This window comes from Triturus cristatus, chromosome 1_2, assembly GCF_964204655.1.
Source record: "Triturus cristatus chromosome 1_2, aTriCri1.1, whole genome shotgun sequence".
NCBI classification, from domain to species: Eukaryota; Metazoa; Chordata; class Amphibia; order Caudata; family Salamandridae; genus Triturus; species Triturus cristatus.
Window position 1 is genome coordinate 73866965 of NC_140580.1, and position 288358 is coordinate 74155322.

General features: G+C 45.1%; 1 protein-coding gene across 2 annotated transcripts; it reads right to left on the minus strand.

Annotated features, from left to right (window-relative positions):
* Positions 1–6429: 6429 nt before the first annotated feature.
* Positions 6430–130693, minus strand: HMX2 (H6 family homeobox 2). Of its 2 annotated transcripts, XM_085601713.1 has the most exons (3): positions 129808–130693; positions 13595–13851; positions 6430–8732 (listed from the first exon to the last, which is right to left on the minus strand). In XM_085601713.1, exons 2-3 carry the CDS (start codon positions 13848–13850, stop codon positions 8215–8217), a joined length of 774 nt encoding a protein of 257 aa, XP_085457839.1. In that variant the 5' UTR covers position 13851; positions 129808–130693; the 3' UTR covers positions 6430–8214. The 2 variants fall into 2 exon arrangements, with proteins under 2 accessions (XP_085457839.1, XP_085457848.1); XM_085601722.1 differs by lacking the exon at positions 129808–130693 and having other exon boundaries at positions 13595–14404.
* Positions 130694–288358: the final 157665 nt, after the last annotated feature.

Sequence of the window (288358 nt, forward strand, 5' to 3'; positions counted from 1 at the left end):
AGGTTTCTCGAATCACAAAATGGGGGTAAGTACACCCGTAAAAGTGATGTAGAGGTTTCACACCCTGCTATCCTGGGTTTGTAACCGCGAAATCACTTGCTCATCTTCTCACATTCCCATGGGACTGCACATATCAACTGGCGCACCAATACTTTGGTGAATCCGGCTCCAGTGAAATAGTGTCTCACTCCCCCACTGTCTCACTCAGAGGGAGCTTCTGCAGCAGGGTTCTGGCTACGCCCGCTATCCCTTCTCTCTGAATACATTAAATGCTCAGATTTACTTAGAGATATGACCCTTCTCTGGGCTACCTGACCTAGGCCCAAAGAAGGATCGGGAAGCCAGGCAGTAGGTATTTATATACAAATAAAAAGCCAATGTGAAAGGATCAAGAAGGGAAAAAGTATGTTACTGCACAATGTTGCATCTGCATTCTCAAGACACATGCGAAAGCAGTGCATAAGTTGCTCACTTCTAGAGTAATTTGCATTCTATTTAATTACAAACAGAGGAGCATGGAAAGGATTGCCTTTAAAACAAGCATTGAAAATGCAATAGGTCTCGCCTCTAATTAAGTTAAAGCCATTTGCTTTGCTAATGGTATTGTATAGCAAATCAAATGGCTTTAACTTAATGAAAGGCGAGACCTATTGCATTTTTAATGCTTGTTATCTCTGGGGGCTACGCATGGTGAATGCTGCTATTTCATCGAGGTTACAGATGATAACGTTCTCTGCTTGCCCAAAGCCCATAATTAACGCTATAAGACCATACCCGCGTCCATGAAAGAAACCATGGACAAAGGACGCAGATGCAAAAATGGTAAAGTAAGCGAAAGGGAGGAAGAATTACAGGTAGATAGGGAAGTGGAAGGAGGGCGGGGCAAAAGAAAGGCAGGAATGCTGATAATAAAGGATGAAAAGATGGAAGCATGGTTAACGCGTGAGGGAATAAGGGACAAGCTGATCGATAAAGTAGCTGGCCAGAATGGCGGCAGATGAGGGTGGATGTGACGGTTCAGATGAGGCGTGGGGGATCCGCACGGCCTCTGATTAAATTATTGTGCACTAAAGAGTGCGTGTCTTCTTATGTCTGTCGCGCCAGGGGAATAAAGGACAAGCCGATCGCTAAAGTAGCTGCCCCATAATGGCGCCGGGTGAGTGTGGATGTGACGGTTCAGATGAGGCGGCCAGATTGTTGTTTGGGGGGGGGGATCCGCACGGCCTCTGATTAAACTATATTGCACTTAAGAGTGCGTGTCTTCTTATCTCTGGGGGCTCCGCACGGTGAATACTGCTATTTCATCGAGGTTACAGATGATAACGTACTCTGCTTGCCCAAAGCCCATAATTAACGCTATAAGGCAATACCCGCGTCCATGAAAGAGAACGGGGACAAAGAATGGAGATGCAAAAATGGAAAAGTAAGTGAAAGCGAGGAAGAATTACGGTTAGATAGGGAAATGGAAGAAGGAGGGCGGGGCGACGCAAGGGCGAAAGAAAGGCAGGAATGCTGCTAATAAAGGATGAAAAGATGTAAGCACGGCAGCGTGTGAAAGCGAAAGGGAGATGCAAAGATGGGAAAGTAAGTGAAAGCAAGGAAGAATTACGGGTAGATAGGGAAGTGGAAGAAGGAGGGCGGGCGACGCAAGGACGAAAGAAAGGCAGGAATGCTGCTAATAAAGGATGAAAAGATGTAAGCACGGCAGCGTGTGAAAGCGAAAGGGAGATGCAAAAATGGGAAAGTAAGTGAAAGCAAGGAAGAATTACGGGTAGATAGGGAAGTGGAAGAAGGAGGGCGGGTGACGCAAGGATGAAAGAAAGGCAGGAATGCTGCTAATAAAGGATGAAAAGATGGAAGCGCCGCAGCGTGTGAAAGCGAAAGAACACCGCCATGCAAGCGTTGGGACAAAAAAAATGCGCGCGCGTGTGCACAAAGATGGCGTCGGGCTGTCCACATGCGCGTGCATTCATTTGTCCCTACGCATGCATGTTTAGGTTTGCGGGCGGCAGACCAGCCATGTTTGTCCATCTGGACGCGCGTTCATTCAGCTTTGGCTGAATCGATTACAAAAGGTCCTCTTCATGGTGGAGAGCAGCGCATGCACTGCTTTCGCCAGGCGAGACCTAAAAAGGGCACATCTTGCATAAGGATTCCAACATTAATTCTACACGTTTTTTTTTATTTGTCATTTATCTCGATTGCACTTCATAGAGAACGTCTTAAAATGCAAAGATTATTCTCCATTCAAAATAGTTGCTAGTAACAGTCAATATACGGTTACGTCATTCTTGATCTGCGTCGTCCCTCCTCTTGCAGTGTTGCACAGATCTCAGCAGCAGATGTGTACCCGCTGTGCTATCTTACCTGCTTGAGGTCACTTCAAATACCAAAAAACATGTGGGTTGAGAGCAGGAACACAAACAGTCCCTGAGATATCTTCTGGAACCACATGGTTTGCACTTATTTCTATTTTTTTAATAGCAGGAATTTCTATTTTTTTAATAGCAGGAAATAGGAATTTCTATTTTTTTAATAGCAGGAAATATGGCATTTCCGCCCTTTCCTGGCACTTTAAGTGACACATTGTTATTGTTATTACTCAAATTATGGTGCTCAATGTATCCACCACTGAATGATGAAAGGCTGAGTCTGCCTTATCGGAATGCAAACTCGCCATCTCCAAGACACTCCATTTTGTCAGTACCAAGTGTTCGGCTAACTGAGTCATTCTCCTGAAATATTTTATATTATTATTAATAGACTATTTTATTTGACTTTTGTGTGAAACCAAAAAACAGAGCACCAGATTCACTTCCGGGTTCATGTGATGTGACAGTTCACCAGGAAGTGCGTGGCTCGTGGTATACAACTAGATTCGACGAGATCACACCTCTGTAACATAATAGTCACTGTATGATCATTTTCTGTCTCTGCTGCAACCATTAGGCTCTATTGCTGCATACATCCTTTTCTGTTCCATCTTCTGCAAACCTCCATGATATCTGGTCACAGGTGGTGTTCCTATTGTCAGTCTCGAATGAGTGCAAAGAATGAAGTCTTAACGGCCTTCTCATCCCCATACCATATCTGCCCTTCACGTTTCCCCTGGTGACCACGTGTGATTCTGTTCAAATTGTGGTTACCAGCACAGACACAATATGGATCCCTGGACTAGTTGCCCACACTGCTGGCACAAGTAGCCCCAATTGCCTATTTGACCAGCACTCCGGAGAATCATATTTGAGTGGATTTGATGTTACCATGGAATCTTAAAGACTATTAAAAATGGTTACTCGAGTCACCATGCCTTTCAAAAGGGGGCACCGTACCTGCTGCATGCTTCACACTGCTCTTGCACATTGTTCTCTCCATCCTTCCTTGACTCAGTGTACTTTCCACCTGGTGTCACATATGATATTTTATTTCTCTTTTTTCTCTTTTACTCATCGATATGCTCTGTGCTGTACACTCTGTATTTTCCTTAATATAAATGTTGGTGACTACTTCGCATATTCATTAACCCTGTATTTGATTTTTTCTGTTTTTTCCTACTCTTGTCTTTTTGTTTTTGGGATGTTGTAAACTTCTATAAATAACGTTTTTTTTTTTAAATTATTAAAAATGATTTTTCATAAAAATTTCCGTTTGAAAAATAAATGATTTTTTAGGGTAAAGGGTCTCTTGTCTGGTGCCTGCAACTGTTAAAGAAAAGGCTTGCTTAATATTCAATAATTATTTTAAACATCTCATGATCATCTATCTCCTCAGAAATAACTCTGAGGACTATGACTGTCATCTTTTTCAAGATGTACTAAAAAATGAAATTCCCTATGGAGTGAGCATGGGTCGGCCACTCCTGCTACACACAGTGGTGTGCTGTGATTTACACCCCATAGTTTTCGTAGCTCACCAGCGCTGGTTTTCAACAACACCGCCAACAGATACTCCTATACTGGGTCTCCCTGGCCCTTTACGTCCCTACTTCAGTGGTTGAAGTGGGCAGGATCTGAGAGGCACATGGTGCCAATACTTTTTTAATTCAATAAAAACAGTCCGCCTACTTTTTGGGAAAAGACAACCTTCCCCGGACAATTAATTCAGGCTGCCGAAATGCTTCAGCTGAAGTGTAAGGCGGGGAGTCTCCTATGCTGTGAAACCGAAGAAGGTGTAAACAACTAAATAAACCTTGCTTGCCTGAAAGAAATGTAAATATGTGCAACAGACCAATCTGCAAATGTAAAGGGTGCTTGGAAGCTGGTATGGGCTATAATTGATGGACTCACTGTAAGCATCCTGGTGACACAGTTATTCTTTTTGAGTGGTATTGCAATGGAGGTACCAGCTGAGCTGTGAACTCTGTGCTTTTAAAAGACAGTTATAAAAATAATTGCACTATGTATAGTCTATGTATTTCGAACAGCTATATTTTGGAAGCACTTTTTTTTATTTTGAACCTGTTTGAGCACTTTGTAGCAACCTATCTTGTACTGTATGTAGAGCAAGTTTAGAAGAATGACTTACACATTCACAGTCCTTTCTGTCACAGGCTGGGGCCTCGTAGCACCAATCATGAACAAGTCACTATTCTCCACTGCATTAACCAGGTTTAAATTTTGTGGCTCTCTGGTTACAGACACAGACCTCGGCTGCGCATTAACTAGTAGGGGTTTCATGAAGAATGATAGTGCATTTCCCACTGATTAACTTAACTTGCATGTATTCTTCATTTAAGCCGTGCGTTATTTTATATGTAGTTACCTGAAGGTGAAAAACCAAAAAGGTCACCGAATATTGTGTTTTTTAGCCACTCCTTTGGCCCCACCCCCAGTCACCCCACCCCAATGGTACGCAGCGTCACAGTTCTCATACGTTTTTAATGCACATCGACCAGAGGCGCAACTAGAGCCAAATTTCGGGGGGGGGGGGGGGGGGGCTGAGCAAAAATTTCGGGGGGGGGGGGCTGAACTTTAAGCAATTGGAGCTTACAGGGGCTCTTAGAAGGGGTGAAACAACAGCAAGGCCTCATTAACATGCAAATAGTCGTTTAAAGACCTGTGAAGTGCTCGGGTGCGGCTGCTTTTTTGCCCAGAAAGGTGTCTCATCCCGGGCTGCCGCACACGACGGGGGGGGCTGAAGCCCTTTGAGTCCAATGGGTGTTGCGCGCCTGACATCGACCTCTGCCCTACTTCCTTTACCTCAGCCCCCTTACTTCCTAGCCAATGCTCTCCTTCGCCCACCTACCACCCCCCCTTCCCTCTGTCCACTCTGCATTTACACAGGCTCCGGCCAAGTCTCGCTTCAAATAGGCCTGCAGTTCCACCAGTCCGCTATAGAGGGCGCAGCAGCCTTCTTAAACAACGAGCTTTTGGGAGAGCGAAAGCTGTGATTGTGTGCTGCGACTTATTTATTTTACACTATGCCCTCCATCTCCACCCAGGGCGCCCCAACCTACCTGTCTCCCCCACCTAAAGCACCCCCTGAAAAATCTAAAAATGGCAGGATTCAAGAAGGCGCCGTGGCTTACGGGAGCCCTGTGGCAATTTGACCGTGAATAGAAGTCTGGCCGGTGTGCGTCCGGCGCTGACTGACGGCTCCGCGCTGCCCCAGCGGGGTCGAGCGCATCCCCAACCCCCCTGTCCGCCGCTGTGCTCGGCCTTGGTGGGCACGGGCCTCCAGCCGCCGTCCTCGTCTTTCAGACTCACCCGAAAGCCGACCGTTTCGTTTGGTAGCAAAGAAAGACTAATAAAAACACGAACCGGCGCGGAATGGCAGCCTCCTGCGAGTTTAGTGCGGCTGTGTGTAGACTGAAATTAACGCATGGATGTTCAATAAAATGTTAACGCGGAATATCAAATCAAGTCAGTTTCCCTTTTCTTTTGTTTTTAAATAAGTCATAAAATCCAGAAAATAAAGTGTAAACACTTGTCAGATACGTTAATTTCAGGACAAGTATGTGACTATCAATTCATTATATTTACCGTGTTTAATATTTAAAATAAAAGGTGATAAACGTGATATGAGTTAAGCTTTTTGTTTAACTCTTTGGTCGAGTCCACATTAATCCTTTCAAAATAAGAGTTCATTATGCGTACACGTTGATATGTTTTACTGTCGGTTTACATACCATGCCACTTCGGTTATTTTTTAATAAAACTGTTGTTGTTTGAAATTTTCTCATGTAAAACTGAGGACACCAGCCACATATTTATAAGAAATAAACCCTTAAAATGTTCAGCTTTCCAAGAGTTCACGCCCCCCACTCTCCCGCTCAGAGTTCGTCGGGATTCATATAAATCCGAATTAAAATAAATAACATACATTTCACAATTTTTATCTCCTAAATCACACTCGTTTTCGTTATATTTTGTTTAATTTCGTAAGCCCCTCATTTTCTGTCGTGTGAAGAAATGGGTGGTGAGATAAGCGTTGCATAAACCATAACTTTATTTGAAAAAAATATTTACATTATTACACTCGGAAATAGTCCGATCCATTTGGTTCCCTCTGTAATGAAATACTTAAATATACAACTGTAAGGTCCGTTTAAATCGGGCGGCCTCGTGACCCCCGCATATACATCTACATATCGTATCCAGTGCCTTGGAGAACACTTAAAAAAGAGTTCCTGTGGGTAGGAGGCGTGGGTACGGTTTGCACGTTGTGCTGCAGCACTTTCCCGGTCAGCGGCACAGAAGGGGGGGGGGGGGTTATAAATAAGGACGGGAGATACACACGGTGTAGAGCGGTTTCAGAAGCACACTGTCTTCATAATATGCGTGCTCGCAGGAGGTGGGACGGCGTTGCTTTGCTTCCCACGAGCTCTTGCTGCGGGGGGGGGGGGGGGGGGGAACAGAAGCCAGCCTCGAAGTGGGGGTCCAGGAGGCACACCGGAAGTGTCAGGGACCTGCTGTGTTGTGTGGTGTTCGTATAGGGTTCAGGGGTGTCCCAGGGACTTCTGGATGTTTTGGAAGATGGTAGCGGCTAGAAAGTGAGATAAAACCCCAGCATTTGGAGGTGGGGGTGGGCGGTAGTGGGTTGGCACTTGTTGTGGCCTTTGGAAAATAATCGTGGGTGGTATAGCTAATGAGTGAAGGGGCTTATGGGAGGTAGAGCTTGTGGGTGCTGCCACCTGTGAAGGAAACATAGATTGCAAGAATTGTGGCTGATGTGGTGTGATTTGGTGGTGAAGCTTGTTGACTTGCGGTGGAACTGTATGTGGGTGCTGGAGCTTGTGAGTGATACAGCTTAGGTATGATGTAACTAGTGTGATATGCAGTTTATTTGGGTGATGGAGTTTGTTGCAAGTAGATGGGGCCTGTGTATGATGTAAAGCATGGTGATTTCATTGTGGTTGGTGAAGCATGCTGTGGATGATGGGTCTGTTGCCAGTGGTGGAGCCCGTGAGGTGAAGCTTGTTGTGCAAAGTGTTACGGCTGATGAAGCTTGTTTGTGTGCCTTTAACTTGTAAAGTATAGTTTATTGTTGGGGTGGAATCTGTGGTGGAACTTGTAGGTTGTGGAACATGTTGTAGGGGGTTGAACTTCTGTACTTTCTTGTGGGTGGTGGAATGTGATGGGGTGGAGAAGTTTGTTGTGAGTGGTGGAGCACATTGTGAAAGAGAAGGAGGTTGTTAGTGGTGATCTTTGAGTCTAAGGTGAGGGATGGAGACATAGGAGATGATGCATTGGTGGGGCCTGTTGCGAGTGGATGATGGTTGTGAAGTGTTTAGGGGTGTAGTAGTGTAGTAGTGTGGTGAAGCTGGTGGAGCAGCAGATGCATAGGTGAATAGTGCCTTTGGATGTGGAGGCTGGAGAAGATCCCTCGAGCGTCCTGCTGATGTAGGAGTAGTTGGTCAGTTAAGGCTCCATTTGAGGGGAGGCTGCAAATTGTTTGTATAGACTCTGGTTGGCTTTTGGAGTTGTTGTGGTCAGGCTAGGCTGCAGTTGGTGCTGGAGGTTGCAGATGGTGTGGCTTGGCCCGAGCTGTTTGTGGGAGAAGCTGACACCTCAACAGTCTTTGGCCGCGATCCAACCCTACTGTAGAGGGGCCTGGTGATGTCTGGTACCATCTGTCTTGGTCAGGCATGTCCCTGCTTTTGCCCAGCAAGTCCCCTAGAAGTCCAGCTTTTTGTAGATGTTATAGAGGGACCCGCAGCTACATAGCTTCATAAATAATGAAATCTCCGGCCCTGTTTTTGACAGACATGCTACCTCAGTAGTCCAGCTTGTTGTAGAGATTGTACAGGGGTAAGGGCATGCTGCTACCCGGGTAGTACAGGGGCGTTGGGAAGGCGATGGACCGGGGCACTGGCACCCTCAGAAGAGAACTGTCCCTGAACACCAGTGGCATGCCCACCAAAGTCTGTGCCGATGCATGGGCCATGTTGGCCGCCTCGAGCTCTGCGGACAGCTGCCGCTTCCACTTGTTCCTGCGGTTCTGGAACCAGGTCTTGACCTGGGTCTCAGTGAGCTGCAGGCTGGAGGCCAGGCAGGCCCGCTCGGAGCTGCTCAGGTAGCGCTTCATGTCAAACGTGGACTCCAGCTGGTACACCTGGCTGCGGGAGAAGACGGTCCTGGTCTTCTTCTTGGAGCCGCCTTGCCTGTCCCCTCCATCCCTTTGCCGGTCCCCAGGGGAACCTGGGCTGGAGTGCCTCTCGCTCTCTTCCTTAAAGTGCTGGCGGCTTCTCTCAGAACCAGAAGACAGGACAGCGAGGCCTACTTTCACATTACCTTCAAGGGAAAAGAAAGAAGATCACGTTATCACCAACAAGGGCATCTTTTATCACCATCAAACCACCTCAGTGAGAGAGTGGTGCAAAAAAAACTCAGGCAAACACAACCAAATTAATATTAACCCGAAAAGATTCGACGTTATTTAATATGTACTCAGCGCAAGGCCCTTACGACAAGGCAAGGCGTGTACGCATAAGTGAGGTCGAAGTGGGAGGTGTAGTATACAGATTTTATGTGTTACCCTCTTAAGGCAGGGCCCAAAGAGAGACATTTCTAAAAGATGTTTAACAGTCTCCTACATGAAGCTTGTCAGTGTCACTGAGCAGTCCGGTTTTGAAAATAAGGAATATATAAGGGTAAAAAAGAAAATAATAAATGATATGAAATTAAATAATATAGGGATGCAAAAGTGCCAAATTGTCATTTGTAATTTGTGGCAAAATGAGATACTGCTACAATGCAGAATATCACGAGGGAAGTATTTGTATTAGTTAAAACAAGTAATTAAGGCAATTGTAAACAAATGGCAAATTATTTGCTAAATTGAAAGCAGAATTAAGTTTATGGCGAGCTCCCAAAAAATCCATGCCTACCAGTTTGTGTCACTAGTTGTATTTCTGTTTTTACGAATGATTCTTAAGCATCTTTTTTCATCACATACCATGTGAGACTATTTTTGGGATTCGTTTTATTTTAATGAATTAAAGTAATATATTGGGCTGGTGACAGCTGACAATGAGGTAAACACTGAAGACATGTTTAAATTCTGTCTCCTACAAACTGGAGAATCTTGGGGAGTTAACGCTCGTGGATGAATGATTTGTAAGCATGTGTCGTGTTAACTCAGTCCTATCACATGCTATTGTTATGGGTGAAGCAGTGTTTGTCCGACTAACCGCGCGCACGGACCTCGTGTGCACACGGAGGGCAGCGCCTAGAAACGGACGAGGAGCTCTTGCGAATCTGGACCTCGGTTGCGCGTACAAGACACACTATGAGCACGGCACGCACGTACAGGTGTCGGAGATCACGACGTGGGCCGGAAGCACTGCGAGTGCACGGTGCATAAGGAGCTCAGTGTAAACGGGAAGTTCAGTGTATTCCCTCAGCGCTACAAGGTTCACAGCGCGCTCAGTGTGAACGTGGCGTTCAGCGAGCGGCGCTTATCAGCTGCATAGAGAGCTCAGTGGGCACGGTGAGTCCAGCTCGCAGTGCACGGTGGGCATGGGGGTCAGTGCACAGGATCTTAGTGTGAACGGAGATGCCCATTTTGCGTAGAAGGGCGGGTGCCCAGTGCCCTCTTTTACGCAGGCGGGCGGCCCAGGATGGCCAGAGATGGACCCGGGCGGAAGGAGGGCTAATGGGGGTTAATGAGTATCAGGGGCGAGCTTAAGGGTAGGGGGCAGAGAAAGAGCCCGGGGTGCAGAAACATGGCTCAGCTCAAAGGCCCTCAGAAGGAAAGCAGAGGACCCAGGGACAAGGACTCGAGAACACGGTACAGGGGCCAGGCTCGGGGCTAGGCTGCGCTCAGGAACAGGCCTCGGGGAAAGGGCACGTGTGCTCTGGTGCAGGCCTCCAGGACAAGCTCAGGCGCAGGTTTCAGGAGCAGTAATCAGAGGTAGGACTCATGGGCTTGGCCCCAGAGCAGAGCTCACGAGTAGGGGCAGGAATCACCGGATGGTGTTTGTTTGCAAGGCTCATTACAGGGCTCACGAGCTGACATTCTGAGCGGAGCCGAGAAACAGAGATTAGGGCCTAACGGGCAGGGTTCGGTGGCAGCCTTCCGGAGCAGGCCTCTCGGGGTAGGGCGGGACTCGGCGAAAGGGCTCATGGGCTTGGCTTAGGTGGAGGGCCCATGAACAGGCCTCAGGGACACAGGACAGGAACAGGCCTTAGAGGCATTGCTCAGTGAGAGGACTCCTGGGCTTGCCTCAGGGACACAGCCTAGGAGCAGACCTCAGGGGCCGAACTCAGGCAGGGGTCTCAGGGAGAGGCCCCGTCCCTTCTGACACACCCACAAGCATTACAAGGGCTGCTCCTCACGCTCCCTGACCAGGCTGCCCTCACTGGTAGAGGCGTGCACCTCTCACCCACAATATGCATGCTGTCAGTGTGCTGAAGGTTGGCCTAGCACTAATGTCCTGACCTAGATTCATATACTAGATTTGCAAATTCCAGTGGGAATTCATGTGGACCAATAACACATATTATTATCTGGCCCAAGTGTACTGAATAACACTGATTCAGTCTTTATTGTCACAGCTCAAATCTCACATTCATTGTGTTACCATAGCCCAGCATAACTGAGCAGTAAAAACAATGCTAAATGCCTCAAAGGCTCCATTCTAGATTCAGCTTACAGGGCCTGCTTATTGTGGCCTATGGCACAGCAGGGATTGTACTTCCGGTGCTCTGGTTGTGGTTAAATTACTTTGCTTATAAGTACTGTGCATAAAAACAGAGCGCTCAGCGTGAAACGTGCAAGCAGGCGCACAGAGTGCACTGTGCTGTGTGTCACCAATGACGCGCAACCCCTCCTTCACAATTTTCTCGGTGGATCTGTTTGTTTTATGCCATTTCTTCATGCGCAGGAAATATAATCAATGCTCTTTAATCAGAAGCAGAGCGCAATTGGTTAAATCTATACAGTGAGAAATCTCATTAAACAGGCCTCGTAAACTTGGGGTCGCTAAGTTGAGATATATATATATTAAAAAAAAATAATTGGGCGGGGGGAGGGGGGTAGCAACCGTGTGTTGACATATTAATAAACCACCATGGCCAAAGGCGGGTAGTTTCTAAAAGTGACCAGGTGTGACAAGTATATTAACATGCTTTTACTTAGCGCTTACCAATACCGTTGGTCATTTCTTACCGCTGTAAACAGCAGGCCTCGCTATTACTCTTTTAATGGCACACACTTTGCCAACCCTGAGGGGCTGAAACTTGTGGCATGCAGATCACACAGATGCCAGGCGAGGCCACTTAGCTCCTACCAGCTCTAAAGGGCATTCTTCAATATAATACACATACTGTACACTTGTCTCTTTTAATTTCATGGTTTGGTTGGTATTAAGAGGTTCCTTTATAAACAATAAAATGTGCACTGAAAGTAGCAAGTAGAATGATAATCGCTGGAAGTCTGTTCTCTGCTGTCATTTACAATAAGAATTGATCATTTTTCTGAGCTGTTTTGAAGCTGTTTTTGCAGTATTCAGGTAGTAACTGAACTGAACGCGAAAACACTTATTCCGGTTTGTTTCGCTTCCATTTCCAATTAATAGTGCGCGTGTGTGCAAGTGTGTGTCACATATTTAATTTCACATATTTAATTACCGTTTTAACTCACATGTCTGTGATTTTAAAACCCTTGACACGGTAAATCGTTATACTTTTAAAATATGTTCCATATTCGCACGAATCGAAAATATGAGTGGACTACAGATGACTCCGATTGCTGCCAACGAGCACTGTAGGTGATGGCGTTAGTAGTCGTTTGTACGTTACATGCGTGTGTTGTGTGTACACAAATACAAATAAATATAGAAAACGAAAAATCTGTGTGCGCCTGTTTAAAATAGTGAAAACGAGCATTAAATGCACTGGGTTAAAATGTGGCTTTGCAATGGGAGATTTACTTCCGGCTTGTCAGGGTGATTTTCGCACAAGAAATAATCGTAGTGAATTCATTCTGCTGCGGCGGTGCAGATTCTCCGCGGAGCGCGCGCGCCTGCCGCTCCCGGGGTCCCTGGCAGTGGTCTAGGTGGAGCTGCACACAGAGGGGTCATGGGGCGCAACCATTGGTGCAAGCAGAGGGCAATGGCAAACAGAGGGGCACAGACAGTGAGGGGCATATGGGCATTTCAGAGCGTGTGCACAATGAGGGGTACAAGCCGTGAGAACAGTGGGCATGCGGCCGTTGGGGCAGGAGAGGGCACACACACGGCAGCAAAGCAAGAGAGCGGGTGTTATAGGCAGTTACAGAAGAGGCACAGGCGACCACGTAGAGGGGGCAGGGAGAGGCACAGGCGGGCATGGACGAGGGGCAAAGAGAGGCTTCCAAACACTATGAGGCGAGGCAATGAGAGTTGAGGCGCACACATTTTCGGGCACAGCGGAGACAGGAAGAAGTTCAGGCCGAAAGGAGGGAGTGAGAGGTTCGGGCAGAACGGGGGCAATGAGAGGTTCGGGCAGAAATAGGACAGTGAGAGATTCGGGCAGAAATAGGACAGTGAGAGATTCGGGCAGAACGGGGACAGTGGGAGGTTCAGGCAGAAAAGGGACGATCAGAGGTTCCGGTAGAACGGGGTCAATGAGAGGTTCGGGTAGTAATAGGACAGTGACAGGTTAGAGGACAATAAGAGGTTCAATCAGAAAGGGAAAAGTGACAGGTTCAGGCAGGCAAGTGACCGTGTGTGATTCGGGCACAGCGGAGGGTAATGAGAGGTTCCGGCAGAAATGGGACAGTGAGAAAGAAGTACGGGCAGACTGGAAACTGTGCGAGGGTCAGGCAGAAAGGGGACAGTGAGAGGTTCGACAGAACGGTGGCATTGGGAGGTTCCGGCAGAAACGGACTGTGAAAGGTTCAGGCAGAAAGAAAAGACATAAGAAAAAAGAGGGCGCAGAAAGGCTTAGAGGAAGTAAAGCAGCGCCTCCCCGAGCGAGACGCGCACAGAGACGGGTGCACAGTGAGGTGTGAGGGGGAGCAGCAGGGAAGCAGAGGTCCCGCGAAGGGGACACAGACAGAAAAGTTCGCAGGCAGGGGTGCGGGCAGAAAACAGGCCCAGTGAAGTACACATGCCGTGAGCAGACTCGGAGGCACACAGAAGTACGCACAAGCACCAGACAGAGACACTTACCTGGGCAGGTGAGCGGGTTACAAGGCGAGGAGCTCCGTCCCCTGCTGCCCGCCTCGGGACAGAGACAGCCTGCCCCCCTCCAGCCCTCGTCCGGGTCCTCGTCGTCCGAGGACAGCGATGGGCTGCTGCAGCGGGCGGTGGTCCGGGCGGGGCCCTCCGCGGGGGGGCCGTTGGTCGTGCCCTGCAGGATGCTCTGGATGCTGAAGCTGGACAGTGGTCCGGAGGGGCACTTGATGACCTCTTCCTTGGTGCTCATCCTGGGGGCATAAGAGAGAAGCGGAGGTGTCACTCCTGGGGGGTCAGCTCAGCCCCCCTCGGCTGCCCTGCGTCCGCAGGTGGTCCCAGCGCGCCCTCCCTGGCTCTGCTCTGCCCTGCCTTGACCGGAGAGAGCGGCTTCCCTGCCCTGGGTGCTCTGCGCTGTGCTTCGTAGACTCCCTTGTGCTGGTAGCTGGTTGCCTGGCCTGGGGGGTTTGTGGGTCCCACCCTAGTCGTGCCTCCACAGCAGGTTTTCCCGGAGACGCCTGCTCTTTTTCTTTGCGAGAGGCTTCTGTCCTGAGCGTGCAGGGCCAGCAGGTCGCCCCCTGAGCTGCAGGGCTCCTGCCCGGGCCGGCTGCGGGCTGTCCGGTGGCGCCTGGGCGGCCGGCTCTGGCTGTGACCCGGGCTGGCGGCTCTGCTCTGGGGCTGGCTGGTCCTGCCGGGGAGTGGACGCTCTTGCCTGCTCGGGCAGGTGTTGCCTAGTTCGGGAGGTCGGTGCCTGGGCTGGCAGGCTACGCACACTGCATGTTTCCCCTTCACATCCCTCCTGATCTCAGGGCTGCTGCCTCGTCTCCTCATTTGCATGAGGTTTCGGCAGCGGAGGGCCAATCACAGGCCGCCGACAGCCCGGAAACTTTAAAACTGCACAAAAATCCCTGGCCTGGGGCAGCGCTGCGTGCGCAAGGAGGGTAACTTGATCTCAATATCACTGCCGGATTACCGACTCCGACGAGAGAAGCTGAGCTGGGACCCACGCACCACCCCCGCCCCCCCAGGGCAAACAGCACCCCCTATGGGGGCGCGAGGTGACAGTGGCGCACGATGCAGCGAGCCCTTAGGTTAGCTAGAGAAATGCCCCCATCCCCTGGCTTGGCGCTTAAAATCAGCCATTATTAGGGGCAGTGGGCCCCTCATAACCCGGGAACCTGCCACTGCACCTGCTGCACTACTGATAACTACGCCCCTGGGTGGCGCATGGCCAGAGCCCTGGTGACAGCTTGTCTACATGGTGGAATGGCGGGGTCTTTACACAGACCTCCTGCATCTCTTTAGTAGCTACATTCAGCTATCCCTTACTGGGGGTAGAAAGGGGCTTAGCTCACCCACAGACCAATGGTAGCCCCGCCCACCGCAGGCCGTTTATTCCCCAAACAACTCTCCTCTTTCATCGCTGTGTATTCCGCATTGACAACTCCCCCCTCCCTGCTGTGTATTTATTCTTCAGCAGAGCTCCTCTGAGCTGTGAGTACCCCTCTACAGCCCACCACACCCAGCTGCGCACTCCCCAGAGCCCCCACCCCCCCCCTGTTGTTCCCCCACCTCTGTTTATTCCACCCCACAGCCACTCCCAGGGCAGCGCCTCCCACTGGCTGGGCTTTGTCCATGGCAGCTCCTTATACGAGTCGTGTACCCTCCTGTTGAGTTCCTCCTCCTGGCCGCCTGGACCACTTTGCCCCCCAGCCCCCTCCTGTAGTTTCCTCCAGGGTAGCTCCCCTCCAGGCAGACCTGCCCCCTGGCTGCGCGCGCCTAGTTCCGCTCCCGCGCCAGGCTGCGTCACTGCGTGTCCCTCGGCTCGCCCTTCCCTTCGGTGTATTCCCAAAGGACAGCTCCTGCTCCCACTGTGTATTCCCACGGCGGCTTCCCCAATGCCCGCCACCCCCAATATAAAGCGCTGTGTGTTCCCCTGTGTAGCTCTGCATCCCAGCCGTGAATTTGTAGGGCAGTTCCTCCTTCTCGCGCTCTGCATTCCCGGGCAGCTACAGGCCTCGGGCCCTCTATGTTACTGGATTTGCTCTTTTCATGTACATTTCCTAACGCGTTTTAAAATGAGGTAGTACCAGAAGTTGCACACAAACCGTTGTTAACGTATTGTACAGCGCCTTGACGCTCACGGAACACACAAACCGACTTATAAGCGCCCGCTTGCTGCTGCCCCAGTGAGCGCAGTGTGCTCTCGACCGGCTGCCTTCGTTGCAGGGTGCCTGCTTGCTCCCTCTCCGTCCCGGCTGCTCGGATAGAGGAAGTCTTTGCGTCATGGGACTGGCCGGGGACATGAGAAGCCCACATGCTGCTGGCGCCAGAAATCCTGGGCCGAGGCATTAGCGAAGGTATCGGTGACCTCTGAGTCCCCAACGTCCCCTCTCCTCCGCACACAGGGGTGTTGGAACCCAGCTCCTGCAGTCTCCCCCATACAGAGGGGTGTAGAGGGCCCGGTTCCTGCAGTCTCCCCCATACAGAGGGGTGTAGAGGGCCCGGTTCCTGCAGTCCCCCCACAGAGGGGGTATGAGAACCCAGCTCGTGCAGTTTTCCTTACAGAGGGGTGTAGAGGGCCTGGCTCCTGCAGTCTCCCCCACAGAGGGGTGTAGAGGGCCCGGCTCCTGCAGTCTCCCTCATACAGAGGGGTGTAAAGGGCCTGGCTCCTGCAGTCTCCCCCATACAGAGGGGTGTAGAGGGCCCGGCTCCTGCAGTCTCCCTCATACAGAGGGGTGTAAAGGGCCTGGCTCCTGCAGTCTCCCCCACAGAGGGGTGTAGAGGGCCCGGCTCCTGCAGTCTCCCTCATACAGAGGGGTGTAAAGGGCCTGGCTCCTGCAGTCTCCCCCATACAGAGGGGTGTAGAGGGCGCAGCTCCTGCAGTCTCCCCCACAAAGGGGTGTATAGGACCCGGCTCATGTAGTCTCCCCCACAGAGGGGGTATGAGAACCCAGCTCCTGCAGTCTCCCCCATACAGAGGGGTGCAGTGGGCCCGGCTCGTGCAGTTTTCCTTACAGAGGGGTGTAGAGGGCCTGGCTCCTGCAGTCTCCCCCACAGAGGGGTGTAGAGGGCTCTTGCAGTCTCCCCCACAGAGGGGGTATGAGAACCCAGCTCGTGCAGTTTTCCTTACAGAGGGGTGTAGAGGGCCTGGCTCCTGCAGTCTCCCCCACAGAGGGGTGTAGAGGGCCCGGCTCCTGCAGTCTCCCCCACAGAGGGGGTGTGAGAACCCAGCTCGTGCAGTTTTCCTTACAGAGGGGTGTAGAGGGCCTGGCTCCTGCAGTCTCCTCCACAGAGGGGTGTAGAGGGCCCGGCTCTTGCAGTCTTCCCCCACAGAGGGGTGTAGAGGGCCTGGCTCCTGCAGTCTCCCCCACAGAGGGGTGTAGAGGGCCCGGCTCCTACAGTCTCCCCCACAGAGGGGTATGAGAACCCAGCTCCTGCAGTTTTCCTTACAGAGGCGTGTAGAGGGCCTGGCTCCTGCAGTCTCCCCCACAGAGGGGTGTAGAGGGCCCGGCTCTTGCAGTCTCCCCCACAGAGGGGTGTAGAGGACCCTGCTCCTACAGTCTCCCCCACAGAGGGGGTATGAGAACCCAGCTCGTGCAGTTTTCCTTACAGAGGGGTGTAGAGGGCCTGGCTCCTGCAGTCTCCCCCACAGAGGGGTGTAGAGGGCCTGGCTCCTGCAGTCTCCCCCATACAGAGGGCTGTAAAGGGCCTGGCTCCTGCAGTCTCCCAAATACAGAGGGGTGTAGAGGGCCCGGCTCCTGCAGTCTCCCCACAGAGGGGTGTAGAGGGCCCGGCTCGTGCAGTCTCCCCCATGCAGAGGGGTGTAGAGGGCCCGGCTCATGCAGTCTCCCCCACAGATGGGTGTAGAGCCCCCAGCTCCTGTGTCGCCCCCACCCCACACAGAAGGGGTATGAGAACCCAGCTCCTGTGGTCTCCCCCCACAGGGGTCTAGAGGACGAAGCCCATCACTTCTCCACCAAGGGGGCGTGGAAAGACCAGTTGCAAAGTCTTCTCCTTCCCACACTTGGGTTTTAGAACCGAGATCCTCTCCTCACTCAGAGGTGCAGAGACCCCATCTTGTGCAGTCTCCTACATAGAGTTGTAGAGACCCTTATGTCACAACTCTCACTTCCCCGAGGGAATCTAGAGGTCACAGGTCCTGCAGTTCCCCCCACACCCTCCGAGAGGTATAGAGACTCCAACCCAATCCCTCCTTACCAGGGGTGCTACTCCAGGCCCTCCCATCCAGGGAAGCACTGATCCCCAGCCATGATGATCCCATTGGCTTCTTTTTTCTGTAATTGTGCAGGAACTCCCAAACCTCAAGATTTCCAAGGCGCACCCAAATCAGGAGCGCCGCGCCTATGGCAAATGCACTGGGGCCAGCCCATCGTGTGTGTGTGGTGGGGGGGTGTATGATTCTGCCGCCACCAAACAATATCGGCCCTAGCAATTGGGCCGCGGGCGGTGACCCAGGTGTACTTTAACACTTTCGGGTCTACGCCGATCTAGTTTGCGCCGCTTCCCGCTCAAAAAAGGCGCAATGGAGCTGTCTCTCTTTCCACTCACAACTCCACCAACTCAATGCTGCTGGTCACCCCCCTGCCGGGGAACCAGACAAGTTCAAGTTTTTGTCCCACCCACCATCCCCTTTGACAGCAGATTGTTGTATGGTTTCTGTTTTTCCTGTGTCCTTTGTGCATTATTTTCTATTTCAGCCTCATATTATGTAAATTGGTATTTTTGGTTATCTATTTGCTGTTCATTTGCATTAACTTTCTTTTGTAGCTGTTTTGGTGTTTTTGTCGTATTTATTGTAGTGTCCTAGGGTCGGCGGATGAGGTCATGATGGGCGGGGCACTTTGAGTCCATAGAAGACACCCTTCTACCTGGGATAGGTCGGGCAGCCGTCTCACGGGGCCATCCGGGGGTGCCTGCGGCAAGTTGGCTAGCGGCCCAGCTCCTGCAGTCTCCTCCACAGAGGTGGTATGAGAACCCAGCTCCTGCGGTCTCCCCACAGAGGGGTGTAGAGGACCCAGCTCTTGCAGTCTCCCCCACAGAGGGGTGTAGAGGGCCCAGCTCCTGCAGTCTCCCCCACAGAGGGGTGTAGAGGGCCCAGCTCCTGCAGTCCCCCCCACAGAGGGGTGTAGAGGGCCCGGCTCCTGCAGTCCCCCCCACAGAGGGGTGTAGAGGGCCCAGCTCTTGCAGTCCCCCCCACAGAGGGGTGTAGAGGGCCCAGCTCTTGCAGTCCCCCCCACAGAGGGGTGTAGAGAGGACCCAGCTCTTGCAGTCTCCCCCACAGAGGGGTGTAGAGAGCCCAGCTCCTGCACTCCCCCCCCACAGAGGGGTGTAGAGAGGACCCAGCTCTTGCAGTCTCCCCCACAGAAGGGTGTAGAGGGCCCAGCTCCTGCAGTCCCCCCTCAGAGGGGTGTAGAGGGCCCAGCTCCTGCAGTCTCCCACACAGAGGGGTGTAGAGAGCCCAGCTCCTGCAGTCTCCCCCACAGAAGGGTGTAGAGGGCCCAGCTCCTGCAGTCCCCCCCTCAGAGTGGTGTAGAGGGCCCAGCTCTTGCAGTGTCCCCCACATAGGGGTCAGCTCCTGCAGTCTCCCCACAGAGGGGTGTAGAGGGCCCAGCTCCTGCAGTCTTCCCCACAGAGGGGTGTAGATGGCCCGGCTCCTGCAGTCTCCCCCATACAGAGGGGTGTAGTGGGCCCGGCTCCTGCACTCTCCCCCACAGAGGGGTGTATAGGGCCCGGCTCCTGCAGTCTGCCCCATACAGAGGGGTGTAGAGGGCCCAGCTCCTGCAGTCTCCCCCATAGAGGGGTGTAGAGTACCCGGCTCATGCAGTCTCCTCCACAGAGGTGGTATGAGAACCCAGCTCCTGCAGTCTCCCCCACAGAGGGGTGTAGAGGGCCCAGCTCCTGCACTCGCCCACTGAGGGGTGTAGAGGGCCCGGCTCCTGCAGTCTCCCCCACAGAGGGGTGTAGAGCCCCAGCTCCTGCAGTCTCCCCCACAGTGGCGTGTAGAGGGCTCAGCTCATGAAGTCTCCCCCACAGAGGGGGGTATGAGAACCCAGCTCCTGTAGTCTCCCCCATACAGAGGGGTGTAGAGGGCCCAGCTCCTGCAGCCTCCCCCATACAGAGGGGTGTAGAGGGCCTGACTCCTACAGTCTCCCCCATACTGAGGGGTGTAGAGGGCCCGGCTCCTGCAGTCTCCCCCATACAGAGGGGTGTAGAGGGCCCGGCTCTTGCAGTCTCCCCCACAGAGGGGTGTAGAGGGCCCAGCTCCTGCAGTCTCCCCCACAGAGGGGTGTAGAGCCCCCAGCTCCTGTGTCGCCCCCCAACACAGAGGGGGTATGAGAACCCAGCTCTTGTGGTCTCCCCCCACAGGGGTCTAGAGGACGAAGCCCATCACTTCTCCACCAAGGGGGCGTGGAAAGCCCAGTTGCAAAGTCTTCTCCTTCCCACACATGGGTGTAAGAACCGAGCCCCTCTCCTCACTCAGAGGTGTAGAGACCCCATCTTGTGCAGTCTCCTACACAGAGTTGTAGAGACCCTTATCTAGAGGTCACAGGCCCTGCAGTCCCCCCCACCCTCCCAGAGGTATAGAGACTCCAGCCCATTCCCTCCTTACCAGGGGTGCTACTCCAGGCCCTCCCATCCAGGGAAGCACTGATCCCCAGCCGGGATGACCCCATTGGCTTCTTTTCTCTGTAATTGTGCAGGAACTCCCAAACCTCGAGATTGCCAAGGCGCACCCAAATCGGGAGCGCCCCGCAAATGACAAATGCACTGGGGCCAGCCCATCGTGTTGGGGGTGGGGTGGCGTGTGATTCTGCCGCCACCAAACAATATCGGTCCCAGCAATTGGGCTGCGGGCGGTGACCCAGGTGTGCTTTAACACTTCCGGGTCCACGCCGATCTAGTTTGCGCCGCTACCCGCTCATAAAAGGCGCAATGGAGCGGTCTCTCTTTCCACTCACAACCACCAACAGAACGCTGCTGGTCACCCCCTGCCGGGGAACCAGACAAGTTCAAGTTTTTGTCCCACCCACCATCCCCTTTGACAGCAGATTGTTGTATGGTTTCATTTTTGCCTGTGTCTTGTGTGCATTATTTTCTATTTCAGCCTCATATTATGTAAATTGGTGTTTTTGGTTATCTATTTGCTGTTCATTTGCATTAACTTTCTTTTGTAGCTCTTTTGGTGTTTTTGTTGTATTTATTGTAGTATCCTAGGGTCGGCGGGTGAGGTCATGATGGGCGGGGCACTTTGAGTCCATAGAAGACACCCTTCTACTTGAGATAGGTCAGACAGCCGTCTCACGGGGCCATCCGGGGGTGCCTGCAGCAAGTTGGCTAGAGGCTGAGGGATGCGGGAGTACTCGCTGACAATCGGCATTTATGGCCAATCCCCGCATGGGCGCATGGATGCCAAGCTAGCACATGCCCTTGGAGGGATTATGAGGGTAGGTAACCTGGCGGGCAGACGGGCGTCCTGCACAATTCACTCTGGGGAGGTATTCCCAGGGCGTAATGAGGATGTATGAGGGTGTCTGAGGTAGGAAACCTGGCTGGTAGACATGCCTCCCGCACAAGTTACTCTGGGGAGGTATTCCCAGCGGGTGGGCCTCTCCTCTTAGGGAGGGGCTCTCACAGTTTAACCAGTCATGATCTCACTCGTAGTCTCAACACTGGATACGCAGGGACAAATTTAGATATGGTTAGGAATGGCTATGTATTAGAGCCTATGTTAAGGTTGGCCATCAATCAGAATTGGAAATAATCCTGTCTCTGCTTTATGGTGTTTCTGTGTATAATTTTGTGAATTAATTTGAGTGCATTTTTTTATGTTTTATGGTTTGTTATAATAAATACGGCTGGGGGTTTACGACCCCTAACCCAAAAAATTCAAAGTGATGTTTTGTGCTGTCTTATGCTGGAGGGTAGATGGGGGGATATAGGTCACTCCATGGGAAGGGCGGGCACTCGGCAATGCCTGGCCATAGTGCAGTGATCCAGGTTCCTGCACCAGCCCCTACCACCCAAGGATGTGCCTCCATCCCACTGTAACACAACCTGACCAGGATCTGCTGATGTTTATGTGCATTAGAATAATCTAATATCAAAGGTGTTTTAAGGCATGGGCAAAGTTACTTCCTTGAGTTACCAGTTTGTTCCCTGAAGAAGGTGGGTGGTCGACTGATCACCTTTCACCGAAACGCTCGTCGACACCAGCGCTATAGCCATCTTGAAACCGAAAAAGATTGAAATGTATATATATTATGTTCACCCTGAATGTATAAAAAGTGCACAATATATTCAATAATATGAAGTGTTGTTTTAAGTGAATTTTGAATGTATTTATGTGGCACATTGACATTAATAAATTATACCATGATAGTTATTTCTTGTCGCCACATTTAGTATTGATGAGAAGGTTGTCTTGCTATGGCTTAATATATGAGATGTCTTAATAGTCTGTGTTTGAGTATATTGTTATGGTACGAGTGGTATATGTTGCGCCTGAATGGTTGTTTTGGGATTTATTCTGCACTGTGGGGTCAGTAGGAGTTTTTCTTACATTTGGCTGGTTAAAATGTTTTTTACTTATTGACTATGCACGCAAATAAAAACATTAAATAAAAAATATTGAGATATTTACAATTATTAGCTGTCCCTTGTGGTCAAATTAAATTGTGGACTCTATTTGTAAAACTCTATTGTGGAGGTGTTTTTTTTTTTGCTCTGGTTGTGCAAACAGGGAGAGTGAGCTTTCTCTCGCTTTCACTTATCCCTAGTTCTCTGTCTATCTTTCTGCCTAACTCTAACTCTCACTCTTTCTCGCTCTTCCCACTGCCATCCTAAGGACATGGGCATAGCTTGGTCAGTGAGACTGGGGGGGGGGTGAGCTTCAGATTTTCTGACAATCACACCGGCGTATCATTATTTGAGAAGCAGCGCATGAGGGGGGCTTAAGTGCCAGAGAAAAGAAGTGTGGATTGCGAGGGATACTTACAACACAGTATTTTGTGAAATAACCATGTTTTAAGTCCTTCAAAACAGAGACAAGATGTATGTGTATTTTTGTCTGAGTGAGTATTTAAAAATCCCAGGTGAAATCCAACAGAGACGTTATACCTGACTGAAAGCTCCTGTCCCCATCTATTTATTAAATAATACATTCACTAGGGGGGGGGGGTAACACCCCTCCCCTGAAGCTACGCCCCTGCCTAAGGATTGTGGGACACTGGGCAAGACTTATTTCAATTGTGGGACCCCATTTCTAAAGGTTTAAATATAATTCAACATTGTTTGGTATCATGCAGGTCTGAATTAACAGAAAATGAGTAATTTTGAATTTTTGAATTTGAGGCCTCAAAAAATGTGTTGCCGGAGCACCAAAAATCCATAATATGCCACCAACATAGATACATGTCCATTTCACAGGCCCCGAAGATGTACAATAGGGGATGGCGGTATTTCTGATTTAAGGGATTGGGTATTCTAGCTAGTTGCTTGCATGCCCCTCCCGACAGTGGCACCGGGAGACCTGCCTGTGATTTTGACAGGACAGGGCTGACAAGAGGACAGAGCCCGAGAGGAAGGTCGTTTGCGCGGTAGAGACCTGGCCTGACTGAGGGAGCTGTGACAGCAAGAACCTCTATCCCTGGGAGATCCAGATCTGCCAACTCACACGGTGCCACCATGTGACACACTTTATTGGCTTCCTTCACACGTTCGCCCAATGAGGAGCCGATATCACATATTGGCAGTGAAATTGAGCTGAAGACCCCAGAAAACTGTGGATTTCCAGCTTGTTTTCACAGGTTTGAACTGCCATCGTCCATCAAGGAGTGTGAAAACGCCCCAGCACATCAGCACCAGCCTCAGCAAATTATTTTCCTACTTTTTAGAGGAGGGGGCAGGGCAGTGTCTCTTAGGTACTGTTTGGCTTGTGGCCCCACCCCCTTCGAGACCCCTTCTCATACGGCCACATTTTTGTTTTAGTTGTCAGGTATGGAGATCACTTACTAGGGAGCTCTGGTGCTCACTCCAGCACTGCGAACCTTTGGTGTTCACTCCCTCAGTGAGAGCCTCTGCAGCCCAGTTTCTCAGCTAGCGCTTCCAGTTCTCATTTTCTCACTGAGCCTCTCCTGTGCTCACTCCCTCAGTAAGAGCATCTGCAAGCACTTCCAGTTCTCACTCCCTCACTGAGCCTTTCTGGTGCTCACTCCCTCAGTAAGAGCCCCAGTGAGCACTTCTGCTTCTCACTCCCTCACTGCACCTCCCCTGAGTTCGCTCCCTCAGTAAGAGCCTCTATGAGCACTACTGGTTCTCGCTCCCTCACTGCGCTTCTCCTGTGCTCACTCCCTCAGCAAGAGCCTCTGCAGCCCAGTGTCTCCAAGTCTCGCATCCGATTCTCCCTCACTTACTGGCAGCCCCATCAGCTCACGCCCTCACTGGCAGTCTCTTGAAATTACGCCTTACTCACCAAGAGACCTTCGCCCTCACTCTGTCATCAGGACTAAAGTTTTGCAGAATTGTCATCAGGACTATAGTTTTGCAGAATTCCTATTGGACTCTGTTCAGACTGCACGAAACCAACCTTTTGTCTATTTGCACCCTGCTAAAAATGCAGACACATTGACGGTCACTTGTTAAATGTACTGTGATCACATCCCGGCCTTGACTCCTACTGGTCTGGGGTATGGCACATCATGAGCCCCACTGGTGGCTTTCCATTTTAACCCTGAATGGACCACCTCTCATTGACTTAGATTGATTTCTACTTGGGTTTCCGCTGGAAGACGACACAGAGGAAGGCACTAGAGGTTTCCATCTTCTCGCCATGCGGGAGTGGCTCGGAAATCGTCCACAGGACAACTGATGAGAAGCTCCTCTGTAGAATAGGGTCCTAATGCATGCTTTTGAACAAGCTTGGGCTCCTTGTTGATTCGTGTGGCATGGACTAAAAGCTTCATGTAGGCTACGTGTAGCCCAATTTGAAGCCCTAACATCATAGCCGGCGTGGGAACCCAAAGCAATCCTGTCCATTTTGATAGGACCAACCCTGGGGGATGGGATGGTGCGCAAGTGTGAAGCACTGCTGCTTTTGGTATTGGGGGCCGATATTGCAGCACTGCTTCAAAACCATCCCCCAGAAACAAAAAAGCACCCCTCACTGTTGCAAAACTGGCCCCCACTCTTCCAGCCTCCTGGGAAAAACCCGATGCCCGCTACAGCCAGTCCGGCTCTGCCTAACATAATCATCCTTCTGATAATCTACGTCAGGATAATCGTCTCCCATGTCAACAGACAGAAAGCCTGTTTTCTTAATTTCTGCATCTTTATCATGATTAAGAATCCCCGTTTTCCATTTTTGCAGATTTTAAAGATAAATACAGACAGAAAAACATCAATTTTCCTGTCCTTATTTTATTTTTAAATATGGATAAATGCAGGAAATAGTTTTTCTTCTAGACGATTCTCACTACTGTCAACCATGAGTGCTAGGTCAATAACAGCTCAGATTGACGGGCAGGAGAGCTATACAATCTAAAAAGAGTTTCTAATTAGGCTTAAATAACTGCTGGAGAAGAGCTGTAATTTTTTAAATGACTGTATTGTACTTTAAATTACTAAAACCCATTAGACATTCAATATGACAACAATTGTTGGTTAAATAAATGTGGGAATATACCCATTGCAGTTTCATGTTTTTGCACTAAGCACAGAATAAATATAGGTCAATAATGATAAAATGACAAAAAATAAATATGGATAAATACAGACATAAATGTAAAACAAAAAAAGAAAAACCATAAACCGGGAGCCTTAATCATAATATATACCTGTTTGCTTTTTTTTTCTCTCTTGTTGTAAATTGAAACAACGATGTGATTAAGCATTTACTAAAGACATTAATTCCCCTCTTATAGATCATGTTTTCTCTGTTATGTTGACCGAAGTTCGGACTCCCTTTTGTATTGTTATGCTTCCACGTGTTCCCCACGAGAAGAGTCCAACCTCTGTGTTAGTTGCTCTTGTAATCTGCCTAGTAACAGTCTATAAATAGCTCCTTTGTCCATCTGGCACATGCCCAGACTTGACCACATCTGTTATCAGTTAGCCTTGCTTGACCATGTTTTCGCGGGCTTAAGGAGTGTGTTAGCTCCGCCCACATATTGATTCAGTATCGAAAATGACCATAAATGGTAATGTTCTTCAGCCTCATGTTGTATCCACCCACTTATGAGCCCCTCTGTTGTGTATAAAAGGGGACCATGTACGAAAGTTCTTTGTGCTACTCTATGCAATACTGAAGAGTGTTGTGTGGATTGTAGGACCACCCTTAAGGGTTAATAAATGCTGTCTTTGTACTTTGCAGTTTCCGTGCCAACTTCCTTATAGATTCCATTACAGGAGAGCGAACCCTTGTGTCCTGCGGGCCTAGCTGGGGCCTGTATTCATCAATTGGCGCCCGTCACGTGGGGCTCATCGGCGACTCGGATGCTCGAAGGACTGGTCGCGACGAAGGTGAGGAATTTGACCGGGGACGTGATCACTGCCCGCGGCGTCTTAGCCCTGGCATCCCGAGGTTTTTCTTCCTTCCCTTCCGAGCTGACCGTTTGGGTGGCGCCGGTCCCCGACTGAGACCTCTTCTGTCGGTCCTGCCGTGAAAGCCGTTTGGGCGATTGTGGAGCTTGGCAGTTGGAATCTGGACTCTTGATTGGTAAGAACCGGTGTACGGTACTTGCTCCGAGTTTTTGAAGCCTGGTCCGGCTATTTGAGTTTGATTTGTGATGACTAGTCATATTTTGTATTTGTCTTTGTGAAAATATATGCGTTGCAACACATATAGGCAGGTAATGTGGAGAGATTTCTCCGGAGCTGTGTAACTTTGAACGGCGCAACGATTAAGTGCCATTTTTCTATAATACTGCATATTTTGCATTATTTCTGAGCATGCCTGCTTTCAGCGCACTCCGTAAGTGGTGTTGCTGTTTTGGGAACCGGTTGAACCTCGAGGAATCTGCTCCAGCTCCCCCAGAGGGGACTCCTAATAGGGATATGTATGTGAAGCATGGTCTTTCTTCCATAATGTACAGCACAGTATGGAGGAAATATACAAAAAAAGATCCTGAGTTACGATGGCCTTTGTATGGATCGTTTGATATACGTAAGATTGAGTATGTGGAACAGTGTATGTGTAAGCGGCGTGCTCGTCAGGATATGTTTGAGTGTGTACGGTTGTGGGTGAAGGAGGTGCGTGAGCGAGAGAAGCGTGAGAAAGCGCTGTTTGATAAAGAACAACGGAAGAATGATCATGTGCGAGCACAGGAAGCGAAGCGTCGGGAGGACAGAGAGCAGACGGACAGGCAAGAGAAGGAGCGTAGGCTACAAGTTTCGGGTCAATATGCTGTTCGGCAGCCACTCTATCCTGTCCTTAATAATTTTGATGATGATTTTTATTTACTAGATCGCTCTCCGCCCCCTTATGTTGGCGCATCTGCTCCGAGGCCGCAAGATTCTGTCCCGGGTCCGGGTAAGGTAGATACGCGGTCCATGTTATCGGCTGAGCATATGGCTGAGCTTCGGCAAATTTCCTTCCGTGCACTTAAGGGTAAGGTGTCCGTGGACGAATTGTTCCATACTTGGGGGTCGTGGCAGGATAGAGAGAGATTGTATTTTTTGAGTCATTTCGCTGAGGAAGTGATTGCTGCTTTTCGGAAATATTCTAGTGTCTTTGAGCCTGAAGAAGTGACATCGGATGCTAAAGCATTGCATGATGGTGTTTTTTCTCCCTCTAAGGCTCCTGATACGGCTCGGCGGTTATTCGCCTTGCGGGACGCGGTGCTGGCCCATAGAGAAAAAGCGCGCCAACGAGCAGGGGAGGAGACGCAGTCGGATTCGTGTACCGCAGAAGGCCACTCATCCACCTCTCAATCAGATAAGAGCGATCTAGTGCATGCTAAGCCAATGCGCGAGGCGGCGCCTTTGTATGTTCCTCCTAAAGGAGCGGGGACTAGCTCGGACATTACCTCCGCCGATGCTAAGGGATATTTTGTGTATAATTGGGTTTATACTCCGTGGCATAGAGCTGATGTGATGGCATTAAAGAATGCGCTGCCTGACCCCCGCAAGAATCCAGCGGCCTTCTACGAAGAAGTCGAGGGGGCCTTGAATTCTTGCGTTATGACTTTAGCAGATATCGATTTGTTCTTTGGCCTTATTCTACCACCGGATATGTGGCGATCTGTCCGAAAGGTAGATGATGTAGTTGCCTTTAAGGCTCGGTGGTCTGACCTTGAGGATGAGGATAGGGAACGGAAGCCCGCGCAGAAACCGCCCCAGAGTATTTTAGATCTCCCCGCTGCTATTGTGGCTAAGCTGAAGACAATTATCCCCCCCAAAAAGATTGATTGGAATATGTTAGCTGCATGTAAACAGAAAGCTGACGAGTCAGTTGCGGACTTCTTTACGCGCTTTGAGGAGACGTTTCATGATTTTAGTGGCCAGTCGCTTACTGACGATACGGGCCGCCACCTTTTTGCGGATAAATATGTGGCTAATCTGCTGCCGGCAGTTGCGGCCCGTTTAAAAGCGAGCGAGAGTTCTTGGTCCTCCGCTACACCGACGGCCCTCCTGACTATCGCCCAGTATTATGAGCGTCAGGAGCAAGAAGCAAAGGGCCAGGAGGAAAAGAAATCGAAAGATCTGAAAACAAAGGTGATGTTGGCACAAGTCTATGGCCCGCCCCGGCGGGGTAGTAATAGAGGTAGGGGAGGATCTTATGGTCCTCCCTCGGGCCGATCTGATTTAAATAGGAACCAATGTGCGTATTGTAAGCAATCGGGTCATTGGGCTAGGGACTGCCCGGTGTTGCATGCATCGCGTCAGGGGCACACCTATGGTGGCCCGCGAGGTAGAGGGGGTTTCTCGAACTTTCGAGGGAATTCTAACGAACAGGCTCGTTTTGACTCTGCCGGACAGCACCGCGATAGATCAAACGTTTTTGATCGCCAGCATCAGTACCAAGCGTCGGGGATTGACCGGTCGGGGTACCATGACTCTCAGCATGCATAGGAATGCGTTGGATGGGGGTTAGAATCAGTTGAGGTGCCGGTCGATCAGAAGGGCCCTTATGTATCGGCTGAGGTTTTGGGCTCTACTGATCAGTTCCTAGTGGATACAGGAGCGACACGTAGTGCACTGTCTAAGCAATTGGTTCCGGGGGCTCCCCCATCCGGCTTAATGGTTACATCGGTAGGGTTTGACGGTACACTCTCCCGAAGCCCTCTTTCACAGCCCCTCATGTTTAAGGTCGATTCTTTTTCTGCACCCTGTCCGTTCCTGCTTGCCCCGTACACACCGGACAACATTATGGGCCTTGATATGTTAAAGCATTTTAGGGCTATGATCCGTTGCTCCCCTGCTGGTGTACGGGTAATATTGAATGACAATTACCCCCGATCAGAACGGATGTGTACGATGTCTGAGGATGCGCTGTTAGCTACCCTCCCTCGTGCTTTGTGGGCAACTTCGGATACTGATGTGGGACAAATGGTGATTCCACCGGTCCACATTAGCGTCAAGGAGGGGGCGGTGTTACCACGCCTCCCACAGTACCGTATTTCCCAGGAGGGCGAGGAGGCTCTCATACAGATAGTGCAGGATTTGATGGCGGTAGGGGTAGTGGAGGAAGTCCCCTACAACATTTGTAACAGTCCGATCCTTCCCATACTGAAAAAGGATACGGATGCCAGAGTTTATCGGTTTATAATTGATTTGAGAGAAGTGAACAAGATCGTGATACCTCAGTACCCAGTGGTTTCCGATATCACGACGTTGCTTACTTTGGTCCCGCCTACGGCGACCATGTTCTCAGTGATTGATTTGAAGAATGCCTTCTTTTCCATTCCCATTCACCCTGATAGCCGATATCTTTTTGGGTTTACATTGAATAATAGATCTTATCGTTTCTGTAGGATTCCCCAGGGCTATACAGAAAGCCCTAGCATTTACAGTCAGGCTCTGAAACGACAATTGGATTCCTTTGTACTGCTCGAGGGGGTCGCCCTTATTCAATATGTTGATGACATCTTGCTGGCGGCTGACACCCTGGAGTTGTGTGAAAAAAGTACGTTATCCTTACTTTCCTTTTTAGCATCCCACAATCATAAGGTATCTAGGAAGAAATTGCAATTCTGTAGACCAAAGGTAACTTATTTGGGTCACCTTTTGTCTAAGGAGGGACGTGCACTCACACCGGATCGTATCCAAGTAATTCTGGATACACCGAGACCGTCCACACAGAAGGATGTGCGTGCATTTCTGGGTCTTGTTTCTTTTTGTAGACAGTGGATATTGGGGTTTTCACACATAGCTAAGCCATTGTTAGCCCTTTTGACAAAGGACACGCCTACCCCAATCCCTTGGTCAGATGAGTGTGATACTGCTTTTCAGCAACTACGGCAGGCCCTTTGTTCAGCACCAGTGTTAGGGACCCCTGATTATGCAAAACCCTTTTCGTTGTATGTGCATGAGAAAGATGGATGTGCATTGTCAGTTTTAGTGCAGATGCACGGCGATAAGCAGCGCCCTTGTGCATATTTTTCGGCTGTACTTGATCCTGTCGCCCGAGCATTACCGGGGTGTTTTCGCTCGGTTGCGGCGACAGCTGTGTCAATACGCCAAAGTGAGGGAATTGTGTTATCCCATAAGCTGTTGGTATTAGTCCCCCATGCTGTCGATGCCCTGCTTAATCAAACAAAGACGCAGCATTTGACCAGTGCCCGTTTAACGGGATATGAGTTGACGCTTTTGGCTCCTCATATTACGTTAAAAAGGTGTGTAACGTTAAACCCGGCAACATTATTGCCATACCCCGAGACCCAGCCTGAGGCGCGGAAAGCGCATGATTGTATTCTCGTGACTGAGGAACAAACAAAGGGTCGTATTGATCTCCAGGATACGCCCTTTCCAGATGTAGATGGAGAACTGTGGGTGGATGGATCATGCCTGAAGCTACCAGATGGTACGACTTCAGCAGCGTATGCGATTACCACATTGCAAACGACAGTGGAGGCAGCACGCATACCACAGAAATCAGCTCAAGCAGCGGAACTGATAGCATTAACACGAGCATGTGAGCTCAGTACAGGACTATGTGTGAATGTTTATACAGATAGCCGCTATGCCTTCGGAGTAGTGCATGACTTCGGCCTACTCTGGAAGGAGAGAGGGTTTTTAACGTCACATGGAGTACAGATAATGCATGGAGAGTTAGTTCACAATCTTTTAACCGCATTGACATACCCAAAGAAAATTGCTATCGTTAAGTGTAGCGCCCATAGGAAAGTAGTTGACAAAGTTGGAGAAGGGAATGCGTTGGCAGATCGAGTAGCACGGGAAACTGCGATGCAGCCCGGTACTACTGCCGTGTATGTAGTAAAGTCACAGGTGGAAAGATGGCATGATGCGAAGGAGGAAGTGCGAGAAATGCAAAGGACCGCTTCTGACAAAGAGCGGGAACAATGGGCTAGTGAGGGAGAATTGGATGATGAGGGTTGCTGGAGAAATAAGCAGATGGATAAATGGAAAATTACCTACGGCTTTTGTACAGCCTATGGTTCAGATGGCACATGGGCTAGCACATGTTGGATCCTCCGCAATTGTGAAATTGCTTACCCAAGTCTGGGAGCATCCAGAGATTGCTAGCACAGCGAAGAGGGTGGTGCAGACCTGTATGATCTGCCTGAGGTATAACCCAGGAAAGGGTACTCGAACTCCAGCAGGAGGATTTGTGACACCTACTGCGCCCTTCGAGGTTTTGCAGATGGATTACATCCAGCTTGAGCGCTGTAATAATCTGAAGTATGTTCTAGTAGTGGTCTGCGCTTTCAGCAAATGGGTTGAAGCGTACCCTACGAAAGACAATACTGCAATGACTACTGCGAAGTTGCTGCTGAAAGAGTTCTTCCCTCGATATGGCGTCTGTAGACTTCTGTGGAGTGATAATGGCCCTCACTTTGTAGCGGATGTTATAAAGTATGTCTTGAAGGGCCTAGGCATCACTCAGAAGTTCCACGCCGTGTTTCACCCTCAGTCTGCAGGCCTAGTCGAGAAGTATAATGGTACACTGAAGCTTAAGATCGCTAAGATTCAAGCTTCGACGTCTTTGACTTGGCCAGACGCTCTGCCACTGGCGTTATTGTCAATTAGATCGATACCACACTCTCGAACTGGCCTTACACCTTATGAAATCGTTTTCGGACGCCCAATGAATATTTGGGGTCCACCAAGACCTAAGGCTGTGTATGATGTACCTTGTGTAATGATGAGCGATTATCTGGCACAGTTAACGGATAACTTGGTTTCTATTCATCAACAGGTCCGAGAGGCGCTCCCTGATCGGTCTACCGGTGAAGGACATGGTCTCCGGCCTGGTGACCATGTCATGGTGAAAGTTTTCGACAGGACGAACAGCTTGGAACCGAGATGGGTGGGCCCTGAGCAGGTCCTCCTCGCAACGAGGACGGCTGTGCGAGTCTCCAACCGAAAGAATTGGATCCACTCTCTGCACTGTAGGAAGGTGCCGCCCGGATTGGTGGAACCTGCCGTGCTGACCGATCAACGAGAAATCTTGGCTGCAGAGACAGGCCGTGCTGCGGAGCCAAACGCCACTGAGGAGCTCTTTCCGGACCACGCGACTCCTGGAGGAAGGCGATATCATCTTCGACCGAGGAAGTGAGTTTTCCAGTACCGGGACATACTGTCAGAACGGCCCTTGGGTTAGTGAAACGGAGAGCCGATGAGGCAAGGGGGGGGATCAGCCCTGCATTAGTGTAGCGACACCCGTCTTGGCCCGCTGGTGAAGAAATCAACCGCTGCCCAAGGGGAAGAGTTCTGACAGACTTTTAGTTTCAGGAAGATATTGGGTTTTATTTTTACCTTGACATGGAGAAAAAGAAAATCCTTTGTGCATTAGGGTTCATGTTGACAGTAGCCATTGTTGGGATAACCACATGGTTCTTGGAGGATGTAACTCCTGCTCGGAAGATTCTTGTGTTGACAACTCCGGTGCCTGAGGAGCACTACTTTTATACATTACCGTATCAAGAGTTGAAGCATCGACAGTCTTACTTGAATAACACTTTCATCCAGATGCTGCATCATACCCACGTTGCTACGAATGCTACGAACTGTTGGATATGTGGGATGATGCCAGCTCATCAGAAGAAAGGAGGAACGCCATTTATACCACTTCCTTTCTCTCATAATGGCTCTTGTAGAGCATGGTATACTTTGCTTTTTGCTACTCGGAAACCAACAGTGGGACGATTGCTCTTTAGACTCAATAAAGAATGCCATCAAGACAAAAATGGGTATCCACAAGCGAATGGGACAATTTGGGAGTGGGAAGAGTACCGACCAGACAATGAATCCATTCCCTACATCTTTACGAACACAAGAGACACTGTGGGAAAGGACAAGTTTGTAATTCAAGTAGCACAAGCTCAAGCGGACCTGTGTGTCCAGAGTGTGGGTTTTATTCCTGTTGGTGTTAGTGATTGCATTACTGTTTTGAATATTGATGGGTTGAACAATAGTACCTTCTTGGCCTCCCATAATACGTATTTTGTGTGTGGAAATAAAGGTTATTACCGTCTGCCAGCTGGGTGGTCTGGGGTATGCTATGTATCATTTCTATTACCTCCTGTATTCCTAGCACCCGCATCTTATCATAAGGATCTGAAATTATTGAATAATGTGACTGTAAATAGGTATAAACGTACTTTATCAATTGATGATGTAGATCAGACTGATACCAGTCTGCAACAGTATATTGATTTTAACTTAGGACTGTTTTTCTTTGTTGGAGCTGCCCTGAACAGTAGGAAGATCCGAAGGTTAACAAGAGTGGTAGAAGCTGTGACAAATCAGACTGCTGCTGCTCTTGGGAATCTTACGGAGGAATTGCAGATTACTAGAATTGTTGCATTGCAGAATCGTATGGTATTAGACGTTATGCTAGCTGATAGAGGAGGAGCATGTAAAATTATTGGAAGTAGCTGTTGTGTGTTTATCCCTGATCATACGCCATCAGTTTATAATGCCATCAATAAACTGCATAAAATTGCAGCTGAGATCCATACAGAAAACGGCACTTGGTCCTTTTCTGGATGGTTTTGGGCGTTAATTACTGCCTGGGGATGGAAGGTTCTAACTGGTCTCTGCATTATTGTAGCGGTTCTGTTTTCATGCTGTATCTGCATTCAGTGTGGTCCTTTACTCTGCTCATCATGTGTATCATTTTGTATCCCCGATAAGAAAGCTATTGCCAATGTCACTTATCAGAAACGTTTAGCTAAGGAAGTAGAAGAGATGATGATAATTGATATATATGATGATTATTCTAACAAGCCGGATGTCTTCAGTAAATGCTGAAAGGGTCGTCTGTTGTAAATTGAAACAACGATGTGATTAAGCATTTACTAAAGACATTAATTCCCCTCTTATAGATCATGTTTTCTCTGTTATGTTGACCGAAGTTCGGACTCCCTTTTGTATTGTTATGCTTCCACGTGTTCCCCACGAGAAGAGTCCAACCTCTGTGTTAGTTGCTCTTGTAATCTGCCTAGTAACAGTCTATAAATAGCTCCTTTGTCCATCTGGCACATGCCCAGACTTGACCACATCTGTTATCAGTTAGCCTTGCTTGACCATGTTTTCGCGGGCTTAAGGAGTGTGTTAGCTCCGCCCACATATTGATTCAGTATCGAAAATGACCATAAATGGTAATGTTCTTCAGCCTCATGTTGTATCCACCCACTTATGAGCCCCTCTGTTGTGTATAAAAGGGGACCATGTACGAAAGTTCTTTGTGCTACTCTATGCAATACTGAAGAGTGTTGTGTGGATTGTAGGACCACCCTTAAGGGTTAATAAATGCTGTCTTTGTACTTTGCAGTTTCCGTGCCAACTTCCTTATAGATTCCATTACAGGAGAGCGAACCCTTGTGTCCTGCGGGCCTAGCTGGGGCCTGTATTCATCAATCTCCAGTGAGTTCATTTAATGATTTTATTGGGGCTTAGCTGTGAAAGTATGCATATTGGTGAATTATTGTTCAGCACTCCTTGCTCGTTTGATATTTTAACAATATCCCCTCCACTGCCATGTTTTCCACCTCCCGTCTCCCCACGCCCCTCTTTCCAATCTGCATTAATGGGTTTCTGTCTTCTGGATTTGGAATTCTCTGGACAATAAAGATTGACCCTGAAAATGAGCGGATTTTGCAGTGTACGGCCACGTTTTAACAACACGAATTTATTTGAGTTCTATAGATTTAACGAAAGAGAAGCAACATTTATTTGAATTATTTTAAAAAGAGCCTTTGGGGTTCCCATTCCTACTGTGCACCTCTGGGGCCCACCCCCCATTCCCTCCCTGAGTGCCCCCAGATCTCGCTCCCTCACTATCATTCTCTTGAGCTCACTCACTCATGGGTAGCCCCTGGAGCCCACCCCTTCGCTTCCTCGTTGAGCCCCTCGGGAACTCACCTCTTCCTTGGTAGCATGAAATTGTAGCAAAATTGCCCTGAAAAGCCATTTGTGTTGTGTTCAGTGCCTTTTAGGTTTGGCTTAATCCCTTGAGTGCCCCGCCCTTTCCCCCTCCTGTGCCGGGCATTGTATTAGCGGGCGGGGTCCATGACGAGATAGTCTCGTCATGGACACAGCGCAACCGCGCTCCATGACAAGACTATCTCGTCATGGGCACAGAAGGGGTTAAAATGACAAGGAACGATCAGACCATAGAACCAAAGTGCACTTTCAAATACCCACGGTTACTGTAATCAGCGAGCTATCATGGAGAAACCACTCAGACAATGTCCTGGGGAAAGCACAGGCAGCATCCTGAGGCATTAGAACATTCACAAAATGCTACAGCGACAGCAAACCCAACAGCCTGGAAACTAACCCAAGTCAAACATGGAGGCATTGTGAGCTACAGCACCGAAATCTGGGGAGGAACATTGGACCGGGCTGCATTTGACAACTCAAGATCAGAGTGTGGAAAAAACAACCAGCCTACCAAAGTCATCAACATCGTTGCTCTAGAAACAGATTTAGTTTATGTTCCAATAGAAACACCCTCCCTTTTTTGCCATCAAGAGACAGTTAATCAAATCACCTGACAGAGCATGGAAAGAAGCCTTAAACTCAAAGGGCTAAATCACCCTCAGCATGCAGAAGGACCTATCCACATTAAACATGGAAAACTTACTGGACCCAAAACACACCAGCAACCTCAGCAGAAACCAAGTCAGAAGACTCTTGGAGCAGTACTGACATAAAAGAACATCTACAACTAACCTAAGGCAAATCAAAGAAAAGTCTAATATGTCTAGAACTGATCAGTTTCAAGACAGAGCAAGAGAAAGGACTCCTCTTTATGGCCCTGAACCACTCAATGAACTGGTCACGAGGCATCAGACCAACCCGCTGGCACGTCCCTGATGCGGATTCAGCTCAGAAACTCTAATGCACCTTCTTCTTTTATGCAGATGGTATCATCCTGTCCACAAAAGGACCATGCGGTCAGTACTGAAGGGATCAACAAAGACCTTCCTCTGAACTGAGAGCTCAGAAGCAGTAACTGTACGAAATGGCTGCCAGGAATCCTGGATGAAGCATGGTGGCTTGAGGACAGCAAAACTCTAAAAATACTGATACAGTGCACCTTTTTGGGCCGAAACAAATGCACTGATGCACATTTTGAAGTTAGGATTCCTTACAAAATGACAATTGTATTTTCATAAAAAAAGAAGGGTGGTGAAATGACTAGTGCTGTACATGATATGTCTATCTCGGGATTCTGTGCCAATATTAGTGCTTATACATTCACCGATATGTAGTGAAGGCAATGTATCCTATCTGCATATCTATGTGTTTATATATCTAGATAGATAAATAGATAGCCTATATCTTCCCTGTGGGCTTGAGCAGCAAATTAAGACCAGGTTTAGTGTGCTGAAAGAGTGGTTAGAGAGGCATACTTTGTGTATATATGTGTTTGCGCAAATATATATATAAAAAAAACCTAACTATACCTTCACTTTTACCTTTTTTTTTTCCAGTGACATACTGAGTTTTTTTAACTGTAATTTAGGATATTATTACTGTTACTGCAGCTTGTAGAGCACACGGCTCAGGATACTTATTAATAGGCTTGTTTAAAGAGCCAAGTCTTCAGCATCTGTCTGAACTTCTCATAATTTAAGGTGATCCTGAGTTCCAGAGACAGGGAGTACCAGACATGAGGAGAATGACTGAAAACCTGACTCTACCTATCCTATTCCTCTTAAATTGGGGGAACACTAACAAGTGCAAATGGGTGGATCTAAGATCTCTGGTGGGGGAGTACTTGTGAATCGGAGATTTAATAAATGCTGCACTTTTCATGTGCAACGCGTTTCGTCCTACATGGACTTCTTCAGGGCTCGAATATGTATACTGAAATGTTTTGTTGTGAATTAATAGATCATTTCTGGTGTTTTTTTGGTATTGAGTCCCTCTGTATAGTATCAAAATTTGAGTTTGTGGACCCAAATTGCTAGAAACGTCTCTCGCATATTCATGGATCAACATTCCTGTTGATAAAGGCATAAGCCGAAACGCGTCCATCGTACCTGTAACTCGTTTTATTAAATCAAGTTATTTTCCTCTCTTGTGAGTGCTGTCTCCTTCCATGCCTCTCACTCTGTGGGAGTTGGTTGTTTGTGCATATATATATATATATATATATATTCTCACTTAAAAAACCATAGGTTTCACACATGTTATAGTTAGGTGGATATTTCACTCGTAAAAAACCAATGAAATTCCCCCGTTATAGTTAGTTCAGATAACTATAACTCGCGCGCCCGCAATCCACTGCTCATGACGTCACATATTACATCACTCATGACATGGTCAGTGGCATCACTCATGACATCACTGATGACATCATCCTTGTGATAGAGTGGCGGTCGCACACCCGCGATTAAAAAAAAAAAAAAAAATTCTGCCTTCGGGGTCCCCCTGACAAAGGCTAGGGGGTCAGGAACTCTCTACCCTGCCCCCTTTTCACGTTCGCCACCTTCCTTTTTCACTCTCGCACTGAAAACAAACAAAATGGCGGCCGACACTTCCTGATTTCGACCGATTCGAACGTGGACTAACATGTAACCACCAATCAGAATTACGCTCGCGCACGTTAGGGTGCTCGCACGGTGGGCGCACGGTGCGCGCACCCTGCGCGCGTATAGATATTGATATGCTTTTAAATGCTATTTTCTCAGGAAATACGGAACAGATTTACACCAGACCTGCAAAAGGCACTTCCTTGACCTTATGGCTACCTCTCTGCCAAATTTCAAGTAATTCTGTTCAGCCGTTCGGGCTGTAGCTGCGTCTAAAGGACCTATGGAAAAATGCATGGGGAAAACGCGTTTTGGGACCCCCCTTTTTTCTCGGCCCCCGCTTGACGAATCACCCCGAGACTTTCAGGGTAGGAGCTGAACGGAGCGCCCCATTAGTTTTGAACATTTCGCGAGGATTCGTCAACCGGCGCCAAAGTTATTCAAAATAGAATTTTGAGATTTCCTATGGAAACACGGTCCTAACTATAACTATCTACTGGCGACCGCCAGTAGATAATATATATATATATATATATATATATATATATATATTATCTACTGGCGGACCGTGTTTCCATAGGAAATCCGCAACATTCTATTTGGAATAACTTTGGCGCCGGTTGACGAATCCTCGCAAAATTTTCAAAATAGGTGGGGCGCTCCGCTCCGCTCCTACCCTGAAAGTCTCGGGGGGATTCGTCAAGCGGGGGCTGAGAAAGAAGGGGGGTCCCAAAACACGTTTTCCCCATGCAATTTTCCATAGGGACCTTTAGTCCAAGGTACAGCCCGAACGGCTGAACAGAATTACTTGAAATGTGGCAGAGAGGCAGTCCTCAGGTCAGGGATGTGCCTTTTGCAGGTCTGGTGTCAATCTGTTCAGTAGTTCCTGAGAAAATCAAAAGTAAAATCATATATATATGTGGGCGGAGCCTAACCACACATCTCATCCTGAGATCTGGTTGGCTGTCAGCACTTCATCCAAGAAGTGTTGGCAGCCATCTTGGGACCAATATACATGATAGCACCTCATTAAAAAGCATTGCAGTTAATAGAAGGTTTTAAGACTTTAGTTACATTATAAATCATTTGTTGATGGTACCATACTCATTTTAGGAACTGTGGTATGTTCTAAGGTGATTTCACCATGTGAAAAAGCCTTCTGCTGGGATATCATGATTGAGAGAAAAATATTTTCTCATGCTTTTGCCACAGAGGTTTGGAAGGTGATCTATAAGCTAAACTGAGAGCTTATTTTCTGTAAATTCACATTATCTTTCTCAGTCATGTGAGAATGAAGTCTGACATTCTCAGTAAAACATGTACATCCAACAAGGGCAGAGACTGTCAGTTGATTCCTTTGTGTTCTACTGCAGCTTCCCAGAGTGTTCCAAAGAACAACTAGAGCGCTAACAGTCCTACTTATGATAAACGTATGGCACACCTGAAGCCATCTTGCTTGGATTAAAGTGGTAACTCTTAAAACATTTAATTTAAAAAGGAACAAAATGAGGGGGTTCCTTTTTCCATAAAAAGTATGATTAGTGCTGCAGAAAGAAAAATTAGGGCACATTTTGAGTGACTTCTCAAATCCTCTTCTATTTCATTAAAAAATTCTGACATGCAGACTGAAACATGCACTTTCAATACCAGCAGCAGTTTTCCCTGGTGAGCAGTAGCTTTACTACAGTGATCTAATGAGCAAAAAGAGTGCTAACATTCTGAATTTATGGCAAATGTGTGACACATCTGAATGCCTTCTTGATGGAATCAAAGTACAAAACTGAAAGTATTTCCTACTGAGGAGACTGCAGTAAATGAGGAAATTAGGAAACTTCATAACAAATAAGTCTGCCAAGATGGCCACCAGAGACAAAAGAGCCCAAATGTAGCCCAAATATCACCCAGATGTAGCCCAAGTATAGCCCAATGACAGAATGTCCCAGAGTGTTCTTAAAAACAACTAGAGCGCTTACTGTCTTCATTATGACAAAAGTATGGCACACCTGAAGCCATCTTGATTGGAATAAACTGGTAACACTTAAAACATTTAATTTAAAAAGGAACACAATGAGGGGGTTCATTTTGCCATAGAAATTATGATTAATGCTGAAGAAAAAAAATGAGGGCACATTTTGAGTGACTTCTCAAATCCTCTTCTATTACATTAAAAAATTCTGACATGCAGACTGAAACATGCACTTTTAATACCAGGAGCAGACTTCCATGGTGAACAGTAGTTTTACTACAGTGATCTAATGAGCAACTAGAGTGCTAACATTCAGAATTTATGGCAAATGTGTGACACATCTGAATACCTTCATGATGGAATCAAAGTAAAAAACTGAAAGCATTTCCTACTGAGGAGACTGCAGTACATGAGGAAATTAGGAAACTTCATAACAAATAAATCTCCCAAGATGGCCACCGGAGACAAAAGAGCCCAAATGTAGCCCAAAATCACCCAGATGTAGCCCAAATATAGCCCAATGATAGAAGTGTGCAAAACACTTATTATTTTGTGTTTTTGCAGTGTTATATAGTGCAGACTTGTCAGGTATCGGGGTGCTTTACATGAGCATTGGTTACATCACACAAGAACAAATTCATTTTGGTTGTAGACATGGGGAGACTAAGTGATTTGACCAGAATCACAGAATGTCGAGCTGAAGCAGAAACTCCAACCTGGTTCCCCAGTTGCAAAGTCTGCAGTTCTGGAAGTAACACCACATCCTCTCCCCTAAGTGCAACATTTAATCAAGTGGTCAACTGGATAAAAATACATAAAGGTAACAAATAATTTAAAAGTGCTTTCTCGCTATTTGAAAACTCAGAAAATATGTCCTTATTTTAGTCTTTTAGAGCACTAACCATAATTTTGATGCCAATAAAACCCTCTCATATATGTAATTTCTTTTTTGCAGTGTTATATAGTGCAGACTTGTCAGGTATCGGGATGCTTTACATGAGCATTGGTTACATCACACAAGAACAAATTCATTTTGGTTGTAGACATGGGGAGACTAAGTGATTTGACCAGAATCACAGAATGTCGAGCTGAAGCAGAAACTCCAACCTGGTTCCCCAGATGCAAAGTCTGCAGTTCTGGAAGTAACACCACATCCTCTCCCCTAAGTGCAACATTTAATCAAGTGGTCAACTGGATAAAAAAACATAAAGGTAACAAATAATTTAAAAGTGCTTTCTCGCTATTTGAAAACTCAGAAAATATGTCCTTATTTTAGTCTTTTAGAGCACTAACCATAATTTTGATGCCAATAAGACCCTCTCATATATGTAATTTCTTTTTTGCAGTGTTATATAGTGCAGACTTGTCAGGTATCGGGGTGCTTTACATGAGCATTGGTTACATCACACAAGAACAAATTCATTTTGGTTGTAGACATGGGGAGACTAAGTGATTTGACCAGAATCACAGAATGTCGAGCTGAAGCAGAAACTCCGACCTGGTTCCCCAGTTGCAAAGTCTGCAGTTCTGGAAGTAACACCACATCCTCTCCCCTAAGTGCAACATTTAATCAAGTGGTCAACTGGATAAAAAAACATAAAGGTAACAAATAATTTAAAAGTGCTTTCTCGCTATTTGAAAACTCAGAAATTATGTCCTTATTTTAGTCTTTCAGAGCACTAACCATAATTTTGATGCCAATAAGACCCTCTCATATATGTAATTTCTAAAGGAAATGCTCTAGGTATTACAGTTTTGATTACATCAAGATGACGTCAGGCGTTCCACACTTTTGTAATAAATATAGAATGTTAGCAATCTAGTTGTTCATTAGGATACTGTTGAGAGGCAGAGGCCAGGGGCACGGACTCTGAAAATTGAAGGCACGTAGGAGGGTGCAAAGGCAACAATTTAACCACACTGAGCAGGCAGGAAGGGCCGTGGCAGCACAACAGACTATGGAGGGCAGTGGAAAGGGGGGCAGGGGCAACAAACCAACAATACAGGACTTGCAAGAGAGGCTGTGCCAATACCATTGTGGGTAGAAGGAAGAGGCAATGGTAGTACAACCATACATGCCAACAGACCCGATTCAGCCAGGAAACGTCCAATGTTTTTAAGCTCAAATGGGCTTTATTTTATCTGTCTCCTGTCTACAATCTCCTCTTTTTCAATGTAACTCAAAGGGGAAAATCAATACCCCAGTTTTTTTTCAAAATCTCCCTCTTACCAAGTTCAAAATGTTCGCAAGTATGGTACATTGGATCATGGAAGGAAATGGGGTAGGGACATGGACTTGGATAACAGAGGACAGGAGGGACATGTAGAGGTGCACCAAACTGACCCTGCAGGGCAGGCATCAGGGTTTGCAGCAGCACAATACACCACACAGGGTATGCGGGACGGGAGTGCAGCACAACAATCCATAGAAAGCAAGAGGGAGGGGACAGGACCATGCACATGGACAACAGAGAACAGAGGGGCAAGAGGCAGGACCATAATGGACAGACAGGAGAGAAAGCTGCAGCATAACAGACCATAAAGGGCAGGAGGGATGGATCAGGGGCATTACAATGGAACAGACAAGCCAGGAGGGAGGGAGTAGGGGTCTGCACATGTAAACAGAGGGCTGGGGGCAAGGGGGCAGGGCAGGAGCAGCAAGATAGCCATGGAGGTCAGGCAGGATGGGCACTAGAAGCAAGACACACCATGAAGAGCAACAGTGAGACTGTGATGGCATACACACAGACCATGGAGGGAAGGTGGGAGGGGTTCAGGGGCAGCTAACTGACCATGCATGGCAAGTGGGAGGGTTAGTGGTAGCACAATGGCTATGATGGGCAAGAAGGAGGGTGCAGGGGCATGCACAAAGGATGATGGAGGATAGAAGGGAGGGTCAGGACCTGTGCACAGACAAGAAAGTTCAGGGGAAGGGGCCTCACAACAGACCGCACGGGGCAGGCAGGAGGAGCAGTTGCAGCACAACAGACCAGGGAGGGCAGAAGGGTGTGGCAGTACAATGGACCATGTAGGACAGGCGGAAGAGGATAGGGGCATGGCATGTGGACAGGCAGGGTGGAGGTGGCAGGGACAGGTTACAGTCATCTGACAATGCTAGGCAGGTGGGAGGGGAGTGGCAGGTCCATGGAACATGGTGGGCAAAAAGGATGGAGCAGGGGCATGCACAAAGACATCGGAGGGCAGGGGGAAGGAGAATAGGGGCAGCAAGCTAAGCACAGAGTTTAAGCGGGAGGTCAATGATGGGGCATGGAATTGGGCAATGGAGGGTAGGAGGAGTGGACTGGTACATCATACTAAATTGAGGGCAGTGGCAGCACATCAGACCATGCATGGCAGGAGGGAGGAGGCTAGTCCATGGATTCACACAACAGAGGATAGGGAGGAGGGGGATGGGGCAGCAAGCTAAATGTTCAGAGAAGGCGGGTATTAGGAACTTTATTGTTATTAAAACGTGTGTCTGTGCGAACTACTTAAAATATGAACAAGTATGCAGCATAATCTCACTTTTATTCAGGAAGAAGAGGGCGTTTGTGACTGTGACTCCGGGCTCACTTGGCAGAAACACCCCCTGACCCTCCACCACCTATCGCAAAATGTAATGCCCGTGAAAAGGGTAGGTGAACACAGTGTTATATAGAACATAGACCTGAGAGCACGATTGAAAATGAAAACTAGATATAGTGTATGGTATAAACTATGCACCAAAAAGTGTGATATAAGATGAACCGGGCGTGAAATATAATATGCAATACATTGTGCGCAATGGCAGATTCATTGGAGAGCGCGAGATAGCACAGGCACTAGCGCGTGCTATTCGATATGTGCCTTGGAGTGTAATATGCACAGGGCAGTGTTGTGTAACCTAACTAGTCTCTAAAGTTGTAATATAAAATATGTGCTGGGGAGTGTAACGTTGCATATACACTGTGACAAAGATATGGATCCCAGATTGTAATATGTATGGCATAGCACTGTGCGTTATAACATAGGCATCGAGGAAGGCACGTTAGATGGGGCAATATAACCCGTGCGAAGACAAGTGTGGCATGACATATTCAGGGGGTGGTGTTACAGTGCACATGGGCTAGAGAGTGTCATAGCATATGCACTAGCTAGTGGAATACAACACAGAGGTGTGTGGCACTCAGCAGGCAATGGTGGGTGTAACACAGCATTGGGCTCTGCCAGGAGCGCGCTGTGACTCTCAAGTGATGTTCGTCCCCTTTCCAGAGAGTAAAATAAAAAGTATTACACATCCGGCAGTGGATGTGTGTTTTATTAACCGTGAGGGGGGTTTCTTGCATAGTTTTGGTCGAATTTTTGTCGAATCCCCTTTGAATGGCTTGGTGTGCATGTGTATTAAATGTGCCCGTCAATAGCTACCCATGTTTGTATAAATAAACGACAAGGGTGTCTACCGGGATTAGCCACGGTAGGGCATCAGACATGTCAGAGCTTCACTAGTGGTGTAAATACATTCCACGTGGATTCATTGTATGCATAGTCGCCTTTTAATAAATATCACGCAAATCGTCATGGTGATAGGTACGTATGGTTTGTCCAGCATGTCCTAGGTGTGTCTATAAATATATATATTTTAAAAATAATAAAAAACAGTGGCCGGCCATGGGGATTGGGGTCAAAAAAATATAATTAGGAGACAGGCCCTGGGGGATGGGGTCATCAGGGCCAATAAATTAGAATAAGAAGGGGAACCACACAGCCCCCCTTCTTAAAAAATTAAAATAAATAAAAGACTGGCATCGTGCCGGAGGCCACGCCCCCTCCTTCCAGCACTCTGCAAATGCGCCCCCTGGCGAGTTGTAAGTTGGGGAATTAATTCCTCTTCAATACTGAGGGTCCCTGAGGGCCAACTAGCCCAACAGGCATCTCCAGTATCCACCAGGGAGCTGCGCTGCAGACAGGTGTTCTGAGGCCAAGCCCCTTTTTACACCTCTCTGCAACGCAGCTCTGTGGCGCTTACTGGAGGTACCTAGTGGTCTAGTTTGACCCTAGGGACCCTTAGGATTCAAGGGGACTTAATCTCTCAACTTAGAACAGCCACAGGGCGCGTTTACACAGTGGTGAAGGGAGGGGACGGGGCCTGAGGTGACGTGTGCAAACACGCACTATGGCACGTTTTAAATTGGGGATATAATTTTCCTTCAATACTGAGGGCCCCTGGGGGCTAACTAGCCCACCAAGTGCTTCCAGTAAGCGCCACTGAGCTGCATTGCAGAGAGGTGGTCCAGGCTGTGCCACTTTTTACACCTCTCTACAACGCAGCTCTGTGGCACTTACTGGAGGTACCTAGTGGGCTAGTTGGACCCTAGGGACCCTCAGGATTCAAATGAACTTAATCTCCCAACTAAAAATGGACACAGGGCGTGTTTACACAGTGGTGAAGGGAGGGGACGGGGCCTGAGTTAACGTGTGCAAAAACGCCCTGTGGCCTGTTTTAAGAGGTAGTTTTAATCCCCCTGCCCTATTATATACTAGGGGCTTACAGAGGAGGTCATGCTAATCACAGGGGGACCCCAACGCATAATGTTCCCTAGTGTATGTAGGTGTTTTCACTGTATTCTAAGTGTCTTTTAACATAGCACTGGCTCTAGGACTGGTTCGTCAGACTCAGTTACCACCAGTATCCGTCTGAAAAAGTTGAGGGTACAGGATGATTTTGCAACAAGGCTTCTTTCTGCTCTTCTTTTTGTTCTTTCTACACGTTATCCTTCTTCCTGCACTTTTCTTCGTCTTTGAGGACTTCTGTTGCTTCTTTCTGCACTTCTTTTTTTTCTTTCTGTGCATTTTTTCTTCTTTCTTCACATGTCCTATCTCTGTAGGCATAGTTAGAAATTAGCATTTAAAAAACCTTTGAAATTCACAGAAAAAAACCATAGGTTTCAGGCACGTTATAGTTAGGAATTAGCATTTAAAAAACCTCAGAAATTCACTGAAAAAACCATAGGTTTCAGGGGTGTTATAGTTAGCTGGACTTTTCACTTGTACAAAACCATTGAAATTCCTCCTTTATAGTTAGTTCAGCTATCTCATGACATGGTCAGTGACATCACTGATGACATCACTGATGACATCATCCTTGTGATAGAGTGGCAGACCTTATCTCACCCTAATATAACCTTTGATACACACATTCAAAAATAGAGACTAAACTTTTCAAAACAATGGACATACCAATACCAGTTACAACAACCTCTTCACTAATTCTAAGATCCACATACACATCCACTCATTCACCAACAGTCCTATACAGTCACTCATACATGTATTCACTCATCATATGTACTCATACACCTATACATCCTGTTACACAATGCCACTCATCCATAGAGTTACTCACACACATAGTCACTCATGCTAATAAAGAATCAAACATACATTTATTTGCATATACAGTTATACACACACCACCACACTTACTTCTACGGAAAGTTACACATACTTAGTCTTTTAAACAATCACTTATAGAAACACATACTTATTCATACAGGAACTCTTTCAATCTCTCACTCTCACATATACTCACTTATATACACCAATAGTCACATATACTAGTTTAAAACATATGTAGTTACTCATAAAGACACTATTGAGACAGTCATTCACTCACTAACACACCCATACACACACTCATCCACCCATACAGTCCTGCACACATGCTGTCTTCAACACATACAAAGAGTGAGTCACTCATTCATGCACCTATGCACTACGTAATGCCCCCCACCGAACCATGCAGACACTCAGACTGATACTCAAAAAACCTACTAATAACCTATATAGACACCCATGTAGCTACTCACCAACCCATGCAGCCACTTATACACAAAGTGAGAGACTTATACAGATATTTACATATTTAACCTCTTGCGTGCCCCGCCCTTTCCCCGCCCTGTGCCGGGCTTTCTATTAGCGGGCGGAGTTCATGACGAGATGGTCTCGTCATGGGCACAGCGCAAACGCGGCCCATGACGAGACCATCTCGTCATGGGCACTGAAGGGGTTAAACATTACTCACTAAGCCATGTATTCACTATGATACACTTAATCAGTCAGTTACACAATCAATTTTTCAAAAACAAATCAGCCATTTAGACACTTATATACCCATTTATTCTTCCATCGACCTTGAGATATACATATATAAAACATATTTAATTTTCAGAAAAACACACATTCACTGGATGATGTCATCAGTGATGTCATTTGAGATGTCATCAGTGATGTCATGAGTGATGTCACTGACCATGTCATGAGTGATGTAATATGTGACGTCATCAGCAGTGCATTGCGGGCGCGCGAGTTATAGTTAGCTGAACTAACTATAACGGGGGAATTTCAATGGTTTTGTACTAGTGAAAAGTCCAGCTAACTATAACACCCCTGAAACCTATGGTTTTTTCAGTGAATTTCTGAGGTTTTTTAAATGCTAATTCCTAACTATAACGTGCCTGAAACCTATGTTTTTTTCTGTGATATATATATATATATTTCTCCAAACATCCAAACCGTCCGGTCGGCGTAAAAAGGAGAGGACTGTATATCATACCATAAGTCCAAAGCCCAAAGCTCCTGTAAATAAGATAATCTGGCTGAGATGCACCATGTGGTGTCTTTCTTAGCTGAATAAACCAGGATTTGATTTATTGGATCACCGCCTTCCATTTTGAATTGCATTTGGTGGTTTTGTTGTGTGTGTGTATATATATATATATATATATATATATATATATATATATATAATCTACTGACGGTCGCCAGTAGATAGTTATAGTTAGGACCGAGTTCCCATAGGAAATCTGAAAATTCTATTTTGAATAACTTTGGGGCCGGTTGACGAATCCTCGCAAAACTTTCAAAACTAATGGGGCGCTCCGCTCAGATCCTACCCTGAAAGTCTCGGGGTGATTCATCAAGCGGGGGCTGAGAAAAAAGGGGGGTCCCAAAACGCGTTTTCCCCATGCATTTTCCCATAGGACCTTTAGTCGAAGGTACAGCCCGAACGGCTGAACTGAATTACTTGAAATTTGGCAAAGAGGTAGTCCTCAGGTCAGGCATGTGCCTTTTGCATATATGGTGTCAATCTGTTCAGTAGTTCCTGAGAAAATTGCAGTTAAATGTACATAAATATCTATATGCGCACACCGTGCGCGCACCAAATGTCCGCGAGCGTAATTCTGATTGGTGGTTAGATGTCAGTCAACATTCCAATCGGTCGAAATCAGGAAGTGTCGGACGCCATTTTGTGTGTGACAGTGAAAAAGAAAGGTGGAGAACGTGAAAAGGGGGCAGGGTAGAGAGTTCCTGACCCCCTAGCCTTTGTCAGGGGGTCCCTGAAGGACCCCGAAGGGTGAAATTGTTTTTTTTTTTTTTTTTTCAAAAAATCGCGGGGTGCACGCACAGTGCGCGCACCATGAAAAACCCTTAAAAAAACCCCATTTTAAACTGTTAATAAGTTTATAGAAGATATTAACTATGCTGTTCAACTTTATCCAAATTCAATAAAAAAGAGCTGAGCCATTCCATATTACAGGATACAGTCAATCTATAACTATATACATAGGTAGTTTATTGTAAAATAAATATATAAAAAATATAATAATACATACATAAATTAGCATTTAAAAAACCTTGTAAATTCACTTAAACAACATAGGTTTCACACACGTTATAGTTAGGAATTAGCATTTAAAAAACCTTGCAAATTCACTGAAAAAACCATAGGTTTCACACATGTTATAGTTAGGAATTAGCATTTAAAAAACCTTGCAAATTCACTGAAAAAACCATAGGTTTCACACACGTTATAGTTAGGAATTAGCATTTAAAAAACCTTGCAAATTCACTGAAAAAACCATAGGTTTCACACACGTTATAGTTAGGAATTAGCATTTAAAAAACCTTGCAAATTCACTGAAAAAACCATAGATTTCACACACGTTATAGTTAGGAATTAGCATTTAAAAAACCTTGCAAATTCACTGAAAAAACCATAGGTTTCACACATGTTATAGTTAGCTGGACAGTTCACTCGTTCAAAACCATTGAAATTCCCCCGTTATAGTTAGTTCAGCTAACTATAACTTGCGCGACCGCAATCCACTGCTGATGACGTCACATATTACATCACTGTATTCACAAAGGGGCACATGCATCAACAATGCCATTTGCGATTCCTTATTAGCGAAAAATAAGGAATCGCTAATAAGGAATAGCAAAAGGCTATGCATGTAGGAATCGCTATTCAAATAGCGATTCCTTAACTTTCCTTAATTGCTACTAGCAAATTGCGAGTAGCAATTAAGGAATGCCATCCCAATCATTCCTATGGGCCTCCAGGCCCATAGGAATGAATTGGAGATTGCATGAGCAAATAGCGAGTACCAGTAGGTTCTCGCAAATTGCTCATGCAATTTCAAGGGTGCAAGGGTGTCAAAATGACACCCTATTGCACCCCTGAAATTGATATGTGCACATATGTTGCACACACACATGCTCTAAGGGCATGTGTGTGCGCAACATGAAACTTTGAAAAATGCACAAAAGTGCATTTTTCAAACTTTTAGCAAATTACCATGCAGTTCATCTTCATGGTAATTTGCTCCCCCTATTAGCGAATTTGCTAATTTTTTTACTTTCATGCATTGCATTTAAGGAATCCCAAATTGAGATTCCTTAAATTAAGGAATCTCAATTTGGGATTCCCTAAATGCTATCGCTATTTAAGGAATCGCTAATTAAGGATTCCTTAAATAGCGATTTTTGCTTTTGGGTTGATGCATTGGGATTGGGTATTTTTAACTCAATACCGGGAGCTATTAGCGAATCGGTATTTTACCGACTGGATTTTGGCTTGATGCATGAGGCTGAAAGATACTGTTAATAAGTCAGTTATACAATTCATTTTACAAAAAAAACCATCCATTTAGACACTTATTTACCCATTTATTCTTCCATTAACCTTTAGATATACATATATAAAAAATATTTATTTTTCAGAAAGACACATATTCACTGGATGATGTCATCAGTGATGTCATTTGAGATGTCATCAGTGATGTCACTGACCATGTCATGAGTGATGTAATATGTGACGTCATCAGCAGTGGATTGCGGTTGCGCTTGTTATAGTTAGCTGAACTAACTATAACGGGGGAATTTCAATGGTTTTGTACGAGTGAAATGTCCAGCTAACTATAACATGTGTGAAACCTATGGTTTTTTCAGTGAATTTGCAAGGTTTTTTAAATGCTAATTCCTAACTATAACGTGTGTGAAACCTATGGTTTTTTCAGTGAATATATATATATATGTGTGTGTGTGTATATATATATATATTACCTACTGGCGGTCGCCAGTAGGTAGTTATAGTTAGGACCACGTTTCCATAGGAAATCCGCAACATTCTATTTTGAATAACTTTGGCGCCGGTCGACGAATCCTCGCGAATTTTTCAAAATAGGTGGGGCGCTACGCTCCGCTCCTACCCTGAAAGTCTCGGGGGGATTCGTCAAGCGGGGGCTGAGATAAAAGGGGGGTCCCAAAACACGTTTTTCCCATGCATTTTTCCATAGGACCTTTAGACACAGCTACAGCCCGAACGGCTGAACAGAATTACTTGAAATTTGGCAGAGAGGTAGTCCTCAGGTCAAGGAAGTGCCTTTTGTAGGTTTGGTGTAAATCTGTTCAGTAGATTCTGAGAAAATAGCCTTTAAATCAATATATATATCTGTGGCAGCTTACGGTGCGCTTACGGTGCGCTTACGGTGCGCTTACCGTACGCGTACGGTGGCGTGCGCGAGCACGATTTTGATTGGCTCTTAGATCTTAGTTAACATTCGAATCGGTCGAAACCAGGAAGCGGCGGCCGCCATTTTCTCTCTCGCTTTCTGAGTTGAGCTGCAAAAACGAAGCCAAAAAAATGTATAAAGAGGCACTTTCTTGAGATCCTAACCACCCAGCATTGATATAGGGGTCCCCAAACATCCTCCAAGCCCAAAAAAAAAAAAAAAATTTTTTTTTCGGAAAATCGCCGATCACGCTTACCGTACGCGTACGGTAAAAATTAAAAAAAAAAAAATTATCCACATTCTCCCCACCCCGTGTGCAAATGGTGCCCGACGGGCACCATTTGCGCATGGCATATGTGACGCTAATTTTTTACAAAGAATACATTTCACAAAGATGCGCATAATATGTCCCCCATGTGCGCACGGTGCGCGAAGCGCATCGTGCGTACATGGCCCATCCCGCATAACGTGGGCACGCGGTGCGCGCAGCGCACCGCGTGACCACCGTGCGTGCACGGCACTAACTGCGAAAAGTGGGCGCGCGGTGCGCAAAGCGCACCGCGTGCTCACTGTGCACGCACGGTGCGCGAAGCGCACCGTGCGCGCACGGAACGAACTGCGTTAACTGGGCGCGCACGCCACGAATGTCGTAAAGTAACTTAGCATTTAAAAAACCGTACAAATTCACTGAAAAAACCATAGGTTTCACACACGTTATAGTTAGGAATTAGCATTTAAAAAAAACCTTGCAAATTCACTGAAAAAACCATAGGTTTCACACATGTTATAGTTAGCTGTACATTTCACTCGTAAAAAACCAATGAAATTCCCCCGTTATAGTTAGTGCAGGCAACTATAACTCACGCGACCGCAATCTTCTGCTGATGACATATGTGTCTTTATGAAAAAAAAATATTTGTAATATATGTATAGCTAAAATTTAATGGAAGAAGACATGGGCAAATAAGTGTCTAAATGCAGTATTAGCATCAGCAGAGGATTGCGGTCGCGTGAGTTATAGTTGCCTGCACTAACTATAACGGGGGAATTTCATTGGTTTTTTACGAGTGAAATGTACAGCTAACTATAACATGTGTGAAACCTATGGTTTTTTCAGTGAATATATATATATATATATATATATATATATATATATATATATATTCACTTAAAAAACCATAGGTTTCACACATGTTATAGTTAGGTGGACATTTCACTCGTAAAAAAACAATGAAATTCCCCCGTTATAGTTAGGTCAGATAACTATAACTCGCGCGCCCGCAATCCAGTGCTCATGACGTCACATATTTCATCACTCATGACATGGTTAGTGGCATCACTCATGACATCACTGATGACATCATCCTTGTGATAGAGTGGCGGTTGCGCGAGTTATAGTTATCTGACCTAACTATAACGGGGGAATTTCATTGTTTTTTTACGAGTGAAATGTCCACCTAACTATAACATGTGTGAAACCTATGGTTTTTTAAGTGAATTTGCAAGGTTTTTTAAATGCTAATTCCTAACTATAACGTGCGTGAAACCTATGGTTTTTTAAGTGAATTTGTACTGTTTTTTAAATGCTAATTTTTTTAAAAAAAATTTAGGGTTTTTCACCATGCGCGCACCGTGCACGCACCCCGCGATTTTGTTAAAGAAAAAAAAAACGTTTTTTCACCCTTCGGGGTCCTTTAGGGACCCCCTGACAAAGGCTAGGGGGTCAGGAACTCTCTACCCTGCCCCCTTTTCACGTTCGCCACCTCTCTTTTTCACTCTCGCACCCACAACAAACAAAATGGCGGCCGACACTTCCTGATTTCGACCGATTCGAACGTTGACTGACATGTAACCACCAATCAGAATTAAGCTTGCGCACGTTAGGGTGCGCGCACGGTGCGCGCACGTTAGGGTGCGCGCACGGTGCGCGACTATAGATATGTATGTGCTTTTAAATGCAATTTTCTCAGGAACTACTGAACAGATTGACTCCATATATGCAAAAGGAACTTCCCTGACAAGGGCACACACCCTTTGCTCACCAAGGGATGAGGTCCTAGGGCTAAAATCGGTCCATAGAGGGGGGCTGCGTGCCCTTCTGCCCCTTTAGTATATGGCTTGGTCCCTGGGAGGGGGGGCTGTGTGCCCCCTACCCCATATATATAGTGGTGGGCCCAGGGCAGTAGGGTCTCCAGGCCCAAAAAGCCTGTGTAGAGGGGCCACGTACCCCTCCTCCCCCACAAAATGTGCAGGCCCCCGTGGGATGGAGCCCCCGGTGCTGAAATCGGCCCAGGGAGGGGCTGCAGGCACCCTCCCCATGAAATATAGTGAAGAGCCCCAGGTCCATGGGGCTGGAATCGGCCTGGGGAGGGGAGTTGCGTGCCCCCCCTTCCACTGAAGTATGTTGCCAGGCCTTGGAGGATGGGGTCCGTGGGGCTAAAAGTAGCCCGGGCAGAGGGCCCCACACCCTGTCCCCCTAAAAAATGCACCGGACCCCAGGGAGGATGTGGCCCACAGGAGAGGGCCAGTAGGTTGGCTGTCTTTCGGGGGTTGGCCACAGGCCGGGCCTTGTGGCCAATCCTCGTTGCACATGGCCAAAGTTGGTGCATGGCATGGGGTTGGCTATATGTGGGGGGGTTGGAAGCCATGCCCTGTGGCCAATCCCCAGCAGTGCATGGCCAAATACTGTGCACGGTGTGGGGTTGGCTGAAAGGTTACAGGGACGTTATAGATAGGTTCAGATTTTGCACACACAAAACCATAGAAATTCAGCAGTTATAGGAATAGGTAGCTTAATGAACTATAACTCATGCCCTAGGGTACCTATAACTCACTCCCTCGCCATGCACTGCTAATTATCCCACATATTACACAACTCATGACATCTTCTATGACATCATTGATTATATCACTGCAACATTTGCGGTAAAATTATTGATGACAAAACTGTGCATTGCTAGGCGCGAGTAATAGTTACCTTAGGGAACAAGTTATAATTACTAGTACTACCTATAATTATAACTGCTGAATTTCTATGGTTGTGAGTTTGCAAAATTTGAACCTAACTAAAACATCCCTGTAACCTTTGTTTTTTTTGTGAATTTCTAAGGTTTTTTTAAATTCTGTTTCTTAACTATACCGCCCCTGTAAACCTTGTGTTTTTTCAGGGAATTTCTAGGTTTTTTTTAATGCAATTTCCTATCTATAACATGCCTGTAACCTTTGTTATATATCAATATCAATATCATGCCAATGAAAATAAGTGTGGCCCCATTAAAACATGTTATATCTTATTTGGAGCAAACTTAGCACTAAGCACAAATTTATATATGCAGATGGACTGCTGTTGAGGTCCATCATTTTTGATGTTGTTGGACCTATGCATCTAAGGGATGTTACTATTTATATAGGCTGTAGGCTGACTGCTATAGGAGAAGTCTAAACTCCCAAACAGTCCATGGATGTAGACCATGAACCCAGAAACTGCAGTTGGGCTGACTTACATGTTTTAAAGGAATTTTGGATGTCCAATCTCCAATATAGAAGTTTGCTGCTGATATTTGGAATGGTGGTGGATCCCTTATGATTAGGATGTTGAAATGTTGTATGGAGATCCTCTCCAAAAGGATTCAGTCTACAAAGTGTTTTTGTTGATGGAACGATATATATTCGGATTGAAGGATATCTGTTGATAGGGGATACAAAGTTTTATACTGGATGCAATTGGGATTTATGTAAACATAGTGTCTATTTCAGATGGAATGTATATAGTGCCGCCTCTCAAATGAGTTTGTGGTGATTAAGGGATTGGGTTTATAGGCAACTAAACCCAGAAGAGGAAGAGACCACATTAATCACTATCTACTTACGGAGTACGTGTGATGTGACAAAGCCACATTTGCCTTTGTAGATAAATGTCCGTGTTTCAAAAATGAAACCGCACAATTTTTCCATGTCAGATTACTTACACTCTGGAGTATATGTCTAAAAGAAAATGCTCAATTCATGCACTCAATTGGCTGTGAAGGTGGACGAAAGGTGGATGAAAGTTGTTGTGTTGTGCTGTCGAATTGTTGTTTTATAGCTTTTGTGTGTTGTGAGGTATTGTTACACAATTTTGGTGTGGTGTGTTATGATCTTTGGTGGTGTTTGTGTGACTCTGTTGTGTTACTGTGTAGTAGTATTAAGTAAAGTTGATTGTACTTTGATTTTGTTTTCTTAAATATTGTTGTAGAGCTATATTATTGTGGTATAATGTTGTGCCTGTGCAGTTGCGATGTGATGTAATATGATGTCGTGCCGTGCTATTTATTGTGTTGTGTTTGCATTTTGTGTTCTTAGTATTTATGTGCTTTTCCTCCGTGTTCGGTGTGAGTCGTTGTCATCTTGTTATTGTGTATTATTATCATTTTATATTATTATACTGTTTTGTGTGTTTGTATTAATTTGTTGAGGTGTTTCTCAAACGTGTTGTGTGTTAGTATCTTGTGTGGTGGTAGTGTTGTGGAGTTTTGTGATGTTGCTTTGTTGTTTTGATTGGCTGTGAGTGAACTGGCGCTGTACTTCTAAAAAGGCTACGCGTGCGTAGGTACATACATCCATATATGTGTGCCCCAGACGACCGGCTCCCAGCGTGTGACGGAACCCCTGCGGGCTCGGATAGCGCCTGCGGGGCTGAGCTTCGCGGCGCATCTGTCTCGAACCCTATTTCCGTGCACACATGGCATCTGTATCAGCCCTGCTGAACATGCTGGCGTTGAAGCTTCAAACACTCGGAATATCGCTGATTTATTATCAGATTTCTGGGCCAGGCCTGTCCCACCCCCTGCATCACCCTGACCATCTGTCCCGGTGCCCCCCAGCCCACCCCGCTCCCCCCGCTGTTCACAGATTCGCGAGCCGCTCGGCACATTTCCATCGACGACTTTACCCAGAAAACTGTCATTTGATGAATTAAGCAGCGTTGCTGTTCCTTGAAGTCGCGCCCACGGCAGGTTATGAAAACACGGACTGAGCCGGTGATATCTCTGGGCCCTGGGGCGCTCCTTTACCACAGCCGTGCGCTGTCTATGTGTGTACAGCCCTCTACGAGAAGCTACGGGCGGCCTGGCGCCGCCAGTTCTTTTATTAAGATGACTCTCTTTCCTCATTTTGTTATTTCTTTCCTTCTTTTCCGCTTTCTTCCTTCGGTGTTTCGTTGTCACTGGTTTCCCTTCCTTCTTACTTTTGTTTCCTCCCTCCCTTTTCCTCGTCTTTTGGGTTGTCATCCCTTATATGATTATTCTTTCCATTTTAGGTGTTTAGATATATTTGTGTTTGTTTCGTATGGAATTTGTGTGCGCAAGTGTGTGTAAAAATAGGCTTTTATATATATCAATGTCTGTTTATATTTATTGCTCTGTGTATGCTTATGTGAATGTGTATCTGCGCTAGCGTGTATGTCTGGATGCGCTTCTTATATGTATGTTTTTTTGCAAGTTTGCATATAAATAGGGTTGTATGTGACAATATGTGAGTGCATACGTTTCTGGAGGTGTGTGTGTGGGTCTGTGTCTGGATTTGGAGGAGTCTCTAAATGTGATTAGGTTTTTGCACATGAATGTATGTGTGTGTGTGTGTGTGTGTGGACACTGCGTGTATGTATGTAGTAGGGTGCCCGGATGTGTGTGTATGAACAGATTTGTGTGTATGAATGTGCTTATGCATTTGTGCCTCTGTGTACATTTGCAGGTGTAGACGTGTGTCTAGATTCGCGTATTTCGTGGATTTCTGAATACGCTTCTGTATTTAGATGCGTGTTTATGTGTGCCTCAATATGTGCGTATGAATGAAAAGGGTTTTCTATATGAATTCGTGTGTCTGTGTGTCTCTAAGTGTGCTGTGTACGCGTGATCATTGAATATCTTCCTATACATGAATGTGTGTGTATTTATGTCGGTTTCTGCATATGAATGTGCATGTATGTATGATTAAATACGTTTCTTAATCAATATATGCATACATGCGTGTGTGACTGTGTGTGCATAAATACGTTTCCTTATATGAATGTGTATATTTGTGTGTGCTTGTGTGCATGGATGAATACCCTTCTTAATGAATGTTCGTGGATTTTTTGTCTATATGTGGGCTGAATATAGACCCGTTTCTCTGTATGAAAGTGTGCATATTCCTGCGTACGCGAATGAGTACGTTTCTGTGCGTGAACGTGTATGTGCGTGCGTGCGTCCAGCCGCCGGCGCAGAGAGGGAGGGGCCCTCTCTGGCTCTGCTGCGCCAGCGCGGGGCCCCTGTGAGCGAACAGCTGCCCCAGGGCCCTTGTAATCCACTGACAGAGCCGGCTGCCTTTGACTCCTTCTGTTTTTAATAGGGCTGCTTGTCCAAAAATGAAATTCAAATCAAATCAAATCATATGTAGAGAGCGGGGAAGAAAGAATTACAGTACATGGCACTATAGAAATCAATACAGAAAAATGTCAGGACGTTTTAAAATGACATTTTCATTAACTCGGAAGCAGCAGATTCTGTCTGCGATATTGAATAAAGTACTTATAATATAATTAGGTATTGGTCACGTGCCGGCTGTTCCCCTGGCCAGGGGGCTAATCTTTAACTACTTAACGGCTTGATAGACTCGGTAAATGGACTAATTGATTGGAAAGAAGGACCCAGCGCTCTCGCTCTCGCTCTCTCTCTCTTGCTCGCTCTCTCTCACACACACGCACTCTTTATTTCTCCTTCTTACCCTCCTCTGTTTCTTTATCCCTTTTTTGTCTCAATTTCTCTCAAACACACACTGTACTTTTCCTTTCTGTCTCCCCCTCCCCTCTCACTCTAGTTCTCCCCTCTCCCGTTCAACCTTCCTCCTCTCTCCCTCCCTGTCTCTTCCTCTTACCGCTCTCTTTCCGTGTAGATTTCTTTTTCCCCTACCTCTCTCACACTTTCCCTTGATCCAGTCTCTCTGCCTTTGCGCGCTCTCATTCGTCCCCCAGTCTCTGCTTCTCCCTTTAATCTACCTCTCACTTTTTGTATCTGCCTCTGTCTCGTTTTACCCCGCGCTCGCGTGTATTTCTGTTTTCTGTCTCCCTCTGCCCCCTCACACCGTCCATACGCACCCCTCCGTCTAACAGCCTCTCGCCCCCATTTTCTTTACCACTCTCTCTGTCATCCGGTCTCTTTACTCTTCCTGTGTGTACACCTTCTGCCTCTTACTCTCTCTGTCTCGATCTTACTCTCGGTTGTGGTCTCTGCCCCACCGGCGTCTCCCCTCCCATCCGCCTCTGTTTTCGTTTTGTCGTTTTCTTTCCTTCCCCGCTCCTCGGAGCTTTGCCCTCCTGCACTCTTCGCCGTCGCCGCTTCGCACCCTTTCTGTCGAACCTTTCCCCCCCCCCCCCCCCTTCCACCTGCTCGTCGCTTCTTCCCAGTCATTTCTCGCCCCTTCATTCTCCCCTCGCCCTCTCCCTCTCCACCCTCGGTCTCTCCCTCTCCACTCTCTTCCCTCGGTCTCTCCCTCTCCACTCTCTTCCCTCGGTCTCTCCCTCCTCTCTTCCCTCGGTCTCTCCCTCTCCACTCTCTTCCCTCGGTCTCTCCCTCTCCACCCTCTTCCCTCTCCACCCTCTTCCCTCGGTCTCTCCCTCTCCACCCTCTTCCCTCGGTCTCTCCCTCTCCACTCTCTTGCTCACTCTCCCGTGAGAGGGCAGGTGCAGGGGTGGGAGTCAGGGGCAGTCGTCTTTAGCACATTAACCTTTTCCGGGCTGTGCACAGGGGTCCAGACACATTACAAATGGTCAGCTTTAATCATGATGTCAGCTCATTAACCCGCAGAGACCCCTCACTGCAAAACCATTTCAGAGCCAGTCCTTCATCGCCGGGCTCGGCCGCGCCTACATCCCTGCCCGTCCAAACAGTCCCGCCTGTCTAAGTCGACCTGCTTGGCCCCAGCCCTGTCTGCCCCGCGTGCCTCGCCATCCTGCCTCTGCCTTCACCCAGTTCTGTGCCTTCATCTCTGCCTGTCCATATAGACCTGATAGTCCCCGGCCCTGCCTTCAGCTGTGCCTTCATCCCTGAATGCCCCAGCCCTGCCCGCCCCGTTCCTTCACCCTCCCTGTCCACCCAAACCCGCCTGCCCGTAACCCTCTAGCTCTCTGTCCTGCCTGTCTCCTCCCCTCCCCCTCCCGCCCGTCTCTAGTGCTGCCTTCTCCGCCTGTGTTTTCAAACCTGCTGTCCACCCAGACCTGCCTGTCTCCTGCTATGTCTTTTCACCAGTCCTGCCTGTCCACCAAGACCACCTTTTCTCGGTCTTGGCTGTTTAGCGCCCCTTACTGGTTTTCTAGTACTTATCGAACGTCAGACGTCAGTACAGCCCTTCATGCCCCAGGTCTGTGGTTTCCTACGCTCTGCCTGTCTCCGTGGTACTAGACGTTCCATGGGCCTGTCCCCCTCCATCACCTGCCCACCCGGGCCTTGCCTGAGTTCATGACCCCCAGCGCTGCCTGTTCCTCAGCACCGCTTCCGGTCCCCTCTTCCGCACAGTGGGTCTACCTGACCTCACCTGTCTCCTCGCCGGTGCGTGGGCATATTTAGCGCAGCCCAAACAGCAGCGTGTTCACGTGCCAACATATGCGCACCTGTTTTTACATTCACACTGTTGTTTGTGCACATAGTGTATGTCCACAAAAATACAAGCCGCATGCAATGTGAGCGACTGCCTAAACACACCGGGCAGTAAGTACCCCGTCATGGTTTTATGTGCACACCTCCAGGGGGTCTTAGTGCACACAACCGAATGGGTTGAGATGTACGAAAGTGAAACCCCAGAGCTGCTGTCTTCCTGAAACATTTCGGATAGTTGCATTAGGTGTAGGCTGCCTAACTCTATAGTCTGGCATTCTTATTTTAGTGATCTGCGAAATGCATAATTACTCCAAACATTGGAGAAATATGCCACATTACATGAAATTATGCCAATTTTACATTTTGCACGTTTTTAATGGACGCGACGATGCACTTCGCGCTACAAATTTGCGCAGAATGTCTGCCCCAGGGAAATGACCAGAGAGACTGGCATTGGGAACGTTGGGAACAGCCACAAGCCAAACGTGTGCGGAAATTTCTTTCTATTGCACTTTCCCAGTCCAACTGTTTGATGAAATGGCGATAATGGTGAGAAAGTGACCCCCAAAGCTCCTGATCATTTAGCGTATGTGGGAGGAGCAGGTTCTCCAGGTGGAATAGAAAACCACAGGGACAATAAAAGGATATTGAAAACACATTTCCTTTAATTCTATGGCATGTTGTCCGCTTGGAAAGAATCCGCAGAATGGAGGAGGCTGGTGCATTAGTGAGAGCGCACTTTTCGCAGATTCTCATGCAGACACCTTCTTTTGTGCACTGGCCACACAGACGGCATCAGCGAGCGTGAAAGAGCAGACGTTGCCTTAGGATCTCAGGGCCAGGAATTCCTTTAGTGATCCCAGTTAGCGGTGCTCAAGCGGTGCGTCCCTGGTAGTGGTGCTCAAGCGATGCGTCCCTGGTAGTGGTGCTCAAGCGGTGCGTCCCTGGTAGTGGTGCTCAAGCGGTGCGTCCCTGGTAGTGGTGCTCAAGCGATGCGTCCCTGGTAGTGGTGCTCAAGCGGTGCGTCCCTGGTAGTGGTGCTCAAGCGATGCGTCCCTGGTAGTGGTGCTCAAGTGGTGCATCCCTGGTAGTGGTGCTCAAGCGGTGCATCCCTGGTAGTGGTGCTCAAGCGATGCGTCCCTGGTAGTGGTGCTCAAGCGGTGCATCCCTGGTAGTGGTGCTCAAGCGGTGCATCCCTGGTAGTGGTGCTCAAGCGGTGCATCCCTGGTAGTGGTGCTCAAGCGGTGCGTCCCTGGTAGTGGTGCTCAAGCGGTGCATCCCTGGTAGTGGTGCTCAAGCGGTGCGTCCCTGGTAGTGGTGCTCAAGCGGTGCGTCCCTGGTAGTGGTGCTCAAGCGGTGCGTCCCTGGTAGTGGTGCTCAAGCGATGCGTCCCTGGTAGTGGTGCTCAAGCGGTGCGTCCCTGGTAGTGGTGCTCAAGCGATGCGTCCCTGGTAGTGGTGCTCAAGTGGTGCATCCCTGGTAGTGGTGCTCAAGCGGTGCGTCCCTGGTAGTGGTGCTCAAGCGATGCGTCCCTGGTAGTGGTGCTCAAGTGGTGCATCCCTGGTAGTGGTGCTCAAGCGGTGCATCCCTGGTAGTGGTGCTCAAGCGATGCGTCCCTGGTAGTGGTGCTCAAGCGGTGCGTCCCTGGTAGTGGTGCTCAAGCGATGCGTCCCTGGTAGTGGTGCTCAAGTGGTGCATCCCTGGTAGTGGTGCTCAAGCGGTGCATCCCTGGTAGTGGTGCTCAAGCGATGCGTCCCTGGTAGTGGTGCTCAAGCGGTGCATCCCTGGTAGTGGTGCTCAAGCGGTGCATCCCTGGTAGTGGTGCTCAAGCGGTGCATCCCTGGTAGTGGTGCTCAAGCAGTGCGTCCCTGGTAGTGGTGCTCAAGCGGTGCATCCCTGGTAGTGGTGCTCAAGCGGTGCGTCCCTGGTAGTGGTGCTCAAGCGGTGCGTCCCTGGTAGTGGTGCTCAAGCGGTGCGTCCCTGGTAGTGGTGCTCAAGTGGTGCATCCCTGGTAGTGGTGCTCAAGCGGTGCATCCCTGGTAGTGGTGCTCAAGCGATGCGTCCCTGGTAGTGGTGCTCAAGCGGTGCGTCCCTGGTAGTGGTGCTCAAGCGGTGCATCCCTGGTAGTGGTGCTCAAGCGGTGCATCCCTGGTAGTGGTGCTCAAGCAGTGCGTCCCTGGTAGTGGTGCTCAAGCGGTGCATCCCTGGTAGTGGTGCTCAAGCGGTGCGTCCCTGGTAGTGGTGCTCAAGCGGTGCGTCCCTGGTAGTGGTGCTCAAGTGGCGCATCAGTAGTAGTGGTGCTCGGTGGTGCGTCCCTGGTAGTGGTGCTCAAGCGGTGCATCCCTGGTAGTGGTGCTCAAGTGGCGCATCAGTAGTAGTGGTGCTCGGTGGTGCGTCCCTGGTAGTGGTGCTCAAGCGGTGCATCCCTGGTAGTGGTGCTCAAGCGGTGCATCCCTGGTAGTGGTGCTCAAGCAGTGCGTCCCTGGTAGTGGTGCTCAAGCGGTGCATCCCTGGTAGTGGTGCTCAAGCGGTGCATCCCTGGTAGTGGTGCTCAAGCGGTGCGTCCCTGGTAGTGGTGCTCAAGCGGTGCATCCCTGGTAATGGTGCTCAAGCGGTGCGTCCCTGGTAGTGGTGCTCAAGCGGTGCGTCCCTGGTAGTGGTGCTCAAGTGGCGCATCAGTAGTAGTGGTGCTCGGTGGTGCGTCCCTGGTAGTGGTGCTCACGCGGTGCATCCCTGGTAGTGGTGCTCAAGTGGCGCATCAGTAGTAGTGGTGCTCGGTGGTGCGTCCCTGGTAGTGGTGCTCAAGCGGTGCATCCCTGGTAGTGGTGCTCAAGCGGTGCATCCCTGGTAGTGGTGCTCAAGCAGTGCGTCCCTGGTAGTGGTGCTCAAGCGGTGCATCCCTGGTAGTGGTGCTCAAGCGGTGCGTCCCTGGTAGTGGTGCTCAAGTGGCGCATCAGTAGTAGTGGTGCTCGGTGGTGCGTCCCTGGTAGTGGTGCTCAAGCGGTGCGTCCCTGGTAGTGGTGCTCAAGTGGCGCATCAGTAGTAGTGGTGCTCAGTGGTGCGTCCCTGGTAGTGGTGCTCAAGCGGTGCGTCCCTGGTAGTGGTGCTCAAGTGGCGCATCAGTAGTAGTGGTGCATCCCTAGAAGTGGTGTTGTAGTAGTGTATTTCTGGCAGTGGTGCTCAAGCGGGGCATCCCTGCTAGTGGTACTCAAGTGGCGCATCAGTAGTAGTGGTGCTCAGTGGTGCATCCCTAGAAGTGGTGTTGTAGTAGTGTATTTCTGGCAGTGGTGCTCAAGCGGGGCATCCCTGCTAGTGGTACTGAAGTAGTGTATTCATGGTAGTAATGCTTAAGTGGTCTGTCCCTGGTAGTGATGCAGAAGCGGTGCACTCTGAGAGCGCACTTTTCACAGATTCTCATTCATACCCTTTCTTTTACAAACTGGCCACACAGACGGCATGGTACTCATGCTGAAGCAGTGCATCGCCCCACGTTGCTCCCACACCAGCACGACTCATCCTAGACCTCCCACATCGTTCCTACATCACGCCACGCCTCAGAGAGCTCCACTGGCTTCCCATATACAATTGCTGTCAATTCAAACTCCTCAAGCACACATACAAGGCACTGCACAAAATATGGCCAGCATATACCTCAACAGCTGCCTTCATCACTTCCACCAACCCACCAGACACCTGCGCTCAGCCAAACTCTCCTTACCCTCCCCCCCCCCCCCCCCCGATCTGTAAAAGTAGAACGGGAGGCATAGCTTTCTCCCACATCAAGCCCAAATCAAAGAACAACGTGTCTCTACACACGAGGGCCTCCCCATCCTCACTTCTTGAGTTCTGCAAGAGGCTGAAGACCTGGCTCTTCAACTAATTACCGTACACAGGCACCTGTACACTTCCTGCAGCACCTACATACCCTTTCGGGTGACAAGCAGCGCTTCACAAACCCAGCTAACATAGCATCCTTGGTAGAGGTCTACAATCTGAGCATCCCTGGTAGTGATGCTGAAGTAGTGCATTCCTGCGGTAATGCTCAAGCAAAGAATCCCTGGGTGTGGTGCTCAAGTGGCGAACCACTGATGGCGATCGTCAAGAGGTGGGCGCATCCCTGGCGGTGAAGCTAAACCTGTGAATACTGGTTAATGATGCTCAGGCAGTGGTGCATCTCTCTAGTGATGCGCAAGAGGTGGGCGCATCCCTGGCGGTGAAGCTCAACCTGTGAATACCGGTTAATGATACTCAGGCAGTGGTGCATTTCTCTAGTGATGCGCAAGAGGTGGGCGCATCCTTGGCGGTGAAGCTAAACCTGTGAATACCGGTTAATGATGCTCAGGCAGTGGTGCATCTATCTAGTGATGCGCAAGAGGTGGGCGCATCCCTGGCGGTGAAGCTAAACCTGTGAATACGGGTCAATGATGCTCAGGCAGTGGTGCATCTCTCTAGTGATGCGCAAGAGGTGGGCGCATCTCTGGTGGTGAAGCTAAGCCTGTGAATACTGGTTAATGATGCTCAGGCAGTGGTGCATCTCTCTAGTGATGCGCAAGAGGTGGGCGCATCCCTGGCGGTGTAGCTAAACCTGTGAATACAGGTTAATGATGCTCAGGCAGTGGTGCATCTCTCTAGTGATGCGCAAGAGGTGGGCGCATCCCTGGTGGTGAAGTTAAGCCTGTGAATACTGGTTAATGATGCTCAGGCAGTGGTGCATCTCTCTAGTGATGCACAAGAGGTGGGCGCATCCCTGGCGGTGTAGCTAAACCTGTGAATACGGGTTAATGATGCTCAGTCAGTGGTGCATCTCTCTAGTGATGCGCAAGAGGTGGGCGCATCCCTGGCGGTGAAGCTCAACCTGTGAATACGGGTTAATGATGCTCAGGCAGTGGTGCATCTATCTAGTCATGCGCAAGAGGGGGGCGCATCCTTGGCGGTGAAGCTAAACCTGTGAATACCGGTTAATGATGCTCAGGCAGTGGTGCATTTCTCTAGTGATGCGCAAGAGGTGGGCGCATCCCTGGCGGTGAAGCTAAACCCGTGAAAACCGGTTAATGGTGCTCAGGCAGTGGTGCATCTATCTAGTGATGCGCAAGAGGGGGGCGCATCCTTGGCGGCGAAGCTAAACCTGTGAATACTGGTTAATGATGCTCAGGCAGTGGTGCATCTCTCTAGTGATGCGCAAGAGGGGGGCGCATCCTTGGCGGCGAAGCTAAACCTGTGAATACCGGTGGGCGCATCTCTGGCGGTGAAGCTAAGCCTGTGAATACTGGTTAATGATGCACAGGCAGTGGTGCATCTCTCTAGTGATGCGCAAGAGGTGGGAGTATCCCTGGCGGTGAAGCTCAACCTGTGAATACGGGTTAATGATGCTCAGGCAGTGGTGCATCTCTTTAGTGATGCGCAAGAGGGGGGCGCATCCTTGGCGGCGAAGCTAAACCTGTGAATACCGGTGGGCGCATCTCTGGCGGTGAAGCTAAGCCTGTGAATACTGGTTAATGATGCTCAGGCAGTGGTGCATTTCTCTAGTGATGCGCAAGAGGTGGCCCATCCCTGGCGGTGAAGCTAAACCCGTGAAAACCGGTTAATGGTGCTCAGGCAGTGGTGCATCTATCTAGTGATGCGCAAGAGGGGGGCGCATCCTTGGCGGCGAAGCTAAACCTGTGAATACCGGTGGGCGCATCTCTGGTGGTGAAGCTAAGCCTGTGAATACTGGTTAATGATGCTCAGGCAGTGGTGCATCTCTCTAGTGATGCGCAAGAGGTGGGCGCATCCTTGGCGGCGAAGCTAAACCTGTGAATACCGGTGGGCGCATCTCTGGTGGTGAAGCTAAGCCTGTGAATACTGGTTAATGATGCTCAGGCAGTGGTGCATCTCTCTAGTGATGCGCAAGAGGTGGGAGTATCCCTGGCGGTGAAGCTCAACCTGTGAATACGGGTTAATGATGCTCAGGCAGTGGTGCATCTCTTTAGTGATGTGCAAGAGGTGGGCGCATCCTTGGCGGTGAAGCTCAACCTGTGAAAACGGGTTAATGATGCTTAGGCAGTGGTGCATCTCTTTAGTGATGTGCAAGAGGTGGGCGTATCCCCTCGCTACACCACTGCGTTTTTTCACTTTCTTTTTCTGCACATACTTCATTTCATCTCCACTTTTTGTCCATGCCCTGATACACACTACCCACCCACTCACATGCAAGCTCAGCATTATGACTTTGACACTGCCAGTTTTCACCAACTGTGGGCCTCCTTCCCACACTTTTTCTCGGAATCACCATTACAACTGGCACATATGTGACCATCACTCTTTGCGCCCTGCAGAGATGCCAAGGAGTGGATGTGCATATAGTCTAAACACATTTATGCCCAACTGACAAGCTTTGTGAGAAACTCGCTCTGCCTTCAGTCTGAGCCTTATAGCTCTCAATCATGCCTCATCACAACACCAACAGAGACATTAAACTCGCCAAGGCCTTAGAAGCAGTCAGTTCACAGTATGCAATGCACTAAAATCATATGTTGCATGCCATAGAACTACAGAAACACAGCATCTATAATATCATGTTTAACCCCTTTTGTTCTTTTTTCTTAGCAGTCAATGTATCGCATTCTCTTGAATTGTCATCTTTAAGCTGGGCGGGTGAGGTCAAGATAGGGGGGGGACACAGCGGGTCTCTTTAAGGCATCTTTTTTTTTATACAAAATTTAACATCTGTATCCCTGGACCCTCCAAGGGGTGCTGCCACCAAGTCGAAAAGATGTGTCAGGGGTGTGGGAGGTTGTGGGCGGTCGCTGACATGCGGTCCTTACCTATCAACCACCCGCGCAGGTGCGTTTGAGCACAACCTAGCACTGGCCCTTGGGGGATGAGGAGCCTTAGTATAGGGGGTGCCTTCGTTAGGTTTCTTAAGGGCAGCCGAGGCTGGAGAGCGCCCTGTATGGATTGGAGACGGAAGGTGGGATGGAGGAGGTGTAAAAAGAAGAGGCACCGAACCAGTCTTCATCTCACTCGGAACGATTATGGAATATTTTGTTAGTTGCACAAGAGCAGACAAGTTATGGTTAGGTGATTCCCATGTACTAGAGTCTTAGTTAAGGTTAGGTCTCACTTGTAAACAGGATGTAAATAATATGGTTACTGTGTAAAATGTTATGAAAAAATGTTTGTTGTGTGAAAAATAATAAATACGGCCAGGGATCTTACGACCCCCTAACCCGAAGAAATAAGAAATGTGCTCATTACATTGTTCTGACATTGATGTTGGTTAGGTAATGGTAAGTACTCATGGGACATCGCCGGCTCCCTGGCCATATTGCAAGATGAAGTCAAATCATTGAAATGTCAACATACACTGCTTCACTGAAATTAGCTACTACAAGGGTTTTACAGTCATTGTTGAGAAACTTAATTGTGTTTTTGCCTGCAAAGTTAAGGACATAAAATTTGCACCTGGTTGTGGCCCCTTTCAAAGTCTATTTTTAATTCATGCTAGGCCCAAGACGTGACAGGACCAGGCTCCTTAAAGCCCTGCCTAGACATTATTGTCCTTTTAACAGTGTTAAAGTCATGAAGGCTGGAGGGAACTGAATTTTTGTATTAATTGTGCATCAGGTAATAGTGCAACATTGCAGTCACACCCCAATCAGTCCTGGATGTGACTGAACTTTATGTTCCATAATTCTAGAGATATTTTGCCCCAGGACCCCAGTAAGGAAATGACTAGGAGCATGTTTTTCACTTTACTGACCTGTACTTTTATGTGCAGTGTGTTCAATGTGTGCATTAAAGTGCTTTTTATTTTTAAAAGTTAAAGCACAGAACTGTAGCGTTATTGGGTGATATTACAGTTTGTGCTAAGCTATGATATTTTATACCACATCACCTCCCTGAGTATGCATTGGATTATTACTTCAAAGTACTCCTGAGAGTGCAGCCTGCCTTGTGGCTACTTTTGCAAGAACAAGAATTGGTTCAAAGTGGCCTACTGAAATGCCCAATGCGATGATTGTCCTAAAATATTCAGCAGACAGGGCTCTGCAGAGGACCCCAAAGTGCTGCCTTATATAAGTAACTTTAGGCCAACTTTACCTTCTCCCAGATACCAGCACATGCTGTTCAAAACAGCCAAACGTGTGCACAAAGGTATATGATCACCTTCCAACTCGAATTTGAAAGATATCATTATGATATATACAGGCCAGGTAGAACAATAACGCCTACCTCAAAAGAAACACTTGTCCAGTCCAGATTCAATATTAAAACAATGGGCTGAAGGTCTTGGACAGTCCTGTGCACTTATGTGCTGAAAGATGTACTAATGAATTTGCATCTGGAGACAAACTTGTTTGCAGGAGGTGGGATCTGGAGTGGGTACAACCTTGGCCTATACAATGTTTTTCACTTGGACATCTGAACCTGAGACTACCCAGGTGCGAGCTCTGATGCACTGCTTGCAGAGTTATGCTGCATAGTCAAGGAGTGCCCCTCCTCAAGGAATAATGTCGATAGAGGACAGTGGATAAATGCAAAGTTGATGGCAGTGTGATTTGATAGCAATGGTACAGGTTTCTTCTTTAACCCTGGTGGTGAGATGTATCCACCCTCTGTTGTGTAAAATCCAAAGTGACCACTGCATGGTACAGCATCTCTCTGCTTACAGTGTTCGACGCACTCCTGAGGCCCTTGTTGGTAGAGATAGAAGCATGTGAACATTCAGACAGACTACCACTCATGCATGCCCAAACCACTACCAATGGGCTCCAATAGAGCAGGAGTGCTATGCGTACGTAAAGCACTTCAGCGCCTCGTCAGAAATAGTAAATGTCGTACCGTATCATACCATACCATACCATACCATACTTTTCGTTGCCTTTCCATTCTGTACCTTACCATACCTCACCGCACCATGCCAGTGCTAGAAACTAAAGTGATTTGGACTGAGGCTGTTTAAGAAATGCTATATTCCAACACGGAAGTAGTGAGATGTGATACCGGGTTTGCTCGTCTTCCAAAACATCTAACCATTCAAAAACAACAGGAGGGAACCCCTACTGGCCTATCTCTCTGTATGCTCCAAGGAGATCAACCAATGATTAAGAAATGCTCCTCTGTCTGAAAAATGCTCTTGATTGGCTCATGCTCTCAAATGCCCTCATAACTGTGGGCAGAGATTCCAGAGGCGTGGGATGTTCAAAGCTCCCTCTAATTTATGTTCACTTTATCCCTACCTTTGTGTGCCTAGTCTCCCTCTTTTATCATAGGGGTTCTGATCACTGATAAACGGAGGCAATGGCAGTTCTGGAGGTTTGAATTGGAAGGCGATACTGTTGCTGGCCAGTAAATAAATAAACGTGACAACTAGAAATGTAGGGTCTTTATTTAATCGCATCAGGATTATATCATTTTTAAGTCCTTTGATGAATGTAGGAAGTTTATCCCTGAAAAGTTACGAGCTACAAAGAAGTATTGTTATTTAACGTCCCTTTGTTTAAAAAAATGAATTAATAAGTGACGTTAGGGATTTATTTGACTTGTTTTGTAATGGGGATTTTGTAATGTGCAACTGTTACCAGTCGCGGCTTGCAATTCTCGCGGGTGGGGGGCGCACGGGGGTAAACGAGCGGGGGGAGTAAAATAAATATAAAAATTAAACGTACCTGACTGGTCCCGTGCCGCCTCTGCTCCTGGGCCGGGTCTGCGTTTTCCTGCTCCTGAACAGGACAGGCATGCTCCCTCCCCTCCTGTAAGCCAATCACAATGCTGCAGTGGCAGCGTTGTGATTAGTGCAGAGTCCCGGACTGCAACCAACCGGGCACCTGTAGGTAGGCCATTTTCTCTATGTAGGTTGCATGCAGCCTACATAGAGAAAATGTAGAGTGCGCATGAGTGCTTTGGTCGGCCCCATGGCCGACCAAACAGGGTACTCAGAGTGGTGCAAGCAACTCTTCCCCGACCCCCCCAACCAGGCATATACTCTTGCCCGCCCCAATCAGGCATACCCCTGCCTTCTGTTTTTGCAGAAAATTAAATAGTATTTTAAAATACCATTTTATTTTCTGCTTCTCGCACTGCGGGAAAGCAATGGGGCGGCGCTCCTCCGCCCTAATGGAGGAGCCGCCCCCAGCTGTTACCCTCCCAAAGGTTTCTCTGACAGTAGTCCAGGAGAGAAACAGAAAGCAACATCAGACATTGCAAATAAAAAACAAGCAATCAGAGCTAAGCCAGTTATGGATCCAACAGCCAGGATTCTACTTGATGACTAAAGATGCCTCGGTCCTTTAGTATTCAAAGGTAGAGATAGGAAGTGCTACATGTTTTAGGTTTAAGATAGGTGCTATACATTCTGTCTGTTTTCCAATTTCATTTTTTGGTACAAGTGATACCAAATTAGGGGAGGACAGTGATTGAGGTGAAAGATAACAAAGACATTTAGCCTTCAGAAAAGGGTGGTTTTGTGCCATGAATGTCTTTGTGTGTCATTCATGGTGCCTAAAATACAACTCACTTTGCAATTGCCAGTCAATGGAGAACTGTGAGATGGCTGGAGTTATGCTCATGATATCAGAGCCCCAGACGAGGTATTCCGTCTGGAGATGAGCTATGAAAAGAGATCCAAATTGAGTGTATTGCCCTAGTCTAGGTGAGAAGAGGCAACTTCATTAACAACACACCTTTGACTAGAATGGTGGAAACATAAATAACCTTCTCAAGAGTTAAAAAATAAGGAAATAAACTGATTTTCCTATTTGAAGAGCTACAGTGAATTTGGCCTGAAAGTTGAAGCCAAGATGACGCACACAGATCAAAGGAGAGGGACTAGGACCCATTTCAAATGACCACTTGGACAAAGCCCATGTGAAGAGTCCCTGTTTTGCCTGAGCTTGGTTTAAGTGGTTTCACCGACATCCATCCGGCTACATACATTCCTTGAACCGGACAGCAGTGGCCCTTGAGTCACCCACAAATCAGATGATAACCTAAGGCTCAGACTTAAAAAAACCGATGAGATTAGCAAGAAGAACTGGAAACGTAATAAATAGTCCATTGGGTGAGAGAAGTAACAGGAATGCCCCCTTCTGCTCTCCTGCATTGTTTGACCAATTGCTGATAACCAAACTCTACCCTGACTCTAGGGGGTGGACAGTTTCTGATTGGCGGGTTCTAATGAAACCAGCATGCCCAACCAAACTTCACGCCATGCCCTACTTAAGGTTAGACTTTGGAACTCGACCCTTATCTGAATCAGGCTGCTCTTACACTGTGTTCAGCAGAATTCTCCAGGGAGAGGCACACAAGAGGTGTTTCTGACTCCTTCTGACGGTCCAACACAATGGCTCAGTAGCCACTCAAGTGCTAAGGACGAGATGCTCTCGTCCTCAGTGCAGCCAGCCCCAGTGGTGCTGAGGATGAGGCCCTCACCTGATTAGTACCACAGGGGCATAACATAGGCCTCTTCATCCCCTGCAGGGGGACTTAACCCTTCAGGGAGACTTAGCCCAGCCCACACCCTTTGAAAATCTGTGAATTCTTGGGGGCCCTCGCTGTATTCTGCAGCGGGGTTTTATCGTTCTGTTTTGCAGCGCCGCATTAAGACTTTGGCAGCGCATTTTGTCCCAAAACGGCCCCCACCTCCACGGTGGGTGCTGCTTCATTGAGGGGGTGTCAGGGAGTGGCAACAAGCTCCGCATGCCGAGAGGACAGACCTGCTGTCACTTATTTGATTTCCAAACACAGACCCAAAACAGAGGCCCTTCTTCTGTGTAACTAATATCGCCCATTCGTTGAGAGTATTCTGTCAGAACACCAGGGACATTTCTGGACTTTGCCCTGCCCTAAATAGAGGGGCTGCTATCGGGGTGGGGTCACCACTAGGGTTTCCCAAGCCAGGCACTGGAGGCTGTTCTGCTGTTCTGCTCACTCTGGATGAGACATTGGGGCCTGGAAGGACGGCTGCCTCCCTTGGGACCCTGTCTGAGCCTCTGACTTGTTCATGCTTTCATAACGGTATAAACAGGACTGCAAACCCTAGAATGTAAAGAAAACATCTGGGCTGGATAGGGGTACCCACTCATGGACCTCACACATTTTAGAACTGTGTACTCAGTGAGTAATCTTTGTATTACAGAATGTGACGTGTCAGAGGGTAGCCGGAGGTAGAACACAGCACGTGTACAGGTTACTCGGGGGGAGTCTGCGGGTTATGGGAGGAGGAGGGGCGGTGCGCGTGCTACGGGGAGGGTGAGGCGTCCGTGTTTATTGGAAAGGGGTCTTGGGAGGGGGTGACCAGGCCCTGGAGGCAGGAGCCACTTGGGCAGAATTTACGACCTTTGCAGACAGGGCGTGAAATGCGCCGGTCACAGCTGAGGGGTCCGCTGCAGCCCCTCACTGTGGAGGTGTTAAATGAGCACATCTGTCAGCGCGGGTAATCCGGGGCCGCTCTGCTGCTAACAGGCCTGTCCGGCGGTATTTACAGCACACAGCCCATTACCATAGCATTAAATATTTAGCACCCGCAGCCCCGCAGGAGGACACAGGACAGAGAAACTCAACTCCAGCACTGAATCTTTTACATGTTCTGTGCGCAGGGCGCTGCTCCTCCTGAGGCCAGTGGGACAGACGATGCAGGCATAGCGGGGAGGCATGCGCACAGTGTGGTGCAGGCAGAGGGTGCACGCACAGAAGGGGATATGACTCTATGAGTACAAACATTGTGCAGACAGAAGATGCAGGCATAGGTGGGAGGCATACACACAGAGTGTGGTGCAGGCAGAGGGTGTAGGCACGAAAGGAGATATAAGCACATACATTGCGCAAACAGAAGATGCAGGCTTAGGTGGGAGACATAGGCACAGGGAGTGGTGCAGGCGTAAGAGAAAGCTAGAAGCAAAACAGTGGTGCAGGCACAAGACGGGACATATAAGCACATGCTCCTATGCAAGCAGGTACGAAGGCACAAGTAGTGGCTGCAGTCAGGACCTGAAAACATAGATGGGTGCAGGCAGGGGTGCAGTAATGGAAAAGGGGTGCAGGCAAGAAATGTGAACGCTGACACTGGTGCAGGCACGTGTAGCAGGCACAGCCCGTATTCTTCCTCTTCCAACATTTACCGAGAGCAAGATGAGGAGAAATACACAAGGAGGAAGTAGGAAAAGAAGAAGGAGGGAAAACACTTGACAAATGTAGCAGGGACCTGCAAGGGCGAGAAAGAGGGCCAGGGAGTGCCTGATAATGGACTGAAGAGGCATGAGGTGGATTCAAGAGTACTCCGCCTTGGGATGCTCTCACAATGAGTGCTTTGGCCCCAGCACTCATTCTTTTACAAACTTAGAACTGGTAAGCATAGACAGGCACTGCATGAGGTTGCTGAGAGAGGTAGGGCTACAGGCAAGGGGAGCAGGTAAAGCATACAAGCAGGGAGCAAGCGAAGGAGCTACCACGGGCAAGGACTGTTGTTACAGGCAGGCAGCACAGGCAGACCCAAAGTTCAAAAACAGTCAGCACTTGACTCAGGGTAGCGAGACAAAGCAGTCCAGAGCTTACTCATGGAGGTTATGAGGGCTAGAACCTCAGAAGGGCCCAATCACACGACTCAATACATCACTTAAAGGGGGGGGGGGGGTTAGGGGGGGAGTACTTTGATGTACATGCAGCTAAAAACTATACATGAGATACAGAGAGATGTAATCAACGCCAGATCTTCTAAGCTCTTTCCTAGGTAGGGATCTTCGTGAAAAGGTCTCACTCAATGTTGAACAGGACGAAGCCCCTTCCCTGTGCCCAAAATGCTCAATTATAAAAGCCCCTTTCTATAGTGTTCGTCCCAATGGTTAAAGGTGAATAAAAGGCTTTCTGCAACCACGCAAAGTAAACCACCCATTAAAATGGGGTTCCCCATCTAGAACAAACGAATAACCGGATTCATCCAAAATGCATTTTTATTAATTTATACGTCTTTATACAACATACAAAAACATAAAGATCGCTTAAGTCAGCTCTTCGTCAAATATACAAGACAGAGTGATTCTTTAGCTTGTATCAACTATCCATAACCACAACATTCTGTTGTATCACGCAAACATCAATGTCCTGCAGATATAGCCATGATCATAAACATGTTCCTGTTTGACAAAACTAATCACAGAATGACGAAGGGATCTTATCCAAAATCTCCTTCTTTTGGTTGTCTAAACAGGGAACATTTTATATTATAATTGAGGAACTGCTGACCTGTGTGATTCATGTATTTTTGCATTTTCTACCAAGACCCTAGTGTAGCTTACTACACATGGGTGTAACGAGCCTTGTATTCACTGTTAGACATAGAGGCGTCTCTGTTACCTTCTACAGTGGGCAAACCTTTATGGTATATTTTTGTTGGTTTGTTCCAATGCTAACAGGTAGGCCAGTGCACCCTTATGTTGGTTGTGGGGGATCCATTCTCTGTTCTCAGCTGCGGTCTCCACTGTAATGCGCATGCACACTCATGGTTTCTCTGAAGGATGGGCAGGACCGCCACAGAGAGACAGGGTTCGGTGTGGTCAGAGATGTACGGCGCTGGAGGATCATGCACACCACCGATGTCTACCCTCCACTGCTAGGGTCTGCACTGGCTCAGAGGGGATTCTTCCAATTCCTGTCTGGCCCGTGCAGGAGTTGCACTGTCCAATCACAAGCCCACCACAGAACAGGGGATGATCACCCCCCACAAGGATACACTGGGCATGAGAAACCTTTCAGCATATATCAGAGGGGTCACTAGACCAGGGTCACAGTCAAGGAGTCCATTGCAGAAGTAAAGTTGTTCCCTAGGGCCCTCCCTCTATGACCCCTGGGCCTGCAAACAGTGAAAGATGTAAAAAAAACACAGTAGGTCATTTACAGGTGCATAGCCACATGTAAGTGATGCAGAAGAAGAGTAGCACTAGAATGAAAGGGGGGCAGGCAGAGGTGCAAGCAGAGTGTGCAGTTCCATGGGCAGTCAAAGGTTAGGGACAATCTATGAGTCAAGACAACGGTCAGAAATACAATCAGCAAGTTCAGTAAGAGGTGCAAACATTGACAGTGGGAGATGATAGCTAGGGTAGGCACAAGAAGAAGTACATGGACAGTGAACAGAACTCCTTATGCTGATTTGTGTTTGCAGATCAGCATATTTATGCAGCTGTTTTGAGGAGAATCAACACTATGGCACAGTGGATAAATGCTCTCAACTTTTCTCTTAATCGGATATTCGCAAGAGGAAGGCCAACTGCAATGTGGTGGCATCTTACATGAATGATGTTAATAGTGCTTGGTGATATACAGTCAATATGAAGACGACTAGCTGGAATAGTCCTTTATCGCTAAACCTGTTTGAGAATCTAGGTCAGCGAGTGTGACATCAATGTGAGTGTCTTATAGACAATCGAGTGTGTGATTCTTAGACCATATATTGACTAGATTTTCCAAAAAGAGGAAGGAAAACCCGATGGCTTTTTTTCAACAGGCCCTCCAAAAACAAGCGTGCAAGATGCCCCTTTGCAATACTGGCACCCTTAGCCATACCCCGAAGCAGGCAAGCTCCAGTCTCCAGGGGAGTTGTAGGATACAAACACACCAGGCACACAGGCACAGTACCGCAGTGAGGGTTTTTGGAATAGACTAGAACTGCTCTTATCACAGAATGGACATTGTATGTGCCAATCCAGGAATGATTACAACAACATCAGCTTCTGCTGTAGGTCAAAGATGTACCTAGAGGGAGATATACAAGCACTGGTCCGCAAACGTAGCATAGCCAGTAGGTGAGAGGGCCTTGCCACACATCCAGGTGCACCAATTTGAAGACAACTTCGGCATTCAAATTTAGAACTGGCTCTAAATTTGAGGGGAGGCAGAGTGCCTGGACTGGAGTAAATTCAGGATTCTTTCTTAAGCACACCTCTATATGGATTGCATCCAGGCAGCAGTGCATGATGGGGTGAAATAAACTGCTGGGTAGCGGATGCTGGGGAGTTGTTAACGATGCCAGTCAGCCTGGCCTTCAAGCATCTCTTGAGACCTTCTTTCTGAAAGAGATTACAATCACCCACGACTACTGAAATAAAGGCAACCTCCACTCTAACTATTTGCAGCCAGCAAATGTCCACTCTTTCTCCGTGCAGCGACCAATGTGGTCTTTGAAGTTACACAAGGCTCCGGAAGTATGCAGGTACTTTTGTCACATTGCATCCATTCGTGATGTGAAACCAATTCATAATCATAATCAAACATGGCCAACACCAACCAGAGTTGTAAACCTTACTACACCAGATATTTACACATGAATATATCAGTCTGTGGGTTAAATGGTCCATCTTTAGCCATTGGCCAATCATAAAAAATCAAAATGTTTCTGATACAGGCACGCATTCCCAGAAACTCTCAGATGCAACAGTGAGGGCATTGCTGAGTCTGCTGGTAGAAGGAGTTCTGCTACAGAGACAGCAACCCGTCTTGCTTGTTGCTTTGCTTTTTGTGGCTGACAGAAACAGGCATTCAAGAAAGGCGGTCCAGCCTGGAATACAGTTATTTAAGTCTGGGAGAGCAGGCTGGAGGGTCAGACTGGCAGGCATGTAGGACGAAAAGGTAGAGCCGGGAGGTGTGGGGGGGCAAGTAGTGGAAGCAGGACAGGTGGGAGGGCAGGCAGGTTGTCTATGTAGGTGAGGGAAGCCAAGAAGCCATGGTCGGGTAGGGTGGGTAAGCAGGACAGAAGGCAATGGAAGGGTTGTTAGGGCAGGCAAGTGAAGCAAGGAGTCAAGGCCGTGCAGTCTGATTGGGGAAGAAATACAAGCAGATACGACCAAAAAGGTATAGGTAGCGACAGGAGGCAGCGCAGGTACGACAGGACATGGGTGGGCATAGCAGGGCAAGTTAGCAGGATGGGAAAGGGCAGGCAGACAGGGCAGAATGGAAAGGGGTGGGAAGTTAGGGCAGCCCAGCAAGGGTGAAAGAGCTTGCTGCGGAGATACCACAGTGAGCGATGAAGCTATAAAGAGATTTGATCTGGGGATCCAGCCTCAATAAATATTAAACTCAGCCTCTTTCTGCCTTTTCTGTGCTTTTCATGTTTTCCCTGTCCACTCGCCCCCTCCCCTACCCTTTTCGCCAAGCCTCAGATTATGATATATGACTTGTCCAAACTTTAAAATAAGGAAATTACCAGAGAAAATGATCTCGATAAATTTTCTAAGTATAAACGTTGATTATGTTTCGATTTCCATTCAAGAGCCTGTGCTCTCCTTTTCGTTTTTGTGTACAGATGACATCTGGGCCTGGCTGGGGGGAGCGGGGGTGCCCGGAGTGAGCAGGCTCGGCTGGCACCCATGAATGCGGTAATTTATCGGGCACACAGAGCTGCCGGACGGATCAGCACGGCCTGGCTCGGACCATCCATCAACTTCCAATTAAGGCCCCGCCGCCGAGGCCCCTAATGGGCTCCGGATAGACTCATCAATCCCCAGGGGGGAAATTAAGGGGATCGAGCGCCCTCCGGCGCGGACTGGCCATTCCTCCTGCTCCTATATGTCAAATTAAAAACACAATTAAAATTTAAACTGTTTCAATCATGATGTGCCCGGAACCTATGTTTCACTTAATAGAACTTTGATGAAAGCCGAGTCCGGCTCCCTCCGTCAATACTGGGCCCAGGGACCGGGGAGGGGGCTGGGGATCAGCGAGAGGGTTTTCTGGGCGCTGTGACTCTGCCCCCCTCAGCCAATCCCTGGCCCAGGAAGCAGGGAGTGAGCTAGTGTGGGGGCTAGGGACCAAAGAAAGGGTTTCTAGGCTCTCTGAACCCGACCATCTCTGTTAATATAGGGACCAGGGAGGATGCTACTGTAGGGGCTAGGGACCAGGTAGAGGGCGTCTTGGCTTGAGCCCATGGATCAGGGAGGGAGCTACCGAGTACAATTGTAGGGCACCCACCTTCAGTTCACCACCGTGACCCCAGGAGAGATACAAACCACAGCTTCTGCTGTCATTCCCTCCTCAAGCTCTACTCCGTCATCTATACCTCACCTTCCATTACCCAGCCAGAGTGCAGTTCACTTTAAATAAACAAGCACTGGTGATGCCAACAGGTGTGGCTTATAAATGAAAGCGCCTCTTCATTAATTTATGGGTGTAGGCGTTCAGTAAGTCATCATACATGCATTGTCAGATATCCTTGCACTCATGCTTTCATTCATCCACCTGCTGACTCATTCTTGCATTCATTCCTTATACACCCACAATAAAGCACACACACAAAACTGAACAACATATACAAGATAAATTAAAAGAATGAAAGTAGAAGAAAGGAAACATACTGCCACCTAAACCTGGTGAGCATAGGCTTGCAATAACAAATAAAGTCAGGCTTAGCAAAGGATGGTCTTCTTGCAAAGATATTGTACATAGTCCACCATTGTTGTAGAGTTTCAGCATGGCTGCCATATTTAGCACAATTGTGTTGGCTATTCTGAAATGGTAAAGCAATGACACACTGTGGGCAATGTCATTCCATGATGGCCACCTGATTTAGCATGGGACACCTGGAACGTGGTACTCCACAGATGAGATTAGCAGCAAACAAGCAGCTTGTTAGCACGGTCTTTGAGCTCTAATATTCTCTAAAAAATTAAAATAAAAAAGGAGAAAAAAAGAAGAAACGAATTGAAAGGGGGCCTGTGGAAAGTGAACATGGACAACTAAAGTACTAGCTCGATAGCCCTAGCACTGAAGCACACACATTTTCAAGGGTATGAAGAAGTGATCAGACAAGCACTGTCACTCAAAGGGCAATAGAGCTAATGGCTGAAGAGGACTGACCCCCTACTCCCATGCTGAACGCACTCATGGGTAGGACCGAAAGAGTTTGTCATTGACGTTACAGCTATGCTGGCAGAAGAGTCCCCACACACATATATATATATATCTGTGTGTGTGTGTGGGGGGGCTCTTCTGCCTGTATAACTGTAACGTTAATGACAAACTCTCTTGACATATATATAAATATATATATATATATATATATCTATAATGTGATCAGGGCCATTTTTGGGCCAAAACGCGTCATTGGCAGCACGAGCACAGATTAAAACTTTCAAATATCTTGGCACAGCATAACTCTGGAGTCCGCTGCATCTGTTTGCGCACTGATCGGCGTTGGATGCGTGTTTGTTATATATAACCATCTCGGAATTAAGAGAGGCTGGGGTGAGAAACGATTCCAACCCATTCAGCACAGCAAGCCAGTAAGAAGACGGTCTCTCACCAGCAGTTCTAGATCCTACTGAAGAAAAAGAAGTGACTTTTAATATATATAATGGCGCATGTGGCCCACTTAGGGTATTATATTTGTGCTCTGGACACTATATGTCCCACAATGCATCATGTGTGAAAAACGAAATCAGCCAATAAAAAGATGTTGCACTTAGCCAATCAAAAACATGCTGCATATTTAAAAGGAGAGAGAGCAATCACAGCGCCATATATGCAAATGAAGAGCCTTTGAGAAAGAGGTTTTATACCTTGAAACGCGTCCGGCATGGAAAATTCATTGGAATGCTGAGGAGAGCTGAATAGAAGCGAGCTGTTGAGTGCTTTCTCGAGATCTGGACGTTTGGTGAAGAAAAAAAAAACAATATATATATATATAGATATGTTCCCGGCCCCGCCAAAGATGGGCAGCACCCACACAAGAGGCCAACTGGCCACAGACACCTACATCACACTTTCTCTTTATTTAAAAAGATTTTTCTGAGTTCCTCTGGTCTCTCTGAGACCACCAAAAATGGAAAGAGGGTCAGGGTATTCCTACTGTGCCCCATTGTATGTTTTTTTTAAACATTTGTCAGGACTCAAGTCCTGTAATGGCAGCTTTTAATTTTTTTTTTCTTTTTCATAATGCTGCTGGCCAATCACATAACTCTGTCCAGCGGGACTACAAAGGGAGCAGCAGTGCTTTTTTGTTTTTTTTTCTGCTGGAGTAAACAGATATCACTATTTTCGAAACCTAATTTCTCTAAAACAGCTGAACAGATTTACAACAAATCACAAAAAAGTAAGCTTTCTAGATAAATATATAGCTTTCTGCCAAATATGGTGTAATTCTCAGAAATTGTTTCTATATTGGTGTCTAATTTTCCCTCTGGAAATACATGTGAAAAAAGTGTTTTGGGACCCCTGCTTTTTCTTGGCCCCTGCTTGATGGATCAGAAAAAACATTCCAGGAAGAAGCTGAGGTAGATGAACCTTTCTTTTTGAAAGTTTTGTGAAGATTTGTCAAATAGTGTCAAAGTTATTAACAAAATAAGAAACATGGAAGCTCTGACTCACATATAACTACACAGTGGCTACTGTGATATATATATATATATATATATATATATATATATATATATATATATATATATATATATATATATATATATATATATTATATTGTTCTGCCATTCACTGTGATTTACCAAAGCTGTTCTCTTGTCAATACATTTTCACTTGCTTCGAGAGGGCACTTTAAACATGGGCAGTTTTGGGATTTCCTTAATACGGTCGGTCCGACCAGGAGGTGCACCACCGCAAGGATTGTCAGTGGGTTTGCGGTATGCTAATTTGGCATCCGCATATGGAACCGCAAGTAGGCACCAACTCTTGAATGACTTTGGGAAAACAGAGACTGGCAGGAATATAAGAACTGTGCATATGTTGACTTTGGCAAACCCACAGAGGTAATATTGTGACTACAGATACCAGGATGCATGACATTCACTGAGAGGCCCACAGGAGGGCAGGATGCTGATTAGGAGATAAATTGGTGAGTCGTGTTGCCTTTCCACATGTGCACCCTATTAAGAAGGGCTTGAAGCTCGAAACGCGTCAGCATTGTTCTGCCGTTCACTGTGATGCACCGGAGCTGTTCCCTTGTCAATACATTTTTACTTGCTACAAGAGTACACTTCAAGCATAGGCAGTTTTGGAATTTCGTGTGTGTGTGTGTGTGTCCGTGTGTGTGTGTCCGTGTATCCGTGTCCGTGTATCCTTTTCAGCGTTCTCCTCCAGAACACAGATACAGCGGCACAGGCAACAAAGAGTTCATTTATTTTCTTCCTCTTTTCAAGATCGTAATATATATTCACTGGAAAAACACAGGTTTCAGGGATGTTATAGTTAGGAATTAGCATTTAAAAAACCTTAGAAATTCACAGAAAAAAACACAGGTTACAGGAATGTTAAAGTTAGGCTGAAATTTCACTTGTACAAAACCTGTGAAATTCAGCTGTCATAGTTAGCTGAGCTAACTATAACTCACGTCCCGCAAAGCACTGCTGATGACATCACGTATTACATCAGTCATGCCATGGTCAGTGACATCACTGATGACATCATCCAGTGAGTCTGAGTGTTTCTAAAAAAGTTTAAGAAATATATATATATATATATATATATATATATATATATTACCTACTGGCGGTCGCCAGTAGGTAGTTATAGTTAGGACCACGTTTCCATAGGAAAACCTCAACATTCTATTTTGAATAACTTTGGCGCCGGTCGACGAATCCTCGCGAATTTCTCAAAATAGGTGGGACGCTACGCTCCGCTCCTACCCTGAAAGTCTCGGGGGGATCCGTCAAGCGGGGGCTGAGATAAAAGGGGGGTCCCAAAACGCGTTTTTCCCATGCATTTTTCCATAGGACCTTTAGAACGAGCTACAGCCCGAACGGCTGAACAGAATTACTCAAAATTTGGCAGAGAGGTAGTCCCTAGGTCAAGGAAGTGCCTTTTGTAGGTTTGGTGTAAATCTGTTCAGTAGATTCTGAGAAAATAGCCTTTAAATCAATATATATATCTGAGCCCGCTTACGGTACGCTTACCGTACGCTTACGGTAAGCGTACGGTGGCGTGCGCGAGCGCGATTCTGATTGGCTCTTAGATCTTAGTAAACATTCGAATCGGTCGAAACCAGGAAGCGGCGGCCGCCATTTTGTGTATTTCACTCTGAAAAAAAAGAGTGAAAACAAGGAAAGGGGGCAATGAGGAGAGTTACAGACCCCCTAACATTTGTAAGGGGGTCAAAGAAGGACAGAAAAGTACAAAGAAAACATTTATTGATTTTAAAAAAAATCACGGGGTACGCGTACGGTAAGCTTACGGTAAGCGTACGGTAGAAAAAAAAAAAAAAAAAAATGAAAATCAGATTTAAGTGTTTAGATATTAGGGGGCTCTAAAAAGAGCCGTTGTGTTTATGAAATGATTTTTTAGTGGTACCTACAAGTAAGTACCGATGCAGAGTCTAAGGTTCAAGAGGAAGACTCTGTTCCCTTCATCATTGAAGTGCACACCATCTCCTCTATAAATGTCTTGCATGTCATAACGCAAGTTGTTGTGGTAAATGGCACCCATACCATAGTCACGGAGGAAAGCAGAAACAGATTTGTTGTCGTGCTTTCTTGCTTTGTCATCGCACCGCGTGCCCACCGTGCGTGCACGGCACTAACTGCGTAAAGTGGGCGCGCGGTGCGCGAAGCGCACCGCGTGCTCACTGTGCGCGCACGGTGCGCGAAGCGCACCGTGCGCGCACGGAATGAACTGCGTTAAGTGGGCGCGCACGCCACGAATGGCGTAAAGTAACTTAGCATTTAAAAAACCGTACAAATTCACTGAAAAAACCATAGGTTTCACACACGTTATAGTTAGGAATTAGCATTTAAAAAACCTTGCAAATTCACTGAAAAAACCATAGGTTTCACACATGTTATAGTTAGCGGAAATTTTACTGATAAAAAACCAATGAAATTCCCCCGTTATAGTTAGTGCAGGCAACTATAACTCACGCGACCGCAATCTTCTGCTGATGACATATGTGTCTTTATGAAAAAAAAATATTTGTAATATATGTATAGCTAAAAATGTATGGAAGAAGACATGGGCAAATAAGTGTCTAAATACAGTATTAGCATCAGCAGAGGATTGCGGTCGCGTGAGTTATAGTTGCCTGCACTAACTATAACGGGGGAATTTCATTGGTTTTTTATCAGTAAAATTTCCGCTAACTATAACATGTGTGAAACCTATGGTTTTTTCAGTGAATATATATATATATATATATATATATATATATATATATATATATATATATATATATATATCCAAAGAACCCTTCTGTGCAGAAATATATATATATATAGTACTCCATCTTCACCTCGCCAGATTCTTTGCAAGAACGGAGCACGGACCACAATTTGTTGCTCTTTGCATAGTCTTTGTTTCAGCTTCACAAGACCATGGCAGCCATGATGCGTTTCGATCCTGGGAGGGTCTTGATCACATATATATGCACACACCAATGTGTATTGAAGAATGAATGGGTGTATGAGTGTCTATATGGATGATTCAGTGGGTGCATGACTGACTGTGTAAGTGAGTAAATATACTTGTCTAAGTGAATGTATGGGTGAGTGACTAATCTGTATGAATGTCTGTATCAGTCTGTCAGTTGGTGTGTAAGTGGCTGCATGGGTTGGTGAGTAGCTACATGAGTGTCTCTATGAGTTATTGATTGGTTGTGTGTGTATTGTATGGGTGCCTGAGTGTCTGTGTGGGTGGGTAGGGGGTCTGACTCTCTTAATGGATGTGTGAGAGGGTGAATCACTGGGTGTATGGGTTCATGAGTGCATGTGTGAGGGACTGCATGGGTGAGTGAGTGTGCATATGACTGTATTGGTGAGTGAATAGATTTCTCAGTGGTATATGGGTGAGTAGCTACATATGTGAGAGGCACTATATGTTGGAGTATATAAGTGACTGTGCTTGTGTCAGTTATTGTATAGGAGAGTCAGTATTTGTTAGTATCTGTATGAATAAGTGAGGTGGTGTTTGTGTATAACTGTATAGGTGAGTAAGTGGTAGTGTGATTGACTCTTTTGGTGAGTGACTAGGTGTGTGGGTAGCTCTATGTGTGACTGACGGTGAGTGTCTGTATGGGTGTATGAGTGGATATAACAGTGGCTGTATTGGTGAGTGATTAGGTGTATGAGTGGTTGTATGGGTGAGTGAGTATATGTGTATGTAGACCTATGAATCAGTGAGTGGGTATGTACATAGTGGTATTGGTGTGTGAATTGTTTGAGAAATTTGGAGTGGGTGTATGAAAGGTTATATTGGGGTGTGAGTAGGTGCATCAGAGATCATGTGGATGATGTCATCAGTGATGTCATTTGAGATGTCATCAGTGATGTCACTGACCATGTCATGAGTTTATGTAATATATAACTTCATCAGTAGTGCATTGTGGGGGCACGAGTTATAGTTAGCTCAGCTAACTATAACAGCTGAATTTCACAGGTTTTGTTCAAGTGAAATATAGCCTAAGTATAACTTCCTGTAACCTGTGCTTTTCCTTGGGTTTCTAAGGTTTTTTAAATGCTAATTCCTAACTATAACATCCCCGAAACCTTTTTTTTTCAGTGAATTTCTAAGGTTTTTAAAATGCTAATTCCTAACTATAACGTTCCTGAAACCGATGGGTTTTTCAGTGAATTTCTAAGGTTTTTTAAATGCTAATTTCTAACTATAACGTCCTTGAAACCTTTGTATTTTTTAGTGAATTTCTAAGGATATTTAACCAGTAGTCGCATTTTCAGAGTGGTGGAGAAAGGGGGCATGGTCTCCGAAGACCTCTGAGCAATCCCACTGTGTGGGACTTACTGGAGAAAACAAGAGAAGTAGTTGACCCCAAGGACATCCTTGTTGTCCATCTACCCCTCCTGTTACCTCCAATAAGTCCCGCACAGCAGGATTGCTGAGTTCTGATACCAGGCCATGCCCCCTTTCTCTACCAGTCTGCAAATATGCCTCCTGGCACACTCTTGGTTGGGGGATGAAGTCCCCTTCATTACTGGGAGTGCTTAGGGGCCAACTAGCCTACCTGTTACCTCCAGTAAGCTCACAAATTGGGAATGCTGAGAGGTGGTTGCAGGCCACGCCCCCTTTATCCACCACTCTGCAAATATGCCTCCTGACGTGCTCTTGGTTGGGGGATGAAGTGCCCTTCACTGCTGAGGGTCCTTAGGGGCCAACTAGCCCACCTGTTACCTCCAGTGTGGGGCTTACTGGATCCAATAAGAATCCCACTGACAATTAAAAGGAAAATGTTTTTTTGGCCTAGGGGACCCCTTGAGCAGGCCTAAGTGTTTAGGGTGTTTCTCCCCTGACCCCTTTTCTTGTTTTTCATCTTTTTTTCCTGTGATATGGTTCAACCAAGTCACAAGATGGCTGCCAACAGTGTTGGCAGCCAATCAGATCTCAGGCTCGAGATCGGGAGGGTTTGCGGATCTTCCGTGGCCATATTTGCATATCTGAGAAATGTTAAAATTTCTCAGGAACTACTGAACATATTTACACCATTTAACAAAAAGAGTGCACTCTGGACCAAGAGCTACCTTTGTGCCAAATTTGGTGCAGTTACATTCAGCAGTTCGGGCCGTAGCTGCGTCAACAGTTTCCTAAAGAAATTAACATGGAGAAAAATCATTTTGGGCCCCCCTTTTTCTCTGCCCCCTCTTGATGAATCACCCCAAAACTTTCAACACAGCAGCTGATGTGAGTGGGCCATTAGTTTTTTAAATTTCGCGAAGATTCACCAAACGGCGACAAAGATATTGGCGAAAGAAAAAACTCTTTTTGTATTGAAACAAGGTCCTAACTATAACTACCTACTGGTGGCCACCAGTAGGTATGTATGTGTGTGTGTGTGTGTGTGTGTATATATATATATATCGAGAGAGAGAGATATATACTGAAAAAAACCAAAGGTTACAGGGACGTTCTAGTTAGGCTCAGGTTTCACTTGTACAAAGCCAGTCAAATTCAGCCATTATAGTAAGTGAGCTAACTATAACTCGCACCCTGCAATGCACTGCTTATGATCTCACATATTACATCACTCTTGACATGGTCATGATGGGACTTGGGAGGTGGATGCCCCTGGGGCTAGGGGGGTCCAAGAGCCCCCTATTTATTAAAGAAATAAGTCCCAGGATGGTGGTGGTCCCCGGGGCTGTGGGAGGGGGCGTGTGGCACCTTGCATTCAATGTATGTAAAGCCCTGAGGAGGTGGCGTCCCAGGGCTAGGAGGAGCACCCAAGGGCCCCTTTTTATTAAAGAAATAAATCCCAGGGTGCGAGGGGTGCCGTGCGGACACCCCTTTATAATAAAATTGAAAAATCCTGGAGAGGTGGTGGTCCCCGGGAGGGGGACCCCATGTGCCCCTCCTTTATTTTCATGTATATGACCGACTGTGTCTTTTTTAAAAAGACACGGGGAAGCCTGCACGTCATTTGTAAAAAAAAATTCACGCGTATTCCTGGATCCACCTGCCATCACGGCAAAATAAAGAATAAAATGATTTTATCCCCCGGCTGGGTCCCTGTGGGACCTCCCCATCATATCTGGGGGTTCATGGTATTCCTACCCTGCCCCATTTTCTTTTTCTTTTTTTGTGGGCCTCTGTGGCTGCAAACACTTCCTAAGGTGTTGGCAGCCACTCAAATTTCAGTAGTCTGTTGGGCTTCCAGATATCTATATTTGTTAAACTTCAATATCTGTGAAACTACTGAACAGATTTGCACAAAATTACAAAAAGCACGCTTTCTGGACCAACAGCTAGCTTTTTGCTAAATTTGGTGTAATTCCGGTCAGCGTTTCGGGCTGTAGTCATGTTCAAAAAATGAAAAATTCCCATAGACAGAACAAGGAGAAGTGTGTTTTATGGACCCCCCCTTGTTCTCGATTCCTGCTTGACGGATCACCCCAAAACTTTCAACACAGCAGCTGAACCCAAAAAGGGTACTTTTTTTGAAAATTTTGTTAAGATTCGTCAAGCGGCACCAAAGTTGTTTGCAAAAAACAAAAAAATATTTTCCTATAAATCTTTGGTCCCAACTATACCTACCTACTGCTGACCAGCAGTAGGATATATATATATATATATATATATATATATATATATATATATATATATATATATATATATATATATATATATATATATATATATATAGCAGTAGGATATATATATATATATTTATCTACTGGTGGTCGTCAGTAGATAGTTATAGTTAGGACCGAGTTTCCATAGGAAATCTGAAAATTCTATTTTGAATAACTTTGGCGCCGGTTGACGAATCCTCGCGAAATTTTCGAAACTAATGGGGCGCTCCGTTCAGGGTGATTCGTCAAGTGGGGGCCGAGAAAAAGGGGGGGTCCCAAAACGCGTTTTCCCCATGCATTTTTCCATAGGACCTTTAGTCGCAGCTACAGCCTGAACGGCTGAACAGAATTACTTGAAATTTGGCAGAGAGGTAGCCATAAGGTCATGGAAGTGCCTTTTGCAGGTCTGGTGTAAATCTGTTCAGTATTTCCTGAGAAAATAGCATTTAAAAGCACATCAATATCTATACGCGCGCAGCGTGCGCGCACTGTGCGCGCACCCTGCCGTGCGAGCGCAATTCTGATTGGTTGTTAGATGTCGGTAAACATTCGAATCGGTCGAAACCAGGAAGTGTCGGCCGCCATTTTGTCTCTCGCAGTCTGAGGGGGTGAAAAACAAAGGTGGAGAACGTGAAATGGGGGCAGGGTGGACAGTTCCTGACCCCCTAGCCTTTGTCAGGGGGTCCCAGAAGGACCCCCAAGGGCCAAAAAAAGATTTTATTTTTTTTTCGAAAAATCGCGGAGTGCGCGCACCCTGCACGCACGGTAGAAACGGAAAAAATTCCGCGAAGTTCGCGCACGTGCTAAAAATTCCATTAAAAAACAAAAACATACATAAATTAGCATTTAAAAAACCTTTGAAATTCACTGAAAAAACCATAGGTTTCAGGCACGTTATAGTTAGGAATTAGCATTTAAAAAACCTTGCAAATTCACTTAAAAAACCATAGGTTTCACACATGTTATAGTTAGCTGGACATTTCACTCGTAAAAAACCAATGAAATTACCCCGTTATAGTTAGTGCTGGCAACTATAACTCACGCGACCACAATCCTCTGCTGATGACGTCAGATATTACATCACTGATGACATATGTGTCTTTCTGAAAAATAAATAATAGGAATATATGTATAGCTAAAGATTAATGGAAGAAGACATGGGTAAATAAGTGTCTAAATACAGTGATGTAATATCTGACGTCATCAGCAGAGGATTGCGGTCGCGTGAGTTATAGTTGCCAGCACTAACTATAACGGGGTCATTTCATTGGTTTTTTTACGAGTGAAATGTCCAGCTAACTAGAACATGTGTGAAACCTATGGTTTTTTAAGTGAATTTGCAAGGTTTTTTAAATGCTAATTCCTAACTATAACGTGCCTGAAACCTATGGTTTTTTCAGTGAATATATAGATATATATATATATATATATATATATATATATATATTCACTGAAAAAAACAAAGGTTTCAGGGTCGTTATAGTTAGGCTCAGATTTAACTCGTACATTACCAGTGAAAATCAGCAGTTATAGTTACCTGAGCTAACTATAACTTATGCCCCCTCAATGTACTTCTTATGACCTAACATATCACTTCACTCATGACATGATCAGTGACATCCCTGATGACATCATAAGTGTTTTTGAGAACTAATGGGTGCTAAACATATATACTAACCAACTACAACAATTTGATTAGTATACTAGTTGTACTACTAATGAGTGATACTATCTCTAACACGTGTGATCTTAGTTGATGTATGACTGTCTGTATCAGTGTCTGAGTGGGTGTGTGAGTAGCTGCATGGATGTGTGCGTGCATGCATCAGGGACTGTATCGGTGAGTGAGTGGATTTCTGACTAGGTCTGTAGGTGTGTTAGTGGTTGTGTCAGTGGTTTTGTGGGAGTGCGAGTGGTTTTGTAGGTGTGTGAGTGGCTGTATGGATGTATAAAAGGTATGTGAGTAGCTGAATGGATGAGTGGGTGTGTGGGTGTGTGATTGACTTGCTGAGGGAGTGGGTGTGACAGCGGCTGTATGGGTGAGTGAGTGGCTGTGTGAATGACTGTATGGGCAAGGCTAGACTGGGAACAGCAACCAGCCTTGACAGATTGCTGCTCGACCGGCCTTGGGAGCGGGGGGAGTCCTAGTAAGAAACACCACTCCCTCTTTTGTTACAGGGGGCTGCTATTGCAGCACTGCTGCAAATCCAGCCTCCACAGCCACAGAACCAGCCTCCACTCCTTCGGCACACCGGGGAAACGCCTGGTGCCCGCTACAGCCAGACTGGCCTGTATATGGGTGAATCAGTGGGTGTCTGAATGACTGTATGAGTGATTGAATGGGTGTGCAAGTGGCTGTATGCGAGTGAGCTGATGTGTGAATGGTTATATTGGAGGGTGAGTGTTTGAATGATTGTATGGTTGAGTGAGCAGATATGAGAGTGCTTGTATGGGTGAGTGAGTGGCTGTGTTGAGAGGCAGTATGGATGTGTGAGTGGCTTTATAGGTGAATAAGTCTGTGTGTGAGTAGCTGTATGGGTGATTGGCTGTGTGAGTGGGTGTGTGAGTGGCTCTATGGAGGAGTGAGTGCGTGAGTACTGGTATGGGTATGTGAGTGGGTGTGTGACTGAGCATATTAGAGATTGTGTGGGGGTGTGAGTGGGTGTGTGGATGATGTCATCAGTGATGTCATTTGAGATGTCATCAGTGATGTCACTGACTGACACAAGTGATGTAATATGTGAGGTCATAAGTAGTGCAATGCAGGGGCTTAAGCTATAGTTAGCTCACATAAAGTTATTGGCAAATGAAAAAACACTTTTCATATGGAAACTAAGTCATAACTAGAACTACCTACTGGAGACCGCCAGTAGGTAATGTATATGTCCCAGCGCCTGGATACCCACCAGGGCGATGGGCCACACTATTTAAATACTGATTGAATGATTGTGTATGTGTGCATATATATATGTCTTTTTATATATATCTATATATCTATAGCTCTCTCTCTCTCTCTCTATGTTTGCTGCAGTATGCTGCTCATTGCCATTACACGTTCACATGGTTCCGGTGCCTGCGACGGCGGCAGCCACCATCTCAAATAATATCCTTCTGAGTACTTCTTGGGGCACAAAGAATCAACACTGTGGCACACCTTCAGACAGCATAAAAATGTTTATTTATGCACAAAGACGACGCGTTTCGGCAAGAGCTTTTTTCGAGTAACATATATGTGCCCATGTGCCTCTAGAAATACTTTTGGTAATTCATGGAAAGAGAAACAATACTTTCATATATTGAGATCCTATCCGACTTTGATAATACATCGTAATGAGTTTGTATTTGAATTTAGCGAGCAGTAATATACTTTGCAAATTATTGGTGGCAAGGAATAAGAAATTGACAATATTGTACTAATCGTAATACATGTTTGTTCGAGATTCGTACAAACCATCCGTGTTAGATGTATTGTCAGTTTTCAATAAAGTTACATAATTTAGAACAATTCATAATAGAATTAACTGCTATATGTGGATGTATCTGGTCAGATTAAAATGTACTCACATTGATAATTAGTGAGTCCTTCATAAGTTGATGCTATTTTATTCAATTACTGCTAGATCTTTATAAACAGAGAATAATAAAGTTACACAATTCAAAACGACTAATAAACATATATACTTCTCCGTGTTATCAATGTATCTGAATTGGCAAAGGTATCACCCCTTATGTGTGCAAAGTGTGACAAATAAATCCCAAATAATGAAATGATTAGAATGGTTCTGATTTCTCGCTCATTGACCCATCTGGAAACCCCATGGTGGATACTTTCTAATTGGTAACTTGAAATTCATGATTTCACGATTAGTACCAATCAGACAATTGTGACAGCAACAATCTGCGCATGGGATCCCTATGCTAGCAGAGGACATCTGCAGAAGTGGGCTATGACACTGTGTAGGGGACAGGAATCAATTTAATCAAATATCAGGTCTTGGGAGGAGTGCTGTGATAACAGCCACCGAACCATTATCTATTAAAATTGGTAAAGTGAAAAATGTGTGACCCAGCGCAGAATACAAACAAAACCCGAATCCCCTGTAAAGACCGTAGGTGACCACAGGGGAGAGACCCTCCTGTGATCTCAGTACATCCCTTTATTAGGTCCAGAAGTGTGAGTCTCCGTAGGTAGGTGATTATCCTATATGGGTGGCTAGCTCCTCCCCACTGTTTAGTCCATGCAGGATTTTAGTATTGAGATCAATTATATATCTTGATTCCAAAGTGCGCAAATGTTTTTCCCTGCCTCCACACCTAGGGTGGGGCATGACCCTGTCTATTCCAAAACATTGAATTGCAATAGACTGTTGTTACTGTCATGTTTATCATGGAAATGTCTGGCCACGGGATAGTTGAAATCACCGTTTTATATCGCGCGTAGATGTTGGAGAATTCTAAGTTTCAGTTACAGCTTGGTTCTACCAACATACTTAAAGCCGCGAGGACATTCTAGCACATATATGACAAAGTCACTAGTACATGTGATATGTTTGTTGCTCATCTTCAACCTGTCTTGCTCATCCTTATAGCTACTGCAATTTCTGCTGTTTTTACATGCTTTGCACTAATTGCATTTGGTAAAACCTTTTGGTGGATTCAACCAATTGCCTTTAGTGGTATCCTGTTGGTAACTATGGACCAGCTTTCCTATATGTGATCTGCAGTGTTTTGCCCACATGTTTGCCTAATACTGGATCTGTCTCCAGCAGACTCCAATGGCGTTTCATCAAATTTCTAATCTGAGATGATCTTTTATTGTAAGTCGTGATCATTCTGGGGGCATTTATCTCCTCTTTTTTGTCTTTATTCCTGAGTAGGAGCTCATCTTGTATACTGCTATTAAGCTTTTTTTTGGCTTGTGCCAATACCTTAGTGCTGTAACCCTGTTGTCTGAACCTGCTCTCCATGATGGTCTGCTCTTTGATGAACCCCTCATTAGTGTTACAGTTACGACGAGCTCTAATATACTCGCTGTATGGAATACTGTTAATCAGGGGTGCCGGGTGGTTACTATTGGCGTGGAAAAATGTGTTGCCAGATGTTTCCTTTCTAAATATGCTAGTGATTATTTGTTTGTTCTCAATGGAAATAGCCACATCCAGAAATTCAGTGGGTGGTACTTATGTGTGTGAAGCTCAATTTTAGGGAACTTCTTCCTAACTTGTTAATGAACTCCAAAGCTAGACTTTGTTGCCCATCCCAGATCAGGAAAAGGTCATATATGTACCTGATCCAGATAGGGATGTGATCCGTGTACAAGTCATTGTCTGCCACCCATACCACCTGTTACTCCCACCACCCAAGGAATAGATTGGCCAGGCTGTTGGCGAAACAGGTGCCCATGGCAGTCCCTGATGTTTGTCAGTATAGGGATTTTTCAAACAAAAAGATATTTTGTTCAAGGCAGTATAGCATCATTGTTTCCAACATTGCGGTATGTTCCCACAATGAGATATTATGGCTTTGCAAATAATACATGCATACTTCTACCCCTTCTTTGGTCAATGCACGTATACAATGAGCACACATCCAGCGCTATCATGGAGTAGGTATGCTCCCATTTTACATCATGCATGCATGCGTCGCAAAAAGTCAGTACTGTCTTTACAGTATGATCTTAGATCCACCGCAAAAGGAGATAAAAAGAGATCCAAAAGATGGAGATTTTTTCCAACAGTCCCCCATTAGAGGAAACAATTGGTCTCCCTGGTGGTCTAATGGGATCCTTATGAATTTTTGGAAGCAAATATAAGCATGGGACTCGTGGATTTTCAGTCTTTAGAAATTTAAATTCATCATCGTCCATAATAATAAAAATAATAATAATCGGGTTTATAAAGCGCCTGGTTACACTAGACAGTGTGTCCCCGCGCTGCGATGCACGTCACCTTGAGGATCACGGAGACCTATCCAGGCGGAAACAGGTGGGTTTTCAGTTTCTTCCTAAACATGCCCTCCGAGGGTTCAAGTCGCAGGTTCTCGGGAAGTTTGTTCCATAGTTGGGCTGCCAGAAAACTGAAGGAGCGCCCACCCATCCTAGCTCTCTTCACAGCCGGAACGCGTACCAGTCCCCTCCCCTCAGACCTCAGGTGGCGGGCAGGAGTGTAGGGGGTAAGGAGGTTCAACAAATACACAGGAGAGGTTCCCTGGATAATGCGATGACACATACACAACGTTTTAAACCATACTCGCTCTCGTATAGGCAGCCAGTGAAGGAAGGCAAGAGCCGGTTTAGAGGCGGTTCTCCTCGGGTGCATCAGGGTCAAATGGGCTGCAGCGTTCTGAACGCATTGAAGTCTCTTTATACACCTGCCAGTAGCACCCAGATAAAGGACATTCCCGTAATCAAGACGAGATGTCACGAGGGCGTGAACTAGGGTCTTCCTAGCAGCAATGGGTAGTATATCCATGGTTTTACGGAGACTTTTAAGGATTCCGAAACAGGCTCCTGCGACCCTCCTGGTGTGATAATCAAAAGATAGGTGAGGGTCCATCCAGACCCCCAGGTTTTTGGCCTGGGCGCATGGGACAGGGGTTGGGCCCAGATTCTGCGGCCACCAAGCAGAGGACCATACGAATGGAGCTCTTCCCACCACCAGTACTTCTGTCTTGTCACCGTTAAGTTTCAGACAGTTTTTTTCCATTCAGGAGGCTAATTCTTGCAGGCACATCACCAGATTGGGGGCTGCCGACTGTTGTTCCTGGGTCAAAGACACCACCAACTGGGTATCGTAGGCATAAGAGACGACTTTAATCCCGAAACCATCGGCGATCTCTGCTAGGGGAGCCACATAGAGATTAAACAGAGTAGGGCTCAGAATTGAGCCCTGAGGAACCCCCTGCTGCAATCCTATGACCCTAGAGTAGAACTCGCCCTGCCTCACCTGGAAGCTGCGATTAGCTAGAAATTATATAAGCCAATCTAAAGCCTTCCCAGACACGCCTCCTTTCTTTAGACGATGGATTAGAGTGTGGTGAGCTACCGTGTCAAAGGCCGCACTAAGATCCAACAGGATCAAGGTGGCCGTTTGACCAGCATCCACATACTCCCGAATGGTCTCAGTTGCCAGAAGAAGAGCAGACTCCGTTGAGTGGTGTTTACGGAAGCCCGATTGAGTGGGGTGAAGGAGGTGACATTTCCCAATATGAGCTGTAAGTTGTTCATTTACCACTTTCTCTGCGATCTTAGTAAAGTAGGGTAAAAGAGAGATAGGTCGCAGATTGTGTAAACGCTCTGGGCCCAACTGAGGTTTTTTTGGGAGGGGAAGTACTACTGTCTCCTTCCAGCAACCAGGGACTGTGTTAGTCCTGAATGAGACCTCCAAGAGATGTCTGATAAAGGGCTCCAAAGTTTCAAAGCACCCCTCAAGTCTACTCGGGGAGGTCGGGTCCTTAGGGGAACCAGACTTGATGCTCAGGCAAAAACCTTTTAGGATTTCAGGGGGAGGGATTACAAAACTATCTAGTCTCTCATCCTCCCCTAGAGGTCCTGACACATCCAGAAGGTCCTGGTGGACCCCGGCCGATTCAGGAAACGTGGAATAAATAGTCACCACTTTGTTAGAGAAAAAATTCGCTATGAGGTTACAGCGTTCAACTGACCCGGTGGCAGGAGCTGCCACTGTGTCCAGGGAAGAGATCTCCTTGTAAACCTTGAATAATTCCCTAGTGGAGTTCCCTGACGACTCGATTCTTCCTAGGTAATATTCCGCCTTAGTTTTCTTGATGAGACCTTCAGCATTGCTTTATACTTGCACCTGCCTGGGGTAGAGAAGTCCTTCCTCCACTGCCTTTCCGCTCGCTTACAGTCTGCCTTAGCATTTTTCAACACTGAGTTAAACCAAGGTGCAGACTTCTTAGATCTAGTAAGTGTTTTCCATGACCAAGGGGCTGTGCTATCGAGTGCTTCTCCTAGCCTCCTATCCAACTCCGAGCAAGCACTCTCAGCATCCTCCCCCCCAGGCGGTCCCCCCATCAGGAGGGCGTTCTTAAACTTGCATGGGGAAAATCCACCCCATTTCCGGTAGGTTATTCCCTCCTGCAAATTCTCTTGCACCTTAGGCTTAGGTAGTCGCATGACAAAAGGGACTAGGTAATGATCAGTCCAGATCAGAGGCTGTGGTGGACCAACCTCTACTGCCTCCCAGTTAGTGAAAATGGGATCAAGCAGATGACCCTTCTGGTGCGTGGGCCAGGCAGCACTAAGATTTAACTGTAGCGTGGCGAGTTCTTGGTTTAGCGTGGTAGCTAACGCGCATCCTGTATCTTCCAAGTGTAGGTTCAAGTCACCTAACACAAGAAACTTGCTATATCGTAGGGCTGGTTGAGTGAGATATTCAACTAAATTGGAAGTGAAACGGGAGGGGTAGCCCGGAGGGCGATAGACCAGGAGGCCCTTGATGATACAGGTACTATCAATCATGATGGTAAAAAGGCCTGCCTCACTATCGATAAGAGGGATGGGCTCAAGGTGGCATTTAATAGCAAGTTTATAAATCAGTGCCACCCCACCTCCTCTACCCGAATCCCTATCAATTCGCTTTACAGTATAGCCACATGGAATCGCCTCAAGGAGTTCAGGGACTGAGTCCTCATCCAACCAGGTTTCAGTGAGAAACATAACGTCCGTATTTTTTTCAGTTAGGAGATCATGAATCTCAAACCTGTGCTTCCTGAGAGAACGACAGTTCAGTAGGCAACAATTCACCACGTGCGAGCTCTCCTTATTCTCATGTCCATAATTGAACGTAAAAACACAGTGTCTGCATGTTCTCACTGGACCACTGGCCTGCATCTTATTGGCATAGATAGCTGCGGTTTGGGGGCGCAGGGCGCGAAGGTCCTGGCTAGAATAGTAAAGTTTTAAACTGGAACCACCATGGGGGTGGCCCCGTGCCCCGGACGGGCGCAGACGGGCTTGCCTTAGGCGCGCCTTCGGCGCGCCAACGGCGCGCCCGCCGCGTGCGTCCGCTGCGCGGCTGCCGGAGCATCCGTTTAAATGTGCCCTGCTTCCTGTCTGCCCCCGGAAGTGTTCCTGCTCTGACCTGCTCCGCCCTCCGTGCAACGGCACTGATTGCCGCGTCGGACCGGGGCGTGCAGGAGGAGAAAAGAGCCAAGAACTAGCCCCGCTAGCTGAGGTCTCACAGGTAAGCCTGTACTGCCCCCGAAGTAGTAGCAGACTATATAAATAAAAATACAGTCACCGCTATTTAAAAGAGTAAAATACAGTCACCGCAACTTTAAAACAGTGAAAAGACCACAGCTCATCTGCTCATACCTCGAGCTGTCTCCGTCACCCAAAGCGACTCAGGGCACTGCCACTGCCCTGTACACCGGTGCGCGGCCGCCGGAGCATCCGTTTAAATGTGCCCTGCTTCCTGTCTGCCCCCGGAAGTGTTCCTGCTCTGACCTGCTCCGCCCTCCGCGCACCGGCACGGTCCAGGAGTCCAGATGACCACCAACCTTGCAGGAACTCATGATATTTGGTGACTGATGATTTGTATACTTGCCATCCAATTTCCTCATAGCAAGTAGTATCAGCCAGTTGTCTTAAAGCCTCAGTTCTGTATAATTCCCTGTCAATCACTACGATGTTTCCGCCCTTGACTGAGAGCTTAATGACGATACTGGGATCGTTTTCCAGATTTTTGACCGCCTGTCGTTGTTTGATGGTTAGATTGTCCCCTTGTTGATAACTCTGTTGTTTCCTTATTTTCTTAAGTTCATGTGTCATAGCGGTGCTGAATGCTTCAATATTATCATGTGAGACGTTTGGGTTGAATCTTGACTCTGACTTGAGGCCGCTGAAGCTGGCGTGATTCGATACAAATCCTATTTCTGCCAGAATTGTCCCTATGTTCTGTGGTGTCCCTTCATCTCTATTCGCTTCCAGTTCATGCATATTCAAAATGAAATCAAATTCAAAGTCGGATACGGTCGCAATGTATTAAAGTATTTTTTTAAATTCCATGAACTACAAAAGTATTTCTAGAGGCACATGGGTCCATGTATGTTACTCAAGAAAGGCTCTTGCCGAAACGCATCGTCATTGTGCATAAATAAAAAATGTTATGCTGTCTGGAGGTGTGCCGCGGTGTTGATTCTTGGAGCCTCAAGGAGTACTCAGAAAGATATTATATATATATATATATATATATATATATATATATATAATATATATATATATATATATATATATATATATATATATATATATATATATATATATATATACATATATATACATATATATATATATGATTAAACAAACGCCTTCACGATTTGATAAGGTCACTCGACCGCACCCCTCCCATCCGGGCTGTATCCTCGTGTTGCTTGCATAGACAGTTCCCTAATATATGAAAAAAGCCGACGCGTTTCGAGGCTATGATTGATTGATTGATTGATAAGGGATTTGTATTGCGCTACTTTGCCCAAGGGCGTCAAGGCGCAGATGATGGAAACAATCAGCCAAGTAGCAGGAAAGAGACATTAGGGATAGGCCTCAGAGAAGAGCAGAGTTTTAAGTGCTCGACGAAACAAAATAAGGGATTCCTGATTTCTAAGGTCAGGGGGAAGCTCATTCCAAAGTCTGGGGGCAAGGGCGAAAAAGGCCCTGCCTCCCCACCTTGCTTTCGCAACGCGGGGGACGGTTAACAACTTCAGACTAGTGGATCGCAGGGCCCTGCCTGGGGTGTAGTAGGACAAGAGAGACCTAATGCCCTCGGCCCCTGCGTCATGAAGAGCCCGATGAGTAAGGATCAGAGTTTTGAATTTTATCCTGGCATACACCGGTAGCCAGTGAAGATGTTTCCTGATCGTGGTTCCAGAGGAGCGCCTAGGGGCATTAGCAACGAACCTTGCTGCCGCGTTCTGAACAACTTGCAACCGATGGACCAATTTGTTGTTCATCCCGAGGTAGAGGGCATTACAATAGTCCAGGCGCGAAGATAAAAGGGCAACCGAGACTAGTTTCCGGGCGTCGGGCGTGAGGTAATGGGTGAGCTTTCTCAACACCCTAAGAACCCCACAGCAGGTGGAAACAGTCCTATTCACCTGCTTGTCAAAGGTAAGAGAGGTGTCGAATAGGACTCCCAGATTACGGGCAACCGGGGATGGCTGGGGACAGACTCCCAGAGTCGATGGCCACCAGTCGGCTGACCACACCTCGTTGTTGCTCCCGAACACCAGAATCTCTGTCTTTTCCCCATTCAATTTTAGGAAGCTAGATGTCATCCAGCCTGCCACGGCCTCCATACAGTTCCTGAAATTTAGGGCTGTAGATCCAATAGATTGTGACAGGGAGACTAATTTGGGTGTCATCAGCGTATGAGAGTACTTCCAGACCAAAAGATCTAACAAGCCTAGCAAGTGGGGCCACATAAACGTTGAAAAGAGTCAGGCTCAGAGAAGAGCCCTGCGGGACCCCACAATGCAAGGGCTTGGCAGTGGAGAGGAAGTCACCCAATTTGACCCTTTGCTCCCTGTTATTGAGGAAGGAGGTAAGCAGACTGTGGGCCAACCCCTCCACCCCCATCTCACTGAGACGGGAGGCCAAGATGGTGGGGGACAGGGTGTCAAAAGCCGCGGTGAGGTCGAGCAGGATCAGCAGCGTAGTCTGACCCCTGTCGACCTTGGCGCGGATGTTGTTAACCACCACCGTAAGGGCTGACTCAGTGCTGTGCTCCTTTCTGAAACCATGCTGGGATGGATCAAGCAGGCGGGTTTTGTCAAGAAAGGAGCTGAGATGGGAATTCAGATGAGCCTCCAACATCTTGGCCGGGGCAGGAAGGAGAGAGATGGGGCGAAAGTTTTTTAAGGCCTCAGGGTCCAGGGTGGTCTTCTTCAGAAGGGGCTTCACAATGGCTGTTTTCCAGGAGGATTGGAAAATCCCACTGGATATGGCCCTATTCATAACTGCCAACATGGGGGGCATTAAGGTAGCCTTACAATTTTTTAAGATTTTAAGCGGGCAGGGGTCAAGAGGCGAACCTGATTTAAGGGAGTCCAAAAGTCTCTCTAAGTCCAAGGCCGTAAGGAGAGGAAAACTGGAATAGGTGTCCGCAGGGAGAACAGTATTCCCCAAGTCCGAGGAGAAAGGCCGTGTAAGATTATCTGCCTGGAGGGCTGTGTGAATATTTAGAATTTTAGTGTGAAAAAAGGAGGAGATCTGATCACAGAGTTCTTGTGAAGGAACTATAGGGTCTGGGTGATGAATAAGAGATAAGGTGTCCACAATCTTAAACAAGTCTCCAGGGGAGGTAAGAGAGGAGGTAAGGTTGGAGAAATAGGATTGCTTTTCATCCAGCACCGCCGCTTTATAGATCTTAAGAAGCTTTCTAAGTTTGGTCCGGCCTTCGGCATCGGGCTGGGATCTCCAAAGCCTTTCTTGCCTCCTGCATGCCTGCCTCTGAGTTCTAAGGGAGTCAGAATACCAAGGGGCCGTAGGGCGTTTCCTGGCGCAGTATACTGATTTAAGGGGGGCCAGGGAGTCCACTGCCTTTGCGATAGTGTTCGCAAGTTCCCGTGCTGATGAGTCGATATCCTGTAAGGGAAGAGACTCAAAAGTAGCAATGAGGGGGCCCAGGGATTGATCAGTCAGGCTCCGGAAATTTCTCTTCTGCACCCAGCAGTTTGTGTCTTTTCTGAGAGCGAGAGAGGTACAGTAAGAGAATTCCATCGAGACTGCATGGTGATCAGTCCAGGAGAGAGGAAGAAGTGGACCCACCTCCAACCTAGAGTAATTCGTAAACACCCCATCTAACGTGTGACCGGCAATGTGAGTGGGAAAAGATACCTTTTGAAGTAGATTAAATGAGGCCAGTGGATCCACAAGAGATAACGTATCACTGGAATTACTGTTTTCCAGATGGAAATTAAAATCCCCGAGAATAGTAAGGGAGGGCCTGTTAAGAAAAGTCTTCCAAAAGATCAGGACAAAACGAAGATCTGGGGCCTGGTGGTCTATAGATAAGAATCCCTGACAAATTTTCTAAGGGAGAGGAACTGAGGGAGAAAAACATAGCCTGAAAAGAATTATGGGGAGAGGGAAGAGACTCCATACGGCAGGTAAAAGGAGTCTTATATATAATGCCAATTCTGCCCCCTTTTCGGCCCTCTCTGTCCTGTCTTACCATGGTGTAGCCATCAGGGAGAGCATTTAGCAAATCAGGGCCTGCTGAGTCCGAGCCCCACGTTTCCGTTACAAAGACCCAGGAGGGTTTCCTTTGGGATACAAAGTTTCTAAAGGCTACATTGTTTTTGACCAGGGAACGGGCATTAATAAGAAAGCCTGACTCTTTCAGGGGAAGTGGGGGCTCTTGTATCCCTAATTTCAAGCGGGAATTAGTATCCGGAACCTGGATGGCTTGCCCCGACTCTTTCAGACATCTGCAGTGCACACCACGACACAGGTGCACGGGAGTGCACTTGTAATGACATTTTAACATAGGGGGCCTGAGAGAGTTGAAAATGTTTTTTGAGTACCTTCGGGTACAGGATGGGGAGCGAGAACGCCGAGCAGCATCCCTAGCCCCTAGCGCTTCCTTTGCGCTGACGAGCGCAGACGGGCAGGACTCTGGCATGACTCCGGCCTGAGTCCGGCCCGTCCGCAATGTGCGTCCGCTGCGCGGAGGGGACGTCATCCCCTTAAGTAAAAGACTAGAGCGCGTCCGCGCGCTCCAATACCCCCAAAATGGCCGCCAAGAACCAGTGTCGCCTCTCCGGGAGCGAGCTCTCAGCGTCGATACTCAGCTGAGAGCCGCCCGAGAGCGACTGGCTATGGCGCCTCTTCTTCCTGGGCTCCTACCGAACAGCACTGACGAATCACCTGGCTGTAATTACCACATCCTTTTATTAAGCAGTTGCCAATCATGGCGTACCAACATATCACGCTGCATTGTGGGACTTATAGTCTTAACAGGTGAGTCAACATATGACTTACAGTAAGCTCAGTGTCCATTCCACATTCATGGATTCGCTGTGTGTACACCTTGAGTAGGTGGGGAGCTGTTTATGTTTGCTTCAATTACCGCGGGGTGCCGTGCTGACAGATCTGAAGCAGTTCAAGTCCTCAACCTTCCCATATGTGCGCTTCCGCTGGGAATGGTGCTCCTTATCAGGACCAGACAGCCCTGCAATGATTTGATTAAACAAACGCCTTCACGATTTGATAAGGTCACTCGACCGCACCCCTCCCATCCCGGCTGGATCCTCGTGTTGCTTGCATAGACAGTTCCCTAATATATGAAAAAGCCGACGCGTTTCGAGGCTATGGTGCCTCTTCTTCCTGGGCTCCTACGGAACAGCACTGACGAATCACCTGACATATGCACTCAAACACTCATACATCCACTTACACACTGAGTCAGTCACCCATAGAGCTACTCACACACCTAGTCACTCACCCATACAGCCAATCACACACCTAGTCACTCACCCATACAGCCAATCACACAGCCACATACTCACCCAGACAGATGCACACCCACCCACTCAGTTACTCATACAGATACTAAGAGTATTCACTCACCTATACTGTCACTGCCACAAGCACACACTCACCCATACAGCCACTCTCGCATCCACTCACTGACTCATACAGTCACTCAACTCACCTATACTGCCTTTCAGCTACCCAGTTACTCACCCATATACCACTGACACATCCTCTTACCCATACAGCCATACACACACTCACCCATACAGCCCCTCATACATGCAGTCACTAACCCATACATACATGGATTCACCCACCCACTCACTCATCCATACAGGCAGTCACATACAATCCTCACCCACCCACACAGACACTCAGACAACCATATAGGTACTCAGACAACCAATCACTCACCAGTACAGCCACTCAAGTACCCACTGACACACCCAGACAGTCACGTAGACACAAACTAACAGACTGATAAAGACATTCACACAACCAGCCACTCAACCATATATTCACTGAGACACCTAATCACTCACTTATACAGTCAGTCATACACCCACTGAATCATCCAAACAGGCACTCATGCACCCACTGATTCACCAATCGACCTAAGTGTATGTATATTTAACACTCATAGACTGTTTTTAAAACACTGATGTCATCATTGATGTCACTGACCATGTAATGAGTGATATAATATGTGAAGTCATAAGCAATGCCTTGCGGGGGGTGCAAGTTATAGTTAGCTCAGCTAACTATAACTGCTGAATTTCACTGGTTTTGTACGAGTGAAATGTGAGCCTAACTATAGTGTTCCTGTAACCTTTCTTTTTTCAGTGAATGATATAAGAAATTTGATATATAAATTTAATACTCGCACACCAGGGTTCGTGTTTTGAAAGCATGTTATTGGCCAATGACACGCTTTCAAAACACGAACCCTGGTGTGCGAGTCTCCTTTCTGGCCGAGCCTAAACGCTTGCGGAATTTCTTTGATCTACAACCGGGATCTATAAACGTGTGTTACAGAGTGGGAGTTACCACTGTGTCATTATAGTTAGGTTAAAGTTTCAATAGGAAGAGCATTTTCTGTTTCTTTACTAACTTTGGTGCCATTTGACGTGTCTGCACAAAATTATACAAAATAGAAGTGTATCTATTTTGGCTCCTTCATGCAAAGTTTCACATTAATCCTTCACGCAAGAGCCAACAAAAAGGGAGGTCTCAAAACAGTAATTTCCTATGGTAATTCCAATAGGAAACTTTGCTCCCTGATATATTAAAAACAGCTGAACAGAATTACACCAAATTTTGCAAACATTTAGAGCTCAGAAAGCATGCTTTTTGTTTTCTGGTTTTGAGAAATTAGGGTTTTTTTTTTTTTTTTTAGAGGGGGCTCGGTTTGGGTCTGAAGGTGTTACTGTTCAGAAAAAGTTAGGTATATGGACAGTTGGTCCTGCGTGACTCCCGTGATACAAACATTTTTTTTTAATGAAGTCATTCTGATTGTTTGAGGGAGCTTCAATCATTTTAATACCACTGTAGCAGTGCTGGTACCACGGTACTGAATGATCTAAATGGGTTTCCGCAACACTGAAGAAAATATTGCAGCCACCATTATAGGACTTGGCTCTTTGACCCTGAATCTTGAAAAATAATTGAAAGACCACATAATGATTTAGGGTGGGCAGACCCTAACACTCGGGCCACATGGGGAAGGGTCCAAAAGGGGCAAAAAAATTATTTTAGGTCGCCAGCACCCAGTACGGCAGTACACAGCTGAGGACCTTCTGTAGTACCTCAGCATTGGTACAAGCACTGTGGTACCCCCAATTATTATTTTTTTATTACAAGTGACTGGTTATTGTGCAGACCATAGGCCTTGTGCAGTGGGGTTAGCCCAGTGAGTTTGGTGCAGGGCCAACCCACCGGTGCAGACCCAACCCACCAGTGCACACTGTTGTAGCTGCGTGAAACGGGTTATTTTGTGCCTGTGGAGGATTGTGTGTCTACAGTGAATAAGCTACAAGCCAGACCCTGCAGCCAACTCTTGCTGTACATGGCCAAAGGCCATGGGCAGTCAGAGGTTGGCTACTCATGACAGTTTGGGAGCAAGGCCTGGCTGCAGGCAAGGCCCTGCTGCCAACGTCTGCAGTTGGTGTTGGCCACGCTGCCGTGGGGTGGGTGCAGTCAACCACTTCTGCACATGGCCGAGGGCTATACGCAATGGGAATTGGCACTCCCTGGGGGTTGAGTACAGTGAATGCTCACAGGTCTGGTACTGTGGCCAATCCCCGCTGAGCAGGGCTAAAGGCCGTGCACAGCGGGACTGGTCATTCTCCAGGGTTGTTGGGAGCAGGTTGCCCAAGGGGGTTGGGAGTATGCTCAAATTTGAATATGATTTTTTTTGTTTAAATCAACTGAAAAAATAAAGGTTAAAGTGACATTATATTCAGGCGTTGAAATAAGATAAGAACTAATGTTTAAAAAACTTTAAAAAACATGAAACTTGTTAATTACAGTTTAGGGAACGAACTATAACTGTGCATATTTTTGAGAACATTGCTTTGTTTGAGGGGCTGGTTCACCTGATTCCCGCCACCCTCCCAGCTGGGGACTCAGAATGGGCCAAGATCCCTACTAAAGTGTTGGTAGGCTTCCTAGAAGGAAGGAGGGGGGTTTGTACTGTAGAGAGGGTTGCTAGGATGAGCCCTGCCGAAACAGGAGACCAATATCCCACCTGCATGCAAACACTATGAGGTCTCTGCATTCCAGAGCATGAGTTCACCTTCTGTTGAGCAAAGGGACATCTACACTGCACAAGGCCCAGGGGAAAGGTCAGCACCTACAGCGTCTTGTAGTGAGCTCAGTTTGTCCCTTGTCCCACTGGTGCTGCCTCCACAGGACCTTCAGGTGTGCCTCAGCTTCATCTCCTTGCCTGCAGACTATCAGAGAGGTAGGTAAGTGAGGCCTGACAGAGCTCAACACTACAAAGTCTATCAAAATCCTTGGGGTGGTTGCAGAGGTATCAACCTCTAAAGCTCCCACTGATAACTTTCTTTGACCCCCCCCCCTTCTCCCTACCCCCAACCTCAATACCTGCCCATACCCTTGGCATTGTGGGTGCCCGTCGGAGTAAGAAAAAGTAGTCTGTAATCAGCTGTTTTGAAGATGCATGCCTTGAAACTTTGTATCACCTCAGCTTAAAAATCCTAACTGCAAACAGCATTTACTGAGTTGTAGTTCTTTTCATCTGTAATCCCATAAAAGGTATTGGGATCGGAGTGTATGTACTTTGGGTTCATCTCTGCTTCCCCATTGTGTGCGGACTCCTATAACTGTGACTGAACATTGCCCTCTTCGCTCCCCTTTTTGCGTACTGATGAGTCCACAGTTGCACAGGTTCTTCTGGCCTTTTTGCGTGGCAGGGTGAATATTGGCCCAAGAAGAGCCCTGTGAGGTGGTGCAGGAGCCTGGTGTCAGTCAGAGTGTAGTGTGGCTTTTCATGACCCCACCACTCAGAGAAATACACTAATAAAATTGTCTATGAAAATTGTGCCGGCTCGCCTGCATTTGACAAAGAGCTTTGGGACAGATTTATCAACTCTTCGCACCATTTTAGTGTCACCAAAAGTGCTCAAAGTATTGAACTGGGTTGTACCTTCCAGCGCAAACATTTTTGCACTCTAAAGTAGCCCTAAAGGAAGGCAAAGGAGCACTTTGCTCTACTTTGCGCTAAAGGAGTGTCCCATGGATGGCACATGGACATTACCATGCAAAGATCCATGGTTTTTGATGCAGAGTTCCCTGTATTAACATTTGTAGACAGGGCTTTGTGCCAAAAATGTACACTTCCTTCATGCAGGCTTAAAGTTGGAGAAAAGTTTTTTTTTCTCCAAACTTTTCAGACCGTCAAAGTATGCTGTACTGTGCGGCGCACATACAAAGTTGGCGAAATTATACACTATGCCTGAATATAGTGTTTTGTACTAGAATGGTACCCAATGAATACAAAACCTGTGCTAGACATCAAGCACACACCCTTCTACTAAGGTACTAGTCTCTCCTTCCTTGACCTTCACTACTCAGTTCGTCATACAGAGGTCATTCGTCTCTCCCAGAGCCTGCAAGCCAGTGATGCTCTGAGGGTCAGCGCTGGACTCAGTCTCAAATGGCTTCCAGATAATTTTGGGGGCAAAAGAAATGCAGGATTTCTGAACGTTGTTGTGAAATGTTAGCTCTTTGGAGTATCCGTAAGGTGATGGGCAGTGCTTTATAAATCTACCACACAGACACCTATGCAGGATTCTAGAGGCGCTTTATTCGGTGCTGGGAGGGACCGAAGATTATGTCGCGCCTGAGAATCTCACAACTTTAACATTTTATTGCAAGGCCTTGAGCGCGGGGATACGAGACCTCCAAAAAAACAGATTTTTCTGTATTTTATGTAAGACAAAAATTATGGTTCTGTGGAATAAATAGAAATGATGACCGTAGATTTTTCTTTTTTTGATGCGCACAACATGAAACAAAAGTATTGAGCGATTGTAAGAATGGGTGCGCCGACGTGCAAAATGGCCATGATACTGGCAAAAAACAGAGTAAATGGAAAAAAACAAGTGCTTTGAATGCGGAAGGCGTTTTTTTCATCCAGGCTGGAATAGAAAGCGTTTTAGACAGGTTTTAACAGCAATAGCTTCCCAGCTTAGGTTTTTATCGATAATTGGTGCTAATGAGAGGCGCGTGGAGGCTTAATGTTCCTGTGTGAGCTTCACCAAGGTCAGAAGCAGTGTAGGGGAGGTCTCGGCCTCAGCCAGATCAATGGGAGCCTCTGGGCGGGGGGAGTGAGGGGGGGGGGGGCGCGCTCGGCTCTAATGGGCTGTGAGCTCGACGGCGTCACCGGCAGGCCCCTTCCAGTAGTTTCTTCCTAGGGAGGGCCGTAAAGAGGCATGGGTGGGCTTTGAATGTGAATAGCCAATAAACACTAAGCATTTATTTAATCGATCTGGATATTTCAGGTGTTGACAATTTTAACACAATAATCAGCACCCAAAGAGCTGCATAGTTGGCTTTCTCTGATGTGCTTCCGGCCTTGGGGAAGGGGAGGGACGCTGCTTGTCAGAACTTTAAGACTGCAGCCTGCTCCTTCCGGGTCACCTGCAGCCGCAGGAATGTTTCTGCTGCCATACAGGCTCACTTTACAGCTTTTCATGTTTTTAAAAAACTTTGGCAAAGCATTGAAGTTTAAAAATAGGATGCACTAAGCCAAGAATCACAATTTAGTTGTCAAGATATCTGTGCTGGTCATTTGTGCATCATAGAAGCTAATAAAGTCGGCTGACTTCACACCTCTCCCCAGGCCTGAAGGCCAATGGTATTAATTATTAAAATAAATGACAAGGGAGAGACCACAGGGCTGCACGACCCTATGAAACATTAAGGTGAAAAACACTTGTTTTTCAGTTCTGAATGGCCTTGGGTGGCCTGAGTATTCCTTGGGTGGGTCTGGCCTACCCTTTATAACAGGACCTGATCACAAGGCAAGCCCTGCCACAGCGTCTTCTGTCTCATGGTCACAGTATGTCCCTTGCTCAGGTCCTATAGCATTCCTAGCCATGGTGACATAAGCATCTCATGAATAAGGGTGGGCAAAGTTAGGGGAGTACCACACTCATGTGCTAATTCTAATTGATAAAACCGAATCCTTACATAGCTTTGGTAAAACATGTAACTCTATCTTTAGATGCTAAAATGCAAATAGTCATCTCACAAAAGTGAAAATGAAACTATAGCAAGCAGTGAGAGAGGTGATGATTATTGGGTCCTCCCTAACCTAGGGAGATAACCAAGCAGATGCCTTGAACACAAAAAGCACATCATGCTGAACGATTCGGTGGTGGTCCCATCCTCCTAGGACCACCCGAAGCACAGTTATGGGCAAAAATACAACCCCGACCAAAGGCCCTGCAAAGTCTTATGGGACGAGATTCTAGAGTGCAGTGAATATTATAGTATCCAATAACAAAACATTCCTCAAGCAGCAGCGCAGCTGCTCAGCTGAGAGCTAATACTATAATATTCACTGCACTCTAGAATCTCACCCCGTAATGCTTTGCTGGGCCTTTGGTTGGCATTGTATTTTTGCCCATAACTTTGCTTGGGGTGGTCCTAGGAGGATGGGACCACCGCCAAATCATTCAGACTGTGAAGATTTCCATGTCGTAGAGATTTCTTACTGGGCCATCAATAGTGCTAGATCTATAAACCCAGCCTCTAATTGACCCTTTTTCATTCTCTGTTGAAGCCCCAGGTGACAATTTTCAGGTTTTAATAATCCAGATTTCTCAGTGAGCTCTGTTATAAAGTCTGTGACTTCTGTTTAACAAGTGTCCAACTGGTCAGCTCCAAAACATGCGCATTAAGTCCACTGTTACCCCAAAGCATCTCAGACATTTATTTGCCATCCTTGGATATACATTATGTAGTGTATGTGGTTTTAGGAATCCTCTATGAAGTATGTTGTATTGGCTTCACTTAAATCTCACATTTCTGTAGTATTTTTAGGGACATTCCAGTATTGATGACCATTCCTTGGCAGTGAATTATCTATTCTACACCTTCCAGCTCCCGCCACTCCCATGCCATTTCTAGCAACAATGTGTTTACAATGTTAAATATTTGTTTAAGTATTTAAAATCAGTATTGTTTGTGAAAAAATATAGTATGTGGGGTAATAGGGGCATCTTTGAAAATGCTATGCTGACCATTGAGGATAGCAGCAACTTATTAACATTTTTGGTCTTATTAACATGCTCTTGTTGCGTTTGTTATCTTACCTACATTCCGCGTAATAGTGTCATTGTCATTGCAGAACACTGGAGTTCCTAAGAATGTAAAGGTTCTAGTGGTCCACTGTAGTGGTAGTATTGATAACGGATCCAACTGCGGCCTATTGGTAAGCGGAAGTAAGCAAGACTTACCCTGTTGACTTTAAGTGCAGACAGTGTACCAAAGAGTTTGAGCTGTATGAGAAATGGATTTAGTTCTTCTATCAGGTTCCTAAGACATACCTGCCAACTTACAAATAAATTTCACCATGTGAGGAGGGGACGGGGCAATGGAGGGGGCGGGCCTCATGTCAAGAGCTTTATAAGATTCACTCTGCCCTTCACTAAGCCCTCCCAAAATAACAAAACAAAAAACAAACGGTTGTTGAGCCTGTCACGGATGTCCAGGGGTGTTTTTACACCCCTTAGTGGGCATCAGCTGCTTACAGCTGCCAAAAACAAGCTGGAAAGCTACTTTGTGCAGTGGTCTTCAGCTTGTCTTCCCTGCACCCTGCCACTGTGTGATTTTGGCTTATCACCGGAGGACTTGTAAATGGAGCTGAAATCGTATGACACATGGTGGCACTGTGTGTATGGGCAGGTCTGATAAGGTATAGTACAACATCAACATCTTAAAGTGAAATGCTGTGTTTATGGTCTGTAAAGAAATTCCTCTTTCTAAGTCTTTTGTTCTAATTGTGTCCACTAACCCCCTCAACCAAATAACACTGCCGTTCCACCCCAGAGACCCTCACCATAGAGATACTGCACCCCTGCCATATGGTACCCTTCCGCTATGACGACAATCCCTCCCACCATGATGACAATGTCACTTCATTGCGGAGACTCCTCCACCAGAGGAGGCCACAGCCAGCCATGAAGCACCTTTTGCCATATTGACACACTGCCAGTGCCTACACTGTAGAGCCCTTCACAATGGTGACAATGTCCCTTGCACGCTAGGCTCTTCTAATATTGTCATGAGCGCTGATCTTGAGCACGCTAATACAATCAGACGGGGAGGCCAGTAGTCATCTCTGTCCGCGGCACTAGAATAGAGAAGCGCAGCCGCGAACTACACTTCCCAGGGAGCTTTGCGACCCGCCCATATAGGAAATGGTGGCACCCGCGAGAGCGTCGGAAATTCTTCGTTCTTGCTGTATTCGGCGCTTCCAGGATAGTAGCGGTAGGGTAAGGCTGCTGTGCACCATCAAGCTCTTCGTTCAGTACTGGTATCCGCATTCTGGATTTTGTGCCTTACTTTTTTGGAGAGCCTCTCCTGGCTCATGCAGAGTGTGGGCTTTCGGTGGTTTGACTGATTCAAACCGGATTTCTCCGCAGGCAGGTTACCTACATTCTGTTCCTTAGCGGTGGCTTCCTTACAGTCACGCAGGGATTCAAGGATTCTACACGCTTGGCTCATTGACTCTCTCCTTGGGGTTCCTTGTATCTTCTGTTTGCTCCAAGCGCTACCGACTAAGTATTTTTTGTATATGTATCTGAATCTGGGAATGTTGGTGACGTAACCTTCTATTGGCTGAATCTCAGAACTGTTTGATATCCTGATTCATGGAAATGAATATCAGTGCGTGTGCTGAAGTAAGCCTTCATATTCTACTTGTTTTTTCGGGCTCTTATTTAACAGGGGTACACTGAGTGGTATAGGACTACGCTCTATCCCTGTGAAGTATAGTGGAGTCTAAGAAAGGGTAGGTTCGGAATATATACTTCTTGTGCAGAGTAATAGGTGATTGCTTTTGTGTACTTGTGTCATGTGTACTATGATTGGTTTTCTCTATGTTTCCCTAACTATAGCCTTAATGGAGCAACTGGTACTCATACCGCTCAGCACGTACTAGATAGAAGGTTCTCAAATCAAACGTGTCCTTTTCATTTGTTACAGGTATATGGAATATGTATTGGTTACATTTGCTCTATACTGGTTATGTTAGCTAGAGAAAGCAATACGGTACTTATTATTCTTGTTGTCATTACAGATCTCCCTCCCTGCTGTTCCCTTCCTTTCCTTCCCTCACTTGATCCTCCCTTTGACCTTGGCCATTACGGCTATCGAGGCTAGGGTATATCAAGAGGTGGACCCTTCTGAGCATCAAACCGATCCTGAGGACAATCAGATCCGACAAATATATAGTGACTCTTCTACCCCCACAGCTACCTCACTGGCACACTTACACAGCCCCATACCCTTAATTAAGCTCTAATACTGTTGCAGGACAACATTTTGGAATAGTTTGTTGCAGCTGCCTCATCTTGCAATGTTTGACCTTTTCTCTGTCTCCTTTCAGCTGGGACTATATTGGAAAATGTTCTGCCTGGGTCCTGGTGTGCTTTTCCTGCTGTCCTGCCTAACAGAAGCTCCCCTCCTTGGGAGAGACGATGATCAGGCAGGGAGCCAGGCGCCATCCACAAGACTGGGACGTGGTCGCCCTGGTCTGCCCAGAAAGAGGTCAGCTGTGATTAGGTTCAGGGCGAGCACTGCACTGAAAGCATTAAAGTGCTTCCGGAGCAGCGCAGGTAGATCCCGCCCTTATTTAAACTGCAGCACGACGGTGAGCAGGTCTCTTGTTTCCTGCTCGCAGCCGGAGAGGACGCGGTCACTGTGCCCCAGGACACCCTACCACAACCACGTGCTGCCCGCTGCTAGTGGGCCCACTCCTCAAAGCATTGCCCTGCCGGGAGCCACACAGGCATCAGAGGATTCTTGCCTGACCCGAGAGTTCTTGATAAAGATTAGAACTGTCTGTGGCAGCTTTGATGGATGAGAAGGGGCCAGGCAAGGTAAAGGGGTGGGGCCGTGATCTCTTTGAGATTTTGTAGGCGTTTTTTGTGGGGTGTACCATTTGTTGAGTGAGCTTAACTCACAGGCAAGGGTTTCTGCCTTTAGGGGTCATAAGCCTTTCTGAGGCAAAAGTGCAAGCCCCAGCAGTAGGGGCAGGATTGTTTGATCTAGAAAGAGAAGGTTGGGGATGTAGTTAGCTCTGAGGAATTGCACTTGTTGATTTATTGCTTCTGGGCAAGCTGGTGACTAGTGGAGCATTTGGTTTTGGAATTGTTGAGTGCTGGGTGTGCTTTTGAAAAGTGTTGTTTGGGTAGGTGATAGAAGCGCTTGTTTTTATAGGTCCGATTTTTCATCTTTACTAATAGTTTTGCATAGCAAGCCGAATGTCTAGTGTTCTAGTGGGTGTAGTTTGGGTTCATCAGGGCAGTATTAGCATCATTTTTATACGCTTGCAAGCATGCCTTGGGAACCAAAAAAGGGTACCAAGCGGGCACTTCCTGTTAATTTGATAGAAGAAATGATGCTCAAGATGTAGGTGATGGACGAGAGGTTGGCTTTGTTGTAGTCACAGGCCCTCAGAGAGGGCAGCCACTGGAGCCAGCAGTGCCAGTGGATAGGCTTTAAAGGCTAGGGGTGGCACCTCAGGCAGCAATCCCCCCAGTAAGGAGGTGCATCGGGGGCAGGGGACGAATTGCGAAGGGAGTCGAGGACTGCGGGCCACCCCTGAGGTTGTGCCGCTAGGCAGTATAAGTGGGGGACTGGGCAGTGCTCTTGCAGAGGTGGTGCTGGGGGGCAGAGGGAATGGTACTGAAAGGCAGGGCAGGTCTCCGACAGTTGCAGTGTCACCAGCAAACAGCCATAGTATACAGCCTGGGAATAGCATTATTGCAAGTGCTGCAGCTCCAGTGGGCGCTGCAGGGCAGCCAAAATTGGAGGCAAGCCTAGCGAGTGTGTTGCCTTGGCTTTCAAAGGCGGGCACGTGGTCCTCACAATTATCGGAAAGTGCACTGGCAGGAGTAGCTGAGGGAAACCGTGTCGAAAAGGCCAAGAGGTTGGTGGCGCAAGTGGATGGCATGGGTATAAAAGGACAGGCAGAAGTAACGTGTGTCAGTAGTGCAGGGGTCAGTAGTGGCTGGCACTTCGCAAACCGGTAGTAGGCCGCAGACAGTACCGGCAGCAGCCGGGCTCCTACCTCCCCTCAAGGAAATTACGCCATCCGGTATGTTGCAGCCATTGCCAAGCGTGGATCTAGGGGACATGCGTTCAGAGCATGATCAGTTGGTCAGGCACGTGCATCCAGACGTTAAGGAGAAAACCTGGCAAGGCACTTATGTGGAAAATGTGAGTTAATTGTAGATACGCCTGACATGGAGGAGAGCAAAGGGTGCAAGGAGTGCTCACATTCCAGGGAGTGCGGGCATTGGGCGTACACAAAGATGTTCGAGGACACCATCATGAATTTGGTCAGAGGATTCTCGGTTTTCCAGGCAAATATGTCAGAGAGGTACCCAACTGAAGTGGGGGGGGGGGCAGATGGCCTGCTAACGAAATAGGATAGCTTGTGCTCATGACGAGTTTAGAGGCGTGGTTTGGAGGAAATATAACAAGGAATTTGGGCATATTTTAGGGTACTAGACCCACTTTCGGATGGGATCAGATAGATGTGAACGCATGGTTGAGCTGCGTGTATCCACAGAGGGCGGTGGGCAGCCCAAGCCAGCCCTTTTGGGCAGGTGCTGGGGCAAACAGTAATTCAGGGGTCGGGGCAGGCTGGGACTTCAACAGAAGAACTTGCTCCAGAGCCCCAGGTACGTGCAAGTTCAAGAACTGTTGTTCTTTCTATTGCCTGCCTTCACACTCTGAATCCAAGTGTTTCAAGAAGACAAAGGATAGGGGGCCCAAAAAGCATGAGTGAACACCTGTTATTGGCTAAAGACCCCTCCCCAGTTAACTGGCAAGCAATGGTGTCATGGTTGAACATCTTCAGCAGAAAAACGGAGGCACTGTCTTTATATGAGGGATTTAAGAATGGCTTTAGGATCACGACTGAGGGTTGTGTAGGTGTGGCCGATTGCAGAAACCAGCAGTCATTAAGGGCTAATCCTATGAAAGGGAAGAACTTGGGGAGGGTGGCAGGTCCTTTTTATTCCCCCCAACCTGTCTCAGAATTTTGTGTGTACGGCTTTGGGGATAGTTCCCAAAAAAGACCCTGGGGAGTATCGTTTGATACATAACCTTTCAGCACCTAGGACTTTTAATGGGACAGCGGTATGGCCAACCCCTTCCAAGACCAAAAAGGAGTTGAGTCTCTTTACAGATGCTGCAGACAGCACAGGCCTTGAGGACATTTTAGGGACAGCTTGGTGTGTGCAGCGATGGCTAAGAGACTGGGTAGAATCTGGGTGGTGGTGAATGTTGGTTACCTTGTGCTTTTTCCCATTTTGATGGCCCTCCCGATATGGCCAGAACAGTTCTGCAACCAATTAATGGTATTCTGGTCGGATAACATGACAGTTGTGGAGTGCATTAAACAACAAGCTGCCAAGTGTAAAATGATCTTGCGATTATTGAAAGAAATCATACTGCGATGCTTGAGACTAAATGTTGACTTTAGATCGAAACATGCCTGGTGTATTGAACAATGCAGCGGATGCTTTATCTCGTTTTAAGATGCAGGTTTTCAGGTATCACCACACAGAAGCAGCGGAGTTCGGACTGCCGAATTCGGACAATGAATTAATCTGTTAAGAATGATTACAATTCTACAGAAGAAATTCACTTAATAAATGAATTCGACCTTGGACAAACTTCGTCTTGTGTAAATAGTTTTACAGACAAAGAGACTCCACCTTTGCTCAACGAGTGCATCACGAGTGACACGTCCTTCACAGGAGCGTGCTTACTGAGCTTAAACTAGGAGAAGTCACATTAGACTTTTTTTTCCCTTAAAAAATCAACAGGCCAAACCGGAAGATCCCCCATCCATGGTATAATGAGCAGTGCCGCAAATCCAAAAAAAACCTTGGTACTGTCTATTAAGGCTAATGACCCTCCCTTAATTAAATCATCAAGAACGGCCTATAAGGCTGCAGTTACCGAGGCTAAAAAAGAGTGGGAATCTGATAAGTGGGACATTTTGAGAAGTTCCCTGGTTTCTAGGGACATGAGGACCTTCTGGAAAACTGTTAACATAGGTAGCTCTGGTGTCAAACCACCAATAGAGCCGAATCTGGATGCAGAGGTCTGGCGGGATCACTTTGAGGCCCTTTATTCAAGGGGAGAGACACTGGAAGAAGGGGCAACTAAGGGATGCTCTGTGGGGTTTGATTATCCGACCCGAACAGAGCTCTCCAATGATAACGATGGTGAAATCCCCAGTATAACTCTAAATGAGATCAGTGGTGCTCTTTCTAAAATAGCCCCAGGCAAAGCCCTTGGATTCGATAAGATCCCTGGGGATTTATTTTGTAGCGAACCGACTATATGGGCACCATACCTTTGGGTGTTATTCAACGCCATACTCCAAGGCATGAAGATCCCTGCCAGTTGGGCTGGGGCCGAAATAATTCCCATCCACAAGAAGGGCTCACCGTTGCTGCCAACCAATTATAGGCCAATTAGCCTTATTAACATTACGCAAAAAAAATTTCCGTGGGTGTTGCTGCTTAGGCTGCATAGCTGGATGGAGGAACAGAAAATACTTACCCCCCTACAGGCAGGGTTTCGAGAAAAAATGTCCACACTGGACCAAATCCTCAGGCTACAAATATTATACTGGAAGACCGTATGTTTGGAGGGTGGCAGCCTCTACTTAATATTTGTAGACCTGAGGTCAGCTTTTGATTTGGTCCCTAGAGAAAAACTGTGGGCAGTTCTTCAGGAGATGGGGGTTCCACCATATCTATCCCAAGTTATAAAACGGCTCCATGAGGACAATTATGCCCAAATCAGGTTTGGCAAGGAGGGAAAGCTAACAGCTCCCATCTTGATTAATCGTGGTGTTCGACAGGGTTGTGTGCTTGCCCCCACTCTTTTTAGCCTCTATATTAATGGTCTAGTAGACTTTCTGCTTGCAGAGAAAGAGCTTGATGCCCCTAAGTTGGCATCACGCAAAATCCCTGCAATGATGTTTGCCGACGATACCTTATTAGTCTCTAAATCACCTATGGGAATCCAGAGGGTAACACAAATCAATGTGGGGGGAGGTCCAAGGGAAAGTCACTTTTTATAGACCTGCAGGTTGTGTTTCCCCTAATACTCAATATAATAAACACTATAACAACCCGGGTCTCAAGCTGAGTCAAAAATAACTGTCAGGCGAAAGTATCCTATCTCTAATCCGACGTCTCTTTAGGAGAGTACCCTTCTAAGACAGGACCCATCAATCACTTAAGGTGGTGAGTTTTTCATCATTTGGGTCTTGTGCATCTCAATATGACGAACCAGACCTTGGAATAGCGATCTGGTAGCGTACAGAGAAAATGCAACCAAAGAGGGTTATTGTCAGATCTCAAAAAAATTTCATCAAAAGACGACGTTATACCCATAGATTAGTGAAGGGGATCCTAAGGTCAGCAGTACTAAATAATAAGAGTGTGAATAAAAATGGCTAGAAGCACTCAAATGTTCTTTATTCGGTAGAGTACCCCTGTCATATTTAAAAAGCAATATGGCAATCTAGCACAAATAAGTTGTCATTATGCTAATGTCCATAGCAATGTGGTCGACATGTTTCTGCCCATTTCTGATCAAAAAAGTATCGGGGCTTTCTTCAGGACCTTTGATACTGCTGTGGTTTAGTGACAAAATGTGACAAAGAAATTGAAAAAACTTTTTTGTGAATAAAATAATCCTACCGCACCGGTCAATTCAAGCGATATCAAAACCGGGTACCTAGGGACAAAAAAATTGGTTTGAGAGATACAAACAACCTGATGTACTGAAAAACTCAGCAATAGGTCATTACTCCTAAATGACACCAAAAAGCATATGGTGATGCTATTTAAGCATTTAATTAATAAATCAAAATGCACTTACCCATATAAATTGGGTGTTGCCCTCACCTCAACCTGGTCCTGACTCAGGGAAAGGGGCCCCGCTCTGGTTAAAAGATGAAAGAGAAAATACAGGTCGCTGGTTGTCATGCCTGAATACTGCCTCCTCATTAAGCATAGCTAGAAACAAAGGAGAACTCGCCAATGTACTGTGAACAAACGAACGGCAAAATGGTCATGGTCTGAGCATTAGCTTAGCTCAGTGATAGGTTGAAGATACGATTTTACTTAGTTTAAAAACCAATCGCTAGCTGTCAGTGAATGTAAGAAAAGAAGAAAAAGACAGCGTGTAAAGAGGTAGACTCCCTGTCAGAAGGGGAGTATCTCATTTATAGGTACCCATTGGTTAAAGTCAAAGTAAATTCCCAAACATTAGGAAAAATAAACGTAAAAGGGCTAATGATGGCAGAGAAAGAGACATCCCCTTCCTTGTTGTAAAGCCTGCCTGGAAAAAACTGGGAGAAACAAGGAAAAGCACGACAAGCACTGTGACACCTACCTCTCCGTCGGTACCCCGGGGCGGTCTTTGAGTAAAGACCGGAGGTGTCGACGGAGGGGTCTTCGCTCTTTTTATACTCAGCAAAAGTCAGAGTGGTTGCAGGTGTGGAGATAATTGGAGGGGGCTAGGTCAGTGCCTGTCCCGTTTTGGAGTTCAATGCGCATGTGTAGAGGGAACGACACACTTGCAGGAGCGCATCGTTCTAATGCGCATGTGTGGCAACCAGCCATTAACCAACATCCGTATACAACTCTAATTGCTTGCACAGAAAGTGACAACGCATCTCTCGAAGAGAGAGGAAAGACTAGAAAAAACAGATGTCCACTGTCACTATGCTAGCAATTATCTGAATAAAGCAGGCAGAGAATAGAATAGCTACGAGTGTTAAAATATTCACGGACAGTGCCTGTTCCATTGTAGAATGTAATATACACAAGAAGGCAGATAGATACTGATGTAAACACACCTGGTTACTGTGCACATGTTCGGTATATAGCCAGTAGCCAACTAATCAATGAGAGCCTTCATGTTTAGAGAAAGAGTACAATTAAACATATCTTTATTGGAACAAGATGCGCCCTTATATGCGCTATTCCTATGATAGAAATAATAAATGTAAAGTGCAATAAGGTCGGTGGTACAAAGTTCTTTCTGTTTGAGAAACAATCGAAACAAGGGTTGTAGCATCATTATCTTATAGCAACAGCCAAGGAATATCATCATTCAGCCCCACTGTGTCAGAATATAACCGGTGTACCCATCTTTGTTCTCTGCGTAGCAGAAACCGTTGGATATCTGTTATGTGTGGGGGAATGTAAGGTTGCTCTAGAATTACCCACTGTAAGTCATTTTCTTTGTGGCCTGCTGTTATGAAGTGATTAGTGAGTTTAGTCGCACTTTTCTTACACCGTATGGTGCTCTTGTGTTCTGAGATCCTCAACTTTATCTTACGAGATGTCATGCCCACATAGTTTTTGTCACAGGGGCATTTTATCAGATAGATCACCCTTTCGCTGTTACAATTGGTGTGTTTGCTCAAGACCCAAGGTTTAGATGTACCAATATCTATCTCTGTTGTATGTAAAGTTTGAGGGCATGCTGAGCATGTCCCGCAGGGAAAATGGCCAATGACCGGAGGTAAGCCCCATAATGTGGTTTTGGCAAGGTTTTTTATTACTCTGGGGCGTGTATGCACTATTTGATCTTTTATGTTAGAACTCCTCTTGAAAGCAAATAGAGGACGAGACAAAACACTCCCTTCGATTTTGAGCACTTTCCAATTCTTCAGAATACTCTTCTTTAGTGCATTGGAGTAGCTGCAGAAAGTATTGACACATGTGAGTCTCTTCTCTTCATCAGCAGGATTGTGAATCTTCTTCTCCAGGAGAGCTTCCCTATGATTATTCGCAGCCTTTTTCATAGATGTTTTAATGGTTCTCTTGGGATACTGTCTCTCCAGAAGTTGTGTACAGAGGTGGAAAGCATGTTCTCGGTATTTAGAAATATCGGAACAATTACGTCGTATACGAAGAAATTGTCCGAATGGCAGGTTCTCCCTAAGAGCTCTAGGATGAAAGCTCTGAAAATGTAAAAGGGAGTTACGTGCCATCGGTTTCTTGTACAGTTCTGTATTTAGTATTCCATCCTTGGAGCCAATCAGTAGATCCAAATCCTGCTGATGAAGAGAAGAGACTCACATGTGTCAATACTTTCTGCAGCTACTCCAATGCACTAAAGAAGAGTATTCTGAAGAATTGGAAAGTGCTCAAAATCGAAGGGAGTGTTTTGCCTCCTCCTCTATTGCTTTCAAGAGGAGTTCTAACATAAAAGATCAAATAGTGCATACAGAGATAGGTATTGGTACATCTAAACCTTGGGTCTTGAGCAAACACACCAATTGTAACAGCGAAAGGGTGATCTATCTGATAAAATGCCCCTGTGACAAAAACTATGTGGGCATGACATCTCGTAAGATAAAGTTGAGGATCTCAGAACACAAGAGCACCATACGGTGTAAGAAAAGTGCGACTAAACTCACTAATCACTTCATAACAGCAGGCCACAAAGAAAATGACTTACAGTGGGTAATTCTAGAGCAACCTTACATTCCCCCACACATAACAGATATCCAACGGTTTCTGCTACGCAGAGAACAAAGATGGGTACACCGGTTATATTCTGACACAGTGGGGCTGAATGATGATATTCCTTGGCTGTTGCTATAAGATAATGATGCTACAACCCTTGTTTCGATTGTTTCTCAAACAGAAAGAACTTTGTACCACCGACCTTATTGCACTTTACATTTATTATTTCTATCATAGGAATAGCGCATATAAGGGCGCATCTTGTTCCAATAAAGATATGTTTAATTGTACTCTTTCTCTAAACATGAAGGCTCTCATTGATTAGTTGGCTACTGGCTATATACCGAACATGTGCACAGTAACCAGGTGTGTTTACATCAGTATCTATCTGCCTTCTTGTGTATATTACATTCTACAACGGAACAGGCACTGTCCGTGAATATTTTAACACTCGTAGCTATTCTATTCTCTGCCTGCTTTATTCAGATAATTGCTAGCATAGTGACAGTGGACATCTGTTTTTTCTAGTCTTTCCTCTCTCTTCGAGAGATGCGTTGTCACTTTCTGTGCAAGCAATTAGAGTTGTATACGGATGTTGGTTAATGGCTGGTTGCCACACATGCGCATTAGAACGATGCACTCCTTCAAGTGTGTCGTTCCCTCTACACATGCGCATTGAACTCCAAAACGGGACAGGCACTGACCTAGCCCCCTCCAATTATCTCCACACCTGCAACCACTCTGACTTTTGCTGAGTATAAAAAGAGCGAAGACCCCTCCGTCGACACCTCCGGTCTTTACTCAAAGACCGCCCCGGGGTACCGACGGAGAGGTAGGTGTCACAGTGCTTGTCGTGCTTTTCCTTGTTTCTCCCAGTTTTTTCCAGGCAGGCTTTACAACAAGGAAGGGGATGTCTCTTTCTCTGCCATCATTAGCCCTTTTACGTTTATTTTTCCTAATGTTTGGGAATTTACTTTGACTTTAACCAATGGGTACCTATAAATGAGATACTCCCCTTCTGACAGGGAGTCTACCTCTTTACACGCTGTCTTTTTCTTCTTTTCTTACATTCACTGACAGCTAGCGATTGGTTTTTAAACTAAGTAAAATCGTATCTTCAGCCTATCACTGAGCTAAGCTAATGCTCAGACCATGACCATTTTGCCGTTCGTTTGTTCACAGTACATTGGCGAGTTCTCCTTTGTTTCTAGCTATGCTTAATGAGGAGGCAGTATTCAGGCATGACAACCAGCGACCTGTATTTTCTCTTTCATCTTTTAACCAGAGCGGGGCCCCTTTCCCTGAGTCAGGACCAGGTTGAGGTGAGGGCAACACCCAATTTATATGGGTAAGTGCATTTTGATTTATTAATTAAATGCTTAAATAGCATCACCATGTGCTTTTTGGTGTCATTTATGAGTAATGACCTATTGCTGAGTTTTTCTGTACATCAGGTTGTTTGTATCTCTCAAACCAATTTTTTTGTCCCTAGGTACCCGGTTTTGATATCGCTTGAATTGACCGGTGCGGTAGGATTATTTTATTCACAAAAAAGTTTTTTCAATTTCTTTGTCACATTTTGTCACTAAACCACAGCAGTATCAAAGGTCCTGAAGAAAGCCCCGATACTTTTTTGATCAGAAATGGGCAGAAACATGTCGACCACATTGCTATGGACATTAGCATAATGACAACTTATTTGTGCTAGATTGCCATATTGTTTTTTAAATATGACAGGGGTACTCTACCGAATAAAGAACATTTGAGTGCTTCTAGCCATTTTTATTCACACTCTTATTATTTAGTACTGCTGACCTTAGGATCCCCTTCACTAATCTATGGGTATAACGTCGTCTTTTGACGAAATCTCTTTGAGATCTGACAATAACCCTCTTTGGTTGCATTTTCTCTGTACGCTACCAGATCGCTATTCCAAGGTCTGGTTCGTCATATTGAGATGCACAAGACCCAAATGATGAAAAACTCACCACCTTAAGTGATTGATGGGTCCTGTCTTAGAAGGGTACTCTCCTAAAGAGACGTCGGATTAGAGATAGGGATACTTTCGCCTGACAGTTATTTTTGACTCAGCTTGAGACCCGGGTTGTTATAGTGTTTATTAATCCAGAGGGTACTCAATAAATTTGAAGCGTTCTGTAATGAGAGAGGATTAGAAATTAATCTACAGAAAACCAAATTTATGGCATTTAACATCACTAAAAGTACCCGAGCAAATCCTACTCTAAGCGGTATACCCCTCGAGAGAGTTTCCTCTTTCGATTATCTTGGCATTACCATCACAGAGACCATGGATTGGGGGGCGCAAATTAAAAAATCTACTCTGAAATTGGCACAATCGTCAGGCGGCCTAATGAAGGTTTTCGCAAGTCCAGCCACAAACCGGTGAGCCCTGCTATTGAAATATATAAGGTTCAAGCAAGGGGAGGGGCTTTATATGGTGCTGAATTATGGGGCCATTGTAGCTCTGAGAGCCTCACCCGGATAGAAAACAACTTTCTTAGACAGTTGTTTAACCTCCCACAGAGCACCCCTCTCACTCCGCTCTGATTAAATCTGGGTGTAAGGGCAATTGCCGAAGAATCTAATCTCAGACCTCTTTTATATTGGCGGCGTCTGTGGGTCACTCCAGAACTTGCAGTGTACAGGGAGGAACTAAAAGAGGTGATGAATCTACGGGGGCGGATAAGCTCCCGTGGCTTGCGGACATACAGCACATGACAGCTAGTTTGGGGCGGGATGATCTCTGGGGTGACCCGGAGCTCGCCTGCTCCTCACTTTCAAGGAAATCATTAAAGGTCCCCTATGGGGAGTTCAATCTAGCACAGCTCCACAGTAACCCCCTAATAAGCAAGTTGACCTCCGCTTTTGTAGAAATTAAAGATAGATATAACTTTGAGCCGGCCTTGGATGATATCAAGCTGGCAGCTGCAAGAAAGCTTTTTGTTCAATTCAGATATGGGTCCCTGCCTCTTCGCTCTTTTACACACAAATGGGGGGGTCTGCAAGCTTTGAAATGCCCGGCATGCGACTGCCCCACGGAGACAGTCCTTCACGTGTTTTTTAGTTGCCCCGTATATAATAAGGCAAGAAAGCGTTGGTTGGTACAGATTTGCAGAAACTTGGGAACCAGGAGTTGCTCTGAGGCCTTCAGGATTCTGAAACATGACTGTAGCACCCCGATAGTATACTCAGTAGCAGGATTCCTTTTTTCCATGTGGTGTACCCGCAGAGCACTTTTAAAATTATCTTAAATAGTACAGACCATGGCTCTGCACAAAGGAAATGGGGTTTCTTCTTAAGGACCCCCTTATATTATTGGCAGTCTGTAAAAAGTACGCATCCATGGACCCGTTCTGCACCTAGGCCCTATTGTCTAATGACTAGCTGTACCTGAGTTATGTATTCAGTGTTTGGCATCACGCCTCTGGAGAAACTGACTTTTTAATCAATATTTGTTTTAACTATTTATTTACTATGCATTATGCACTTTTAAATGCTAGTACTGTTTTTCGCCCTGATTAATTTATTGTCATACTAGATGTAATTATTTCTTGGTGAAATAACCCGAAATGAGGGCACCTTATAGTTATGGCAGGCAATACTTTTTTTACAAATATTTGCCACATATAATGTCCATATAATGTTTTAATTAAATCTTTTCTATGTAGTATCTGTGACTATGTTTTAGGATAAATTGATCTTTTAAATTATTTATTCATTTCACACTATGCACTTTCAAATGTGAGCACTGCCTCCTGTCCTGACCAATCCACTGCCATACCCGAAGTGATCAATTTATCTGGTGAAGTAAACTGATTAGAGGACATCATAAAACTGTTAGGCAATCTTTATCGACTAATATGTATTAAACCAAACAAGGCTTAGCACCAAGAGGATATACAATTTTTACTTAGGAACTACACAGCTCATGGGAATAATTATTTCCCCGCAGCTACTGGTATTGCATCCAAATTAATGTAGTCCTAGCCCTCTCTAATTTCAAAACAAACACAAAAGAGCAATTATTACGCACTCAAGAAGATCTGGCTGATTACAAACATTACATGGTAAACCAAAAAATTAAGGGTTTAAAGAGGAATCTCGAGAGATACACTCACGAGTGGGCCTTCCCCTATGTAGATGATAAGTACTACCAGCAGGGAAGTGAAGTAGCACCACAGGCTAGTCACCGTGGGAGGGGTGGTAAACAACAACAGAGAAGGACCCCTCAGAATTGGACTTTTGAGAACACCTCCAGTGAAGAGGAAGAGAGTGCACCATCATCTAATCAAGGGGGAGAAAGGTTTGATCCACAGTTTAAATCCAACGAGGATCTGGGGGCTTTGGTACGCTCTTTTTTAGGACATACAAACAGGGGCAACAGAGGGGGCGGACAGAGAGGCAGAGGCCGTGCAAGACAGGGTCACAATCTAGGACAGCAATGGCCCATATTCTCCCCACGGATAACCCGCAGTCGGGGCAGGACCCCATTGTGAATAACATAGTGATGAATCTATCTGACTGTGCATTAATACCTAATGAATTACGAGTCCTAAATAAAGGGCTTGGATATGTCCCCACCCCACGCCATGATGCTTTTAAATGCAGAACGGAGTTCTTTGAAACAATGAGAAAAATTAAACTGAAAAAGTTTTTTGCTAATAGAGAATCAGAACCTCAGTCTATTTTCTCAACAAATTTACGACGTCCATCTCATTTCTGCCCCCCAAGCTCGGTGGTTGGCCCAGAGGTTATAGTATTTGAACAGAAGGTATTGGAGGAGATCTCCAACTTGGAACAACTAGAACTGCAAGGACGGGCCTTTAGCAATATGAGCCAAGATGACTGGGAGGCATTGAGGACTCTTCAGAATAATGCAGCAATAACCATAAAGAGTGCCGATAAGGGTGGGGCCATTGTAGTTATGAACACTTCAGATTATGACCTTGAAGTACGGAGACTGCTGGGTGAGCGGAAGAACTACCATCCCCTCCCTAGAGATCCTACATATGAGCTACAGGATCTTATTACCAAAATGGTCGCGGAAGCTAGGAGTAGGAACTGGATAACGAGCAAAGAGGCAGAGTTCCTTGTGAACAATAAGCCTAGAATACCGGCTTTCTACATACTCCCGAAAGTGCATAAAACTCAACGGCCTCCCCCGGGACGCCTGATAGTCTCGGGTATCTCCTCCATCCTTGAGCCACTTTCTCAATTTGCGGACTTTTTCTTACGAGAGTCAGTCCTTAAACAACAATCATATGTGCAGGACACGACAGATATTCTGAATGTTTTGAATACTTTGGAATTCGACGCTTCGCAACAGTTTTTGCTCACTATTGACATCGAGTCTTTGTACACAAATATCCCCCAGGAAGCCACGCTGGTGGCAGCAGCAAGGGCCCTGGGGGAACAGGACTGGTTTTACGATACAACTCAGTCGTTTGTGCTCCAATGTATTGAGCTTGCTCTCACTCGCAACTATTTTTGCTACAAGGATGAGCTGTTTTTGTAGGTGTCTGGTACATCTATGGGCGCAACCTTTGCGCCGAGTCTGGCCTGCATTTATGTAGGCCAGTTTGAGGAACATTTCTTGTACCAGTCATCCAACCCCTTCCAGAGACATATTTGTCTCTGGAAGAGGTATATTGACGATGTGCTGTGCATCTGGGAGGGGACCGAGAACACCCTTCTACAATTTTTGAATTGGCTTAGCAATCTTGACCCCTGTCTTAAATTCACCTGGACATTGAGCAATGACCACGCGGTGTATCTAGATCTTGATATCAAGGTGCAAGGTAACAAACTGAATACGATGGTCCACCAAAAAGGGTCTGATAGAAATTCATTACTACACTATCAGTCATATCACCCTAGGGCTCTATGGGATAATTTACCGGTAGGCCAATTTTTTAGGTACCGCCGCAACTGCTCTACCTTAGAGACTTTCACCCGGCAGGCAGAGGAGCTCTCGGGTAAATTGATTCAAAGAGCTTATCCCAAGAAGATCATTAATAGAGCATGCAAAAGGGCCCGGAACACACCACGGGAGGCACTTTTAGAAAGGAACACAAGGGAAGTAGGTGATTGTCTGACTGTGGTTATGACATATGACCCCTTGGCATCCAACATAAGACAATTGATGAGGAGACATTGGCCACTGCTGTCCACTGCTGATTTTAAAATGCCCCAACCCAGATTTGCGTTCAAGCGTGCTACCAATTTAAAAGATAAATTGGTACATTCACGACCACAGGTGACACAAAGGATTTCATCGGTGCCGGCCGGACACTATCCTTGTGGCAGCTGTTCGGTCTGTAATCTGACGGAAAAGACCAAGTGTGTAAGCCTAAACAACGGCAAAATTTGGTATTTGAATACATTTTCAAATTGTAACACCACAAACGTCATCTACAGACTCACATGTCAGTGTGGGTTACAGTATGTGGGTCTGACAACAAGGAAAATAAAAATTCGGATCCAAGAACACTTAAGCACTATTAAAGCTGGTAAACTTACCACGCGCCTGGTACAACACTTTCACGAATCTAAACATGATTTACAGGCCTTAAAGTGGGTGGTCTTGGGGAAGGTAGTGGCCAGCAATGATTGTATTGAGCAAGTCCTAGCAACCAGAGAAGCTCGCTGGATTTTTTCTGAAAAAGTGGATCAAGTAGGTTTAAACGATCACATTGAGTGGAACAAAGTGAGTAGAGAGTAGAACCCTTGATAGTAGTGTTAAGAACCTATTGGGTTTTACTGCAGAAATGCCCAGGGGGCAGGTGTGAAACTAATTGAAATTCCGTCAGAATAGATGCAGTGGTGGTTGGAGTAATTCATAATATTCCCACCCTTGAGTTCCTTGATTGAAGTGGTCAGGGGGTACACCGTGGGTAGGTGAAAAGATAGCGTGCTACCCGTGTTAAGCTAAGATCCTGCAGCACCATCCAAAATACTTAAGATGATATGAGCAGTCCGAAATTGAGACACCGCGTCATGATCACATGATGAGAACCGGGGCGAAGTAATGTTTAGCGGATACACTGGGCAAGAGTGCTGGGGATTATCCTCTTTTCGTTCCCCTGGAGTGCTCTGAGACCCCGAATTAATAATGGCTCATATGGACGAGTATACACTTTAAGATGGCCGCCGTTGGCGGATAAGAGATTTAGAGTTTCTTGATTGAAGTGTTCAGGGGGTACACCGTGGGTATGTGAAAAGATAGCGTGCTACCCGTGTTAAGCTTAGACCCTGCAGCATCATACAAAATACTTAAGATGATATGAGCAGTTAGAAATTGAGATACCGCGTAATGAACATATGATGAGAATCTGGGCAAAGTAATGTTTAGCGGATACACTGGGCGAGAGTGCTGGGAATTATTCTCTTTTTGCTCCCCTGGAGTGCTCTGAGACCCCGAATTAATAATGGCGCATATGGACTAGTATACAGTTTAAGATGGCCGCCGTTGGCGGGTAAGAGATCTAAGTGGTGCGAGCTGTGACTCCAACACGTGAGGCGGAAGCAGAAGGGCGGAGCACAAGGAAGAGAATATCAGTAGCCGCGTTTCAACAGAAAAGTGAAGCAGGGATGAGAGACGGCCCTTCCAGATAGCGGTTGCGGTGAGAGAGTTGTATCAGTGGTTGAGTGCTTTTACAAACGCCCTGTGCGATGACGATCATTTACATGTGCTGGGGTGGTAATCGGATACGCCGAATGACTGTAGACATAGCCACATTGGGCACAGTATGGAAAGTAGAAACGCTTCCGGCATTTTTAAATGGATGCTGGATTCAATGAGAGTTTCAGCGTGGAATAAACTGGGGTATTCGTAAAATATTATATACACGATGAAACAATGTGTGATACGAAGTCTGACTGACGCCTTCTTTCCACAGGTGAATAACGAGTTAGCAATAGTGCAGCTCTAAAAATCGGGGAAAGAGTATTCAATACAACCCCGTGCGGTATAGTGGAGGCAGGTACGAATGCCCTCCGCCTCTACATGGTAAATACCCCCATTTGAAATAAGTAATTGGTGTGTAAATTATGTGACTATGAACACATGTGGTTGGTACATTTTTATTGATAATAGAACAGAAATTGGCTATTCTGTTTTATTTTCTTCTCTGTTTTTAACAGCCCTTCCGCAACATAAAAGCATATGTCCAGTGAGGTGCTTGATTGAAACCCTATGCCCTGATGAATTTACCAGAACAAAGATAAGTGGCAATGAAACATGTTGGCCTTCTTTACAAAGGTTAGCAACATTGAGTGCTTTTATTTTGAGTAGACTCACGAGTTTGAATAAAGAGGGTTACTTTAAGTGAGTGTCTAACTCAATTTTAAATATTGCTTGGGACATCTGGTTCTTCGCAATACACGGGCTTCTTTCTTTGATGGGGACAGTAACAAACTTTTCTTTCTTGATCTGTTTCCTTTCTTTTTTCACTGGACTCTAGTTTCCTGACTTTTGTGAGTGGGTAACCGATGATGATAAAACGTGGGCATACTGGCGAGAACCGGCTGGTAGCCTCCCTGGTGTTGCGTACGTGAGGTGCCCTCTCACTCTCACCTTCATTTTCTTGAGGTTTCTTCACCTTTTTCTGTGGAGGAGTCAGATAGCGGAGGGTTGCTCTTTTGTGTTTGTTTTGAAATTAGAGAGGGCTAGAACTACATTAATTTGGATGCAATACCAGTAGCTGAGGGGAAATAATTATTCCCATGAGCTGTGTAGTTCCTAAGTAAAAATTGTATATCCTCTTGATGCTAAGCCTTGTTTGGTTTAATGATTATTGAGAGGAGGGCGGCTTGGCACATACCCTCTGTAGCTCCATTTTGTGATGTGACTAATATGTATGCCAAGTTATGCCTACTCTTGTTTAAACAACTGTCTTTGAACAAATTTGTATGCATTGTTATTTGCACTTTTAAGGTCATACTGACCGAAATAAAGTTTTTATTGATTGATTGATTGAAATAAGGGGAGCGCACAGCTCCGCCCCAGCCACCAGGAGGATCCACTCCCCTCTACACCCAGGCCCTTTGTTTAATCTGGCTCCAGTACACATCTACCAGAGGGTGAGCCATCAACCAACCAAAGTCAGCTGGTCACTCACAGGACGCCTCAGATAACAGGCAAAGAAATGTCACCTTTCTAAAAGCAACAATAACAAGTTGATGGATGGAACGCTTGAATTAATCTCAGCCACTGGCATTCACATGGGGCACCATCCAAATCCATTTTCTTTTGCCCACCATGCTGCCGCAAATTGGACCCATCCATATGGAAATCAGTCTTGACCCTGCTCATATTGGGACAGTCAAACCTGAACTGCCAAGCCAGGTCCTGCATGAACCAGAATAAAAGCAGCCTAGGGCTGTTTTCGCCGTTATTATGGGCTCTTCAGCTGAGATTAATTCAAGCATTCCATCCATCATGAAATGCGACGGGTATGCCCAGGCATGGTTCCTGTGCACATTGTGTCTCTGGAACCAAGCTATAGCCGGGTGATGAGCCCATAACAAGGACAACACCTGTCCTGGGTTGCTTGTGTTTAGGTTCAGGGAGGACCTGGCTTGGCAGTCCATGCTTGACTGTTCCATTTAGAGCAGGGTCGAGACTGATTTGCATATAGCTGGGTCCAAACTGAGGTAGCATGGTTTGCAAAATAATTATAGACTGGGATGCTGCCCTGAGTGATTACCAGTGACTGTGATTAATTCAAGCATTCAATACGTCGCTTTTGTATGCTTGAACCTTTCTAAAAGTGGCATTTCCAAAATAATAACTTAAAATCTGACTTTACCAATAAAGGGGATTTTAAATTAAAATGTGTGGAAGAAATATTTTACTAGCTGTTTCCAAACTGAATTTAGCACTAAATAAATGTGATAAGGTAAACCAGGGTTAGTCTATGGGAGACCAGACTTGCCACAGTGAAAGATGACTGTGGAGGTGTTCCCCTCTAAGGACATGTAAAAGTTTAAACATACATATCTAACTTAAATTCCATGCTCCAGGCCCTATCGACCTTTAGTGCCTATCTTAGGGGTGACTAATAGGTAATAAAAAGGAAGGCTTCGACCTGGCAAAAGGTTTATTTTAGCAGGTTGTAAAGCCAGTTTTAAACTGCACTACAGGCTGCAATGGCAGGCCTGAGGCATGTTGTATAGTGGTACTTTAGTGGGTGGCACAATGAACGCTGCAGCCCACTAGTAGCATTTAAATTATAGGCCCTATGTACAGTAATACCATATCCTACGGACTTATAGGTAAGTTAAAGGTGACAATCGTGTATATGCCAATTGTATCGAGTTTATAGGGAAGAGTATGTGCATTTCACCACTGTTTAGCAGGAGTAAATTGCACAGTGCCCTATGGCCAACAAAACTGGTTCAGCAGCAGAAGGCAAACATCTTTGGTGACCCTGCAGAAACTGCAAATTTCCAACAGTATCCAGCCCCTGTAACCAAGGGCACAAATTAAACACTGCGCGCCAGAGCTGAAGAGTTGACCTTGCCTTGCTTGCCCGCGCTAAGGTCTGTGCATAGCGCCTAAATAGCCATAGCACCCAGACGGCACTTTGAGGCGGAGAAAGCGCCGAGCACCCCTCTGTGTTTTCTATTCTACGTGTGGTCTGACTACCCTAGTCTGTGCAGTTTTTCTACTCAGACTAGAGTCCCAAGACATTGCAACTTATAAAAGAAAGCCCTGTACCCCCTTTGTGACTTTGGGGGGCTACCTAGGCAGAGCGAAGTACATCAAGAGAGGGATTCTAAGCGGTTGTACTATAGACATCTTCCTGGGTGATATATTGTCTTTACTTCGGAGGCTGTTATCCTATTAGTCACATCCTCAGAATGAAACTGGTGAGAAGGATGTGGATATCGCGAATAAGGAGACCTTGGCGTAAAATACCTTTGTAAGCTCTGCGCCCCCATGACTCATGCTAGGCTGTCTCGGTTGGGCCTGCACTCCATGTTGAGCCCATGTGCCAGGCTCGGCTCTCATGGTTGGATTCTAGCTCCTTGTTGGGTGCTTAGGCCCCCACGTGCCAGGCTCGGCACCTCCGTTGGATCCGTAGTCTTGAAAGGCGCATGAGCAGGCCACCTTGCTTGGGTAGGTATCCCTTGTGACGCCTATAAGCCCACATGTGCCCTGCTGGACCCACTTAGCTGGCTGCTTAGCTCCCTCAAGTGGACGTGTGCCCCTTGTGTCATGCTCTTGTCATCATTTGGATGTGTACGTCTTGTTGAGCCCTTGTGCCCCATGCACTAAACTGCGCCAAATACGCTCCGAGTGCCTGTGATGTGCCCTATTCTTTTCTGGAACCCCACAGTTAGTTCAAGTGTACCTCTGGTGTGGCGTCTGTGGTTGTTGTGCCATCTACAGTGACCTCAATTCGAGGCGCCCCTCTCTGCACGGCCACTTGTACCGCTTCAAAGTCCGTGCCCCGCATGCGCTCTACTGGGAATAGGAAGCAGCGCTTTCGTCCATGACCTCTTCACGACCCTTGTGTCGGGCTAGCCCCCTTTTTATTTCGCAGCAGTGCCCCTCTGTTCACGGGCACGAGACCGTGGCCCTACTGGCAGGCGCATTCTCTGCTGCTGTCACAGGGGCAGATTTACAAGCCCCTGCGTCACTTTTGCGGCACTTTCCCCATGTTAAAAGTCACGCAAAAGTGGCGCAGGGGGCTTGTAAATCTGCCCCACAGAGTTTTGGGCGCCACACACGCTGGCCGTCCTATAACAGGATAGGGGTCAGCAGCCAACCTGCTTTCCTCATAAGTTGACCCCACCCACCTCCCCCGTGGGATAAGAGACAGTCGTGAACCTACCTCTCTGGTGAGCGGGGTTCTCCTGCACTGCTCGCTGCTGCCTGTTGCTGATACTGACGTCTCTCTCTGGCCGGTCTCTGCTGCTTCTCAGGGCTGGTTCATGCTCCAGTGTCTCTCTGTGCTTGTAGATGACCCAATATTTCAGAGCGGTTTCTTCCTGGTGTTCCGGTGCCCCAGGGCCGTCTACTGCGCGGGTGTCTCAATGCTGGGCGTTACTGGAGCCCTGGTGTCTCTGACTGCTGGCTCTCGCCCCGTGTCTTTTAGCGGTGACTGTTCTTGAACCCCCGTGTGCACCAATAGTTGCTGCCGGGCAACGCTAGCTCGCAGCTGAAGAACGCCCAGGTGTCTCTGCTGCGTAAAATCCCAAATGGCGTTCGTTGCAGGTGGGTCCCGGTGTCTCTTAGTTCGGCTCTTTAACGAGGTGCCCCCATCCCTTCTTTCTATGACCCAGGAGACCCTCAGCTGCCCCCTCTTGCTGCTGTCTAGGTGGCCCTCAGCCCACTCTTCTGGCCTTTTGCTTTTACGCAGGTATTCTTCCTAAGCTAGCCTTTCTTGTTTCCGAGGTAAGTCTCAGCCCCACTCCTGCCGTTACCCTGGTAACCCCCACCCCACTCTTGCTGTCACCCTGCTGACCCCCAACCCCTCTTGCTCTTATCCAGGTGATCCTGAGTCGCCCCGTTGCTGTTCCTCGGCCAGTTGTTGCTGTCCCTGAGGAGGCCTGGACCCCCTTGGCTGCGTCCTTCCGCTGTCCTCGTGCAGTGAGGCAGGCGTTCTTCAGGCTGCCAGTCCCTTGCAGTGCCCGCTAGCCCTCAGCACTCCCCCCCTGCTAGTATTACCCAGGTGCCTCTCCTCCCTTCCTCTTGGCATTACCCAGGAGTCTGTTCACTCCGGCCACAGCTCTCAGTATCTTTGTGCATTTGGCCTCTCTGCGTTTATATCTGACTTTGAAGTGTTTGCTATACACAGAAACATCTATTTACTACCAAATAAAAGAAATACATGTCTGTTTTTAATACAAACAGCACAATGAGGCCCGCGCAAGTCCTAGTTGAGAAGTGGCTATAGGCTGCTTTCATGGAAATAGGACCAGCTTTGAAACAACTACCCGGATGCGCATTGCGCAAAGCTGAATCCACTCGGATAAAAGGGGCCAAGGCCTCCCCGACACTCCTCGCGGACCAACACCCCCGTATGGAAAATACTAAGGGGTGCAAGAACTCGGTGGGGAAGTGAACGTCATGGGTGACCTACACAATGGATAGGCAGAGGGTAAGCGCGAGAGGCCGGAGGACACGGCGCTGGATGACGTATGACCTGTTGGAGAGTAATGGAGATGCCCCTGTGCCACGCCGACCACACAGCAAAGACCACGAGCGCCGTGACTAAGGCTGTGCTATTATAGGCACAGGTTTGCCAGAGTCCATATATTAGGTGCTAAAATACACCCTTCTCTTAGAAAGAACATAGTCCGTGGGACATTGAAAGGCATAGGTTTGAGAGATTAGGGCGCCTGTGTGTTGGGCGTCTCTCTGGAAGGGACGTCTTGGTATCGCCCACTTAAGAGCGCAGAAGCCAACCGTGATCCATGGGAAGGCCGATGCCGCGGGTAGTGTGTGTCAGGGCCTCAGCGACGGAGGCATGTGCCGGGCACAATGGGAAGATAAAAGTCGGTCATGTGCGCCAGGACTTCCGCGAGGGCAGACTCCAGGGGTAGTGCGCCTTAGACCTCCTGGGAGTGCAGACGCTGCGTGTGGCGCGGCTAAATGCACGGCTCCTTGGATTAAAAGAGGCCATGCGAGCTAGGACGCCTGTGAGGCTAGAGGGATAGAGGCCATGTGTGGCAAGGAGGACAGAGGCCTGGTGTGGCAAGGAGGGCAGAAGCCAAGGGTTCGGGGTGCCATTTTCAGTGGGATAAAAGAGGCCACCGTTGGCCCACTGGGACAGTGGAGGTCATGGGCGCAGTGAACTAGTCTCTTCGTCTGGAGTGGTTGAGTTCCGGTTCCTAGTCCCCACAGCCTCCACCCCACCCGCTTGTTTACCCAGGGTGCGTGTGTCGTGCTTCTCAAACACAGGGAGACTTATCTACCTCGGCCACGCGACTCCTGTCTCCTTTTCTCACCCCCTTATCTGGCCACGAGACATATCAGAAGAGGGCCCGCTCTGTCCCGAGTGTGCAACAACACGGGCCAGGCAGATTGTGACGCAGCCGGTGCGCCCAGCTGACAACAAACCTCGGCTCATCCAGGCGTTATCAGCACGACGTATCACTCAGCGCTGTGGCTTTCAGCAATGCAATGCAATACAATACAACGCATTACAAAGTACTTTGTTGGCGTGACAAATCAGACCTCTGTTGCCAAAGTAAATACGTGAAGTACATGAAGCGATGCACAAATGGCGGATTTAGACACTGAATTTTCTGGCTTTGTACCGGGCTTTCAACCATCTATTATGAGTCATGTCTAAATCTGAGTCTCGAGAAAGGCACAAACATATAATGCGCAGGCATGTTATGCACAGACACATTTTGCACAGATATATTTTGCCCAGAAAGGTTTGGTGCAGATCGCATTTCCACCGACGAGGCCTGATTTAGAGTTTGGAGGGTGCCCGGGCACAAAGGTGGTGCAAGAAACTGCCACATTTATGCTTATTCACCAGGGTGGGGAAGCTAGCTCTGTTAACGCCATCTTTAGAGAAGCCAATTGGCAGAGGAAAACATGGACAGAAAATTCACCTTTGCCCGTCTCTGCTGATGAATTGTCTATACGTCTATGTTGATAGTGGAAAACCTGTGCGGTACAGGTGGGTGCCACATATTCGACCTCCCAAACATGATGGGACAGGAAAACAATTTTCAGCCTTTAGAAACCTTCTAGATACCTTTCTGTGACAGTTCACACCTCTTCCAAGGTGGTCGGTCAAGGTGGGAACTCCGCCACCCTTGGTTATTGATGGATTTTTAGGCCACAATCTGGCTAGACAGGCCACAATGTCTAGCAGTGCAAGCGCTGCACTTTGATGGGCAGATGCAAAGCTGTAGGAGGGTACTCCCCCCTCCACGGCAAGCATGACATGGCACGAGGGCCATGTCTCATGTTGTATATGTGCTTACTTCATTATGGCTACTTGGTGTCAGTAGTCCCTTCTTTGTGTTTCTTTCTTCTCAACCTCCCATAGTACCTATGAGTGTTCTATCTGTGATGTGAGAGTTCCAGTCTTGGCAGTTGATGGTCTGGTCAGCTAGCGAAGTGTTTTATCTCTGCTGTGCTATTTTAATAAATCTTTCTTGTAACCTGAAGACGTGTCCTGATGCCTACCTAAACAACTTACAACATCTCACCCACTACATCACCCTCACCACTAGACCGCAATGTAACTATGGGGTATGTAGATGTGGAGTTAAGAAAAGTAAATATATGCTGGCTTTGATGATGTAATGTAGATGATGTTTCGGATACAATATTTTTGTAGATCAGAATTCACGACGTCGCTATGGCGTCATACAACACTGGGAAGTTCTGCTATTGGGGTAGCCATTAAATGAACTCTAACTAGGCCACTCGTGTGGATGATGACACATTGCCAGTTTGCTGTGGGTTCTACATTTCCTCTCTCCTCTAAATCAGGCCGATAGTTTGCACATGCTTTGAAGTCATAGTGCCATTTCCAGCATTTCTCCCAGCGGGAGGCACAGCTTTACCTCCTTGGTTGCACGCGCGTAGAGGGGGATATGGTCCAAATAACATCACTTGTAGGACAGCATGTAGAAAAGTGTATCCCAAGTGTCTACTCCTATGGTTGGATATTGTCTTAGTGTGTGGGTCCCAGTCAGGGCTTTAAGTGGGATGAAAAAACTTGGGGGTCTCTCAAGGGGCGTGGCCAATGTAATTAAGGGCATGGCTTAAAAACACATAAGCTCAAAATCTGTGCTTAGCATAGTGTGCCGCCCGACCTGTATTTTGCTATTTCTGTCATTGCATCCAGATATATGATACAACAAGTAACATCATACCTACAACAAGGCAGGACTATTGGCTTTGTCAATGGTTGTTAGTTGCATAAGATAAATAAGCAGCAACTACAGCTTGTTGTATATAATATTGAAAAAGCTTCCACTGAAAGCCCTGGTGGTGACACCTCGACAATGTTGCTGCTCTTGCGTTTCAAAAACAGAAGGGAAATCCAGAGAGAAAATGACTCTTTAAAGGATTTCCCTTCTCTTGCAAGGCTCACCTGGCATGACGTCATGCTGTAACTTCTCCACTAGTGAGAATAGTAGTGTGAGCATGCACAGATCGACGTGCCTGCTGTCACTGCAGTCTGGAAAAAAATGGACCGTCTGTGCCTATGCACAAAACAGAGCCCGATAGAGACCCGTTTCGAGGCACCTTTAAAAAAACTGCCGGTGCTCAGCACCGGTGAGACCCGGCCCACTTAAAGCCCTGCTCCCAGTATATGGTGCAGCTCCGAGTACACGATGTGGCACTGGGTGTGCTTCTATTCATGGTTTGTTGTCTAAGGCATCACACAGTTCACGATAAATTGTTCCAAGTGTGTATTTCAGTACCTTCGGTATTGTCCCAGGTGTCTCCCAGTACATGTGTTGAACCCTAGGTGTCTCCTAGTACATGTGTCTTTACTCTGTGTTTTCCTGCACTAGCTGTCTTATCTCATGTGCCTGTCTTTACCGGGTATGAATTCCCCAGTATATCCCTGTTACTGGTGTCTGTACCCAGGTGACTCCCAGTACATGGCGTATTGCCACATGTGACTCCCCATTACTGGTGCATTGCCCCTCTTGTGTCACAGTACATGATATCATGGCCCAAGTGTCTCCCCGTTAATGGTGCATTGCCCTAGGTGTCTCCCAGTACATGGTGTATTGCTCAATGTGTCTCTCATATACCAGTGTATGTCTCCATGTGTCTCCCAGAAATGATGTATTATGTCCATGTGCCTCCCAGTAAACTGCGTCTATCCCCATTCCTACTGAATGGCCCCACGTGTCTCCCAGTGCATGGCATATTGCTCCATGTGTCTACCCGTTACTGCTTCATGAACCCACTTATCTCCCAGTACATGGCATATTGTCCCATGTGTCTCCCAATTACTGATGCATGACCCCACTTATCCCCCAGTACATGGAATCATGACCATGTGTCTCCTCATTACTGGTGCATGTCGACGTGTGTCTCCCTGTACATGGCATTTTGCCCCAAACGTGTTTCCCTGTAATTGTGTGCTTCTCTAGGATATTGTGTAAGGCCTTGAACTAACCCTCCTTTTGGGTAGTTTTTCACATGTATGGATTCTTGGGGTGAGCTTCCTTTCTGTTTGTGGTGTTGTATTTTATGCCGCTGGTAAAACTGTTTGAAGGACAGATCTTGGTCCTTAATAGTCCTGGGCCCAGAGATTTTCATTTTTGATTTCTATTTTTGCATCATTAGAGAAGTAATTTAGCTTTGGTAGACATTGCTAATCTGAGGCAAATTTTTCTGAATGACATTTTTTTAAGTGGCAGATGTGTTGCAGTCTTGATGTAATATTTCCGGAACCATGAGACCTATATACTTCATTTTGGTTTCAAAACATAGGTTTTGGGGGTCAAGTAGTTTTATACAGACAACAAATAACTCCTCAGAGCAGCCCTTCTGCCATTTCCTACAATGGCAGCTCTATAATGATGTGTTTTAGCCATAATATTGGTAATTTATTTTAATATTGTTTTTGTTGCAGAGTTTCCGTTGATTCAAATTCGTAAACATGATTGAAGCAGGTGGTAACATAGGATCTTTACCTCCTGACAGAGTGTTGCTAACTACAAAATCTGAGGACTCCTTCAACAAAGAAAAATGTGTCATATGCAAAACTAATTCAAAAGAAAAGCTAACATCAACTGTGGCTGGACAGACGAGAGTTTGAGATGCTGCAAAAATACAGCAAGACGACGTTCACAAAAGATTGAAACGGATGGGTGAAGAGGATAAAATATTTTATCATTGTATAACAACAAGTGCTGCAAGTTGTATAAAATGAAAAAAAGCCTGGAAAAAAATAATCAAAAAATAGCAGAAACCAGTGAATCACAACAAGAATCCGAGTCTTCTGAGAAAGTGACTGCAACCAAACCCAATGCCCATCCACTTAGAAGATCGATGGCTATCCCACGTCCACCTCCAACAACTGATCAGAAAGGCAGAGCATCTTCAATGTGTTATCTATGGTTTAACCAGAACAAGGGCCAAAGGGATTAACAAAAGAACAAAGTAAAGAGTATGTGAGTCTCAAAGGGCAAACATGTTTTGATCTGCAGCTAGTTTCTTACAAGATGAAGTTCTGAGCCAAGTATCTGATCTAAACAGCAAAGTGAATGTATTTGTAGTTGATTTGTATTTCCACCCGAACTGCATACATGCATACATTAAAAAATATGAATGTACAATGAGCTCCCAGCAGCAATGTAATCGCCACCCTTCAGTTAATTTTGCACACTTTGAAAAAGCAAATTAAGTTTTAAAGCCACTCTTGAGTGCTGGCTACGGGTTCTCACTTACTGAAATCAGAGAAAAACTGTATTGATCCACAAAAATGAAATTAAGATTTTTCTGGTGAGAATGTGCAGTGACAGAATTAGTTTTTTTAATCTAACAAAAAGAATGAGCCAGTTATGGTGTTCTCAGCGGATTTGACTCCTGAAGTTCATGCTGCTAAAATAAGATCACAGGATGCAGTAACATCAGCAGGAACCATTTTAAGAAACGTCCTGAAAGATTTAGATTTTGGACTTAATGACAAATTTTGTGATGCCCCAGAGCTCCGGCAGTGGCATGGAAGTGAACAAGAATGCCCGATGTTGTCTTTACATTGTTTTTTACATCATTGTTTAATATCAGCAGAGCAAAACTGTTACAAACTAAAGTTCTTGAGTTCGAAACAAAAGCTGACAACATTGATGATGGCTTTGAAGATATAAGCTGAGAAGTTGAAGACAATCCCATGAACTAAAAGGCTTATGCTGTGCAAATGTGCTATCAGTTTCAAATCATGTTTTATGGATACATCACAGCAAAATGAAAACTCTGCTACACATGATGACTGCCCACGCAATCTATGACAAGTGCAAAAGTAGAGAACTAATCACTAAAATGAATAGCATTGGTCTATCAACAAGTTATAATGACATAGTATGGAGCTGGAACTTGTTAGCAGCTCATGCTGTAAAATCTTGTGAGTCTGACAGCACACCACTTCTGAGTCCCTTTACCAGTACAGGATGTACAATTGCTGCACTTGCTTATTTTGATTTTAAACACTGCTCTTCTTTGACTGGAACATCTAGCACACATGATACTGCCATGGTGTTTTTTAAAGACTGTACAAATGAAGTAGCTGCTAGAAAAAAAGCTTGTCAGCTGTAGTCATTGGTAAACAAAGTTGTAACCTTATAACCCAACTGCCATTCCAACGTGTGCAAAATCACTACCAGCCATCAACACCTCCCAGTCTACCAGAAAGTTTAAAAGGGGCTGAGGACATGGATCTTCTACCTGATGCTGCGATCCGCAAAGCTGATTTAACTGAATTTATCATATTGCTTATTCGGTGTGGACTGAAGGATGAAGAAAAGACAGTTCCTCGATGGGCTAGAATTCATACTCTTATCTCCCAAAATACCATCCCACTGTAAAAGGTTGGGTTTTTACCTATCATACCATCTCCAGTCACAAACTACGCAACAGTATGCATGGCTCTAAACAAGATTCCAAAATGTGTGTGCTTAACTTGAAGACCAGCCTATCCTGCCAATTTTCTGCGATGCAGGTGTTTTCCATATTGTAGCTAACATTATTATGAGCAATCCAGTAGAGTTTTATGATCTTTATCCAATTATGGTCGTTCTCCACATGACAAAAGTTGTGTTACAGTATGCAGGAAGTTATCTCAGTGGATGTGGCACTTATTGAAGCTAACATTTTTGGAAGCAAAAATGTCCAGTCAGTATTGAGCAGAGCTAATTGTGTTAATTTGTTACAAGGTATGCTCATCATATCTGTGGCTACATAAATATTGTGTTGGAATGATATCTAGAACAAGAATGACAAGTTAGGTTTGCATATCTTATCTCAGAAGTGAACAAGGCACAGGGTACACTTCACTGAAAAGACATAATACAAAGCCAGGCAAATTTCAAAACACTCAGTTCAAAATCAGAAAACCTGATAACCAAGTTCATAGAGTTTTTCAAAGAATGTGAAAAAAAATCAGGCCTTTGCAAGTTCTGGGGAAATGTTTTGCACGTGATAGATATAGTGAAAAACTTGATACATGCTGATCGGGAAGGTGATTGGGAGCTGCACGTGAAGACTGTGGAGCCACTGATTACTATGTTTCACAAATTCTATTGCATAAACAAACTGAGATATGGATCCTGGTATTTGAAAAGAGTGAAGAAGCTAGAGGTGGGAAAACCATACCTCGACAGAAAATAGACCCAAATACATTTTATGTTGGAAGACAGAGAGGGTGGGTTCAATGCTGTGGCTTCAGATATTAATCTAGAACAGACTATCTAAAGATCACAAGAATTGTTGGTCAGACACATAAAAGTGATTATGTTACTCAATGGCAGCTAGTTTACCGTGAAGTCCTTCCTGTTTTCAGGTTTTCATAGAGATGACAAATTCAAAATTAATGGACCATCCTGAAACTGTTCCTTACCACGAACTTGTGGGAAAGAGAGCGGAATGTTTTAATAAACATGTTGACAGCCTTCTTCATTTCAAGCAGCAGCAAGGAAACCCGTTTGAAATCAGGGGGCCTGTGTGACAACACAACTTCCTGACCAAACAATATGTAGATAACAATATAAAGACACATCTTCTAGATGTCCTGGATTATGGCTCGAAACTGTACGCATAACTTAAGCAGGAGAGATTAGTATTGAAAGAGAAAAAGTTGTTTGACATAATCACTAAAGCTAAACTTACATGCTTTAATTGCCATAGTAAGAGTTTCGTCCAACCAGCCACTACAAAACAGGATACAAAAAACAACTTTCATAAGCACATAGTTAGATGGTTGTAGCAAAAGAATGGGGTGAATTTATCAAGGACATTCTGTTGCAGCATCTTCTTCCAACAAACACATTATTTGATGGAGATGCTGCGACCAAACCAGTGAAGCTCAAACTCGTACAAGAGCTTGAAAAATAACTTTCACCCAAAGAATTTCAATTTGAAAAGATGTCCTCATTAAAAACTGCTACTGTTGTGAACTATACGTCACAATTGCGAATGGTCAAGATTAAATCCATGCAAAACTTCGGAGAGGTGGTTCAGACTGTTCTACAGATATCAAAGTCAGTGTGCACCTTGCAAGAACTGCCCATTGTCTTTGACAGTTATCTTGAACTATCTGTCAAAGAATGTGAGAGAATCAAATGAATGTCTACAAGTGGAACAATTGACCTTGCCTGCACCAAAAATTCGACACTTACACCTGTTCAACTTGATAAATTCTGGCATCAATATTGAACAAGATGAACTTGAAGATGTTAACTCTCCAAGACATTGCTGATGCTTCAGTAAACACTGAATTTGCAATTATTGCAAGTGGAATGATTGTCAATGTAGAGTTGGTGCCTGCAGAGATACATTCAAAGGGTACGGGCCATTTTGTTCAAAAACTTACCAGCAAACTGGGGGAAGATGACCTTCATGTTGTGCCACATGTTGAGTGGGGTGTTTGACATGGTTCCTGTCGAGTCATTGTACTGTCAAATGACACAGATCTTATTATTGTGCTACTTAGATTTGTATCAACGTTTATAGGTCAAGGATTATCAGAGTTATAGATACATTGTTGAAAAGGTGAGAAAACACACTTAATCCTGCTTCAAATTCTGTTCAAGAAACTTTACCCTGAGACTCCCAATGTTCTTATCAAGGCACATATTCTTACAGTGATGACGCTATGAGCAAAATTGGAACAAAGCTTGGAACTTTACCTGCTGAACCTGTGAAGTTTCAAAAAGGATTTGGTGAGACAGAAGAAGAATGTGACTTTAAAGATGGGAAAAAGTACCTTGTGCGTGTTTGGAAAACGAGTTCTGACTGTCACACATTTGGCGATCTTCTGTACAGTGAGTTCAAGAGATCAGTCCCACTAAGTGACCTTCCACGAGCATCATATTCTGTGCATGGACACATTCAAAGATTGTTCTACTTGATCAGAAGATGTTTAAATGTTTTGGATCATGCATATGTAGAGAAAGATCTGTGTGAATTTGGTTGCGAAGATATTGATGGGGTGCTAAAACCTACGAAATTTCTAAAGCCTCTACCCACAGAACTTACACATACTTGTACTTAAAAAAACCCGTGCTACAAAAAGTTGTCCCTGTCAATATGCTCTACTCAAATGTTCAACATTCTGCATTGTACCATGAGTGATTGCCTAAACAAATAAATAAAGTGAACTATGAAAATATGTCTAAAACAGGAGTGAAAAATATATATTTTTTCATATTCATGTCATAAACATTGATTGGTGTATACATAAAAGGATTAAAAAACCTTATTTGTTCATTTCTATATATGTCTCTAGTCCCTCTATAATAGCCACCATTTTGGAAAATGGTGGAAGGGTTGCTATGTGGAGTTATTTTAGAACTCTATAAGACTACTTGACCCCCAAAACCTATGTTTCTACACCAAAATGAACTATAAAGGTCTTTCTGGATTATTACATCATTTCTGCAATACATCGAACATTTTTAAAAATGTCGCCCAGAAAAATTTAACCCTGATCAGCAATCTCTACCCAAGCTAAATTACCTCCAATATGATCCAAAAACACAAATAAAAAATGAAAATCTCTGGACAACGATTTTTTTGGTGTTATATCAGGGGGCCGAGATTGTTTAGTCTTTCAGTTTCTAACAGGGCGCTTGGGGTACTTTTGTCAATGTGGCCCCATAATTTCTGCATGTGCTTCTGGATGTAGGACAGTGGGGAGACGCTCCCCATTTCTGCTCTTTGCACAGAATGTAAGCACTTTCGATGCACATCGAGCATATTAGCAGAACCTGAGCTCTTTTGTGTGACATCTGTGCATTCTGCTGCCTTTTTGCAAATGGTAGACCCACAATTCACTCCGAGGCAACTGCAAAGACTTTTCACTTTAGTCAAGTCTTACAGGTTACTTTCATTATGTCAGTTGTTTCTTGAAAAATAAAATACAGACAGGGATTCTGTTTCTTTGTAGGTTTTTTTTTATCTTCGCCAGTTACAAAGTTGTAAATCAGTTTATTTTGAGCCCCAATTGTGCTCCGTTTATGTTCCACTAAGAAAACCATGCATCATGCGTTGGGAGCAATTTGTGCTATTTACATGTCCTGAGAGTTATATTTTTTTACATGGATGATTTTTGTACAGCTTTAATTGTTGACTTTTTTCTATTTGGTGCTCACGCTTAGGTGTTCTTTTCAAATTGGTTTTGCCTGTATCAGCCGCCATCTTTGTGGCTGCTAGGATGTTCCTCTCACCCATGTGCATTTGACGCCTGACTCCTGTGCCACCCAGCATCATTCCTGAGTTTCCATCAGTGCCCTATGTGAAGCTTTGGGCCTTCATGCCCCTCTTCATTCCATACCCCCTCTCTTTGCATTTCTTTTTCTCTCTGCCACTCTCTTTGCCTTCCATCTCTTTGCCTTCCATCTCTCTGCCAATCACATGCCCCTTTTGTATTTCTGCTGCTGGCCCTTCTTGTTGACACTACTTGCCCCAGAACCTCCCCGGTTCGGTATGGGAGCAGACATTCATTCTGGAGGAGAGGCAGCTGCTCGGGTGCAGATGTTCAGGAGACACTTTCTGTTCCAAGGAGGGTGGACCCTGATCGACATCATTTCCCCCAAAAATACGAAATCACGAACTTGAGGGATTTTATTGAGACACACGTGAGGAATGGATCTTCTGAACTCCAACATTCCCAGGGGGCCTGGCCTCAGTTTGATGAGTGCACAGAATGCCCAGGGGTGAAGTGATGCAGTTTGATGGTGAGACATCGGTGTGTTGTCCCCTCCTGTCCTCCATGGGTGATGCACAGGCTATGGAAGGAGGGCCTCGAGTTGGCAAGGAGCCTGCTTGGTGGCATTTCGGTCAGGGAGCCGAGCCTGGGCCTGAGGGTACTTCTCACAGCTACCTGGAGGGCCACAAGGTGAAAGGAAAGGTGGAAGGTGGATACTTTCCTGCAAAGAAGGCATCGCTGAGATGATGGCAGAACCCTGGACGGGGTTCATTATGAAGTCGAGTAAACCTCTTATTTGGGTGCCGAGGGTGATTGGCTGGCAGAGGAGGAGTGAATGCATCTTTTGTTGTTGAAGGAGCTGGTGGTGGCTTTTGAGTAAACGTGGATATAGTTTGGAACCATGGTTCCTCGAGTAGTTTCCGTCTCAGCCTTTCTCAATCTTTTTCTCATCCCCTCTCCCTCTTCCTATCTCTCTTCTCTTTCTATCCCTCCTCTCTCACGCTTCTTCCAGCTCTCCCATCCTCCATTTCTCACCCTCCCTTTAAATGGCTTCCCACTCACCTACCTACAGTGAGAGAATGCCCGATCTATGGGTACTAGGGTCCTCACCACCCGCCCCTACCAGGCTGCGCCCCCTCCCGTCTCCCTCTTCAGTGCTTTGACTCACACCGCCTGCAGCAGAGGCGCTTTGGCCCAGAGTGGCCTCTTTAAACGGCCCATCATCTCGCTTGACGCTGCAGCCCAGGCCCAGTGAAGAAGGCGTTCAGCGTTCAAGTGGCAGTAAAGGAGGCCCGGGCGGGGTGGGGGCGGCCGGGACAGCGTGTGCCTGATGCACACCTCCCTCCCCAGCCAGCAGGGACCGGGCCCATCCAGAGGCGCTTTGCTGACACCAACCCCAAATAAAGAAGTATTTCTTTTGATTTGGTAACATTGGCCTATCTTTGGCAAATCTGGACTCGTGTTTGCTATTGCAACATCTTAACGAGCTGCAGCCCAGTTAGGCCCAGAGTTAGTATAGCAAACAGAGCAGCACCCCTTGTTTTCATGGTACACAAGCAACCAGTCTGCATTGGAACCGGTGTTTATCGTTGCCTGAGAAGGCCTGCCAAGGCTGTGCAAATAAACCCATCTCTGCCGAGCTGGGACGCACCAGGCACACACCCTGCCAGCTTTGGGCCGTTTTGTATCAACTCAAAACGATATTATCTCAGTCGAAAAGAAAACACTGTCACTTGAGAGCCTGGAAAAAAAGAATTAAGGAAAACAGAGGCGCAGTCTCGGTACAGCGCACGAGACAGCATCCCTGGAAGGGAGGGGCTGTGGATAAAGCGGCAGCATCAGCTGCATCGTGGGGACCAGGAGTGGTGGTAAGGGGCACAGGGAGGTGTAGCAGGACATCCCGTAGGCCTAGGGGTTAATCTGATGGTTTAGTGGCCGCGCACAGCGCAAGGCAGCATCCCTGTAACGGGAGTGACGCAGCATCACCTGCGTCATGGGTCCCAAGCCTGCAGGGGTGGGTGGGGGCCAGGGTGAGGGGGAGTGGATGTGCGACCTGTAAAACCTTTAACCATAGGCTCACTAAACCTGAAGAGGCACTGGGTGCAGTGGGATACACTGCGAGGCACCGTCTCTAGGAGAGAGGGCTGTGATTGGACCAGCCGCAACATCACCTGCATCCTGGGTACCAGAAACGCAGTGTAGGAAGATGAAGGTACAACAACATCAGCTGCATCCTTAGGGACAACCCCTGGGAAGTCGAGGGATAGATGGCGACAGCACAAGACAACATCCCTGGAACGGAAGGGGCTGTGGAAAAATGATCACCGTCATTTGCATCCTACGGATCAAGCCTGCAGCGCGGGAAGAGCTACAGCAGCATCACCTAAAGAAGGCGTGGCATACAGGAGAAATTACGAATGGGCATCCTTGTGAAGGGAAAGGATGCAGGAGAAGTAACATCAGATGTATTCTAGGTACCAGTTCTTGAAGTGAAGGGGGAGGCAGTGGCGGCACCCCCCTCAATCAACCCCCCCCCCGCAGCGTGGGGGCTAGCTCGGGGGGGGTGGCGTTAGAAGAAGATAGCCTCCCTGGCATGGGAGGCGCTGAGAGTCAGCAGCATCACCTGCATCTCCTGGTCCAGGCCAGCAGCACCACCAGCTCCCTGGGGAACAATAACTGAGTGTACTGTTGCGGTCTCTCCTGCAGGCCTTCGGATCTACCACAGTGGGGAGAGAGTCAACCATTAAGTGGGTCGCACACCGCTCGTCATACTAGCAAGTTGCCCCATAGGATTCTGGACAATGAAGTAGCAGCGGCGAGTACACCTATGCTACGAGTGTTAAGTAAATGCCATCCCTGGACACGTGTTTCGAGGTAGTTGCCTCTCGTCAGCAGGGAGCAGGTCTGTATGTGGGGTGCCGGTAGACTGCCAAGTATACAAGGTCAAATACCTTTCACGGCGCGCGGGTGCGGGATCCTGACTCGTCAGCCGTTTAGCTCGAGGGAGCTTTAAAGTCAACCATTAAGTGGGTCGCACACCGCTCGTCATACTAGCAAGTTGCCCCATAGGATTCTGGACAATGAAGTAGCAGCGGCGAGTACACCTATGCTACGAGTGTTAAGTAAATGCCATCCCTGGACACGTGTTTCGAGGTAGTTGCCTCTCGTCAGCAGGGAGCAGGTCTGTATGTGGGGTGCCGGTAGACTGCCAAGTATACAAGGTCAAATACCTTTCACGGCGCGCGGGTGCGGGATCCTGACTCGTCAGCCGTTTAGCTCGAGGGAGCTTTAAAGTCAACCATTAAGTGGGTCGCACACCGCTCGTCATACTAGCAAGTTGCCCCATAGGATTCTGGACAATGAAGTAGCAGCGGCGAGTACACCTATGCTACGAGTGTTAAGTAAATGCCATCCCTGGACACGTGTTTCGAGGTAGTTGCCTCTCGTCAGCAGGGAGCAGGTCTGTATGTGGGGTGCCGGTAGACTGCCAAGTATACAAGGTCAAATACCTTTCACGGCGCGCGGGTGCGGGATCCTGACTCGTCAGCCGTTTAGCTCGAGGGAGCTTTAAAGTCAACCATTAAGTGGGTCGCACACCGCTCGTCATACTAGCAAGTTGCCCCATAGGATTCTGGACAATGAAGTAGCAGCGGCGAGTACACCTATGCTACGAGTGTTAAGTAAATGCCATCCCTGGACACGTGTTTCGAGGTAGTTGCCTCTCGTCAGCAGGGAGCAGGTCTGTATGTGGGGTGCCGGTAGACTGCCAAGTATACAAGGTCAAATACCTTTCACGGCGCGCGGGTGCGGGATCCTGACTCGTCAGCCGTTTAGCTCGAGGGAGCTTTAAAGTCAACCATTAAGTGGGTCGCACACCGCTCGTCATACTAGCAAGTTGCCCCATAGGATTCTGGACAATGAAGTAGCAGCGGCGAGTACACCTATGCTACGAGTGTTAAGTAAATGCCATCCCTGGACACGTGTTTCGAGGTAGTTGCCTCTCGTCAGCAGGGAGCAGGTCTGTATGTGGGGTGCCGGTAGACTGCCAAGTATACAAGGTCAAATACCTTTCACGGCGCGCGGGTGCGGGATCCTGACTCGTCAGCCGTTTAGCTCGAGGGAGCTTTAAAGTCAACCATTAAGTGGGTCGCACACCGCTCGTCATACTAGCAAGTTGCCCCATAGGATTCTGGACAATGAAGTAGCAGCGGCGAGTACACCTATGCTACGAGTGTTAAGTAAATGCCATCCCTGGACACGTGTTTCCAGAGTTCTATGGGGCTATTTGCTGGTATGACGAGCAGTGTGCGACCTACTATGTTTACAGTGGGGAGAGAGAGACAGCACGGGGTGGAGGGGGGGGGGTGGCGAGACAGCACAGGGGATGAGCGAGTTAGCAGAGGGAAGGAGTGAGATTGCAGGTGGGAGAGAGATGGTCAAGGGAAGAAGAGAGATGACAAAGGGGAGGAGATAGATGGCACATGGGAGGAAAGAGATATCCCTGGCAGGAGAGTGATGGCACAGGGGGAGGAGAGAGATATTCATGGGAGGAGAGAGATAGCACAGGGGAGGAGAGAGGTATCCCATGGAGGAGAGAGGTATCCCAGGGAGGAGAGAGATGGCACAGGGAGGAGAGAGATGGCACAGGGAGGAGAGAGATATCCCAGGGAGGAGAGAGATAGCATAGGGAAGGATAGAGATATCCCTGGGAGGAGAGAGATGGAACGGGGGAGGATAGAGGTATCCCTGGAAGGATAGAGATGGCACAGGGAGGATAGAGGTATCCCTGGGAGGAGAGAGATGGCACAGGGGAGGAGAGAGCTGGCACAGGGGAGGAGAGAGATATCCCTGAGAGGAGAGATATGGCACAGGGAGGATAGAGGTATCCCAGGGAGGAGAGAGATGGCACAGGGAGGAGAGAGATATCCCAGGGAGGAGAGAGATAGCATAGGGAAGGATAGAGATATCCCTGGGAGGAGAGAGATGGAACAGGGGAGGATAGAGGTATCCCTGGGAGGAGAGAGATGGCAAAGGGGGGATAGAGGTATCCCTGAAAGGAGAGAGATGGCACAGGGGAGGAGAGACATATCACTGGGAGGAGAGAGCTGGCACAGGGGAGGAGAGAGATATCCCTGAGAGGAGATAGATGGCACAGGGAGGAGAGAGATGGCACAGGGAGGAGAGAGATGGCACAGGGGAGGAGAGAGCTGGCACAGGGGAGGAGAGAGATATCCCTGAGAGGAGAGAGATGGCACAGAGGAGAAGAGAGATGGCACTGGGGAGGAGAGAGATATCCCAGAGAGGAGAGAGATGGCTCACGTTTCAGGCATTTTCGTTAACCCCAGGGGTGGGTGGGGAGGTTCAGCAGTAGCAATGTTGGTATTGTCTGTTCACACAACTCTTCAGAACCCTGAATACTATTGTGCGCAGGTGTCAGCCAGCAGCGCCTTTGAACCTCCAGTGGCTTCGCTCTCTGAACAGTCGAGGATTACTCTAAGAGGGTGACGTGAACGATGCTTTCAGATACCGTGTCACATACGTCCTAATATGACCCGTCAAGATCTCACTGCTGCTGAGATACAACCCTGAGAGGTTCCTACAGGTCTCAAAAAGGCACAAGAAAGATAGCAACGAGTGCGGCTCTCTGTGGGGTAATGGTATTCCAAGAGGCCAGTTCTGTCAGCAGTTTCTGTTGCAATCACTATTTTATTCTCTAATAGCCAGAGATTCAATAGAAGGATGCCATGTCTCTTATGGGGGGCCATAGATATTTCTGTTTGTCTCATAAGGATTCAGGGGACCTCCGTAGGTGTGGCCGTGAAGCGGAGCCGGGGCCCAAAGCCCATCAGAGCGCTCTTAACTGGGAAACATAGTTTTGGTGCCAAGTGTGGCTTTGGGTGGTCGCAGTCACTGTTTTTCAATGTCTGTTGGTTCCCCGGAGGTATTTCTGGCTCATTTTGCTAGTTGTGGTTACTGTGAGGACAAAAGGAGCGAGTAGTTTAAAACCGTCTCCTTGATCTTTCATCCCTCGCCCCCCCCCCTTCCCCCCGCCCAAGAGAGGTGGTACATCAAGGCAGGGTCGACCTGGGTGGGCTGGGCAGTATTGAGGTTACTGGGCCACGTTCACAGACCTGAATCTCAGAAGTGTCAGACTTTTCTGGGTCTCAGAATTCCTGGGTCCCTTGAGCCGGGCTATTAGGGTTAGGGCTCAGTGGGAGAGTTCAAAGGCCGATATTCCAGGAGTGTTAGACAACGAGTTCCCTGGTGTGTCCCTTCATGCCAGGGACACTGTTCTACTGAATGTTGGTGAGCTCAAACTGCAAGGGCACCTTCAGTCTCGTGAAGAGGCCAAGAAACACTCCATTGAAGAGTTTCGATGCTTTGGCCACTGACGCTGGGCCTTCATCATCACTCTACCTGGAGGCCCTCAGGATGCGCCATTGATCTCCACACACAGTCGCACTCCTCCAGGGAGATCTCAGTCCCAAGCCTGATGCCATACTCAAACAGGGGCAGTGGTTGGGCTGTGATGCAGGGTGTGGTGGCGAGGCACTCTTCGAGGTGTAAACTAGGAGGTTGCTGTCATCCCGAAGTTGAAGGGACCACTGACGGCAAAGGCGAGACTGTGCATTGCTGTCTTGAGGAATGATCGGCCACTGAAGCCGTTTTGTCTCTCTAGGGTATGTTGGTCCATCAATCATGGGAGGTGGCAGGAAGGCAGAGTCAGATACAGTAGAACACAGATGATTGTCACATCTACAACAAATATCAATGTCCAATCAGAGGAATTGTTTTAAATGCAATACCACATAAATGATCACACTCAAGTGAAAGTGTAGGATGAATGAATAAAAAATGTTATCATCTGAAATCTCTATCTCTAACTTTCCATTCCATATTCAAGAAAATACGTTTGATGTTTGGTTCTTTATCTGCAATTCTCAGCTGGGTTCAAGTTCATTCCGAAGTTAGTTTTGTTAAATGAATTATCTTTCATAGACTACAATGGCACAAATGTATCCAATGAGATATCAGCATCATGGGTCGCTCAGGTGTGTTCATGAGTGATAAATGTTTTTAATTTACAAGTATTTTAAGGTCCTTCAGAGATATGGCAACTCACTATCCCAGCAAAGCAGATTCTGAAGACACAATCAGTGTATTTCATATGGGTCTGTTGTGCTTTATGTTTCTTTGTATCTCTTAAAATAAGCCCGTGTCCTAAATTTGATATCACCATTGAATAAAAACATGATTTATCTTAGTTCACAAACTTACGATCCGGCAAACTAGCAGAAAGCCGTATATTTGCTTCCCAAGATGAGTAAAGCACTGTGCAATTTGCATCTGGATTCCCTTTACGTATAACTTCTTTGGGTCAGTTCTATGGAGCACTACACTTGGAATTCTACACACTCACTTTCCTTCCACTCTAACGCTGCTCTGGGATATAGTACTCTAGATACATTCTAGAGCCACTATGTTTATTCAATATATTTTTATATCATGCTTACACCATTCTAACTAGCATTCTTTCAATGACATACTCAAGCCTATACACAAAGGCATTATGGAGTTCGTAAATTCGTTTTCCACTTTTACATACGATTACGTCCTTTTGTAAATTGACCAGAAATATCTAAACGGAAAGTGAATGGGAATATTCGGGAAATGTTTATATGCAATTAGGTAAATGCATGGTAGATTAAATTAAAGCTAGTAGTCCACCAGGCAACAAAGGCTCTGGGTCGTCCAGAAGAATCTATTCCAATCATTAGAATAAACTGGCAAATGGAAAGCCCTCAAATAGATACGCAAAGTGCAGCTTTAATAGAAAGGCTTCACAAAGGTAAGAGGGAAGAGTAACTAATATCAGGTTGGCCTTCCTTGATTACATCCTCCAAGACAACCTAGCAGAAGACCTCAAAAGAAGATCCGAACAGGAGACAGGAAGATGAGCTAATTGCCAGAAAAAAATGCCTAAGAAAGTAGATAAATAAAGCACTCTACGACTTAAAGTACAAAAATCATGTTGTACAACGAACTCAAGAAAGAATAATAAAATCAAGGCAACCTAACGGAAGGCAGATATGGGTGAATAATCAGACAAATAACAATCTAACATGGGCCAAACCACTGCTTAATTTAAGCCGATGGTTTCCAGTGCTCGGCACCAACACTTAACTGTCAACACCGGAGCTTGACAGTCTGCCACAAGTGGGAGCTATCTGGCTAATTTAGAGCTTACCACAACAACAGTTAATTATCCATTCAATATGCATAAAAAATGACTATTATGTGCTGCACAAGTCATTCTTTTAGCTTTGGGGGCCTGAAATAGTCCAAACTATCACACTTGTAAGATTGTGACGGTTAGTAGTTGTGTTGTTACTATCATTGACAGCATAGCACGGGCAATGTGTGGTGAAAGCTGCAGTGGCCTCCTGCAAGAGACTTGGCACTACTAAGTTTTTTTGTTTGTTTTTTTTTAAACAAATTAAGCACTGGGCCAAACCACACGCTGCACTTGAGCTAAAATACTCTAAGAAATTCTGGGGGTCAGTGAACAAGCTAACCAAAAATAGAAGCCAAAAAGTCTGCCACATCACAGCAGAACAACGGGCAGATCATATAAAGCAGCTCTATTGCTCCATCTCTACCTGCCAAGAAGATGACTGCACCTGTTGGTATAACAAACAGGTGGCATTGCCCACATAAGATAACAGTCCACTCACCCATTCCGGTGTGATCTCTTCAGGGCACCAATCTAAGCCTCAACAAGTACTCAGGAGGCTCCCTCCGGGGAGAGGGAAAGGGCCTTCGCAAGAACATTGACCAGCACCAACACATAGCCCCCCACAAGAAAGGTAGAAATAGCCCTAATGAATATGAGATCCGCTGGGTCACCAGGGCTCATTGGCCTCCCCACTGCCCTATTGGAAGCTGACCTGAGCCGCTGGACGTCCATTTTAACCCAGCTATTTTTTAATGCCATCATATGGCAACTGTTCCAGAATGTTGGAGGGGCTAAACTCTAGTATCAATATACAAAAAGGGAAATAGAGCCTCACCTGCAAATTACCGAAAGATAACACTAATGGGTGTTGAAGGGAAGTGATATGCTAAATTACTGAATGAAGAGCTTGAAATGTGGGCCAAAGAGAGAAAATTGATTCCATGCTTTCAAACCAGTTTCCAAAAACACAGCCACATAGATGAGACTCTCCTGACCCTTTCCTGCCTGACCGAGGAAGCGATGAGTCCTAAGGCCCTCCCATTAAATGCAGCTTTCATCGACTTTACCAACACTTTTGATAATGCTCCCAGAGACAGACTATGGTAAAAATTAAAGAAGTGGCAGATACCATCACATCTCTTAATGGCAATAGTAATACTATACAGTAATATATGGATCAGAGTTAAATTAACAGCAAATTGGGCGACGTAAGAAAAATTGTCCTGTAACAAAGGGTTGAAACAGGGCTGTATACTAGCCCACCTTCTTTTTAATCTTTATATGGCAGATTTGGTAAGCTAACTGGTTGTACAAAGATTTTACCTGCCTGATCTGGCAAAGTGAAAAATATAAATTCTGCAATATGCAGATGACACAGTGATACTTGACAATACTCAAATTGGCCTTCAGAGATCATTGGATGCACTTGAACCATACTGCACTTCAACTGAAATCACCAGTAGCCTGAAAAAGGCAAAAACAATGATCTTTGGCAGATGCCTGGTCAAAAAGGGTACCTGGTCAATTGAAGGTAGAAGAACTGGAAGGAACAACACGTTTTAGGCACCTCTGTGTCACACTGGATGGAAGAGGAGGTAAGAACGCCCAGCTGGGCTCCTTGAAAACAACTGCAAAACATCTTACATGCAAGATGGGAAAACTCAAAAGAAGCGTTGCATGTCAAAATACAGTCTCTTTTAATGGTGGTGGCAACTATGGTGATGGCCGCATTGACATACAGTGCAAAGGTGTTTAAGGACAACCTTCATGAGTGGTTAGGCAAACAGCAATGTATCTGCTACCAATGTATCTTTGCCCTTCCACATTGTACTAGCCAGTCACAAATAAGGTTAGATTTCAAATTGGCAAAGCAGGATCTGGTTCTAAGGGCAACATTTATAACTTACTGTCCAACATTGCAACAATGAAACATCTGCTCTGGCAGAAATTCCATTACCCCGGTTCAACATGGCGTCTGCTCTTGGCAACCTCAATTAAGGTTTTAAGTACGGAAGATGTACTAAAAAACAGTTTACCATCGAGAACCATAGCAACATTGCTAACAAAGCAAGCAAAGATAATTTCATGGGAACAAGATTTAATGGACTTACAATCTAAACATCATGGCAACTGGGCAGCAAAACTCTACTCCCGTAGCACCCTACCTGATCACCTGCGCTCCCTGACCACGCAAAGCTTGCCCTTATGAGAATGTGATTTGGTCTACTCCACTAAGAGGCTGTTGGTATGATCGTAATGAGGGGGAAGTTGACGCACATGCAGATGGTGTGGTAAAATAGAAGAATCCCTAACACACATAATCTGCATTTGCAAAGTCCTAAAACCCTTGAGTCGCTATTGGTTCCAACCAGTACTTTGAATCCTAAACATAAGGACATGCAGGGTTGCTGTTCTTACCTGTCTACAAGGAGAATCAAGTCAGCTATCTTGGCATTTTAAAAAACAGTTTATATAAAGAACAACAAAAGAGAGAGGGAGAGTGGGATTTCTCCACCATTAAAATTTATTTTTGGGAGAAACCCGTTACCTTTTAAATTACCCACCACTTCCAACACACACATCCCTGTACTCTCCTAAAAAAAACCCAGCTCCGCTGTAAATCAGGCGTCGCAGCACACCAAGGAGGCATTCGGCCTCCTTGGTGGGAACCCCATGATGAAGCATGTCACCACCAGGTTGGTGAGTGAGGGTTCTTTTTAAAAAGTAAACTCTTTTCTGTGCTTTTCAAAACCTGTTCTTTAAGAGTTGCTCTTTTGTTGATCCTGAATTTTAAAAAACAGGACACCTAAAAATGATCAAGATGGCTGTTGAAGTCTAGGAACACATCAACTACAAGTTTGCGTGAGGCACAAACCATGTTCTATGTTTGGAAGCACTTTTACAAGCATGCCTGAAGCACACACCCCACAGAGCTGCATCCCTCCAACAAGGAACTACGATGCAGCATGCGTTTCCAAGACAGCTCATTGTTATGCCATCATTTACAAGCCAGTTTGAAGCAGAAATTATGTTTTTAAAATGAAAAGCATTTTAAAGAAACCCATCGCCACATGCATTACAAGCTTGTGTGTGGCACAAATCACACTTTATCATTGAAAGCACGATGCACTTTGGGATTTTAATAGATTACACTTTAATGGTGTGGACTTTTCATGATCACATTGTTGAGTCTTCTTTTATCACACTTTGCTATTGTACGTTTTTATTCTGCTTTTACTCTCTCTGCCCCTTCCTTTCCTTGGCTAAGATGTAATGATTTTAAATAATTGAACATCCATAAACTTTACTTACTTTACTTTCTTATGTACAATTAGTACACATGGAAAGCGCTCTGTTCTCTTTGCACTTTTACTGATAGGGAGTTAGATGTTTCAAGGCCGAGTCACAGACATGTACGAGTACATAAAAGAATTCACTAGCAGTACTACTTCTACTCATAAATGCGTCTGTGAACTGGCTGTACAGTATTTTGACATAGCAATTATATTTATGAATTCATGCATCAACGTGACAATGTCTGCATTGTCTCCACAGCACCAGCAAACATCCAACAGCACATTTGATAGTCTTCCAACATAGAACAGGTATGCCTTCTGGCAATCACATCACTAACAACTGCCTGCATGTGCCAAACATATGAAGCTGTACCGTCATAATTGGGGAGGTATGAAACATAAAAGTATCAGTCATCTAATGAGACTTACAGGAACCATGAATCTTGAAAGGTTTGACACCAAACAATAAACAGTATCAACAGTGGCCTCCTTATGTACAATGCGGAACAGTTCCTAACAATGTACCCACTTAGGCTAAAATTCCATAAAGCCTGTAAGGAAAACCAGCCACAGACTGATATGCAAATATTTACTTTCGGACTTAATTTACTTTTGCACCTTGCTTAATTAACACTGAATCACACTACACTTTAGCATTATCATATGTCGGTGTGCACTTTCCAAAGGCCAAAATCATTTGAGAACTGAAAGGAAGAACATATGAGTTATGAGGCATTTTTGAGAGGAATACGTTTTTCATGTTTACGGTGCATCACCCAAGTGCTTTAACTTTTCTGGACTTACGGACAAGATGTACTAAACACTGCTTTCAATTTGCGAACAGTATTTATGCAACCTATGTGATGTTTTGTGAATCAACCTACGTTCTAATAGGTGAGTTCGCACAAAACTACGAATCGTAGTGGGTTGCAGTTTGATCTGCTTCATGAATATTAATGAGGTAGGTCATATATTGCAGTCTAGGGTAAGCAGATGACTGTGTCTGAGATTATTCTTTAATAGAGAAAGCCTTTTTTTAATTGAAATGCAGCCTTTTTAACAGAGAAAACAGGACTGTGTTTAAAAATAAATATTTTTTGTTTGTTTGTATAAAATGAGGAGACAGTGGTCCCATGGGCTACTCCACTGTCTCCTCTAAAATAAACTTTTGTTTTACATTCTCAAAAGGGGAAGGAGTCACAAGGGGAACCCTTTTCTTTTGTGACCAGGTGACAGCCTCCTTTGATGTGTCAGGAAAATATGAATGTTATTTTCGATATTCCGGTTTGGTATTTGGAAGGGATGCCTAAAACACACCCCTTCTAAATACCAAATAGATTTCAATTCCTAAATATGTTTAGTGATTTGGAAACACTTTGCCAAATCACTAAACACATCTAATACCTGTAAAAACGAGTTTTAGCATTTGAACACCCTCAGATTTATCGATTCAGAGCATTTGTGGATAGGAAAATCTAACACTTGGGTGCGATGATAACATTTGGACTAAAATCTCCAGCAAGGGAGGGGCTAGAGAGTCCTGATTTTATTTGTTATAGTTCTCTTTATTTGTATTTTTTTGTATTGTGTGTAATAAAGTAGTTTTGTTTTCAGAAAGCAATTACTGTTGAAATGGGTAGCTTTATTGAATGATGTTGCTGTTTGTCTATGTTTTTTTGTGTCTACCTTGTACCGCCATCTTGAGTAAGCCTGAGGCTGCTCTGCTTTAATGTCAGTATTGGGGCTCAATAGTGCAGGGGCCCCTGGAAAATGATGGCGCACAACTTTAACTGTCACAATTTGATCCAAGTACTTCAAATTGCCTTGGGACTACCTGAGCTAGACATTAATACATACTTTAAAAAGTTGATGTACATTTAGCTTAAAGGAAAGAGTCAATGTAAATGTAATTAATGTAATGTTATATTACCTAGTCGATGTAGTGACTCTGATATTGTGAGCCATGATATAAAGGGGGTCGATGTAGACACATCCAAACCATTGACCACAACATCTGAAATGGAATAAACACATATTCCATAGATTGGAGAAGAGTGAAATTTCATCCAATGAAATCCCTAAATCCTCATCATGATTTGACAATAACATCTTTCACTACTAGGGAACCACATAAGCAGGATTTCCCAGTAGGGACTGAATCTTATAAAAAATGATCTCTGGGGATGTGGTCCCTGGGCCCTGAAGACGTTTGGGGAGATGGTGGATGGGGTACCCCGGGCCTGAAGTGTATTTGGAAGGCCACACACCACCTCCCCTTATTTGTTAATTCAGCCCCAGTAGATGGGGTCCCAGTGGTCTCAGAAAGGCTTGGGAGGGGGACTGTATGAGCCCTTCCCCTATAGAACTCTTTGCCTTGCACCCCTGGTCCCTCACCCACACTGGTGATTTACATTTTGAAAGGGATTTTTAAAAAAAATGTTGCTATTGATTCGCGGATCCACTGTGATATTCATAGCAAAGTAAAAATATATGTTTTTTGGCTCCTTTGGGGTCAATCTTCTTAAGATCTCTCGGCTCCAAGGAATTCCGAGTCACAAACAGCATGCTTTCTAGAAGAATTTCTAGGTTTCTGACAAATTTGGTGTAAATCCGTTCAGCTGTTTGGGCTGTAGCTGTGTCTAATTTTTCTATGGAAAAACAAATGGGCATTTTACATTTTGGGACCCCCAATTTAGGTATAGAGCAGCCCCTATATGGAGCACTGTACAAACACCAACGACACTAACATTTGCTTACGTCATATTTCTGTCTTGCGTACAAAGTTTTTAAGCATAGGTTTAGCACAGTGCTTTCTTTTTTGCATAATTTACATGGCACTCTAAGCCTGAAAAGGTATTATTTTGACTTATACTCAGTGTTCCCTTGGGTCTGGACAAAGCTAAATGTCTCTGAAGAGCTGTATGGACAGCAAAACATGTGTCAGGGGTTGCCTATTCATTCTAGGTTGGCTTGGATGGTATTTTACTAATCCAAAGTTGTAATACTGTGCCTGGAGTGGTAAAAGGCTTCTGACATTTTTCAGCTCGGCATGGATGGCACTTCCTAACCCTACGATTAAAGACTTTGTTGGATAAGTGGCAAAATACTTTATCCCTTTCTAGGGATGGCACTGTGCCAATCCTATGCTTAAAAACTTTGCTAGAAAAACAGACATTTGAGGTGAGCAAATCTTAGAATGTTGCTGGTGTTGTAGGGTTTTCCACATAGGAACTATTTTCCACCTAAACTTGGGAGCTACTCAGAGTTCTCTGCTTCTTTTTTGCATAATTAATGCAGCACTCTAAGGGCCTGAATAAGATATTGGCAGACAGGTTACTCCTTCACAACGGTGACGGATATTCTGTCTGCCAAAATCTAAAACCCATAGGATATTATGGGATTTATATTTCGACGGACGGGATATCTGTCCACATTGTGGCCCGCCAATATCTAAATCAGGCCCCAAGTCTGAAAGGGTATTGTTTTAACTTATAATGAGTGCTCCCCTGTCTCCCCTGTGTCTGGACAAAGCTAAACCTCTCTGAAGAGCGGTAATGACAGCGAAATACATGTCAGGGGTTGCTTTTATTCATTCCAGGTTGTCTTAGATGGTATTTTACCAATCCAATGCTGTAATACTGTGCTTGGAGTGGTAAAATGCTTTTGCCATTTCACAGCTCAGCATGGATGGCACTAGCTAGTCCCGTGGTTAAATACTTTGCTGTATAAATGGCAAAATACTTTGTCCCGTACTATCTCAGTGTGGATGGCACTGTTCTCATCCTATGCATAAAAGGTTTGCTACATAAGCATACATTTGTGGTGGGCAAATTTTAGAGTGACGCCGGTGTTGTAGGGGGGTCTATATAAGAACTGTTCTCCACCTAAACTTGGGAACAACCCAGAGTTCACTGCTTCTTTTCTGCATAATGTATACAGCCCTCTAAGCCTGAAACGGTATATGTATGTATGTGTATGTGTGTGTGTGTGTGTGTGTGTGTGTATATATATATATATATATATATATATGCGTGTGTGTATATATGTATACACATACATGCATACATATACCCACTCACACACAGATGCACACAGTCAAACACATAGTATAAGTTAGAGGTAGTATCTCTGATTAGTAGTATTGAAAGTATACTATTTTATCTTATGTAGTTTCTTGGTATATAAGTTTAACACTCATAAACTTTGAGAAAGCACACACATTCACTAGAAGTTGTAATCAGTGATGTCAATTGAAATGTCATCAGTATTGTAAGTAAGTAATATGTAGGGTCATAAGCAGTGCATTATGGGGGTGTAAGTTATAGTTAGCTCAGGTAACTATAACTGCTAAATTTCACTGATTTTGTATGAGTGAAATGTGAGCCTAACTATAACGTCCCTGTAACTGTTGTTCTTTCCAGTAAGAAAAACATATATATATTTATATATATTACACAGTGGCAGTTGCTACTGTGTAGGTCTAGTTAGGTCAGATGGTAATAGCTTTGGTGCTGTTTGACAAAAAAGTGTTTATAATCGGTTCTCAAGATTTATAACATCAAGGTTATTTCCTCAATCTTATATGGAGCTGAGTTATGGGGCTTTGAGAACATCTCCTCCTTGGCACAAGCTCAGAATACATTTTTTAGACCCATTACAAGTCTTCCACAATCCTCGCCCCTATTGCCACTTTTTATGGTTCTGGGTTGTCTTCGCATAGAGGATTTAGCCCGATTTAGACCGATAGCGTTTTGGAGACGACTCTGGGTTAGCCCTGAGCTCTCCCAATACGCTAAATCCCTTATGGATTTCAGGGGGGTTGGCTGTATGGGGAAGATCAAATGGCTACAGAATGTAAAAAACACCTTTTGCAGGATGGGGATGAGTGGTTTAGGGGAGCATCCCGAAGAAAATCCATTTCCATCTAAAAGGGAGTTTAAGGCTGCGTACTGGGACATGGTTAATAGCAACTACTTTTCTTCTAATACTAGGCCCACTTTATCTAGGGACTTTCTGATGCAAAAACAGGACTTCGTGCTCGAAACATATTGGGATACCATCCTTAGACCAGTTGATAGGAAATTATATCACCAGTTCAGGGTTGGCTTCCTCCCAATTAATGCCTTTACATGCAAATGGCGCTTGCATGGGTCAGAGCATTGTCCTGCTTGTCCAGCTCCGACAGAATCTATATCCCACTTTTTGTTGCCGTGCCCGGCTTACAAGCTTCCCAGGAGCAAATGGCGGAAACCCATCTGCATGAACCTGGGCACTAGAACTGCCATGGAGGCGTTAAGGATTCTGCGGTCATCCACTGTCCCCTATAGTTGTAGCTATGGCCAAATTTTTGAGTTGGGCCTGGATTATTTGTTGTAAAAAATTAAGAGCAACCCAAGCCTAGTCATAACTATATAGCTGCTGTGTCACTCCAGTGAGACACTGTTACCTAACCTATAGTAGTGATGATTATTTGGTTTTATATAGCATCATTGTAATTTTATGGTTTTTAATGTGGTCTCTGGCGACTGAGCCATTTTATATGATCAATACTTTGCACTAATTATTGTTACCAGTTTCACTGATTTGATTGTTATATATAGTACTGTGTTTTTCCTCTAAGTACTTTTAACTTGACATTGTATGTTCTGTCTTTTATGATTATTTTAATCGAAATAAAGACTCAATGAAATAAAAAACAAATATATATATATTCCCATGACTAAGGTCTCTGTGAGACCGAAACTTGTTTGGGGCATTGCAAGGATTTTATTTTTGAAACTCCACCACCCTGATCGACAACCTGGGACTCAGACAACTCGCCACAACGCCCACCCACTCCGCAGGCCACACGCTTGACCCCATCTTCTCCGCAAGCTCCCACGTTTCCTTCAACCACACCACAGAACTCTACTGGACCGACCATCGCTGCATCCACTTGACCTTCTGGAAACGCACCACCGCACCCAAGAGGTCCCCCGCCGCGGCTGGAGCAAAGTCACCGAAGACCAGCTAACCACCACCCTCGCCCAGAGCCCACCCACCCACCGACCCAACCAACCCAACCAACCCTGACTCCGCCGCCCGCAACCTCAGACAATGGATCGACGACTGCGCCAACACCCTCGCCCCGATCAAGAAACCCTCCAACAGACACACCAGCAAGAAAGCCAACTGGTTCACTGAAGACCTCCAGGCCTCCAAGCAAACCTGCCGAAAGCTAAAGAAGAAATGGCACCGTGAACAGACACCGGACAGCTACACAACCCACAAGAACGCCACCCGCAGGCACCATCACCTCATCAGATCCGCCAAAAGGGCCTCTTTCAAAGACCGCCTAGACAACAACGCACACAACAGGAAAGAGCTCTTCAACATCGTGAAGGAACTCTCCAACCCCAGCTCCAACACCAACGACATCCCACCATCGCAGGACCTGTGCGACTCCCTTGCCACCTTCTTCCATCGCAAGATCGCAGACATCCACGACAGCTTCAACGCCATGACCGTCCCGACAACCACTGAGACCTCCGTCCCCACGGCCACCATCGGCATCGACCCCCCGCTCTCTTGGACCAACATAAACGACGACGACACCATCAAAATCATGAACACCATCCACTCCGGATCTCCATCAGACCCATGACCCCATCACATCTTCAACAAAGCCAGCGCCACCATCGCACCCCACCTCCGGAAAGCCATCAACATCTCCTTCGAGACAGAAACCTTCCCAGAGAGCTGGAAGCACGCCGAGATCAACGCCTTACTCACAAAACCCAAGGCTGACCCCAAGGACCTCAAGAACTTCCGGTCCATCTCCCTACTCCCGTTCCCGGCGAAGGTCATTGAGAAGACCGTCAACAGACAACTGACCCGCTACCTCGAGAAGAACAGCATCCTGGACCCGTCCCAGTCCAGGTTCCGAGGCAACCACAGCACCGAAACTGCCCTCATCGCCGCCACCGATGACATCAGGGCCCTGCTGGACAACGGAGAAACCGCGGCCCTCATCCTCCTGGACCTGTCAGCCGCCTTCGACACCGTCTGCCACTGCACCCTACGCACACACCTCCACGACGCTGGGATCTGAGACAAGGCTCTGGACTGGACCACCTCCTTCCTCACCGGCAGAATCCAGAGTGTCCACCTCGCCCCTTTCTGCTCCGACGCCACCAAGATCATCTGCGGCGTACCCCAGGGCTCATCCCTCATCCCGACATTGTTCAACATCTACATGGCACCACTCGCCCTCGTCACCCGACTGTACGACCTCAACATCATCTCCTACGCCAACGACACCCAGCTGATCCTCTCCCTCACCAAGTGCCCCCTCACCACCAAAACCAACCTCCACGAAGGAATGAAAGCTGTCGCCGAGTGGATGAAGAACAGCCGACTGAAGCTAAACTCGGACAAGACGGAAGTCCTCATCCTCGGATCCACCCCCTCGGCCTGGGATGACTCCTGGTGGCTGACCGCACTGGGAACAGCTCCAACACCCACCGACCACGCACGCAATCTAGGATTCATCCTCGACTCTACTCTCTCCATGACAAAGCAGGTCAACGCCGTCTCATCCTCCTGCTTCAACACCCTCCGCATGCTCCACAAGATCTACAAGTGGATCCCCACTGAAACAAGAATAACAGTCACCCAGGCCCTCGTCAGCAGCAGGTTGGACTACGGAAACGCCCTCTACGCAGGAGCTTCGGCCAAACTCCTGAAACGACTTCAACGCATCCAAAACGCCTCTGCACGCCTGATCCTCGTCATCCCTCGCCGAGGCCACATCACACCCCACCTGAGAGACCTGCACTGGCTCCCCATCAACAAGAGGATCACCTTCAAGCTCCTCACCCACGCACACAAGGCACTCCACAACACCGGACCAGCATACCTCAACAGATGACTCAGCTTCTACAACCCCAACCGCCACCTCCGCTCCGCCGACCTCGCCCTTGTCACAGTCCCCCACATCCGGAGAGCGACCTCCGGCGGCAGATCGTTCTTCCACCTCGCCGCCAAGACCTGGAACACCCTCCCCATCCTCCTACGGCAGACCCAGGATATGCTAACCTTTAGAAGACTCCACAAGACCTGGCTTTTCGAGCAGTAGCAGCATCCCACCCCCCCCCCAGCGCCTTGAGACCCTCGTGTGTAAGTAGTGCGCTTTACAAATGATTGATTGATAGATAAAGGATTCATGATCCACCCGTGAGTGCTACTCAATTCTTTACAAATCATAAAGTTGGATGATATATATGTATGTATATATATATATATATATATATATATATATATGTTTTCTTCACTTTCACCAGCTGCCGCACCACATGTTGTGGGTGCTGCTTCCCATGGGGGTGAACCCACATAACCAATGTCAATTATGCAACCCAATCCTGGTTGCAATGATCGAAGCGCAGTCATAGGAGCTGCAACCAATACCTCTTTATTGCCAAAAAATGAGTAGTGTAAAGATGCGTTCCTGCAGAGGAAATCACATCCCATTGCTTCTTATTTCACACAATGGCATAATTGCGCCCTGAATAGGCTAAGTTACAAAGTAAAAGTAGCTGCATAAATCACCATAAAAATAAACATAAATTGCAACCATTAGCCCCTGCCCAAATCATATACCAATGGTCCCAATTAATTTGGCAAATCGTATGATACAAAACTGCAATTTATTAATCATGTCTGTTATGGACATAGCATGTCAATGTGTCTGTATTTTTACTCCATATTGACAGTCCTCATCACCCTTTCATACACCTGCAACTTTATTAGGGCAGATCCCTGTCCCAATATGTGGATATCCCAATATACCATTCTAATATCACTCCCCCTCTCTGAATAATCCACATTATGGCCCTATCTGCCAATACCTATGACTGGGGTCAGTATCTCAACCTGCTGCTAATAGTCCTCAACCCATGTGTGCCCATAGTTCCTCATCAATTCCAATATAGATCTTGATTCGAGAATCCTGAGGATACGGATTCTATTACCTCCTCTCTCACACTTCTGCACCTGATCAAGACATAAGAATTTTAAAAGGTCCTGGTTACTATTGTGCATAATTTCTAAATGTTGGTATATCGGATAGGTTTGATCTCTATTGGTGATAGCCTGCATGTGTTCAAGCATCCTCCTCTTTGCGGGTTGGATTGTACTTCCTATATATCATTTTGTGCAGGGACTGATTATACAATAGACGGTAAATTCGGAGTTGCAGTTAAGTAATTTCCCAATTTTTCTATTCCTATCCCTGCCTGGAACCTTGAAATCTTGCACTTTATTGCTATTTTTACAGGCACTACTCTTCATACATTGGTAGAATCCCATTATTGGATCCTTCATAGTAGGTCCTACTTTAAAGTGAATACGGACTAGATGGTCCTTGAGTGAGGAACCCCTTCTATAAGTAATCTTCGGGAATGATGTTAGGTGTCTTCCAATTACACTATCAGTTCTGAGAATGTGCCAGTTTCCTCTGAATATCTGATACACGCTAGAAGAACTAGCAGAAAAATATGTAATCATTCTTGATTGCTGCCCATCCTGGACTGCTTTCTCACATTTCTTTTGATCCTTGCTTATTAGTAGCTGCTGTCTTTGTATCTGTCCTGTCTTGCTGACAGCTTCATTGTGGTCCCCTCGGGTTTATCCCCTACTTTTGAACCTGCTTAAGGCTGAATCTTTGGGCTCATCGTACTCTGCCCTGGTAGAGCTGTTGCGTTTCATATGCAACAGTCCTCCATAAGGAATATTACTGATGAGACTTCGTGGGTGGGGACTACATGCATGTAACACTGAATTCCCAGCAGTAGGTTTACAATAAAGTTTTGTCTGCATTTTGTTATTCTCAACATAAACCACCAGGTGCAGAAATGCCACACTGGTATCGCTAATACACCTAGGGAACTTTAATTTAAAATTGTTACAATTCACTCTAGAAATGTATTCTTCTGCAGCTACTCGTGTCCCCCTCCAAATAATGAACAGGTCATCAATATAGCGTGCCCATAGGGCCACTCTGTCTACCCAGTGTTCATTCCCCTCTGCACAGGCCACGTGATGGCTTGTGATGTCATTTGAGATGTCATTAATGATGTCACTGACCATGTCATGAGTGATGTATTATGTGAGGTCATAAACAGTGCATTGCGGGGATGTAAGTTATAGTTAGCTCAGGCCACTTTAACTGCTGCATTTCACTGGTTTTGTATGAGTGAAATGTGAGCCTACCTATATCATCCCTGTAACCTTTGTTTTTTTCAGTGAATATATATATTTATAATAGATTGTAAATTGCATTATTTTCAATTTAATAATATGCTTAAATTTAAATTCCTTTGAACTTAGTTAAAAATTATTACATTTAATTAAAAACATAAGATATAATTATTGTATAGGGTGCAGAGTAAATAAGTAGAAAAGGGGTCCTTTTGGGCTCTTTACCTCCTCAGTGATGTGTGAGGGGGGTCCTATTTCCGGAACATACTACTTTGGTGATCGTCCTACCCCACCTTCTTCTCTTGTGCTGTGCTTTGTCTCCTCTGAGTAGTCGTGATTAGGACCTGTCTCAGATTTTGGAGTATCTAACACAGGCACAAACAAACTCTCTGTCAAAAGACACGAGAAACCACCTCTGATGTTTGTGGAAACAGAGCTGTCCTCCACAGGTGAGACTGGGAATCCATTGGGGGATTATAGATGTCCTTTGAGCCCATACTCTAGGATCCTCAAGCTGCATGGTGACAAAGTGGGCAACAATCAAAGGCCCACTGTCACAAAGCTGTACACCATTTCTTCAAGAGAGCGAGAACTGTGTTATTGCAGTTAAATGGGGTTTAACATATAGTGCTTCAGGAAACTATATTGGACCTTCAGGATCAAGAGAGGGTCCTCTGGCAACAAGGCAGTTTCATCCCACTAAACATCTTAGGTAGGCTATACTGTTTTAGGTGTAAGCCTGTAATAACTGATAAAACTCCAATGAAAGGGAAATAGCCCTCACCAGTGTAAACATATAAACCATAAAAAAACCTGCACAACCACTAACTAAATGCCATCCACAGAAAGGAAAAGGAGAGCGAAAGAGTCACTTTTATTTCTTCCTAAAGGGGCCAATGCAATGTAACTTTGTTATCAAGGTAGCAGCAAGAAAGACTGAGCTAACATTATTCTGCTTGAGTTTTGTTGTTTAGGGATGTCACTTAAATATTTTTTCTTCTTCGTTTTGCTTTTTTCAGTTTTGCGATGTTTGGTCTAAAGATGCAGGGTTTAGATGCATGTTTTAGGTCCGGTTTAATTATTATATAAACTGTAGAGGATCAGGAAATATCAAAATTATATTTGATATTTTGGCTATGTTTGAATCTTTCACTGATAGATAAAATGACTGGTTCCATAAGAATCTTTTCCAATATGTATATTGATAATAGGTGAATTGCCAAACATCCCAGGCTTTAAACATTGAATGCAAGGTGCAGTGACAGTTATATGTGAAAAGAGTGCTGTCACCAAGCATTTGGGATAGTGGTGAAAACATGACACAAGACTTTTGAAAAACATGGAAAGCAGTGTCACTTGGAATGCTGCTGCTGAAAGTTCTTACCAAGTTCAACAAAGATTGAAGTAATATTGTTTGTATTTGCAGTGATTCAGCTACGTATATGAAAAAGTAGTACGATGACCTGTCAAAATCGATCCTTGCAACTTTCTAGATGGTATGCTGAAAGCATCTTTACGATCTTCAGTTAATGAAGATTGCTATTGACTTTTTAATCCATTCTGGTGCACTGTTTTGTTATGCTCTGGAACTAAAACACAAATATGTCTTATTTTCTGCTTTTTGTGGCATCAAAGAAACAGTCCTCCCAACTGTGTCATTTAGCTGATGGTTCTCAGTCCTAGAGGCTGTGAATGCTATATTATCCATGTGGCGACCGTTTGCAGAATTTTTGCTGAGTGTTGATGCAAAAGGCAAAAATTGTGAGGATCTTCGGTCACATATCGATAGTGATGTGAAGAAAAGTACACTCTACTGCTTTCTTAAATTTTTGTGGGAAAACATGACAGCTATACTGCACATAATAAAAACACTAGAGTCTGAAAACAACCTTGTCTACCAAGCAGGGACAGCTCCTCCGCAAAGACAGAGGAGCGTCGCCCCACTGCTTTAAGGCAGTGCTGAGGAAAAATAAAATAATAATAATGAAACGTTATCATTTTCTTTTTCCATTCCTAGGTGCAGGAAGGGGCAGGGCTGGCCAGAGCAGGGGCCAAGGCAGGAATGGTTTGCCCACTTAAAGTGTGCATGAATGTTTGACCGGCCATCTTGGACTGGCCAAACATTCGTGATCACTTTGCTTGTTCCCCACTAGGCTGCATTACACAGCATGGTGGGGAGCATGCACAGGCTCCCTGTCCTTGTCTGAATGCCGAACCACCGCGCTCGGACAGCGTTGCAGCATTGTGATTGGCTTAGGGGAACCAATCACAACACTGCAATCTCATTGGCTTAGGGAGCCCAGGTGCTTCTCCTGCAGTGAGGAGAGGTGGTAGAGAGGCGGCAACTGGCAGTACTACCAGCAAGTAAGTTTTTTTATTTTTTTTAAATGTGTTTATTTTTTTATTTTCTACCCCCACATCCCCCCACCCTCCGCCACCATTCCCTACCAGCCTGCACTGCTACCAAGTGTTCAGCATAATTGGGTTAGACACACTTAGTGGCTTTGGCACTGGGGAAGCAAATAAATGTTGAGGAGCAATTCAGGACATTTTATTTTATAATGTATGAGAAATGGCTTGCAATGAGAGATAAAAATGTCTTTTCACCAACCATGGCATTTGAAGTCAATGAAGCCTCCCTTTGGTACTCTACAGAGGTTCTAGATCCCTTTCGTAAAGGGGGATTTTCTCCGGACTTTCAAAAGTGCTGCTTCATTTTTGAACGCTTCAATAACTCTATGGGCATATGCGCCCAGTTCAACGCATTTGTAGCAGTACCTGTCCCAGAGAATCACAGTCTTCAGGTGTACCAGTATTGGCATGGAAAGCTATGTCAGTGGCCAGAGTTAGCAAATTGTGTACTGGCTGTTTTGGTGTTGCCCGGCTCAAGTGCCAATGTTGAGAGGGCTTTTTCATGGATACAAGTTTACATGGGAAGGAAAGAGTGAGCCTGCATGACCAAAGACTCACTGAAGTATCGTATGGTGTGCTACAATAAGTTTGATTTGTAAAAATGCATTTGGACCTCATATACACTGTACGTACACTGTCTATATACCATGCACTATCACTGAAGGAAACAAGCAATAATAAAAGCAAAATATTCCATAAACACCGGAAGAACACCGTTTCTGTTGTTTTTAATGGCGCAAAAATGTGTAACCACCGATAACCACTGGTTTTTTAAGGTATTAAAATCACTTGAAAACACTGAAAAACCCCCACCAGAATTGACCAAAAATAGAAACTGAAAAGAGGAAAGCCTAATCATAGGCCAAGTTGAGGCAGCCATGGACATGCACATAGAAGACAAGGGCTCTGGGACTCACCGCTGTCCCTTGTAGTACAACCCTCACTGGTGCTCTGCAACAGTAGTTGTTACCTGAGATTTATTGGTCAGTTCTTCTATCTCTGGCAGCTCTCCCACGAAATGTCTGGCAGCTCCAACACCACCACTAAGCTGGTACCACTAGGTTTTCGTCTCTGCAGACTCCTGGGGCTATATTACATAAAGCACCCAGGAGGACGCAAAGCGGGTGCAAAAGCACTTTGGGATTACAGAAGGGGCCGCAGGCGCTTGTGCAGCCCCTTCTGTAATACCGATAGCGCTGGTGCAGAAAATGCACCAGCGCTTTCTGCAAGAGTCGTTCCCTTATTTGCATGGGAATCCCTTGGCCTCTGCGCCCTAACAGTATTACCGACTCAGGCGCAGAGGCAAAGAAGCCCTAATTTCTAATTCTAATTTAAAATATTTCTAGAGCGCAGCGTACACCTTGCGGTTTCTTGGCGCTAGGGGGTTCGGCAACTGAGGGAAAAAGACCAGAAAGAGAGAAAGAGAGATAAGAGGAGATATAAGAGGGTTTAAGTGGGGAAAGCCTGGCTGAAGAGGAACGTTTTCAGATCTCTACGAAAGGGGAGATACTGCGTGGCAGAGCGGAGGTGGTCAGGGAGTGAGTTCCAAAAAGTTGGGGCCAGGGTAGAGAAGTTGGCCCCGCCCCATTTTTTACGTGTGAAGCGGGGGGATCTGAAGGAGGGACTTGGAGGAAGATCGAAGTTCTCTTGCAGGTAAGTAAGGATTGATTAATGAAGAAATGAAAGCGGGGGCAGTGCCCTGTCGGGCCTGGAAGACCATACAGCCAATCTTAAAGAGGGAACAATCTTTTACAGGGAGCCAGTGAAGCTCCCTGAGAAGGGGGGTGGAATGGTGATAACGAGGGAGGCCGTATACCAGCCGGGCTGCCTGGTTCTGAATAGTCTGTAGTCTACGCAAGCTGTACGCGGGGATGCCATGATAAAGAGCGTTTGCGTAGTCCAGTCGCGATATCACCAGTGCGGACATAATGATCTTAAGTGCCTGGGGGGAAAAGAAACGGGAGACAGTGCGGATAGTGCGGAGAGTGAGAAAGCAGGAGGATACCACGGAACTAATTTGTGAATGGAGGGTGAGCTGGTTATTTATTTTGACACCGAGTGTTTTGACCGTGGTGGAGGGGGTCGGAGCGGGGCCAAGAGAGGGGGGCCAGAAGAAAGAGTTCCAGGGGCTGGATGAAACACCAGTGAGAACCAGCTCGGTTTTATCCGGGTTCAGCTTAAGGTGGTTGTGGTTCATCCAGTCCCTGATGAATGTCATAGTTGACTGGAGATTAGAAACAGAGAGAGGGGAAGGAGACAGGTCAAAGATGAGCTGGAGGTCATCCGCGTAGTTATAGACGGTGACCTCCAGCTGCTGGAGTGCGAAGATGAGAGGAAAGATATAAAGATTGAAGAGTAAGGGGGAGAGAGAAGATCCCTGGGGAACACCACAGGTGACGGGGAGAGGAGTGGCCGTGAATTCGCCTAGCCGGACCGCCTGAGTGCGGTCCCTCAGAAAGGAGGAGAGCCAGACCAGAGCTGATCCCCCGATGCCGGCCGCCTTGACACGGGTGAGTAAGATGGTATGGTCCACCGTGTCAAAGGCGGCGGAGAGATCAAGGAGGACCAGTGCCTGGTGTTTGTTCTCGTCCATGCCCTTTCTGAGGTTGTCTAAGACTGAGACCACGACTGATTCGGTCGAATGCCTGGGACGGAACCAGGCTTGGCGGGATGCCAGTCCCCCATTTGCCTCAACATGGGCGCTAAGTGCCGCGGTGACGTGGCGTTCCATCACCTTGCCCAGAAAGGGTAACAGGGAGATGGGGCGGTAGTTGGCCGAGATGGAAGGATCAGCGCCAGGTTTTTTCAGGATGGGCACTATGGCAGCTGCCTTTAGCGCAAGGGGCACTACGCCCTGTGCCAGGGAGCTGTTGAGGAAGGCAATGGGGGGGTCAGGGCAGCTGGAGTAAATTTGCTGCAGGACTCGTGCCGGGCAGACGTCCGCGGGAGATCCCGACTTCACTTTTGGGAGTAACTCTAGGAAAGAATCCTGAGTGAGGGGGGGAATGGAGGTAAGAGGGCATTGAACAGGAGGGGGGGAGGGGTCGACAAAAGCGGAAGAGGGCGGTGGGATGTTGGACTTGATGGTAATTATTTTGTCTAAGAAGTAGGTGTTAAGTTGGTCGCAGAGGGGATGGGAGGGAGGGATATGGGGCGAGGTTCGGTCTGAGAATGCCAGGTCATTCACTATGCCAAAGATTTCCCTGGGTTTGTTTTCTGCAGAAGTTATTTTAGACGAAAAGTAGGTGGTTTTTGCAGCCAGGATTGCTGTTTTGTATTTGGCCAGTGCTGATAAACAGTGGGTTTTTGATAAGGGACTGTAATTTTTCCTCCATTGCCTCTCCGCCCGTCGGGCGCTCAGTTTAAGATCTTTTAGGTGGTCGTTAAACCATCTGTTGGAGTCCTTGGGTCGGCGGATGGAAATACGGCGTAGGGGCGCCACTGAGTCGCAGCCTCCAGCCAGCCAGGTGTTGATGGCCTTGGCTTGAGAGGCAGATGGTAAGCCAGCAAGAGTAGGGGCGGAGTTGCGGAGCAGGGAGGTCAAGGAGGGATAATCCAGTCTATTCCAGTTCCGCGCCCAGGTGTTTTTGGCGTGCGGAGTTTTAGGCATCAGGTTGCGGAGAATGGAAAAGGAGATGAGGGAATGATCAGACCATGGGCACGGCGAGACAGCAACCGAGGCCACAGGGAGGTTGAGGGACCAAACCTGGTCCAGTGTGTGCCCATGGGAATGAGTGGGGACGGATATGTGTGACACGAAATTGAGGGACAAAAGGCAATCTGTGAATTCTTTTGAGGCTGAGCACTCATGTGAGTCTGAGGGCCAGTAATTGAAGTCCCCTAGCACCAAGACCGAGGCGTAGTTGACCACCAAGTTGGCTAGTAGGTCTTGAAATGCCGGCAGGAATGATGGCGAGGGCTGAGGGGGGCGGTACATTAGGAGACAGGTGATAGGGGGGGAAGATGAAAAAGAGCGGACTACCAGGAAGTCGGCAGGGGGAATGGGAGAAAAGGGAAGTGATTGAAAGTTCAACTCCGACCGAGCGATTAGGGCGACCCCCCCGCCAGCCTTGCCTGCCGGCCGGTCAGCTCGCAGGGCCACATAGGAGGGGGGTAGGGTGGCCAGGAGAACAGGGAGGGAAGTGTCACAGTACCAGGTTTCGGTCACAAGCAGTAGGTCAGGTTTCTCTGAATCGAGTAAGACAGACAGCTCGTGATGGTGCTTGACCGCTGACCTGGTATTGAGTAGGAAGACAGATAATGCCGGAGAGCGGGGGAGGGGGTCAAGGGGAGAGAGGCAAGGTGACGGGGGGGCGTGTGTCGGGGGATAGGGTGCTGTCGGGGAAGAATGAGCAAGGCCTAGTGAAAAGATCAGTCTGCGGATGGGATCCGGAATTGGCCAATGGCCTTGGAGGGCAATGAGATCCTTCGAAGAGTAGGACGTAGTTTTGGCATGGAATCGTGCCCCTAGCCCCGTCTGGCCGCGGACGGGCGCAGACGTGCTTGCCTTAGGCGCGCCTTCGGCGCGCAGACGGCGCTCCCGCTGCGCTCGTCCGCTGCGCGTCCTGCCCAGGCACATGGTTTATGCGGTGGAGTCAGGGCGTTGAGGTGGCGTGGCCAGCAGAGGGGGCGTGTCGCAGGACGCGCCTCGCCCTCGAGAAATGGCGATGAAGATGGGGGGTGTCGTTGCAGCGCTACCGCTGTTCAGAGTGCCAAGAGTGCAATGAGTAAGTGAAAATTAAAACACAGTATCACAAAGTTTTAAAATCAAATCTTAGCGCTCCCGGCTTTCCGCCTCAGGAGACAGATGTAAGTGCGCCGCAGAGTGACTGGCGCGTTATTTATACGCCTGGTAGGGGGCGTGGCCAGCAGAGGGGGCGTGTCACAGGACGCGCCTCGCCCTCGAGAAATGGCGATGAAGATGGGGGGTGTCGTTGCAGCGCTACCGCTGTTCAGAGTGCCAAGAGTGCAATGAGTAAGTGAAAATTAAAACACAGTATCACAAAGTTTTAAAATCAAATCTTAGCGCTCCCGGCTTTCCGCCTCAGGAGACCGATGTAAGTGCGCCGCAGAGTGACTGGCGCATTATTTATACGCCTGGTAGGAGGCGTGGCCAGCAGAGGGGGCGTGTCGCAGGACGCGCCTCGCCCTCGAGAAATGGCGATGAAGATGGGGGGTGTCGTTGCAGCGCTACCGCTGTTCAGAGTGCCAAGAGTGCAATGAGTAAGTGAAAATTAAAACACAGTATCACAAAGTTTTAAAATCAAATCTTAGCGCTCCCGGCTTTCCGCCTCAGGAGACCGATGTAAGTGCGCCGCAGAGTGACTGGCGCGTTATTTATACGCGTGGTAGGGGGCGTGGCCAGCAGAGGGGGCGTGTCGCAGGACGCGCCTCGCCCTCGAGAAATGGCGATGAAGATGGGGGGTGTCGTTGCAGCGCTACCGCTGTTCAGAGTGCCAAGAGTGCAATGAGTAAGTGAAAATTAAAACACAGTATCACAAAGTTTTAAAATCAAATCTTAGCGCTCCCGGCTTTCCGCCTCAGGAGACCGATGTAAGTGCGCCGCAGAGTGACTGGCGCGTTATTTATACGCCTGGTAGGGGGCGTGGCCAGCAGAGGGGGCGTGTCGCAGGACGCGCCTCGCCCTCGAGAAATGGCGATGAAGATGGGGGGTGTCGTTGCAGCGCTACCGCTGTTCAGAGTGCCAAGAGTGCAATGAGTAAGTGAAAATTAAAACACAGTATCACAAAGTTTTAAAATCAAATCTTAGCGCTCCCGGCTTTCCACCTCAGGAGACCGATGTAAGCCCTCAGGAGGCACATTGAGACTGTTCCATCTAAATCTTAGTGCACTGTCTATGCACCCCCTGATGGGAGCCCTCTGGAGGGGGGAAGAGGGTCCCATGGACCCCCCAGACATCCCCTTCAAAAATCAGGCAGGTTGCCGCCGGCACTGTGAAAACACGGAGCAGCTGTAAAGCAGCCACACAGTTTTTCACAGGAATGCGCTGTCCCAAGGCAGCACGAGTTTGCAGCTGCCCGAGGGGCAGCGCATCCATGCTTATACGGTGCATTTTCACTGTTTGTGCTCAGCGCACCTTTTTAAAGGTCCACCCGGCACAAACAATGATAATGCGCATTTACCATACTGCTGTCCCTGGTGTAGTGGTACCCTCAGCACCCCTCTGTCAGCAGTAAGGCAGGCTCTTTATCCAATGCAGATCTTTAACTCCCCCAACAGAACGTTGCAGACCTCTCATATGTTGTTCTCTCACCTAACTGGAAGGCTGGCTGTAAGATGCACCTGCTCAAGTTTTTTGAAGATACATCAATACCTGTGCTGTCCCCTCCAGCAACTGTCACTGAGGGGAAACAACCTTTACATCGCGGTCATTAGACCGCGATGCCTTTACAACGACCGCGTTGTTACAACGCAATGCCATTACTACGCAAGTCATTACATCGACTTGCAGTAGATGGTGCTCTAACATAAGGAATAGTATGATTTACTATTACAACACCTTCCCTACTGTTGCGTAGGCTGGAGTTGGAATAGTAAATTATACATTCCTAATGTTACGGGACCATCTACTGCAAGTCGATGTAATGACTTGCTTAGTAATGGCATGACGTTGTAACATTGCGGTCGTTGTAACAACCGCGTTGTTACATACCGCGTAGTAACAGTGCACGTTGTAACGTGCTATATTCATCACTGAGTAGCACTTAAATACTGGCTTGGAGTTTAAACCCCCTTTACACCACATGTAGACAGGTTTTTTAGGTCTCGCTGAGCCAGCGCATGCACTGCTCTGCGAGAAATTTAGTGAGTGGCTTTTTGAAAGTGCTACCAGAGGCTTTTGCTGGCCTCAAGCTTGCGTTCAGGCGCGCGTGCACGCGTGCAGCCACTGTGTGTGTTTCTGTCAAGGCTCATTAAGCCTTGCGTGCCTCTCTCTCTTGGGATCTCTTTGAAAATTCTGTGCGCCTTCTCCTCGTGTTATCTGTGCCTCTCCTCCTCTTATCCCTGGCGCGAGCGGCACCCCGCCACTAGTCCGTGATAAGATCCTTCTGTGCTCGACCAGCACCCTGACTCTTCGCCGTATTTTGTAAACAGACCGCAGCTTAGACACCCCCACCTACTGTTTTAATTATCCGGTCAGCTGCGCACTTGCTGTCATGGTTGAAGATGTTTTGATGTATGGCCCTTCAGCTGGCAGCCGAGTGCTGTTGATTGCGTGGACATCCTTTAATTTTCGTGAATCGATTAATTTCATCGGGTCTACCGTTCTCTGCAAGCCTGTGTCTGTTTATTCTGCGGTGCTCATATTAACTGATTTTAGTAGCTGTCGATAAGGTTGTTGCCTGATAGATTTACCATTGGCTACATCAATATGAGATTAAGTCACTTTTGTTTTACCTCAGACATGTGTAAATAATCAAGAAAGCACATTAATTAACTGCAGAATCATTTTTTTCCCTACGTGCAACGTTTAGAATTGACAAGATAATGAGCCCATCAAAGTTACATTTTTGTGGCACTGAGACTTTCGGAAGGTATTACATGCATTTTCGGACACTATAAGGGACATTTCATTTCAATAATAGTTTGGATAAAAACGTTTTTTTTCCCACTCATTTTTCTTCAACCTCATCTTAGTGTTCATGTTCTGGGTTACTCGTCCATAGTGTTTTTCTAAAAATTAAAGGGGGTCATTCAGTTTGTGGCCATATGACCTGCAGTTGTCTCTTTCTGGAGAGTGCACGTGCATTGATACCAAGTATGTGCCATCCAGATAAAGTAGAGAAGGAAGATCGCAGAAATTCAATATTTTGCTTAGATTTTGGAGTGATGGATGACAAGGAGAAAGGGCTACTTTTGCGCAATGCATATTTGCTTTATTGAGCTCCACATTGTTCTGGAGGAGGATGTAGCACAGCAGCCAGAGCTGCCAACTCGGGAGCTGGAGACCTGCGTTCAAGTCTCCGCATCGGCCCAACATCCAATCATTCTGGGTATATCACTTAATCTGCCTGTGCCCAAGGAAAGCACCTGGATACCCACACAGGTGATAAGCCACTCTATATAAATCTACAAACTTAATAACCTGGCAAATCACAAAAACATTATGATTACAGGAGGTAGGATTATAGACGTACTCCTTTACTTACCCTTAGCTATCTTTCTGAATCAGCCCCAAAATGTCCAACTCTCTATTAGTAACATTTCAAATAGGGCTCTGTCCTTTGTAATTGTACTAACTGTATGTGAACATTCTATGAATAGTCCCATTTTAGATGTTTTGGGGCCAATTAACAAATATATTCAAGTGTAGTTTAGAGTACTTCATGCATACTGCTTGCCGTACTCTAAAATACCTTTATGAGTAGGACCCAATTTGTTTAAAGAAAACATGTATATTTTAACAGTGTTAGTAGCTGGTTCGTTGTGCCTGTTATGAAACACTTTCTAAACATGCTTTTGACTTTTATTTCAACAAGCATTGATTTGTTAAAAGTTACAGTTTCCTGTCAGAGGCTGTGTGTTGCTCAAACAGCATACTATGTCACTCGAACAGCACCTGTGATTTGTAGGAAATGCTGCTTTTGCTTACATTTTTTAAGGGAATAACTGACGATGGAGACATAATGTGAAAAATTAACTGAAAGAGTGGGTAACAATAATTGACAAAGCTGCAGCATAAAACATATAATTATAATGTCATCTGGCTACATCCCAAAATTATCAAACAATACTCTCATAGGAGACCCTGGTATGTTTGATCTGCCTTGATCCAGGTCTTGGTATTGGATTTACCAACAAAGTTGGTGCATATCTACTATAACTCTCCATTTTCATAGTGAATATAATGAACACCTACCGCCTATGTTAAAAGTTTTGATCAAGAAACTTCAGTTTTTGAAGCAACATAAAACAGGTTTCTATTAACACATGTTAATCTAGTGATCTTAAATTGTGTGACAGCACTACGTTGTAAAAGAAACAAGCAATGGCATAGCCAAAAGGTCTCGCCTTTGGGACCTTATAAGTGTTTAGTTATCCAGCACAATATCCTTGGTGCAACCACATCAACTGTTGCATGGCCAAACACTTATAAGGTCCCAAAGGCGAGACCTATTGGCTATGCCAATGCTTGTTATTCCTCTGGTCCGGTTGTTTGACTGTTTCAATGTGGTTCTGCCACTTTTTCATCTCCAGACAGGCCAGTCACAGTCTTCAAGATTCAGCATTAAGGAGGGTGGTGTTGTTCGTTTCCTACTCAGTGAAACCCGAATCATAGCAACAAGTGGGAGAAAAGCCTTTATACTTTGCACTTTCTAGACCTTTGGGAGTAGCACGTCCAGGGGTTAAAACAGGAGGTCATGGTCAAAGACATACTCTGCACTTCTAAAAAGACTACTGCCTCCTGTCCTTCCTCCCTTTATTTTATTTTATTTATTTTTATTTGTGGGTTTGTATAGCGCTAGAATCGACTCCAGCTGGAGTATCTCTGCGCTTTCTGGAGCCGGTAGAAACAGAGGAATAATAGGAGCTTGATCTCGTTTCTGAACAACACAGTCTTCAGGAGTTTCCTGAAAGTGAGATGTTCTTTGCACTGTCTCAGATGAAGAGGAAGTCTGTTCCATAGGGTAGGGCCTACGATAGATAGCGCTTTACCACCGTGTCTAGATTTCTTTGCACGGGGAGTCACCAGAAGAAGACAGTTACTGGACCTAAGTGAACGACTTGGAACATATGGAACAAATTTGTTCTGAAGATAAATAAATCTTTCTACTAATATGATGGAGATGCCACGTGAAGGGAGCAAGAGATCAGGACCTGGCAAAAGGCTTTCCTGCACTTCTAAAGAGACACGGTTTCCAGTCATTCCACGACCAATAGCCTGGGAACTGTCCGGTGATTTAGAAATGTCAAAAATAAACATCACTCATTTGGCTGGCTTCCCCCAACTTCCATTTGCTACACTTCAGTTACAGTGGAAATCCAGATTGGATTCGTGACACATACTCCTAGTTTTTATCCCGGTATGCACACAGAGTTCCACACAAGCATGCAGCAGTATCCACATATACTGTTTGCAACAAGGAACTAGGCATCAGAAGGGTGTACAGGCACTTTACACAGCCATTTGACCAATGAAGGAAACAGGTAAAAAGGCCTTTCCTGTCACCACTGTCAGTCTAAAGCAGTGATACTAAAAGGACAGCCCAGGGGCAACATGCGGCTCTCCTGACCTTTAATTGCGGCCCCCTGGTGAGCAGCAGCACTGAGCTGCTGTTCACGTGACAGAGCAGGAACATTCAGAAAGCTGTGAAACAAACGGGCATACTTTCTTTACACATTAACAAAAGTAACTGTAAAGAAGAAAAGAAGGTGTCCTAGACAACTTATCTTTAGCAACGCCTTTAGTTTCAAAGACATCTTGCACTAAACATGTAAAAACACGATAAACGTTTTGCAAATTTAAAAGAAGTGCATTTTATTAACATGTTTAACACGCGTGAGCATTTTACTGTAATAGATCAGATTGTGTCACAGTATTGAGAACCATTTATTAGCAATGATTGTTGTCAAACCTGATCTTGGAAACATTCATGCTGCCTCCGTTCGGAAAACAATGCCATTAGAGAATTAAGAGGCAACCTATTTGTCAGGTGCACCTTGTGTGTAGCCTTGGTTGTTACATAATTGGAATATAAGAGAAGGTTTTGTACAGCACATATCCTGATATGGTATATTATAAGGGGCTCTTATATGTGGCAATGGAGAAATAGGAGGCAACGTGAAATTATCCAATTGCCTAGGATCTCACAATTTCGTCCAGTTAGGAAGCCAGGTCTGATACTAGGTTTTCTGGTTTCCCATTTCACATTTTGCTGTTCAGCCTCCAGATAAGTATTTATTTCCCTCTCATGTTATACATTTTAAATTAATGCTTTGACTTTATTTCTTGGTGCACGAGAATGAGCGTTAGTGGCAGACAGAAGTCACATGAAAGCTCGGTTTGTTGTCCACACCATGCATCTGCTTTGCATCCCCCTTCTTCCACCTTTCATCTCCCCGACCCTCACATTGCTGGCATCGGTGCGGCCCTCGGGCATGCCACAGACAGCACTTTGCAGCCCCAGGGGAAATGTTTGTGAGTACCCATGGTCTAAAGCAATATGGTGATCCCATGGTCTAAAGCAATATGGTGATCAGACGGTAGTCACGTTAAACCGTAAAGGACATACACAGTGTGCCCCCATGATGAATGAGCCTTGCTCTGTATCGCAAATCTCTGACTATAGCTTTACTCAGAATTCCCACATAATTGTGTGGTTGTCCGAAATCAAAAGGTAAAACACCAGACACTCATTCCTTAACTCAGAACAGGGGTGCATGCTCATAAAATCCTGCAAGGGGGTTCCTGCTCCAATATTGAGGGGCATACTTATAGGAAGGTTGAAAATCACCGTTATGATACTGTACATCTCAGATTCCAAACACATCACAGACATTCTGCTCAGTTTTCGGCTGACCCCTGAAATGTAGTAATGAAAATTCAGAGATAGCCCCTAACACGCTCACCAGACCTGGGATCAGTAGATGGAGCTTATATGAAACTTAGCAGCTGCTTTTGGTTTTACCAGCTATGCTGCAGTAAAATGTTTCGTATGGTATGGGTGTTTATACATCACTAACTATCCCTGATGAGGCGCTAAGTGGGCATGCAGCATGCTGCTCTATCAGAGGCCAATCTTAGTACTTAGCCAAGTAGAAGTGTTGTAGTTAGGAAAGCTGTTTCCATTCTGTGACATGAAATTCGAAATATTCTTGTCATGTAATGTTAATTTCATATACTTGAGGTAATAGGATGTTTCACACTATTAGTAGCATTGTCAACCATACGGATAATAGATTGTTATGCTGTTTGTAGTTTTGCCTTTAGATAATGCATTCCCATGCCATTGTTGCACATTTTTCACACCTTTAATTTTGAGATAGAAATTTCTGATATAGACTGTTAAAGATGCCATTAAGTCAGATCAGTATGAATGTTTCAATCTGTAGAATAGAATTGTGTTTTATTGCAAAGCGAAACCGTTTTTTAAGACGCAACATCATACTTATTTTGTGGTTGAAGTATACAGGGCCATATTTATGACCAGCATGCAGGTCATGCTATGTGTAAAATAATGTAATAACAATTTCAAAAATTATCAGATTGCGGTGAGAAATGCATATTGGGATCAAACAGTAATAGGCTCCAGATTGTAAAGGAATACCCATTTATTGTTTGCTTGTGCCTATTGTTAGGTGTTTGCAGCTATTGTTGCGCGGTTAGAGATGTTGCTGTGATTGGCATTGTCGTTGAGAACGAGGCTCTTGAATGTTAATGTTAAAGGCATTTGTAAAGCGCTACTGTTACCCAAAGGTGTCCTGGCGCTAGTTACGGTGCTCCAACTGAGGCGTGAAAAAGAAACCAGAGTTGTACATTGAAAAGCCAGGTCTTTAAGGCCTTCCTAAATGCCAGTAAATCTGTCATACTTCTTAGTTGAAAAGAGAGGCCATTCCAGTCCTTAGCTGCACAAATCACAAAACTTCTGCCACCCCAACTCGCTTTTTTTACAGAGGGAACTGTCACCAGTTTGGCTCCTAGAGATCGAAGTGGTCTTTTGGGCACATACCACTGAAATTGCCGCTTCAAGTGCTCAGGGCCAACACCTTGAAGGGCTTTGTAGACAATGCAAAGCGCTTTTAACTACAATCGCTTCTTAATGGGTAGCCAGTGAAATTTGGGTATGCAGTAAGCAGTCTGGCAGCTGCGTTCTGAAGGAGTTGAAGTCTGTGCATAAAACAATCCTGAATGTTCAGGTATAGGATATTACAATAGTCCAGCCTGGACAAAGTTAATGCTGTGATTACAGTTCGCTGTCTATCTTTTGGCAAGAAAGGCATTATTTTTTTGCAAGATCTAAGTACAAACGACGTGGCAGAGGCGACTGCATTCACTTGGGCCCCAAAGTTGAGTTTGTCATCTATAAAAACTCCCAAGTTTTTCACTTTCCTAATGGGAGTTGGGAGAGGACCCAGCATATCAGGCCACCAACATGGGGCCCAGAAATTGGGATCATTCTCGAACAGGACAACCTCCGTTTGACCAGAGTTAAGTTCCCACAGCTACCATGCAATCGTGGAACCAAAGTGCTGTCCCAAGTTCCTTCCCCGGTACAGCGACACCACAATTTGAGGGTCATCAGCATACGATGTCAGGCCGAGGCCAAATGATTCAATAAGAGGGGCCAATGACGACACATAAACATTAAAAAGTGTAGGGCTCATGGATGACCCCTGTGGAAATACACATAGAAGATAATAAGGTTTAGCACAGAATTCGCCGAGCGAGACGGTTTGAACTCTGTCTGACAGGAAAGTCTCTCCTGTCTTGTCTGTTTGATGCTAGAAGGTTTTCACTTGGATTCAGGTGTGGGTTTTAGCTATTTATCCGGCACTAAATGGATTGTATCCCATCTTGCTGATGGAGGTGGCATAGTGAGACTGGTCTAGTTCAGGTGGGAAAAATCCAGGTCGCCACCATTTTCAAACATTTTAAGTGATTATCGATGGCTCGAATCCCTACTGAAAGTGGGTTCCATAATTTAGTCGGTCTTAACCACTGTGGCTTTTTCTGAGAGTACCTTTTCACCCTTCTCCATAGGGAAACTGGTCCTTCTCCAAATATATTACCTTACGTGTAATAGAAAGCCTCCTGGAGGTAGAACTTCTAGCTGCAGGGAGCTGTGAAGGGCCATCAACACTGGGGAGATGTGGTCTCAAAGCTTTACGTGTCGATGTTCTCTTGTAGCTTAATGCTACATAGTTTGGAGGTGTTTTATAAGCCATTCATCTAGCCCCAATGGGAAGAGGAAAGTACTTGGTTAGATCTTCTGAGTGAATTCAAGATTTGGGAAAATACGTTGGTATATCTGTATAGTATGAAAAGTTGATTTTGCTACTTAATGAACTTATAGGCTTATAGAGAAGGCCAAGTTCATGATAGCTCCTAGAATTCTTACTTCTTTTGCAATTGTTGATGGTGGACCTAATTCTTCCTGCCAAATTATCAGTGGATTATAGTTCTTCCATTCTCTGCATTTTAGAGCCTCTGTTTTTGATATGTTAAGCTCACGGTGGTTCTGTTGCATTCATTGGTCAACAACCCTAAGGCAGTTGACTAGTTTTGAAACTTTGAGGTCATTGGATGTTTCCAATTTAAAGATTATCTGGGTGTGTCTTGTCTGGAAGATGGGTGTATACAACTGACTTCAGTGACCCTACTGCATTTGATATCTGGTATTCTGACTTTTTGTGGTCTAGATTATGGGTGGGCGGTAAACTATGCTCCAGTGGCACAGTTAGCGGAGTTTTCCCGCTGCGCTTCAAGTGCGGAGTTTCTGTAAAAACTCCACCAATGCCACGTGGCTGAGTTTCCTTGCATGGCCGTTCCCACCCCTAGGATTTACAACAAGCTCAGTCGATATAAAGTAACCAGCAAGCTGATTTCAAACTGATTGAATGCCTCAGGGGCGATACTAAGAGGTCTATGGGGGTGTAACTCCCTAGAAATGCGTCGTAGTTGTTTTGAAAAACAATAATCCTCACCGAAACAGAGGTGTCATCCACTTGGATGAAACCTTATTGCACCGGAAGAGACCATCGGCTTGTGCCGGAATAACTGCCCCAGATGCACATGAGCTGTCTCTCCAGCACTTTGGCTAGCATGGGTGAGACCGGTGTTGAGGAATTTAACAATGAAACATCTGCTCTGAACCAGATTGCAGTGCATCTTTTCGGCTTGGAAACTGAACACGCGAATTTGCAAGGCTGCAAGCACACTGGCATGGTAAGAGTGGGGTTTCCAGGAGGAGTTTTACATATGATGACTAAACTGCACTTTTGCACTGGCAGCCAGCTTTGCTGCTCGAGCAGCGAGCGGGCATGCATGGTTAGCGGGCCATTAGAGACAATGCTGAGCAGGTTGTCCTCTTTAATGTAGATGCATCGGAGTATGCTTTTATTAAGGTGGGCAGCATACTTCTTTTAATCCCTGAATTTAAATGATTTCCCACACAACAGGGACTTTCTTGTGATGCCCTTGACACCATTTCTTTGGTGAGTGGTGATGGGTTCCCAGTGTTATAATTCTAGGGCCGATCTGGCACGCCTTTGCTGATACAGCTCTAAATGGCTGCATAGTGATTGACAGACTCTCTGCATCCTATGCTTAGGGGCGTTCAGGGCCAGAAAACAGAGCATTCTTTAAACATCCAGCCTGAGGCACAGTCCCGGTTCCCTCACCTTGGGGGCACCGAACAGGGAGCTGTTCCCCAATCCCCATCTCCCCCAGAACCAGTGTTACGCAGCCGCACTGAGCCGCTGTGTGCAGAAGGCTTGGCTGCAGAGAAACCACAGAGGAGTTTGGCTTTTTAATGTAGCATTTTATAGCACTTTAAATTAATGCCACATGGTTAATGCTGCGTAGCACATTATATAATAGTGTTTTTGCTTAGAAGTTATAAAGCCGGCTGAGGTGCTTGGTTAGCCGCTTGCAGCCGAGAACTGAGGCAGCCAGCACAGTTCTGGTTTCTATTGGTGCTTCTGTTTACATTAGTTTACACCGCTCATCATGGGGAACCACACAGCCAATCATCAGCGCACTAGTCTAGGATTAGACGTCCCATGCAAGCAGCAGACAGCTGGCCACAGTAGGATCAAACGCAAAACGCAACTGCAGTGACTTAACAGAATACAAAAAACAAGCCAACGAATTAAGCTCTAAGCTACTGAGAAGAGATTACCCGACGAAAATAATATCAAAATGTAAGAAAAGGGCCAGAAACCAACCAAGGGATTGTCTACTAGAAACAACACAGAGGAACCCTCCCGATGATACACCTACTTGTGTCACGACCTACAGTACAGCGAGCAATGCAGTTAAGAAAATAATTAACAAGAACTGGCGTATCCTGACCTCTGGAACCTTAAAATGGCATAAACCCAGATTTGCCAATAAAAGGACGAGGAATATAAAAGACATATTGGTACACACACGACCCCCAGTCCCCCCGAAGCCAACAAACACCTTGTGGGACTTACAACCAGTCACAGGACACTACCCGTGTGGACAATGCTCAGTATGTCACCTGACGACATCAACCAAAACTGTTCAACTAACACCTAACCTAATGTGGACCATAAGACAACATACAAACTGTAATACATCCGATGTTGTCTATATGATCACGTGCCCCTGCAACCTAAGATATATCGGTATGACGTGCAGGAAAGTCAAACTGAGGATTTGCGAGCACAGAAGCAACGTGAAGTGCAAACAAGAAACCACAAAAATGAGCAGACATTACATTGAACAAAAACACTCTGTGGATGACCTAAAATGGATCATAATTGAAACACTAGTAGGAACGAAAAACAATGCAGAGAAAATCCTATTTGAAAGAGAACAAAGATGGGTACACCGTCTGAGTACAGACACCAAGGGCCTGAACGATAATATACCTTGGTTGAGCTTTAAGTAACGTTTGAAACTACTGACATATCGCTAACAGCTAGTTATGTTCATGATACTTGACTTGATTTATCTATTCCTAATGCGCTAAGAGTTAGCTATGTACCCTGCTTGCTCCATTTTTTGACTAATGTGGCCACAGATTTATAGAAAACCCAATACATTCCCCCAAACTCAACACCCGACTCGCTCTGATTTGACTTAACGCAGCCAAATCATCGTAAAAGACTCTACATTTCGCTTTATACCAATTGTCCCCTTAATCAGGCTTTTTCTTTTCCAAGTTCCAGTCCCTGTCACACTCCTCCGTAACACGCCTCATAGCGAGACATGAATAACTGTTACGTCGCGGTAAATCAACCGCTAGCCCTACATCTTTTTCCATTACATTCTAGAGGAAAACTACCCCTCATAGTCCTCCTTCAGTTTTCACTGTCAGTGCATAAATCGACCGACACGAGATCTCGCTCTACACGAGCCCTGGAAGCCAGCGTCAGCACAAGTCGTGCAAGAAGTATCGATGGAGCAGATTATCTAACGGTACCCTCCACCTTGCCTTCTCCCCCCCTCCCCCTTTCCTCCCCCCTTTCCCCCCCCTAGCTGTTAGCATTATGTCAGTAGTTTCAAACGTTACTTAAAGCTCAACCAAGGTATGTTATCGTTCAGGCCCTTGGTGTCTGTACTCAGACGGTGTACCCATCTTTGTTCTCTTTCAAATAGGATTTTCTCTGCATTGTTTTTCGTTCCTACTAGTGTTTCAATTATGATCCATTTTAGGTCATCCACAGAGTGTTTTTGTTCAATGTAATGTCTGCTCATTTTTGTGGTTACTTGTTTGAACTTCACGTTGCTTCTGTGCTCGCAAATCCTCAGTTTGACTTTCCTGCACGTCACACCGATAAATCCTAAGGTGCAGGGGCATGTGATCATATAGACAACATGGGATGTATTACAGTTTGTATGTTGTCTTATGGTCCACATTAGGTTAGGTGTTAGTTGAACAGTTTTGGTTGATGTTGTCAGGTGACATACTGAGCATTGTCCACACGGGTAGTGTCCTGTGACTGGTTGTAAGTCTCACAAGGTGTTTGTTGGCTTCGGGGGGACTGGGGGTCGTGTGTATACCAATATGTCTTTTATATTCCTCGTCCTTTTATTGGCAAATCTGGGTTTATGCCATTTTAAGGTTCCAGAGGTCAGGATACGCCAGTTCTTGTTAATTATTTTCTTAACTGCATTGCTCGCTGTACTGTAGGTCGTGACACAAGTAGGTGTATCATCGGGAGGGTTCCTCTGTGTTGTTTCTAGTAGACAATCCCTTGGTTGGTTTCTGGCCCTTTTCTTACATTTTGATATTATTTTCGTCGGGTAATCTCTTCTCAGTAGCTTAGAGCTTAATTCGTTGGCTTGTTTTTTGTATTCTGTTAAGTCACTGCAGTTGCGTTTTAGCCGTAAGAACTGGCTATATGGTAAGTTTTCTCTTAGCGGGCGTGGGTGAAAACTATTGAATGAAAGGAGACTATTTCTGGCAGTGGGTTTGAAGAAGGTTCGTGTCTTGACAGTATCCTGTTCAATGTAGATTGTAAGGTCGAGGAAGTCTAGCTGCATGTTGTTAGCTGTGTAGGTAAATCTCAAGCACTCGTCTTGTTTATTCATCCATTCATGAAAGTTACTTAGACTTTGTTGGTCACCTTCCCAGATTACCATGATGTCATCGATATATCGTTTCCAGAATCGGATTTTAGTTTGGTATGGATTCCTTACATTGTGTATGTACATTTTCTCAAAGGCACTCACGTAGAGTCCCGCTACGCTCGGCGCGAATGTGCTGCCCATAGATGTTCCGTGTCGTTGTTGGTACAGTTTCCCTTCGTATTCAAAATAATTCTCAGTGAGTGCCAAAGCGCAGCATTGTAAAATGAAGTGCTGTGGGGTTTGGTGTGACCAGTCTTGATCAAAAAGTATTTCTTCAAGAGTTAACAGGGTTTTTTGTTGGGGCAAGCTGGTATATAAACTTTCTACATCAAAACCCACTAGGAGCATGGTGTCAGTGGAGAAGGTTTCCTTCTTATGGTAATTTATTAGGTCACGTGTGTCCTTCAAGTAGGTGGGTGTCTTTTGAACCAGTGCTTTCAAAAAATGATCCGCAAATTGTGAAAGTGGCTCTAGGACTGACCCTATGCCGGAGACGATTGGGCGGCCTGGAGGTGGTCTCTTCTCTTTATGTATTTTAGGGAGGGAATAAAAGTACGGTATTTTTGGGGAGGTCGTTTTAAGGAACTCTGCTTCGTTACGTGATATCCACCTGTTGGTTTCAGCTTCTTCTACCAAGATTTTTATTGTTTGTTGTAGTCTTGGTGTGGGGTCTGTTGTAATGATGGTGTAAAATTTGTCATCAGATAATAGTTCCAGGCATTGTTGATTGTAGCCTTCTTTGTTTATTAAAACAATTCCTCCTCCCTTATCTGCTGGCTTTATTATCAAGTCTTTGTTGTTTCTCAATGTTTCAAGGGCTTGTTTTTCAACTTTTGTTAGATTCATGAATGTTTTTTTTATTGATTGTGTCAATTCACCAATGTCTTTCATTACGGCTTGCTCAAAGGTTTGAAGCTCAATGGGAATTTGGTGATTCAGTGGGCAAAAAGTGGATTTAGGGCGTAACGATGTATCACCCTCCTTGTTGTTGGTGTCTTTATTCGAAAAGAAGGCTTTAAGTTTTAGCTTTCTACAGAATTCGGCGACTTCACATTTCGTTTTGAAAACATCCAAATTCGGGGTAGGTACATACCCGAGTCCTTTGTTAAGCACTCTTTCTTGGACCTTGGTGAGGTTTGTATTAGTTAGATTAATTACAAGCGAGTCGTGCTTGTTCCGGGTTTCTCCTTGGTCATGTTGGACATGCTCCTGGTTTGGACTTGTCTTTCTTGGTCTGTCCACGTGACTCCTTTTCTTCGTCCCCTCTGGTTCGTCTGACCACGTCCTACAAAAGACGGTTGTTGCATGTACGGTCCCATAAAGTGCCCCATTGGTGGGGGTCCTGTAGTGAATGGATTCATCCATCCCTGAAAATTCGGTGTGTATGGTTGAAAGGGAATTGGTTGTTGGTTCCCATATTGAGGGGTGCGCCAGGTGTTTGGTCTACGCTGGTCTACGCTGTTGTTGGCGTCTGTAAGTGCCCCGGTTTCTTCTGGGTTGTCTCGTGTCTTCATTGTTCCAATCCGAGCTGTCAGTTGAGGTACCACTAGTGTCGATATCAGACTGGTAATCAGGTATTTCGTAGTCTTCTTTACTATATGGATGCATTTTTTCCATGGAGAAGTGTTTGAGGTCTTTTCCTAGTTTCTGTATTTTGTTGTTAGTTAGCGCCAAGTTATAGTTCTGTCACTAAGTCCCACCAGTCTCATATGCGTTATGTGTATTCTTACCAAGCGGAGCCCCTTATTTATTCGGTGTCTTAAAAGAAAACAAAACGGTTACCTTAATGCAGTACCGGAATTCAGGCTGCTGCGTTGCCACCGTAGCTAACCGCATATGAGACTGGTGGGACTTAGTGACTTAGTGACAGAACTATAACTTGGCGCTTTTAACCCCACGTCGTGTTCCAAATTACCACTATGGTTAAGATAGACTGAATGCAATCACTACGGTCAAAATAGAGGAACCGTCTACTGCTATGCATAAAGGAAATAATCACTCACTCCAACTGGTGTATTTCTGAATATCACACACTATTCCACTCCCCCCCCCCCCCCCCATGGCCAAACCTCTGAGGTATAATAAAGATTTGCCATTTTAAAAGCTTGCTTTACAGTATGATAAAGAATTGCCATTTTTTCAAAATATCTGCATTACCAATACTTAGAAAAGTACTCATATCATTGTTTGTCTCTTTCAAAACCATATGTCCTTTTATTCTTAGGTAACATTAACCTTGAGGTACTGTCAGACCTCGTGTTTATGAAAACATTCATAAACCCTCCTTCAGAATTGGGCACTACCGGTTCTCACAACCACTTGGTCCTGAAGAACGCACAACGACCCCCTCCTGGGGCACTGGAAGGGCAGAAACATGTCGACCTTTTTTGATCTGGACACTAATTAGTGCATTGGTTACATTATCTGACCTATTGCACGAGTATTTTTACTTTTTTTTAAAAGTCTCCTCACACACCAGACAGAATAAAAAATATTAATTTTGAGGGCAGTGTGAGAAAGACATTTTTAACGCCACTATATCACTTTCGCACAAATATTCCTGATCACTACTGAAAAATCAGTGGTTCCCTCCAGGTGGAGGAAGCATTGCACAAAAGAGACCCAATGATAATGCTGACGCGTATAAATAAGGCGGAGAATCAAGATAAGCCGCTATACCACCTAAAATACGTGATTGAGGGTTCTCATAATACCTTTTTTAGGTACTGATGGTTAAAAACGGTTTAAGAACCGCCCTTTTTTCAGTTACAAGTGATCCATTCCCTTTGATTCGAAATACATTTTAGGAAGAAGAATGGATGACTGCTTCTTCTAGCTCCCCCCCCCCTTTGTTGATTACAATACACAGTAGGATCACACCTTATAGTAAAGATGCAGAATTGGTTTTTGCAGCTCCTTGTACTACCATGGCCACATAATCTCTATGTTGCGCTAATTGTTGCATAGTTATGCATGATGCCCAACTCTGTTCTGCAATACATAGTGCAGTTCTAACACCATTAAGTACTGCTGACTAGGGGTTGCTGAGCAACTCCACCCACTTGCAGAACGCCACGGAATTTTGTGGAGTTTTTTGGTAACTCTGCAGAATTCCGCAAAGTGAAACTCCGCGAGCTTCACCCAGGCCTAGTCTAGATCACAGGCTAATCCAGCTTGCGTGTTGAGGCTGAGGGCTGTTCTTTGAGTCTGAGATCTAGAGCTTGGTTCAGAGACCTGTAGGGACACACCAAACATGCTGTCTGTCTACTATGGACCTACTGTCCAAATCCTGGGTTGTTGACATCACGCGGTGGTCTCGGCATATAGTTTTTATACTCCCAGCGCTGAACAGAAATTTGTCTTTGTTTTTTCTTTTACTTTTTCTTTGGTGCCTATGTGCTCTGCTCGCGTAAAATATCACATGTATGAGGCACCCAGACAATTGATTCACTCCAGCGATGCTTCTAGGCATGGCATACCCCTTTTGTATCTATCTGAGTCCTACTCTAAGATGGGGGATGACAGCCAAGTGCAGAGGTTTCACACATTATTGTGCACATAATATGGGTACTCCTGCCTGGTGTCACTACATCACCACCAGCTTTGAAAACCACCCTAAGCCATTTCCTATGCATTACAGTTTAATCAGAATCTCCACTCTGGGAAGTGTGTATAGAAGTGGGATCTAAAATACTCCACTTGCTTCCAGTACAAGGTTCTTCTAGACCAAATAAGGTAATGCTCCTTAGAGTAGTCAAAGAACTTTTGGTGGGGTGTGGCCAGCCATGAATGAGATTGGACATGCTCCTGTGAGCTCTGCCTGCCGATCAGCGCTGTCCATTGCTCCAGACTGGCAATCTCGTCCGACACCTTCCCTGATCAATGAGGGGTGTGCAGCCTGAGCCTGACACTGCAGTTCCCGTGAGCACCAGACTGTCTGCAAAGCCATCTGACTGAGCCTGAGGGTGGAAGTACTGCTGTGTGCCTCAGTGAATGAATGAATGAAAATGGTACTTGTAAAGCGCACAATCGCTCAGGTAGAGCATCCTGTCACTAACTCAAACACCATTCCTCAAATGAACCAACACAAAGTAAATCAATTCAGAAAGCCAAGAGGGGAAAACAAACAAAACCAATGGAAATGAAAGACCCTGAATAGCAAGTTAAATTAAGCTGTGACAAAATGCATCCGGGGTCGAGAACAATCAAGTTTTCAGGCTCTTCTTAAAACTAGCTTCATTTAACATCAACTGAAAAGGACCAGGAAGTTGGTTCCAAGCTTTGGATCCCAAGTCCGTGAAAGACTCCTATAGATTTAAGGCTGAATGTAAGAGGTATTAACAAGTTAGCATTTGAAGATCTGAGGGCCCTCTGTGTTCTATAATGACAAAACCGATCAGATAAATATTTGTGAACAAAATTATCATGCAGTTCCTATAAAACAATATAGGATCTGCGCATTTAGACAACATAGACTGTGGGATTGGTGTCCAGACTGATTCCAGACACCCCCACCGGGTAGGTTTGCCTGTATACCAGCAAGCTCATAGTGCCACTGCAAACTCCTCTTACCAAGGAGAGAATAGGCAACTATCGAACATGACAACCCTGTCCCATCATGGATCGTACTTTTTGCTCAGCCACTCGTGCTCACTTGGTCTCAGAGAGATACACAGAATAAACGGTGGGGACATTTTTCAATAAGCATTTATTGAACCAGCGTCATTCTAGTGTAAAATAGGTGTGCTGAAACAACCATAAGACAGAAACAGATATAAATGATTATAAGCACCAACAGAGTAAATGGATGGTAGTGTTAAAACAATGAATATATTTAAGCATATAAATACATGACAGTAATAATGCGTACTCCTACGATGCAACCCTAACTAGATGTAACATAGTGTACCTAGCATCTATGTAGGTATAGAACCAAGAATCCCCCTAGGCTGAAGCCAACCCCATTACCTGAAGTGAAAGACTGTGGGACTCCATCTTGTTCTCGAGACGAACACCCCACGAGGGATGTCAAACCATCGTGAGCTGGAGTGTCTGGGTGCAGGAACCTCAACATCTCGCGTCAGTGTGTCAGCATGGAAGTCTTTTCTCCTCTGTTTTCCTCAGCAAAGATATGGTGTATATATACCTAACAAGGTAGCCTCAGGGGTTCTACGTTGCTGTGTCATGTCGGCCGAGGATGACTGAAGGGATGACCCTTATACATAGTTATTATGCAGAAGATGGTAATCCTGCTGTGATTCTGAGAATCCTTATGCATAATTAATGAGGCTAGTTTTCGGGGAAAACCACATGACATTTATGCAACGCTTAACTAGGTAAAAGGTCAATACTATAACCTGTTATGTAGTACAATGGTACTGTAAATGTAGGTGACGGGTCAGGTGACTGCTCAAGCCTATTTTGGGGTACCCTATGAAACATAACAACCCCTCCTCATCTGACCGGACAACATATTAAAAAGGAAATGTCCTTCTAATCAAGCATTAAACATTGTCTAAAAAGTTCATAAAATCTTTTTAAATGAACTCTAAAAATCCCTTTAAATATGTTCATATATATAGTCCGAGAAACTGAGTACGTCTGAAAGCCATGGTGCTTAGTATGAGTAATTAAGAGAGGAACACATTTTTGTTTGAAATTCCAATTTCGGTTGTTTTGGAAAAAGGGCCGAAATCTTCCCAGCTCACAGAGAGCCAAATGTTTATGTGTCCTGTTTGGGAGACGCAACATTACTGCTGCTTGCATGCGCAGACAACGGTTCCTGTAACACCTTGTTGATCTGGTCAATCGAGCAAAGGTGATCTTCTTTAGTTCCCACAGCCGATGCTGAGGGGGCAGTTGAAACACCCAAAGCCTGTGTGCCTGTAGTAGAGCCGGTATCCAATCCAACAGGTCCTGAAGCATCTTGTGGTGGCTCTAAGAATGCCAATATCAACATGGGAAGATGCTGGGGACACTGCAGTACGTGGGCTGTTAGCGGATCCAGTAATACATCTACGTCGTGGTGACACTAACGAGGGAAGTGTTAGACAGAGGTCCAACATGCATTCTAGTCTGCAGAACAAACAGTGGAGAACAGGCAAAACACAGTCAATCCAGACTGGTCGGAATGATAGGAATCAAGACTCCCGAAGTCATGGTGTGCCAAGATGAAGTACCATGCGATCGCAGTAACGTCGCTCCAAGAGTGTTTTTTCCATTTACTTGGTGACTGGGACGTTCATTGCGTTGCAGAAAATTTTAAATCAGGATACCCACTACTAGTAGCAGAATTAGCGGAAGCCCTCCAAAAATGCTTCAGAATACGGAGTGTATGAAAGCTGGAATCACTCCGAAGACTGTCTAAAAGGTGCTCAACAGTCCAGAATCTATGGTCTTAAATAGGTGTACTATAACCTTCGTATCAGACATGTTAAAGATACGCTGTACCATTTTTCCGAAATGGAAAGGGCAGTTAGTTCGTACCAGTTCCTGTATCTCAGCACTGACCTTGCAACTTGGAGATCAAAAGTCCCTCGGGCTGAGGTTAAAGGCACATCTTTCTGTAGAAGCATGGCTTTCATTTGGCCCAGAGTATCAAACCATAAAAAGGAAACATTCAACAAAATGAAATGAAATACCACCATTTGTAAAGCGCACAGCTACCTCCTGAGAGGTGTCCTGGTGCTGGGGGCTGTCGGGAAGATTAAGCAAGCTATTGCCCGGCGTCACATGGTGCTGGGCTAACCTGCCACCGGAGCCGGGAATCGAACCGTGAATCCTGTGGTCCGGAGTCAGGCACTCTGGCTGCTGCGCCACACCCCTTTCACTTGACGAAGGCCGTAACGTTGCCTTCCTAACTGTGTTTGTCGTTGGAAACAATACTTGCATACAACAAGTAACCCTGGAACTTACAGTGACAAGATATGCCTGGAACCATCCCACAACAACCTTGATCATTCAGCATTAAGTAACTCCCATTCGAGAGCAGCCTGAACATTTGATTAATCACGGCAGCTGGGGAACCTTTCAATTGACAGGATAAGTTAGCTACTGAACCATTACAGGCCCCGTGAAGCATAATGTCCTGGCAAATGAGAGATCCACTCAAAGAATTCTAGCAGTCTGTATCGCTGAGAAACACTTCAGTGTCCCAGTTCCTGCATCTAAATCTACATGGTAATTCCCAAGATTTATGGATGAATTCCCTACCCATTGTTTCATACCTGCCTACCTGTTGGTCTTCTAGGCAATATTGAAACTGGAAAGTTGTTACTGGCAATGTTATATGGCCTTGAATTAACCATTCCGAGGACAGTGACCCTGCCACAGTGAAAGGTTATTGGTCTCATTTCTCAATGCGCAGCATTGTATATTTCGCATCCATTTGTGCCGATTGTTATCTGCTTTTAAGTCAAATTATATGCAGAGAACAGAGATGTACAGTTGATCTATCACTAGGGCACATAACCAGAGCATAATGATTGTAGCGTCCCAGCTTAATGACACAATAGAACGTAACTGTGATTGTCCCTTCTGTAAGACAGATCCTGTTCCATTATATCTATAGCAGAAGATACAATGTTGCCCAGTGAATAAATCCTGGATGTTAGTGTAGTCATGCCATTGTCACCCACAGCCAAAGCCTTTTCTAGGTTAATTCTATCAATTTCACGCAATCTCTCCCCAGCCTCCATTTGAGAGATTTTCCAAATTTCATTATAAAGAGCATATAAGAAGCAATTCTGACGTGGCTTTTGGGGACCAAGTAAAAAATCCCTAAGATCCATGTCATCTTAGAGTAGGGACAAGTGTTGTTTCACCTGTGCCAGTGTTGAGGTTCTTAGCCCAACACTGTATGATGTCACCATCCCCGGATGTTCTTGTTGTACATAGCGTAAGTCAGGCCTATAGATACTAAACACTTCGGCGGTACCCCTGAATCTTGACTGACACCTGTTTGTGTCAATAGGCCAAACTAACCATCCCTTCCAATTGGGGTTCGTTGAATTGTATGAAACGCCATGCATGATGTCATTTAGTATACCCTCACCATTTTCTGTATAGTTTTGCCATCCCCCAAGTGTGAAAGTGAGGGAATACAAGGTGTGTTCACGTCCTTAATCTTGGCTAACCCAAGACAGAAAGTCTGTTGCACAGTGTCATCCAAGAAAATAACCTGTTGTGGTATGAGGCATGCTCTAAATAGTGCCTCGGTTCCCTGAATCTGCCATTCCTTAGTACCCTAGACTGATTTTATCTTTCAAAAAGCCGAAACCCTGTTCAGTCAGTTGGGCATTAAAGGATGCAGAGTATATCTGTTTTGTGTTAGTGAGCATACATTTCTTTGCAGATGTAGGTGCAAGCTTATAATAATATGAGCTTGGATCTGATGTATTAAATCCAGAAAAATAAGCAAACGTTTGTGTAAACGTTTTAAAACTACCTTTCAGTGGTGTTGGGCAATGTTACCATTGGTGGTATGCGAAAACATTACATGGTGCAATCGTTTTATGCAAAAAATGATGACTGTAGTATTGATAACTGTACATTGCATTAAAATCAGAAGAGTCATCAAACATTTCCTTTGTTGAAAATGCTACAGACAGTTCTAAATCAGACAACATATTATTAACAGTTTCAAAATCTCAACCGTCAGAGTATGTATTGGAGGTAATGATATAATTTAAAGAAATTTTGAATAAATGTGGTATTTTTAAAAGTTCAGTGGGATCAAATACCTCATATGAAACCGTATCCCAAACTATTTCGTCAGGGTCTGGAACTGCTGTAATATTCACAGAGGACAGGTCTCCCTGTTCACAATGAGATGACGTATGAGATTTTAGCACCAAGTTCACTCTTGATACTGCAGGGCGTTCTGGGAAATAGTGTCCATTCACGATCAAGGAAAAGGCAGTCAATAAACCTATCCAAAATAGAAGGAACAGTATTCCTGTTATTATCCAGAGCTGTAGCCATGGTGAAACTAGGTATGTCTTTGTCAGAAAAATGTAAAAATCACGAAGTTGTTATTTGCGGGAAACTGGAGCTGGCAGTGACTCTGGTTCACTTGGATCCAGGAAAACATGTTGAAATCAATGAAGGAGCCAGATGCACTTCGATCTATCTTTGGTAGCTCAGCAGGTTTAGTTGAACTGGCAGATGTCTCCTGTAGAGGCATATTGACGTAGATGTCGGTGGTACGCCGTATTGATATCTGTGTTTCATTTGAATTTTGATGTTCAATTTCAATAGGATCTAGTTCCATTTCATTGTTGGAAATTCCATTACTTCGAATTGTAGACTATTCGAATGTTCTAAGTCTTTCTTTCTGAACTTCCTGTATGGTAGCAAGAGGAGAGCGGTGGCTACCAAGGAGCCCATGTGACCTGCTATTCAGGATCTCCCACATAGTGTGGTTTGATCAGATCAACTTAAACAAATCTCATCTCTTTTTTGCTGGCAAGTGGTGGAAGAAGTACTGTTCTTCACACAATCTTTTCTCTGACCATATTCTTGACTTTTGGGATCCAGGCAGGTCTTGTCGTTACTGATTTCACTTCCCCAGTGGCGGTGCATTTTATTTGCACGTTTCTTTGTGATGCCCGGAATTCATTAAGATCCTGTGAAACAGCCAAAAGTTCATTGATGTCAAAAGCATCTGCCACTGTGCTTTCATAATCGAGATCAGATACCCACATTCTCATACCAAATAGTACTTCGTAAGGGGTGACACCTCCTAGGGAACTTCCTGGCATATTATTTAGTGATCTCTGGACCCCAATTGGGTGATCGACCCAACTACCACCCGAACCTAATACCCGTGCTGTTAGAGATTGCTTTAAGTCCCAGTTTTTCCTGTCCACAACCAAATTTCCCTAGGGATAGTACGGAGAGGAGTACCACCCAAACTTCCCATGGCCTCCTTGTAGGCCCTAGAGCTAAATGTGGGGCCACGGTCAGAATGTAATGTGCCAACTGCGTATGTCCCTACGAAGACTCGCAAATCTTTTATAACAGTTCGAGGCTCAGCCGAGCACTGAGCCTAAACCCACAGGAATCTAGAACATGAATCCACTGCCACCAAGATTTACTTGTAAGTCCCATCAAATTGTAAGTGGCCACCGTGGTCCAAATAGACACAGGCAAGAGCTATAAAATGGACTAACAATGGAACCTTCTATTTTACCAGCACCTAGAATTAATATCACCCTTTAGTATATTTCCCACAGAAATATGCTATTACACATAGGTCAAGGGGATGTGTGCATTCTGAGTAGCACCCATTGTAACAATGCTAGTTCCCTAGGGAACAAGATTAGACAAAACAGACATAAGCTAAGATGCACCACAAATTCATAAACAGTGTCACTTTGTTTGTATTCAAATTAATTTCAGAGGACAAGGTAATCCTTAATTTCAGTTTCTTTATTCCAAATTCATTGGACAATGCAAAGCGATACAGCCGACGCGTTTCGTCCTAACACAGGACTTCTTCAGGGCTGTTTAGAAAAAATAACATAGATACAATACAATTACACACAAATCATATGTTTAAAAAATATCCTACAATGGATATTGGTCTAACAAACTCAAGCTTACATACTGACAGACATATTTACATAAATACTATTAAGTAGAAAATGGTCATTTAAAAAGTCAATACAAACATAACGAAAAATGTCATGTTATATCTCATTTCCATATTTTCGCATTATTTTTTATAAAAACCTGCCATAACTAGGATATGCCTGATACTAATCACTGGTAACATGACATATGTCTTCATTCATGAAAGTCTGCCCCTACTTCGGTAGGACGTATATTAACCATTGGAAACACAACATATGTAGGAAATCATGTAATTCTGCTGTCCTTAGTCCTTACTGTCGCTTCAAATCTTTTCCAGGCAAGAGGTCTGTCTGATATTAGTAATGGTGTTAGTGCCGGATGTGTTACAGTAGAACCCTTCATCTGCTTACAGATGTCGCACTTAAAAACAAATGCTTTGTCTGTTTTGTTAACCCTGGCCACCAATAGCATTGTTTCAGTAAAGAAACAGTTGCAGTAATCCCTGTATGTGCAGAACCTAGACCCCCATGTGCAGCTACAATTAAACCTAATCTGCGATCCATGTTTAGTATAACTCTATCCCCACTCCTGGAATTTGAGCATACAGAATATTTTTGGCATCTAACTTGTAGGAGTACATGAGTGCAAAACATTTCGGCAAGGCTGTACTGTTGTTGTGTGAAGCAATGACAGCTATCATTGTGCTTCCGTCTGTTCTCGTGCTAAAACGAGTGATTGCAGCTTTGGCAGCAGTTCGCACTGTCGCCTTGGCAGCTTCACCAGCCAATGAATTCCCTTCAACGTGAATGCCATCACGTTGTTGACTCAGCGTGTGCATCACATGAGCTCTTGGCAAGCCTTTTTTCAATTCTACCACTTGTTCCCAAAGCATTTTGTGCTTTATTGTGCAATCTTTCTAGTCTCGACCCCAGTAATGAAGATATTCATTGTAAGACTGGACACAGTAAAACGAATTGCACACTATAAGTGTGGGGAATTTCCAATCAGTTTGTATCAGTGCCAGCAATAGTGCTTTAAATTCTGCCAGCTGTGCCGTGCAATCTCCTAGAGACTGCGTTTTCGTACTGCTAGGATGGAACGTGCACCCCGCTTACGTCCTTTCACAATAGCACAAGTTGCGCTGTATTGTTGTTTACTACCTATGGCAGAAAAAGCAAAACTGTCAGTGTAAATAATGTATGTGTTCGGGCTGGACTGTTCCCATGAGGCACAGGGTCAGACTGATTTGCACATGGCCATGTCTGAACTGGGGTGGCGGAGTGAGCTAAAGAATGATGATGGATTAAACCCAGATCAGTTGACTGGGGGTGAGTGCTTGCATTGTTCAACACTCCGTCCATCATCCCCTTTGGTTTTGCTTTGTTCTCCCTAAGTTGGCAGGGTGTGCCCAGACGTGGGTCCCTTGCTCACTTTGCCACTGGATTCAAGCTAGTCTGGCTGATGACGGCTGATTAGCCAGAAACCGGTCCCAGGATGCTTGTTTCTGGTCCAGGGAAGACATGGCTTGGCAGTTCGGACTGGACTGTTCCCATGAGGCACAGGGTCAGACTGATTTGCATATGGCCATGTCTGAACTGGGGTGGCAGAGTGAGCTAAAGAATGATGATGGATTAAACCCAGATCAGTTGACTGGGGGTGAGTGCTTGCGTTGTTCAACACTCCGTCCATCATCCCCTTTGGTTTAAATAATGTATTCATGATCTAGAGGCATAATTTTATTCAGGAGAGGATATTATTGTTCGTATTGTAGGAATGCTTATGTTTTTAGTGTAGAATCAAATTTGTACTCTACATCTGTTGCAGTGAGAGAATTAGCCCATCGCGGATGTAGCGCTTTTGCGTTCTGAACGCTAGCTTTTGTAATGGCCTCTAAGGCTGGTACTGGGGTTACAACAATTATTCTTTTCCCGTGAGCAAGTGCTTTTTCTCTCACTACAGCAGTCTGTACTGCTGACAGACTTTTTTATGTGGAAGCAAAGCCCATTTTAGCGTTTGTGTACAAGTGTGATTTGTATACTAGGGGTACTGTTTCGCCTTCATTGAAGGTTTAGTAAGTGTACCCTGATTGACCCGCAATTACACGGATCACCAGATTTGTGGTATTTACACGTGCGTGTAGGTGTTTGGAAGCTATTGTGTCAGCTTGTAAGGAACGTAGGATATCTGTGTGTTCCTGTGTCCAATGTCTAATTGAGAAATCAGGTCTGAATAAATCGTAGAAACGTTTCACTTTTTCGTCGAATTCCAAAATGAATGTTCTACCAAAATTTAGCAATACCAATATGGATTGTAAGTTTTTCAGGGATTTTAGAGGTTGGAGCAACGCACATTTTTCTAAAAAGTTAGCTTCTAGGCTTTTCCCTTCACTTGAAATCTCATATCCCAAAAATAGGACATTGAGGTGGGCTATTTTTGATTTTTTAAAGTTGAATTTGTAGCCCTCAGAGGTAAACCCCAAAGTTTTATTGCTCACCCTGGTCAAATGATTCATTAAATCATCGTTCGCCAGATAAATATCATCTACATAGGAAAATGCCTCTTGATCCAAATTTTCAAGTACCTCAGTTACCCCAGCCGAGAACATCCCGAGAATATTCTTATACCCTTGGGGCTGTCTACAGAATTGACAATGAGAGCCAAGGGCTGAGAATGCTGTCAAATATCTGTTTTCAGGCACTATATTTTGGCAGAAAATCCATTTGAGATATCTAGTGTTGTTTTGTATTTTTTTCTCAAAATGTTATTCATTAATGCGGCCCTGTTGCATTCTGTACTGCAAATGTCTTTGAGCATGTGTTCCGATGTCTTTAGTCTAAAACTAGACGATATGAATGATCAGGTTTCATTACGGGAGACAAAGGATTATTCATAGAAGAGGTGCAATTCTCTGTTACAGCCTGGTATTCAAGTTGATCTAAGATCTCTCTGACTTGGAATTTTGCTTCTTGTTTTATTGGGTACTGTCTCTGTGGAGTTGGAGTAGTTTTTACTGGGTTTACATGGTGAGCTGTCTCGGCATTCCACTCTACATGGTTGCGATAAAATGCTGGAGGAAGTGCTCCCGCCCACTCCTGCGCGAATTAATTTTTTAGGTATACTGAAACAAGGTCGGAAAAGGCTGGTAAAATTACAGTTTCTCACTTTGGGCACTCCATAACAATTTCAGGTGGCCAATCATAGCCGTACGTCAGGGTCTTCCAAAAGAGATCTTTAATTTTTCTGGATTTGTCCTCCTCCATTAGGAGTGTTATTTTATATAACGGGTGTGGGACACTTACCCTCGTATCAGGTGTCTCCACCGTGATATGTTCATTCAACCCCGCTGTCACCAGAAATTCCATCAGGTTCTGGTGAGCTATAGTTACTTCTGCTGTGCTGTCTAGTATCGTCAGAGCCCATTCCCCGTTCAGAAGTTGAGTCCTCCGTATCCTTGGCATGTCTGACTTTAATACCTTCTACTTTCTTCTTTTTTATAGATTTTTTTTATTTTCATGTATTTTCTTTTTTGATATTATAGTCCAAAGCACGATGTGTGTCTCTGGACTTTGTCCGTTCTTCTAGTCTATGTTCTGACCGTCCTTCCCTCTCTGAGTTTTGTGATGAACCCTGAAAGGAACGAGAGGAACGTGTATCAGTATCCTGATACCTGTCAGGTTTTTTTAATGTTATCACGATTCCTAAGGTTGGATCTCCTTTCGTAGCGCTCCTGTTGAGGAGACCCACTCCTTGATTGTGATTTATTCTCTCTATTTTTCTGTTTTTTATTGTCCCATTTCTTCTTGGAAGAATCGGGTGCTTGCTTGGTGTTATATCTTTTTCAGGCCCACCCATGAGTTGAGGTTTTGTTGCTCTAGCTCCCACATTATCTCAACATAATTCAGCATATGTATCTTCGATAATTTTAGGTAATTCACGCTCCTGTAGGAGTGATATCCCTCAGTCATTAGCATATTGCCACTGCTGCTGCCTCCCCTTTTATGTTTGCTAACATAATAGTTGGTACATGGGCAAATTTCCTAGCAATTTCATCCCTGAGTTCAGAGCAGGTTCTGCTCCATACTCATTCTGTCTTTGTCTTAATACATCTGATATTACTGCTATCGAAGGGATACCATGAGTTCTGGTATATATGGCAGCAAAAATTGTACCCCAAGGGGTACAATCTTCTATCTGGAGAGCTATCCCCATTGGCAAGCATATTTTTCTTGAGGGCCTGTGTGTGGAAACACTGCCTCTAACGGTGTTATTTTCGGAGCTATCCAGAATGGCATTTGCTCACGTCTTGTGGGCATTTTACCCATAACTGCTTGTAGCGTTTGTGGAGTTATTTTGGTTGCAGACCCCTGAATTGGTCCTGCTAGTATAGCCCTTGTTGGCTGAAGTGTGAGTGTTCTCATCACAAATTGTGTCAGATTTCTGTAAAGTTTTATTATTTGTTTGTGTAATGGACGTAAGTCTGCTACTGGCATTGTGTCTATGTCTGGGTGCGGTGTGTAAGCTGCTAGGACTGGCCAAGTTGCTCCATCTCTGCCGAGTGTATTGAGTCTTACTTAATCTTTTGTGTGTGGGAGGGTGCCTTTAAACCAGTTTATATGCTCCTGGTAGGTGAGTGGAACTTCAATGTCCTTGTATGGACAATATTCCTCTGGTGTTTCATCTTCAGTGTAAAAATAAAAAGTGTTTTTGCGTGCACCTGCTGGTGGGAATTTAACCCATGAATAGAATATCTCTGTCCTGTATGACTCGTGTGCCTCAATCACGAAAGTTACTGTCCCACCTGTTGCTGTGACTCCATTGTCTGTGAATTTTAGAGTAGTTCTGACAGTTTCTAAAATATTTATTTCGCCTTCTTGTTCTCCTTCCTGCACTGCAGTCGCACATGGTGCTGACTCAACGATGTCTTCATCAGCTATTGTTGAAAAAGTTTCAAGGAAACTGAGATAAGGTTTTATGCACAATAGGAACTATTTGTCCTTCAAGCTTGAATAAACCTACAGCCAATACATAGGATATGCCTATTCAGCTGGGGCGGATTTCCCTTTCCACTCTAGAAGTCTCTGGGTAAATGTGACTAGGGGTCTCTGAGAAAAGCACGACTGAACTACTCTGATTTGACCGTTATATAATTACCAAACCAACGTTGGCTGTACCATGTCATGTAGTTCCTATAAACCTATATAGGATCTGCGCATTTAGGCAACATAAACTGTGGGATTGGTGTCCAGACTGATTCCAGACACCCCACCGGGTATGTTTGCCTGTATACTAGCTAGCTCACAATGCCACTGCAAACTCCTCTTACCAAGGAGAGAATAGTTCTTGGCAACCATCGAACATGACAACCTTGACCCATCAGGGATCAGGGAAACAGTACAGTACTTTTCGCTCAGCCACTCGTGCTCACGTGGTCTCAGAGAGATACACAGAATAAACGGTGGGGACGTTTTTCAATAAGCATTTATTGAACCAGCGTCATTCTAGTGTAAAATAGGTGTTCTGAAGCAACCATAAGACAGAAACAGATAAAAATGATTATGAGCACCAACAGAGTAAATGGATGGTAGATTTCTACCATAGTGCTAAAACCAATGAATATATATAAGCATATAAATACATGACAGTAATAATGCGTACTCCTACGATGCAACCCTAACTAGATGTACCTAAGTGTACCTAGCATGTATGTAGGTGTAGAGCCAAAACTTCCCCTAGGCTGATGCCAACTCCGTTACCTGAAGTGAGAGACTGTGGGACCACATCTTGGTCTCGAGATGCACACCATACGAGGGATGTCAGACCACTGCGAGCTAGAGTGTCTGCGTGCAGGAACCTCAGCGCCTAACGTCAGTGTGTCAGCATGGAAATATTTTCTCCTCAGCTTGCCCCTGCAAAGATATGGTGTATATATACCCTAAAAGGTACCCTCAGGGGTTCTACCTTGCTGTGTCATGTTGGCTGAAGATGACGGAAAGGATGACCCTTATACATAGTTATTATGCAGAAGATGGTAATCCTGCTGGGATTCTGAGAATCCTTATGCATAATTAATTAGGCTAGTTTTCAGGGAAAACCACATGACATTTATGTAACGCTTAACTAGGTAAAAGATCAACACCAAAACCCATTACGTAGTACAATGGCATGGTAAATGTAGGTGAAGGGTCAGGTGGCTACTCAAGCCTATATTGGGGTACCCTACGAAACATAACAGTATTATAAAAGGACCTGAAAACCATCACTATAGTTTTTAAAATAACTGTCTTATGGCTAGGCAGCCAATGCAACTCTCTGAGTGCTTTACACACAGAACTGTCTAGGAAGTCTGAGCATGAGTCTAGCAGCCTAATTTTTGAGAACCTGGAGCCTGTGAAGCAGTTGTTTAGAAGTTTTGAGTGCAAACACCACCTTTTTACTTGTGGCTAAAGGGAGAAAATCAAATAATTTTTTTTAGAGATCAAGGGCCTCATGTAGGTAAATAAATTTTACCGGTTCTTAAATACCGAGCCGTACCGAATCGGTAAATTAGAATCGGTAAGTTATATGTAGGTAAAAATTCGGTAACAGTTACCGATTCGGTAACATTCGGTAAATACGAATCGGAATTCACCGAATCGGTAAATACCGAGGTGATAATTACCGAATCGGAAAATACCGAGGTGGTATCTACCGATTCGGAAAATACCGAGGTGGTATCCACCGAATCGGAAAATACCGAATCGGTATGCACGGATTCGGTAAATAACATCACATGACTTGACGAAACAGCTAATCCTGTGCAACGACAGCCCACCCAACCAGGAACTGCCCACACCCAGGCAGGTGTACACAATTAGCCGACGTGGCCACACCCAGGCAGGTGTACATAATTAGCCGACCCTGGAGAGGCTTGGAGTGCAGAGGAGAGGCAGGGAGCAGTTGCATGTGCGAGCGGGAAACGAACAGCATGTCCAGCCAGAGAACACAGAAAGACGGAGGGGAAAGGAGGAGGAAGCTCAAATTCAGCCCCAAGGAACTCCAGGTGCTGGTGGAGGAGGTGGTGAAGCAGCACCAGAAGCTGTTTGGGAGGCAATCCCTGCAAGTGCCTGAGGCCGAAAAGCGCAACATATGGCTGGCCATCCAGGCGCAGGTCAATGCTGTGGGAGTGACCCACAGGGACATTGAGGTCCTCAAAAAGCGCTGGTATGACCTGAGGATTGTGACCAAGAGGAAGATGGGCGACATCCAGAAGGAGGCCAGCCAGACCGGAGGTGGAACCAACAGGGCACCTGCCCTCACCGAACTGGAGGAGCTGGTGGCGGCCACAATCGAGCAAGAGAGCGTCGTGGGTCTTGGGGACGCCGACAGCTCTGCCAGAGCCGCAACACACCAAGGTAAGACGAAAGCACAGCAATGTAGCCCCCCCTACCCCTATCCCACATCCCCCATTGTGAAACGAGAATCACACTGCAGTCCACACGTGTCAGTGCAGACAGGCAATGCATTCCGGGAGATGTAGTCAGGGCAACACTAACCATGACGTAAATGTCACAGGGCAACAGGGCATGTCACGCACTCGAGGCACAAGGAGACAGAGGACAGATTGGAATGTGAAATGATTTATTGTGACGCTTGCAATGCAGCCCTTCGGGGACACTGAGCCAATGTTGTTTTTCTGTCCACAGATGTGACATCATGCAGTACAGGGCATGCTGCAGGGGAGACGGCACACCTGCCACAAAAATCACCTCTAGCCAGCACGAGTTCAGACCAGGGAGCAGGCCCACTGGCAGCCGCACCACCAACACAGCCAGCCTCGCCGCACACAGAGCCAGCATCACCTCACCGAGAGCCAGCATCACCACAACCACAGCCAGCATCGCCACTCATGTTCGAATCACCGGCCACATCTCCGCTTGCAGGTGTGAGAATGAGGAGGCGTCCAGCAGCCAGGCTACGAGCCTTCGACACCTCGTCAGACGACAGCATGGGCCCAGAAGACCGCACCGGGCACCAGGAAGGGAGCCATCCCACTGTGCCCCACACCTCACAGGCAGCACAGACGGGAGCAAGAGGGCGCCGCAGGTCGCGTGTCCAGAGTCCACCAGCACCCACTGACGGCCATGGTGTCTTCTTGGGGCTCGAGGGCCAAATGTTGAAGCAACAGCGCCTGCAATCAAAGGCAGTTATGTCAGTCCAGAGGCACATGCGGGTGATGAAGACAAGCTTAGTCAACATGGACACAAACATTGGCGGCATGGCTGCGGGCATTCGGGACATGTCCCAGTCAATCCAGCAGTTGTGCAGCAAATTAGATGCTGACATCGAAGCACGGCGCCGGGAACGCCAGAGAAGGGACACTACCAGCAGGGCACTCAACCGTCTGGCAACTGCGACTTCCCTACTTTGCCGGCGCTCTGTGACGATGCAGGAGGGCCTAACACAGTGCTGCAGCGACCTGTCTCGGGGGATGGTGCAGGTGACAAGTGCACTAGGGGTGCTATTGACTAGTCAGGCGTCGACAACTGCTGCAGGGGATGCTGCGGAGCGCATCGACACCAGCAGCAGCATCACACCCCCCGTCCCAGAAGCACGCAGGAGCAACAGGCGGCTTGGGGTTGGCTCTAGTGAGGATGCACAGGCCGTGCAATCCACCACTGCAGCGCGTATGCGCAAACATTGATGTGGCCCTGCTTAGCCACTTCCCATTGGGTGACGTAACCCTGGACATACTCCTTGTATAGATGGTATATTGCCAGATTGGCCTGTTCATGTGTTCATGGCGTGGTGCCACATTAAACTACGTCATGAATTCACACAACTCGCTGTGTCCCCTCACTTACTCAGAAATAGTTGCATGTGATCTCTGCCCGTCTCTCTCTCCCATCGATTGCAGTTGGCACTCTAGCTGCGCTGCCCTCTGGCTGGCCTGACTCATCCTCGTTGTCCTCAACATATGTTAGTTCCACATCTGTACCTTTTTTCGTGGCAAGGTTGTGCAGCATTGCACAAGTGGCAATAATCTTGCAGCAGGTGATGGGTTTGTACTGGCGTGCGCCTCCGCTCTTGTGGAGGCAGCGGAACCTGCTCTTCAGTAGTCCAAACGTGCGCTCCACCACATTGCGTGTTGTTTTGTGGGCCACGTTGTATCGTCTCTCACTCTGGGTTGCTGGGTGTAGGTAGGGAGTGAGGATGAATGAACGGCATGCATATGCACTGTCGCCTGGATGAGTAAGAGGGAACCATCAGTTACATGCCTCTATACACTCTGATTTGCAGGTTTCAAGGGGCGTCACTGTTACTTACCCAGCAGGTATCCCTCTCCGAATTCGCCGGCACTCAGTCGTGTGTAGATCCCACTATTCTGGAAGATGTAAGAGTCGTGGGTGCTCCCAGGAAACTTTGCAACAATATCTGTGATGATGTTCCCTGCATCACAGATCACCTGCACATTGATGGAGTGGGTGGACTTCCTGTTCCTGTAGATGTGCTCTGTATCAGCTGGTGGACAGATTGGGATGTGTGTACCATCAATACAGCCGATGACATGGGGGAACTGTGCCATGTGATAAAAGTCTGTTTTTGTTTTCTGCAGTGCAGCCTGTGTGTTTGGGAAGCTTATGTAGTGGTGCATTCTCTGCATCATGGCATCCAGGAACTTCCTGAAGAAACGGGACAGGCAACTCTGGGATACACCACCCACCGCAGCTATCACCACCTGATAACTGCCGGATGCCAGTAGATGTAGGCTGCAGAGCACCTGCACATGTGGTGGTATGGCGTGCGCCCTTCTTGTTGGCTGGTCCAGGAGTGGGTGCAGGTCCCTTATCAGGTCCATGATGGTTTCGGGGTGTAGCCTGTACCTCTCATGTATCTCTGCATCAGTCAGCTGTAATAGTGTGATGCGCTGTCTGTAGATTTGTTCCTCCCGTCGCCACACCCTCAGTCCTGCTGCCTGTAGACGTAGGCGCCTTGCAATGACGTACATGGCGGCCATGTTGTCCACGCTGTTGCATTTTGGGATTGCTTATGTGCATTGTTGATGGTTACCACCTGCTTTCAATCCGTGTTAATTACCGACTCTTATTTACCGATTTTCCTGGATTTCTTAATTACCGCCTGCTCCTACATGTCATTTTAAATTTTTACCACTTCATATTTACCACTTCATATTTACCGATTCGTTAATTATGTATTCGGTAAACATGAATCGGTATTTTGGAATTCGGTAACTATGAATCGGTATTTACCGCCTCATATTTACCGAAAAGTGGTTTTTGGACTCCTACATCTCACTTGTCTGAATACCGGTCGGTAACGGCATATTTACCGAAAATCGGCCGTTACCGACCGGTATTTCGCTACCTACATGAGGCCCCAAATCAGAGAGAAACACGTCCCCACAACTGACAATACATGTGGCCAAAAGGACAGAGCATTATCAAAATGTACACCTACATTTCTGGCCACCTCAACTGGAGGTAGAGGAGAGGGGAAAAGGGTCCAGCCACCAAATAGTGGGGGATAACAGGTTTTGCTTCCCAAACCTGAGTATTTCTGTTTTTCTTTGTTGCATTTCAGATGGTTATTTTCCATCCACCAAATAATGTCAGTAAAACAATTCTTAAAGTTTTGCCTAAAGACAGAACCAGTTGAGTGTCATCAGTGTAGAAGGTAGTTGTACCAAAGGAGTTTGGTCGGTGAGACCAGAGGAGCCATGTGAATATTAAATAGAGAGGGACTGAGAGAAGAGCCCTGTGGTACACCAAATGTTAATAATTTCCCATCAGCGAGAACCACCCAATTTTTACCAATTGTCTCCTCTCAGCAAGAAAGGATTTGAACAAGGACCAAGCCTTGTCAGTGATACCAATTTCAAAAAACTGCTGAAGGAGTATTGAGTGTGAAATGGTATCAAATGCTGCAGATAAGTCCAAACGATCAGGCCAGCTTCATTTCCATTGTCCAGCGCCATTTATATTGTATCAGAAACCGTCAGCAAGACTGACTCAGTAGAGTGTCTGGACCTAAAGCCAGAATGACAAACGTGAAGTTCCTTGGAGTTTCCAAATATTTTGTCAATTGATAATTTACCATTTTTTCGAAGATGGTTAATACAGGAAGTAGCGAGATGTGCCTAAAGTTGACCAGAATTGAAAGATGTTTTTTTAAAGAGAGGTTTACCCACTGCCACTTTCCAAGGTATTGGAACTACAGCCAGAGAAAGTGAGGTATTTAAGATGTGGTTAATGAATCACTATTTAAGTAGCCCTATGAAGGATGACAGGCAGACACGGATCAAGAGGGGAGCACCAATTTGCAGGAGAGAATTGCATACTGCTATTGCGAGCAACAATGAAATCGGCTGAAAAGCTATTATTGAGGAGTTAGTGGACAGAACAGCCTGACCACTCCATTTGATGATGACTCAATCCAAGGCAATTAACCTCAAAGTCCTTTTACATTTTCTAAAATGTTATTCTAAGAAATTCTATAGCCTATCACAGAGGTATTGTCTTTAAGTAATATCTCTTGATGAGGCTTCATGATGTAAAAAGGAATTGGAGATCTGAAAGATTTTCTTAGGGTCAAAGTTGGCAAGCTTCACTTGAGCAGTAAAATAGTTCTTTTTTTGCATCTCTTATGGATGGCACAGACTGCTCTGGAGCTCTGAACCGCCAGGCTTACAGAAATTGCCTCAGTGAGCCGCAAGCCCTGAACTGGTACTGGTGCTGGAGGAGGAGCAACAGTTCCCCTATACGTTATTGGTCTTGACAGAGACTGCTTAGAATGACCCTACTGGGGGCTTCAGAGTGGTGAGTCTCGGGCCTCCGAGGGGGCCCGCTGCATCCCATGGAGGACTTAGGAGGGCGGAAGAGGGCCCAAGTCGACATTTCCAGTGTCTTTCTTACTGGTGCTCAAATTCAGTCAGCACCTATAGGAAGACTTAGCTGTCCTCGCTTGCATCAGATGGGGCGCCCTTGAATAGTTGGGAAGATAGGAAACTGCAGGTGATCCCCTGCAGTTTCTGAAGTGGATCTGACGTTAGGACCGCTGGACTTAATCGCTTGCTTGCCTGTTTCCTGGTGCCTTCCACCACCTGGGGGAAGTGCTGTAGGGATCTCCTTAATACTTGCAATGCTGCTTTGCTGAAATACTGGTGGCTTGTGATGGATCAGGACAGTGAGAGCTTCCTGCCGTGAAATGCAGGTTTGGAGAACTTCATCTGGAATATTGAATCTTGAGGCTGCCTGATTGTTCCGCTATATCATATTTGCAGTTCACTATAACACTCATCTTATCGTTGTGTCCTATGCACATTGCCCTTATTAGGCTGCTTTTGAGGCTCTAGATGACTGCTTCCCAATTTTGGTGGCCCTACTAGCCATGTTTTAGATATCCTCTGGTTCCCTTTTTGCTTTGTATACTGGTGGGTCCACGACTTACTCTGGGCACTAACTTTTCTTACCGATTGACTAAGGGTGGGCGTAATTTGTGTAATTCTGTGTAGCATAATCCTGTGGAATTACCTGAGATTTCAGCATGATTATGCGAGAAGAGTAACTCTGTGTTTAGCACTATTTCTTAGCACAACATTGACCCTGTGCTTCCGTTTTGAACACTAGGGGGGGCATTTTTGAGCTAAGAAATAGCACTAAATGCCACAGACAACAAATAGTACGTGCAAGCTGCCGCTTGCGCCACCTAAATGTGCTCTTAGGGCAGGATTTTTCCACAATGTACTCCTGGCATTTAGCGCTGTTTTCTTAGTGCAAATGCACCCTTGCATCTAAAATGGAAGCAATGATGAAATTTTGCACTAATAAGTAGCGTTAAATGCAGCAGGACATGAATAGCGAGCAATCGCTCGAGCTCGCTAAATGTGCTGTTGATGTTGGATTTTTCTGTAATCACTGATTGGTAACTGTTCCTAAAACAAAGAACCATAACCAACTTGGTTACGTATGAGAGAAAGTAGAAAATAGAAAGGAAGGTAGTCTCTATATGTGGTTCCCAGTTGATGAAGGTGGGGGAATTTCTCCTTTAGAAATTAGTCCCCTCACACACTCTTACGAGTGTCATGCTTCATCATCGGGCGTTGCTTCTCGTGGGGGTGGCGCTGCTGTCCTCCACGGGCCCCGCGAGACGGCTCTTTGTCGGAGATATTTTTAGGAGACGCCGCAGTTGTGCATGCGGGTGTGTGGGCCTAAAAGGGTTAGTGCAAGTGTGTTAAAATTACCCCACCGGTACCCTGAGGTCAATTTTTATTCGTAGGTCCGGGAGGTAAGGATAAAAGAATTATACAGGGGAGATGGAGCACCTCTAACAACAAATACCATAGAGGTCAGGGTATTACTCTGCTGCTCTCAGTGTCCGTGTGTGATTGTGAATGAGTGTGTTGGTCAACATGTTTCGCGCTGGGAATGGGTCCCTAAGGGATCCTTGTGTGCTTCATCAGGACTGTGTGATGAAAATAAGACGATCTCGATTTTCTTGGATTGCACTGCAGAATCTCAATTCAAATGTGCCTCCTTTGTTGAAGGGATGTGGGTATCTGCTATATGCTACTTCCCCCCACCAAATTTAATATCATGGTAAATGATATCTCACGTTTTTTATGCAGCCTTTGGAGGTCTTGGATTGTCAGAAACTTAATCATGCAGGGGAGGATAGTGACACTTGGCACCATCCTAAACCCCAGAAATGGAGAAGGCGTGGGCTGCCTGGTGTTGGCAGTGCCCCTCTCAGCAACAGGTGCAGGCCGAGTGCCCGGAGAGTGATGTAGGATCTTCTGGGGGGACTTGTCCCCTGTGGAATCCACTGCGGGTCTCTCAGACATTTGAACTGCCTGTTTCAATGCCCCATCTTGCAGAAGAGCGATTTCACATTAGGCATTTGAGCATATTCTTTTTTCCTCTCTTTGCAAAACAATTGTTATAGCTTGATGACCCCACCATATAACTCTGTTGCTGCTAGCTGGAGCAGGGTGGCGCCCAGGAGTTTTACTAATAATAAGAAGGTCATGCTTTCATTTATTGTCTCATATTATGGCATCTCTGGTGTCTGAGCGCTATGGTTAGTAAGGGGAGTGTTATTGGTGATACACCATGGTTCAGGTCCGCCTCACTTCTTTCAATCTCTGCTTTATACGGGAGGTGCATACTATTTTCCTTTTGTGGTTTTGCATGATTTTGACAGGTCACCATTCTGAGCTGGTCCTGGGGTGTGGGAGTTTGGGTGTTTCTGTTCTTGCCAGTGAGTATACGAGGCGACAACGACAATTTAATCGAAACCTATATGTGTTCGGGACTTGTGGTGCGGATCTTATTACAATGCCTCCCACACAAGAATCGTTTGGAACAGTACATATGTTTTTCATATAATACCAGTGCTTGGATGGAGACTAAACTAACTAGATTTGCTTTTTTTACCTGGAATGTGATGAGGTATTGGAAACATGTACAAGCATTATATAAAATATAAAAATACCTTCAGTGCAGCATAGTGAAGAGATATAGTATCTCTTCAGGACAAGCATTTAAGAAGTTGTGTGGTCCAGGGTAGCTGAAGGGGACAAATATTTGCTACCCAGTTTTCAGCGATTGCCCTTGTTTTGGGTTCGGCCTGGAGTCCCTTTTGTTTCTTTACAAGCAGTCTTTGGCGCTCAAGGCTGATATCTTTTGGTAGACAGTCAACTGGATTGGCGGTATGTGGTTTTGGGGAGTTTATTCCCCCCTAACACTGAACAAGTAGACTATCACAATGGCATTTCTGCCCCGCTGTGACAATGGCCACATAACGCATTGCTATTGGGTGGCAACAGCAACTCCGTCCTAAATGTGGACCTGTACAGATCTTTCCTCACCTCCCAGAGGCACCGTCAATAGAATAGCACAAGGGCTGGGAACTGGGCTTGCAGTCTGGGAATTGGTTGACACATGGAGACACAATCACAAGCCTCTTAGGAAATATTCATTTTTAATCCCCGGTTCATGACCTCTATGCAAGACTGCACAGATTCACGTGCTTTGGGGAATATCATCAAAGGTTTCTCATGTGGAATATCTGGATAAGACTCTGTCCGCCAATAACCCCCTAATTATGACAATTGACTGAGGTTATCTATCTGCTCCAATCCCACATTAAGGCTCCAGGTCTCTCATTGGGAGGATCCGGCATCCTGAGATCTTCCCAGGGAGTGTATTATTAATTACTTTGACATAAAAGAGGACACAGCCTCTGATGTCCTCATTGAATGGGAGGCTTGTAAGGTGGTAGTGTGGGGTCACTGCATCACGACTGTATAATGAAAAGACGTACATTGACAAGGGAGCTCCAAGAAATGGACTTATTGCTACTTGCTCAGGAGAGGGCGGCGGTATGTTCACCCTGTGAGAACTAAAAACTACTGAACTTAAGTGAAAAGTACGCAACAACGGTTGAGCGCTTATGCAGTTCAGACTGCCAATTCTACCTAGCGTGAGTGCATTCTGAAGCAGATGAAGTGGGATGCCTTCTAGCATGGTGGTCTGGCTTGGAGACTAAATACGAGCCCATAACCAACTACACAATCAGGCAGGAGCTATATGGATCAGCAGAGGTGTCCCAAAATAAGGGAATAATAGAGTGTTTGAGGAGTAGGCTTGCCTGGACTGAAAAAAATGGAATCTGAGGCTCTTGGCTCTCCAATTTAGTGAAGCACTGGAGATCCTCCCTAGTGGTAAAACACCTTGGTTAGGTGATATACTGACCACATTTTATAGTATATATACCGACTTTTTGATTCCTTGCCTCCTTAAAGTTTACAATGTGGTTGGGAGGGGAGTCCTTTTCCACCCTCTACTAGAGAAGCACTGGTCAGCCCGAAACGTAAGAAGTAGGGTGACCCTACTAATAAGAAACCCCATCATCCCTTCTCCTTGGCAAAGCTGGATAAAAGAATCCTTAGTAAGGTCTTTGCCCTGGGACTTCAACCTCATAGCACCTCCTTTAATCACCATTATCAAAATGGTTTTATCCTGAAACGGAACACCAATCATAACACCAGGCACCTTCTCAGAATGAGACCCTTGCTGTGGCGCGTTCTTGTGCAGTTATTTTAACTGTGAACCTACAAAAAAAGGTATTTGACTCTCCGTAATGGAGAATCCTGAATGCAATCCTTAAGCGGTTACATCTTGGGGAGACTTTGATACATTGGGTGATACTACTTAACCCCAGTCTGTGGAGCGTATGTGCATGGGCTGCACTATTGCAACTTCGTAACCTGTTTACAGTGGCACTAGACTGGGGTATCCCCACTCCCACCTCCTGTTCTCCATTGCTATCGAGCCATTTGCTGATTTTCACAGGTTTTAAATACACACGATTATAACTATCCCCATAGGACCTATATGTCTCCTAAAAGCTTGAATAGTATTAGGGGCACCAGAGATAAACACTGTCTTCTGGGAAATAGGATTGATGCTTATTTCTTTCATATGGTGTGGTCATGCCCGGTTGCACAAGGGTTCTGGAAAGGAGTGATGTATTACTTTGGCAATCTCCTTAATAGGACAGAACTTCATTCTCCAGCGGCCTGTTAACCTTAGCACAAGAAGGTTGGTAACCAATTTCTCGACTTGGCATTTATTTTGGCCAAAAGGTGCATTGTAATGCTTTGGAGGTCTCAGTTTTCTCCTTCCTTAAAAAAAATAGCATGCAGTTGTGCTCCTGTGGCCCATTTCAAAAGCATAGTATTGCGCACACTTGAAAGGAAATTATGACCTAGACACCACATTTATGAACTATGAGATGAGACCTTATTCGTGTTCAAAAACCTTGATGTGCCTCCACAGAAGGAGAAGAGCGCCTCTAGGGAGAGAGGTCCAGTGGGAATCCCTGAAGCAGACTGTAAGATTCTGGGTTCACGTTGAGAACTGTTGCACCGATTGGGCCATCCACCCAAATGCTGCTGTTCACCCCCCCCTTGCCAGATGGGGCAAAGATAAGGCCATCACCCTGGTTTAGCATTGCGGTGTAGAAGCAGTCCGTGGCCCATGCAGTGTTGTGACCTGAAGAGGCCACCACCTAATGTGAGCTTTTTACAACCCCGGTTGAGCGGTGGGGGCAATGATGCATATAAGGACAGTCACCATTAGACAGCGCTGTGGTGGAGAAGCGGACCATCACCCATCCAGTATTGTGACCAGAAGGGGACATCACCCAGAATACGCTGTTCAGGACACCCAGATGGGAGTCACGGTGAAGATAAGGGCCAAGACCCTAGTACAGAGCTGTAATAAGGAAGAGGGCAATTGCCCCCATGCTGTGTTGTGACCTGAAGGGGCTATCACCCAAGTGCGCTCTTAATGACCCCCATTTGCCAGGGTAGGGACCACAGTGAAGAGAGGGCGGTCACCCTGGAGAAACATACGCTAGAGCAGCATTGTGGGTTGTTCCCCACAGGAGAAGAGCACCAGTTCCATCACTAGAACCCAAGAGCACCCAATGCCAGTCACTGGACTCAGGAAGACGTACCGCACGAGTAGAGAAGTGGCATGCACGCCTGCAACCTCACCGCAGCATCCAGACTTCTGCCCACCGCCAGACTGCTGATGCGTGCCCAGGCCTGCTGAACCAGCGCTGCTCATAAGAGCAGGAACGACTGATTGCCAGGCAATCAAGCCTCAGAGCAACTTGTTCCAACTACAAGCGCTACTGCGCTGGGACACTTTGAATATGAAAGAAGCCACAGTAGAACTTTTAAGACTTGTACTTTCTAGTAGGCCCTAACCTAAATGATCACATCACGTGAATGGGGAATCACCACTGTCCTTAGATAATGGAGTGGGACTCAGGGACGTACCTGGAGGCTAGAGAGCCTGCCTTACGAAGACCGTGTTTATTATTTGTTGTATGCCGTCTTTCACTTTGTCTGTATATAATGTTAATTTTTTCATTAAAGCCTATATCTGCCTGGACATTCACTTTTTGGGGGATCTGGACATGTTTTGAGTTGTGAGTCTGTGTACACCTTGCATCCACCTCCCTCCCTGAGAAGCCATGGACTGCTCAACCTACACTACCGCTGAGAGTCAGGTGCTGAAAGGTAGAACTTGGCTCAGTTACTCAGGACCCCAGAACATCAGGAGTAAATGGCCACAACCCAGACGGTGGGCCCAATAGCTCCTGCTTGCCCCATGGCCCTCTGAAAGGGGTTCTGACAGGAGCTGACTGTCCACGAATGAAGAAGCTCAGCTGCTGAGCTAGGAAGAGGGGCAGTCCAAAACGAACCGTTGGCAACAGAGTAAACCGAGTTGACCGGAGTCTGCTTCAAGGTCTCTTGGCCATTCTGAGTGTTTCTTTGTTTCAACAACGTGAGCAGAAACAGCTCTCACCAACCCCCATGCCTCCACCGTGTCTTAAGCTGCGACTGCCAGCAGAGGAGGACCACAGACTTGTGGTTGTTACCTTTTGTGCTTTGAGGCAGGGACTGCAACACAGACCTGAGAATGGAAGCCAACCTCCAGAATGCTGGGCTAGGTCCTGCCCAATCAGAGATGTTTTCCCCAGAGGCGCTGCCCCTGCTTTCCAGCCTGCTGGAAGAGAAGGGTGTGGGGCAGACTGGCCAAGTTGCTGCACCTGCCAGCATGACTATGTTGTAATTAAAAATGACACGAAGGAAGGTAGCGTTATAAGTTGGTTTATTCCTCACAAGCACATAGCATCGCAACGTCCCTTGCGCCTCAGCCAGCAGCAACTGCCAAACTGACTCAGTCGCGAGGAACACCGAATCACGGTAGAACACTCAAACAGTAAGATTCCAAGGAGGCACGCGAACTCAAACACAAGTGGAATCATAACATACCCCCTTTCTTCTACACACAGGTAGAACCTAACAATAATGAACTGTAGGCAAAAAAGAGAGAAAAGAAGCAGAGGGAACAATAGCAGATGAGAAAGAAAGATTCAAGAGAAAACATAAGTATGCGAAGGTGAGGCAAGGGCCATCAGCATTAAACATGATAAAGCAATAAGGTAGAAAAGAAACACTACACCCTATAGGAGGATGAAGCATAGCACAAGTTGCGAACTCTAAGACCTGGAAGGAAATGCAGAGAACAATGGAGGAAGGACTAAGCCACCAGGAAATCCTGCAAGTGGTGAGGAGGCCCCCTGACCAGTAAGGGTCTCTGACACCGTTGTGCAACTTGAGAAAGGTGAAAATCTTGACTCTCATCACTAAGACTCTGGCGAACACCCAGGTTGTCACCACCAGGACCAGTCGCTCTCGTCTCTGCACATGCACAAGAACTGTTCAATAATTGGTTATCAGGCGCCAACATATAACCTGAACAAGCATCTCTACCCACAGTAGTCCTGGGTGGTTTGTCTCATGAGCAGTACTTGGCTACCCTGTGTAGGTTCCACTTCTCCCCGTTAGTCAACACAACGTGCCACTTGTGAATCTCCTGAACTTGGAAAGGACCACAGAACTTACACAGACCCTTAATCCAATGACCAGATCTGGCTTTGACCCAATCTCCTGCTTGAATATTGGTGGAGGACTTCAACTGGGAATGAACGAGAGTGGGTGCAGAAGTGGGTGTAGATTCATCACCAACACACACATACTTCCCTTCCAATAACTCTGACCCAAGAGGGTACTAACCTAGTAGAGGGTTTCCTTCCACGCATGGCAACAAAAGGAACTACACCTGTAATTTTCTGTAGTGCGGTAAGCTCACACTAATTCGTTCAAGGTTTCGTCAACATCCAGGTTATTGGCAAGAGCAAGACCTATTGCTCCCTTAATCATGCGGTTAGCTCTCTCCACAATACCATTGGATTGGGTTATTATAAAGTGCAGTGAGAGAATGTTTAATCCCACAATTACATAAAAATTCACACATTTCACCAGAAGCCAACTGTGTGCCATTGTCTGTTATAAGGACAGTGTGATAACCTTCTTCTTGAAAAATACTGCGCAACACTTTTATGGTGACTCTAGTAGTAGTTTCTGGAAGAAGGTACACGATCAACCATCTGGAGGGAACATACATGACAACCATGCCAAATCTCTTGCTGGGATGAACACCTGGCATAGGTCCAATGAAATCAAGGTAAACGGTATGCCAAACCATACCAGGATCATGGATGGAACTCGGGACAAACTGTGGCCCGAATTTCAACCTCTTCTCAAACTCACTGCATTCACTACACCTTTCAACCCAATCAACCACCTCACCATCCATTCCTGGCCACCAGAAATCGCTCCTCAATCTTTTTTTTGTAATAGTCTGCCCCAGGTGTCCTTCATGGGCTATGTCAAATAACCTCTTACGAATGCCAAACGGAGGAACAATTTTATCACCCCGCATAACAATCTGGTCTGCAACAATGGATAATTCATTGATAACAGCATCAAAAGGTCCCACATTACAAGGCAAGGTGCTCTCTCTTTGCCCACCTTTGAGTATGAGGTTAACAACACACTTCAGAACCTCATCCTGCAGCATGGCATCCGCCCACTCTTCTTTGCTGACCACACCACAACTCCACTGAACCACATCTTTCACACTGGCAATGGCTTGCACTCTTTGTCACACCAATTTTATCCACTTTTTCCCACTCCAAAGGCAAACATGACAAGCAATCTGCTTGAACATTGTGCCAATCAGAAAGGAGCTCAACCTGGAAGTTGTACTCCTGCAACCTGGTAGCCAGGCAAGCTAGTCTAGCTGACCCTTTCCCTGCCCCACCTGGCGATAAAAGTTTCAACAGAGGCTTCTGGTTAGTGCGGAGAAGAATATTTCACCCCCAAACATACGTTCTGAAATATTCCACACCCCAGGTGGCAACTAAAGTCTCTTTCTCAATTACGGAATAATGACGTTCAATAGCTGTCAAGGTGCGTGAAGCAAACACCACAGTTTTTTCTGAAGTATCATCATTCTGAGACAAGACAGCTCCAATACCAGTGTCACTGGCATCAACTGTGACAACGGTTTTAACGTTAACATCAAAAGGCACAAGAATCCCTGCATAACAAATTTCATGCTTGATGTTTTCAAAACAAGCTTGCTGATCTGGTCCCCATGTAAACTTTACACCCTTCCTCATTAGTACCTTCAAAGGTTCTGTTTTACTCGCAAAGTTCCTCACAAACTTGGAGTAATACTCAATTAACCCAAGGAAGAAAGGAACACAATTGATCCCTGTTACTTGTAATGGGAGCCAACCTTATAGAAGCAAGCAAATCTCTTTTGGGTTTAACACCTTCAGAAGAAAAGGAGTGTCCCAAGTACTCCAACTCATTGACAGTGAAAGCTCATTTTTCCCTACGTAGCATTAAACCAGACTCCAAAAGCCTTGCAAGAGCTTCCTTTAACGCTAAGTTGTGACTGCTCACACTATCACCAAATACCAGAACATCGTCCTGGAAGTAGATAATATTTTTCAGACCTTTAAACACTTCCGACACCATCCTCTGAAAAACACTTGCAGCCGAGGATAATCCAGAAGACATCCTTGTAAATTGGAAGATACCTTCCATATTGATGAAGGCTGTCAAGTGTTTAGAGGAGTCATGTAACCGTATTTGGTGATAAGCATGACGAAGGTCCAATTTTGCACCTTGCAACAATAAGATTAACTTGTTAATATTAGGCAGGGGAAAGGTATCAGGAATGATATTCTCATTTAAACTCCTCAAGTCAACACAGAAACGTAAATTTCCATCCGCCTTCTCACCTCAGCCAGCAGCAACTACTCGTTGGTGTGGCCCGCATGCTCATGCTTACGGTAATAAGTGCCCAATATCTCAGGTAAAACCATAGCCTGAAGTGAACATTGACTTTGAACCTGCGATACATTTATGTGGGATCCATGCTTTAATTAAAACCCTGCTTAAAGAAGACTGTCGAGTCAAGGAAATCCGGACTGACTCACGAGTCACAGAAACCAGAAATGAGGCTCATGTCTACTCATAGTCAGCCTGCACCAGTGCTTTCATCTTGTCTACCAACGTCTATGTAGCTAACCCATAGCACCTGTAGTAATAACCCTCTGGTAATTAGCAATTCTTGTAGGTAGCATCTAACTTTGGTGCGATCCAAATACTTTTCTTTTTACTAAGAGTAAAGCTCTGGTCTGGACAATGAATTATTGTGTCTGTTATTTGGCTGTTCCAGTTGTAACCCCATGCCCTCAACACTACCTCCCCGAGTAACTATCTTGTCAGGTCAAGAGTGGAAAGTTTGTACTTGGCCTGCTTTTCAGAGCCACAGTAGGATGGATCCAAGGATACCACAGACATACACCCACAACCATCCAGGTTGTTGGGCAGCAACTTCTGCTTGCGTGTGACCCGCAGCCCGAATGTGGTTGTTGTGAACATTACAAAAGTCCCCATCTTGAGTTGTATATTTTCTAAAGTTTGCTTTGCTTTTAATTGAAGTAGTATCTTTATTAGAATGTGTGAGATACCTTCTCTGTTTAAACTGCTGATAAAGCATGTACGCCTCCAGTGCTGACAGACATGTTGTATTGTTTTTCTTATCTTCACAATGGAGCGTCCCATTGTAGGCTGACATTGTTTTTGATTACACACATGATTAGGCACCTGTTATTATGACATCTTCTAATGGATGCTCAAGTCCAACATGGCGCACTCCTTCAATGTAAATATGGGGAGTTAAGCGTACATACATGAGGCTGTGATAGTTTAGACTAGGGAGATAACAATGTCTCAAACACTGATTTGTTTGAAAACATTAGTGGCCAAATTCCTATAAAATCTTGTGTTTTTGACCATTGATTACAACAGGTCTTCACCCGAGAGATTATTGCCAGAATTCATGCAGATTTACCGATTCCCAAGCCAGACTTCGGTGTCAATCGGCGCGATAGATCGGGATAACTAACTGCAGAAGCTGGGAGTTCCCATGCTGGAACTCCTGGTCTTGGCTGAAGTACAAGCCTGTTCTTCCTTGGCAGAACTCTAATAACAGCCAGACTTGCTGTTTCACAAGTACAATTTTAAAATTCGACAGGCAGGAATAATAAATTATGTTTTGTCCTACTAGATTATTGTAGAGTTAGAGGTAGCATTTGTGTCTAGGATGCCATTTCACATGTAAAATTGTTTTCAATGTTTCTATTGTTCACATTAAGAACAACAATTTTAACTGCAAATCTATTCTCAATCTGTGTCGGTACCATGCATTTTATCTGCACAAGATTAAGACTTTTTAAAATAAACTTTTAAATCTACAACTCCGGATTTCTTAGTGCAACATTTAAGTATGTTGTCTGCAAGATGAGCAATCTGTTTTGATTACCACAGTGTCGTCTCCTGGAACTTGTTTAACAGGACTGGTGATAAGTAACCTGAAAGCACTGCCTGCACAAAGAATAACTTGGTGTGTTTGTGTCAGGGCGGCAGTCCACTGGGCCCGTCTAACTCTGCGTATGCACTGAACTTAGTCTGAGACCTCACCCTTTCAGTTCTGGAGGAAATCCTATCAATTGGCGCCACGCTGCACTTTTCTTTTAGTTTGCATAATACACTCAAAAGCCAACTATTGCAAACACACGGAGATGCCTGTTGTAATATTGTTTACCGCCATCAGGATAAATAGGAAATCCCTATCGACCTTAAGTTCTGTGAAGCTTGATAATTAAAAGGGATTTTTTGCCATTTGTTGGTTCTTACATTCTGGATTTAATGTTTAAATTGGATCTATTCATTTAAAATAGTGGCTTCTGGAGTGATAGGAGAAAATTACAGACAGGCAGTGACACAATATCTCAAAGATGCGACTTACCTGATAATGGGGAAACAGTCACTTTTGTGGTACACACACATGCTGCATACCCCTTTGAGATTTTTTTTCTTATGGTTGGAGTTGTCACCTATTGATGGAGCTACCAGGAACATTAAATTTGATTTGGTTGCTTACTGCCACAAACAAACACACAGAAACATCAGACTGGATCCCCTGAGTAATGAAGGGGGCCACTTCTCCTAGGGTATACACATTATCCAAATCCCGAAACACTGAGTTTAAATGAAGTAGTATGTGTATTAAACTATACAGTTAATATATACAGGTGACTGATACAATATGTATTATAGTAGACACAAAGCAGAGCAGTACCCATAGGACCTAAATCATAATGGCAGATTGCTGTACAGCCAATCAGTTCGTAGTCTCTAACACCTTCATGGGCAAAGTGCCCGTAAAACTCAATGAGATTGCCTTGTGGGTTGCTTGCAAGAAAAACCAGTTGGAAGCAGTCTATCCTCACACAACACCCCAAGACAAACTAGACTCCTTGCTATGTGTCTCTTCCTTTGGATGGTGCCACCCATAGAGGATTACATTACCTGGGGAAGTGACTGTGTGAATTTATGCTACTTTATATGGTACACCTTTATTAGCAGGTCTCCTAGATGTATTGAGACAAGTACAAAATGAACATGGAGCAGTACCAGTGATGGAGCAAGGTTTAGTAGAAAAGAAACTTGCTCGGAAGCAATCCACTCATTTAAACTCACTAACAAAAGTTATTAATCATGTTTTGAGAATAACTAATGCGCACCACGTGAACGCGTGGGTTAGTGAAGCTTGCGTATGTGTGTACTAATGTGGATAATGACGAAGACGAACTAATAGCGCTTTAAATGGGAACTTTTGTGCGCATGCGCCAACTGCATCAATGCAGTATGATGAACTAACTCTTGGAGGGAAATTCTGGCTCAGAAGCAGAAGATACTAAAATGGAGTCTTGAAGACTTGCGTGCATGGCATCTACTTACTTGAAACGAAAACAGGCTATTTTACTAATGCTAATGCGGGAAAAGTATTAATAAGTAAAGAGAAATAGAGCAGAGGCGGGTGGTATACAGTGCGACCACTTTGTTTGTAAAATTAATATTTGTTTTTCTGACTTTATCACTAGTGTGCATTTGGGCCTCTCTCGTATAACTGAATTAAGCTGAGTAATGGGAAGTTTGCGCATGTCCACTGAAAGGGAGCCCGGAACGGTGGCCGAGAAATTGAATGCAAGCCAAAGGACAAGTGTTACACCCTGGGAACGGACGGTGAAGAGTTCAACGATGAAGACTCTTATTCAAAATGTTATTATATTGTTTCAAAGTGAAATGTGGAAACGTATGAGAACCCAATTTATTAATAAAAAATTAAGGGGATGGGTTTGCGAACAATAGTTGAACTGATTATAATGACTTGTAAGCATAGTGTGATAGAGCTTCCCCCTTGCCTAACCAATCATATTTCATATTTTTACAATATTGAAACTTTAGTGGGTGGAACATGAAGAAACCAAGGTATAATTAAGATAGCTTTAGTTAGTTAGTTAAAAGGAGAGAGCGATGCTGACAGAAGAATAGGGGAGATGCTGCTGGATGAGAAATTGCTGTGTTGACGGAAGAAGAGGGGTGATGCTGTGAGATGCTGATGAAGAGCCAAATGCAGAATCTGAAGAAGAACTTTCTATCCTAATTAATTGGGTTAGATAAGAAGATCGCGGAAGAATCTCGAGGAGAAAGAGAGTGTCAGATCTGTGAAGGGTTAGTTAGAGATGAACATGAGTATTAAATAACTAATCCTAAACATTGTGAAAATTACAAACTTGACCCCAGCGGTTTTACACACTGTGAAGTTTATGGGCCCAGATGAGTATATGATAGTGGAGTATCTGTTGTTGAACCGCTGGATCACCAGCTCTATATCTATGGAGGAAATTAATGGAACATTTTGAGACTGTTTCCTCAATCATTCTGAGTAACATCCATGGTGAAGCAGCAGCTTTGGCCATTCGCCAGAGACTGGCAATGCTTTCTCTTGAGCAACGCGTACAGAAACTACTAAAATACATTTCTGAAATGTATTTTTGTGGGTCATGATACCCGGGTTTAATAGCCATTAAACCACATCTCAAAGCCAAACATGAGACTTAAGGTTCCAGTAAAGAGAACAATTCACCTGAATCTAAAAAGAAGCAGAAGGTGAAATAGAAAAAATGGATTGGATGTTCATCAGTTCAGCAATCCAGCAGTGGTGTTTGCAATCTGAGGGACCATGATTAAATTAAAAAGCTAGATATCTATCAGTATTTCTTCCTGTTCTTTTCAGGACTTTGACGGTAACTGGAGAGAGTAAGTTGGACAGACTGAATACAACGGAAAGGACAGCTATAGAAAACAAAGAAGTGAATCAGGCTGAGGAACTGAGGTTAGTGTAAAGAAGGAAGAGAAATGCCCTGACTCCAATGCACACTTTAAAAAAAAGAAAGTAGATGGATTAGGGAGAGGAGTTGGCCTAAAGGCTAGGGCGGTCGACCTTGAATCTGGGGATCTGAGCTCGAGTCTTCGCAATGCCGCTGAACATCCTGTGATTCTGGGCAAATCAGTTAATCTCCCCGTGCCTAGCAAAAATGAATGTGTGTCCTCATGTAACGTAAGTGGTGCTTTGTAAAGCATTCGGATACCCGATTCTGGTCAAGTTCGCGCTATAAAAAAACTCTGTAAAAAAAACAATTAGCTAAGAAAACAAATGTGACAATAGTGCATCAAACTTTCCAAAGGTTTTTGGAGGTGAACATGACATAAGAATATTTACAAATTGAAACTCCAGATAGTAATCTGAATCCTCCAGATAGTGTTTATGATGTAAAAATGAAAATTGAAGGTGACATACCAAGCACAATTAAAGCAGTATTCTTGCATAATTTATCTGATGCTTATGGCATCATCCTTGCCGAGGATGTCTGATCTCCAGTCCTCGTTAGGGAAACCCCTCATGGGAAGAAGGTGATCAAGGTAGCCTTTTCCTCCATGGTACCTGAAGACATTAAGTAAAATCTATTCAAAAGACTGATTGTGAAATTAGCCCCAGCGCTGTATAAAAATTGAGTAGGGTGGGATAAAATTTAGGGCTGAGAGAAATTTTAATTATGCCGGAGTATTTGAAGTCAGAAATTAAGCCTTGCTCTTCTGATGCGAAACTATGCAATTACACCATCTTGAGGAATTAAGAGTAATTTGGGGCAAATAATCCTATCGCAGGAGTACAGGAATTAAAAACTAAGATTGAGTGAGCGACTGCTGACTACTGCTATTGGTGTCCTGTAGCATTTAGTGCTATTCAGTAAATTATGATAGAAGGACCCACAAAAACAGGGACAGAGCACCGTTACAAGCAATAAAGGACAACTCTCTCCTTGGGAAATAATCAATCCACATATGTGTCTTACATTCACTCCTCACTCGCCTGATTTACTGTAACTGTAACGCCAGTACCACAGCAGTACTTAAAAGACACAAAGATTTAATAACAGCTTATTGACAGATCAGCTTCCACAATGCTTACAATGTATACATCCACAATGTTATGAAACCAGTCATAATCAACGTGGCATTCATATAGTTACAATTTTGCGGAATCATAGAGTTTAAAATCTTCACAGTGCAATGTAAGAACATTTTATACAATCAATATAAAAAAAAATTGCAACAAAGACAGGGAGACATAAACACTGACAACACCAATTGTCTATACAAATATACTGATCCGTTCAATCTATGGTAAGTGATACTTAATAAGGTGTCTGAATCATCATCTATCGTACCAACAGTTTACAGATTCAGTACTATGAGTTTTTGTAGTAAAGTACCTCTTTTGGACATGGTTAGCCACCACTTTGTGCCTGGAAAATGATGTAACTTCGACTGGAAGTGCACAGGGTACTTGCCAACCAGGTCCCCTGTGCCAGATCTCTTTCCATAAACTGTACCAATTGATTCTCAATTGGCACAACTTCAGTACCTCTGTAAGACCCTAGTAAATGGTATCCTTGGTACATAGGGCATTGGCAGTGAATAGGGACCCCAATGGTAGCAGCATAAATGGTGCCTCCCTAGGGTCCCCTCACCAAGGTCATGCACACTGCTAAAGGCAGACTGTGTGACTTGGTGCAGGCAAAACCTAAGAGTCGACATGGCACACATCCGTATGTGCCATACCCACAGACACTGCATGGGATATAGGTAAGATACCCCTATAGCAGGCCTTATAGTCATAAGGCAAGTTGCACTATATCTCCTGTGAGACATATCTGCATGAGTAAATATGCCCCTGCAATATCCATGTCAATTCTTTGATATTGTCAGTGAACAGGGAAGCCATAGGGATTACATGGGCTGAACACTCGTCATTACGAGTTCCCCAGCTCCATGATGACTTCACTGTGTTATAGGATGTTTGGTACCCAACATCTCATCTTAATAAAACTCTACTGATTCCAGTGTCAGATTTATTAATAACTGTACACAGAGGACCCCTTAGAGGGGGTCCCCTGAAACCTACCAATGCATAGTGTGGTCACTGACTAGCCTAAGCCAGCCTGTCACCACCAGACCTCATGGGGTGGGCACCTGCGGCCTCAGAGGTCAAGAACAATGCCTGCCCGCCCCGGGCCGAGGTGTTAACACCTCTCCCTGGTCAGGAAGAGCCACCTGGGGCGGGAAAGTTCAAAGGCTGTGCTACCTTTGAAACGTGACCCCAGCCTTTCCTGACCTCACCCCTTTTTGCGGGAAGACGGGCGGGAAAATGAAGAAAGAGTAGGAGGTGTGCCCCCACTGCCAACTCCACCCCTCTGGTGATGGAGGCAAGGTGAAGTATATTTTTCAGTGCCCACCATCTTGCTGATGGTGGGACTTCTCAAATCAGGGCAAAGGCTATGTCACCCTCCCACAAGACATGGACATAATAGAGGGTGTAAACACCCTAAGTAAGGGGCCCATTGGCCACTACCTGTCACTGTCTTGTAAATTTAGTATTTACGTGGCATCCCCGGACCCTGATTTAAAGTATCCATGGACACAAGAAGAACACGAACAAAGAAACGCTGTTGGACTGAAAACTGCAAACCTAGTGGTGGACTTTGGGTGCAAACTCTAGCCTTCCACCACAGAACTCAACGATCGCCATCCTCCAGCTTGTCTCAGCTCTGTGTGGCCTCCACAAATCCTGGAGGATCATCAGCACTTTGCAAATCACCAAGGACCCCCCCCCCCATGAGATAGCAGACCTATCTCCCTGCATCTGCAGGTCCCAAAAACATTGAAGTCCGGTCCAGGATCATCCAGATCCCCAGCACGACCGACGTCTCCGAGGGCCAGCCAAAGGTTGACTTGTTCTGGAGTGTCAGCTCAGCCTCTGTACCCAATCTTGAGGCCCCAGGTGCTACCAGAGCTGAAAGGCATGAATAGCTGGGGAACAGGACCCCTTGCTACAAAAGCCTACGATATCGAGTCCAGGCTGACTCCAACTTTACACTGAGGCAGCACTCAATGAGGGACATTAGTACTCTCAAGATCCACTTCAACAGTGGCCAAGCAGCTCCAGAATTGTCGCTCCAACGTGTCAGCCCCTGACTGCGAGGTGCAACTTTGCGCGTCGTTGCCCAGCTGCACATCTCCACTGCACCCAGCCCGCCCGGCTGAGGCATCTTTGAGCTAGCTGTGCTTCCACAGCCCCGGAGCCCTTGTGACCTTTACTTCCCCTTTGACCCCTCAGACATGCCAACAAGTTCCTCTTTGCTTTACTTTTGCCGGTGGCCCCCTTCTTTGTAGCCCCCCAGCTACAAAATATCCTTGCTCTCTGTTGATTTCCAGGAAGCTCCCGAGAATTTGGCCTTGGAACTTTGGACCTTGGCTCTCGAAACCTCTGATTCCAAAGGTGAACCACAAATTTAACACTATTGCATTGATTTTCCAATTGCCTTTTTCCTTCCATAGGGAATGTATTGTGCGTGATTGTGCACAACTATGATTTTTGCATTTACTGTGATTTTTCCATATTGCAAAAAGTGTTTACCTAGTACCCGAAGTTCTTGGTCTAAATATTTATATAAAAAGAAGTACTATTTTTCTAATTCTGTCTCAACTTCGTTCATTGAGTGTATGTAGCATTTATTGCCTTTGTGAGTACAACAAATGCTTAGCACTACCCTCTCATAAGCCTCACTGCTTGCCCACACTACCACAAAATAGAGTGTTAGTATTATCTACTTTTGCCTGTGTGAACCAGTATGGGTCTCCTCTGCCTCTCTGCACAGTGTACCCCATTGTGGTGCACTATATAGAGAGGTGGGTTTCCTACAGTTTTCTTCTAGTTACTTCAGTGGATCACAAGCAATTATGTTGCCACCTTCTTCAGGACCAACAACTTGATTCTCCTACACACAAAGACACAGTAATTGCATGAAGATCAATATACAATTTGTAATTTCCATTGTAAATCAAGTGGAATGCATAACACAAGTAAAATAGCTTATTTAAAAAAGAAAAAGAAAAATCAATAAATACATTTGCAAGTAGCCCACCCTTAATAATCCCCCAGTGTCTCTCATACTGGAGTGGTACTGTGATCCCAGCATTTAACTTATCGCCAGAGGTTTTCATCAGCCATACGTAACAACGATTTGGACTCACCCTCTCTATGTTAGACTTGGTACCAACCATGTCTGTATTACAAACACTCAATTGTTCCACTTCCTAGCACACAGTACTGGACATACAGTTGCAATGAATCAAGCGAGTGAGGAGTGAATGTAAGAAACATATGTGGATTGATTATTTCCCTAAGGGGAGATTGATCTTTATTGCAGTTAGAGCTATTAATGCAAAATGCATCCTCAGGCCCATTTTTTACACGAGGGGGCATTTTTTCACTAAGATAATAGTGCTAAATGCTGGATTATGCTTTTCCTAATTATGAGTAATTTTGCAGTAAATATGAGTAATTACGCTAAAGAGAATTATGCCAGTTTCGCCCACCCTAATAAAAATTCAGTGCCATATGTAATTTTTTAAAGAGTGAACCTTACAAACTCCATATCCTCTAAAATCAGAAGCAAAGTGCAACATAAGAGGCATATTAGAACAGTTACAATATCAGCGCATTATAGCGCCTGGTAAGTCAACAATGAATGCCTGTTGTTTTCTTTTTTTTATACCCAGCAAATCATATAAAATAGTCTTAGATTATAGGAATCTAAACTCTCATACACTAACCTATGCAGTGCAAAACGCTTACAACACAGGTATTATGACAAACCTAGTGAGGGAAAAATACAAGACAACCTTGGACATTTCCAATGGGTTTTTCAGTCAAAATATAACACTCGAAAGCAAATACCTAACTGCTTTTTCATTCAATGAATGTAAATTCTTGTTAAAATGACTGCCCATGGGATATAAGAATAGCCCTGGTTTATGTGCACAATGCATTGTGGAGAACTTACAACCAGATCCTGAAGCATTATCATGCATTGAAAATGTTTACATCTCAGATGATGATCTGAACACACACCTGAATAGGGTGGAGCAGATAGTGAATGGAAGAATTTGGGTTGTTGGTTGAGGGGTTGAAACCCTACTAAAAAAAGACGCAATCTATGTCAAGGTGAACCACAAAAAGCCACTAAATTAACCCGTGCTTAACTCTGTGATGGCTTGGCAAAAAAAAGGCCAGGTCTAACTTAAAGGTAATATGTAAAGTAGTTATGCAGCACTTAAACAGTATTAAAGAGAAAAGACAATACAAGAAAAATTTCACACCAATTTAGAAAAATAGGGTAAAAAGTTAATAAATTATTTGACACCAAAACAACGTATATCCAATCAGTAGAACCACAGTTATGAATTTGTAAAGTTTTTAGAAAAATCTAGTGCCTAAAACATCCAAGTGCCAACCTCGGACATCTAGTAGTACGACACCGAGACAAAGACAAAAGTTATCTCCGACTGCGATGGAGCACCGATCGAATACACATAGAGGCCTCCGCTTACCTTCAGACTAAGCACAGTTTGAGAAAAAGTGTCTTGAGTAGGTAACGTTCAGAGGGGGAAGGTAGCTAGCAGTGTCCGAGGAGAAGGTGTTGTCGTAGGAAAGCCGTTGGACGAACTTGCATTGTAGATTTCTACGTTAGGACTTTGTTTGTCTCTTTTTTTTAAAGTTGAAATTCTCCAGCAGGATGAAGCCTGAGGCCATAGCCGATGAGGGCTTCATGAGGTCGGATACTCTTCAGAAGAGGAGCTGTTGAACAGGATTACCTTCTGTGAAGAAGAATGTTGTGGGAGCTACTGTTGAGACAAACCGACCGGTGATGCACCTTTCACGGATAGGTGAGTAGGTAGGTCCCGGCCTTCTGTTGCTTCTCAGTAGATGTTTTGGAAAAAAATGATTTACGGCTCAAGTTTTGTATTTGGGCCATCTGCACACCTTTAGCACCACTTCCAAGGCTCTAGGAATGGAAGGCACCTCTTGGAGGGTCAGGACACACTCAGGATGGGTCCAGGTGCAGGCTCAAGATTGGTGGAGCCGTTTCTGACTCTGAGGCTCTGATCAGAAGGCCAGCCAACTATCCTTTAAAGATACTCAGAGAGTCCTGGGTTTCAATCAGAAGACCAGGTCTCAAGCAGCCGGGGAGTCCTCTGGAAGCACACAGCAGTCTTCAGCAGCAGGGCAGGCCTCTTGATGCACTATCGCAGTCCGCTGAAGTACACAGCAGCCCAAAGTCAGCGGGCAGTCCTCTGAGAGTTATCCACAAGTCCAGAAGTGAATTTAAGAGTGGGTCTGAGGGTCCTAATTTTATACCTGGCGCCAGCTTTGAGGTCGAAGAAACCTCCATAGTTTCCCCCCTCACAGATGGTGTTGAAATTTCCTTCTTCCCTGCCCTGTTTCTTTGCGTGTGTGCAGCTCCACCCCCCCACCTTCCTGACTGGATGGCCCATCATGGCAACACCCATTCCCCCTATTGTGTGGTTGTCTGAGAGGAATACACAAAGGCCAACTGCCAACTAAACCTAGCCATGTGGCCCAGTAAAGAGACGGCAGGCACTGAATAACTACAACAAGAAAAAGCCTACTTTCTAAAAGTCACATTTTTTCAAATCATAACTTAAAATCCAAGTTCTCCATTAAAAAGGATTTTAAATTACAATTTCAGAGACCAACCATGACATTTCTACCTGTTCCCAAACAAAAGTTGTCACTTAATAATTGTAATAAGTTAACCCACTGTATACTATGGGGTGTGTAGACCCCACAGTAGTGAAACCAGAGTATGTAGAACTCCAAAGCAGATGTCCAACTTTTTAAATACAATACACCATGCCCTAACAGCTGTTTAAGGCCTACCTTAGGGGTGACTAATATGTGTTAAAAGAGAGTTGTAAGCTTAGCAAAAGATTTTCAAAATGGCTGTTTAAAACTGCACACAGGCTGCAATGGCAGGCCTGAGACCTGTTTTAAGGGACTACTTAAGTGGGTGGTACAATAAAAGCTGCAGGCCCACTAGTAGCATTTAATTTACTGGCCCTGGGTATATAGTATATAAATGGACTAGAAACTTATAAGTAAACTAAATATGCCAAATCAGGCGTAATCCAATTTTACCACGTTTTAGGGAGTGAACATAAGCACTTTAGCACTCATTACTCCTATGGCTTACAAAAATGAATCCAGCAAAACTGGAGGGGAGAAGGCCAAATGTTTGGGCGAAGACCACCATATGGCCTCAGATCTAACAGTGATACTATAGACTTCACCTTTTTCCGCTCAAAGGCAAGATGGCGTCTGTGTGGCCGGACGCGTAAGCTGTACTCTCTGATGCCATGGCTCGTAACGCTAGACTGAGGAGAAACGCTGGGATGATCGGTGTCAAATAGGAGTACGGGGACGTGAGAAAAGTACGCGTAAGAAGCTGCTCGAAAACGGCGTGAGAGTGTTTCAGGCGCTTGTTATATGCTCACCTGTAATTGACGCCGGGTGATGCTGATAGTGTCGGCGGCGGCCGCGGCGAAGCTTGGCGGTCTCTCTCGGGGATGCTGGGCGGTCCCACGGATTGGACTCCGGCGGTGGGCTGCGGGCAGGTGTCGATATGGAGATTTGAGAGGCTTGAGGCAGACAAGCCTCTGCCGGACAATGCCTCCTAAGAGTGTGCGTGGGAGACAGCGGCAGCAGGAGAATGCGGCTAGTGAGGGGTCCGCGGCTGCTGGAGAAAAGACCCCAGGTAATCCCGCAAAACTGTAAAATCAGACCTGAATGTTAACAAGGTCAAAGTGGATGACCTATCAAAAAGAACTATTCCAGGACTGTTTTCAGGTGGAAAGGACCTAAAAAAAAAAGAGTAAAAAGGTGGACTCCATTCTGGCGGAGGGGGCAGATGGAAGGAGAGAGGTGGATGGGGGGAGAACTCAGCAGTTAATGTGGAATCAACCCTGGATGAAAATGGAGCTCTTATGTCTGAGCTTGTAGCTCTCCCCTCACCAATTATTCTAAACCCCCCGGGGGCAACGGACAACCAGATATGTGAGGGTTTGCAACATGAGGTAGGGGGGCTTACCCACTAATAACAACTATAACTATACCCAGTATCTCAGCTGGGGCCCGGGCCATTGCGGTGGAAGGGGATGTGGACGAGACTATTGATGCTCCTACTAAGTCTGATCTAAATGCAGGATAGTTAGGCACATTGAATCGTGCTCATGAAAATGGCGATATTCATGGAGGTACTCAAGCTTTAACCCAAGAGGTTGAATCTGGAGATTTCTTTTTCATTATCAGGGCAGTCTACCTCTTCGTGTGAGGATTTAGTGGGGACGCTTTCTGCACAGGTGAATGGCGTCGGTGGCAGCGATAATAGCAGCATATATTTGGAGGATTCTGGCGAGTTTTTTTGAAGGCAGCCCCCTTACAGTACGTAAAAGTTTGGAGCATAAAAGTACTGAGCTTGGGACAGACCAGCTCGGACTACAAGCGGATATTGGCCAACCAGTCGAAGATATTTCTCTGACACTGATTTATCAATCGATAATGTGCCATCGGGAAGAGACTAGAGTTGAAAGTCAGAGGGTACAGAACCTTTGCCAGAAGTTACAGAACTCAGTGCGCAGAGTGGCTAAGACCAGCACAGAGTTTTCAGCCCGATTCAGCGAAGCAGAAGCACGCATTTCAAATTTGGAGGACGACCTTGTGGCTCAGAAAGCTTTGACTGAAGCTCTTCGCAGCATGAAAGATGACACTCAGTGGAAACTAGCGGACTTAGAGAACCGCGCACGAAGAACAAACCTGAGAGTATTGCAGATTCCGGAGGGACGGGAAGGGCAGGACTCTCGTAAATTTATTGTTGACCTATTTACAGACACCTTCCCCGAGCTCACTAGATGGGACTGGAATAGGGAGATTGAGCGGGCGCACCGTTTTACATTTAATATACGTTCAAATTCTGGCCAGGCAAATAATAAGACCAGAGCTTTCTTGATTACTTTCAATAGCTTTTTAGCTAGGGAGGATGTGTTTCAGTTTGCTCGACCAGATAAAAAGAGGGCTGGGAAGGATTTTGAGTTTTTTGTACGGCCTGATTTTTGCCACTTTACCGTAGAGTGCCGGTGGCAGCGGCGCCAGCTTATTCCAACGTTCCAGACCAAAAGGGCGCAAGCATATTTATTGAATCCAGCTAAGTTGAAGGTAATATATCAGAACCGTACCAGATTTTTTTCTTCAGAGGGATCTGCAAAAGAGTATTTAAAGACCATAAAAGATACAGGATTTATGGTGTTTCAACTAATGGGATGGGTGGGATAAAAACCACTCAGCAGAAGGGGTTTTTGTTTTTACTTTTGAGGGGTCTGGGAAGTATGAGTTGAAGGCGTAGTGCATCTCGCTTCCTGTGTATTGGGGTTTCTCTTGTAGAATTATGGTATTTTTATCTGTCCTCTACTCTTGAGAGGTGGTGCGAGCAACGGTATCGGATGATTGAAAGCTTTTTCATCTCAAGGACCTTGAGTCCTAAAGCCTTGTTGGTGGGGGGGAAAGGTGGGGGTGGGTGGTTTGGGTTGTGGAGGAGAGGGGGGATGGGGGAGAGGGGGTCAAATAGGGGGAAAATGTCAGAGTATCAGATTGGGAATAGTTGCTGGCAACAGAAGATATGATATGATTTTGTTTAAAATGTTAGCAAGGTGTGGCTCACAATATACAGTTTTGTTTATTTCCTTATGGCTACCAGAGGGCTGAAAATGTGTTCTTTTAATGTGTGTGTCCTCAATAATTATAATAAAAGAAAGAGGGTCTCCACGGAATTGCGTTTGATTGACCCGGATGTATTGTGTATCCAAGAAACACATGTCCCTTGGGAGAAACGCTCTGTATTGACCGATTTGGGGTTTGTACTGCTTGCAGTGTCACAGCAGACATCAATGATGCGGGGGTGGCAATATTGGCTAAACCTGCTATTCAAAGTACAGGGCACATTTTAGTTGATAAATGTGGGAGATGGGTGATTGTGGAACGTGTACAGGGTACTTTTGAGTTTACAATGTGCACTGTCTATGGGTCCAACCTTGACGAACCACTACTTTTAGAAGAATTAAATATCAAACTTGCACTGTGGCCGGGTCCTTTAGTGTTTTGCGGAGATTTTAATATTAGTCTGGTTAATAAAAAACTATAAAAGGGAAGACAAGGATACACGGGTCGAAAACCAAGAGTGTTTCAAGCATTATTTAATCTGTTGAAAGATCATGGGTTATCAGATGCATGGGACACTATACAAACTTCAGTACATGGGCATACGTTTTACTCCTTCCCTCATCAGAAACTGGTCCGTTTTGACAATTTTTTTTATATCAACTGAGTTGCTTGTTGGGGCCCAGATCCAGATATATCCCAGGATCACCTCTGATCATGCGCCAATAGCGTTGGAAATCTCTGCACTCTCGGTTGATTGTGCTCCAAGAAACTTCACATTTGACAGGAAACTGCTCCTTGACAATGGGTTTAGGGAACATATGAGGAAATGGATTAAGGAGTTTTTTTAGAATAATAAAGATACAGTCCCTGTTCCAGTGCTTTGGGATGCTTTTAAGGCTTGTTTTAGAGGGGAAGTGACGAGTTTTGGCATTCACTGTCAAAAAATGGCTAAGGCAGAATTAAAGGATTTATATTTAAAACTGATGCTTACTGAGGCAAAACGAATGCAGGGGATCGCACAGCGTAAAGATATTACAGGGTTGGAATCTGATACTGCACAATGTCGGGCTAATATTAACACACTCTGAAATAAAGAGAATGGCAGGAAATACTTGATACATAAAAGAGAGTGTCATGAGTATGGCGAGGCGGTAGGGTGCTGTTTGGCACTCCAAATGCGGATGAAAGAATCTTCCCAGAGAATTAATAGCCTTAGGGATAGTTCTGGTTTAATTTCACGTGATCCTCGGGGAATCCTTGCTATTTTCCAACAGTTTTACACTGATTTGTATAAACAGCAGAACTCACAGGGTGATGCGAATGATATACCGATGGCAGGGGATTTTATGCAGCTAGATCGGGAGGTGGTGGAGATGCTATATAGCGTGATCACTATGGATGAATTAGAGGCGGCCGTTAATGTTTTAGCGATTGGGAAGGCTGCTGGCCCGGATAAGCTCCCTGTGGAGGTTTACAGAGTATTCTTCCATGATCTTAAGAAGGAGCTGTTACAGACAATACATGCTGCTTAAAACGGTCATGCACCTAAAACATGCGATGAATCCACTATTGTGGTTTTTTAAAAAGAAGGGGAAACCCCCTGAGATTCCTGGGTCTTATCTACCGATTTCATTGGTTAATTGTGATGGCAAAATATATGCCAAAATATTGGAGAGTCGATTGGCAAAAGTTAGATCTCCCTTGGTATCTCTGCATCAGCACGGCTTTATCCCTTTTCGAGGGACAGTAGCCCATGTTAACAAAGTTGTGACATTATTTGATGTTGCTCAGGCTGAAGGGCGGGATCTGGGACTAATATTGTTAGACACTGAGAAAGCGTTTGATCGCGTTGCATGGGATTATCTATAGAACGTCATTTGTCGAGCAGGATTCGGTCAAGTATTCATTCAGGCGCTATATAAACCACCAGTAGCTAGGATTTGTGTTGGGGGTAGGGTATCGGAACCCGTGAAGATAACTAGAGGAACTCGGCAGGGGTGTCTCTGCTCCCCTTTATTATTTGCTATCTATATCAATCCTTTCATTAATATGTTGGATAGTAGCCCCTTAGTGAGACCGTTTATTGTCCGGGAAATCCAGCACTCTGTATTCGCCTATGCGGATGATATTGCTACTACTACCAGTGACCCGGCCACGGCAATTATAGAAGTGGAACGATTAGCACAGGAATTTGGACAAATATCTGGGTATAAGCTTAACAGGACAAAAACACAAATATTATGTACAAACAATATGATGTCCGAGGACCCAATATCTGTTAAGGAGGTGACATATTTAGGGATAAAAATACGGGCATCTATGAAAGAACTAGTGGAAGTTAATTGGATGGATATTTTGTCTAAGATAAAAGAATCCTTAGGAGAATGGGGCCATCTCCAACTCACACTGGTGGGTAGAGGTAATATTTTAAAAATTAATATTCTACCTAGAGTTCTATATTTTTTTAGATCAGTCCCTTTAGAGGTGACTAAGGAGCAACTCCATAAACTGCAAACTGCATGTGTTAAATTTTTATGGGCCCCAGGTAGACCTAGAAGGGCTACGCGGTTTATGACACTACCGAGAGAAAGGGGGGGGGGGCTGGTCAATACCCGATTTCACATTTTATTATTATGCGTGCTTCCTACTTAAAATGCGTATACTGTTGATCGGGGAAGAGGTCAGTAATGTTGCAGAAGCCCCATCAATTTTTCATGTATTACTCGGAGCGGAAGTAAAAAACTGTTTGTTTAAGGAAGTTGATGGTAGTTACTACAAGAGGACACGCTTTAAGATCATGGGGGCCGTTTTTAAGGTTTGGAAAGTTATTCGGACTAAATTTTCTTTAACAGGGATAACATATTACACTCCTACTAATGCTGTCCTCATTTTGCCTTCCATCTTTTGAAATCAGGTGGTTAGAAATTGGAGATGCAAGGTATTGTGCAAATTGATGATTTTTACGAGGGGCAGGGGCTCTACTTATAATTTTCTGATTTTGCTAGACAATATAATGTACCTAGGACGCAGTTTTTTAAATTTCTCCAAATCCGGGATTTTTTAAGTAGGAAAAAAAAACTGGTATTGGTACGTCATAATTTAATTGAATCAATCAAGCATCAGGAGAGAATCAGGGCTTTATATAAAATGTTGCTATCGACTAAGGTGGATGATTTGGAGAAACATAACTTAAAATGGGCTAACGTTCTGGGTGTACATGAGGTATCTTTAGAGAAGGTTATTAATATGGCTCGAGAAACATCCTTATCAGCGAATCTGAAAGCTCAATTTTATAAAACTGCCTTCAATTTCTATTATACACCTGCAAATATGTTGAAATGAAGTGGGAGGTATGATGGCAAGTGCTTCCGTTGTGGGAATGATAATGCGGATTGTTTACACGTATTTTATGTTTGTAGTAAGTTGTCTCTGTATATTAATAATATTGAAACGTTTTTGTCTGTAATGATTGGGATGCCTATTAGAATTACTGCAGCCATGATGTTATTAGGTACTGGGCCTGAGTTAGAACTTGAACCAATGTACAAACATCGCTATTTATTGTTTTTGGCTATGACTGTTGCCCGTTTGTGTATTGCTGCAGCTTGGTTGCAGTCCGAGGCCCCTGTTTTCAAAGTATGGCGAGCCAAAATGTATAATATATATAATTTAGAATTTGGAAACGTAAGATGGGTATTTATATTTGGGGGACCTTTCATGATTATATGACTGCTTAAATTCTGTTGATACATTCTGATATTGTGAATCAATAACAAAATACAAAAAAGATACTATAGACTTCACACAGTTATGAAATGAACTTTAAAAACATTTTAACTGCTTATTTGAATGTGATTTTTCTAGGCTATGAATTATTCAATGAAGACAGGGAAATCACTGACACAATATCGTGGTAAACAAAATCATTGACAAAAATATTGTGCCTAAAATATTGTTTACCACAATATCATTCTCCTATACTTAAAATGATAAGTATGGAAATATCGAACAAAAAAATCATTACAAATAATATCATCCAAAAATAGGCAAATATATAATTTTTGTAATATAAAGGTATAAATTTACTATAATGTAAATGAAATATATTTCACTCATAATTAATTACCTACTGGCGGTCGCCAGTAGGTAGTTATAGTTAGGACCTAGTTTCCATAGGAAAAGCGTTTTTTGTTTTCCCAATAACTTTGGCGTCGTTTGACGAATCTTCGCAAAAGTTTCAAACTAGTGGGGCACTCTGGTCAGCTCCTGTCTTGAAAGTTTCAGGGTGATTTGTCAAGCAGGGGCCGAGAAAAAAGGGGGGTCCCAAAACACGTTTTCCCCATGATATTTTCCATAGGAAACTTTAGACAAAGCTACAGCCCGAACTGCTGAACGTAATTACACAAATTTTGGCAAAAAGGTAAGTCTTGATTCAGAAAGCGACCTTTTTTTAAAATGGTGTAAATCCGTTCAGTAGTTTCTGAGATATTAGAAAAAGAAAAAGTTTCGATATCTGGGGCAGCGGTGGGTTCGCAAACCCTTCCGAGCACGAGCTTCACTGTGATTGGCCGCCAACACTCCAAACCAGGAAGTGTTGGCAGCCATCTTGTGAATCGGTAGAACCGAGTCACAAGAAAACAGTGAAACACAGTGAAAAAACTAGAAAAGGGCACAGGGTAGAAACACCCTAAACCTCTAGGCCTGCTCAGGGGGTCCCAAAAGGACCCCCTGGGCCAAAAAAGCATTTTTTTAAATAATTTTGGTGGAAATCACGTTGGGGTCGCGAATCCCGCCAAAATTCGTTTTGAAAAAGCCCCCGGGAGGGCCAGGTCCCGGGGGCACTCGCAAATTAATTAGCTGGGGCCCCCACAGCCACAGGGACCGCCACCTCCCTGGGGCTTATTACATTGTATGCGAGGGGCACTGTGGCCCCTCGCAGCCCCGGGGACCGCTACCTCCCCAGGGCTGTAAACAAAATGCATGGGGGGTCCCAATCCCCCCCGACGCTGCCCAGGGGACCGCCACCTCCCCGGGGCTTATCACTTTGTATGCAGGGGGCACTGCGGCCCTCCGCAGCCACGGGGACCGCCACCTCCCTGGGGCTCTGTTTAAAATTTTAAAAGATGTGTGGGGGGCTCGAACCCCCACATGTCCCGGGGACCACCACCTCCCCGGCACTTTGTATTTAAATTACGGGGACCACCACCTCCCCGGGGCTTCGCAAACGCCCTTGATGGCCCTGGGGAACGCCACCCCCAGGGTCGTGCCCATCCCCGGGACACTGCTGTTTGCAATGATAGGGCGTCATTGCAAACTCTGCTTTGCTTCATTTAAACCTGCTCTCGCTTCAATGAAGCAAAGCAGGATTGTTTTTCCTCAAGGGAAGCTGCATGTCATCAACTCCCCTTGTGGCAAAGCAATGCCGGCTCCCGCAGGAGGCCGGGAGCTGGCAGGGAGCGTGGGGGCATTGGGGCTCCCCCCACGGTCCCCATTGGAAAGGGCCGGCCCCAGGGGATGGGGTCCCCGGGGCCAGTAGTGGCCCAGGAGGGGGGCCACGCGGCCCACTTCCTGTTTATGTATTTAAAAAAAAAAGAAATAGGGGTCAGGCCCTGGGGGATGGGGTCTCCAGGGCCCATAAAATGGGAAGAGAAGGAGGCCACACAGCTCACCTTCTGAAAAAAAGCCAGCATCGCACCAGAGGCCCTGCCCCCTCCCTGCAACACTGTGCAAACGCGCCCCGTGATGCGTTGTAAGTTGGGGGATTAAGTCCCCTTGAATCCTGAGGGTCCCTGGGGGCCAACTAGCCCACCAGGTACCTCCAATATGCGCCAGGGAGCTGCGTTGCAGGGATGTGGTCCGAGGCCATGCCCCTTTTTACACCACTCTGTAAACGCAGTTTCTGGTGCACTGCTGGTGGGGCCATGAGGTCCTCTTGTTTCCTGAGGACCTCAGGACACAAGTGGACTTCATCCTCCGAGCAGCAGTGCACCAGAAGCCGTGTTTGCAGTGTGGTGTAAAAAGGGGCGTGGCATCGGAATAGCTCTCTGCAACTCAGCTCTATGGCGCTTACCGGAGGTAACTGGTGGGCTAGTTGGCGCCCTGGGACCCTCAGGATTCAAGGGGACTTAATCCCCCAACTTACAACGTACCAGCGGGCGCGTTTGCACAGTGGTGCAGGGAGGGGGCGGGACCTGATATGACAAGTGTGCAATCACACCCCCTAGCGCATTGTAAATTGGGAGATTAAGTCCCCCTGAATCCTGAGGGTCCCTGGGGTCCAACTAGCCCACCAGGTACCTCCAGGGAGCGTTGCAGGGATGTGGTCTGTGGCCATGTAATTTACAGTTCACTGAAAACATCAGTAAAAACTCTATTGAGTTCTTGGATGTCCGTTTGGAAGTCAAGAACAACCAGTTGACGTCCAAACTATTCCGCAAGGAAACTGCTGGTAATAGTATCCTCAATGCAAATAGCAGTCATCCACGTAACCTAGTGCGGAGCATCCCATATGGAGAGTTGCTACGCCCCAAAAGGAACTGTAGTACAGAAGCTGCATACAAAAATGAAGAGATAATCATGTGTGAAAGGTTCAGAGAGAGGGGTTATAATGCTAAAATTGTGAAGGAGGCAATCTCAAGAGTTGAGACCAAATCCCGCAATGATCTCATTTACCCCAAACAAAAAGTAACAAAAGAGGAAAACATCAGATTCATCACCACCTTTTCAGGACAAGCTAAGGCGGTATGCAGAATATTCAAAAAACATTGGCATGTGCTACTTACCGATGAACATCTTAACAATGTTCTTGGTAGCAATCCTCAAATCACGTTCAGAAAAGGGCGCTCCTTGAGAGACGAACTGAGCCATAATTATATCACAGAGATGGATATATACAGCAATTCTGATAATGTGGGTTTTAGGTGCTGCCGTAAATGTAAGGCATGTAGATACAGCTCAGATTGTGATAAATTACAGGTACCCAACTCCAAAAGGGAGTTTACCATCAGGAAGAAACTCACGTGTAACACCACATACTGTGTGTATGTTCTCATCTGCCCGTGTGCCAAATGGTACATTGGTAGTACAAAACACACAGCGAAGAAAAGGGTGCTTGAACATCTACGGGCTATAAAGAATAATAACAGAATGTACCCAATAGCTAGACATTTTTTTGAACGACATCTTCAAGATGAGACCAAGGTTCGCATGGTGGTGATTGACTGTGGATTTGGGAGTGAGAGGGGGTAATAGAGAACTGTCCCTGAGAAAACTGGAATCCAGATATATAGTGGATTTTGAAAGCCTGGTACCCAAAGGGTTAAACATGAGCGAGGAATTAGCTGTACATTTGCAATGATAATGTGAGCATAGCCGTTCAGCAGTATTGTTTCGTATGTTTTTACAATTTTGTATCTTATTTTATTTTAGATGGAGTCACACCTTGTACAACATGAATACCAACTTATGAAGGAGGATGTATCCTATGTAGAACAATAGAAATGATGATACACTGTTCGCAATTGTAATTTTTGTGCTATCAGATGCACTTTTTGCCCATTAGGGCGGTATTTGAGTTTACAACTTTATTGAGATTCCTAACGAACATGGCTGTGCATTTGGCTCTACATTTTGCATCTCTTTCTATAATGGTCAACAATAAGAATATAGAATGGTATTATATACCTAGGATCTTGCCCACTAGGGCATTACACAACGAATACTATCGTCCTATATTCCCCTATGATGTAATATGCACCTTTGCCCACTAGGGCGATTTTTAAGCTTGTAACTTTATTGTAATTCTCTAAGAACATGGTCATGCATTAGGCTCTGTATTTGAGCCATGCGTTTGTATATTAGGATCTAGAACGGTGTTACAACCTAGTATTTTGTCCTCCGCAACGCATTACCCATTTGATACGTATCATTATTTAGTTATGATTTTCTATGACATAAGCTATATTGCTGATATAATTTCAATCTGATGCGTTACACCATTTTTTGCCTTGTATTTAATCTTTATACGAGTTTCTGTGATGGGTTATGTGGAACCAATTATGTTGACACACCACTACAAAATGGCCGCGATGGTGGGGCAAGGAATGTTGCAATGTTGTGATAAGTCCATCTTCTAATGAATGAGATTTAAACCTGATGTGTTTTTCTGCATATTCGAGCGTGAACAAGCCGTAATGGCGAAACGCGTCGTTCTGCACTTGTAATAAATTTGCTGCATTCTACTTTGGAGTCCGAGTATTTCTCAAGATAACGAGATTGTTTGGAGTGAATAAATTTGGGAATCCGGTTCCCAGACTCGGACCGCCTGCGACAGACCGAAACATTTGCACCGGAACTTGTGGATTAATATATATATATATATATATATATATATTCACTGAAAAAACCATAGGTTTCACACACGTTATAGTTAGGAATTAGCATTTAAAAAACCTTGCAAATTCACTGAAAAAACCATAGGTTTCACACATGTTATAGTTAGCGGAAATTTTACTGATAAAAAACCAATGAAATTCCCCCGTTATAGTTAGTGCAGGCAACTATAACTCACGCGACCGCAATCCTCTGCTGATGCTAATACTGTATTTAGACACTTATTTGCCCATGTCTTCTTCCATACATTTTTAGCTATACATATATTACAAATATTTTTTTTTCATAAAGACACATATGTCATCAGCAGAAGATTGCGGTCGCGTGAGTTATAGTTGCCTGCACTAACTATAACGGGGGAATTTCATTGGTTTTTTATCAGTAAAATTTCCGCTAACTATAACATGTGTGAAACCTATGGTTTTTTCAGTGAATTTGCAAGGTTTTTTAAATGCTAATTCCTAACTATAACGTGTGTGAAACCTATGGTTTTTTCAGTGAATTTGTACGGTTTTTTAAATGCTAAGTTACTTTACGCCATTCGTGGCGTGCGCGCCCACTTTACGCAGTTAGTGCCGTGCACGCACGGTGGGCACGCGGTGCGCGTACGTTACGCTAGATGGGCCATGTACGCACGATGCGCTTCGCGCACCGTGCGCACATGGAGGACATATGATGCACTTCGTTTTGAAAGGTGATATTTTAATTTTTCGTAATTTTTATAAGCCATGTACAAATGGTGCCCTTCGGGCACCATTTGCACACGGGGTGGACAGAGTGTGGATAATTTTTATTTTTTATTTTTATTTTTTTAAATATTATAGTTTATCTCATCTGTGACAAGCCATGCACAATTGGTGTCCTTCGGCTACCAATTGCACACGGGGTGGGGAGAGTGTGGATAATTTTTTTTTTTATATAATTTTTTACCGTACGCGTACGGTAAGCGTAATCGGCGAAATTAGCGAAAAAAAATATTTCCGTTTTTGGCCTTGGGGGATCTTTGGGGACTCCCTCAACATGGCTATGTGTGTGGGAGCTGTCTAAACAGCCCCTTTACATGTTTTTGTGCTTTGTATTTTCATCATCACTCTCAGTGCGAGAGAGAAAATGGTGGCCGCCGCTTCCTGGTTTCGGCCGATTCAAACGTTTACTAAGATCTAAGAGCCAATCAGAATCGCGCTCGCGCACGCCACTGTACGCGTACGGTAAGCGTACCGTAAGCGCACCGTAAGCTGGCTCAGATATATATATTGATTTAAAGGCTATTTTCTCAGAATCTACTGAACATATTTACACCAAACCTACAAAAGGCACTTCCTTGACCTGAGGACTACCTCTCTGCCAAATTTCAAGTAATTCTGTTCAGCCGTTCGGGCTGTAGCCCTGTCTAAAGGTCCTATGGAAAAATGCATGGGAAAAACGCGTTTTGGGACCCCCATTTTATCTCAGCCCCCGCTTGACGAATCCCCCCGAGACTTTCAGGGTAGGAGCGGAGCGTAGCGCCCCACCTATTTTGAAAAATTCGCGAGGATTCGTCGACCGGCGCCAAAGTTATTCAAAATAGAATGTTGCGGATTTCCTATGGAAACGTGGTCCTAACTATAACTACCTACTGGCGACCGCCAGTAGGTAATATCTATATATATATATATATATATATGAGTGAACCATTGAACATTTGTTTATAAGTCAATGTAGAGGGTGCAGCACACATTGCAATGCAACTATAAGGATTAACCTGTTGTAACATTGTAGGATCCTCTTCCTGAAGCTGACATGAATTTAGAGAAATAAGGAACAAGAAAACGTTAGGGGCTCATTACGATGTCGGACGTAGAGCCTCCTCCCGACAGTCGGAATCTCTTTGACCATGTCGGAGCCCTTCCGACTGACTCGGTCAGTTTACATTCCGACTGCCCAATTACGATGTTTGCGGTCGGAATGAAAACAGCGTGGTTATTCCGAATCGGTTCCGAGTGACTCATGGAGTGTTTGTGTCAGTCGGAACCACATCCTACTCCCCTCTGGACAGCATTTCCGCCCTCTGGATTACAGTGTCGATATTAAACAGCCTTTCTGCATCGGCCAGTCCGACATGGAAAGGCTCTCAGAAAGTGACTTTGGGGGCCCCTGGCAGGGCCGCCTACGCCCCCAGCCTACAATTGATGGCCAAGGGGATACCTAAGGGACCCTCCTATAAAACCCTGCCTGTGTGGCAGGCACCATGGGGTGCCTGCGACAGGGTGCAGGGTTTTCCGCAAACACCCCATTCTCTCATAGGAGCCTGTGCTACGGCAAGATGTCGGGCGGAGCACGAGCTCCTATAGGGAACAATGGGACTGTGACCGAACAGTGATCGGTTGCATCGTAATCCCATGGTCCTCAACCGCCGTCTGCAAGTCGGTGTCTGGAGGAGGCTGTCCGCCTGACATCGTAATGAGCCACTAAATATGAAACACTCGGCACTTAATGTGGTCCACAGTCCTCATTCATGGGGGGTTATCGAATGGGAAAAGAGGGAAAGGAAGGGAAGATCAGCGTGGTCTCTAATCAGACTTGGTCCCTATTGCTGATAAGTATACCTCCCAGTCAGGTAGTTGAGCAGTCCTCCTCACACTTGTGTTGCCATGATGGAGAGGATCCAATTCTCCGAGTATTCTAGATTTCACATTTCTGAACCAGAACGGTAAGGGGGGGGCAAAATTAAGATTCTAACTCCACCGAGTACTTACCTCAGAGAAGGTGCTGGACAGCAACGGGGGGCTGATTTACTACTCTAACACCACTAAGCATATACCTCAGGGAACAAGCTGGATAGTGACTGGGGGCAAAAAAACGATTCTAACTCCAGCCAAGTACTTACCTCAGAGAAGGTGCTGGACAGTGACTGGGGCAAAATTACTATTCTAACTCCACCAAGTACTTACCTCTTGGAAAGTGCTGGACAGTGATTGAGGAACATAATTGCTATTCTAAATTTGCCGAGCACTTGCCTCAGGGAAGGTGCTAGACAGTGAACGGGGTGAAAAATAACAATTTCAACTCTACTGAGTACTTACCTCAGGGAAGGTGTTGGGCAGTGCCTGGGATGTAAAATTACTATTCTAACTCCACCAAGTACTTACCTCAAGGAAGGTGCTGGACAATGACTGGGTGCAAAATTAATATTCTAACTCTGTTGAATACTTACCTCAGGGAAGGTGTTGGACAGTGACTGGAAGCAAAAGTACTGTTCTTATTCTGACGAGTACTTACCTCAAGGAAGGTGCTGGACAGTGACTGGGGGGACAAATCTCAATTCCAACTCAGCTGAGTGCTAAACTCAAGGAAGGGGCTGGACAGTGACTGTGGGGTCAAATTACTATTCTAACTCTGCCAAACAATTACCTCTTTTTATTTCCCTTAGACGTTGGACACACATATTAAGAGGGAAGAATTTCCCAATACAAAATAGCAGAAAATCAAGGTCCATCATTGGAAGAAAACCAACAATATTTCACCATTTTCTTTCTAACCTTAAATAGATATTCAAGAAAGTCGATCACACCCGAAAACCTGTGCAATTCAACTCAGAAGTTTCGGGACCACATAGGAACAGAAAACAACTCACAAGGTAATACTTTTTCCAAAAATATAAACACTGAAACTGAGTTTGGCTGTCCGACCGCCGGACCACCGTTGTGGCAGTTGAGAGATCGCAGCTAAGCTGGCAGCATCCCAGCCTCTGTATTACGATAACACCACAGGACTGGTGCTGTTGTGTCAGCAGTGCCAAGTCGGAGGCATGCTTCGGCTCACAGAAAGAGCCTAAAGCATATGCTGGCGCCGCTTGCACATCGGTGCACTGTGTACCATGTGCCATGTCATGCATAGCACACAGTGCACGCAGGACAGTGCAAGCAGAGGGGGGAATATGCACACACCCATGGGCAAATTCGCCCTGTTTGGGGCCTCTTCCCTGCATTTCCTCCGACCTTTCCATGGTGGGGTCCCAGCCTTGAAAAGGTTGGCAGTAAGGCAGGTCGTGTTCTGCACAGCGGTGCTGGCATCGGCAGCCCCGCCAGAGACCGCCACTTTCCCCACCACCGCCCTGTTGGGATCCAGAACCCAGGTGGTGGTCTGACCGCCCTTCTCGTAATCGGGCGATCGGACTGATGAGAAGGCATCGGTCGGACTGCCACCGATGATATGGCAGTCTCAAGACTGCTATAGTCATAATAAGGCCCTCAGTATACTCTCTTTTCCAACAGGAATATTAAAAAACAATCCCTCTCAACAGACTACGTCAATTAACCATCCAATGTTTTTCCTTAGCAGACAGAATTTCCGCAACAAAAATAAATCACACTTTTAGTACATACACACATACATTTCTTTCTCTTTTTTTCCAACAGATCAGTGAAACATTGAGAATCCAAAACAGGCAAGCTACATACAATCAAGATGTGGGGACAGGCTGTTAAAGTATGGTTGCTACATTTATGGTAAGGAGTGATTAACTGATCCCAGGAGTCATTGGAAGTGTGTTGAGTATTTTTCATCCCATTTCAAATGCAGAGCAGTTACTCTTGGTGTCACTGTGGAAAGGACCACAGAGCATAACCACTCTGCCTCATCAATGGAGATTGATGTTAGGGAGACAATACAACAAGTAAAAATACTATAAGCCACCTCCAAAGAACCCTGTGGCTCAGTTATGAGGGAGGTAGCTCAAAACATCCCCATGCATGTTGCTAGAAATATGCCCAAAATACCTAATTTAAGGAGAATGATTCAGAGACAAAAACAGGTGATTAATCCTCAAACAGTAATACACTACAATCCTACTCTAACATTAGGATCCCCCTGAACTTCCAGTTCCTTTTACTTATTAACTTGTCCTACTGTGTGACAACAACATTTTCAAACAATTACTGATCTTTAGAACAACCCATAACTTGGTAACCCTGGAGAATAATGACATTTGGATGATGGATGAAACTTTTAAGTGAACTCCCGATCCATTCCCCCAAATTTACACCATTCATGCCAACATTAACAAGGCTACAGTCCAATTAGTGTGCAGTTTACTCCCTGACAGGCAATCCTCAAGTTGCCCTTCTTTTTTCTAAAAGTCCTAGGAAAATAATAAATGATTTTGAATTACAGATGATTAATAAAATACCTAAAATGTATCCTGATACATATTCAAGCTTGTTTTTTCACTTTTCCAAGGCATATTTGGCTACAAATTCAAACAGCAATCATAGCTGAGCATGTCAAAAAGTAAACTGCAATATCGATTAAAAACTAACTGCTTTGTGTTTTGTACCTTTGAGCGTGTGGATTACTGACTTCTACACATTGATTATACAATCAGATTACTTTACTCAAAATGAAGAAAAATTGTCTCCACTCCTAAATTATTTAACAGACACCTGGAGTGGCCATCTAAACAGGTTAAGTCACAGGAGGAAGTCAGGGTGTCCCATTGACTGGTGGAACTGTTACTTAACCTGCTTAGAGGGAGGTACAGAAATAAACAGTGCCATAGAAGTTCAACAGTTCCATAGGAAAATCTCACCCTAACCCATATCATTTCCTGGATTTTTTTTTTAAACAAAGTTTCCAGGAAATGAGAATAGCATAATCATTGTCAGATAGTCTGAATTCTTGTATATCCCCCCCAAAAATAGAGATGTCTAAGACACTATTCCCAAAAATCTATCAATTTTTATTGACGGGAGCTTCCGCCTACCTAGAAAATATTGCATAAATCTTACACTACTAATATCAACTAATACCCTCTAGAATTACTTGCCAGTTTAAACAACCTTTTCAAATTAAATTGCCATTTTTTAAATTATTTGTAACAAAATTAAAGAATAGTTTGCCTTCCTTTCTGTGATTATCTTCTGTCTTTGACTCTTGGTGATATTTCATAAAACCTGTCACAAAGAGCCCTGGGCAATCCAATAATCCAAACAGATGAATCCAAATCTATATAAAGGCCTGCACTCCATTCTTTAAAAAAAGAACCTTCTCCTTAGTTCCATTTTTCGGCATTCCTCAGAAAACCAAAAAATTGTCCCAAAAACTAATTCCAGAAAAAATCCAGTTGAAAAACAAGGTAAAAAAGCATAAAATTCCCTAAACTATTTCCCCCCAAAAAATCCAGCAGCAATCCAGGAATCATGAGTTTTTCCATCAAAGGCTGTGATCTTTGGCTTCTGAAGTGGCAAAATGATAAAAAACCACAAAGCTTACAAATTAGCCACCAATATGTTTAAAAAGTAAAGCATTTTGTTTTTTACCTTAGTGCAGCTCTCCCTTGAATCTTATATTGATTGTTGAAACAGTTTACGTCTACATCAAGCCAGAAAGTAAAAAATAAAAAAGGACAATTTCTCCCTTTTATGTCAATCAGAAATCATGGGAATGCATTTTTAATAGATAAAACAATATGTTATGGATTACTTAAAATAAATGCTATATTTTTGTAAAATAAGGTATGTTTATTAGTTTTTATAAAACTTTGCTCAGGTTTTTAGAATTATTAATTAATAAACTTGGTGTGGTTTTTTAATCTTTAACAATAAATTTATTTAAAAAAAATTTCAATAAATATTGGTGGTGTTTGCTTTTTAAAAATTGTCTAATGTATTCTACATGTGGCTCCTACTTTAACTATGCATGATGCAAATTGTGTAAAATTATCGGTTTAAAATGAATACTCCTGTAGTAAAATTAATACCTGAGCGGTAATACACTTCCCCACCCAATACCCCTGTATACCTGACATCCCATCCCTAAAGGTGTGTTTTCTAGCTTCAAAATTATTTTTTATAAATAATTGTAGCATATAAAAAGCCACAAATATATGTTTTAGAAATTAATAACGATTTTCTTCTTTTATACCTTGATATAAGGCATATTGTAATTAGACACTAATTGCTGCTCCACGTTGATATCATGGCCTAATTAAAAAAAAATACATAGATATATTTCAAAAATTAAAATGTATTAAATTTCCGTATGCTTTCCCATAGGAAGATCTGCATGCCAGTGGCATTCATCTCCAGGTGAAAACTGCTAATAGTAATTTTACACTTGTACATTCAGTCTTAGGAGGCTTTATCCACTCAATGGAGGAGCCGGAGACATGTAATCTCCACTTTAAAATGGTGAATAGCAATAATAGTGGCGAGTTACACTTAGGTGCAAGAGTAGATCTACTTATGAGTAATCTTCTAGTGTAAATGTATCTTTATGTATTAGGCCCTAAGTCTGTATCAGTGTATGTATGCGGTATTTCTCTAGCACGAACCTAGCAAAAAGGGAAAAAAAGAAATTAATACTCGGGTATTAAATTAACACCTAGGTATTAAAAAACTTTCCCACCCAACACCCATATTATATCTCCCTTACATCACGTCCTTAAATATTTGTTTTCTAGTTTCTAAAATATTTCCTAAAAATAATTTTTGCATTATTAAACCTAAAAAACACATTTTAAAAATTAATGCTCAGGCATTAAAGTTAACACCTGAGTAATAATTCACTACCCCATCCAGTATCCCTATATCCCTTACATCCCTCTCTAAAGGTTTGTTTGCTAGTTTCTAAAAATCATTTTAGCATTCAGAAAATCTATAAATTGATGTTTAAAAAATTAATACTCATGTCTCGCTTGTGCTAGCAGGGCTGCGGCAGCAGGGTCAGTGGGTACTTACAATTCACATGCTCTTATATCTGCCTCAAGTCACTGTATGTCCCTCCAGAGCAAAAGCTTATTGCTGTAGACCATGGGTACTCACAAACTTTCCCTCTGAGGCCTAATTTACAGTGTGGTTTGTGGCCGAGTGCCGTACCAGTTGGGGCGGGGTCAGTGGGAGGGCGGGGTTAGAGCAAAAAAAAAACTGTGAACATGAGGTTGAACACAGGCCCCTGCAGCGGACACATTCGTCCACTGAGCAACCAGACCCGGTATACACACATCTATCCATCTCTCTATCTATTGCTCTCTATCTCTATCTCTCTCTCTCTCTGTCTCTATCTATCTCTCTATCTCTATCTTTCTCTGTCTGTCTCTGTCTCCATCTGTCTCTGTCTCAGTCTCTATCTGTCTGTCTCTATCTGTCTCTCTGTCTGTATATCTGCCTGGCTCTCTGTCTGTATCTCTGTCTGTCTCTATATGTCTATCTCTATCTGTCTCTGTCTCTATCTGTCTCTGGCCGCCTGTCTCTATCCGTCTCTGTCTCTATCTTCTCTGTCTCTATCTGTCTGTCTCTATCTCTCTGTCTGTCTGTCTGCCTCTGTCTCTAGCTGTCCCTGTCTCTATCTCTCTGTCTCTGTCTCTATGTCTCTGTCTCTATGTCTCTGTCTCTATCTGGCTCTGTCCCTATCTGTCTCTGTCTGTCTGTCTCTGTCTTTACCTGTCTCTAGCTCTATCTGTCTCTTCTCTGTCTCTGTCTGTATCTGTCTCTATCTCTGTCTCTGTCTGTATCTGTCTCTGTCTCTATCTCTGTCTCTATCTGTATCTCTCTATCTGTCTCTGTCTGTCTCTATCTATCTCTGTCTCTGTCTATCTAGGTATCTGTCTATCTCTGTCTTTCTCTATCTGTCTCTGTCCCTATCTGTCTCTGTCTGTATCTGCCTGTCTCTGTCTGTCCTCATCTCTATCTGTCTCTATCTCTGTCTGTCTCTGTCTCTATCTGTCTCTGTCTCTCTCTCTCTGTCTCTGTTTGTCTGTCTCTATCTCTCTGTCTGCCTATCTCTATCTGTCTCTGTCTGTCTTTATCTGTTTCTGTCTCTATCTGTTTCTGTCTCTATCTGTCCTGTCTCTATCTGTCTCTGCGTCTATCTGCCTCAGTCCAAACAGGAAGCTTCTCAAAAGGCCACTTAAAAGAAAGCTGTGAAAGTGTTTACAGCTGACTTTTAAAGGGCCTTTTGGGAAGCTTTCGGACAGTGCCGTGAGGTCACAGAGGCCGGCAGTAAACACAGAAGATGGCTGCAGGAGCATACGCAGTGAATACCTATTTAATCTGTAATCACTACGTATGCTCCTGCGGTCATCTTCTGATTTTAGTGTTGGCTTCACTAGAAACGTAGACACGGCAAGGCAAGGTCCGCGGGCCGCCAATGAAGGCCTGCCAGGCCGCTGGCGGCCCGCGGGCCGCACTATGAGTACCAAGGCTGTAGACTGTTTTAATAGCTAAACCTCCGAGAACAACCGTAAAGGCATCCAACTCCACCCAGGCATCAGAGGCAGTTCCCTAATAGATAGGGAAGTATAGTTCCAGCTGCTCCGCAAGGGTGGCACAAAATGCAGCATCGCATAGTGCCTCCATGAGAAGACACCAAATTGGTGTGCGTGGGTGCCCCACCTCAGGTTAGTAAGAGTTGGAGCGGGTTGTGATCGGAGGAAGTACACCCCAAGTATTCAACTCGGGACACCAGGGATATCGCCTCTGTACTGCACTAGAAGAGGTAATTTTAGTGTGCAGATGATGTATGCTCGAATAATATGAGTATTCCATGAAGTCTGGGTGGAGAAGGTGCCAAATGTCTGCCACCTGTGTGTGGGTCACCCATCATGGTAGGTGTTTTGTTAGCCTTATGCACTCTGCCCCAGGCACTGGTTGGTGTGAACGATCTAGGTCGGGACACTGTTGTAATCGCCTCCCTAAATACAAGGTGCAAGAGCATTATTCAATAGTGCAGGCATAGGCGTGTCAAAAAAGGCTGTTTGGCTTTAATTAGGTGCATATAATATCAGAGCTATTGGAAGTCCATCTAACAGACCCTCTACCATTACATGTCTGCCTCTGGGTCAACCTTTGAGTGCTGTACTGAGAGGGGCACCCCAGGGGAGACCCAAATCAGACAACCTTACCATATCTCAAATATGTTGTCCCCACAATCATTCTCCTCCATCTCCTGCACAGCAGCTATGGATCTGGTGAAGAGAGATGAATCGCCTGGAGACACGCTATGTGTATGCCATGGCACCTGAAATACTGGTAAAGTCTTTTCTCCTTTAACATAGATAGTCATACCCTGAATATTCAAGGTCAGGAAGAGGTAATGAAGTTCAGCGTGTCGACAAGTGTCCATCATAATTGATACAGCAGTATCTTGGCCTTGCTATAAACTCAGTCCTCAACCCATGTGTGAGTGCCCCCCTGCAGTTTGCACCCTCGGCTATCAACATCATGCCATTGCAAACAAACAAAAAATGAAAGAACAATTGTGATTCAGTAACAACACTCCAACTCCCCTTCCCAGGCCAACACACCATTAGGTGCTGAGCCAATAGCACTGCAATGCACACATTTATTGACTCTCAGCGAATATGGAAAAAAAACAGTGCGAGGTGGGCTCAATCTTCCCCACTTGATAGAAGTGATCCGATGGAAGGTGGAGAGAGCAGCAAGCCTGCCGCATTACAGAGTCTCTGCTTATAGCAACAGGGATGGGCCTGCATGCAGACGCCTATGGAAGTGGTTCTTATGAACCCAAAATCTAGACAAGGGATGACCCTCGGTACACCCTGAATAGCATGGAGTGCTTGAAGCTTGGGCAGGTCATATCACTCCTTCCACTGACATGAGCTTGAGCGTATGCCAATGTAAGCTTGGGTTCTGAAAACCTTTGCTCCCTTCCCTCATACTCACTGGAAGTGGAGTAGGGATGCATTGTACCCTTCCACTACCCGCAACTGATTGTGCCCTTTCTTTGGCTGCTTGTTCCTTTACAGGAAGTGTCCTCCTATTCTTGCCGAGGCGGCAACCTCTTTTTTGTACTGGCCAACTGCTGGTATCCATCTGGTGCCGGCAGGTGGACATGAGACCACTACCCTCAAACCAGATCAAAGCCTCCTCCGGGGATGCACAGAAGATGATAATACCGTAGTTCATGATCTTGATTGTGGCTGGGAAATGCAGAGAATATTTCCCCTCCAGGTCTCTTGACTGCCCCTCTTCGTCACTTCAGCAGTGTCCATGAGCCAGGGACCCTTAGCCCATGCCAGTTGCAGGATATGTTCCTTGTTGCGATAATTAAAGAGGTGTGCAACCACCGGCCTATGAGGTGTACCTGATAAAGGGAGCCAGCCCAGCACCCAGTGTGCCTGTTCTACTGAAAAACAAGTCACAATTTTACCCCAACACAGTCAGAGCCAGCCATTCCTCTAGGTAGAGCTCCATGCTGGGGCCCACAGAGCGCCCTGGGAAATCCACAATCCTCACATTGTTGCTGCATGAGGGCCCTCATTATCATCAGCCTTTTTCCTGAGGTACCATACCTTTGCCTGAAGCACCCTGATGCGGGAATCCTCTTCTGAGACTGTGGGTTTGAGGGCTGCCAATGTAGAATCTGTGTTGTCAATGCAGTCCCTCAACTTTCTATGGTCATAGCGTAATAGGCCCATGCCAATTCCCAGTGCATCTATCTTATGTTCCAGTGTCGATTTGATGTCCTGTATAGCCTTTAGTATTTCATTAAATTTCCTGAAATACTCTAATAGTGTGTGCTCCAGTCCTGAGGAGAGGTGCAGAGGGGGCCCCACATCTACCCCACCAGACCTCGACTCAGCCATCTCAGCTGTAGACCTGTCATGATAGGGGAGCACCATGAGGAGGGGAGAATGGCCAGGCAATACTGGCATCAAGAATAACTGGACAACCACCACACAGCACAAGACTGACATCTCAACACCAACCAGCTGCGCACACGTGGAGGTTATCTGTCATTTATATCCACTTTAAAAAAAAGGGGGAGCCTTCAGGGATAAGTAATTGGGACAGCTTGGAGTCAATCACATGTAGTTCCAGCTAACAAGGGGGTGCAGAGGCAGGCAGGGAACCACTCTGCCATTGTCAAACTGTCCGAGTTCCTTAAGGTGTGCCCCCGTCCTCTCCATGACATTGGGTTACTCCCGGGGGGAGCGAGAGGGTTGCGGCCTTTTGCTTGCCCAGTTCACAAAGTGGGAGCCAGCTGTCCCCAGGCCACCCACAGCCCTGACCATACCGCCTCTCGCTTCAACGCACAGCAGGCAGAACGAGCCAGACCATCTGCATGTGAGGAGAACCTCACCTCTACCTCCTGATGTCATCCAAGTTAAGGCACGCCCCTCCTGCGGCAGGCCCCAGTCTTAGCCCCAACTCTGGCCTCCACACTAAGCCCCGCTGCAATGCCGTCCCCACAGCTGGCAGAAGGCCCAAGCCATCCTCATGCCAGTGGGATACCCCTCTTTCTCCTGAGGTTGTAGCCGTGGCCCTCCGACGGAGCATGGGGCCGATCCACCGAAAAGCCTAGCAGCACACCAGGTGGATAAAAACCAGACAAGGCCATGCCTTTGGAGGTACTCAAAGCCACGGTTCAGCCAACCGCCCCAGGCGGTGCTGCAAGTCGGTGCAGCACACAAGGCACAGGAGCTTCTAAATGGCCCACGCCAGAGCACAGCAGCCTGCTAGGGTGCAACCACCCCCAAGATAGGGTGGCACAGAGCCAGGATCAATGCAGGATGTGTATTGTGAGCTTGGCCATCGAAGATCATATCAGCATGACCGTCCTGGGGGCAATTTTGGCCACGCTCCCTTCATAGTAATAAGTTATAAGTAAAAAATATTAATATAATGTTTTATACATATATATTGCCTACTGGCGGTTGCCAGTAGGTAGTTATAGGTAGGACCTCGTTTCCGTAGGAAGAGCGTTTTTTCATTTTCCAATAACTGATTAACAAACATTTATATATAAGTTGCTATCGATTCATGCTCCTGATTTCTATGGGTACAGTGACAAAACAATGCAGATGCTCGAGTAATCCTAAAATAATTTTGGTGTCTAGTAGAAATGGGGGCAGTCCACACATTTCCTTCAGGCACTTTTTCTGCGTTAACCTAAAAAAGGCTTATAGGAATGCTTTGTTTGCTTTGGGAATATGCCTGCATTATTCTGAGCCAAATCATGCAGAGTGCAATGACCTTATAGAAAGGACAAATGACACACTCAAATAAGCCTTAACTCCTAGGGTATTATGTTCAGGATTTAGCTGGTTACATCACCTATATGATTTCCAGAGGGCATTAAATAACCTGCCTAGAAAAAGTACTGGAAGGATGTACACCATATGAAATTATATTTGGATTACCAATGTATGTAGCAGACCTGGATAGTCCTGAAAAGGTGGCTGAAGAGCAAATGAATGACCTGGAGCACCATTTGAATGGCTTACAGAATGTCCAAAAGGTCATAAACAAGCTGTCTTTCAGATTCAGTCATCAATGAAGAAACCTTTTTTAAAGCTTACTATAGGGAGAGTCACAAAGTAGGTGATCTAGTTTAAGAGAAGATACCTAATGAACAAGTGTTTGGGCCATCACACAGAAAACCTGTGATCCAGCGCGAGACCGGAGAAAAAGAGGAATTTATATATATACACAACTATCCTCCCTGCATCGCAGACTCAACTTCACACTAGCTCATTCACACACGCAGTCATTGGTGGGGCCCATAACACCAACACTCACACGTCTCTGACTCACTAGTCTGCACACAGGAGGGATGATGATCTCGCGCTGGACATGTGGGGGGGTACCTTATAACCTATAGGGAAGAAAAAGTTATTTTACAGAATATACATTAACGTTCGCCACCTATAGATTCCTAATCCTAAACGTCAAGGCACTCCACCCACTTGGTCGACGGACTAATTAGTTGGATTGGTTGATTGTGATTTAGAACCAGCTAAAACACATTTTAAGACTTAGAATCCTTTATTCTCTTTAACGAAAAACCACAAACTCATAATTTCTGTTAATCAATATTTGTTTATCTAAATTTTTGTTGCAATTAATATTAGCATTTGTTTCATCGAAAGTTTTAGAATTTCTAGATCAATTCATTCAAATCACCGAACATTATATTTACCTATTCTTGCTATCTGGATTTTCTCTAATTCATTGGCTCTGCATAATCGAATTTGCCCTTAAATTATCCAAATAAAGCAGGCCAAAGCTCAAAGTCCGAAAGTTCTTTGCTCAGCACGTTACAGTCCCAAAGATCTCCAGAGGACCAGAAATCATGCAAGCATCTGTCATCGCCAGCATAGACGTCAGGAAATTGGAACAATCCGGAACAAGGACTAAGGAACAGCAACTAGACTCCTCCCTATTCTACTACTCTTTTTATAATACATTTCGGGATAATATGAAACATTTTTAGGCGGAGAAAGTTTGTGATCGAAAACGTCAGATTTTTATTCATTATGGTTTCTCATGGATTTTGCTGGTTCACTTCTGTGGATGACATAGTCCTTATGTTACAATGTTTTGTGTTTACTTGTATGATCCAATTGTTCATTTTAAACCAGTTTTTACTGTCCGTATTTTGGCAGTCCACCAAGATCTTATCCCTGACGAGGACATGGTGCACAGGGTTTGTCAGGAAGTTCACGGAGCCATCCGAGTCTGTGCAGTAGGTATCGCGCTCACGAGACGGTGGCCACTTCTGAACTCGATTTTTCGTCTCCATTTTGTGGTAGGCCCAAATGCTAACTTTAAGCGAAACAAACACAAAAGAATAATTAGTACAAAGAAATTATAATTATAATGCTATACCCTCACTAATCCCTTTATGTATTAGTATTTTCCTAGCATATAGCGACATTTAAAGCGATATTATTCACCTTTAGGATCCAGTCAGGAATGCAAACATCACATAAGCAACATAAATCATGCGATATCCATTACCACATGTACTACTATTAACCCCTTCGGTGCCCGCCCCTTTCCCCGCCCTGTGCCGGCCGTTACATTAGCGGGCGGGGTTTGTGACGAGCTGGACTCGTCATGGGCACAGCGCCACCGCGGCCCATGACGAGTCCAGCTCGTCACGGGCACCGAAGAGGTTAATATGCGTACGTATTTTAAACATTAGAGTTATTTTGCCATGCGAATAGCAATTTCCCACGTGTAATTTGTGTATGCAAAGGTTGAAATAGAATAATACACCACACCGTTAGTAAAATTATAATCAGCAAGTTATATAGTTAGTCTTTTCATGCAAAATAGAGGAGGTATACAAAATTTCGTTCTACCTGCTCCATCACCTGTTCCAATTATTGGGGTACCAGGCATGTAAACTGTATTTTTGCCTCCATTGCTTGGCTCGAAAGAAAACAGGAAGGTGTCCATTAATCACATTCAAAAGCTCTATGCGGCCGATTCTGTACAGCAGACCTTCTAGGGCACCAAGATGCCTTCAAGGTAAGGCCTCACAACCTTTCCCTACTCTAAAAGCAGTGAATCTGAAACTTCAGTCTCAATCTGGGGATTAATTAATGTAATAGGTCTCCAGCTTTTCACAAGCAGCAGAAGTAATCTAGCATTGCAATTTCTACTGTATCTACACAGCCAATCATTACAGTGGTTTACTATGAGCCTCCTAAAATGCCCACATCTATTGAAATTATCTTGTTGCAAGAAATAACACTGTATTGAAATGACTCTGACTTTGAAGTAAATGATTTACCTGCACACCCCACTGTCAATCGGTGCCAAAGATTGCTTTGTGCTTATCACTAGTTCTGTGACAGGTATCTAATACCACTGTGGTCATACTTCTGGATTACTACAGGATTATTCTTCTTGCTAATATGGCTCATTATTTTAACAATTTTTTTTACTGTTTTTGAATGGACATTATGTTCCTTATAGAACTGTGCCACCACTTGTGGTTCAATAGCTACAACCGCATTCTTCATCTCACTGAGCACAAGGTGACCTTTATGCCATTAATATTACTGGATATCCTGTGCCTGATGGAACGGATCAAAACAAAGTTCAATATCAGTTAATGGGACCCACTGGGGTTGTTAAATTCCTTATGTGTAAAAGATTGTACTCAATGACAAAATAACACCTGGTTCCTTTTCAGATGAATGGGACATTACGAATGTTAAACAAATGATTGCTAATCTTCTGGCTTACACAATCCTCAATGATGAAGACCATTATTTATATATGAATAATCACAAAGAAATGTTTTGTCCTCACCACAATGCACATCATTTAATATACAGGACTAGTTGTCCTAGAGAAATATATAACTATACACATTGGGAACATTACCAAACAGCACTGTTGAACAGTCACCCGATATTTTTTGAAGAAAATCTTTTACTTTAATAGGGCTGATAGGGGAGTTCCTTCAGCCTACTAAAGAACTTCCTTATGAGTACTAAACTGCTTTACTCCCTTGAACGTTTGGAAAACCTTGCCATAGAAGGCTATGGGTATTGGAAAGTAAATATTGATGTAAAAAGTATTTGGGGAACAAAATTCTGGAAAATTCAAGGCACAGAAGCCTTATTAAGAGCACGTATAATACACAGAGAAATGTTGTCCCTGAATAAAACAACCCAGCAGACAACTCTTCTGGGATTTGGGTCCATGGAGGAATTTGAAATACTTTCAATTCCAAAAGTGGACTCATCACAATTTCCAAATTGGCAAAAGAAAGAAAACATTTCTGATGCTGACCTAAATAATGTGATCCATAATGGGACTTATACAGTGGCGGACACCACAAACAAAGGGTGGTGGGGTGGGTGGAGGGAATGCGAGAGGGGGGGTTAGTAATAAAATATTAATTAAAAAATAAAAGAACATACCTTAAGCCGATGGCCCCCTTGACTCCCGCATCGCGCTTCCTCTTCTCTTCCCGACATCCTTGTTGACAAACTCTCATCCAATCCCCACGCTGCTCTCTTAGGAGAGCAGCGTGGAGATTTGCTTGAGCGGGCTGAAAAGAAGGTCTGCTCAGGTTATGGAGTCTGTGGGGTTTCTCAAGCCCGGCTGATCAATGCAGCAGGGCTGGAGAATCCTGAGTGCGCATGTGTGTTTTGGTCAGTCTGAGACAGCCGGCCAAAACACATATGCGCACATATAACTTCTCTTCCCCCACCTATGCCTCTGACCCGCCCCTCCCTACAGCGCTGGCTCACAGCTGTCAATAAAAAATAAAACAATGTGGTGACGCTCCTCTGCCATTGCGGTGGAGCTGCCACTGGACTTATAATTTAAAAATGTTACACCGTGAAGGCATTGCCCAATGGTCTATTGACACTGATGTATGTGTGTACAAGTTTCTTTACAAAACTCCCGGACCTTTAGTTAATCGCCCAGACCCCAGGTTTAATAGATTTGCACGTGCAGCCATTACCACATATAACTTACCTAAGCTGTACTAGCAATGGTTGGCTCATTGCAGCCTCATGGTTGTTAAGAAACATCTATCCAGAATTAATGAAAACAGGAATTCCTCTGATTTCCTCTGGGCCCTAACCCAGCAAAAAACAAATGAACTATGTTCTCACTCAGATATGCAATTTAATATGAAGTCCAAAGATATTCAGCAAAAGAGGCTACTGAGAGAATCAGAGAGATTGAGAGGGAAAACCTGCAAGCAGTATTTAAAGTGATTGAAAATGACATGCAACCCATAGAAGAGTACACTCCTTAAGCAATATAATGTCATCTGCCCTTAATGTTCTAAAGGAAGATTTCACTTTTCTCCAAAATGGTAAGACTCGGTTACAAGCAATCACTCAATTAAACTGCGCATTACAAAACCTTAAAACCGAAAAAGTGCCTTGGCAAATTCTGAATGACAGAGAAATTCTAAATATTTTTCTCCACCTTACAGCCGTCCACCCGTCCACTTTTATGAATCCCAAAAGTAAAAGTCCTTCCGTTGGTATGAAAAAACACATCAGTCCATCCTCCACCCCACCTGGGTGTTACTTTATGAATTTTGCTGTTACACAGAAGCCAATCACGCTGTTATAAGCATATCTGGTTTTCACAACATTGTAGGTCATTCCCTCCTCTGCGAATCCATTGCATTTCATGAAGTTTGCAGCCCATTGATACCTGAGATCTATTTTCAATCACAGCTTTGTTTATTCCACTCAGTATATTGACTCATTTGCAGAACAAGGTTGGGCATATTGGAAGTAAAATATAAATGAACAACTTGTGAGAGGAACTAAATTGGGCAAATTAAAGGCATTGATGCCCTATTTAGGACATGTATAATTCACAGAGAAATTATGTTTCTAAACAAAATGAAACTTTTTTTTCAGGCTGGAAATAGAAGAAAAATATTACTGATTTGGCATTTAACTGAAATGTTGGAGAATGGAACACATAATTTAACTAAGTTCTACTCAGATGGAATAGCCAATTGTCCAATACATTCTGATGTGTGTATGAACAGATTTCTTTCTAAACTGCTGGTCCATTAGCAAATAGATTAGTCCCTCGATATAACATATATTTTCCTATGACTATAACCACATATAGTGTTGGCAAGCTATATCAAAGATGGTTGACTCAATCCAATTTGGATGCTGTGAAAGAACACCTGCCAAAGCTTAGTAAATATATGAATTCAAGTGATCTGGGGCCACATCCTGTAAAAAACAAATGATTTGTATATGTCCTAATATACGCAGTTATAAAAGAGGAGCAAGCAATTTCTAAAAGGCAAGCTGTAGAAAGAATTAGAGAGACTGACAAAGAGATAATGCCAACCACATTTAATTGTATTGATAATGGTTTCAAACTCTATCAAAATGGATACACACAATTGCAAAACATATTTCTTCTGCTCTTCATCTGTTAAAAGAAGACTTGAATCTCTTGCAACAAGGGCAGGCTCAGATGCAATGAATAACACAATTGAATTGGGCATTACAAACTTTGAAAATTAATAAAGTGCCATGGCAGGTGATAAATGAGTCTGTTTGGTCCCTATAATTGGTCCTCGAAACAGATAACGATTGCAAAAAAGGAAGCATCATACACTCTCTTATTGATAGAACAGATAGAGGGCCTCCTGCTGTCTGTAGCAGAAGCCCCATATCTTATGTGGCCCTTAAATTAAGTAATGTCCTTACCAATCATTGCCTTTCATTTTATTATTGTAAGAAAAACACATCCTTCGGTTGGTGTGAACAAATACACAATGCATTTCTTTAGCATGTCTGGAAAATCCTTTTTGAGTACAATTGCTGGGCAGTAGACAAACCTGTATTCATAAGCACATCTGCATGCACCAACCCACAAAAGGCATTCATGCTTCTATGATTCTATCACTTTGCAAGGGGCTTGTAACCCTTTGAATCCTGGCCCCATTTGTAAGTTACATGTACCACCTGTTTCATTCATTCTTTCGTATCATACACTCCTAGGAAATGGTTCTTATCTAATTAGAAGAATACAAAATCTGCTGTGGGTTGACTTCCAGTTTCATTTACATGTTAACTGGTCAAAAACAGTGGAAGTCTGTGGAATTACACTCTATTGACCACCAAATGAGTTAATTGTAAGTGGTTCCCATACAAGTGTAGTTATAAAAAATAGGAGCTTTGATAAATACAAACTTGTTGCGTTCCTGACATAGAAAGAGGTAACTTTAACCTCCCCTGCAAAACGTTTGTGCATCCAAAATCCAACAACTTCTACTGACTCAGTTGTGGTCACATCCTACTGATCCATTGCACACCATCTTTATTGCATCTAATACACCAGAAATAGGTCATTTTTAAGAGCATTGTATCTGGCTTATTAACTGGAAAACTATGGATTCATTATTTCCTTTTTCGGTTCATTGTTTTCAAATCTGTTTAGTAGAATTTCACTTCCAAAAATTGGTTGTGGAATACTTCTTTTTCTTAGTAAAGAAACAAAAGCCAGCATAAATACTATCGTAAAATGAAGTCATATCTACCCAACCAAACAACAACGTCATCAAGCAATGCCATTTTCCTTTGGAGGAGGTCTAGTGCACAGATTAAGTGACAACTCAACTTTTCCATTTCACAAGGTTCAAGCTCCTCAAATGAGACTGGCTTTCTGGTGTATGATCTGCTTTGAAACAGTTTATCTGGATATCTTGCTTGAGCAACCATGAATAATGTTCCTTGACATGGGATAAATAAAGAGAACAATGAAAAAAGATAAAGCATATTGCACTGCACTACAGTTATCGATCGTTAAAGGATCTATATATGGCAATTCACCAACACCAGTGTCATCACCAGCAATGCAGACTATGATATGAATCAGATTATCAACTGTGTCTGCCCTCTCTGGTTTTGTTGGTGTTTCATGCAAAATGCACAATCTTCAATGTCAACAGTATCTATGCTGCTGTATTTAGTTGGAGCAGCTTTAAAAGTGTCTCAACTTCACCCTCTACATCATGAAAATGACACAGTATCACTTATGATTTCAACGTCCTCATTTTTGAGAGACTTATGGCAACCTCACAATCAGTATGTAACCTTTACCCCGCAGTCTTTACCCTGCATGACATTTACCGCACAGTTTTCAACATGCAGGTAAGTTCCACATTGGTGTGATTCTAATGGGGTTTTACCTTTAATCCACATCTATTACCAAACTGTATTTTACTCAGTAGGTAAGTATGTATATAGAATCCTCAGCGGCAGTGGCGGCATGGTACCATGAGTCAGAGGACATGTGAGACACGGTGGAGCCTGCGGTATGCCTGGGATAGTGGCAGGTGGGGATGTGTGCTGACTTGCCGGCGTGTTGACAAGATGGCACACGTCTGACACGAAGAGTATTAATTTCTGAAATTTCTAAATCTTGTCCTCAGACGCGCTGCGCGAACGTTAAAACGCAGCTGATGTATTATTTGAAAAATTACCGGACATTGCAGGTACCAGCCTATTTGGTGGTCCAACTAGAGGGGTGGCAAATGTCGATGTAAAGGTACTTTTGAAGGCACTAGAAAAAAATATGAAGAATGGCCCAACAAAGTGGTGGGAATGAAAATCTCTCCAGAAATACCCAGAAGTAGGTGTCACAGCTCAAGCCTCTTGTACCATCAAATGGCCCCACTGTTAGTCAGGGGTAGCAATGCCTGCTCTGCAGAGATAGAGAACGTTTTGCGAGATTCCCTTGCCATGCTGAAGAAGGACAGGAATTTATACACGCTCCCTTAAGGGTATAAATGCAGGCCAGCAGATGGACCCAGTGCTTGGCTTCCGGAAACTTCACCCTTGAGACCACGCCCACTTCCTGTTCCTTTGTGGAGATCATCCTTGCTGTGGCTGAAACCTGTTTTTCTGTGGAGGTATTAAATCCTATTTCTTTTTGGCTGCCAATCCTTTTTGTTCCTTTTCTTTTGCCAGCTGGCACGCTACTGTTCCCTGATTCTTTTTGTGTATGTAGCATTTGCCTGTTATTTGCGCAGTAGCGCTAAAGGCATTTAATGAGCAGCACCTATTTTTTTTATTTGAGCAGTGTGTGACTCCGCGGCCGAGTTTGAAGGTAATTCGCTGCCGCGTCCTTTTTTTTGCTGCAACTGTGGTCGCGTATATATCTAATGCGCGACCATGTTTATTGCAGTAGCACCTCTCTGATTATTTTTTGGCTTTAGCGCCATTTCACGACCATTCCTGGCCCCCAATATCAAGTGGGACCATTGGGCTGAATAAACGCCCCTGAAATAAAAGGCCTTTTGGGAAATTGAACCATACTCCAGCTTTTTATTTTGTGCCAAAGTCCCTATGTTTGGAAATCTCCATAAGTTCTCAGTAATAGACTGTGAATGCTCTTAAGAGGCTTACGAAGTAAAGTCAGACTTTTTGAGGAACTCACGCCTTTAAAACATGTTTGGACATTGAAAGCAAACCTTTTTGGATTTATCTGCCTCTTCTTCTTCGGATCTTCTGCGGACTGTGAAGGAAATAACTGATGTGCCTGATTTACCTTGTTCTTCGAATCACTCACACAGTTCATACGTTCCTTATCAATTCTGGCTGGTAAGCGGAACAACTGTCTCTGCAGGACAGGCATAATATCCTTATGAAGTGTTTTGAGATTTACATGAGGGAATAGAATTTCATTTGGGGCATTTCTTGTTTTCTCTCCTAGGACACTCACTTTGAATTCGCTTACCTTGAACCTTTTGGGGATTCAGAAGAGGCTACCTGGGTTGGATATCATTCCCCGCATCTCCCTGGGCTAGCCTTCCTGTATGAGAGAATCTTTTTCCATATCAGGGGGGCTGTCTTTGGGGAGTGTGGAGAGCTCTCTTCGTTCCCGTGGACTGGGCATTACTTCAGGTCAGTGGATCTGGCGACAGTAGGTTGTTTACCGCGGGGACTTCAGATAATGCTGGCACCCAGCTTTGAGAATCCTAACCCCCTGATGTTGATAGAGTGGGCTGAAAGCAATTTGGACGCGTCAATGAAGATAGTTCAAATTCTTACCAAATATGCAGAAATCGATAGAGAGAACCTACTAAAGGCAATTGAACGTATTAATTTGGAATTAGAGAAATCAGATCAAAAGGATTTATCTCAAGAAGTTGTGGCGAGGTAGCTGAAAGATTGAAAAAGCAGGAAAAAATAATCAAGACCAGAAAAGCTTATAAATTTGCCAGGGATAAAACTTACTATGAGACGGGCAAGATTTTCACTTTTTCAAAGATATTTGATTTGGTTAAAAGACAACGTCTCACTACTTGTAATATAGCTGGGCATAATGATAAAATTAATAATCAAACTACCGATGTTACATCAATGTCCAACCTTAGTTCAGCTCTGGAGCGCGAAACGGACTTGAAGAATAGTATATGTCCAGCTGACCAGAGAGAGGTGGGTCCTGACAATGTAACACTTGTTGAAGAGCTTAATTTTTAACACCACGATCATTGGCAAACGCTTCATCCATGTCCATCAAATCACAAACAAGACAGAGACGAAACCAGAGACAACAGGAAAGGAGGAAACGCAACCAGTATAAAAAACAAGAAACAACAAGGCAACAAATGGCAGCGCAAGTAGAGAATTTTGACAACACAGTGATCAATTCATTTGATATTGCACTCAGGCATGCAGAGACTCAATTGCTATCCTTGGGTTTAACTTATTGTCCAAAGAGTAGTTTTGATTATAGCCAAACCCGTATTGACATATTTAAGTTTATTAGAAAGTTAAAATGAATAAAGTTCTATAAACAGAATCAACTGAGCGTTTTGCTCAAAGGAGAAACATCAGCATTTGAAGTGGACACTTCCAATCTACAAGTATCGGACATTCAAACCACACGTGTCGTACATGATTTACAAACTAAAGAAGATAATTTGGCAACAAATAAATCTACTCAACAAATAAATTTTGAAGAATAAGAGATGGTCACTTCTGATTCTATTAGGAGTCCGTTTAAACCTTCTTCCACGTTTATACCTATGATGCCAAGCGATGCAATCAATATCTTCAACGATGTAGTTGTAGAAGAAATAAAACCATTAAAACACAAGACTGAACTGAGAATAAGAAAAAAACAGGTATCAAGAGAAACAATACTTTGATCTGATACGCAAACTACAGAAAAACAACAAGGTGGTCATCAACAAATCAGATAAAGGTGGAAATATCGTACTGTGGCCAACATCTGAGTACCTTAAGGAAGCATACAGACATCTGGAGGATTCTACTTGCTATAAAAGATCTAAAATACAAGAAGTAACAAAAATAAAAAACAACTTGAAACTTGATTTAACCAAATAGAAGCATGAGGATTTACTCTCCAAGGAAGAATTTCAATTTTTAAATAATGATTTCCCTGTGATGCCTGTGATTTATTTCATTCCGAAGACACATAAAGGAACATCTCCAATACCTGAAGAAATGGTTTATTTGAAAGGATTTCTCAGTATGTTGATTACTTTCTCCAAGAGTTTGTCATCAAATTACCTACGTGCATTAAAGATACTTGAGACTTTTTGAAGAAAGTGTAAGATCAAACCTGGTCAGAAGACTATATGCTAATATCATTGGATATAACATCCCTTTACACCAGTATTCAACACCATGATGGACTCAGAGCTTGTGAATATTTTCTTAGAGTTAGATCTATACGACTTTATAGTCCCAACAGAATGATTTTAGCTCTGATCAATTGGTGTATGAACATTAGTTTTGTTATATTTGGCAATGAGATTTTTCAACAACTGAGGGGAGTGCCCATGGGTGCCTGTTTCTCCCCCAGTTACGCGTGTTTGCACATGTGCTGGTGGGAGGAGCAGGTACTCAAGGTGGATCATCATAGAGATTGGAAGGAGCATATAGTATGTTGGTTGCGATTTATAGATGATGTTTTCGTTGTCTGGAAGGGAATTAAAGAAAGAGCAGAAAGATTTGAGGGTAGAATTAATGAGAACGCTATGAGTTTGGTATTCACGGCCAATATGAACGCACACACCATTGATTTCCTAGATGTTCAGATTTATGTCAACAGAAAGTTAGAATCCAAACTACATCGCAAACCCACTGCAGGTAACTCCACGCTCCATGCATCTAGCTTCCACCCCAAGCACTTAATAGACAGCATCCCCTACGGGAAGATGCAGTGATTACGCAGAATATGTAGTCTTGATAGTGATTTGGTTCAGTGCCAAGAAGAGGCCAAACAAAGATTTAGAGAGTGAGGTTATATGAAGGAAACCATTGATCGAGCAATTAAAAAAGCGAGTGAAAAATCTAGAGAATCTATTTTATTTGGGGAAGTGTTGGATACTGAGCATAAACAGGATCCCCAGACTGTCAGTGACAATGATGAGGTGAATGTCAGACTGATTACTACCTACAGTAAACAAGAAAAATCTATCAGATCCATTTAAAAAAAACAATGGCCAATAGTATTAACAGATTCTACTTTAGGTCCCATTTTACCTAAAAAAACGGACATAACGTTTCATTGAGCATATTCGATGAAGGACGCATTGGTCAAAAGCAGCCCTGAAATAATCTCTACCACCAATTGGCTGTCGGCCAGAAAGAGATTTTATAAATGCAGTTCTTGTAGGGTTTGCCGCTTTGGGATCAACATAGCTAGATACAGTGGATCATTTAAAATCTAAACCAGTGGTAATAGAAAGGTTCTTTACTTGCAGAACAGATCATGCTGTTTATGAGTTGGAATGCACTTGTGGGCTTCTGTATGTGGGGAGTACCAAGCTACAAGTGCATCTGAGAATACTACAACACTTGAGGGCCATTGTTAACTCTGATCCTTCTTATCCGGTGGCTCGTCACTTGAAACAAGTACATAACAACAATTTAAATTGTTTGAAGTATTTTGTTATTGATGCTGTACCAGTCCTCAGTAGAGGGGGTAATCGTGAGAAACTACTGCGACAGTTAGAGGCACGGTACATTTTAGAACTTGATTCCAAAAGCCTAAAAGTCTAAACACCAGTGAAGATTTGCAAAACTTTTTATAACTTACGTGGGTCCTACCGATAATTTTATAAGCTTTTTCATCCTATGAGTGTTTGAGCATAGTCAATAGGGTTGAACAATATAAAATATATGGAGTATTCAAGTGATCAACAATTGTAAGTCAATATATTATGTACAGAAGTAGCTGCTGCTTAATTTTACTTTGCATTTGCACTTTATATTTATGCACTTTAAACAAACAGCACTTCAGATAACTATCAACAGTGTGGATATTTATTTGATAATATAAGGATGTGTACTTATGTCTACAGAACATGCTTGTTAGTTGGATTCACAATTATTATATATAATCTATTTGATGCAGTTTATCATTGGTCTAGAGTAATGTGCAACATAGTATGTGTATTAGTTGAATAATATTATTTACCTTAGGTCGAAGAGATGGTTAATGAATAATGCAGAAAGCCCACTATGGGCTCAATTTTGATGATCTGCGCACATAGCATATGATATATCAAGTAATATAAGGCATGAATTAGTGCATCAGTCATGTGGCAAGTATGCAGTACATCAAAGACACCTTTGGGCCAATCCATATGACACTGTGATATTGACCATATAGATTATACCGATGATGTAATCAGTTTTCAACAAATGATAAATATTTCCAATGGCAATTTATTGCACAGACAGTGACTGTAAAAGATACCTTTGTATATATTGAATGAATTTTAAACATCAGTTTTGTTTCTATGTCCATAGCTGTTGTTCGTAGCTGTTGTAGTTTGTTAGCAATCCCGTGGTTAAAAATGTATATTAGAAAAAGTTCCATGAGGATGCAGCGTGTATGTGAGCAAGGCCGGTGTGTGGAGGCCAAAACGTGTCATAGACATAAGGAAATTGACTGTGGTACTGCTGGTCATACAGGTGGAGGCCAGCCCAACATCATTTTGATTTAATTTGTTGAAGTAGGACAGAAACTTCTCTTTTTCACCATTCCAGATGACCAATAAATCATCGATGTAGCGTAGCAGGGAAACCTGCTCTCTCTTCCAAAATCCAAAGCAGATTGCTTTTCCACATGGGGAGCTGCATGTCAGCAGCTCCCCGTGTGGAAAAGCAATGCCGGCCCACGCAGGAGGCGGGGAGCCGGCAGGGACCGTGGGGGCATTGGGGCTCCCCCCACGGTCACCAAAGGATAGTGCCGACCCCGGGGGATGGGGTCCCCGGGGCTAGAAGTGGCCCGGGAGGGGGGCCATATGGCCCCATCCCCCCCAAAAAAATAATTAAAAATTATAAATAATAAAGGCCGGCCCTGGGGGATGGGGTCTCCGGGGCCCAAAAAAAGGAAAAAGAAGGAGGGCCACACAGCCCCACTTCTAAAAAAAAAAAACATTTTTTTTTTTAAAAGACCGTCGAGCTGGAGGCCACGCTCCCTCCCAGCAACACTCTGCCAACGCGCCCACTGGTGCGTTTTAAGTTGGGGAATTAATTCCCCTTCAATACTGGGGGTCCCTGTTGGCCAACTACCCACCAGGTACCTCCAGTATGTGCCATAGGGCTGCTTTGCAGAGAGGTTATCCGAGACCACGCCCCTTTTTTCACCTCTCTGTGACCCTTAGGACTCAAGGGGATTTAATCCCCCAATTTATAACGCACCAGGGGGCGCATTTGCACAGTGGTGCATGGAGGGGGAGTGGCCTGATTTGACAATTGTGCAAACACGCCCTGTGGCGCATTTTAAGTTGGAGTCCCCTACAATCCTAAGGGTCCTTGGGGGCCAACTAGCCCACCAGGCACCAGGGAGCTGCGTTGCAGAGTGGTGGTCTAAGGCCACGCCCCCTTTTTATACCACTCTGCAACGCAGCTCTGTGGTGCTTACTGGAGGTAGCTGGTGGGCTAGTTGGCCCTCAGGGACCCTCAGGATTCACCCAACTTAAAACACGCCACAGGGCTCGTTTTCACACTTGTCACATCAGGCCCCACCCCCCTCCCTGCACCACAGTGCAAATGTGCCCTGTGGCGCATTTTAAGTTGGGGGATTAATTCCCCTTCAATCCTGAGGGTCCCTGGGGGCCAACTACTCCACCTGGTACCTCTTGTAAATGCCACAGGGCTGTGTTGCAGAGAGGTGCTCCAAGGCCATGCCCCTTTTTACACCACTCTGCAAATGCGGCTTCTGGTGCACTGCTGGTGGGGTGATGAGGTCCTCTTGTGTCCTGAGGACCTCAAGACACAAGTTGACTTCATCTTCTGAGCAGCAGTGCGCCAGAAGCTGCGTTTGCAGCGTGGTGTAAAAAGGGGCTTGTCCTCAGAACACCTCTCTGAAACACAGGTCTGTGGCACTTACTGGATGTACCTGGTGAGCTACTTGGCCACCAGGGACCTTCAGGATTCAAGGGGACTTAATAGGGATGTCCTAGTTAGAAATTAGCATTTAAAAAACCATTGAAATTCATTGAAAAATCCATAGGTTTCAGGTACGTTATAGTTAGAAATTAGCATTTAAAAAACCTTAGAAATTCACTAAAAAAACATATGTTTCAGGGACATTATAGTTAGCTGGACATTTCACTCTTACAAAACCATAGAAATTTGGCCGTTATAGTTCTGCTAACTATAACTCATGCACCCGCAATGCACTGCTCATGACGTCACATATTACATAATTCATGACATGTTCAGTGACCTCACTGATGACATCAATGATGACATCATCCACGTGAAAATCTGATGTACCTCCTAACACTCTAATATAACCTTTGATACACCCACTTTAAAGTACAAACTACCATTTTTTAAAACATTGACACACCAATACCAGTTACTACATACACACTCACTGATTCCTAGGTCTATACACACATCCACTCATTCATCCATATAATCACTCATACATGCAGTCACTCATCAATACAACACTATTATATGCACTCATACACCTATACAGACACTCACACACTGCCATTCATCCATGCAGTTACTCACATACCTAGTCAGTCATGTTAAGAATCAATCACACTCCCATTTACTCACCTATACAATTATACACACACCACCTCACTTATTCATACAGATACTAATGCATACTTACTCTCTTATATAATCAGTGATACAAGTACACACTCATCCATACAGCCAGTCTCACAATCACTGACTATCATGTAGAGTCATTTATATACTTCAACTTTCACATAGACTGCCTTTTACATATGTAGTTACTTGGACATGTACCACTGAGATATCCATTCACTCACCAACACACCCATACACACACTCACCCACCCATACAGCTGTTTCCACATGCACTCTTGGACACATACACCCAGTGAATCAACCACTCACACATTTATACACAGTCACACACCTCTCACCCACCCACCCACACACACACTCAATCTCCCCAAAAAATACTCAGACAACCAATTAATAACCTATATAGACACTCATGTAGCTACTGACCAACCCATGCAGCAGCTTGCACAACAACAGACAGACTGATACAGACATTCACACAGTTTAGTCACTAACCCATGCATTCAGTAAGACACATTTAATCACTCACTTATACAGTCAGTCACGCACCTACTAAATCCTCCATCCAGACATTTATACACCCACTCATTCTTCAATACACCTTGGCATATATATAAAACATATTTAAACGTTACAGAAACACACAGTCACTGGATGATGTCATCAGTGATGTCATTTGAGATGTCACCAGTGATGTCACTGACCATGTCATGAATGATGTAATATGTGACGTCATGAGCAGTGCATTGCGGGTGCATGAGTTATAGTTAGCTGAACTAACTATAACGGCCAAATTTATATGGTTTTGGAAGAGTGAAATGTCCAGCTAACTATAATGTCCCTGAAACATATGTTTTTTTCAGTGAATTTCTAAGGTTTTTTAAAAGCTAATTTCTAACTATAACGTATCTAAAACCTATGTTTTTTTCAGTGAAAAAAAAAATATATATATATATATATATTCAAGTTCCCAATTGCCCAAGCATAGGATGCACTCGTCCAACAGCAATAATATCAGGCTGCAGCACAAACGCAAACTCAGTGTTCAATCAATAATGCCTGACGCGTTTCAGACTTCCATCGTCCTTGTTCACAGGCAGAGTTCTCGCTAAAAAATGAAGCCAAACCACTGATTAGTAACACCTCTGTATTTATTGCCCCAGAGGGCCTCCTGATAAAGCACTATGCATTCTGGGATCGGTGGTTCAAAAATCGTTTCACAGTTCATAGTAAATACTGCTTACAATTCAAAATATCCAGTGCGATGCCTCTCATATATATATATATATATATATATATATATATATATATATATATATATATATATATGTATATATATATATATTCACTTAAAAAAACATAGGTTTCCCACATGTTATAGTTAGCTGGACATTTCACTCGTGAAAAACCATTGAAATTCCCCCGTTATAGTTAGTCTGCTGATGACGTCAGATATTACATCACTGTATTTAGACACCTATTTACCCATGTCTTCTTCCATTAATCTTTAGCTATACATATATTACAAATATTTTTTTTTCAGAAAGACACATATGTCATCAGTGATGTAATATCTGACGTCATCAGCAGAGGATTGCGGTCGCGTGAGTTATAGTTGCCTGCACTAACTATAACGGGGGAATTTCAATGGTTTTTCACGAGTGAAATGTCCAGCTAACTATAACATGTGTGAAACCTATGGTTTTTTAAGTGAATTTGCAAGGTTTTTTAAATGCTAATTCCTAACTATAACGTGTGTGAAACCTATGGTTTTTTCAGTGAATTTGAACGGTTTTTTAAATGCTAAGTTCTGTATTTATTTTGTTTTTTTTTTTAAGGTTTTTCACCGTGCGCGTACCGTACGCGCACGGTGCAGTTCGCGTAATTTTTCCGTTTCTACCATACGCGCACGCTACGCGCACTCCGCGATTTTTCGAAAAAAAATTAAAAGAAATTTTGGCCCTTGGGGGGTCCTTCTGGGACCCCCTGACCAAGGCTAGGGGGTCAGGAACTGTCCACCCTGACCCCTTTTCACGTTCTCCACCTTTGTTATTCACCCCCTCAGACTGCGAGAGACAAAATGGCGGCCGACACTTCCTGGTTTCGACCGATTCAAATGTTTACTAAGATCTAACAACCAATCAGAATCGCGCGCACGGCAGCGTGCGCGTACGGTACATTTTACCGTACGCGCACGGTGCGCGCTTATAGATAGATATATATTGATTTAAATGCTATTTTCTCAGGAAATACTGAACAGATTTACACCAGACCTACAAAAGGCACATCCCTGACCTGAGGACTACATCTCTGCCAAATTTCAAGTAATTCTGTTCAGCCGTTCGGGCTGTAGCTTGGACTAAAGGTCCTATGGGAAAATGCATGGGGAAAACGCGTTTTGGGACCCCCCTTTTTCTCAGCCCTCGCTTGACGAATCCCCCCGAGACTTTCAGGGAAGGAGCGGAGCGGAGCGCCCCACCTATTTTGAATATTTCGCGAGGATTCGTCAGTCGGCGCCAAAGTTATTCCAAATAGAATGTTGCGGATTTCCTATGGAAACACGGTCCTAACTATAACTATCTACTGGCGACTGCCAGTAGATAATATATATATGTATATATATATATATATAGCAAACAAGATGCGGGTCCTTCCGGGATCGGTCCCGTTGCCAGGTGATGCGTCTTCCGGCAGAAACCCAAGCCGGCAACAATATTCAAAATTTCCTTAGAGTAACGACGCACACTCAGGAATCCATTGCAAACCACAGAGGTTTATTAAAGTGAACCGCTACGCGTTTCGACACCAAGAGTGTCTTGATCACACGATTTTCACAGTGAATAATGCAGTGTATATAACAATAAGAAACATAGAAAAGGTACTCCACTCGGAGAACACAATGCTGTCCCGTATTTTTGGCAGCCATCTTGTAAGTGTAATCATAGTAAGTGTTGTCTGTCTGAATGAATGTAGATTCACCAATAACTTTTGTAAATTCACACAAATTAAAGCCTGTTCGATGAATCATGATTGCAAGTTATCATGTTTGAGATAAATACACGAACTAAGGTAGAATTACAAAATTAAACAGTTGACAATTTTATACATTAAAAAAAATGTCTCACTGATAGCTAACATGATTCTCAACTCAAGTCAATTGTGTGCAGGATCTGCACGTGCACATTCTTGTATAACGTTCCAGATATAAGGATATTATTATCCAATAATATTATACTTGAACTCGACAAGTGTCAGCTTGCAGACAACAATGAAAATTTCTTCACATAGAGTTAAACAGGCAAGTGCTCTGAAAATTCTCTGTTGGTTCCCCTCATCTGATGGACCTCTCTCAATACAGGCGCCCTAGTGGCTCTAAGCAGGATTTCACATGATTCTTATCTGTTAGACCCCTAGTAGTCACACACGGAATATAATCCTGCACGGTGAAACAGGGACCAAAATAACAGTAAATAAAGTTATAATTGAAAAGAAAAAAGTTTTTTACGTCACTTAATTCGATGTAGAGTGCCCAGGTGGTTCAGTTGAAGAAAAGGGTAGGGTGCCCGTGAAATACTAAACCCACAAGTGCCAGTGAAGGGTCCCTTCCTTTCCTCCTAAAATGCAACAAAAACAGAGCACACAGTTAAAAACATATAAAATTAGCTGTAAACTATGATCACAAAATTTCAAATACAATTAGATCAGAATCAACACACTGTAGAACTTAATACTTTCTCAGTCCTCATGTAGATGACTTGCTAGTTCTTCATCGAGATTGTGCCCACCTGGGAATCTCGTTTCAAGTTCTATGATCCATTTGGATTCCTTTTTCCTAAGGGCAACTTCTCTGTTACCGCCCCTTTTCCCTATGTTGATCTGTTCTATAGCAAAAAACCTCAAAAGGGAATTATTTGATTGGTGTTTGTCTCGAAAGTGGCGGGCAATGGGATAGTGTAGATCTTGATTTGTTATGGCTCGTAGATGTTCCTGAACTCTTTTCTTAACCATGCATGTGGTGCTGCCTACATATCTCAGTTTGCACGGGCATTCCAAAACATATATCACAAAACTAGTGCTACATGTTAGGAATTGCCAAATCTTTTTGTTATGTTGGATCCCTGGGATCTCAAAATCCTGTACCATGTGGCTTGATTTACAAGCCCTGCAATGTCCACAGGGATAGAAACCTTTAAGGTTATGGATGCTTTTGTTCGGAATTTCAGAAATGTCACCTTTGACCAGGATGTCCCTCAGACTCTTACCTTTCCGATAAGTAACCAGCGGTCTATCTCCTATACTGGAACCTATCACATTGTCAGTTTTTAAGATTTTCCAATTATCGGTCAGTATTTTCTTAATTCTCTCAGAGTCGTGGTTAAAAGTGGTGATTACTCTGGTTACAGTGCCCTCACTGGATATAGGTGGTTTAGTCTCAAGAGTGCTCGATCTAGTGGTTTCCTTAATTCTATTGATGGCTCTACTCAGAGTCCATTCTGGATAACCTCGTTCCCTAAACCTAGCAAGCATCTTCTCTTGTTCACACATATACATGTCATCAGTGCTGCAGTTCCTCCTCGCCCTCAGTAACTCCCCAAATGGGATGCTCCATTTAAGAGCCTCTGGATGGGCACTGAGGGCATGGAGGAGACTGTTACCTGCTGTTTCCTTCCTGTGTAAATTGGTGACCAACTTGTCTTGTTTAACCATCACACAAGTGTCCAGAAACTCCAGTTTTTCTTTGCTAATGTTGGAAGTGAGAGTGATGTTGTATGGATTAAGATTCAATTTGTCAATGAAGGCCCGTGCTTCTGTTTCCGTACCGCTCCAGACCACAAACAGATCGTCAATGTACCTAATCCATACAACCACTGAATTGAAATCAGATTTCAGATTTTCATCTTTGCGAATTTCCTCCTCCCACTTACCTAAGAACAAACTGGCAAAGCTCGGCGCAAAACATGAACCCATCGCGGTTCCGCGTACTTGTTTGTACAGATCATCGTCAAACATAAAAATGTTATTGGTTAGACATATCCTCAACATTTCAACAATCATGTGTGTGTGTTCTAGATATCCTATATCCCGTTCTTTTAAGAAATGAAAACAAGCCTCTATACCCTGGTCGTGGTCAATGATGGTATAAAGCGAGCTTACATCCATAGTCAATAGGAAATACCCATTCACCCAATTGACACATTCAATTTTGTTAAGGAAATCCTTAGTGTCTCTGGTGTAGGAAGGGAGGAGAGTGACATACTCCCTTAGAAAATGATCAATGTACTTGGATATGTTCTCATTGACACTACCTATCGATGACACAATAGGTCTGCCTGGTGGTTTGGTTGCATTTTTGTGTATCTTAGGCAACAGATAAATTATAGGTAGTTTGGGATAGTCTTTTTTGAGAAAACAAAATTCTGGCCAAGATAGTAGACCACTTTCCTGCCATAAAGACAGTTTCTCCCATGTGTTGATTATACTTGCATTATACTCTCCAGTATTGCTGACAACATAGAAGTTTCTATCATTCAGTTGTTTATGTACCTCTTCAATATATAGCTGCCTTCCCCAAAGAACAATGTTACCCCCTTTGTCTGATGGTCTAATGATAACATTGGTGTCTTTGGCCAGGGAGGTGATGAAGTCTCTTTGTTGTCGAGTTAAGTTAAACCTCACATTTTTAGTTTTAACCGTTCTGTACTTGTGTTTATTCAGTTCTCTATTAACAACTTCATGGAAGGTGTCTAGTGAGTCATGTGGGAGAGTAGGATAGAAAATCGATTGTGGTTTGAAGGAGGTGCATGCTGCTCTATCTGTGCTAGTATATTGTGAATGTGTATCATCTTCACCATTGGTGGTTACATCACCCAGATCATATACAGTTTCAAGTAGATTAGCATCACCCACAGTGAGTCCGGGAGGATTAAAACCTTCGTCTGAAGTATTTATCACATTAGCAGCCTGTCTGTTGTTGAATAAAGAGTGCCATTTTTTTAACTTTAATTTTCGAATGAACTTGAAAATATCCACTCTAGTATTCGTGTAGTTAAACAGTTCGGTTGGACAGAAGCTCAACCCTAAACAGAGAGTGGTTTTTTCACCAAGAGTCAAAGTTCTAGATGATAAGTTTATAATAGTTTGATTTACCATTGTTTCATCCATGTTCACTTTGCTCTTCTGTAGCCTCCACGTCTGGTTCCCACCGGCTCTCTGTTTAAGTCTCCTCTGTTTTCGTTTGAGGCGTTTCTTCTTTGAGCGACCCTGCCTCTTGCTCTTCCTCTCCCCCGGCTCCTCCCTCTCGTACCTTGAGGTGTTGCTTGTGACTGTTCTTTTTGTCGACGTGTCCTTAGTACCCGGAACTCGTCTAAAAAAGTTGCCGGTTTGGAGGTTATTTCCACTTCAGAGGTACTGCTAGTTGTTGTTCCTGATACATCAGTATCCGTGTCACTGATCACTACCTGTTCTTGTGTGGTTGTCAGGACATCCGAATTCGTGTTATCTTCTGTACGTGCTCCTTCCTGACTATAAAGATGGTCATACTTAGGACTGTATGTTAAAATACGGCCACTCTCATAGTCCCCACAGTCCCTATGTAATTTTCTTTGTTTTCGGAACTTAATATCATCCTCATATTTTTTCAGTCTCCCCTTAAGTTCCTCTTTGAACTTCTTGATATTGCATGCACCTCCTTCAAACCACAGTCGATTTTCTATCCTACTCTCCCACATGACTCACTAGACACCTTCCATGAAGTTGTTAATAGAGAACTGAATAAACACAAGTACAGAACGGTTAAAACTAAAAATGTGAGGTTTAACTTAACTCGACAACAAAGAGACTTCATCACCTCCCTGGCCAAAGACACCAATGTTATCATTAGACCATCAGACAAAGGGGGTAACATTGTTCTTTGGGGAAGGCAGCTATATATTGAAGAGGTACATAAACAACTGAATGATAGAAACTTCTATGTTGTCAGCAATACTGGAGAGTATAATGCAAGTATAATCAACACATGGGAGAAACTGTCTTTATGGCAGGAAAATGGTCTACTATCTTGGCCAGAATTTTGTTTTCTCAAAAAAGACTATCCCAAACTACCTATAATTTATCTGTTGCCTAAGATACACAAAAATGCAACCAAACCACCAGGCAGACCTATTGTGTCATCGATAGGTAGTGTCAATGAGAACATATCCAAGTACATTGATCATTTTCTAAGGGAGTATGTCACACTCCTCCCTTCCTACACCAGAGACACTAAGGATTTCCTTAACAAAATTGAATGTGTCAATTGGGTGAATGGGTATTTCCTATTGACTATGGATGTAAGCTCGCTTTATACCATCATTGACCACGACCAGGGTATAGAGGCTTGTTTTCATTTCTTAAAAGAACGGGATATAGGATATCTGGAACACACACACATGATTGTTGAAATGTTGAGGATATGTCTAACCAATAACATTTTTATGTTTGACGATGATCTGTACAAACAAGTACGCGGAACCGCGATGGGTTCATGTTTTGCGCCGAGCTTTGCCAGTTTGTTCTTAGGTAAGTGGGAGGAGGAAATTCGCAAAGATGAAAATCTGAAATCTGATTTCAATTCAGTGGTTGTATGGATTAGGTACATTGACGATCTGTTTGTGGTCTGGAGCGGTACGGAAACAGAAGCACGGGCCTTCATTGACAAATTGAATCTTAATCCATACAACATCACTCTCACTTCCAACATTAGCAAAGAAAAACTGGAGTTTCTGGACACTTGTGTGATGGTTAAACAAGACAAGTTGGTCACCAATTTACACAGGAAGGAAACAGCAGGTAACAGTCTCCTCCATGCCCTCAGTGCCCATCCAGAGGCTCTTAAATGGAGCATCCCATTTGGTGAGTTACTGAGGGCGAGGAGGAACTGCAGCACTGATGACATGTATATGTGTGAACAAGAGAAGATGCTTGCTAGGTTTAGGGAACGAGGTTATCCAGAATGGACTCTGAGTAGAGCCATCAATAGAATTAAGGAAACCACTAGATCGAGCGCTCTTGAGACTAAACCACCTATATCCAGTGAGGGCACTGTAACCAGAGTAATCACCACTTTTAACCACGACTCTGAGAGAATTAAGAAAATACTGACCGATAATTGGAAAATCTTAAAAACTGACAATGTGATATGTTCCAGTATAGGAGATAGACCGCTGGTTACTTATCGGAAAGGTAAGAGTCTGAGGGACATCCTGGTCAAAGGTGACATTTCTGAAATTCCGAACAAAAGCATCCATAACCTTAAAGGTTTCTATCCCTGTGGACATTGCAGGGCTTGTAAATCAAGCCACATGGTACAGGATTTTGAGATCCCAGGGATCCAACATAACAAAAAGATTTGGCAATTCCTAACATGTAGCACTAGTTTTGTGATATATGTTTTGGAATGCCCGTGCAAACTGAGATATGTAGGCAGCACCACATGCATGGTTAAGAAAAGAGTTCAGGAACATCTACGAGCCATCACAAATCAAGATCTACACTATCCCATTGCCCGCCACTTTCGAGACAAACACCAATCAAATAATTCCCTTTTGAGGTTTTTTGCTATAGAACAGATCAACATAGGGAAAAGGGGCGGTAACAGAGAAGTTGCCCTTAGGAAAAAGGAATCCAAATGGATCATAGAACTTGAAACGAGATTCCCAGGTGGGCACAATCTCGATGAAGAACTAGCAAGTCATCTACATGAGGACTGAGAAAGTATTAAGTTCTACAGTGTGTTGATTCTGATCTAATTGTATTTGAAATTTTGTGATCATAGTTTACAGCTAATTTTATATGTTTTTAACTGTGTGCTCTGTTTTTGTTGCATTTTAGGAGGAAAGGAAGGGACCCTTCACTGGCACTTGTGGGTTTAGTATTTCACGGGCACCCTACCCTTTTCTTCAACTGAACCACCTGGGCACTCTACATCGAATTAAGTGACGTAAAAAACTTTTTTCTTTTCAATTATAACTTTATTTACTGTTATTTTGGTCCATGTTTCACCGTGCAGGATTATATTCCGTGTGTGACTACTAGGGGTCTAACAGATAAGAATCATGTGAAATCCTGCTTAGAGCCACTAGGGCGCCTGTATTGAGAGAGGTCCATCAGATGAGGGGAACCAACAGAGAATTTTCAGAGCACTTGCCTGTTTAACTCTATGTGAAGAAATTTTCATTGTTGTCTGCAAGCTGACACTTGTCGAGTTCAAGTATAATATTATTGCATAATAATATCCTTATATCTGGAACGTTATACAAGAATGTGCACGTGCAGATCCTGCACACAATTGACTTGAGTTGAGAATCATGTTAGCTATCAGTGAGACATTTTTTTTAATGTATAAAATTGTCAACTGTTTAATTTTGTAATTCTACTTTAGTTCGTGTATTTATCTCAAACATGATAACTTGCAATCATGATTCATCGAACAGGCTTTAATTTGTGTGAATTTACAAAAGTTATTGGTGAATCTACATTCATTCAGACAGACAACACTTACTATGATTACACTTACAAGATGGCTGCCAAAAATACGGGACAGCATTGTGTTCTCCGAGTGGAGTACCTTTTCTATGTTTCTTATTGTTATATACACTGCATTATTCACTGTGAAAATCGTGTGATCAAGACACTCTTGGTGTCGAAACGCGTAGCGGTTCTCTTTAATAAACCTCTGTGGTTTGCAATGGATTCCTGAGTGTGCGTCGTTACTCTAAGGAAATTTTGAATATATATATATATATATATATATATAAACCAGTATTGTATTTGGCTTCTTAAAGAAAACAATACGCCACGTCCACAATGCAGTTCTTCAGCATGATTTTATTCCGTATACTAAGTCACTTTACGCTTTTCAGAGCGTTCTGCTCCTTGTTCACGAGTAAAAGTGAATGTAACACAGTGTATTTAAATTATCATGTGACACCTCATCATTAAAAAGTGTGAAAACAGACTTGTTTCTTGTAACATAGTCACAGTCAATGAAGGCTTCAAACAGGATTTCCACTCTATCACAAAATATATATAATACATTAATCCATGTTAAAATAAATACAGAATTGAAACAATTTATTAACTGAATTTTAGCAAGTGCGCGGTGCCTATGATCCAGCGCGACTAGGAGAGAGAGTCGGGGAAAAAGAGAGCAAATTTACAACTATCCTTCCTGCATCGCTGACCCGACGTCACACTAGCTCATTCACACACGAATTCATTGTTGGGGCCCATAACACCAACACTCATACGTTTCCTCTCACGAGTCTGCACACAGTAGGGATGATGATTACGCGCTGGACATGTGGGTGGGGTACCTTATAACCTATAGTGAAAGAAAAGTTACTTTACAAAATATACATTAACATTCGCCACCTATAGATTCATAATCCTAATCATCAAGGCACTCCGCCCACTTGGTCGACAGACCAATTAGTTGGATTGGTTGATGGTGTCTTAGAACCAGCTAAAACACAACTAAGACTCAGAATCCTTAATTCTCTTTAACGAAGAACCACAAACTCATAATTTCTGTTAATCAATATTTGTTTATCTAAAATTTCATTGTAATTAATATTAGCATTTGTCTCTTCAAAAGTTTAGAATTTCTAGATCAATTTAGTTAAATCACAGAACATCCTATTTACCTATTCTGGCTATCTGAGTTTTCTCTAATTCATTTGCTCTACATAACCGAATTTTGTCGTTAAATTGTCCAAATAAGCAGGCCAGAGCTCAGAGTCCGAAAGTCCTTTGCTCAGCACGTTACAGTCCCAAAGATCGTCAAAGGACCAGAAGTCGTGCCAGCATCCGTCATCGCCTGTGGGGTCAAAGAGGGTGTGCAGTCATAGTAACCGCCGAATGTGATAACCCCTCCCTACTACTCTTTTTATAATAAATTTCGGGATAACATGAAACATTTTTGGGTGGAGAATGATTTCTATTGGTTGGGGGCAAACGTCCGATTTTTGGACAGTCCACGTTCACATGGATTTTGCTGATACGATTCCGGTGATGATCCAATAATGATTGTTGCAAAGTTTTGTCTTCTATTTGTATGAGTCCATTGTTTTTTTTTCTATCACAAAATATATCTAATACATTAATCCATGTTAAAATAAATACAAAATTGAAACAATTTATTAACTAAATTTTAGCAAGTGCATGGTGCCTACATGAAAAAAGACTTCTCCGTAATACTAGTCACATTCCGACCGGGAACCTGATCGCAGCATGTAGCAACGCAATGTTTACGTGCTCGTGGGGCCAATAAAGTTTCTTTCAAAGAAAAAAAAGGTTTAATAGATTATCAATCCCTTGGGGGCAACAATGAACTCATGGGGTGACAATCAAAGCGGCACCACAGAACGTATGCTGTATTGCCCTAGTGGGCTTACTTGCCCGTGATAATGTACCAGCTGAAGTTCCCCCACTTTTCACTTGTGTGGCTGGCCCAACCCAACAAAAAAATAGTCTAGATGTTCACAATGCTTATTGCCTGTGCCCGACAGCTCGGTCCTAAAACACCAGGCACCCTGTCTAACCCTGCCCTAGTGGGCCAATCTAATAAATTAATTTCAATCCAACCCAAGTGGGTACAATGAGTCGTCGACATTGAGCCCCCTTTTGTTTACCTGGACAAAAAGGTGAGATCTTTCATACAGTACTTTAGAAGTTTACATTTACTAAAAATTAATGTAAAAAGATGTGAATATTAAAAACATAAGTTAAAAACAGATGTTTTACTAAGGCTAAGTATTACAGTATTCAGTCCTTACAAGGGAACAGGACAGTTAGACTACAAATTATCCCAGATGTACAGAGAGCGCCTCATCACTATTATGTCCACTCGGGTACAATGTGTGATATTTGATAATCATCTTGGATTCCAGGTGTCTTAACTCTTGTACCCTGTCTCCACCTCTTTCCTTAATCAGGACATTGTCCAATACACAAAATGACAAAAGTGCACTATTTTGATTGTGGTCGGTCCAAAAATGTCTTGCTATGGGGTTCTGCTTATCATTGTGTTTTATTGCTCTCAGATGCTCCAGAATTCGATTTTTGGCCTTTTGCATCGTACTCCCTATGTAGTACTTATTACAGGGGCATCTGAGACCGTATACTGCAAACTCTGTATTACAGGAAAAATATCTCATTATTTTGAATGGCTTGCACTTAGTTGATAGTTTCACCTCCTTACAGTTAGTACTGTACTTACAGACCTTGCATTTGCCACACGTAAATAACCCTTGTACAGTACTCTGTTTTCTATCTGACGGGATCAGTGCTGTACAGATCGTATCTTTTAAGGACTTCACCTTTCTGTATGTTATCTGAGGATAATCTTCCAGATATTTTTCAAGCTCTTTGTCGGTTTTTAAAAACATTCCAATATTTGTCTAGTGATTTTCTCACCTCTCTTGCTTGTTTGTTGTATGTGGTAATAAATCTCACATTCAGGGCTAGTTCACATCTATCTTTCTCCTTCAACAGCTCCTTTCTATCTTTTTTGTCCACCTATAAACAGGCATTCATGATACATTTCTTAGTACATCCTCTAGCTCTGAAACATTCAATCATGTTCATTTTCTCCTCATCAAAGCCTTCCTTTGTGTTGCAATTACGCTTGGCTCTTGAGAGTTCACCCAGGGGAATACTCCTTATGAGGTTTTGCGGTTGACAACTCTGGGTGTCTAGATTATTATCTTTGACTCGTATTCTCAAGTCTAAAAACTCAATTGTCTCATTACTAAGTTGGCTGGTAAACGTTAGATTTAATGTGTTCTCCTTCAAGATTTTCACAAAATCATTTGTATCATCCATGCTTCCTTCCCAGACACGGACTATATCATCTATATAATGATCCCAAACTCGTACATGATTTTTCTACTGGTCTAGGTGGCTGACCACCTGCTCCTCCCACCAGCCCAGGTAAATACCCGCAAAGCTGGGGGCTAAGCAGGTGCCCATCGCCGTCCCAAGTATCTGCCGATAAATCTGGCCATCAGAGGTGAAGTAGTTCTGCGTCAAGCACATCTGCATCATCTCTGCCAACATTTCGGTATGAAAAAGAAAGGATAATGACCTGTTTCTCAGAAAATATCAGCAGGCTTTAATCACAAGCTCATGAGGGATACTAGTATAAAGACTGTTCACGTCTAAACACATTAGTAAACAGTCTGGATTGCATTTCATGTCCTTGATTAGTCTTAAAAAATCTCCTGTATCTTTAACAAAGGACGCAAGATTTTGCACCAATGGCTGGAGGTAAAATTCCACTACCTTGAGGTATTTTCAAAACATCTACCTCGTGATGACACTATTGGTCTCCCTGGAGGGTTGGACTTATCTTTATGCACTTTGGGGAGCAGGTAGAGTGCCAGTAATTTAAGATATTTACACTTCAAAAATTCACATTCTTCTTGTTCCAACAAACCTCTTTCCTTCCATTACCCCAACTGTTCTTGATACTTTTTGTTTGCGAAATCATACTGTTTTAGTACTCTTTTCATATCTAGTGATGTCATTGACCTGCTTCCTGCCTTCATTCAGATACATATCCCTAGGTAAAACAAAAATATTCCCACCCTTGTCGGACTTTTTTATCACTATGCTCACATCATTCTTTAAGGCTTGTACTGCCAGTAGCTTTGCATTCGACAAGTTGTTATTGCTGTATTTTCGTCTTCTGGAGATAGTTTTCAATTCTTTTATTACACCCTTTTCAAAAATATCTATCGCCACATTGGAAATTTGTGGGAGAAATATTGGATTTGGGTTTAAAACCACTGCTGTGGCTCAAATCCAATCTATTGTTGTCATTAATGAGATTGATATAGGGATCCTGGACTGAGTCCAGATCTTCTTCAAGCGCATGGAGAGAGTGTAATCATTCTATATCTCCTATCTGAATGGTACTTGGTGTTTCGATAGTGTTGCTTAAAATATCTTCAGTCTTGGTATCAAACCATTTTTTCAATTTCAACTTCCTTTAAACTGAAAAAGATCAATGCGGCACTGCATATAATCAAATTCTGCGGAGGGGCAAAAAGAAAGTCCAAAAGAAAGTACCTCAATTTCAGTGTCACTCAGTTCTCATCCTGAGAGATTTATAACAGATTTTGCACCCATTACTTTTGTTGTTTTTTCTGCCCCCTCGTTCTGGTTCCGACAGGGCTCACTGCATCTTCTCTCAGTGAGGCGTTTCACCTTCTTTCTCCTCTTCCGCTGCGACTGCGACCTCTTTGTCCGCTTACATTCTGTTTGCTCTGGGCTGTCATCCTGCCTTGAGCGATAATTGTAAATTCTTTTAAAATTCGGTCTTTTACTCCCGATGAAGTTGAGGTAGTGGCATCATCTACATTATACCCGTTCTCAATGGAAGGTTCATCCTGGTTACCTGCAACCTGTTCACTTGTACTTTCTGTACCTGGTCTTGGATCAGGTTGCTTTGTACTTGTGGAATTAGTTTTGCGCAGGTGGTCATATCGTTTTGTAAACGTTAAAAATCTGCCCTAACTCATAATCCACCAAATCGCGCAGAAACTTTCTTTGTTTTTTGTCTTTTATTTCACTCTCAATTTTGTCTAATCTTTGTTCAATTTTTGTCATCTCAGTCTGGAATTCATCATTCCCACATGCCACTTTCAATTTGATTGTTACTTCCTTAATTTCTATCGCTATTTAATCGCAATCCTTTTTGGCGTACTTAACAAGGAGTTCCAACATGATGGTTGAACATCTATGATTTTTGGCAGCCCATTCTTCCACGAGATCGGGGTCAGGGTCATTAAAAGTGGGAGTAATGAATATACGGAGGCCTCTCGGGACACGACCAGCCTCAACGTACTTTTGCAGTGTCGTTGCTTCCCACCACTTATTCTGCTCTTGTTTGAGCAGTTTCCACATTTTATTCCACAATGCTTTTTTAGAAGTGCTGCTATCCATTATCCCAACGGATCCAGCCTGTTTCTCATTTTGTAAAAGTGTCTGTTTATCAAACATTTTGTTTGCCGCTTCGCATCTTTTTTCATTTCTTGACATGGCCATGATGTAAAGATTATGAATATTGCGCTGTACTTACGCACTCTCGCTTGTGAAGAAAGGTCAGATAACCGACACGATTAGTCAGTTTTCCGACTCCATTTGCCCCCGATCAATCACTATGACAGGTGCCACACTTAGCTCGCGCAGAGTCGCACTCACCCGTAACGGTTCAAGCAGTCTTGATCCGCACTTCCTTCCGTGCCTCTGCATGAAAACAGGGTTCGTGCTGCGCGTTCTTCTCCTATGTGTGGGGCGGGCAAGGGTTCCTCCTTTCTTCATCCAACCTTAATTTCGTGAAGAAAACCCATGCCACTTGCAATGGCAGGCCGGGGCGGGGTCGCGAACCCCTATAAATCCAAATCAGTATTGTATTCGACTTCTTTAAGAAAACAATTCGCCACGGCCACAATGCAGTTCTTCAGCGTGATTTTTTTTCTGTATACCAAGTCACTCAACGCGTTTCAGAGCGTTCTGCTCCTTGTTCACGAGTAAAAGTGAATGTAACACACAGTGTATTTAAATTATCATGTGACACCTCATCATTAAACAGTGAAAACAGACTCGTTTCTTGTAACATAGTCACATTCAATTAAAGCTTCAAACAGTATTTCCACTCTATTACAATATATATCTAATACATTAATCCATGTTAAAATAAATACAAAATTGAAACAATTTATTAACTAAATTTTAGCAAGTGCATGGTGCCTACATGAAAAAAGGCTTCTCCGTAATACTAGTCACATTCCGACCGGGAACCTGATCGCAGCATGTAGCAACCCTGTATTTACGTGCTCGTGGGGCCAATAAAGTTTCTTTCAAAGAAAAAAAGGGTTTAATAGATTATCAATCCCTTGTGGGCAACAATGAACTCATGGGGTGACAATCATAGCAGCACCACAGAACGTATGCTGTATTGCCCTAGTGGGCTTTCCTGCCCGTGATAATTGTCACAATGTCAATAGCGCCAAAACCATAAAAAGCCACTAACCTCAGAAGTCTGCCATCAGGGACGATGGAGTGGAGAGAAGCCCCCCTCCTCCCCTGGGCACTATCCCCCGCAGAGTGTACCGACACTACTATGCGAGGACTGGGGTAAAGGGAAGTGGAGAAAATAACAAACTCTGCTGTCTAGATGGGAGCTTCTGGTTCTGCTTCCGGTCTTAGTTTTCAGCACAGCTGCAGAAGACACCCCTCATAGGAAAGCTGTATACCGAAGAACGACAAAAGACCATGGGTTAAACAGAGGAAAGGCGGAACGTTCATGCCCCGCGTCATTTACTCCCCATGAGATGACTACTTACACAACAACAGAAAAGACACCTCGGGTTACTGGATCTCTATCCATGCTTAAGTTCACACACTCTGTGTTTGTACACGAACGGAGACCTCAAGTTCCTGTAGGCTCTGCAATAAAACAGGATACAAGAAAGAGCACTGGGCAAACTCTTAATGTCTCATTATCAGCTAGGTTTCGATTTCTGCCAAGGAAACCTCTCGTATCACTTCGTCTGTTTAATCGCTGTTACATACACAGCGGGTTCCTGGATACATGTCAAGACCTGGGACTGCCATAGGAAGTCTGTGCGCCCAATCACCAGAGAGCGGAATGAGCCCTCGGCCACTGTTGCTTTCACAGCGCGCGGGCTTTCCCAAATGAGATGCGTGATCCAGCAGAAGTACACAAACATAAAAAAAATAAAAATAAAGGAGTCTCTGAAGCAAGGGGAGCGCTCCAGCGCTTCAGTCCCCTGCAACGCTCCTGAATACCTGGGGAGGACTCCTGACTATAGATCTCTGCAATTGTCCCTGGCCACGAAGATCGACGTCAGGAAGTAAGCTGGACCGCAAGGCTGAAAAGATCGAGGAAACATGGAAGTTCCAGCAGGTAATACCATCCGCTACTCTGATGCCGCTGAAGTCACTGGTGAGATTGTCAAGCCCCGATCCTACGAAGGGGAGGGGCTTTAAGGAATCGAACCGGACGGCAACATCAGATCCGGTTTCCTGTCGAGAGTCCCAGAGGCTTCTGGGGAGTTGTAGTCTCTGGTGCGTCCTGTACCCTCCGCTGGCACCCTACGCCCCTCTGACACAGCCATACTCATACAGGAGAAGAGGGAGAGAGGAGGAGTCACCCTGTGAGCCCCGCACCCCTGTTCCTGCACTGTGACCGTGACAGAACCCCCTCTTATGGACTGCCGTCTCGGCGGTCGATTAGGCTTACTTGGATATCTGGAGTGAAAATGTTCCAGCAGCTGAGGGCAGTGGAGATTGTTTGCGGGTTCCCAGGTTCTTTCCTTGACTCCATACCCCTTCCAGTCCACTAGATACTGCACCCGACCCCTTACCAAGCGGCAGTCCAACAGCTCCCTCTCTTCGTACTCCTCAAGGCAATCTATTTCCACTGAGAGAAGTGTAGTGGGCAACCTCATACTAGCAGGGCATGGTCGTAGCAGGGATACGTGGAACACAGGGTGTACGTGCCATGACTGGGGCAAGGACAGCCTCACGGCAACAGAGTTAATCACTTCCTCAATACCATAAGACCCTATGTATCTGGGTTTCAATTTGCCCATCCCTTTAAGATGCAGGTTCATAGTGGCCAACCACACCTTGTCTCCCACCTGATAAGCGGGTTCTGGGGCCCTCTTTCTGTCTGCGAACTTTTTTGCGCAGTTTGTGCTATCGCTAGCTGTCTCTTGGCATCGATTAACACTGCTCTGAGATGGGTGTGGTGTTCCTGTATGGTGGGATGCTTGGAGGCCACTGGCCATTCAAAGGGGAGCATGTTCGGATGGAGACCATACAGACAAAAGAAGGGGGAACACCCCAATGTAGAATGCTCTGCATTGTTGTAGGCCAACTCCACCATCCAGATTAGTGTGAACCAGTCCGTGGTGTTTTGGAGGGTAAAACAGCGTAGGTGTTGCTCTATGGTTTGGTTAAGCCGTTCAGTCTTGCCATCCATCTGGGGATGGTAACTAGTGGACATGCGGGCTTCCACGTTCATGGTATTGCATAACACCCTCCAAAAGCGAGAGATGAACTGAGTTCCATGTTCTGTGATAAGCACACTGGGAAGACCGTGAGCCCTGACCACGTGTTGGAGGAAAACAATGGCCAGCTCAGAGGATGTAGGTAGAATTTTAAATGGGATGAAATGTCCCATCTTTGTCAGGTGGTCGACTACCACCAAGATGGTGGTGTATCCTTCACAGGGGGCATTTCTACGATGAAGTCCATAGACACGGTGTGCCAAGGAAGCGGATGTATGGGGATAGGCCGTAGTTGTCCAACGGGTTTTGAATGGCTCGCCTTCCCTTGTGCGTAGATGGCACAATTCCTTAGGTACTCTCTAGTATCTTTTCGTAGCGTGGGCCACCAAAAGGATCGCTCAATACTGGCGATGGTTTTGTACTCCCCTAGGTGTCCTCCTAGCATTGAGTCATGAGCCCAAGCCAGTACTTGTTGCTGGAGCAGGGTGTGTGGAATGTATAAGGCGTGGTAGTTGTACCACAAGTCCCCGTTTGTTGTCCGGTGTTCAGGGTCCTCCTGGATCCATGTGTGGACATCTGCGTGAGCTAAGGACACCTTTACGTCCTCAAGGAAGTCCTGCGACGTGATTAGCGCTAGGGTCTTGCACTGGAAGGCTGTTTCAGGGAGGATTTGGAGGGTCCTCCTGTCTGTTGTCTAGGGGTTCTTCTGATCGGGATAAGGCAACGGCCTTTCCATTCTGAGTCCCTGGCCGGTATTTGATGATGAAATCATAGTCAGAAAAAAAAAAGAGACCATCGTAGTTGACGTGGAGTCAGGGCTCTGGCAGTTTTAAGAAACAAGAGATTCCGGTTGTCCTTGTACATTTCAATGGTGTGCTGTGCTCCTAGCAGATAGTGCCTCCAATGCTCACAGGCTCTTTCTATGGCCAATAACTCCTTGTCCGTGATGGAATAATTTGTCTCACAGGGGGAGAGTTTCTTCGAGTAATACGCAACCAGATGTAGCTGTCCTGTATCTGGGTGCCGTTGAGACAGCACCCCTCCTATCGCATACTGGGAAGCATCTGTTTCTACCACGAATGGTAAGTAAGAGTCAGGATGGCGCAGGATGGGAGTCTGCGCAAATCGTTCCTTCCGCATCCTGAAGGAGTGGTCCGCTTCTTGGTTCCAGATAAAAGGGGTATTTTTTTCTCAGAAGACCTGATATAGGGTGTATTATCTTGGAGAAGTATTTGATAAAGCGACCTGTCCGATAGCATGGCCCGAGCTCGACACTCCCTAATAAAGTGTCCACTCTTCCCGCAGTAAAGACACAGCTTTTGCTGCCGTCTTTTTTCCCTTTCTTCTGTGATGGGTGGGCCTCGAACTCCACCAATCTGCATGGGTTCGGGTCCTTCGGATGGCTTGACAATCTGTCACGATGTCAGTAGCGACAAAACCATAGAAAGCCACTAACCTCAGAAGTCTGCCAGCAGGGACGATGGAGTGGAGAGAAGCCCCCCTCCTCCCCTGGGCACTAACCCCCACAGAGTGTACCGACACTACTATGTGAGGAAGCACTATGGGGAAAAGGGAAGTGGAGAAAATAACAACCTCTGCTGTCTAGATGGGAGCTTCTGGTTCTACTTCTGGTCTTATTTTTCAGCACAGCTGCAAAAGACACCCCTCATAGGAAAGCTGTATACTGAAGAACGACAAGAAACCATGGGCTAAACAGAGGAAAGGAGGAACGTTCATGCCCCACGTCATGTACTCCCCATGAGATGACCACTTACACAACAACAGAAAAGAGACCTCGGGTTATTGGATCTCTATCCACGCTTAAGTTCACACACTCTGTGTTTGTGCACGAACGGAGACCTCAAGTTCCTGTAGGCTCTACAATCCAACAGGATACAAGAAAGGGCGCTGGGCAAACTCTTAATATCTTGTTAACAGCTGGGTTTCGATTTCTGCCAAGGAAACATCTCGTATCACTTTGTGTGTTTAATGGCTGTTACATACACAGCGCATTCCTGGATACATGTCAAGACCTGGGACTGCCATAGGAAGTCTGTGCGCCCAATCACCAGAGAGCGGAATGAGCCCTCGGCCACTGTTGCTCTAACAGCGTGCGGGCTTTCCCAAATAAGATGCGTGATCCGGCAGAAGTACACAAACATTAAAAAAAAGAAAAATAAAGGAGTCTCTGAAGCAAGGGGAGCGCTCCGGCGCTTCAGTCCCCTGCAACACTCCTGAATACCTGGGGGGGACTCCTGACTGTAGATCTCTGCAATTGTCCCTGGCCACGAAGATCGACGTCAGGAAGTAAGCGGGACCGCAAGGCTGAGAAGATCGAGGAAACTCAGGAGTTCCAGCGGGGAATACCATCTGCTACTCTGATGCCGCTGAAGTCACTGGCGAGATTGTCAAGCCCCGACCCTAGGAAGGGGAGGGGCTTTAAGGAATCGAACCGGACGGCAACATCAAATCCGGTTTCCTGTCGAGAGTCCCAGGGGCTTCTTGGAGTTGTAGCCTCTGGTGCGTCCTGTACCCTCCGCTGGTGCCCTACACCCCTCTGACACAGCCATACTTATACAGAAGAGGGAGAGAGGAGGAGTCACCCTGTGAGCCCCGCACCCCTGTTCCTGCGCCATGACCATGAAAATAATGTACCAGCTGCAGTTCCCCCACTTGTGCGGCTGGTCCAACCCAACAAAAATAAGGTCTCGATGTTCACAATGGTTGTTGCCTGTGCCCGACAGCTCGGTCCTAAAACAACAGGCACCCTGTCTAATCCTGCCCTAGTGGGCCAATCTAATAAATTAATTTCAATTCAACCCAAGTGGGTACAATGAGTCATCGACATTGATCCTTCTTATGTTTACTTGGTCTTTACTTTATATTTCCATATATATCTTTTTTTTTTAAATAACATTATTTGTTTGTTTAAAAAAAGGGATTAAGGTGCGGGTGTAGGTAAAGGGACAGTAAGGATGATTTTAGGGTTACCGGTGAGTAGAGGTGTCAGAAGTACCAGAATCTCCTCGGAGGCAAGATGAGGCTAAATTCCCAATGCCCACTCACCCGTGCCGTCACCAATTACTAATGGTAACACCCACCAGCAAGGGGGAAAGGGGAGTGGGACAGAGAAGAGACTGCTTCAGGAAGGTGAAACCCT

What these genes read in the sequence shown, in the direction of transcription:
- HMX2 (XM_085601713.1), bottom strand. Translation starts at nt 13,850, where the DNA reads ATGAGCACCAAGGAAGAGGTCATCAAGTGCCCCTCCGGACCACTGTCC. An exon ending in TAACCCGCTCACCTGCCCAG is followed by an intron (nt 8,733 to 13,594) that starts GTAAGTGTCTCT and finishes TTTCCCTTGAAG; the next exon opens with GTAATGTGAAAGTAGGCCTC.